We start from the raw sequence: 279,532 nt of genomic DNA, 5'->3' as shown, positions 1-279,532 counted from the left end.
GAGCTTCCCGATTGGCCAGGAGCAGATCGAGGGCCACGGCAAAGCCGGCCATGTCCATGGGGAAGGGCCGGTTGGGCTTCCAAGCCGTGTAGAAACCCACCACTTTGCCGTTCTCCACCAGGGGGCGCTCAAAGCGGAGGCCTCCCACCAGGCCGACGGGCCACACCGAGACGCGCTTGGTGGAGCGGATCTGGTGGGGGACAGGGTGGAGCAAAGAAGGAAAAAGAGGGGGAGAGTTTGATAAAACTGCTTTTAGAATGCTTCCATTTTCTGGAACACTTTCTTTAAAAACTGTGGATGTGGGATATAAACTGAACGTCAACACCACCACCTTCTGGAGACCAACGCTGCCTGGTTGCAGCTCTTTGTTTAACAACCTGTTTATTCCCATCTCTTGTGGTAACCTGGAACCTCTCCCCAATAAAGCACCCCAAGAATCCTGCACATGCTCATTTGCCACACTACCTTAGCCATGTCTACTTAGACAGAAGTCTGACAGAATTCAGTGTGGGCTTCTCCCATGTAAGTCACATAAGTTAGGACTGTAGCCTTAGTATGTAAGGAGTAATTCCTTCTGTTCAACCCCACCCTCCCCTGCTGTCAGCTATGAGGCTTGCACCTATGTCTGAATAAACTGACACAACTGCAGAATAGATAGATAGATAGATAGATAGATAGATAGATAGAGGAGAATCCACTTACTCCCACGGAATCCCACCCAAACCCCAAGCTTTGTTAAATCCCTGGGAACATGGGAGCCAACTCTTAGGGGCCAAGGTCCCTATTCAAATTGGCACCCCTGCCTGGGAAGAGGGGTTGATTGTAAAACCACTCTGAAAATTATAGCTCTGTAAAGGGGAATGGGGACCTCCTAGCGATTCCAAAATAAAACCCCAATGAACGACACCTCCCAGGATTCTTCAGGGGAAACCATGACTATTTAAAGTGGCGCGATACTGCTTTAAATGTACAGTACAGATGGGGGCTAAGTCAGAACCGATGGAAGATTTGTATGGTTAGTATCATCTGACAATGCTTCTTTCGCCTCCTCCCCATTATATTTGTTAAAATAAAAGGTTTTGTTTTTCAGAAGAAGAAGAAGAATATGGAACATTCTGGAATCTAGGAGAACCGCAATCCCGCCCCCCCAATTTGTTGCACCCCCTTCCTCCCGGCACTGACTTCGTCAAAGAGGCGCAAGCTGTAGGTGTTGTCGTCGTCCGCAAAGTACACCACCGCCTTCTTGCCCGGCTCGTGGTTCTCCCGCAGCCACTGCAGGGCCAGGTTCCGCTGCTCCACCCCCCGGGGCTTCAGCCAGTTGGGGTCGCTCTCTTTGCGCTTGTGCTCCTTGGGCGTTTCGGTGTGCAGGTGCGTGAAGCGCAGGTGGCTCTGAGCCAGCAGCTCCGAGACCAGCTGCGTCTTGGCCGGCGCGTCCTCCACCACGATCCAGTGCAGGTTCTTCACGTGCAGGAGGGTCTGCGACAGGCGCACCAGCTCTGCCTTCTGGACCAGCCTGGGGAAGAGGAGGCCAGAGAGAAGGAAGGAAGCGAGAAATCGGGGAACAGATTTAGAGGGGCTCCAGCCACAGCTTTGGTAGCAGAGCATGCAGAAAGAAGGTCTCAGGTTCAAGCCCCAGCATCTCCAAGCAGGCCAAAGAATGTCCCTTGTCAGAAGCCCCTGAAGAGTCACTGCTAATGGTCCGACTTTGTATAAGGCAGCCTCTTAGGTTTCTCTTTCACAGATTCTGTGTTTGTGGCCAAGATCTGGTGGAAGACGTTATTCGCTATCTATTCATCTGTCCTTTATACAGTGATCAAAGAAAGATTTCTGGAAGAAACGGCTCAGTTTATTTGGAGCGAAACTAACTGCTTTGGGACACATAAAGTGGCTTTTGGATTAGAAAGGGAGAATTAGATAATGTTGCTATAAATTGTTTTGGAGACTGGGAGGTTTAATCTGAAGTTGGGTTAGCTGGTGGTATTTCTGATTCTTCTTTTCTTTATACTATCAATGTTTGTTATTTATTTGTTTCATAAAGCCATAGAGTTGGAGGGGGCGACAAGGACTATTTGTTCCAACCCCCTGCAACACAGGAATCTTCTATTATCACTACATATGTATTTGGTACGTTATAATGTAATTACCATGGGCTTTGGGCAGCACAATAAGCTTATTGGATATGGTCCTATTTAAATCAGACTGCTATTCAGAACCACAAAGATGGGAACATCTGTTTATTTTTAGGGGAAAGGCCCTAACTCAGTTGTAGAGCCCCTGCCCTGCCTGCTAAAGGTTGCTGGTTTGATCTCCAGCATCTCCAGGCAAGGCCGGGAGAGACCTCTGCCTGAAAGCCAGGAGATCATCTGCCACATAGAGATGGATGAACCAGTGGTCTGACTTGGTATATGGTAGCTGTCAGGAGCTCGTCCTACACACGAGTAGGACCCTGGTAGAGACACATGCCCGACTGGCATGTTCCCTCCCTCCTGGTCGATCGTTCGGGAGCTTCATAAGCTTTCTTCTGCCCAAACATCACAGCGACCAATGCCCACAGACATCGGCACACTCAGGGATCCACAGAGTGTGCACAGTTCGCGTGACAGACCTCAGCAACTCAGCATTTTGGCTAATCTACTGTATTTACATATAAACACACACGGATCACTGCAACATGGCTCCCTCTCTCTCTAGCATTAGACAGCAAAGAGAAAGAACAAAGGACAATAGTCCCACCTCATGGAACACAGTAACACAAATATCCTGTCTCCGTCACTTCCCACTCTGTGGAGTCAAAACATATACCGTCATGTGATAGACAACAATCCCATGACTGCAATCATGAAGCAGGAATTCTAACAGTAGCTTCCCGCGTCTTAAGGGAAGAGCTCTACCTCAGTGTTAGAGCATCTGTTTTACATACAGAAGGTCCCAAGTTCAACCTCAGCTTCTACAGGTAGGGCTAGACATAGACTCCTGTATGAAAGCCTGCAGTCGCTGTCAGTCGAAGTGTAGACAATGCTGAGCTAGATGGGACCAGAGGGTCTGGCTCACTCTAAGGCAGTTTCCTATGCCCCTGAGTCTCCTCTGATCAGCAGCACCTCTCTCACAGTCCTTCTTTCCCAGGATACTTCTTCATGCAAGTCATGCCCTCAGCTGCTGAACTATGACCCAGAACCGACACTGCCCCCTACCCCCAAGGATCTGGCACCTTACCTAGCGTAGGTGGGTGTGACGGCATAAATGACCGGCAAGGCTTGTTCTGCTGGCTCTGGGACTTTTTCCCGCCCCTGGAGCCTCTTCAGCTCATTCTGCAGCTGGGACAGCTTTTTCTCCTTGGCGTGGATGAGGTCGCTGGCTGACTTCAGGTGCTGGGTGCAGTCGCAGGGCTGTCCTGAGGCCAGAGGGAGGAACATCAGCACACAACTGCTGCAGTAATATCCATATATATATATACACACTGTATTGGCCTGAATATAAGCCTCACTCCCCCCCCGCCCAAATTCCAACCGTCAAAAGTTAAAGTGCGGCTTAAATTCGCGACCTTACAAAAATGGGCTTTTACGATATCGCTGCTGAAACAGAAATATAGTAAAACGGAACAATAAAATGTTTTATTGCCGATTTGCAAGCTTCAGACTGTTCATTTGCCATTTACGGGTGTGAGTGCCTGCAGAATTGTAGCAATTGAATAGCGATTTGCAATTGTATGGTAACTTTTGCGGGCTTGCAAGATCAAAGGCTTAAATTGGCTCGGAGTTACAATTCTACCAACCACAGCGATTTTCAGCCTGTAACCCAATTTTAAGGGAGTGGCTTATATTTGGGTATTGTATTTTTTCTTTTTTCCCCTTGAATTTTAAAGGTGCGGCTTATTTGCGGGTGCGGCTTATATTCAGGCCAATACAGTATGTATAAGAATTCTGGGAACTGTAAATAGCCCCTCACAGAGCTACAATTCCCAGAATCCTTAACAAGTTCCCAGGAGAAGAAGGGGAAGGAAGCCGTATGGTGTGGATATAGCCCTGAACAATGTAAGGTAGGGTGGAGGCAAAGGGTTCCATTCTAAATCAGAAGTGGGGGACCTGTGGGTCTCCAGATGATAATATTGGACTTTAACTCCCATGAGCTCAACAGCATGGCCAATGGTCAGGGATGATGGGAGTTGTAGTTCAGCAGCACCTGGAGATTACCTACCCTATCCTAGACACATGTCCCAACCAATCAGGGATCACATATCAAATGCACTTCCAGATGTGTAAAGTTGGAAGTCCAGCAGTATCTGGAGGGCCCAGAAGGGTATACCTCTCTGCAGTAGAGCATTGTCAAATTTTCTATATCCTCCTGCAGGCCATCATAAGACTATGATTGAATACAGACTTTGCTGTTTTAACATCGAGTCAGGTATTGTTTACCCAGTATTGCTAAATATCTAGCCTAATAGAAGAGTTCTGAGAATTCAAAAGTTTGCTCATAATTTGATTGGTCCTAAATAAAGGTATTGCCTGCTAATAGATATTGGAAAGTCCATTAAATAATAACAGCAGGATACCTCCATCCCTCCTTTGCTACTCACCCAGTTGCAGCAGTGCATACATCAGGCCGATCACCGACACCAGGAAATAGATGACAAACACGTTTTTTAATTTCACCTTCATGGCAGGGCCTGCAGAGATGAGCACCAAACAAAGATCAACACACGGCTCTATAGAAGAAAATTAAGATACCACCCACACCATACAATTAAAGCACTCTTACGCCACTTTAATAGTTAGGGCTTCCTCCAAAGAATCCTCAGTACTGTAATTTGCTAACGGTGCTGACATCACAGAGTTACAGTTTCCAGCACCCTTAACACACTGCGGGATTCTTCATGACAGTTAAATTGGTGGTGTAAACATGTACACAGAAGGACACCACGCTTGCCACCCTAGCTGCTGCATTCTACACTAGCTGCAGCTTCCAGGGCAGCCCCACGTTGAGCGCATTACAGCAATCAAGACTTGAGGCTACCGATGTGTACAACAAGGTAGTAAGGCTATACCAGACCAGGAATGGTTATTACTGGCACTCCAGCCAAAGCAGACACAAAAAGACACTCACAAGTACTGAAGCCACATGCGCTCCAGTGACAAAAACAACTCCAGGGAATACACACAGATGATGAACATGTTTCTTTTGGGAGAGCGCTACCCTGTCCGGAGTAGGCAGACATTCCAATTCCTAGAGCTGTAAACCGCTGACACACAAGATCTCTGTCTTGTTAGGATTCAGTTTCAGCTTACTGGCCCTCATCCAGCCAATCACCGCTTCCAGGCACTGGTTCTGGACTTGTACAGCCTCACCTGACTCCAATGTAGCAGAAAAATAGAGCTGGGCGTCACTGGCGTGTTGATGGCACTGTGTTCCAAATCCCCAAACGGCTGCTCCCAATGGCTTCATATAGATAGCAACCAGAACCGGGAACCAGATGCTAACACGTAGCACTCTGTGGCATAATTGCCAGGGGGCCGAGATGTAGGGTTAGAGGTAGTGTTCCTACTCAGAGTGAACCTACTGAAATGAATGGGCATGGTAGGTTCATTAATTTCAGTGTGTCTACTCTGAGCACAACTGAGTTGGAGGCAACTCATAGTCACCCAATGCCACTCTCTGAAACTGGTCCTGTAAGTAGGATTGGAACCACTATAAAATGGCACTGCCAACTCACAGGACAAAGAGATTAAGCAAGAGTAACACGGTCACACTCCCCTTGCCCCTCAACCAAGGTTTATTCAGTGCTAAAACCCGGTCTAAACCTAGATAGAAATACAGTGGTACCTCGGGTTAAGTACTTAATTTGTCCGTTCTTAACCTGAAACTGTTCTTAACCTGAAGCACTACTTTAGCTAATGGGGCCTCCCACAGCCACCGCACCGCCGGAGCACAATTTCTGTTCTCATCCTGAAGCAAAGCTCTTAACCCGAGGTAATATTTCTGGGTTAGCAGAGTCTGTAACCTGAAGCATATGTAACCTGAAGCGTATGTAACCTGAGCCACCACTACCCTCTTGAGCCCCTTGCTGAGGAGGGGCGTATTTGCAGCCAGGAGGTAATTGTCAGAAAGCAGCAGACAAACAACCACCTTTTTAAAACAGTAGGCACTGTCGCACAATAATGCACTTACCACACTCTGGACTCACCTGGTCAGCCCTCTCTGGCCAGCTCAAGGAAACCACAACAAACAAGGATCGAAAGGGCATGTGTTTAGCCAAATGATTCCATGTACTTTGTCCACATCCTCAGGCCTCAAAAGCTGAACCTGATCCCATAAAGCCAGACTAGACAGTGCACTGGGCACCTCAACTGGACTTGTCATAACCATGCCATCTAAGTAATGCAAAAATGAGAGATTTTTTTTTTTAAAGTTAACAAGATTAAAAAAAAAATCACTTAACCATAAAAACCTCTAAGCAGTTTACATAAAATATAAAGGGTTGCATACAGTGTTAGTCCTGCTCAGAGTAGGCCCACTGAAATTAATGAAACTAAAAACTATTGTTTTTAGTAGGTCTGCTGTGAGTAAAACATTGTTGGATACAACTCAAAATACACATTAAATTATCCATAGAATCTGATGATAAAAACAAGTTAGCCTAATTTATTTTCAAAAGGAAAGTAGCAGTTAAAAAATACATACTTTATAAAATAAAATTATGTCCTGATATGCATCCCAGATTAACATGTCTGCATAGGCTTGCTTAAACAAAAAAGATTTTAGCAGGTGCCAAAAGCAGTACAGTGAAGGTTCCTGCTTAATATCACAGGCCAGGGAGTTCCGAAGTGTAGTTCTTATCCTCAAAGTGCCTAGCAAACCTATCTCAGTAGCCTGTTTCACTGCCTACAGCTCCTGGGAATGCCAAGAAGCAGTGTGGGCTCTACAGCTTCAGGAGCGATCATGTTTGGACCTCACATCTCATCATTCTTCAGAGACCAGGGTTGCCAGCTCTGTCTAACTGTCCAAATATCCCTAAGAGCATTCAAGAATCCATCAAATCCCATGACAGTCTCTAGGGATAGAGCATCTTAATGTGTTTCCCATCATCTCTGTAGGGAGGAAATGTTGCCCAAACCTTTACCAGGAAACCCTCTGGCCAACGACAAGCCTGCAAGCTACGTAAATGCCTTTGGAGTTGCAGAGATGGCACCTGAGCACATACAGAGTGCCTTTACGTCTCTATCACGCGCACTCCTCGGACGAGAGAGCAAGGGCTTGCTGGCTTGTGGGATGCAAGCACTCCTAAGCCCCTGCAACCTCTTATTTTAGGAACTCCGAAGCCCTGATGAGATCTCTCTCCCTGTTTCCATGCCAAAGCCCCTCCCCTTCCCCTTGCAGTTACTGGGCAACCTTCAGCACTGCAGCATCATGGAGGCTCCGGGCACCCCTTGAAGCAGAGCCTCTCCATCTTCTCCTAGGAGCGCAGCAGCAACCCCACGCCGGCGCCCCCCCCCCCGTTCAATACCCCACCCCCCGTCTCCTCTCTCCTGGCATGGGAAGGGAGACGGTGTGACACCGTTGCTATGGCGACGGAGCAAAGGCCCGGGCTCACCACGCTTCTGTTACTGCCCCCCGAGGCGAAGGAGGGAGAAGGGTCAGGGGGACTAGGATCCTCAGCTGCTCAAAGCCCCCTTCATCGTATCCGGGGTCCCCACGGAGTCCCCCGCGCCGGCCAACACAGCACTTCCGGTCCAGCCGCTTTTACCGTCCTTCAGAGGTCCCTTCTCGTATAGGGTCCCCCGGCGCAGCTATTCCCCGCCTGGCCCGTTCCCCCCGCCTCCTGATTGCTTCATGCCTTTTCTTCTGAAATGTTGAAATACGTTGAATTTTTCCCCCTTGGTTCGACTGTACTCCGTTTTGTTCTCTTCTGCTGCGGTTTTAGCTGTTTCGTTTCCAGATAGGGTGACCGCGTGTCTTACTTTGCAGAGGACAGTCTACTGTTTGAAGGGCTGTCAAAAAGAGGACCACGGACCCCTCACAGAGCTTCAACTCCCAGCACCTTTAAATATATAATGTGGATGTGATCCAAATCCAGATTAAAGAGAATGCACCCTATGAAGGGAGAGGGCTTGAACCTGTGCATCCAGTTAGCAGTGCCACTTGGGACAGTGGGTGGAGCAGGCACAGAAGTCACCTGGTCACAGTGGAATAAAAAATGTAAGGTCTTATATATATATATAATAAATGTTCATAAATGTACCAACCAAGCATGTGCATAGATATGTGGACCACATGTCTGGAGCAGCACAGGAAGACTGTCCTGAAACCATTTTGACCATAGCTGTCAACATTTCCCGTTTTTTAAGGGAAATTCCCTTATTCCGAATAGGATTCCTCACAAGAAAAGGGAAAAGTTGACAGCTATGATTTTGACTCCCAAACTGACCAAATGTTTTCTCTGCAAGGAGGGAGGGGGTGAGGGAACCTTTCCATTGCCTCAGGAATTGGGTAATCACCATCTCAAAGCAATGGCCAGACTACCAGGAAAGGCAATCAGATAAAGCATTATCAGATAACCTGGCAGACAGGAAAAACAAAAACATTCAAATTTCTGTTGTAGACCGCCTTTTCTGTGATGTAGGTATGATGTTTGTGGGGGGTGGTGGTCTTGAGCTCCAAGGCAGGGAGTTTAGTATGTCTTTATAAGGGCAGGCACACCTTGGTTCTCCTCTCTCCTGTGTGTGAGGGGAGCACCCTGTGGCAACAGCTTTAATAAAGATCAGGCTTACTAGCTGCTTTACTTCTCAATATTCTCTGGTTGGCCTCTGTTATTTTCTCCTACCAATGGAGAACCTACAAAGGACTCTATAAAGGGCTCTTGTATACCCCATAAGGGAATAAGGGCAGATTCTGTTTACAACAGAGCTTTGCTCCCCATGCATTTCTATTTAAATTAGAGCAAAATGTTTATCTAAATTGGCCGTTTTTATGCAAACCAGTGTCCTTGTTTGTGTGTGTGGGGGGGGGGGGAAGGTGCCATGCTTAAATCTGTTGCAGTAAAAACAGCACAAAAGGACTTGCAACTTAAAAGATTTAGCAAATTTATTATGGTGTCACATTTGTGGACCAGGTAACACTTCCTCAGATCAAACACTCATTTTCTTATTCCTTTTTTCTTTCTCATTCATACATTTATACCCCACCATTTTCTCCAAGGAGCTCAAAGTAGCATACACGATTCTCCCCATATTTATTTAATCCCCACAACTGCCCTATGACATAAGTTATGGTTGAGAGGCTGTGACTGGCCCAAGGCCACCAAGCTCCCTGACCAAGTGGTGATTTGAACCCTGGTCTCTCCAGTCATAGTCTGACATAAGCTTTTGGCATAAGGTGTTTTATTGTCACACAATTATGGGGAGACCCAATATGGATGATGTAAAGGTGGGTGACCACTGAGTGCAGACTTTGCCCACGCAAATTCAACAGAGAAAACAAGGTTCTATGGAAGAGGAATTGTAGCCAGTTGTTTAGTCGTGTCTGACTCTTCGTGACCCCATGGACCAGAGCACGCCAGGCACTCCTGTCTTCCACTGCCTCCCGCAGTTTGGTCAAACTCATGTTGGTAGCTTAAAGAACACTGTCCAACCATCTCGTCCTCTGTTGTCCCCTTCTCCTTGTGCCCTCAATCTTTCCCAATATCAGGGTCTTTTCCAGGGAGTCTTCTCTTCTCATGAGGTGGCCAAAGTATTGGAGCCTCAGCTTCAGGATCTGTCCTTCCAGTGAGCACTCAGGGCTGATTTCCTTCAGAATGAATCAGTTTGATCTTCTTGCAGTCCATGGGACTCTCAAGAGTCTCCTCCAGCACCATAATTCAAAAGCATCAATTCTTTGGCGATCAGCCTTCTTTATGGTCCAGCTCTCACTGTCATACATCACTACTGGGAAAACCATAGCTTTAACTTATCCCACATGGTCAAACGCAGGGAACATGTGAGCCTCTACATGCTGGACTCCACTCCCATCAGCCCCACCTAGCATGGTGAACAGAAGAGATGTAGCTCAGTGACAGAGAATCTGGCATCTCCAGGCATGGCTGAGACCCTGCTGAAAGCCAGGATATGCAATACTGGCCTAGATGGTCTAAAATGGCTTGGATGCAAGGGCAGCTTCCTAGGTGCCAGGAATTATGGGAGTTTGGAGTCCAATAACATCTGAAAGTGCGCCATGTTTCCTTCCCTGCTATAAGAAACTGGTCCAAATGGCCAGTTTCCCGGCCACTACCCTCGAAAAGGGGAGGAAATCCAAACACAGCTCAATACAGTGGTGCCTCGGGTTACATACGCTTCAGGTTACAGACTCCGCTAACCCAGAAATATTACCTCGGGTTAAGAACTTTGCTTCAGGATGAGAACAGAAATCGTGCAGCGGAGGCGCAGTGGCAGCGGGAGGCCCCGTTAGCCAAAATGGTGCTTCAGGTTAAGAACAGTTTCAGGTTAAGAACAGACCTCCAGAACGAATTAAGTACTTAACCCGAGGTACCACTGTATTCCTTTTTTAAAAGTTTTATATGTGCTACTATTATGAGGTTTTTCTTTGCTCTCATGAACTCCTGACTTGAATACACTATGCATCCATGCAGCAAAACAGGCGCCTCTGACATTGTCATGCGTAATCTATGGCAGCTATCAAAAGAAGAAAAAAACCAAAAATGCTTATTTTTAATGGGTTTTTTTTATTGTCCATCTTTTATCAAAACACCCAGTCAGTGAAAGCTTTATACCTGCAGATGAAATCACAATCAAGAAAGCATGGGAGGAGAGGAAGTGTGTGTGTGTGTGTGTGTGTGTGTGTGTGTGTGTGTGTTAAAGAAGGGATTTTGACCATTTTTTAAAAAAGAAAAGAAAAAAGACTCGCTCTGGGCCTTTTGCCTGCAAATGCACGAGGGAGAACCAGCCAGGACCAGGAATGTTAATCCACGTACACACACAAGACGGCCAAGGCCAAACGCAAGCCAGGCAGCCTAGCCTGAGAGGGGGCAGGAGCAGTGATAGCTGGAAGCAGGAGCGGGAGAGATGGAAGGCATAGCGAGAAGAGTAAAAAAGAAAAAATCCTGCCCGTCCTACTCCACCCCAAGGAGGATGGGCCCCTCTCCTCACTTTCTGGCAGGAAAGGGGCCTGATTTCTTAGCAGCTTCTTTCCCCAGCCACCTGTCACTCTTGTTTTTTCCTTTCCAGATTTCTGTGCAGGACAACCCCCCCGCTCCACATTCGCTTTGGCTTGCTCTCATAACCCAGGGCCTGGTTTTCTAACCAAACCGCAGCATGCCTCCCCTTTCCCTTCACATGATCTGTCTCATCTACCCTCCCCCAAGAAATTATATAAATAGAAGTGCCAGTGATTCACTGACACCAAGATAACCCCCATCCCCACTCCGGAAAGAAATAGAAATCCCTTCTCACTCACAGTACTAAGGGGTTTTTTTTTGGGGGGGGGAGAAATAAGAAAGTATTGGGACTGGTGGGTAAAAGAGAGCGTGGGAAGAGAATGGCCACAACCTAGTTCAGGTGTGAGGAACCTGATGCTGCTGAACTACAACTTCCATCAGCCATAGCATGACCAGTGACCAGGGATGATGGGAGCTGTAGTTCAGCAATGTCTCAAGGGCCAAAGGTTTCCCACAAGTGAGCTAGCTGTACATGTTGCCCTGTTGTTTGTGGCGAATGGCGGCATGGGGCAGGGAACAACGAAAGAGGGAGTTCTCCATACATTCACCTGTTGGCAGGGAAAAGGTTAAAAGGCAACCCCTGCCAAGGTCACTCGTTTTGTGGTCAGTAACTGGAGCCAGGAATTGGTTGGGCAGGAGAGAGATGAAGAGGGAAGTGGAGATGGATGGGAAACGGAGGAGACCAAATCAATTCTCCCTCCCCTCTGGAAAGGCCCAGCCCCTCAAAATGGTTGGTCCCAACATTGCAACTCCAGGGAGTGGGGTGGCGTGGGAAGGGAAGAGATCTTTCCTGGCCACCACCCCCGGCAGAGGGGAAACGAGTGTCTCAACCAACTCCAACCCAGAGATTCTTCATTCTACAGCAAATATTGCTAAAGTTAATCTATGGAACCACACGCAGGGGGAAAGAAAGAGTCCAAGCCAGGATCGGAGGGGAAGGGGTGGAAGCGATCGTCGCCCCCGCCCCCTCCCAAGACATGCCTGAGTGGTACAGGATCTTGGACTTGAGCCCCTGCAGGGTGGGGAGCACCTAGCTTTCCCTTCCCACATGACCGTGAAAGGGGAGGCACCCCAGAACTCCCCAACACTGCTTGAGTGTTTCCTTAGCCCTCTTGTCCAGCTGAACCCCTCTGCCCGCCCACCCTCCCGCCCAGCTCGTGGCATTATCGCAGGGAAATGCTCCAGTCTGCCCCAATGTTGACTGCAGGTTTCCGGATGGTTAAGACGGACGTTTCAGCTTCGTGTGTGAAATCCAGGCGAGATTCTGCAACATCTTTTAGGATTGGGGGGGAGAGAGAAAGAGAGATGAGGTGAGCACAGCTGAGAAAAAGAAGTACCGTCCTTTCCCAATAGAGAACAGTTTGAAGTCGGGTTTAGCTCAAGGATGGGGAACCTGTGACCCTCCAGGTGTTGCTGAACTACAGCTCCCATCAGCCTCAGCCAACAGGGCCAATGAGCAGGGATTCTGGGAGTTGTAGTTCAGCAACATCTGGAGGGCCAAAGATTCCCCCATCGCTGTAAATCTTAGCTGAAAGTGCTCCGTAGATTAGATTAAAATTAATACGCCGCTTTTCCCATTCCCAAAATTCTCACAGTGCACACAGACAAAACACCATAGTTCAGTTCAGAGGAAACTGTTGCCCGAGTTTTATGGATAGCAGGGGGAAGCATTATTTTTTTTTGCTGTTGGGGGGTATTCACTGCCTGCCACAACAACCTCTCCCAGCAGATGTTGGCCCCCTCCTTTTCCGCCTAAGAAAGCCCCACGATGACCCAGCTCAGATGATCGTATTTCAGCTTACTGAAATGAGGCACAATTTCTCTAACCTGCCCAGGTTCCTAAGGCAGAGGGGAGCTTTCCCTCATCACGTGGATTCCTACTTCCTTCTATAACTGGAGGCACCCAGGACCGAGCCTGGGCCTTCTCCATGGTTTTTTTTTTTTAAAAGATATTTTATTAAAGTTTCCAAATTATACCAAAACAAATGAAAAAAGAAAAAACAAAAAACATAGAAAATAAAAACAATTAAAAACACATTAATTTTCATAACGTATCTTCATATACTTATTTCCCCAGACCTCCTCATCCCTCCCTTTTTTGTATTCCAGTTCAATTTGTTAGTTCAGCAAATACTTACCATCAAGTTTTTACCCTATTCTAATCTTTCATTACATTACCTTACTCTATTCTCCTCATTGTCTTATAAAAAACCTTAACCTAAATCTTATTTTTAATAACTTCTCTTAACCGTTATATTCTTTTCTAATCCCTTAAACTTTTATACCAGAGCCAAGCAATTTCATTTCATGCATCCTTCTAGTGTTCATCAATTATATAAAATAGTCCTAATAAAAAAAAAAAGTCTTCATCCAACGTCCCTTCCCCCAGGTCCTGGGTTTGTCAGTCCATTTATCCCATTAAGCTAGCACATTAACCTGGTGATATCCGAGGCTCTTAAATCCCTTCCATGTCCCTTCCACTGTTTTTCTTCATGTTTTCTTTTCACACGTGTGGTCTCCAATTTAATAATGCTTTTACCTCCTTCCAACCAAAACGTCCCTTTTCCACAGTCCAAACTGAGCTCCATGTAGTACTTAAATGCATGTAGTGGATTGTGAGAGGCTTGGAGATATGGGGATCTCAAAGTTTGGAGGGACTTTGAAACATGCATTTTTGGGCCTTCTCCGTGTTAAACATGTGTTTTTCCACTCAGCTACCGTCCTCCAAAAAAACCATGGAGATGCCAGTGGATGGAGCCCAGGACCTTTCCAACCACTCACTGTTCTGTTTGAGGAACACTGCTGCTGGCTTCCCGGCTCCCAGGATCACCACCCGTTCAATCCAAGCTGGAGTTTCAAAGCTGCCCTTCGGGTCTGCAGAGCTGGAGGACAGGAGAAAACAAAGGCAGGGAAAGCGGGGTTAGAGGGCAGGGAAGTGATACTGTAGTCTCAAACTCCACTGAAAAGGCAACGAAGGTGGCACCTAAATCCCACCCTCAAAACATAACATTTTCACCCAACTTACAATAAAGCAAGGCAGGTTACAATAAAGCAATATAAGATTTACACAGCTGAATAACAAAATGATGACATTAAAATGCTAAAACAACCGCCGCACATAAAACATTATCAAAAACAGCATCAGCAAATAACCGTCCCAGAAGCATCAATTAAATAATTCTGAAACTACATTAAAATAGGCAGTTCTGGTCTTTGTATTACAAAGGTGGTCAGACCCTTGATGTCTGGGCTGTACTGTTCCAAACTTTAGGTGGAGGTGTTGGTGGTTGAATGGCCACCAGTTACAGAAAAAAAATCCTTGCCTGTAGAAACCTAGCATGTCAGGGCTGGGCAGGACTGCTCTTCCCTGGCACGTTAACTTTCCGTGAGTGGGGAGAGGAGCCTTTAATTCTGCAACTGCCCCACCTGCAGCCTGAAGTGCAATCACAGGACGACCACCTCAGTCAGAAGTACCAGCACCAACCAGGCAGGATAGATGGTCTGGGGTGGGGATTTTGTGGGAAAGAGGAGGGAACCCCAGTACCTTGCCGTCAACGTGTTGCCGGAGAAACTGAAGCGGCGATGGAGGTACTGCCCCTTTGTCTCAAAGTTGAATGTGTGCCCGTCGTCAACGAAAAGCTCTCCTTGCGCTGTGCCCTGTAAAAGGGAGGGGGGTGTTGACACAGAAAGTGCGGAGGTCCTGCTAGTTTAAATCCTGCACCAGGCGGGTTCTGGGAGAGAGTGGAGCTACCATGGTCAAGACACTCTCTGTGCAGCCTCTTCCTCTTCATTGCTGCTACCACTCTCCCCGATTTTTCATTCTCTCCCCATCAGGGCAGTTGTGTGGAATGGATTTAAGTGATGGGTAAACCCCTGCAGGGGACGCGGGTGGTGATGTGGGTTAAACCACCGAGCCTAAGACTTGCCAATCAGAAGGTCGGCGGTTCGAATCCCCGCGACGGGGTGAGCTCCCATTGCTTGGTCCCTGCTCCTGCCAACCTAGCAGTTTGAAAGCACCTAGATAAATAGGTGCAAGTAGATAAATAGGTACCGCTCCAGCGGGAAGGTAAGCGGCCTTTTTGTGCGCTGCTCTGGTTCACCAGAAGCGGCTTAGTCATGCTGGCCACATGATCTGGAAACTGTACGCCGGCTCCCTTGGCCAATAAAGCGAGATGAGCGCTGCAACCCCAGAGTCGGGCACGACTGGACCTAATGGTCAGGGGTCCCTTTACCTATACCTTTAAACCTCTGCAGCCTGAGGAGCCCCATTCCCTTCTGGGCGCCACATACCAGTGGTGGGTGGAGCCAGAGGCAAAGCTGGTAAAGTATAGCACTGTAGACTAGTTCCCTACACACACTGCTTCCTTCCTCCTTCCAGGAAATGAAAATTCAAGGATGCATCCCAGCAAGGCAGAAATGCACAAGGGCCTGCTAGATAGGGATGATGGGAGTTGTAGTCCAAATACAACTGCAGACCCAAGTTTGGGAAAGCCTGTTGTAGAGCATCTCTCCCACAGCCCTGTCCCTCTTTGCTCCTTCCCACCTCACCTGGGGGCCCAAGGCCACGTAGAGGGTGTAAGGGTCATTGTACATGCAGTCCGAAGATCGCCGGACCCGCTCCTTCCGAGCCACGATGCTGCCACCGCGCTGGTACACAGGAATCTGCAGAGAAGCGTGGAGGATCAGGGGGTTAAGTTGTAGAGTTTGCTACTGTGTTGACACTGTTCTGCATTGTTCATGATATATTCTATACTATTCTGTATAAACAAGTACAGTGTTGTGTATTAGGAATAATTATGTACTGTACTACTGATTGCTATCCACCTGGTTTACTTTTTTGCAGAATAGTGATATGATGCTATGTTACTATATTGTAAACCACTCTGTGGTCTTAAGGTGGTATAGAAATGTCTTTATTGTCTTTTTGGTGCTTTTTTTACAACACTTCAAACCCGGAAGTGAGCCTTTCAGTTTGCAAATGTTCTTGGAACCCAAATGTCCGACGGGGCTTCCTGCAGGAAGCTCCTGTAGCCAATCAGAAGCCGTGCTTTGGTTTCTGAATGTTTTGGAAGTCGAACGGACTTCCGGAACGGATTCCATTCGACTTCCAAGGTACGACTGTATATAAAACTGGTGTTGTTGTTGTTTTTTAAAAAAATATTGGTGTTACTGAGTTGCAAGCCATTGCTAGTCCTACTCAGAGGAAACTCACTGAGGTCCATTAATTTTAGTGAGTCTACGCTGAGTACAACACAGCTTGTGGCAACCCACTATTGCTTATGGCTTCGAGAGGTTTCGTAAAAAGAGATTCATGAATGGAATTCAAATATACAATCCTAAGTGGTGGTTCCAAGGGGGGTGGGTGAGAGACAAAAGCCTCCAGTGGCTTCCATGCCCTGTCTTGGTTCTGTTTCTCCCTCCAGGAACTGCCCCCTCATCAACCCTCTCCCCCCTTTCGACTTACGCTGCTCATGGTGACTGCTAAATAATGGGTTTGGGGCGCATGAAGTTTCTGGTGAGTGTGGACATCATACCAAACCTGCATAGTGGAAAAAGGCATGTTAGAGACATAGCTGTCAACTTACAGATTTGAAAATAAGGGACCAGCAGCCTCGAAAATAAGGGATCAGCAGCCAAAATAAGGGATTTTCCAGGCACAGGTATGTTCAACTTCTGAGCCCCTCCGAGCCAAAGGCAGAAAGCCCAGCCAGCAGCCAAACGAAGCCTCAAGCGGTGGTTCCCACAGCGCAGCAACCCAACAAAGGGGATGCAGCAAGGAAAACCATCGTTACCTCTCCGCTGGGAACGCTGAGCAAAGGCGAGTTCCCAGGCAACGCTGCCAATTTGATCGGCACAAGGCATGCAAGCTCCACCCCCCAGTCATTCTTAGACTCCTTATTGGGTGAGCAACGCAGCCAAGAACACAGTTGGAGCCTCCCTCCTCCCTGGCCGGCAGGGAGGGAGGGAGAGGAGCTGCTTCCTTTGAAACCCGGGAAATTTAAGGGACATCATCAATAAGGGACAGCAGCGGGACACGGTGCTGGGATAAGGGAGTTTCCCGCCAAATAAGGGACGGTTGACAGCTATGGTTAGAGAGGACTATGGACATCCACAGGACTTGTCACTCCAAACTCCAAACAGAATCCTGGGAGTGCTGGGGAGCGTCAGGGTTAATTTAAAACAGGGCTGGCCGATCTAGTTCTTTCTTCTGTTGGGGGCTGCAGCCCCTCATAGTCAATATGTGGGGCCCCATGCCAGAAGTAGATAGGTCTAGAGCCTAAAGTGGGCAAGACCACCCCTTCTGCCTATGTCTGTCTCTCTGCCATCCCCTTTACTTTCTCTCTCCCTTTGCCACCCCTTCTCTGTCTCCTCTTTCTCCCTCTGGGTATCGCAGCCTTCATTTCCTTAGCACTGGACACAGGTAACGCCAAGGAACTGCCAGAGTTGCTCACTCTCTATGCTATACACTCTGACAAAGGAGCGCCGACTCTCCTTCTCCCACCCCATCACGCCTCATTTCCGCTCTGCCAGCCTCACTTACCTCTCCTTTGCCAGGCAAGTAGACCTGCACGCCTCGGGCCCCCTGTGCCGTGACTGGGTGAACCAGCAAGGCATCGCCTGCAAAGGGAAGAAAACAGATTAAGTGCATGAGATCTAGAAACTTGCATTAACTGCTCCTCTTGTAATCTGCCTCTGAATTAGAAACATTAGAGGAGACCTGTTGGATCAGATCCAAGGACCATCTAGTCCATTATTCTGTTCCCACAGTGGCCCACCAGATGCCAAAGAGAAGCCCACAACAGGACCTGAGCAAAACAGCAACTGGTATTCTGCTTATGATACTACAGGCAAAATAGAGCCACTGACAGCCTTATCCTCCAATATTTTGTCTAATCCCCTTTTTGAGCTGCTGGCCTTTACTATATTATTTTTTAATATATATTAACACAATTGTAACAATTGTGAAAACTTGGAAAAAGTCAATGCTTATAATCTCAAGAATAGGTAAGATGGCTGCTGGCAGCAGCTAGGATACAGAAAACTTTGCAGAGCCTGCAAATATCCCCATGGTACAAAAACGTATAGAACCTGGTGATCACAGAAAAGATAACTCAGGGAAGTGTGCCCCTAACTTCTCAGTTGAAATGCTCAAGAACCAAAATGGCTGTTGGACGTTAAAATGTAAAGATTCTTGCCAGAGAACAGGAAGTGAAGCAAAATCAACCCTGGGATTCACCACACTCACCAAGCAGATACTGGTCATCAATGGCATATGTTGTAGCGTCCTGGGGATATTCCACCCAAAGAGGTCTGTGGAGGGGGAAAACAGAGTTGTGATAGCAGTAGAGACACAGCAGTAGGGAAAGCACCATCTGCCATAGCAGTTGATTTCACACACCAAGCCAGACTTGAGGAAACGTAACTACTGGTTTGGTGCAATGTGTGAACGGATAAACCCTGGTTTGCAGCTGGCTAGAAATCTGAAAAAGAATCTAGGGCTTCAGGCATCACTCAGTTTAGATTTCATGCAGTTTCTGAGGTCTGCTTTCAGCTTTCCATTGCTCAAAGTTCCCATTCCTTTCAGGCAGAGGTCTCTGGAGGTGGAGCAGCTGTTCCACAGCTAGTAACCTGGAGCAGGGCTTTCAGGGTTGCTGCCCCTGCTTTGTGTAACAGCACCTCTGCTGAGACTGGACCACCTACCTATATAGCCAGTCTACGTGCAGGTAGCTGAAGTCACCCTTTCCTAAAATGGAGAGACCCCCCTCACACCATTTCGCTCACCTCATGACAGGCTGGCCAGTACGGTAGCTGTGGTAGAAGAGGGTGTACCAAAAGGGCAGGAGGGCATAGCGCTGGCGAACAGCGTCCCGGATCAGGGCCTTGTTCTCATCGCCAAAGAGCCAGGGCTCCCGGCGGGTGGTGTCCATGTGGGCATGCGCTCGGAAGAAGGGCTGGTAGGCTCCCGCTTGGTACCAGCGCACCAGCAGCTCCGGCTCGGGGTTTTTGAAGAAGCCACCCACGTCGGCTGGAGGAGGGAAGGCAGGAGAAAGATCGAGACTTTTAGTATCCTTTAAGAATCCAAGAGCAGCTCAGTTCAGCTGGAACCAAGGGTCAAAGTAGTCCAGCACTCTGCTTCTAACAAGCCAACAAGAGCCAGGATGGTTAAGGCAGAGATGGGGAACTTGGAAGCCTATCACAAGTTGGACACATCTGACCAAAGCAAAAACTCAAGCAGGATGCAAAGCAAAGTAAGGGGTGTGGCCTGGGGAGAGTCATGAGGGCTGAATTCAGCCGAGGCTCCCCACCTCTGGTCTTAAGAATCTCAAGAAATGGTTGTGTCCACAAGTAACATTAAAGCGCATGGATGAGCCTCCCGTGACAGCGAACCAAATGTTGGCCTCATGTAACCCCCCCTCCTCCTGTGCAGCTGGAAAGATGACTTCTGCTGAATTCAGTTTCACTTCTAATGAAGCTCAGCTTAGTAGCTTGTACAATTTTCAGGTCGCGGTTTCCAGCAAACCATTTGGCTTGTTCAGCTACTAACCATTGTTTCCTGTAAAGCATGACTCCCGGTTTGTATGCAACACCAAGCTGAGATTCTAACTCGGTGTATGTCCTCTTCCTCGCTGTGTAGGGGGAGGAGATGGGGGCGTGAAGGAGTCTGATGCTTCCCGCAGACTTATGGAGGCTCATCCATGAAGAATTAAACCACAGTTTAGTGTTACATGGTAAGTAGGCCAAATGTCTAGAGCATTCAGAAGCCATATTAACAATGACTAAGCCACGGACCAACTTCTTCAACACGGGTTATCTGAACCCGGCAGGGTTTACCTCCGCAGAAAGAGATGCCCACAAGAGCCAGGCTTAAACACATGGGGATGGAGATCTTTAAGTGGTCCCACTCCGCTGCGTTGTCACCTGTCCACACAGCCCCTACAGAGGGAGACAACAAGAAGGTGCAATAGTGAACAACCTGTGCACAGATCATCTCTTAACCTGCCACTTTCCTGCGGCCTCACCTAGGCTCTGAAACTCCCTCCCCTGGAAGGCCTGCTTTGTCGATTCCTTGATGACAGCCTTTAGCACACAAGAGGCTAACCTGTGACCCTAACCTGCTGGACTCGCATCACCCCTCACCGCAGGCCATACTGGCAGGGGCTGATGGGAGTTGGGGACCAACGACATTTGGAAGGTCAAAGGTGTCCTCAGCTCTGCCTTGGAAGCCTGCCTACAGTCTGCATGCCTGCCCCTCCAGACACACCCCAGGCTCCTTAAGGAGCTTTCAGCTTAATAGTCTTTACTGAATTGGTATAACCTCTGCAGCAGAGTTTACATGGCACACTGGTTCTTTTTTATTTTAATGTTGTGCCATGTTCTTTAAACTACCTTGACAGCTGGGACGCAGGTGGCGCTGTGGGTTAAACCACAGAGCCTAGGACTTGCCGATCAGAAGGTCGGTGGTTCGAATCCCCGCGACATGGTGAGCTCCCGTTGCTCGGTACCTGCTCCTGCTAACCTAGCAGTTCGAAAGCACGTCAAAGTGCAAGTAGATAAATAGGTACCGCTCCGGTGGGAAGGTAAACGGCGTTTCAGTGCGCTGCTCTGGTTCACCAGAAGAGGCTTAGTCATGCTGGCCACATGACCTGGAAGCTGTACGCCGGCTCCCTCGGCCAATAAAGCGAGATGAGCACCGCAACCCCAGAGTCGGCCACGACTGGACCTAATGGTCAGGGGTCCCTTTACCTTTACCTGCGGCAGAGTTTACATGGCAAACTGGTTCTTTTTTATTTTAATGTTGTGCCATGTTCTTTAAACTACCTTGACAGCTGGGACGCGGGTGGCGCTGTGGGTTAAACCACAGAGCCTAGGACTTGCCGATCAGAAGGTCGGTGGTTCGAATCCCCGCGACGGGGTGAGCTCCCGTTGCTCGGTCCCTGCTCCTGCCAACCTAGCAGTTCGACCTACCAGCTGTAAACTACCTTGACAGCTGGGTCGTGAGTTCAAGCAAAATATTCCTGCACTAGAGGGGGTTGTACCAGATGACCCTCAAGGTCCCTTCCAACTCTACAGTTCTCTGATTCTCTGTCTTATTTATTTGTCAAATATGTCCCGGCTTTCTTCCTGCAGGTCTGCTGCACAGCAAGCCATATTGTACAGGGCGAGTCCGTCAGTCCAGGTAGCTCAGGACAGTCTCCAATGGCTGGAAGCAGCTCTCCAAGGTTTCAGGTGGGGCGTCTTTCCCAGCCCAACCTGGAGATGCCACGGGGGACCGAACCTGGGACCTTCTGCATGCAAAACGGGTGCCCTGTCACTGAGCAATGGCTCTTCCCTCCTCCCACCTCATGCACCACTAACCGTAGCGTTGTGAGCCCGCAAAGAAGCCGCGAGTCAACACAAACGGACGCTCCAAGCCTCCCGACCGCTTCACCTGCCCCTCCGCTGTTGCCATTTGCTGCCGGCAGTGGGGGAAAAAAAGAAGTGGTTATGGAGACACTTCAAACCGTGATCAAACTTAACACCCAAAACCAAGCCCAGAAACCTTGCAGCCCATGCCTCCCTCATCAAACAGAATATGGTACACACACAAACACACACACACACACACACACACACACACACACACACACACACACACACATATATATATATATATATAAAGATTCTGATGGAACGCAGGACCAAGTGCAGAATGTGGTTCTAGATGCAGAATTCTGCTTTGTGGATTTAATAAATAAATAAATAATTTATTATTTGTGCCCCGCCCATCTGGCTGGGCTTCCCCAGCCACTCTGGGCGGCTTCCAAAAAAATATATTAAAATACTCTAATACATCAAACATTAAAAGCTTCCCTAAACAGGGCTGCCTTCAGATGTCTTCTAAAAGTCTGGTAATTGTTGTTCTCCTTGACATCTGGTGGGAGGGCGTTCCACAGGCAGGGCACCACTACCGAGAAGGCCCTCGGCGCTGGACCTCAGTGTCTGGGCTGAACAATGGGGGTGGAGATACTCCTTCAGGTATACAGGACCACGGCCGTTTAGGGCTTTAAAGGTCAGCACCAACACTTTGAATTGTGCTCGGAAACGTATTGGGAGCCAATGTAGGTCTTTTAAGACCGGTGTTATGTGGTCTCGGCGGCCGCTCCCAGTCACCAGTCTAGCTGCCGCGTTCTGGATTAGTTTCCGGGTCACCTTCAAAAGTAGCCCCACGTAGAGTGCATTGCAGTAGTCCAAGCGGGAGATAACCAGAGCATGCACCACTCTGGTGAGGCAGTCTGCAGGCAGATAGGGTCTCAGCCTGCGTACCAGATGGAGCTGGTAATTAGCTGCCCTGGACACGGATTTGACCTGTCCCTCCATGGACAGCTGTGAGTCCAAAATGACTCCCACGCTGCGCACCTGGTCCTTCAGGGGCACAGTTACCCCATTCAGGACCAGGGAATCCTCCACACCTGCCCGCCTCCTGTCCCCCAAGAACAGTACTTCTGTCTTGTCAGGATTCAATCTCAATCTGTTAGCCACCATCCATCCAAAGCAAGCTTCTAGCCCTCATGGCTATACATGCTTGGATTCCTGCACGGGGCTGTTGAAATCTGAGAAGTCTGGCTCACCGCCTTGCCTCTCCTCATGACTAACAAAAGTGTGCAGAACTGTAATCAATCGTTTTTATGTAGAAGAGGAATTACACCAATCTGTGTGGGGAATGCAACAACCTAATGGGTTATCATTTATCCAACTCTTAAATTTTAGAAGTTATGATTTGCCTGTCTCCCATCCAGAGTACAGTGGTGCCTCGCAAGACGAAAAGAATCCGTTCTGTGATTCTCTTTGTCTAGCGGTTTTTTCATCTTGCGAAGCAAGCCCATTGATGGATTAGAGGATTAGCGCTATTAGCGGCTTTTAGCGGCTTATCTGCTGATCGGATCAGCTGATAAGCGGCTTAGCGGCTTAGAAAAAGGGGGGGAGGGGGGAAAAACAGCAGGAACTCGCAAGACATTGTCGTCTTGCGAAGCAAGCCCATAGGAGATTCGTTTTGCAAAGCACCTCCAAAACGGAAAACTCTTTCGTCTAGCGAGTTTTCCGTCTTGCGAGGCATTCGTCTTGCGGGGCACCACTGTACTTATCAGATTCATGCCTGCTTAGTTTCCTCAAATGTGCTCTAGCAGTTAGGACTTAGACCAGAGAGACCTAGGATTGACTCTCCCTCAGCCACAAAGCATACTAGGTGACCTCATTCATTCACTGTCCCACCTATCCTTCTAGGAGATCAAAGTGACATCCATAGTTCTCCTCCCCATTTTGTCTTCACAACACTCTCTGAGGTAGGTCAGGCTGAGAGACAGTGTCTGGCCCAAGGTTGACCAAGAGCTTCACAGCTGAGTGGGGATTAAGAGGTCTCCCAGGTCCTAGTCTGACACTGTAATCACTACGCCACACTGATCCAGGGATGAGAAGCCTGTCCCACCCCCTACCCACCCTAATAATAACAATTTATTTATTTATTTATACCCCGCCCAACTGGCTGGGCTTCCCCAGCCACTATGGGTGGCTTTCAGCAGAATATTAAAATACAATGATTCATCAAATGTTAAAAGCTTCCCTAAACAGGGCTGCCATCAGATGTCTTCTAAAAGTCAGATAGATCTTTATTCACATCTGATGGGAGGGCATTCTACAGGGCGGGCGCCACTACCGGGAAGGCTCTCTGCCTGGTAGACTTCAATTCCCATCAACCCTGACCACTGGCCATGGGAATAAGAAATACGTCCGCAAGCCTCCAGCGATCTTTCCTGCAGATCCTGATCTACTTCCCAGCCCACTTGAGTTCCTTGGAAGACCAGACGAGAGAGATGTTCCAAACCAGCCTTCACCAACCCAGTTCCCTACAGATGCTTTGGACTACAGTTCCCATCAACCCCAGCCACCCTGGAGGGGAGCAAGCTGGCAAAAGCTGTTTCGTTCGTAAACAGACCGGTCATGTCGTGGACTTCAGCTTTTCTTGACCCAGAAAGGGGGAGTGGGAAAGGAAGGCAGCGCTCACCACGTAGAATGCATACAGGTTGTGAATGTCACGGTGCTCCCAGCCCCCTTGGTGCACAGCGTCCTTGTGCATCGTCACTTCGGGGCCGTTGAAGACGGAGGGCTCGTTCATGTCGTTCCAGGTGTAGAGGTTTTCCATGGAGCCCTGAAGCCGAAGGAGAGGGAAAGCCAATTGACGGGGAGGGCCCAAGAAGGGCTATCTGCCCCAAAACTGAAGAGAAGCCTGCTTAATAATAATAATAATAATAATAATAATAATAATTTTTATTTATACCCCGCCCTCCCCAGCCAAGGCCGGGCTCAGGGCGGCTAACAAGCAATAAGAAAAACAAATGGAATGACAACAACTTAAAAACAAAATTAAAATACAGCATTAACATATTGAAACCTCATCGCAGGAGGAGAAAGGAAAAGGAAAAAGAAAGAGGGGGAGGGAATCAAATTGGCTCCAAGCCAAAGGCCGGGCGGAACAACTCTTTCTTACAGGCCCTGCGGAAAGAAATCAGATCCTGCAGGGCCCTGGTCTCATGAGGCAGAGCGTTCCACCAGGCCGGAGCCAGAGTTGAAAAGGCCCTGGCTAAAGAGATAAACCACTTGCCTACCTCATAGTGGTCGTAGCCGAACATGCTGGACCACCAGGAACGCATCTCTGGGTTGGTGAAATCCGGGTAGCCTGCTGAGCCTGGGAAAAAGGAAGCAAAGCGTTAGGCCAGACCCTGCCGCTTTGGTTTAACAAATATTCAACACATGATAGTTCTTTTCTTTTCTTTTTTAAGCAGAATAAAATGATATTATTTTTTAGTTTATTGCTGGTTTTTAAAAATGGTTTGTTTCTACTACAAATCTTGCTGCTTTATTCTTTTCTGTAAACCGCTTTCATTGAGGTTTTCTATAGTCAAGCAGTATATAAAATTAATGATAAACAGTATGTATTGTGCACTATAAACAAGTAATATAGTGCAATATATTAAGAAACACAAATCAGTAAAATTGTTGTTATAGAACCGTTGGTAGATGTATGCATATTTCTGAGTGGTTTGCTTTCTCCTAAGATTTACTTAACAGCTTAAATATTATATAGTATAAATATATATATTAAAATTGCCACTGAAGTCAGTTACAGTGGCACCTTGGTTCTCGAACTTAATCCATTCTGGGAGTCGGTTCGACTCCCAAAACCATTCGAAAACCAAGGCGTGGCTTCTGATTGGCTGCAGGAGCTTCCTGCACTAAAGTGGAAGCCGCGTTGGATGTTCAGCTTCCGAAAAACGTTCGCAAACCGGAACACTTACTTCTTGGTTTGTGGCGTTCGGGAGCCGATTTGTTCAGGAGTCAAGCCGTTCAAGTACCAAGGTACTTTACAAGGTATTTACAAAATTAAATATTGGCCATAATCCACCCACATTTCGGTGTGTGTGTGTAAGTTATATTAAAAAATGCATACAATCTATTCCAGGGGTAGTCAATGTGGTGCCTGCCCTGTAGAAGGTTTTGGATCCAGCTCCCATCAGCCCCAGCCAGTGTGGCAAACTGTGAGGGATGATGGGAGTTGTAGTTCAGCAACATCAGGAGGGCCACTTGTGATGTATTCCTTCTCCTGAGATTGCTAGTTTTAGGTTTCTTTAAATATTGTGTTACTAGGCTCCAACCATTTATAGCTTCTCTAAATCTTTCTTTGCCTCTAAGCATAGCTGTTCATTTTACAATATTTAGTTGTTCCCTCAGCTTCCTTAAGTAAACCAACTTTATTTTATTTCCTATCATCTTTGCAGCTTTTCCCATGGGAAATTCTGATGACTGCTATAATGTATAATGAAAGCTGAGAATCCTCTGCCCTTTCATGGCACTCAAGAGGGCCGACCCACATGACTGCCAGTCGGTGCTGGCCCCAAACGCCAGGAGCACAGCAAAACAAGTCTCCTGCCTCATCAACCGAATTCACTTTCCTCACCTGGCCAACACCAGCCCTCGTAGTCACTGCCGTCCTTCGTCTTGACATAAAAGTCCCGGGAGCGAATCTCGTTGTGGATCCGATAAGCACTGTCCACTTTGATGTGCGGGTCCACAATGCTCACCATCTGAGTTGAGAAAAACCAGAGGGGTCAGGGATGAAAGTAGTTGGGCTGAGCACCGCCCCCTGCCTTGAGAAAGACCAAATTCGAATTGTTTGTCTTCCTCTGCGTCGTTTATTCTGGGTTTGCAAGTGACAGGGGAGACTGCTATGCAGGGCACTGAAGGTGGATGGGTCGCAAACCCTCGGATGAGCTAGGGACTTCCCCTGCAGGTAAAGACAGGCTCCGGAGGATTGAGCAGGTGATACCAATAGTGGGTCCGACGGTCAATAAGGTGGTTTCTGCATGTGCTGCAGAGGGAAGTGAGGGGCAGGTGGGGCTTGTCCACCTGGGAAGGTAGCCCATCTAGGAGAAGGAAAACTCTGATCCTTATTCTCCGCTGCCTTGCAGGATATCTTTGGGAGAAGAAAAGGCTAAGGAGGAAACCCTACAGAAATCCGGAGTGGAGCCTCTAAAACGGTGGGATGACGCCTTGTATGCCTCCCTCCAGCAACTCCTGCAGCCAAGTGTATTGCTCTGCTTTCCTTTGGACCACACCAGAGAGGCCAAGAGGAGGGTCTTGTCTTCTGGGTAGCCCAGGACCTCCATACACCCTGTCCAGGCTTGTGCCCCAGGGAGGTCAGTTCTAAGTTGCTAACACAGCAGTTTGAATTCACCCCTGGAGGCACACTCCATTGTCTCTCTGGACAGATGGATGCCAACAACAAGGCAGGGGTGGGGAAGCATTTTCAGCACTAGGACACCATTTCCTTCTAGGTAACCCTCTGAGGACCAGATGCCAGTGGGGGGCCAGATCAGATGCAAAAATGGGCGGAGCAACGAATGTTAATTTTACATTCGTACAGTGCTCAAGCACCCCTCCCCTCCAGGGAAGGAAGATGATGATCAGAGCTGCAGGCCACATGCCAGCCAGAAAAAATATCTGCAGTGCAAAGCAGGGCCACTGAGGAGTGTGGCCTGGGGAGAGAGTCCCAGGGACCAGACAGAGAGGCCTGGAGGGCCGCACTGTTGCCTGAGGTTCCCCAGCCAGGCTCTAGCCCATGGTTACATGTCATTAATGTCTGGCACATATCAGATGATCATGGGGTGTGCGGAAGCTCCAAGGTCCCTGCAGGGAAACTTAAGAGCTAGGGTAAAGGTAAAGGGACCCCTGACCATTCGGTCCAGTCATGACTGACTCTGGGGTTGCGGTGCTCATCGCGCTTTATTGGCCGAGGGAGCCGGCGTACAGCTTCCGGGTCAAGTGGCCAGAATGACTAAGCCGCTTCGGGCGAACCAGAGCAGCGCACGGAAATGCCGTTTACCTTCCCACCGGAGTGGTACCTATTTATCTACTTGCACTTTGACATGCTTTCAAACTGCTGGGTTGGCAGGAGCTGGGACCGAGCAACAGGAGCTCACCCCGTCGCAGGGATTCGAACCGCCGACCTTCTGATTGGCAAGCCCTAGGCTCTGTGGTTTAACCCACAGCGCCACCTGCGTCCCAGAGCTAGGGACGTCTCCTCAAACCTCACCTTGCGCCTCTTGGCTGCCAGGCCCTGAAGCATTTCCCGGGGGCGGGGGAACTTGTTGGGATCCCAGGTGAAATAGCGCTTGCCGTCAGCGTGCTCAATGTCCAGCCAGATGACGTCGTAGGGAATGTCGTGCTCGTCGAAGCCGTTGTCCACTGTGTTCACGTCCTCCTCGTCGTTGTAGTTCCAGCGGCTCTGGTGATAGGCCAGGGCGAAGAGCGGAGGAAGGGCCTGGGTTCCTGAGAGAAAGGAAGGTCAGCCGAGGACGCCTGCCCATCTTCATGCCCGCAGAGGGTGGGCCAGAGAAATGCTGCCTTAAAGCAAGTCAGACTGCTGGGCCTACTTTGTCCTGGAGCCTCCAACTAAGTCTCACTCAAAGCAAACCCCTTGAAAGCAATGGACTTAGGGACAGAAAATCAGTCTTGACTGCAGCCTGAACAATTGTTACATTTGGAAAAAATATGAGAGCCCCTACTTTGGAGGAACAGAAAAGTAAAGTTTGGGATATTGCATCTATGGTTGAATTGCATCGGGAATTTTTTAATGTTTGGCATTTTATTAAGTTTTTCTATGTGCTAGAAGCTGCCCAGATTGGCTGGGGGAAACCCAGCTGGATGAGCAGGGTGTACGTAATAAAATTATTATTATAAAATTAATAAATATAGTAAGGGCCATAGAGGAGAGACAGACATGCATTTTGTGGAAAAAATGGAGCCTTGTTAAGAGAATGCTAGTCTACATATACTGTTAGGAACTTGATGAAAATAGTCATTTGATTGTAGCAGAAGCTTAATGATATTTACATACTTGTATATCTGTTTGGGGGTCTTCTGTTTATTGGATAAACTCAAAATTTATTTGCTTAAAGTAAAGTTTTTTTAAAAAGGACTACATAATGGCCATTGACTTCAGTCTACTCTTAGGACTAGTATGGTAAGAAAAGAAGGAAATAGATAATCCCTGCCATTGTTTAAAGCCAGTTTCCTCCAGAAGCAGAGTAAACACAATCTCTGTCCCACTCACCTGTGAGGGATGCATACTGCTGGAAGATGTCAGTGGGTGTAGGGCCCAGCAAGAGAAACGCATCTATGATCCCGCTCTCAGACATCCAGCGAACATCCGTCTGCGGAGTTTCGCCTCCTCCTTGCATGTAATCCAACATCTTCCCAAACAGAGTCTGTGAAAGAGTTTGGGGATGACAAACAGGGCCGTCTTTAGCAGATGCGGCGCCGGGGTGCAAATATCCGCCCAGCACCCCCAAATTACCACGACTAGTGTTCGGGAGGCCTTAGCTACACACTGCAAGCCCTGGGGGGGGGGGACTCTCCCCCATGCTGCTACAGGAGAGTGATCCTCGCAGAGGCTTGGGAGGGAAGTTGCATGCCTGCCAGCCTTATGATTGGTGGGGCACAGCTGGTGGGCGTGCAGGGAAAGGGGAGGCTGCCGGCAAAGCTGCGCAGCTCCCCCACTTGCTGGGGCGCCCAAGAGGCGGGCGCCCTGGTGCAACACACCACTAAGCCCTATGGGAAAGACGGCTCTGGTGACAAACTATTCAATCAGCTCAGGTGGAATAACAAACCATAGTTTGGCTTTACATAAACAAGCTTTCATGCATTGCCTTGTCTTCCTCTTTTGCAGCAGGCCACTTTGCCATGACAACCTGAACCAGGTCAGCCCCTGGCATCCACCTGCCTCTGCCCCCTCCTTCCTGGGTTTGGGTGCACCAAGTCCACTTGACATCCAAGTATTGTGGGTAATCAGAATGGCTTGCACTGGGTGTGTATGTGTGTGCTTGATAAAAGGCACTTTGCCAGGGGAGCTTACACACAGATTTCAGTTCTGTGTTTTGAAGGATGCAAAATGGCCACTCTTCCAATAAGGATCGCTTTCAAGCTACCAGCAGCAGGGGGGAGATTGCCAAAGGTGTTGCGCTTCATCCCCTTTTCAACTGCCACTGAAATACACATGGGCAAAGAGGCAAATGAAATGTTCATCCTAGCTTGCTATTGTGGGCATTGCACGGGTGATAGATTAAGAGCTGACAGCTCTGTTCCTTTGAAGCCAGCAGGACTGAAAATGGAAGAGGCTCCTCTCACTATAGAGATGCCAGTTCTGAAGCAAAGTGAAAGAGACCAACTAATAATGGAAGAAGAAACTGAAGAAGAAACAAACTATGGCCATATCCGCACTAGTCATTCAAAGCACTACAATACCACTTTAACCATTATGGCTTCCCCCAAATAATCCTGGGAACTGGTAAAGGGAGCAGAGAGTTATTAGGAGACTTGTATTCCCCTCACAGAGCTACAATTCCCAAATTGGTTTAACAATTGATCCATCTTCCCTGGGAACTTTGGGAATTACACTACAGCTCTGTGAGGGGAACAGGGGTCTTCTAGCAACTCTCGGCACTCTTAGCAAACTACAGTTCCCAGGATTCTTTGGGGGAAGCTGTGACCGTCAAAGGGGTATCACAGTGCTTTGAATGTATAGTGCAGATGTGGCCTATAGTTTGCATTATAGCTGGATGAGGAATAAGTCAATAGACCTCAATTTGCTTTGGGTCTCGTGCAGGTGAGTGCAATGTGTCTCAGCTAGGGAGAACATAAGAGGAGTCCTGCTGGACCAGGCCAAAGGCCCATCTAGTCCCTGTTCTCATAGTGGCCAAACAGATGTAGATCTCTGGGAAGCCTGCAAGTCTGCGTGACAATAACTCTCCCCATCTGTGATTCCGAGCAATTGATATTTGGAGGAATACTGCGGCCACAGTGGAGGAAAAATATAGCCATCTCCTTGTCCTAGAATTATAGAACTGTAGAGTTGGAAGGTACTGCGAGGGTCATCTAGTCCAACTCCCTGCAACGCAGGAATGAAAACATGTTTTACACAAGGAGTAAAAGGGGTGACGCGCCCTTGGAGGAACAGTACCTTGCCTGCTGTATTGGAGGTGACGTCCACCCAGGTCTCCGCCGCGTTGAGCCAAAAGATGCCCAGAGTGCGCTGGGGATTATGGGCCAGCAGGACAGGAACAGAGCCATAGAGAGCCATGGGGTTATAAAGTTCGTATTGGAAGACATCCAGGTTATAGAGGCGGTATGGGTCCCCTCCCCTGCCAAGGATTTGGCAATTAGAAACAGCAGGGGGAAATGCAGGGTGAATCCAATGGCGCAGCTGCCTCCCTGATACTCGTGACACCATTTGGGGTGCCTAGGAAAGCAACACACCACCCACCCCCCTCAATCTCTAGGGCACACACATACAACCCTCCTGCAACTGCTTAAGCTCCATTGGGGGGGCGTGCGCAGGGAACCCCACCACCATTGCTATTAACACTGTCAGGCCCCAGGCTTACTCAGTGGTTCGCAACCGGAGGTAGTCTGCGTGTTCTGGGATCCCATACACGTTCTCCACACCTGGGAACGAAAAATCTAGCCCCACGGATGTTGGACCTGCAGAAAGAGAGAGAGAGAGAGAGAGTGAGAAAGAGAGGGGGAGCTAGGAAGAAGGGAAGTGGAGCGGCATTAAGGTGTCTTACACTTCAATACCAAAGCAGGGTTTGGGCACACTTGCAACAAACCATGGTTTGCAAGAGGCTACTAAAGCAGGATCTGAAACCATGGTCTGTTAACCCAAGTGGGCAGTAACAAAATGCTTCTGGGATTGCCTTCCTTAAGAGGACTTTACCATTGGGCTTGCTGTCTGTGTGTGTCTTGAATGTTTCCTCCCAAGATCCTGGCTCTTCTTCTGTCTCACTAGCCCCTTTGGGTGCTTCCTCACCCTGCGAGAACAACACAAAGGAAATTCAAGCCACCGTTTCAAGTCGATGTGCTTCACGCAAACCACAGTTACTGTTAACTGCTTCTCAGTCTTCAAATCCAACAAACTGTGGTTAAGCAAAACTGGAACTGGAAGCTTCTGATTTCCTCCGAGCAGGGCTGGGGGAAGAGTGAGTGAGCCCAAGAGGCTCATTCACTTCATTAAAAACCATGGGCTTGGCATGACTGTGGTTCACTTCACAATGGTTCAGCATTCAGCTCCCTTACTCTCTGCAGAGCAGGGGTGAAGAATCTGATGTCGGTGAGCACAGCTCCCATCACCCTTTGGCCATGGTTGCCCCCCATTATCAGGAGGCCTACAGGTTCCTCGCTGCTACTGCAGGTGAACACCTTTCCCACCCTGTGCTCACCTGCTCGGTTTTCTCTGTAGACTCCGGTTCCGCTGACGAAGGGGCATCCGGGGCTTCAGCAGCCCCCTCCCCTTCTGATGCTGGTTCCTTTGGTGGTTCTCTGGAAGAAAATAAGGGGGGGGGGGGAGAAAGGAAGGCTCAGGCCTAGAATCCCCACCTACCCCATGACCCCATCCAGGCAGCTGGAAAGGAAAAGGAAACCAAAATCCCAACTTTGTCCTAGCCCAAATGAAATGCTGGAACCGTTAGTCCACTACAAGCAGCACAGCACACACCAATTCACAGCCCAGCCAGTTAGCAGGGGAAAGGGAAGTGTGGGCAGCTGTGGGGCGGAGGACAGTGCAAAACCAGGCTCTGGTTCCCTCAGCTCGAAACCCACTGGGCTCTTGGGAAATGGTTGCCAATCCCATTCTAGACTGGCCGCTTTTCGTCCTGCACCTAAAGAAGAAGGGGGTGTTGCAGTTGTGCTTCTAGGTCAGGCACAGGCAAACTTGGCCCTCCAGATGTTTTGAGACTACAATTCCCATCACCCCTGACCACTGGTCCTGTTAGCTAGGGATGATGGGAGTTGTAGTCCCAAAACATCTGGGGGGGGGGGCTGAGTTTGCCTATGCCTGCTGTAGGCTTATTTGCAAGGGTGGTTTTCTCATTAGAAATGTTATTTCTTCATCTGCACATCTAACAAGCAGCTGATGAAAACCCAGACGGCCAAACAACTAAACCAGGCAGGTCTAATGCATACCAGTTCAGAAGCAAGCCCTGTGGTGTTCAGTGAGTTTGCACTTCAAGATGCAAGTGTGCCTGGGGTTGTGGCCTGAGAGGTCTTACAGTGGAGCGGCTGCCCCAGGCATTACTATCCTTACCCCATAAAGAACAGAGAAGAGGGATATTGCGTGTGTTCTCGGCACATTTGGTTTGCGTGGGGCAACAGCTAGATAGCACATAAACAAGAGGGCACCCTAAACAAGCACAGCTGGCTCCTTGAACAATCAGAGCACTTGCTCACTCAGATATTCTCTGAAATGCATGTGGGCTCATCAGCAGGTGTGACAAGGGGTCCCCGTGGGCAGGTAAGCAGTTTGGAATGCATTCCAAGGTGCTGCAAAATTTGGAAAACTACACTCACTTCTCAGAGAGTGGAACTGCCTGCTACGTGTGGGTGGGTGTGGGTGTGAAGGTCTTCACTTAGGCTTGAGAATCTGTGGCCCAGCCACTGTGATCCAATGGTCAGGGATGATGGGATTTGTTGTCCAGCGGCATCTAGAAGGCCAATGGTTCCCCTCAGACTGGGGCACATCAACTTTTTAATGTCTGGGGGCACATTTGGAATTTTGAGTGAGGGTCTTCTGCCAGCCACTTCTCTCTCCCCTCAGCTGGATCTCTCCCCGCTGCCCCCCACAAGACAGAAAGAGAAAAGCACACACATACGGACCTTGTTTTTCCAAGAGATCTGGGTGAAAGTCATATATAGCAGAATTAATCTAAGACTTAAAAAAGCACATGGAGCTGAAACGGGACATCTTTCTTCCAACTTCCAGTTTCAACTCTATGTACTTTTTAAGGGAGAAAAACATCTGGATTGCTGTCACCAAGCCATACATAACACCCCTGATGCACAGTGTGTGAGTTTAAAGGAAATCCGGCAGGGCCATGGGTTTGGAAGTACGCAAGCTCTCATCTAGGACTAAACATGGTCTACACAGAAATAGAGAAAGGAGACAGCAGCAAGCAGCCCATCAGCATGTCCTTCTGGCAAGGACTTAAAAGCGTGAGCTCCCTCTCCGATATGAAACAATTTCGATTAGCAGCAACCTCCCGATACCAACCAGCACGGAGAATAACCAAAAAAGGCAATAGAAAGTCCAACATTTCTGCAACTAGAAATGCATTATACGCAATGAGTGGCAAAATGGGTCTTGATCTCCTACACTGGCACACGTTGCTTCAAAAGACAAACATTTGGGAATTTCACTTCATTTGTTTTCTTTGCTTTTTATGCGAGACCGTAAGAAACATATCAGAAAGTTGGATCTGACATCAAGACTGGTCTCTTAGGCTTATCGCAGCCTGCAAATTGCAGATACGATCGCAATACTTTTTCCACACGTTACATGGCAGTAAACCAGACATGAGGAACCTTTTGCCCACCGAATGCTGCTAGAGTACAGCTCCCATCGTCCCTGACCATTGACTATGCTGCCTGGGGCTGATGGAGCATGAGAACATTTGTTGAACTACAACTCCCAGCATCCCTAACAATTGGCCATGGTGGCTAGGGCTGATGGGAGTTGGAGTCTAACAACAACTGGAGGGCCACAGGGTCTCCACCACTGCCCAGCGTTGCCACCCAGCGTACTCTAAAGACGCGGCAACCAGCTATGGCACTCTTAAAACAGTCCTTTAACTGCATGATGTACAAAGAGAAGAATACTGCAGGACCTTTAAGCAGTGGCAGACAGTGAGGCTCCCTCCAGAGATTGCTGGACTACAACTCCCATTATTCCTGGTTGGTGGCCATGCTAGCTGAGCTGGAGTCTCAGCAACAGACTAATAAATTTAGGCTACAATCCCATACTCGCTTACCTGGGAGTAAACCTCACTGAATATAGGGACACGTTTATCTCTGAATATTACGCTTTTATCACGGCAGATGTTTTTGCGGACTCAAGAGACATGAAACTGTGCCGCAATAAGCATGTAAGCCAGCGATTCCCAAACTTGGGTCTCCAGCTGTTTTTGAACTACAATCCCCATCATTCCTGGGCACTGGTCCTGAAAGCTAGGGGTGATGGGAGTTGTAGGCCAAAAACAACTGGAGACCCAGGTTTGGGAAACACTGGCATAAGGCTTTAAGGAGGGGTGGGCAACCTGTGGGCCTCCAGATGATGTTGGACTCCAACTCCCACCAGCCCCCAGTCAGCATGGTCAATGATCGAGGGAAATGGGAGTAGTAGACCAGCACCCTTAGGAAGGCCACTGATGTTCTCCACCCCTGCTTTAAGGTGCCACAATATTTCTTTGGTATGCATTTGTATCATATCTGGTAATCTATTTGCCTCATTTGCACACTACCTTTGTGTTTCTTCTCAAAGAGCAAGCAAACAAAATGTGTGAAAGAGTTGGGAAAATTACTTAACACCCTGGGACAGAGTTAGAAATCATAGGCGGCAAGGACAAAAGGACATGATCCAGCCCAAGTGAAGCATGCTTTGATGCCTTTATGCCTAGAACTTCATCTCTCTGAGCATGGGTGTTTGTGAGCAAGGGCCATAGCTCAGTGGCAGAGCATCTGCCTGGCATGCGGAAGGTGCCAGGTTCAGTCCCCAGCATCTCCAGACAGGGCTGGGAATGTCCCCTGCCTGAAACCCTGGAGAATTGCTGCCAGCTGGTGTAGACAATACTGAGCTGGAGGTAGGGCAGCTTCCTCTTCCTTTTTATTCAAATCCCGTTCAAAATCCCATTCACCCCAAGGCTATTGGCTCATCCTCCCAGAACTCATTCCTAACCAAAACCCAGGATTTTGCCCAAACCCTTTGCTGTAATTCTCCACTGTCTAAAGATTTTAGGCTGCCTATGTCAGGAGTGGGGGGACTTTGGCCTTCCAGATGTTGCTCAACTGCAACCTCCATCAGCCCTGTCAAGTCAGTAATGATGGGAGTTGTAGTTCAGCAACATCTGGAAAGCCACAGGTTGCCCACACCTCCCTATGTACTGCTAAGATGCCATGTACACTGATGGGGTGGTAACAACAATGATAATAATATAACTTCAGGAAAAACAGAATAAACCTAAGCATTGGGTTTCAACTTTACTATGTTGAAAGTAAAACGACTTAACTCTGGCTAGATCACACCCAGACTTTTTACTTTTATTTTTAACAAGGACACTTTGATTTGGCTGCTGCCAGCACAGCACTGAGTTGCAATGAATTCAACTTCATGAACTTACTCAAGGCAAGGTTTGCGGGAATCGGGACAGTCAAATGCGTTCATGCACACCTTGGAAACAAAGCTAAAGGTTGCCGCACACCCCTCAAGGATTTGAGAGGGCAGCAACTAACCACAGGGATTCCCAAATACGGCGCAGGGAATGGCAGAGCCACTGTCTAGGCGGCGGCAGGGGTGGGTGGGGAAGGTTTTAGAAACAGTAGCAGAAGCTGCAGATTTACCTAGAGAAAAGGTTCTTGATCCTATCCCAAATGCTAACGACCGTGCTACTAACTTTATCCGAGAAACTGGGGGGGCCGAGCGGGAGGGGGAGGCACAAACCAACAAAAACAGAAAACACAACGAGAGTCAGTGCAAGGAATCCCAGAGACGTAGAGACACATCCCTCCAGCCAGCCCCCCAACCACCCCTGAAAAGGGCCCTGCTCTCCCCTCCAGGACAACCGGGGCTGGGGAGCAGGGTGGGGAAAAGGGGGGAGGGTGGGTAAACTGAGACCCCCTTGCCACCCCTTGTACAGAAAGCCTGCTGCTTTCCCTAGCACAGTCTTCCCCGAACCTGGTGTCCTCCAGACACTTTGAACTTCAGTTCCCATCAGACCCAGCCAGGCCAGCTGAGGCTGATGGGATTTGGAGTCCCAACAGCAGAGGAAGCAGGTTTCCTAGCCCTGCTTGAAGAGATGTGCTTGTGACATGCTCTCGCTCCAGAGAATGAATCACAGGGCTAGAAGAGATCTTGGAGATGACGTAGTTCAGCCTCCAGGATCTCACTGCAGCGCAGCTCACCCAGATGTTGCTGGACTACAATTCCCATCACCACTGACTACTGGGCTGTGCCTGGTGGGAGCCATAGTCCAACACCACCCAGAGAGCACCAGGACGGGAAGGCCGACCTAAGCTATACCCCTCCCTCTTCTCCAACACCCTGGATGATAGAAACTTCTGGCCTTGTGTCCCAAAGAGAGGGTGTGAGACCCATACAAAGAGGCCTGTGCTCGCTCGCCCAGCCCCGAATGGAGGTTGAGACATCACTACAGTGACCCCCGCTGGTGGGAAGCTGGAGACGAAAAGCACCACAGAGCCCCATCTTCTTACCAGGTCTTGCCTGGTAGAACTTCCCAATGAGAGAGTGGGGTTAAAACACATCCAGAAAGGCTTCTGGCACAGGCCCCTTTTGCAGACACCTGTGAAGCACTTACATAGCTCACTCGGAGCACCCCTTGCTCCTGCTGGAAGAAAAAGCGGACTGCAGCTAAAAGGGTTATTTAGCTGCAGTGCAGAGGGTTGGGACTAAATGACTCTTCGGGTCCCACCCAACTCTACAAATTATTATTCTATGAAACAGGCCGCCCCGCTTTCCACAAATCAGGACTCCTGCCTCATACCGAATATCCCTCCCAACCCATTCTGGAATAGGGAGGGAAAGGATGTGAATTGGAAGAGGAGGTCGACCTCTCTTTTCTACACCCCATTTCCCCAGGTCAGCCGCTTTTCCTAGAAGACTTGAAAGCAGCAGGCTCCCACCTGTCAGGTACACCCCAATCTTGCCTGTTGACAGATCCCCTTTCCCTTGTTTGTTTGCTTGAGCTTTTTCGTTTGAGGAAGACAGAAGCTGCCTAGAAGCCAGGAACAGCATTCCCCTCCCTCTCCCTGTGCCGACGGCCCCAGTACTCACGAGTCCTTCCGCTGCCGCAGGTGCTCAAAGACAAGAAGCCCCCGGGAGTTGACGCTCAGCACCAGCTCCCGCCCTTCCAGCAAGTCCATGCGGAAGGGCTTGGCCGTCAGAATCAGCTTGTGGTTCCCCTCGCCCAGGGACAGCTCCACGCTGTTATCGTCCCGGCCTGTGACAGATAATCTTTGGTGGGAGGCGGGGGTGGGAGGATTAAGGGGAAAGAACAGAGCGGGTGGCATGAAGAAAGGGAAGTGTCCAAAGGGAGGGCAGGAAGATATCCTCATGGCTACATGCGAGATCCTGGGCACTATTCTATAGACTAGGGCTGGGCGATATATTGATGTATTGTCCAAACCCAGTTTTAAGTTCAAAACGTGATCTTTGACCTATCAATGCACCACAAATCATGATATGTGTGATTCGCATAGCAAATATTATTTTTTGCTATGCAAAAATCATGATGTGAGAAAAACCATAAAGCCAACCAATGCCTCTACATAGCTCCATCCTTATTTCTGACATTGTGACACCTCAGTATATTGCGAAGCTTAGCTGGTGATATATTGCGATGTTGAAAACCAGTTATCACCCAGCCCTACTATAGACTGCTGCTTCTTTGTGGTGGGAATCAACTAGGCGTCGACAAGATCGTGCTGGATCTTCCCACGCGGAAAGGAAGGGCAGATGCTGTTTTGCTCCCCCACCCCAGGAGAAAGGGTTCCCTTTAAAGCAGGGAAACTTTACAAGTGTGACATAACCTTCTGGAGGCCCCATGCAAGTGGTGGGTGGGGCTTGAGAGGGAAAGTGGGTGGGGCAACAAACACAAATTCCCCATCCCACCCTGGGCCTGAGGTTCCCTGCCCCTACACTAAACCGCTGTGCCTTCTCCTCACAACCCACGGTGAGCTAGGATGCATAAATGACCCTCCATCTGCGTACCTGGTAGTGGGCGGGTCCTGGACTAACACATCTGGTACCTCATAGCGGGGCTTGAGCGGGTTCAACTCATTGATCCGGATCCGGGTCATGTTCCCTTTCAAGCCGTAGAGCTCAAGGAGGAGAGGGACCTGGAGGCAGAGAGCAGGGTCAAGTCCTGTCTTTTTCCAGAGGTGGGGAACATCTGTGGCCCTCCAGATGTTGCTGGAGTACAGCTCCCATTGTACCTGAGTGCTGGCCATTCTGGCTGGGGCTGATGGAGTCCAATGACATATGCAGGGCCCCCAGGTTCCCTGTCCCTGTTTTACACTGAGGCTCCAGCCCCAAAGCTGAGACTGTTGCCTGATACATGTATGTTTACAAGCGTGGCCTATGTTTGGCTGGCAGCAGCTCTCCAAAAATTCAGATAAGGGACTTTCCAGCCTTGCAAATGGAGGTTGTTTTTAGTGAAGAGCTGAGGGGGATTGAAATTGTGAGCTTCTCTACACCAGCCATCTGTTCTTCCACTGAGCTACACAGATGTAGGATATCTGCCTTATAAAAAGGTAAAGGGACCCCTGACCAGTCCAGTCATGATCAACTCTGGGGTTGCAGCGCTCATCTCGCTTTATTGGCCGAGGGAGCCGGTGTTTGTCCGCAGACAGCTTCCGGGTCATGTGGCCAGCATGACTAAGCCGCTTCTGGCGAACCAGAGCAGCACACGGAAACACCGTTTACCTTCCCACCGGAGCGGTACCTATTTATCTACTTGCACTTTGACGTGCTTTCGAACTGCTAGGTTGGCAGGAGCAGGGACTAAGCAATAGGAGATCACCCCGTCACAGGGATTCGAACCACCAACCTTCTGATCGGCAAGTCCTAGGCTCTGTGGTTTAACCCACAGCGCCACCCGCGTCCCCTTATACCAGGTCATAAATTTGGCACTGTAGTCAAGCACTCTCTCCTCTAGGGCAGCAGTTATCCAAGGTCTCTCTTGCAGATGCCCTCCAACCAGTGTTCAAAATTAGCTAGGTACCAGGCGTGTTTTGCAAATTACATGGGTCCCATCGCGACCACATGGAGATCCCTGGACGCCAGGTTGGTGACTGACATCTCCATCTGGCTGGCCGCTTCAGCTTTCTTAAGCAGGTAAGCAGAAGAGCTTATTTACTGCATTTATATCCTACCTTTTTCTCCCAAGAGTGCATGGTTCATCCCATTCCTCAGTTATTCCCTACAAGGACCCTGTGAGGTAGGGCAAGATAATGTGACTGGCCCAAGGTCACCCATAGAGCTTCATGACTGAGTGGGGATTTGAACCCCGATTTCCCAGGTCCTAGTCCAACACTCTAACCACTACACCACCACGGCTACCTAGGGTTTCAACTCATCAATTCACCTTGTTTGCTTCATTGATGAGCTGGATTTTCATGGAATCCTGGCTGAGCTGCAACGACTCCAGCAGCGCTCTGTAGGGTGAACTCCCAGCTTCCACATTCCTCTGGCGCCTAGGGAGAGGAAACCATGGTTACTGGAGGCAAATGATCAGGGCCACCTTTTACTATCTCCCCCTCCCATTTTAGGAAGCTTGTTTGTTTCTGTACTCGTAGCCACAAGAGGAAACTTCACGGCACAGGGAAAGGACCGCAGCCCTTCCTCAGGGAACAGGAATCCTGTTGAGGAAATGAGTGCCAGCCCTTTTTCCTCAGCCAGGGCAAACATTTAAACTTTTTTCTTAAAAAAATGTTTCTAAGCTGATTTTACTAATATTGTTTTAATGCTGCTATTTTTCACTCTGGGCTCCTTTGGAGCAATACAATGAAGAAATAAATAACAAGAACATCAGACAAGCACTGCTCATCAAGTCCAGCATCCTGTTTCCACACTGGTCAGCCAGATACCTCGGTGGGAAGCCTGTTGACGACAACAGTAAATGATTTCCAGGAACTGCTGTTCAGAGGCACACTCTGGCCGGTGGGGGGAATCAAAATCAGTGGCTGGCTGATGCTTTTATTGTAAGAAGATAAGAGCCTCCTGGATCAGGCCGGAGGCCTACCTGGTCCTGTATCCTGCTCTTATACCTCGGGTTAAATATGCTTCAGGTTGAGCGTTTTCGTGTTGCGCTCCGAGGTGACCCGGAAGTAACAGAACGCGTTACTTCCAGGTTTCGCCGCTTGCACAGACGCTCAAAATGACGTCACGTGCATGCGCGGAAGCGGCGAATTGCGACCCGCGCACGCATGGGTTGCGTCCGCTTCAGGATGCGAATGGGGCTCTGGAACGGATCCCATTCGCATCCAGAGGTACCACTGTACTGGTCAAACAGTAAGGGAAGACCACAAGCAGTAAGGGAAGACCACAAGCAGACCCTGAGTGCAACAGCAACGCTTTCCCCACTGGAGAGTCCTCCTCTGACAGCAGAGATAAGACGCCCAACTTACTTGCAAAAGGAGCTCTGGTCGCATGTCTTGAAGTTGCTTCTGTCCACAGCAGTGACAACACCCAGGGAAAGAGCTAACCAAGCAAGAGCTGCCATCTCGAGTCTATTGAGAAGGAAGACATTTCTCCATGCAACACATTGTTAACTTGCAGACTCCCCACCACCAGTTGTACTTGAGGGCTGCTGGCTCACAGAGATAGCAAGTGCGTTTTGATGCAAACGGCCCCGGATTTATCTCCAGGCAGCGGTAGGGCAGACTCCCTGCCTGAAACCCTGGAGTGCTGCTGCCAGTAAGTGCAGACAATACTGAGCTAGATGGACCAGGGTCTCACGAAAGGTGCCTGCTCCAGGCCAGCTAGCATTAACCAACAAGGTTCATCCTACAACTACCTGGAATGTGCTCAAAAGGGATGTTTAAGGCCCAGGTGCCATCTGGAATTCCTACACCAGCCTAACCCAAGCAGCACAGACACAGAATGCCTTTTCAAAGCTAAGATCCCACTGACACAGGCAGCTCAACTGCTTCACTGAAAAAGGGAAAGGAGAATGGGAATGGTCCCCAGAAGATAGATAGAGTAATGGAATCACAGAAGTGTAGAGTTGGAAGGGACCATGAGGGTCATCAAGTAGAACCCCAGCAATGCAGGAATCTTTTGCCCAATGTGTGGCTCATTAAGAGAATCATACTCTAGCATTAAACAAAATCCTTTGGTGGGGGGTAATCAGGACTGCTGAGACCATCTGCATTCAAAGCGGATGCTCTACCACTGAACTACAGCCCTTCCCCACAGTGTTTAAAAAACACAGGTCCTGCGCAAGCTCTCAACTGAAAGATGGCTTCTGGATTGGCTTATCTCATCTGTAGTGTAGTAATGACGAAAAGAAAGATCACCAGATAGGAACACAGAAAACCGCTTTACACCAAAGCAGACCATTGCTCCATCTAACTCACTGCTGTCTACACTGGCATCATTTCTCCAGGGTCTCAGACAACAGGCTTTGCCAGCCTGACCTAGATGTACTGGGGATCGAAGCTAGGATCTGTAGAGCACTAAACATGTGCCTGATCTACACAACATGATTTTTTTTTTTTTATGCCGGGGATTTATAAATCACGTATTTTTTACAAACCTCTTTACATGGTGTACAACTAAAACTATAGATAAACAATAGCTGAAATCTACTAACCAATTAGAAATGCACAAAACCATTATGATTAAAAGGCAGAATAAAAGAGTAAAATGTAGGTAACCAAATTATATGTCTGGGCAGGCATGCAAAAATGCACTCACACACAAATCAGCATTGGCAGAACATCAACAAGGGGTTCTGGCTCCTAATTATTTAACAACAGCAACAAGAAAAAGCTTTTCTCTCTCTCAAAATTAGGCAGTTAGAATTCCACATATGCAGCTCATTCAAGGGGATTTGTACTTGTACACATACATTATCCCCATTTCTGGCTCATGAGGTGCTTCCTTCTCATCTCCAGCCACTATACCTGTCTCTGAATGGTGGAGCTTGGGGCCTTAGTAAAAACACCAGAGTGGGATTCCGCCTAAACGGCCCTTGCTCACATCCACAACACATTGAAAGCCCTGCCTCAGCATTATGTTCTACCTTGACCACTGGCATCCTGCAATGGGGTGCTTCTCGTGGTCCCCCATAACCCTGGGTTTCGGTGACCCCTGCTCTGTGAAACTTCCTGCCAGTGAAGGATTGGCAGGAATCATCTCCGCCTCCTTTCATGTATCTCCAAAAAAACTGTTATTCAGACAGGCCTTTGCAATGTGGATTTCTTTTTGCCAATAAATATCTACTGATATTCTTACTGATGTTTTTATGTCTCTTAATGTAATTTTGTACACTGTATACCAACCTGCTATAAATTTTTTGAAAATGCAGTCTATAAACACTTTAATAAATAAATGGGTATGTTAATACATAATAAGAACAGTGTTTTTATACCACTTGAGCAATCAAGGCTTCCCCAAAGAATTCTGTGTTTTGTTAAGGATGTAGAGGATCATAGCTCTTGAAGGTTCTCCCAACAATTCTCAGCACCCTTAACAAACTACAGTTCCCAGGATTCTTGAGCGGGAAACAGGGAGTCATGATTATTAAAAGAGCATGAGAGTGCTTTCAATGTATAGAGTAGATGCGACTGTAAAATCTGCCAACACCTGTTCTCGAAGAACAGACTCATTCATAGCAGGAATGCCAAGATGTGATCCAGCCATCTGCTGTGTATTCAGTGATCAGGAAGCAGCTTCTAGAGACAAAACTATGGGCACAGGGAGAGTGCAAAGGGCAAACAGAGCTCTCCACTGCTGGTGTGAAGGTCAGTGCCTGTTTCCACACATGCTGCATTTGAGTGATCAAAGGCTGAAAAGCAGGAGCCATGTGCTAATACAGTGTTTCCCAACCTTTTTTGGGCAAAGGCACACTTGTTTCATGAAAAAAATCTCAAGGCACACCACCATTACAGCCCCGTGATGTCAGCGCGCAGCGTCACGCCGGGAGGGACATGAATTGCTAGCAAATTACATAATCACCTCCTTGAGGGCTGGCTCATCTTCTCCGAAGGCAGAACCCCATTAATTAACAGCACAGACTCACACCATAGCCAAGAGGAGGGGGGAAAACCTCAGTCATGCACAGTCATGCACATGTGGGGGCTAAATGAGGACGAAGACCGGGCAGAGAGCAGGGTTCAAATCACCCCACCTGGCCAGGACAATCCCTGGGTGCTCCCTTGGGCCACTCGCCTGACCCACCTCGCAGGAAGGGCCTCCCCGGAGGCCTCCCCGGAGGAGGAGGAGGAGGGAGGTGCAGAGCGGGAGGGAGGGAACCCCAGGGGTCATCTAGTGACGGCGCCCCAATCAAAAATTTGACTTAAAAAAAATCTTTCAAATTTTTTAATTTTTCCCGCGGCACACCAGGCAACATCTCTAGTGTGCCGCGGAACAGTGGTTGGGAAACACTGTGCTAATAGAAGGATCAGCACACTGGGCTGGCCAAGACCTCACATGCAAAAGCACGAAGTTCTGAAGGAAGTTTCAGTAAAAAGATAAAAAGAAAAGCGGCCCCTTTATTTTTTGGTTCCTCATCTTTTTCAAAACATAGTTTCTCGAGGCAGGGATCTGTCCTTTTTGGTGGTTCACATTATTTTGAAAAGTATTTTGAAGCACAGAACAAGAACAAACGTAAGGGAAATCATCACAACCATGCCATGGTTCAATCACAAGAGCTACAATTGGGATGGGTATTAGGGAACATAGGAAACCAACTTATATAGAATCAGACTATTAGTCCACCTAGCCCAGTCTTGTCTAAGCTGACTGGCAACAGCTCTCCAGGGTTTTAGGCAGGGATCTCTTCCAGCTCTATCTAAAGATTTTGCGGACTGAACCTGGGACCTTCTGTATGCAAAGCAGATATTCTACCACTGAGCTGTGAACACAGCACAGGTACATAGGAAGCTGCTTTGTACTGAGTTGGCACAATGGTCCATCTAGCCCAGCGTTCTTGACACTGACTGCCAGCGGCATCTCCAATCAGATGCTCTACAGCACAGACCCATGGCTATGCAAAAATGTGTGGATCAGTGTTCTCAACTGAGCAGAGCACAGTCCACAGTACAAATCATTTTCATAGTTTTCTGTAAATCTCAGCAGAAGAAAGCTTCCAGTCCTCAAGAACATACAAAATAAAAGTAATTGAAAATGAAATAGTCAACAAGCAAAAAGGGTCAGTGCTGTGCTTCTTAATAACTGGTACAGAGCACGGCGGGCTAGCCAATGGGCTACAAAGGACAGTTGGATCAAGTCAAAGGCCCATCTAGTCCAAGATCCTGTTCTCACAGTCAAACCAGATCCCTAGAGGAATCTTGCAAACTAAGTTTGAAATCAAAGCCCAGCCTTGGTTTTGCTTAGATGGTTTTGGATTGTGTCCCCTGAACTCAGTCTGCCAGAATGGAAATATTGGATTATCTGCTTCATAATAGAAAATAATTGTGGAGAGGTCGCACCCACACCATACATTGGGAGGCCTAGCTACACCGCAAAATGTCCAGGGAAGTGCAGTTGGTTAAGGGCGCTGGGAACTGTAGATCCCTGACAGGGTGAATTAGTTCCCAGGATTCTTTGCACTGGGTGTTTTAAATGCATCGTGTGCGCACAGCACAGGTAGACAGACGTGCAGGCAGGTGGCTGCATTGTAAGGGGTCTGCAAGCCTTAGGAGGGGCTTGTGGGGGGTGGAGAAATGGAAAGGGGTCCTGCAAGGGATTCGGGGGCCATGAGCTGGGTGGGTGAGCAGGGGCTGGCGGCGATGCGGGGCAAGGAGCAGCACGCGCACCTGTGGGGCGGCCTGAGGGAAGGAGGTCTATTCCAGAAGCGACGTGGAAGCACAATGGGGGCGGGGAGACCATGTGGGGCTGGAGGGCGGGAATAAGGCGACTGTGGGAAGGGAGCGGGGGGGCTGAAGGGAAGCCCCGGAAGTTGAAGGGTCATTCAGGAGGAATGAAGAGTTGGTGGTCTTCGGTGGGGAGGGAGGGAAGCCATTCTGAAAACAGCCCTCCCCCCACGCCCTACCCCGCATAGCCGCCACCCCACAAGTGAGCCTCGCTCTCACCTCCCTACTGCTGCTGCCGCCATCTTGGATCCCGCTTCACTCCCCCCTCCCGCCGAGGGTTATCAGCCCCACCCCGTCCCCACCGAGGCTTCTTATTGGATCCCGCGGCATGAGCCCGCCCCTTCGCTTCTCGAATCGGCCGGCCGGCCGCTCCGCCGCTGGTCCCTCCCACTCGCTGTTGCATTATTCATGAGCGGGCTTTCCCGGCGCGTGCGTACACCGGAGGCCGCTAAGGCACGGCGGCAAAGGCACGTTTCCCGGGAGCGGATGGGGATGCGGGCAGGCAGTGCTCGGACGCCTGGGTCCCATTCTGGGAAATCATGATGACAGGAAGCTTCGGTGCCTGGATCCTATTGTGAGATAGGAAACTCGAACGCCTGGGTCCCGTCCTGGGGGAATGAACGTCAGGGATCCGATTCTGAGAAAGGAGTCTTCGACTGGTGCTGGCTCCTTTCTGAAATCTTAGAAAGTGAGCAGTAGGATGTGTGTTCATCTAGCCAAAAACGAGAACCCAGCTGTCCCCCACCGCAATGCCCCAAACCCAGCGGAGCTATTTTTCTTTTGAGGGCTTATACTACACTCTGTTCATTTGGGGCTGTATATATCCTCTTTTATTCCAACACACATCTCCCTTTGAATGATTTAGTCAAATAAAATTTTAAAAGCTAAAAACCTACCCCTTTAACAGTCGTGGCTTCTCCACCCCCAAACCCTGGAAACTGCAGTTTATCCTTAGGAGCTACAATTCCTAACACCCTTAAATTACAGTTCCCATTATTATTCAAGGGAAGCCATGCGGCTTAAATGTACAGTGTGGATATGGCACCAGTCATCAGTTAACAGGGTCAGGTAGCTGGTGATGGCGAGAGGGCCATAGCTCAACAGCAGAGCACCTGCTTTCATGCAGAAGGTCCCAATAATTCAGTCATTAGTGTCTCCATGTAGGGCTAAGAATTTACCCCGAATTAAACCCTACAGAGCTGCTGCCAATAAGTTTGACATGGTAAAAGCTGCACTGAATTCTAAGCTATCAAGAAAGGCAGTGTGGTGTAGTGATTAGAGTTGAGGTGACCTTGTGGCCTTCCAGGTGCTGATGAACTGCAACTTCCCTGTTGCCTGTACTCCCTGGGGCTGATGAGAGCTAAAGCCCAATGACACCTGGAGGGCAACACATCCCTGGGTAAGAATGTCTTAAGAAGGTAAGACACACCCGCTAGATCAGGCCATTGACCCATCTAGTCCAGTATCCTGTTCTCTCAGTGGCCAACCAGAAGCCTGTGGAGAACCTGAAAGCAGGACATGAGCACAGCAGCACTCTGTCCACCTGCGAGGGATCTGATCAGTCAGTGTGAACAGGAGGCTGGACTTCGATGAGACAATGGCCTGATGCAGCAGGGTTCTTATATGTTTTGTTTGTTTGTTTGTTTGTTTGTTTGTTTGTATGTATATCTACTGGGACGCAGGTGGCACTGTGGATTAAACCAGAGCCTAGGACTTGCTGATCAGAAGGTTGGCGGTTTGAATCCCCGCAACGGGGTGAGCTCCCGTTGCTCAGTCCCTGCTCCTGCCAACCTAGCAGTTCGAAAGCACGTCAAAGTGCAAGTAGATAAATAGGTACCGCTCTGGTGGGAAGGTAAACAGCGTTTCCGTGTGCTGCTCCGGTTCGCCAGAAGCGGCTTAGTAATGCTGGCCACATGACCCGGAAGCTGTACGCCGGCTCCCTCGGCCAGTAAAGCGAGACGAGCGCCGCAACCCCAGAGTCGGTCACAACTGGACCTAATGGTCAGGGGTCCCTTTACCTTTATGTATATCTGCTACATATTTTGGACAGTTCTTTGTTGTTATGGACTGGCTGGACAAAAAGGAATGGCGGGAGAAACAAGAGGGAGAAGCACCAAGGGGAGAAGGATGAGAACTTGGGGAATGGGGAGTGGTGGTGGGATAACAATGAGTAGTAGCCCAAAGGAGAAGACTGGGAAGAGGAGGTGTCAGAAGCCGAAGAGGTAACAGGGCCTAGTGAGCTGGAGAGTCTGTGTCAGAGAGAAGTCTGGAATCAGAGGCAGAAGCTGAAGCAGGAGGGTGGGAGGAGAGAGGTCAAGGGTGTCTCCCACTCCTGCTGCAAGCTCTCCTCCCTGCCTCCCAGAACCAGAAGACGCATGAAAAGGGTGGAGAAAGGATTGGCGACGCATAGTCGCCATCGCCAATTGCTTGGGGAAAACCCTGGAGAGGAGGGGACGTAGGCAGCTGTGGGGCGGCGGGGACCTTTAGTCTCAGCAGCTGCTTCATGGAGGCAAGATCTACTGGAGATGAGTTGCTCATTAGGCCTGACACTCCTGTGCAGATTGTGTTTTTGCTAATAAAGAGTTAACTCCAACTTGCAGAGTGTGATTTACTGCTGGCTCCCTCTGCATTTTGAACACCTCTTAAAATACCATAACCAAATTTTGCACAATGCTTCCCGAGATCAAGGAACAAGTTTTTCTCTGTGTTTGGACGGGTTTTTTAAATCAAGATGGCAGACTGAACTTTTTGAAACAGCACTGATTCTAACCGCAGATCACAAAATTGGCTTCCTTGGCTTCCTAAACCCCTGAGCAACCCCAGGTGGAAGGCTGCTGGTGTTCTTTCATTGGCTGGAATTTGTCATTTAATTATGATGATTATTTTTTACATATGACAAAGAATTTGCAGGACCACTGTTTCTGGACAAAGTGCCAGTGCTGTGTGAGCTGCTCTTTGTATGCCAAGCCAGCTGCAGAGTCATATAAGCTCCTTTTCCTTTTTTAAAAAAGAAATTGAAATTTGCTCAACCTCATTGTTGCAACTGCTTATTTCGCCATCCAGATGGAAATTCTCTTAGCCCTCTGTCTCTAACTGAAAAAGCAAAGGGACAGAAGTTCCTTCATCACTTTTTTATTATTTAGAAAACGGTTTAACCCATCACCTCCCACAAAAACCACCCAACTGGGCTGTGATGATGCAAAAGCAGAAAGGCCAGCAACCCTCCAGCCCTGCTGAAAATGACTAACAGCAAGAACCCCGTGCTACACACAACCTCTTTCTAGCACTTGAATCGTCCCTGAAAAGGAAAGTAGTAATTGCCCAGACGGCATTTAGGCACAAGGAGGTCAAGCAAGACTCTTGTCACACACAAGCGGAGCTCTGGTACCATTAGGGGGACATCTCTCTTTGGACTGGCTATATAGATCAGTGCTCAAGTATGCATGGATAAGTTTAGGCAAGTTCTGGCATTATGGTCAGTTGTTCCCACACAACAGCATCAGAAACCTTCTGGAGAAGAGCCCTCAGTTTTGTAAGATAAGCTGGCCACATCTGTTTATGCAAAGTGTTGTATCCAAGTGCTACTCAGAGAAGGCCCACTGAAATCAAAGTTTCAATGAATAGGACTTAGCTGGCTACAACCCCATGTGGCAAACCCCCATCACCAGGAATTGTAGGGGGGGGCAATCAATGGCCAGCTCAGAGCCACTCTAAGAAGCAGCCAAACAGGCAAATGGCTTCACCTGCCCAAATCATTACTTTAGTGAAGCAGTCTGGGGGAAACACTCTCACGTCAAGCAAGGCAGTACTGACTGGGCCCTGCTCATGTTGAAACGTTTGCATTTTGGGCCCACAGAAGAGCTCTGCATAACCCAGAAACATGAAAGTCTTTCAGGTTATGCAGAGCTCTTCAGGAGGGCAACATTTCACCAGCTCTGTGTAACTAGAAATATTTGCACATTCTTATACCCACTCACCAACTGAGCAGCCCAGTAAGTGATTATTACTTAATCTATTTGTCCTTTATTACAGGGAAATGGGTTTGGGTTTTTTTGCGGGGAGGGGTGGTTTGTACCAGAATTTATTCACCAATTTTTCCCTCCTTGCTCCCTCCCTATTCTTGTGCATTTAGGAATGTGTACCTGCTCAGCGATTGTAACCTCCGTGGGAATCTTAACAGATTTCCAGATCATAGCAAGACATTGAGAAACCAGCCATATATGACTATAGGAAGTGAGCTAACAGATCTGGAAAAACAAGATAGAGAAATGCAAAAGCTTCAGACATTCTCCCCTCAGGCTACCTGGATATGGCCATGTCAACTGACACTGACACATGGCACAGAGCAGAGTACACAAGACTGTGTCCATACTGGTACCATCTGGCTTTAACCGAGGCCTCTGACCCTCTCAAGTGCCAGGTCATCCTGGCAACTTCTCTACTTGCTGCATATTGTGTTTTTGAAGCAACATCTCATGACTTACAACTGCATTTTCAGCTCACACTTTGTAGGTCCTTCTGCAAACTAAGCTGCCAACACCAGCTGGGGTGGCATCACATCGAAGCTGAGGATACAGATGAGGCCTGGGAAAGAAGGACCTTCTGTTCCTTCTTTCTCATGACAACCCCCAACTGCTGCACACCTGGACAAGTCATATGACAGTTTCCCCTTTGCTTTAAAAAGGCAGGAAGTCAGGGTGTTCTCTCCCCTGACAGTGGCAGGCGGGCTGACCAATCCCACAGGGCAAAAACACCAAAAGAGGCGCTAGATCTGGAAGCGCCCCGAGAGCAGCCCCAGCCGGTCAATGTTTTTATGCAGGACGCTGTGCAGAACGCAAAGGTATTTGCCAATGTCGGTGTCTCTGCTGAAGTCCCGGAAGAAGAGTCCTGTGCCAGCGTTGAAGGTGAACTTCTGCGGCAGCGGGCTGTTGTCGCGCATGTAGTCCCAGACGCTGAGGAGCAAGAGGTGGACCTCAAAGGGCGCCAGCTGGTCAAAAATCTCATGCATGTTGCTGAGCACGGGCGGGAGGAGGTGGCCCTCGCCCATGCAGGCCACCAGGGCGCAGGAGGCCTGCAGGTGCCAGGGGGAGCTGGTGGTGTCGTTCTCCCGCGAAGCCTCCCAGTGCGCCATCAGAGTCGCTAGGAGGCCGCGGAGAAGCACCGAGCAGTAACAAAGGGCCGGCCTCCCCGCCGCCACCAGGCTAAGCAGCTGGAAGAGCAGGGGGTTGTCGCGAAAAGCCCTCCCGATCTGGATGTCCCGCTCCACTGTGTTGCGGGTGTGCTCCTCCGGAGGCCACGCCAACTCGCTGTTGGTAATGTCAGGGCAGACGGTCTCCACCAGCACCACCGCCACCGTCTTCGCTGCCTCGGGGCTGACGGCAGCGTGCTGGGAGGGCTCCGGGCCGCAGCGCTCAGCTCCGCAGCACCGCAGCAGCAACCCCAGGAAGGTCTGGACGTTGTGGGAGACCTCCTCCGGCTCTCGTTGGTAGGGGGCGTGGGGCGGCTTCAGGCCCCTCCCAATCACGCCGGCATGGAAGACAGACCACACACTCCCCGAGAAGTTTACCGCGGCCATAAATCGCCGGTTGATATCCAGCAGGGAGACCTTGGTGCCTTCCAGGGCGGCAGGGTCGTTCCCGACTGCAGGAGGCTCGGGCAGCCCACCAAAGAGCTCGGCGTTCCCGGGGTGCAGGGCCCCCTCCACCAGGTACTGAAGTATGGCCTTGCCAGCGGTGGGTGAAGCCCCGCTGAGGCAGCAGAGGAGGCGGCTTCCGTAGCTGATGCCCGTAGGGCACTTGCAGCACAGCACCAGGAAGAAGTGGTGGACGGCCGAGCGGATGAGGAAAAGGAGGTGAGCCGGCCGGATGGCCTTTGGCATGGGGCAGACGGAGAGCAGCAAGGCCGCCACCTGGGCCACCTCCGGGTTGCAGTGCAGCAGGAGCTGTCCAAAGTCATAGAGGTGCGCCGCGACAGCCTCACCCAGCTGGTGGCCCATGGAGGCGGGGCCCTCACTCTCCCTCTGCATGATCAAGGCCAGGTTCTGGAAGAGCTGAGCCATGTGCTGCTCCGAGAGGCTGCCGGCGTGGATCTGGCACACGCACTTCTTGACGGTGGCCGGCAGCAGGTCGCTCATGCAAGAGCTGAGCACGGCGTAGAGCTGAGTGGCCAGGCTGAGCTCCTCCTGGCTCTTGGCCAGCGTCAGCAAAAAGAAGAGGGCCTCGCTGGCGCAGCTGGGGGTGCAGTAGACGGAGAGGAGGACCAGCAGCTGGTGCTGCCAGAGGAACCTCTTCCTCTCCAGCCGCAGCGTCTCCACGCACAGCTCCCGCACGTGGCCCTTCAGCTCATCCAGGAAAGGCACCGGCCGCGGAGGGGCCTCCGCCAAGCTGGCCGAGCCCCGGTTGTACACCAGTTTCTGGAGGTTGAGCAGCAGCAGCTGGATGACACGGTCGCAAGCCTCCCGCACGCTGTCGTGGACGGCCAGGCCTGGGGTGGTGATGACAGAAGCTGGCATGGCTGTGTTGATGAGGAACTGCAGGGTGCGGTAAGCTCCTCCCGACGTCTGGCAGATGAGGTGCACCACAATGCTGACCATGTTCTCCAGATCCTCCCGAGGGAGCGAGGCGAAGTGCTGGTGCAGCTGGTTGAGCACGCCTGGCTTGAGGGAGTCCACCAGCTCGGCCGAGATGGTGCCCAGCAGAGTGGGAGACATGACGGCCAGCTGGAGCAAGAAGGGCACGGTGGCCTTCTGCTGCTGGTCCCGCGTGGGGCCCAGGCTCCCATGGAACATCCTTAGCAGCTCCTGCTTGATGCTCTCGGAGTGGCGGGAGGCCAAGTGGCCCAGGATGCCCACCACCGAGGCGATCTTGGGGACCCTCTTGTCTGCTGCTGTGGCACTAGGGAAGAGGAGGAGGTCGGCCGAGGCCGTGCCGTGCATGCAGAAGTCCTTCAGCCCGCAGGAGAGCACGCGGTTGATGATTGTGTTGGGGAAGGACGAGCCGATGTGGGCCACCACCCAGTCGAAGTGCGGAGAGTGCTGGACCGAGGTGTCCAGCAGGGCGTCCACGCAAGCATCTGGGCAGGTGCTGATCATGGAGGAGAGGCACTGCGTGTAGATCTCCATCAGCGTCCGAGTCGCCTTGCAGGACATCCACAGCTGCAGCAGCTCGTTGAGGCTGCTGGCGTGGGGCACACCATGCCGGCCAGCATACTTGCTGCTCAGCTGTCCCATCAGGTCGATGGACCAGGCCGAGACCAAGCCTGCCCATGCCTTGGGGTTCATGCGGACGAACTCGGACAGCACGGCCTGGATCTCTTGCACCACGTCGTCCAGGTTGGGACCCTGGGAGCAGATGGAGCCCAGCCCACCCTCGCTGCTCTCCAGGTCCAGCAAGTAGGTGCACACGTACTCATCAAAGACCCCCCGGAGGTGGTCCAAGACGGCGCTGCGAGCAGGTGGCAGACTGCGCAGCAGCAGGATGGCGCATCGGGCATGCTCCTTCAGGGTGAGTTTGTTGCCGTGCAAAGGGTCTACACCACTAAGGAAGGCCTTGATTTCCTGGGCCAGCTCTTGCGAACTGCAGGAGGCAAAGGAAAAAGAAGGAAACATAGCATCATTCCTGGGTCAATGTTCCTAAACAAGACTGTTTTAAAGTGGTATGATACTGCTTTAAATGTGTAGTGCAGGTGGGGCCTTAATTTGCTTGCTAGGGCTTACTCCAGGCATAGGCAAACTCAGTCCTCCAGATGTTTTGAGAGTACAATTCCCATCATCCCTGACCACTGGTCCTGTTAGCTAGGGATCATGGGAGTTGTAATCCCAAAACATCTGGAGGGCTGAGTTTGCCTATGCCTGCTTTACTCTATTACCATCTCACAACAGAAACTAGGTTTATCACCATGTGTTCCCACAGAGGCATTTCTCTCTTTTCAATCCCCCCCCCCCATCCAGCTTGAAAAAGTGTTCTGTTTAATTCATAAGATCACAGTCCACTTTATAAACGATGACTGGTGTTAATGATTTTTAAAATTTGCTTTAAAATGTGATTTGCTAAATATCTGAACTTATGCATGTGTCTTTTCACAAGAAAAACATGACCAGGGTAGGGGAAAGTTGTCCAGTGGTGAGAGCTTCTTTTCAAAAATTATTCTGTAATTATTAGCCTTGAGTCTGATCCAGCGTGTTAACATAGGAAGCTCCCTTATACCAGGTCAAATCCTTTCTCCATCTAGCTCAGTACTGGTTACACTGACTGGCAGTAGCTCCAGGGCTTCAGGCAGTTCTTCCCAGCCCTGCCTGGAGATGCTACTGGGTACGGAATCTAGTACTTTCTGCGCTCAAAGCAGATGCTCTGCCTCCAGTCCTACTTCCCATCCCAAGGCACCCTATCTGTCACTTCTGAATTTCCCAACAAGCCTTATAAACTTGCAGAGTTGGAAGGGATCCCAAGGGTCATCTAATCCAACCCTCGTTGCTGTGCACAATAGTAGCCACAACTTCACCCAAAATGCACATAAATGGTACATATGCTTTCCCTGTGTTAACCCTCCCTGCTACCACTTCTCTTCGGATTTTAGACTGCATGCTCTTTGAGGCAGGGACCTCTGTCAAATGTTGCAAGTGTAATTATTCCTTTCCAGAGCCACCAGAGCAAGTGACCATCAACACACCCTCTGTTCAAAGATGAGGGGACTGGGTGGTGCCAGCGTAAAGGGGATGTCCTAGTCCCTTACAGGTGGCAGGGAGGAGAGAGAAGAGGTAAGAGAATCAGTACCTGAGTGATGGAGAAGCAGCTGCTGGTTTGGGGCTGGGGGTGGACCCCGGATGCCCTGCCACCCCTGGGGGGTCGCACAGAGCAGACATACCGCCCAGGGGGAGAAAAGCTGCAGAAGAACCAGTCCCTTTGTCCCCCCTACTTCCCTTCTGCGCCTGCGCGCGGTTGAGTGGCGTTGAGGGAAGCATACAAACAGCACACAGAAAGGGCCCCCTTGGAAAATAGTTCCGTGCAGGCCTGCCGTCCCTTCAGATTAGCCTTCCACTTTCCGTTATAAAGCTTGGCACCCATGGAAGGCAAGCACTGTGTCACTCTTTGCTGTAGCCGGAGGACCGTTTCTCAATTGCTTTGACTTGCCAATTGCCAGTCAGAATGCTTTTTTGCTTCTTTTACAGGGCAGTTGCCAAAACTGAGGTGTATGTGTCACCTGTTAAAAAAAGAAGAAAAATTGTGGCACCTTAAAAGCCCAACAGGTTTTTTTTAATTACATGATCTGTTTTTAGTATTATCATTAATCATCATCACCATCATGAAAGTGCATGACACATTCTCACCCTCCACCCCCCACCGGTTTATACCAGTCCTTTCAGATTTCTGTACAAATACAAGGGAAAACAAAAGACTACAGTAATCAATTAACCAGGAAGGGAAAGAAGCAGGCGGCAGAGTAACAAAACAGATCCCTGACCTCAAGGGCCTCAAACGGGGAAACAAATGGGGAAGGAATATACATTTCGTTGACTTACACTATTTAAAAATAATTCTGAAAATCAAAAGCTGTGGGCGCAACTTTTCACGCAGGCTTTGGGCCTGTAATTTGAAAGGTGTCATTATGACTTCTTTTGGACCAGGGGTAGTCAACCTTGTTATACCTACCGCCCACTAATGCATCTTTTTCGATGGTGAAATTTCCTTGCCGCCCACCAGTGCTCGATGGAAGGAGGGTTCAGCTTGTGCCATAGAACCCCCTACTGCCCACCTAGAATCCTGAAACGCCTACTAGTGGGCGGTAGGGACCCTGTTTTAGACGGACCAGTGGAATGCAACATATGAACATAAGAAAAGTCCTGCTGGATCAAAGGTCCATCTAGTCCCAACATCCTGTTCTCATGTCTAAAGCAGATGCCCATCAGAAACTGCATTCAAAATCACCGTGCAGCCACGGATTTGTTTGGGGGTCCTGGGCTAGTGTCTCTTGAACTCGGTCTGTCAAATGGAGATATTGGATTACCTGTCTCATAATAAAAAATAATTGCAGAGATGGATCACATCCACACTATACATTTAGAGTACACGGCTCTCCCCAAAGAATTGGGGGTGGGGAGAGGTTGGACTAGATGACCAACTGAATTGCAAGGAGCGGAACTAGATGACTGTCAGGGTCCCTTCCAACTCTACAACTCTGTGATTCCAAGAATCCAGGGATGTGAAGTTGGTTAAGTGCGCTGGGAACTGTAGATCCCTGACAGGGTAAATTAGTTCCCAGGATTCTTTGCACTGGGTGTTCTAAATGCATCGTGTGCGCGCAGCACAGGTAGGCAGGTGGCATTGTAAGGGGTCTGCAAGCCTTAGGAGGGGCTTGTGGGGGGTGGAGAAATGGAAAGGGGTCCTGCAAGGGATTCGGGGGCCATGAGCTGGGTGGGTGAGCAGGGGCTGGCGGCGATGCGGGGCAAGGAGCAGCACGCGCACCTGTGGGGCGGCCTGAGGGAAGGAGGTCTATTCCAGAAGCGACGTGGAAGCACAATGGGGGCGGGGGGACCATGTGGGGCTGGAGGGCGGGAATGAGGCGACTGTGGGAAGGGAGCGGGGGGGCTGAAGGGAAGCCCCGGAAGTTGAAGGGTCATTCAGGAGGAATGAAGAGTTGGTGGTCTTCGGTGGGGAGGGAGGGAAGCCATTCTGAAAGCAGCCCTCCCCCCCCACGCCCTACCCTGCATAGCCGCCACCCCACAAGTGAGGCCGGCTCTCACCTCTCCGCGGCTGCCGCCGCCATCTTGGATCCCGCTTGACTCCCCCGTCTCGCAGAGCGCTATCACCACCGAGGCTTCTGATTGGATCCCGCGGCATGAGCCCGCCCCTCCGCTTCTCGAATCGGCCGGCCGGCCGCTCCGCCGCGGGTCCCTCCCACTCGCTGTTGCATTATTCATTACCCTGTTAACCTTTCAGGTGCCGCAAGACCCCTTTGGAGTTGTTTTTTTATTTGACACACAGTACAAGTTCAAAGGGGACGCGGGTGGCGCTGTGGGTAAAAGCCTCAGCGCCTAGAGCTTGCCGATCGAAAGGTCGGCGGTTCGAATCCCTGCGGCGGGGTGCGCTCCCGCTGCTCGGTCCCAGCGCCTGCCAACCTAGCAGTTCGAAAGCACCCCCGGGTGCAAGTAGATAAATAGGTACCGCTTACCAGCGGGAAGGTAAACGGCGTTCCGTGTGCTGCGCTGGCTCGCCAGATGCAGCTTTGTCACGCTGGCCACGTGACCCGGAAGTGTCTCCGGACAACGCTGGCCCCCGGCCTCTTGAGTGAGATGGGCGCACAAACCCCAGAGTCTGTCAAGACTGGCCCGTTCGGGCAGGGGTAAAGGTAAAGGTACCCCGTTCGGGCAGGGGTACCTTTACCTTTACCTTTACAAGTTCAAAGGGACTTACTCCCGTGATTTGAGGGGGTTCCGTTCTATTGATATGTCAACTAAGCGCCAGCACTTGGGCTGGTGGCAATCAATTCACATAAGCAGCTCCCAACTTGGTAAATAGTTGCTACACTCCCTCCTTTTCTAAACTAAGGTAACGGTAAAAGGACCCCTGACCATTAGGCCCAGTCTTGGCCGACTCTGGGGTTGCGGTGCTCATCTCGCTTTATTGGCCGAGGGAGCCGGCGTACAGCTTCCGGGTCATGTGGCCAGCATGATAAAGCCACTTCTGGTGAATGAGAGCAGCGCACGGAAACGCCGTTTACTTTCCCACCGGAGCGGTAACTATTTATCTACTTGCACTTTGACATGCTTTCAAACTGCTAGGTGGGCAGGAGCAGGGACTGAGCAACGGGAGCTCACCCCGTCGCAGGGACCTTCTGATCAGCAAGTCCTAGGCTCTGTGGTTTAACCCACAGCACCACCCGTGTCCATTTTTCTAAACTACTGTATAGTAAATTATAGATTTCAGATTCAGATTTCCTTTATTTTTGATCCAGAGACCTCCTTCCAAGAACCCATAAACATGTTGTTCCCCACCACCTATAAACACACAAAGAGCAAGGAAGAAATTAGAAGCCAGGACACAGAACTGGGTTTCTGCTATTTTATTGGGACAATATTTCAACCCTGGAACATCTGCCAAAAATTGTACCCCAAAATTAGGCTTGGGGGGGAAGCCTTCTATATTGGTGCCAAACGAAGACTGCTTTCCAGCATTTCCAGTTATTGCACAGGAGGGTGAGAGATCTTTGAGCAGAAAATGTCCCTCCTCAGCTGTAGTCTCCATTAAGTGCACACACTCCCCAAAATGCTTTACCATCAATAAGCCCCATGGCTGGTGGGGGGGGGGGATGATAGAAGTGTGACAGTATCCATGGTATGCATTTCACCAACTCACTTTTGTTTTGACACCCCACCCAACATCAACATGCAATCCTCAGAGAGAGAGAAATGTTCCTCACCCTTACTTTTAGATTAGGGATGGGGAATTTGGGCCCCTCTAGAAGTTGTTGGACATCAACTCCCATCAGCCCCCATCTAGATGGCCAAAGGCCAGGGGATGATGGGAGCTGTAGTTCAGCAATATCTGGAGAGCCAAAGGAACTAGACAGTTGCAGCCTGTCCAGCAAACCTCTCAAGACTATGTGTGTTTTTAACGGAAATCTAGCCACATCAAAGTCCATGGGGTTAAAGAGCTTCCAAGCCCAATCCTTATGACTTTCCAGGTTCTGCAGCCATGGATGGCCTTTGCTGCTAACCCCAGAGTTCTGCCAGCAGGCAACGAAAGAGAGTGAAGAGACTGAGCTTTAAGACTGCAAAGGAAGATCTGAGCTCCCGGGTTCTGCTGCAGGCTCCACTTCTGCCACTTCTGCCATCTCTACATCTGGGCCAGCTGTTTCCCCCCCATTCTTCTTCTTCTTCTGCCGCTTGCCACTCTGGGCATTTTTATTTGGACCTGGAGAAAGGTCAACTGCAATACGGAGAGAGAAAAAGAACTTTAAAAACAGTAGCTCAGTGGTACAGCAACTGCCATGAAAGCAATTTAAAAATGGGATAAAACACAAACCCCAGTTTCTAAAAGCTGTAATTTCTAAAAACAATAAAACTATCCATAAACAGACAATCAATTTTCATACATGACTGTAACACCTATCAAGGGAAGCGTCCTTGAACAAAACATGTCTTCAATGGGTACCCAAAAAACATGACATCAAGCACCCCCCTAATTTCAGCCAATCATTTGTATCCAGAGGGCTGGAACTGCAACACTAAAAGCTAAGTACACCTGTGAGAACAAGGTACTCCTTTGAGCAGTCCCTCATTTGAGCAGCAAATTTGCCTGCTCTCCGCATCAACAAAGGTAGGAGTGGAGGAACTGTGGCCTTCTAGTTGTTACTGGACTGCCACTCCAATCACCCAAGACTGTTGGCCATACTTGTTGGGGCTGATGGGGATTGGAGCCCCATTCCTATTTTGCACCTCTGTCGGTGCCTTTCATATGTAATCCCAGGTTGGCTGGGACATGTGTCAAGGACTGGGGTGCAAAGTCTGTGGCACTCTGGATGTCGCTAGTCTCCAACTCCCATCACCCCCTGATGTTTTGGGCCATGATAGCTAGAACTGATGGGAGTTGGGGGGCAATGAGATCCCTGTTAAAAGGAGGCTTCATATATTCAAAACTAATCAGGCTGTAGCAGAGAACCAATTTTACACATTCCACAAAACCAAATACTGACTAAAGCTCTTCTTTGATAGCACCACTTCAGAGTGCAAGTGGGGCTCCCATCTGCCTTACCCTCACCCCCTGGAAACAAAACATAATAATTCCTGCATGCAGAAAACCAGCATGCCCAGAAAGTGGACTCAGCTTAATCTTTTTCTACTATACAGGGACAGGGTCATTCAAATATGCAAGTACCCCTTCCAGAACCTAAAGTGGCAAAATCCAAGAAAAGTCCCACCCATTACATCTGCTGAATGCATAAAATGGTCCATGGCACCTAAGTATTTCAGTATTTAAAATACAGTGGTGCCTCGCAAGACGAAATTAATTCGTTCCGCAAGTTTTTTCTTCTTGCGAGTTTTTTGTCTTGCGAAGCACGGTTTTCCATAGGAATGCATTGAAAATCAATCAATGCGTTCCTATGGAGACCATCCGGGGACAGAGGGGACCTGTTTTAAAGCAAGGGAAGGGGCAGCGGGGAGAATCGCTTCTCCCCGTTGCCGCCCCTTGGTTCAAAAGGGGTCCGGGGAGATAGGGGAATGCGCGGGTGCCTTCCCCTCTGTCCCCTCTTTTGAAGCAAGGGGCGGAGGGGAGAAGATCGCTTCTCCCCGTTGCCGCCCCTTGGTTCAAAAGGGGTCCGGGGGCAAGCTTCGTTTTGCGAAGCAAGCCCATAGGGAAATTCGTCTTGCGAAGCAACTCAAAAACGAAAAAACCTTTCATCTTGCGAGTTTTTCGTCTCGCGAGGTGTTCGTCTTGCGGGGCACCACTGTACTGATTTAAGGCTTCCCTGCTTAAGGGACAAGGGTAGGTGGTGGGGGAGAACTGAAGGTCTGGCCCTAAAAAAGGCTTACCCTGCATTTCTGTCTTCTCCTTTGTGGAATGGCGGATTTGCTTCAGCAGTTTCCTTTTCTTTTTCCCAGAGAGGGTAATGTTTGCTCGGGAGCTAGAACTGGAGAGGGAAATGGCAGTGAGGTGGTGATGCGCAAAGAGGAGAAGTTTGGGTTTTTAAACCACACATTGCTGGATTGCAATGTGCTTTAAAATGCACGGCACAGATGTGACCCCCAGCCAAATAGTAGTAGTAGTACTAATAATAATAATAATAATAATAATAATAATAATAATAATATAATTTTTATCTATACCCCGCCCTCCCCAGCCAAGGCTGGGCTCAGGGAGACTAACAAGCAATAATAAAAACAAGTTGAATGAATACAACTTAAAAACAAGATTAAAATACAACATTAAAATATTGAAACATTAAAATATTAAAATGCAGCCTCATCACAGAAGGAGAAAGGAAAAGAAAAAAGAAAGAGGGGGAGGGAATCAAATTGGCTCCAAGCCAAAGGCCAGGCAGAACAACTCTGTCTTACAGGCCCTGCGGAAAGAAATCAGATCCTGCAGGGCCCTGGTCTCACGAGGCAGAGCATTTCACCAGGCCACAGCCAGTGTTGAAAAGGCCCTGGCTCTGGTTGAATCTAACTTCCTTAGGGCCTGGGACTTCTAGGGTGTTGCTATTTATGGACCTTAAGGCTCTCCGTGGGGCATACCGGGAGACGCGGTCCCGTAGGTATGAGGGTCCCAGCACCTTAAATCTGACTCTGTACTCCACCGGCAGCCAGTGCAGCTGGAAATGCACTGGGTGAATATGCTCCCATTGCAGAGACCCCGTGAGGAGCCTCGCTGCAGGATTCTGCACCCGCTGGAGTTTCTGGGACAGCTTCAAGGGCAGCCCCACGTAGAGCGAATTACAGTAGTCAAGCCTGGAGGTGACCGTCACATAGATCACTGTGGCCAGGTCGGGGCGGGAAAGGGAATCCTTTCCACTTTTCTTGCAAGTATGACAGAAAAAAGCCAAGCAATCCAGCTCACACTCTCCCCACTTCTCTAGATTCCAGTCCCCATGCCCATCTCAAGACTGGGAGCAGGACTGGGCACTGCCTTCCTCCAAATTATCCTAATGACCAGACTCTGATTTCTTCTTTGGTTTCTCAGTGGGTGAACTCTCCCAGAGCTTCCAAGGCAAAGCATAACTCACCAACGTTTCTTTAGGTGATGAATGGTGATGAGCCCCTCATCCACCACAGCACCTACAATCCGGTGCTTCTTCCTCTTCTGCTTGCTAAGGACGCGGCGCCTTTTGAAAAGGTTTTTCTGTAGCTCCTAAAATAGAGAGAAGTCACTTTGACACACACACAAGTCACCATCTCAACAACATCCTAGTAGCCACTTGGCCTCCATGAATTTGCCTGATCTTTAGTTGGCGGTCCAGTTTCAGGTGTATGCTGTTTCTGTTTTGAACTGTTTTTAATGTACAGTGGTACCTCAGGTTACATATGCTTCAGGTTACAGACTCCGCTAACCCAGAAATAGTGCTTCAGGTTAAGAACTTCAGGATGAGAACAGAAATCATGCTCCGGTGACGTGGCGGCAGCAGGAGGCCCCATTAGCTTCAGGTTAAGAACAGTTTCAGGTTAAGAACGGACCTCCAGAACGAATTAAGTACTTAACCTGAGGTACCACTGTACATTAGCAGGATTTTAGAAATACAGTGGTACCTCTGGATGCGAACGGGATCCGTTCCGGAGCCCCGTTCGCATCCTGAAGCGAACACAACCCATGACTGAGCGGGTCTCGATTCGCTGCTTCTGCGCATCTGTGTGACATCATTTTGAGCGTCTGCGCATGCGTGAGCAGAATAAAAGGGGAGAATAATAATAATAATAATAATAATAATAATAATAATAATATATTATTTATACCCTGCTCATCTGGCTGGGTTTCCCCAGCCACCCTGGGTGGCTTCCAACAAAAGACTACAATACAATAACCTATTAAATGCAGTATAATAGATTATACTACAATACTTGAGACTGACGGCTGAGGGTATTTTTAAAAGCTCAGCTTCAACAACCATCCTCACAAGTAAAAAGCTAGCACACAAGGAAGAAGGACGGCCTTCAGTTTATCTTCCCTGTGCATTAGTTTTCAAAAGGCAGGAAATCTGAAACTAGGCATGCTTTCAAAAAAGACATCACACACCAAATGCAGCTCAGTCTACCACCTTACGACTCTTCCCATTTCATATGCTGCTTTTTTAAAGGGAGGGACTGGAAGACCAGGGTTCAAACCCCTACTCTGCCATGAAACTCACTGGGGCCAGTCAGTCTCTCAGCCTAATCTACCTCACAGGGTGGTTGTGAGGAAGGGAATCACGTATAGCACCTTAAGCTCCTTGGAGTAAAAAAAATATTAATTTTTTTTACATGGGATGCAAATGTGATAAACAAACAAACCAGAGATAGGGGAGCCTGTGGCCCTCCAAACCCCTGCTGAAATTGAACTCAAACCATCGCCAATCGCTAGCCATACTAGCTGGTGCTGACGGGACGTGGCGTCCAACAAGATCGGAGAGGCCGCGGGCTCCCCCTCCCTCCTCTAGACTAATGCTAGACATCATTAGCCCCATTGGGAAAAAAACATCAAAAAAATAAGAGCCATGAAACGGAACAAAACAAAAGCCCGGAACAAGATGCGGGAGGGGAGAGAAAAGATCAATTACCGTCCGGGGCCGGTTGATTTTTCCCGTGGCTCCCATGCCTCACCCACGTGGCACCCTCCCTTGCCTACTTCCTTATACTGCACTGTGTAGTTTAACTTCCGGGTAGGAGAGGCCTAGCGAGAACCTCCGCTAGAAGGACCGCCCCCTCCTCAAGGCCACGCCCCCTGATTCGTTGAAACAGCCAATCAGGGAAGGAGTTGTGGATCGGCTCCTCACTATTTCCCCCTCCTACTGTACTTCTTCTTTTTTTAAAAAAAACGACCACTTGGTGGCGCCCGAGAGCTCCAGGCTGAAATATAAATAGAGGAGGCGGAGGATTCCTCTTTCTTTTCTGCAAGGGAGGTGAGTAGCGAGGAGGGAGGGAGGGAGGGAGGCTGCCTGGGTTTAGTTGCCCTACAGAGGCTGGGGGTCCAATGGGATCCGCAGGGGCATTTGGGTCGGGTTTGTGCAGGTGGCCTGATCGTATTTCCTATTTGCTAGGCTGGGGGAGCCTATATAGGGCAGGTGCAGGGGAGCCACGTGGCGGGTCTGGAGGCCTGTGCGCCTTAACGCGCCTCCCTGTTGTCCATCCTCGCTTCTCCCGCTTGCTCCTCGGCTCGCCCTGCGCGCCATAGCAGGGATCATAAGCCCCGCCGGAATCCAGCCACCGAGCATTCCTGTCTCCTCCTCCTCCTGGGTAAACAAGCACCGGGGAAAGTCGTTTAAGGAGCAGGTCGGGGGTCCGCCGGTGGATCTTTATATACGTGTATATATAGTTTTTTATTAGTTTCCCATTTAGAAGAAATGCAGGCAGTGAGAGATTTTACCTTCTTGGGCTCCATGATCAGTGCAGATGGTGACAGCAGCCACGAAATTAAAAGACGCCTGCTCCTTGGGAGAAAGGCGATGGCAAACCTAGACAGCATCTTAAAAAGCAGAGACATCACCTTGCCAACAAAGGTCCGTATAGTAAAAGCCATGGTTTTCCCAGTAGTGATGTATGGAAGTGAGAGCTGGACCATAAAGAAGGCTGATCGCCGAAGAATTGATGCTTTTGAATGATGGTGCTGGAGGAGACTCTTGAGAGTCCCGTGGACTGCAAGAAGATCAAACCTCTCCATTCTGAAGGAAATCAGCCCTGAGCGCTCACTGGAAGGACAGATCGTGAAGCTGAGGCTGCAATACTTTGGCCACCTCATGAGAAGAGAAGACTCCCTGGAAAAGACCCTGATGTTGGGAAAGATGGAGGGCACAAGGAGAAGGGGACGACAGAGAATGAGATGGTTGGATGGTGTTCTTGAAGCTACCAGCATGAGTCTGATCAAACTGCGGGAGGCAGTGGAGGACAGAAGTGCCTGGCGTGCTCTGGTCCATGGGGTCACGAAGAGTCGGACACGACTAAACGACTAAACAACAACAACAAATATATAGTTTTTTATTATTTTCCCATTTAGTGATATACAATCATAACATTATTATCCACTTTATCTTTCTGGCTCTTCAGAGCCGGTCGACTTCCTTTCCTCCCGCCTCATGGCTTTCAGAGTCAACCTTTATATCCTTTTATACATTTTCCAGTTCTAATTTCACTCATTACGAAAAGACATTCAAGTTTTACTTAAAATAAAAAAGGGAGAAGGGTTCTCATTACAAGTCTTAAGTCAACCCTGCTAAGTGATGTTAATTGCTTACAATAATCTTTCAAACATTGTATAAATTAACTCCAGTCCTTTTGGAATAATTGATCTCACTGGTTTCAGATTTTTCCTGCCGCCGGTGGATCTCTAGGCTGCTTGGAATAGACCACCAAAGATTTGTGTTGTGTTTTTTTTACAGTTGTGGGTTCCCCCCCCCCCTCCTCTAAAACTGGGCTGCGGGAAGGAAGGAAGCCTGTGGGGTGGGAGGGAAATGGGGATGGATTTTTAATGTATTAGAATACAGTGGTACCTCTGGATGCGAATGGGATCCGTTCTGGAGCCCCATTCGCATCCTGAAGCGAACGCAACCCGCTTCTGTGTGGGTCAAGATCATTCCGTTTTTTTACAGGGCTTTCAACATAAGCTGCAGAATGTGCTTCATTTACCATAGATGCCACACGGACAGTCACGTGTCCCTCTGTTAGGTGCTCTTGGGAAAGTTAATGGTCATATACTGTAGCATTGTATTCATTAACTTATTTCACAACTGTTTTTTGTAGGTGTACTTCTACGTGTCAAAATGCCAAAAAGAAAATGTAAATTTTCTGTCAAGCTACAGAAGAAGTATACCTGTTTTAGAAGAGGTAGAGATGATTTCGAAGGTGAATGCATGATATGTAAACCAGGTATGTTTGTTTCTGTGGCATGTAAAGGAGGACTCAACCTGCAATCGCATGTGGACTCCGAAAAACACAAAAGAGCAATTCAGGGAGAAGCTTCTTTCTTAACAGACTTTTTCGTAAAACCTGGTAGCAATTTGGAAGATGAAGTAACCGCAGCAGAGGGAACTTTCGCTTTTCACGCTCTTAAGCACCACAGCAATTATAACATGATGGTGTGCACATCAGGCCCACTGAGGACCACGTTCCCAGATTACGATATTGCAAGGATATTTTCAAGTGCAAAAACCAAGACTGAGGCAATTGTAAATTCTGTCTTGGCACCTGATTGTTTAGAAAACGTTTTGAAAAGCATTGAAGAAAATGAAGTAGATTTTTGCGGAGTTTCTACTGGCGGGAGTGACCACGGTTCGGTTAAGGTGTTTCCAATAGTTATTCAATATTTTGACTGGAAAAGTGGTGGTTTGCAGTCCAAAATAATTGAAATGCAAAGCCAACCCAATGAGAGTGCAGATACAATCTCCTCATACGTGAAGGAAACTCTTGATAGTAAAGGACTATTAAATAAATGTATAGCGTTCACAGGTGACAACTGCAACACGATGTTTGGAGGGATGCCATGGGATTCTGAAGGAAGAAATGTGTTTCCAAAGTTGAAGAATGAGCTAGATAACAAAACTTTAATTGGTGTGGGATGTCCAGCACACATTTTGAATAACTGCATACAGCAGGCAGCAGAAACGTTGGACGTCGATGTTGAGGGCATCCTTTTCAGGATATACCAGTACTTTCATATCTATAGAGTCCGAACAGAGCAGTTAAAGGAGTACTGTGAATTTGTGGACACTGAATACAAACAGCTGCTATCGCATAGCAAAACAAGGTGGTTGTCATTATTTCCAAGTATCACTAGACTCATTCACCTGTTTCCAGCTGTCAAGGCGTTTTTCCTCTCGCAGAATAAACCACCAACAGTGTTAAAAAACTTTTTTGAACATGAGTTCAGTGAGGTTTATTTATTGCACTTGCAGTCTCTCATGAGTATCTTTCACTCAAATATTTTGGAACTCGAAAGGGAAAATAATTCAGTTGTAGAGGTTCTGAAAGTTCTGCTTTGTGTTCATAACATGCTTACTGAACGTAAGAGCAACAACTTTATGTGCCTCAAAGTTAAGAGCCTCCTAGCAGAAAAGCGTAAGCATGGTCTTAGTGCCGAGTGTGACAAATTCTGTGCAGAAGTAAATAGCTTATACGACAGGTGCATAGAATATCTGGAAAAATGGATGGAGCCCATGAAGGAGTTTTCATGCTTCATGTGGATGTCTCTTAGTGAGTCACTAGAGTGGGACAAGGTAGAATCTTCCATGAAATTTCTCCTGGACAGGCATGTGTCCATAGATTATGGGAAGTGCTTTGATCAATTCTTCAACCTCAGGAAGTTTGTAAATCAATACAAAGGTGATGATGAATTCATTAATCTACAGGCACATCAGAAGTGGGCCAAGTACTTTGAGACTTCCGAAAACATGTGCCAGTCAGAACTTCTGAAAATTGCACAGTTTTTTTTTGCTATTGTACCACATAATGCGAATGTGGAACGCATCTTCTCTCTGATGCAAAGTCAGTGGAGCAAAGAAGGAGGCAACTTACCCTTTGAATCACTGCGAAGTATATTGCTAGTACAATATAATTATGAGCCCTTTACTTGCAAGGAATTTCATGCCTATCTCTTAAGCAATAAGCAGTTGTTGAACAAGATCAGATCTACAGAGAAATAAGCTTAGGCCAGACAGTGTCAGAAAGAAGAATAAAGTACATCTGAAAGTGACATAAAGGTATTGGTTTATATTTGTACCGATACATGAGTTTAAGTTGTTATTATTTTGTTGTTGAAAGTTAAGAGCATTAGTACTAGCAATATATCACAGGTTCTATCGCCTACATATAGTAGGGGTGTTTAAAATTAGAGCTGCCATAGTGATCCGTAGTTAAAAGTAAAAGTCTGCAAATGTGTCCCCTTTTTTGTTCAAAATATGACAACCCTACTTTATGAACACTTCACGTTGTGAGAACACTGCTTTCAAGCATTTCACATGGTGCATCTAGCTATAAAGATAGGGGGGGAACCTCTAGCCCTCTAGATCTTGCTGAACTTCAACCCCCATCCACACCAGCAAGCGTGACTAGGGATTATGGGAGTTGTAGTTCAGCAAGATCTGGAGAGCCACCTGTTTCTACTTTTTGTTAGGACTGCATCTCCCATCAGGCCCCAGGCTAATATTGTCAAAGATTATAGGAGTTGCGAAGCTGCATTGATCTCTTGATCTCTTCCTATGGCTTATAAACAGGGGGCTTTGCATACTGCTTAACTGTGTAGCTGCTACAAAGGTGGTGGGGGTTCACTTCAGTCCAGCTCCTCCTTTTCTTGGCAGGCCCGGGTCTCCCAGTGCCCGGCTCTGTAATGTCCGGAGGTACAGGAATGCCCACCCAGTGTTCTGTCTTCGGTGCCAGCGGTTGTACCATCTGCTGGTTCTATCCTCAAGCACTGGGACAAAAGGCATGTTGGATCAGGTACAAGCCCTATAGCTGTCAAGGCTCTACCACAGCCATTTCCAACATGGTGCCCATTCAGACAAGGGACAACTACAACCCCTCAGCCCTGGCCTTTGGCCATCCTGGTTAGAGCCGGTGGAAATTGGGGGGGGGCACCTGTGGCTGGTTGTAACAGCTAGAGCAGGCATAGGCAAACTCAGCCCTCCAGGTGTTTTGGGACTACGACTCCCATCATCCCTAGCTAACAGGACCAGTGGTCAGGGATGGTGGGAATTGTAGTCCAAAACATCTGGAGGGCCGAGTTTACCTATGCCTGAGCTAGAGCCTGTAGAGAGGGGGCCGTTTTGTGTGGGGGGAGAAACCCTTAAGCATATTTTCTCCTTTTTCTCCACAGGGCTTTTTAAGACTTCTGCAGAGATGTGGAACTGAAGGCGCAAGACTATTCAAGCTGCTAAAGGCTACTGTAGAAGAATGCATTGGTGCCTAAGGGTCTTAAAGGCTGGGCCCCCGCATCTGGACAGGAGGTTTAGCAAGCCAGGTGCCAGCACACAGCCCTACTGGGCACTGACTATAGGCCTCGGGGATTAGAAGAGTCCCTAGTTACCTAATTGGCTTGACCTGCCATGCCATTTCTCAGAGCCTGGAAGTGGCAGAGAAGCCCTCGGTGCTGATGGTGCCAAAAATACGAGAGGGAAGAGGGGCGTGGTGTGGCTGCTGCCACAAAGAGAAAGGCACAGACCCAGTGGGGTGGGGTGTCCAGTTACAGGGAGGTGGATATTGGCAGTAGGGGCAGCAGCTAGTCTGCTGAGGGCCCCTGGGAATCCGGGTTCAAATGATGCTGGATAAAAATGCAATTGTGTAGCTGGCTTTGTCCTGGCATAGGTTTTACACAGCAGCCAAAATCTAATTCAAGCGTTAATGTTGGAACAACTTGATTTTTCATGCACGGAACTAGGCTTTGATGGGATGCTGCCACTAGCCTTTCAGCTAGCGCTGTAGATTATAGATTAACTTGTTAGTGGCTTGCCTGGCACCCTCACTGTATTCTTCAGTGGCAGGTATGGCAGTCTTAAAAGTTCCCCCAGGACTTGTAGTTGTGCTAAATTCAGCATTTTAGGCTGTCTCTGTTGTAAACTTTTCTCTTTGATTTTTTTGCTAACTTACATTGTTGTCTTCCATGAAGTATTTGCTGATGGGCATGTATGTGTATTATATATGTTTATAATAAATGTGGCTGAAAACTACCCTCTGGACTCTCAATGTGGCACTATAAACTGGGTGGGAAACCTTTTCCAACTCGAGGGCAATTTCCCTTCTACAACCTTCCAGGGGCCACAAACCATTGGTGGGGCCCGCGGTTGGAGCAATTGATTAAAGTTTGTACGGTAGGTCAGTTTCTATGTGCACTCCTCTTAGCTCCAGGCAAGTAAGAGGTATTATTAGCCTTCAAGGACATGTTCTAGGTCACATGGAAAACCATTGGGTTGTGTGGGGAGCAGTGCCCAGTGATGGGAAGGGCAACCACAATGATCAAGTGTTTCCCAACCTTTGGTCTCCAGCTGTTTTTTTGGACTACAGCGGTGCCTCGCAAGACGAAAAGAATCTGTTCTGTGATTCTCTTTGTCTAGCGGTTTTTTCGTCTTGCAAAGCAAGCCCATTGACCTTTTAGCGGCTTATCTGCTGATCGGATCAGCTGATTAGCAGCTTAGAAAAAGGGGAAGGAAAAAAAACCAGGAACTCGCAAGACATTGTCGTCTTGCGAAGCAAGCCCATAGGAAATTCGTTTTGCGAAGCACCTCCAAAACGGAAAACTCTTTCGTCTAGCGGGTTTTCCGTCTTGCGGGGCACCACTGTACAATCATCCCTGACCACTGGTGTTGCTAGCTAGGAGACCCAAGGTTGGGAAACTTCTCTAGAATATGTGGACAGCCAATGAAGCTGAATGATGTAGGTGGTGAAGAAAAAGCCACTGTGCTCTCCTCGTTTGGGCCTCAGAAATCTCTTGGAGGTGTTCAGCACCTATCACGATATTGTGAGTTTTGGCAGACACAGCCCTAAGTATGCTGATGGTGTTTTATCAGCAGGCTCGAGAACGAACTTGCTCATTTAGATACCTGGGTGTACAGTGGTACCTCAGGTTACAAACACTTTGGGTTACAGACTCCGCTAACCCAGAAGTAGTACCTCGGGTTAAGAACTTTACCTCATGGTGAGAACAGAAATTCGTGCCAGCGGCAGTGGGAGGCCCCATTAACTGAAGTACCTCAGATTAAGAACGGTCCTCCAGAACAAATAAAGTTCGTAACCAGACGTACCTCTGTACTGTCTTGGTCATATGGCGCCAGTGAGAGTCAAAGCACAGAAAAGCATTGGGGCATTGATGCGAAATTTTGTCAACCGTAAGGGAGAGGGCAGCTGATTACTATCAAATATCTTCAGGGAAGGTTTAAAGCGCTTACCCAAATGCTCTATGGTGTTGAAAACTCAGGTTCTGATTCAAACTCCATTAAAGTTTTGGAAACTCCAGTATATTTCACACACACCCCGCTAGCAATATTCTACTATCAGAAGTAACAGCAGCTCTTATTCATACAGAATACAGATGGTCAACAATTAAAGGCAAGAGTGGACTGAGCTCAGCTAAAGTATATATTTTTTAATTTGCTACTATGCCTACTGAGAGTTTTCCTGCACTGTGCTATATGGAATTGGACGGTAACAAGTTTGAAAAACCACTTGTCAAGATGTTTTAGACCAGGCACGTCCAACAGCTAGATCGTGATCTACCATTACATCACTGGACATCCGTGGTAGATCAGTGGCTCCCTGCAAAGAAGCTGAACAACTTTGGCTCTCCTAAAAGAAGCTCAACATTTTTGCCCTGCACCCCCCCAAAAATGGGACTTCCCTCTCTAAAAAAGCTCAGCAACTGACCTGAACCCCCCAAAACAGGGCTTTCCTTCCTACAAAATGCTCAACAACTTTGACATGAACCCCCCAAAAGGGGGGTAGATCACTGCCAGTTTATAACTTGTGAGTAGGTCGCAGTCTCTTGGGAGTTGGCCACCCCTGTTTTAGACTATTATTAACCAGATTTTTGCCTTGGTATCCACTCTTGAGAACACAGCATTTTAGAGCTAGTTACCTGACCAAACTTACCAGCTTCCTTTAGAAATGTCTTTATTGAATTAGGCATCACTTTATAAACACAACTGCAGTCTTTGATGACTAGTGTTGTCCCCTAGGCAGACAGCCTTGGTATTTGTGGCCAACGTTAGGTGGAAGACATCACTCGTTTGTTAGCCTGTTCCTCATATAGAGACCCAAGAGGTCACTTTCTGAAACCATTGTTGACGCAAGCAAGCAGGTACACCCTGACAGAAATGGTCTAGTTTCTTTTTAATGAGGACAATAGCTTTGTCACACACAGAGTGGCTCCCTATGCACTGGCTTCAAAAAAGGAAAGAAAAGTGGGGGAAAGGAGGAGGAATAATAATAATAATAATAATAATAATAATAATAATAATAATAATTTATTTCTACCCTGCCCATCTGGCTGGGTTTCCCCAGCCACTGTGGGCGGCTTTCAACAGAACATTAGAAACAGAACATTAGATAAAATAGCTATAAATCCAGCTGAAAGGCTGGATTTGAGTTTATTGGTGTCCTCTCAAATCATGGATGTTGGCTCATTGGGGATGTAAGCTCTGTACTGTCTTATTTTATTTTATTGGTACTGTTGCTGTGGGTTTGACATTGCTTTGGGCTAGAACGACAAACTTCTATATAAAAATCCTGCTAAGTCTTAAACTATTTTACCACCACGCCTTTCCATTGCTTTTATGGGCTCACACAAACTACATCCTTCCAACCCTGTCTCAAATATATTTGCTATTTCTTTTAATTGTGTTTGAAGCATAATGAGTTAATTTGAGGGCGGATATATCTCCAATTTTTAAATGAAAGAAAACAAATATAAATGAAAAGGTGTTCTTAATAATTCGGTACACTTGTGCATTTCACGATGAAATCAAAGTTGAAAGGGTAAAAGCAAGTAAATCTGGTAAACTGAAAAGGATCTGGATTTGCCGGTAAATTGTTCCTAAGGCAGATAATTCCTTTTACAGCTTTTCAAGTTAGAAGCTCTCAACAGAACAGGAAACTATCAAAGGGAAAGATTTGGAACCTCTGCCGGCAAGCGATGAATTAATAGTTTCACAGTGCCTGCTGGGTAAATGGGTGGGTCTATGCAAATTTAGCACCAATCGCCATCGGAGTAACCAGGCAGATGGCTGAGAAATTTATAAAATCGAAAGAATAATCTACTTTTGAGGTTAAATTGTCGATCTAGAGGGTGCTGAGTTGGAAATGTTGTCGGAGTGTATTTTGTGGAATTGGAAACGGTGCTGATTCTGATGGGGCGGTGAAAGCTTTGCGGCGCCATGTACCCACCATAACCACGAAAGGCATCGGAAAAGGAGACCTGCGTAATTTTTGTTTCCCTTGGTATCGCTTCTCGGCCTTTTGGCTAAGATCAAGTGTAGTATCTGTTCTTATCAGTTTAATATCTGATATGTCCTCTATTTGAGGACTATATATTAAATGGATTTTTGGAATTGGGAGATGGAATAGGGGCTTGCTCCGTCCACTCCATGCATCGACCTGGTATTGCAGTACCTCCAGGAACGGTGCACCTCCCTTTGGGGGGAATATTATTGGTATAAAAAAATAGATGAAAGTAGCGTGGACTGTGTTCTGGTTCTCACCAAGCTTATGCTCTACAAAGCTTTTTGAAAACCAAAGTGCAGTGGTGCTTTGCGCTTATTCTGGATGTTTTATAGAGTTGTCTAACCGAACAACCTTTGCAAAAATACATATATTTGGAGAAAATAAATGAAGTGATGAAAATGACACACAAAAGTGCATTAGTCCTACCTCGGGTTACAAACGCTGCGGGTTGCGGGTTTTTAGGTTGCAGACTGCGCTGGATTTCGGCGCTTGTGCATGCACAGAAGCACAAAATGACATAACGCGCATGCACAGACACGCCACTTCAGGCTGTGAACACTGCAGGTTGCAAATGTGCCTCCCGTATGGATCACGTTCACAACCAGAGGGATGACTGTATTAAAAAGAGCTTGCCTGCAAAAATGTGTGTGTTAGTCAAAACTACATACAAAAAAGCCTTGTGTCAGCCTGGGGTTGCAGTGCCTCCAGGAACACGGCACCTCATCTCTGTGGAGGAATACGGCTGGTTCAGAAAAAAATAAAAAATGAAATAAGTAGCATAATGTTCTGCTTCGGAATGTTCTAGTTCCAAATTCTAACCAGCCAGACTCTGTTTCCAAAATATTCCAATCACCTCCCCACCCAACCGCTCAGCATTCCATGGCCACTTACTTAGTCATCATTGGTTTCCTCCTTAAAAATATATATATTTGTGGTACTTTCCAAACCATCCTGCCCGCTTATATCTCCAGGGAGGGCGCCATTTTGACTACATAAGCCTGGCATTTCAATGAACAGGTTAACAAATATGCAGCAGATTTCAGGAACTCCCCCCAACACTGCAGCCCAATAAATTAGAGATTTCAGAAGGCATCAATTTCTGTCCTTACTCCTGCTCCTCACAAGCAGCACTGATCCCCTTCTGCTGCAGTTTGCCTTCCATCAAGAGTCAAGTTATTTGTCTAGCTGTCTGCTGTGGCAGAATTTTACACAATGAATTATTGTACAGTATGGTTATGTTATTTTATGATGCTCGTTTCAGTGCAAAGGCCATTCATTCCCGTGCAAAGGAAATGGCATGCAAATGGGGACATTGGTTCTCATTTGCCTGTTTAAGGGAATGGCCGCTGCCCCACTAACCTCAGCCAGCCCCCTTCAGCCTGCCTTCCTAGGGAACAAGGGGGGGGGGCTGCCTGCCAGCTTCCTTCTCCTTAGAGTAGACTCAGACTTGTCTTTGCAGAACTCAGCAGGGAAGAGGCGTTGGAGGAGGAGAGCAAGGGAGAATTATCCCGCCCCACCTGTCATTCTGGCTCCACCTCCTGCCTGCATTTCCCTTTTCAGTCCCAATGCAAACCAGGCACCACTGCCTGGAACCTGCAGTTTGTTAAAGTTGCTTGGAATAAGGGAAATATTTATTCTGCAACTCTGCTTGGCTTGACAGCTGAGTTTTTGCAGGATGCTCTCAAGGGGAACAGGAAGTTAGGAGCGGGGAAACTGTAAGGTAAAGGTAAAGGTACCCCTGCCCTTATGGGCCAGTCGTGTCTGACTCTAGGGTTGCGCGCTCATCTCGCTCAAGAGGCCGGGAGCCGGCGCCGTCCGAAGACACTTCCGGGTCACGTAGCCAGCGTGATGAAGCAGCAGCTGGCGAGCCAGCACCAGTGTCGCACACGGAAACGCCGTTTACCTTCCCGCTATAAAGCGGTACCTATTTATCTACTTGCACTTAGGGGTGCTTTTGAACTGCTAGGTGGGCAGGAGCTGGGACCGAAAGACGGGAGCGAACCGCCGATAATACGATCGGCAAATCCTAGGCACTGAGGTTTTACCCACAGCGCCACCCGCGTCCCTTTGGGGACCTGTACTGGCACGCAATAAGTTAACAGATACAAGGACCCGGACTTGTAAATGGGCGGGAGTATGCAGATTTAGCACCAATCGCCATCCGAGTAACCAAGCAGATTGCTGAGAAATTGATAAAATCGAAAGAATAATCTAGTTCTGAGGTTAAATTGTCGATCTAGAGGGTGCTGAGTTGGACTACAGAAGTAGAAATGTTGTCACAGTGTATTTTGTGGAATTGGAAACGGTGCTGATTCCGAGGGGGCGTTGAGAGGTTTGCCGCACCAAGCTACCCACCGACACCTGAAAAGGCATCGGGAAAGAAGACCTGCTTAATTTTTGTTTCCCTTGGTATCGCTTCTCGGCCTTTTGGCTAAGATCAAGTGTAGTATCTGTTCTTATCAGTTTAATATCTGATATGTCCTCTATTTGAGGACTATATATTAAATGGATTTTTGGAGCTGGGAGATGGAATAGGGGCTTGCTCCGTCCACTCCATGCATCGACCTGGTATTGCAGTACCTCCAGGAACGGTGCACCTCCTTTCGGGGGGAATATTGCTGGTGCAAAAAATAGATAAAGCTTTAATTTCTTGTTGTTTTATTCTCAACTATAGTTTAGCTTTTTTTCTCAATGCTAAGGAATCTCCCGCGGTCATCTTCCCAACCCCCTCCAATGCAGGACTCTTTTGCCCAAGGCGGGCGGCGGCTCTTGAACTCACAATCCGGAAGCTGAGTCTCATGCTACACGGACTGAGCTATCCCAGCATGCTCATTCATATATTCACAAAAACAAAGGGCTTCGACCCCATTAGAATGTTTGAAGCTTTGGGAATTAGATCCTATATGGAGCTTAAAGGTGAACCGTCTGTGCAACGTGGACGTGCCACATAAGACACATTCTGCAATTTTTAATACATAACTCAAGTCTCTTAGGATGGCAGCACAAGTACCCTTTGGAACTCTCTGCCGATTGATATCATGCCTTCACTTTACTCTTTCCCCTGCCGGCTAAAAATATTTTTGTTCCTGCAAGCGTGGGCAAGTTTTTATACAGTGGATGCGAGTTTTAATCTATTTTTAGTCGGATGTTATTTTAACGTTTCAAAAGTCTTGAACACTAGACCTTGAGGGGTTTAGTGGTGTATAAATTTTATGAACTAAAAATAAATAAATCGCCACAGCACTGCAGCCCCATAAACACTAACAAGCAACCTTAGCAAAACCCAAACAACAAACAAAGCAATACAAACCCACCCAATTAGCAGATAACGACAACCTCATCAACCCCCTTCCCTAGTTCACATCGGTGGGTGCGTGCTCCCTCCAAGCATTAGTCAACATCCTCCCACGTGGGCAGAGCTGTAACGAAACACATCGGGGAAACGGTAGCAAAAGTTGGATCTGCTTTGCAGTTGACCCAGATGCCGCTTGTCTCTTGCTGCTGCTGGGGCTGCAGATGCGGCTTTGCAGAGATGGGCCACTTCCTCCTTGTGCTCTAGTCTAGAGATCTCCTTAGCTCCTCCTTCCCCCTTCCTCCCGCCCCACTGAAGATGGCAGCAGCAGCAGCAAGCTGGCTGAAAGGTCCTCGGGGTGTTTTCAGGACGCTGGTGCGCTCCTCGCTTTCTTCTGCCTCTTCCTCTTCCTCTTGGTCAGGTGGGTGCCTCTCACGCCAAGGAGAAAAAGGGAGGGCAGGGGAGCTTTTGCACAATTGAGGTTTGCAAAAAGGCTCCTTCCAAGCATTCATCCTGATCTGCTTGCATCAAAGCTTAGGCGGCGGCTGGGCTCTGGATTTGGAGATTTATTAGGTGGTGCTGCCTGTTCAAATGAATGCAAAGGCGCCATACATCTGAAGCGCATGTGCTCCTCAAAGATTTCTGGGAGCTGTAGTTTGTTAAAGGGGTGCCGGGAATTGTAGCGGTGTGAGGGGTAAGCTGTAGTTTCCCAGGGTTCTTTGAGGGAAGGTGAGGGCTTTAAATGTATACACAACCACAGACCGAGGGCACCCCAAACAGGAATGCTTTGCTATGTAAAGAGCCTTATGCTGTTTGTCTGCATTTTTTACGTGTGTGTACACACACACACACACACACACACACACACACACACAATTGGTCTGAGAGCATCAGGTGCAATAAGCTAAGCAGTTTTGTGCTTCATCAGTCCTTGGATGAGAGATCATGTCATGTAAGAGCAGGATTTAAGTATAAGTGATCATCCCCCCCCAAAAAAAAATATTTTTTTAAAAAGAATACAGTATAACCAATATTTTTTTCCCTTCTCCTCTGATGGTGTTTGTGCACTGGCAAATCTCACAGTTTGCCTTGAGCATGCTGATTTCTTCCTTTTGATTCTTGGTGATCCCATTTTTGCTGCACACCTGTGTTCATGATTGGAAGGAATAGAGGATTGGACTAGATGTTCCTCAGGGTCCCTCCCCACTCTGATTCCCCCACTCTGATTTTGAATTATGCTTTGGGAAAATGGCTACCCCAAGGGAGTCCCACAGAAGGGCAAAATCCGCCTTTTAAGGCACTGAGGGTCACTCCCAACATCCTGTCTGATGCTTACACATGATGATTTGTGATTATCATGACTGTGTCGGGGCAATTGTATGCAATCCAGCTTTCCATACAGTTTGAGCCTGCAAAAGTCCTGGGGCAGCCACACTGCTTCTTCCCAAATCGGCGCATAATGCTGCAACCTTCTGCTTGAATCCTGTAACTTTTTATATCACAGATCTTCTGGTTTATTTTTGTCCTGCAATGATGATAATGATGATGATGATGATGATTTTCTCCAATTATAAAACAAATGAGAACATAACAAACACAATTAGGGAATGTACATCAAATAATAAATTTGAATATACATCAAATAATAAATGTCCTGCTTTTGTGACAGGGGGTTGGACTAGATGACCCTTGGGGTCCCTTCCAACTAAGATTCTAAGTCACAAAAAAGGGCTGGTTAATGCCAAGGGAGTAAACCACCTTGGATTTAACTTCTGAGTAAATGTGCTTAGGACTGCGCTCTGGAGAATACCCTGTGTGTTTAGTTTTATTTTATTTTTTTATTTTTAAATTTCCAATGCAAAATTACAACAAAAATTACAAACACTGAATCCAAAATAAAAGAGTACAAACAAGAAAAAAACACAAGAGAAAAAAGAACACAAGAAAAACAAAAAAATCTACAAATAAAACCATATCGTCATTCTAATCATTATGTACATATACACATATTGACTTCCTTCGTTCTAAGACCTCGAAATTTTTACTCTTTCTAAATTGTTGTGTCTAATGTAGATTACTTTTTGCACCATTTTCCTCTTTCTTTAACCCTGCAAAGCTTCGTTCGTTACATGTGTTTAGTTTTAAATTTTTGTGGGGTCAGAGAAAGGCAAGGCGAGCTGAGGTCCAGCAAATGTGTGGCCTCGCAGTTGACACGCGGCCCATTCTGCCTCCATCCATCTTCCAGATGATCTCCTTCGGCAAATGGACCAGCGTGACGCCTGGGACCGCTTCTACACCGCTAAGGAAAAAGGAGCTTCGCGTCCTGGCCACTTTGACTGGTTCTTTTCCTACGAAGATGTCTCGGGGTTCCTGCTCTCCTTCCTTCAGAGCTCGCCGGCCGGCCGGACCCAAATACTAGACGTCGGCTGCGGCACATCCGCTTTAAGTCTGGGGCTCTTTCGAGACTCGCCCCGGCAACTTCACATCTCGTGTTTGGATTTCTCCCCTCCAGCCATTGACTCACTGCAACAGCTGGCGAGGGAGAGCCCCCCACCGGGGCACCCTCTTTCCGAACTGCACTGCTACCTGGCCGATGCCACTGCCTTGACCAGCACCTTTCAGGAGGGATCGTTCCACCTCATACTCGACAAGGGGACCTGTGATACGCTGCTACGATGCCCCCAGGGCCCGGGCAGAGCCAAGACGTTGGTGTCAGAGTGCCTGAGGGTGCTGAGGCCCACAGGGAACCTACTTCAGTTTTCCGATGAGGATCCGGACGCCAGGGTGCCGTTTTTGGAACAGGCAGGGGTGGTGAAAGTTACCGTGAAGGAAATTGCGCATATCGGTGGCATCTGTTACTATGCTTACATACTAAGCCCAGACTCTTCAGGGACCAGTGGAGCTGTCAAATAGAAGAGGGACCGAAAAACTGTATCCTATGAGGTGAAGTAAAACCTTCGAGGCCAGCAGGGGTTTAGAAATTGGGTGCTAGCTAATGCTCTTCAAGCAATCGATCATGTAGTGTGGCAGCATCTGCTCTCTGGAACTCCCTGCCACTTGATCTTAAGCAAGTGCCTCTGTTGTGCTTGTTTTGGCGTCTGCAAAAAACTTTTCTGTGTAAGCAAGCCTACCCAGGGAAGAAAGCGCTGGAGGCAGAAAACAACAGGAATGGCAAAAGGGAATGACAATGAGCCGGTTTGAGAGTTATTCTCATTTATTACATTTCTCACCCACCCTTCACCATCAGGTTCCAGGGCGGGTTACAACAGTTTAAAAATACGTTATTTTGAAATAAGTTAAAACAGATGACAGTTGAGAGAATAGGGTGGGTTCTAAGATATACATACCAGTATATCTGAGGTGTCAAAGAGGTTAATCTTCAGCATATGACAAAAATTACATAATGCAGGTGCCATATACAACTCTGAAGAGAGAAATTTCACAATAGAGGGGCTGCCACGGAGAACGCCCTCACCCAGGCCTCTACCACCCCAAATTTGTGAGGGTGGTGGAACTACCAACAGGCCCCCTCTGCCAATCCTAACACTTGAGAGGCAGCCATTCAGATACCGGTTATTTGGGGCCTAAGTAATTGAGAACTCCAGACCTTAACCCGGCTGCTGCATTTTGGACCATTTGAAGTTTCCAAATTATCTTCAAGGGCAGCCCCGCATGCAGTGTGTTGCAGTAATCCAGCTGGACGTTACCAGAGTGCGGAATGCAGTGGCCAAGTCATTTCTGTCCAAAAGCTGGTGAACCAGCTGAAGCCCAAAATAAGCATCTGAGGCTTCAGTGACAGGGCTGGATCCAGGAGGTACCCTCAAGCTACAGACCTGCTCCTTCCAGCTCCTTTAGCCGCAGGCAAAAAACCAAGGATGGAGAACCCCTTTCAATTTGAGGGCCACGTGCTCTTTTAGACAGCCTTTTGGGGGCCTGGGGGGGAATGGGTGTGTCTGAGGAGCAGAGGCGACTGGAAAGAATCCCAAGGGCCAGACAGAACTTTGGCTTGAGATGTGAAGGCCTGGGGGGGGGGTGTTTCTTTAAAAAAAATTATTATTCCATGTTTTTTTCTCCCAAGCCTTCACATTTCTAGACCTAGAGAGTCACACTTGCCTCTCTCGCCCCAGTTTAAGCCAAGAGCTAAATGGAAAAGGAGGTGGCACTGTGTAGGAATTGTGGGAAGGAGCTTCAGGCCTAATCCTCCGCTGACAGACGCTCATCCCGGTTGATAGAATGACACTGAAGTCACCATTGCCATGTTTGTCTTCAGGCCCCTTTGCCTGGGAAAGTGGGAAGTGACAGAGACAGGATGTCTGTGTTACTGTGTTCCGCGAAGTGGGACTATTGTGCTTTTTCTCTTTGCTGTCTGATGCTAGAGAGAGAGGGGGGGAGCCGTGTTGCAGTGCTCCACGTGTGTTTATATGTAAATAAAGTAGATTAACCCAAATGCTGAGTTGCTGAGGTCTGTAACGCAAGCTGCAAAGACTCTGCGGATCCCTAAGTGTGCCGATGTCTGTTGGCATCGGTCGCTGTGATGTTCGGGCTGAAGAAAGCTTCTGAAGCTCCTGAACGATCGACCAGGAGGGAGAGAACATGCCAGTCGGGCATGTGTCTCTGCCAGGGTCCTACTCGAGTGTAGGACGAGCTCCTGACATCTGCTACCCCTCTGAGAGACACCTTGAAACGAAACAGCGAGATGCTACTTTTGCTTCTTTCCAAGGCGATGCCCCAGAGTCCCTTTCCAAGACGTTGCCAAGTCGTGATTAGACGTGGGTGACGTTGGGAAGGTACTGTTTCTGTCCATCCGTCCCAGGGAAACATTGGTCAGAACGTTACAGAAGCACCTCCTCCACGTCGCTGTCGAAAGACGACAATCCTTGGAAAACAAGAAGAGAGGGGAGGAGGTTACAGGGGGACCTGGATAACCTGAAAATCTCTTGCAAAGGATTCTGGGCCGTATTCACTCAGTAAAGTGTGGCATACTAGGGTGCTGTTTTTCTAGAAAAAGAGGTGCCAGAACTCACCATGAACATTATTATTATTATTATTATTATTATTATGCCACCTTTCATCAAAAGATCTGAGGGCAGTTCACAAGAATGAAATGCAAGCTAAAACATAAGTAAATAATTAAACCAAAACAACAAAAATAACACTACAGTGGTTCTTCCGCTTAAGTACTTAATTTGTTCTGGAGGTCCGTTCTTAACCTGAAACTGTTCTTAACCTGAAGCACCACATTAGCTAATGGGGCCTCCTGCTACTGCCATGCCGCCGGAGCACAATTTCTGTTCTCATCCTGAAGCAAAGTTCTTAACCCAAGGTACTATTTCTGGGTTAGCGGAGTCTGTAACCTGAAGCGTATGTAACCCGAGGTACCACTGTAATGGCGCCCACCTGAGAGGTGCCAGAACTGAGTTCCAGCAAGTTCTGGCTGAAAAAAGCCCCACCCGAAGATCAAGTTGAGATTTGGGGGGTAGGCACTAGTAGGACACTCACCTGCCTCCAAGTCCTCCTCGCCGTCAGCAAAGAGCTCGTCTTGCTCCGCCTCCTCCAGCAACGTGAAGTCGGGGGGCCACCGCAGCTCCCCGCTTTCCACATCGCCCCCTTCGATGGGTTCCACTACAATGGAGGGCAGGCGAGCCTTCCCGGACCACGTCTCCACATAACGCTCCTCTTCGTACAGCCTCCGGGAGGCTGGCCCCTTGAAGACGCTCTCACACAGTTCCTCACATGGCGATTTCGCGCACTGGCCCCCGCAAGGGGCTGGCCGGATGCACATCTCCTCGCAGGGCAGCTCAAGGGGGTCCCTGGACATCTCCTCATAGGTCTCGCCAGGGAGGTCGCCGCACGACTCCGAGGGGGAGCCGCGGAAGGGATCTGCCCCCAGGCCCTGGGGAGGGCTTAGGAAGAGCTGGAGAGAGAAGTGCAGAAGAAGTTTTGACCCAAATCAAAGAACGGAAGGCCTTTTCACACGCTGACGATTGTTTGAATTCAGGACTTAGAGAGAGGCTGGTGCTGGGCACCCTGTGTTTAATTAAAGCGCAGGATTTCCCCCCTAAGAATCCTGGGAACTGTAGTTCGACAAGGGTGCGGGGAATAATAGGGGCAAAACTGCAGCTCCCAGAATTCTTTGGGGGAAGTCACATGCTTTAAATGTGTGGTGTGCATGCAGCCACGGTGGGCTTTACAAGTTACGGGGTGTGTGTGTTAGATTTCAAGCAGCTTATTGATGGTGTTGTAAATAAAAATATGCCCTTTTCCCTTATGGGGTATCCAAGAGCCCATATAGAGTCCTTACATAGGTTCCCTATTGGTAGGAGAAAATAACAGAGGCCAACCAGAGAATATTGAGAAGCAAAGCAGCTAGTAAGCCTGATCTTTATTGATCTGTTGCAACAGGGTGCTCCCCTCACACGCAGGAGAGGAAGAGGACCCCCAAAATTGCTGTGCAAGGGCTTATAAAGACTTTTGAAATTCCCATCCTCTAGATCAAGACCACCCCCAGAAACATTATGCATACATCACAGAAGGGGTGTAACCTAAGACCACCCCTCAGATACATCCCACCTACATCACAGAAATTTAAATGTTGTTTTTCTCTTGTCCTTGTTTATCTCCTGTCTGGCAAGTTACTTGATTGGATTGCCTGGGGAGCCTGGCCATTCTTTTGTAGTGGTAAAATACTTATTTCCTGGGCCAGGTCACAGGCTCACACCTTATTCAAACAGACATATCCTTGATACAGGATTTGTGAGGAAAGAGACAATGGGGAGGCTTTTCCAGTTTAACCTTGCAGAGAAAGGATTTGGTCAGTTTAGGAATCAAAATGGTTCCAGGTTGGCTTTCCTGTGTTGATCTATGTATGTGCAGTTATGAACATTACCATATATCTAAGACCATAAAATTCCTATCACAATGGTCAGAGCAAGTTTGATAGTGCAGGGGTAGGCAAACTAAGGCCCAGCGGCTGGGGCCTGCCCAATCACCTTCTCAATCCAGCACGGACGGTCCGGGAATCAGCGTGTTTTTACATGAGTAGAATGTGTGGTGAGATGCGGTGGCATCTCTGGGTTATTTGTGGGGCATAGGAATTCGTTCATCCCCCCACCCCCGCAAAAAATATAGTCCAGCCCCCCACAAGGTCTGAGGGACAGTAGACCGGCCCCCTGCTGAAAAAGTTTGCTGACCCCCCTGCCCTAGAGGAATGGGTGGGTTCTCCCTCCAGGGGAAGCCAGACAACCACCTGCTGGGCTGCTCTAGCTCACCTGTGGGGAATCTGTAGCCCTCTAGATGTTGTTGGACTACAACTCCCTTCATCTCTGGCCATTGGACATGCTGGCAAGGGGCCAATGGGAGTTGGAGTCCGAAAACCTCACTGGACTCCAACTCCCATCATCCCTGACCATCGGCTATGCCAGCTGCAACTTAGCTGACCTCCAACTTTACAATGCTGCAGTTAGTAAATTGTGATAAGGTTTATGTTGCTCACGTCATCTTCAGTTTGCCATTTCCTTTTCTGGTAAATAAAACTCTTCTGATAACTAAAACTTGTTTGGGGGGGGAGACTCCAATTGCAGTAGACAAAGCAGCTGAGCCCACACAGAGAGACTGCTTTGAGCTAGCAGTTCAACTCCTGCAAAGCTTGCATTTGAATGTCCCAGTTGCCAAGACCCTAGTGAACAGGGAACATCATTGAGGACATTCACTGGCTTTCTGATTCATGCTTTACACACTGGATGAGAAGGATAAGGGAAGTTCCTCAACTTGCATAGGAGGGAATTATATTATCTGAAGATGGAGGTGGACAGCAGCTCGAAAGAGCGTTCCCGTCTTACCTGGGTGTTCAAACAAGGCTCTCGGTGGGAACTGTCCTCCCTGGCTGAGATCCACTGCATCTCCTGATCAGTGTTCGGACCAGGCTCACCACTCATGGCAGGATCCAGACCTCCCATAGACATCTGGCACGCAGCACACGTTTCGCCCTGGGTGTCAGGGCCCTCACATCCCCTCATCATTTCAGTCATGACTGCATCTGGGAGCAGGCTTTTGAGAGAGATCCAGAGAGACTCAGGCCCCTTCCAGCTTTTGAGGTCCCTATCCATCACAAAAATAATAATAATGAATACACATGAAAGCAAAACAAGATCTGAGGGGACGTAGTCACCACAGCCTAATCTTGTGTCATCAGAACCAACAGTTTTACAAGCATTTGAAACTCTTTTAATACGACAAGAACTATGGCAGCAGTACTTTGTCAAGGGTGCAGAGAGATGTTGGGAAACCCCTCACAGAACTACAGTTCCCAAAGAGGTATAACAATCAATATCTTTTCACGGGGAACTTGTAGTTCTGTGGGAGGAAGAGAGAGGTCTCTGAGCAACTTTCAGCAACCTTAACACATACCCTCCAACATTAATCTGATAAAAAATAGGGATGTCTGAAGGAAAAGCAGCACATTCTGAGATCAAATCAGAAACCAGAATGGCTTCTGAAAATCCACAACTGTCCCTGGAAAACAGGGACACTTGGAGGGTCTGTAATAACAAACAATGGCTCCCCCCCCTTTTTTTTTTGAGGGGGAAGCCATGATTGTTTCATGTTTTGCTTTGAATGTGTGGTGTGCGTGCGGCCTCAGAATCGTGTCCCTCTCTGATAGCGGAGAGCTCAGGGTGCGGCCGCTTAAGAAGGATTAGGGTCTGAGTGCCCTGACTCTGGCCTGGGATCTCACGGAAGCGCTAAAGCGCTTTGTCCTCGTGGCCAGATAATCCTTCAGCCATAAGATATGCCCACATATCCCATCACTGCATGTGGAGCAAAGGGTCTGTGGTGACGTGACCCTGACTGCATAGGCAGCTTGCTCCCTCCCTCTGAGAATAGCAGGCCCACGTGGAACATGCTGCGTGAAGGGGTTGTTACAGGAATTCTAAGGTCTTAGAGAGAGAGAGAGAATAAATGTTCATAAATGTACAAGGCAAACACACATGCATAAGTATAGTGTCTGAAATAGTACAGGAGAGTGTGATAGGAATTTTGAGGTCTTAGATATATGTTAAATGTTCATAAGTGTACCAACCAAGCACGTACATAGATCAGCACAGGAAGACCGACCTGAAACCATTTTGATTCCCAAACTGACCAAATGTTTTCTCTGCAAGGTCAAAGGAAAATGGAAAAGCCTCCCCATTGTCTTTTCCTTCACAAATCCTGTCTTAAGGGCACATTTGGCTCAGGAACTAAGTGTTTATCATTACAAAAGAATGGCCAGGCTCCCCAGGCAATCCAATCAAGTGCCCATTAAACAGGTAACCTGGCAGACAGGAGGTAAACAAAGCACTCAGATTTCTGCTGTAGACCGCACTTTCTGTGATGTAGGTATGATATATGGGGGGGGGTCTTGAGCTACACCCCTTCTGTGATGTATGTATGATGTTTGGGGGGGGTCTTGATCTACAGGGTGGCAGTTTCAAAAGTCTATATAAGGGCTTGCACACCATTGTTCTGGGTTCCTTTGTAGCCTTATCGGAGTTCACTGACTGGGTCTGCGTTGCTCCGGGACAGGAGGAAGGAAGTCAAAATGACACCGAGTTGGTTCAAAGAAAGAGTTTATTCTGCTCTCTGGATAGCAGAAGGCACTTGCATGATTAGTCCACAGCAAGTCCAAAGAAATGACAAGTTTCATGCAGTATTTATATCCTCCAGGCACCCTCTCCCTCCTTCCAACCACGTCAGCCTATGTATGCAGGTTGACATCACATATGTTCCTGCTCTGGTACTCTCAACCATAAAAGGGATTTCCTTCCTGCACTCCTGACCATAAAAGGATATTCCTGTTCCTACTCCTATCTTGGAGCAAAAGGTCACTACTTCCGAAAACATGCTCTGGCGTTAGTCCCAGACTTGGGTCTCCCCGTCATTTGTGGTCAGAACATAAGATATGTCTGTGTCTGTTCTACTGGTAAAGTCAAGGCCAGTCTTGCCGTCAAACTGATAAGGGAGAGAGCTGTGTTCTTGTATTGCATTTGCTCAACGGCTCAAGTTTATGCATTTTAGCTAAGGAGAAATGGGGATTTTGGTGCAGTTTAAAAATGCCTGCACAGTCAGTTTTGGATTTGGGAATCCCATTCCTTCACCTTCTCCCTCCTGCGTGTTATGAGTGAGGACCCTGTTGCAACAGATCAATAAAGATCAGGCTTACTAGCTACTTTGCTTTTCAATAATCTCTGGTTGGCCTCTGTTATTTTCTCCTACCAATAGGGAACCTACATAAGGACTCTATATGGGTTCTTGGATACCCCACAAGGTGGAAAAGGCAGATTTTTGTTTACAACAAGAGCAATCCTGAAACCACTTTGACTCTCCCAAATTGACCTCAAATATTTCTCTGCAAGGAGGAAGGAAATGGGAAAAACTTTCCAATTGTCTTTGGACTGTAGGGGCTTACACCTCCCTGTAAATACAGTCTGGCAAGTATCTGATTCAGGAAGTATTTACCATCTCCAAGGAATGGCCAAGCTACCCAGAAAAGGCAATCAGATAATAAGGCATTATCAGGTATCCTGGCAGACAGGAGAGAAGCAACACACTCACATTTTTGCTGGGGACCACCTCTTTCTGTGATGTATGTATGATATTTTTTTTTGGGGGGGGGGTCTTGAGCTACAGGGTGGGCAATTTCAAAAGTCTATATAAGAGCTTGCACACCAATGTTCTGGGTTCCTCTCCTCCCTCTCTGCATGGGGGGAGTGGGGGGGGGAGTGGGGGACCTTGTTGCAGCAGTTTAATAGAGATCAGGCTGCTTTGCTTCTCAATATTCTCTGGTTGGGCTCTTGTTGTTTTCTCCTACTGACAGAGAACCTACGGGCTCTTGGGTATCCCATAAGGGAAAAAGGAGCAGTTTTTTCTTATAACAGGGTGTTACTGTGGCAAAAATATTCCAGCTTGGGGAGCCTTCTCTCCCTGGAACTGAGATATTATCCTCCTCTGAAGCATGGCAGACTCATTAAATGCAGAGTCTTACAACTCCTGAAGCAACCCTAAACTCCAAGGGATTTGCAGCAATGTCAAAGTTGGGCTGGTCAGAATCTGAGGTCGCATCTTCACCCCATGTTGAAAACGCTCCTATACTGCTTTAAGCAGTTGTGGCTTCCCGCAAAGGATCCTGGGAACTGTCATTTGCGAAGGGGTGCTGAGAGGAGACCCCTCACAGAGCTATAGTTCCCAGCACCCGTAACAAGCTACAACTCCCGAGATTATTAGAGGGAAGGCACAAAGTGGTTGAGATGTGATTTAAATGGAGAGTGTGGATGTGAGCGCTCTCAAGAGAAGCTGTTTGGGAACTTGGCCGCGCTAAAAAGCAAGCAAGCAAACAAAGAAACAAACATGTTCTTGACATGCAGAAATTAAAGAGGTGAAGCTCCTCCTCCCCACCTCAAATATTTTGTCTCTACCCTGAATAAAAGCTTCACTTTTCTTAAAAATATTTCTGGTGCACAAGGCACAGAGGGGAAAGTTGCAATTGCAGAATGTGTAGTATACCATACTGAAGTCCTCATTTACTAGCATGTTGAAATTGGGTCTGGGAATTAACAGGTAGCTGGTGTAACTAAAGAGGTTACACATTCCTGGCCAGAACTGACCCTTCAACCTATTTATCTATGGTTGATATGTCAGTGTAGATAATAACTGAGTTAGATGGACTGAGCTAAAAGGGAGTTTCACATGTTCCTATATTTTATTTTCAACACCTGCTAAAAGCATTCATCTTTGAAGAAGCCTTTCCCAGTCTGCACCTATACTGGCTCCCCCACTCCCGTATTTCTTAATTGTTTTATTACTTCTTGGTTGCCACCCTGGGCCTGGATATAAACTTAATAAAATGAAATAAATCAGCTCTGCCTTCAGAACTATGAGGAACCATGGAATCTTACTTTATTTGGGAGGGGGGATCCATGGTTCAGTGGTTCCCTGTTTTGCATGCAGAAGGCCCCTGATCATAGCTGTCAACTTACAGATTTGAAAATAAGGGACCAGCAGCCTTGAAAATAAGGGATCAGCAGTCAAAATAAGGGATCAACAATTACATATTTTGTTGCGTGCAAATGGCTTTAGATACCTATTAGGTCCATAAATTACCATATAGCATATATCCAACACAAAAAACAGCAACAATTTGTTGTTGACAAAGGACAGCTGGACATAGAAAGGGCCCCATTACCTTCAGTAGCTTATTTAAGAGACATCATCAATAAGGGACAGCAGCGGGACATGGCGCTGGGATAAGGGACTGTCCCGCCAAATAAGGGACGCTTGACAACTATGCCCAGGTTGGGCTGGGAAGAAGAGATTCCCCTCTGAAACCCTGAAGAGCTGCTGCCAGTCCGTGCAGGCAATACTGAAGTAGATGGACCGACAGCCTGACTCAGCCTAAGGCAGCTTCCTCTGTTCCTATAGGAACTCCTTGAAAACAAGGCAGGTTCAGTTGGGAATCCACCAAGAGGAACTCTCCACCCCTCCCCTTCAGTTTCTCACCTTTTCCTGGAAATCGGTCCTGTGGGATCTTGGGTGGATCCTCTTCCAATTCCCAGGGCTCACCTTCTTCCGGCAGAAGGGGAAATATCCTCTTCCTTGTCTGGTGGAATTGGTGGGGCAGAGAGTGTGTTCGCTTCCCCAGGCTCTGGACAAAATAACAGAGCCATGGGGGGGGAGGAGAAGGAGGGGCTTCCAGATCCAGGGGGTGAGGTCACCCCGGGACACTGGCCATCCATCTCTATTCCCTGGATATTAATCGCCCTCTGAGATCATGGAAACTCAAAGCACAGCTAATGAGCTCAAGGCAGAGATTGTCACAGGGCTAGTGCGAAGGGTGGGGAATGCCTTACTTAAAGCAGACAGTAGTGGTGCCTGTCCTTTGTGTGTGCCTCATCGCAAATATCAAGGTGTAAGTGGGTTGCCAACTGATGGGACAAACCCAGCTGGGCCTGCACCTCTGCTTTTAATAGTGGCTTGACCCTCAAGTGAGACTTCTGGGTTTTTAAATAATAATAATAATAATGGGGACGCGGGTGGCGCTGTGGGTAAAACCTCAGCGCCTAGGATTTGCCGATCTCATGGTCGGCGGTTCGAATCCCCGTGACGGGGTGAGCTCCCGTCGTTCGGTCCCAGTTCCTGCCCACCTAGCAGTTCGAAAGCACATCTAAGTGCAAGTAGATAAATAGGGACCGCTTTACAGCGGGAAGGTAAACGGTGTTTCCGTGTGCTGCTCTGGTTCGCCAGAAGAGGCTTAGTCATGCTGGCCACGTGACCCGGAAGTGTCTTCGGACGGCGACGGCTCACGGCCTCTTAAGCGAGATGAGCACGCAACCCCAGAGTCGGACACGACTGGCCCGTACGGGCAGGGGTACCTTCACCTTTACCTAATAATAATAATACATTTTTGTATCTAACCTTTCTGATGCATGTGCATCGCTGAAGGAGGCATCCATTGATTTAAAAAAGGCAACCTCACAATAAAGTCGCAGCATCAGTAAATTACAGTGGTACCTCAGGTTACAGACGCTTCAGGTTACAGACGCTTCAGGTTACAGACTCCGCTAAACCAGAAATAGTACCTCGGGTTAAGAACTTTGCTTCAGGATGAGAACAGAAATTGTGTGGCGGCGGTAGCAGGAAGCCCCATAAGCTAAAGTGGTACCTCAGGTTAAGAACAGTTGCCGGTTAAGAACGTACCTCCAGAACAAATTAAGTTCTTAACCCGAGGTACCACTGTACTGCGGAAGAAGGTACAAGAGATGAAAAACGATATTCAGATCAGAATGTTGTCCACCCAGGCAGCAAGGCAAGGCTTCTATTTAAACGGCACGGAGATGAGTGTGCTAGTCTGCTGACACATGCAAGCCAACATTTCTAACAGCGTAGGAGCAGGGGCTGGTAAACAATATGGTACCTGAAGGATTGCCCCTCAAGTGGCAATCAACATTTTACAGCATTATCCAACCTCAATTCATCGAGGCAACAACCTCACATCTCTTATCATGTGATCCATTTTTGTGAAGCATCCTCTTGAGATTATATGGCCTCATCCACTCATAAATTTAATGTGGATATTAAGTTACTTGTGTCTGGTTTCCCAGCATCCTCAGTCAAGTCCCCTGCCCTCCAATTAATTTGGATTTCCCAGATCTGATGATAATCCAATTAAGGGAAAAAGGGAACCCATCATTGGCTGTGTGCACATTGTCATAAACTCTGGCTCCAATGTGCTCCCAACACCGGCATTTGAAGCCTCACATTCATCTGTATCCTGTAGTCTTATTTAGAAATTCTTCTGTTTGATACATTTCCCCACAAACCACCTGCCACCCGATTTGAAAGTGCAAGCTGAGATGTGTACTGTTCAGGCAGATGATGGAACACATGTGCAGAAGATGTCTTCCTTGAATAAGAATTCTGTGGCAGGTGGGGTTTGCCATTTCGGGGAAACAAATCAGGTAAGCAGTATCAGGTGAAGACACTGTTACCCTCTCTGGTGTGTACAGGAATGCAGAAATTTGACTTGAAACACAGCGCGACCGATGGGGCCTTTCAGTGTGTAAAGGTAAAGGTAAAGGAACCCCTGACCATTAGGTCCAGTCGCGGACGACTCTGGGGTTGCGGCGCTCATCTTGCTTTATTGGCCGGGGGAGCCAGCGTACAGCTTCCGGGTCATGTGGCCAGCATGACTAAGCAGCTTCTGGCGAACCAGAGCAGCGCATGGAAACGCCGTTTACCTTCCCGCCAGAGCGGTACCTATTTTTCTACTTGCACTTTGACGTGTTTTCGTCCTGCTAGGTTGGCAGGAGCAGGGACCGAGCTACGGGAGCTCACCCTGTCGCGGGGATTCGAACTGCCGACCTTCTGATCGGCGAGTCCTAGGCTCTGTGGTTTAACCCACAGCGCCACCCATGTCCCTATGTCCACATGTTTCAATTTGTACATAGCCACAAAATCACGTTACCCGACTGCGGACACACTGAAGTACATTGTGATATCATACTGTTGTTTTTTAATGCACAAGGTGACATTTCACTGGACAAGCCAATAGTGAGGTGTAGGGTTGCCACATTTTGCCAGTTGCTTCTTTGTTTTTAACCGGCCCCACCCCTGGCCCTTTATAAGCAACTTATCTCCCAGAAATTGAAGAGGTGAAGAAGATAACTTTCTCTCCATGCCAGAGTGTTCCAGGCTAAAACCACCTTATAACAATGGTTCTCAAACTTTTTTCTTGGGAATAAAAATGTGCTCGTGCCACACCAATTTTTTATTCGATAATAAATACGTTGAAAAACACAGCTACGATTGTCTTCAGTGTCACTTGATGTTCTTGCTCTCGTTTTGAAAAGATATCTATCCACATTCTGCAAATAAAAATAATTATTTTGATACTATACTACGCTGAAATGTTTAAAGGTTTCTTTGATTGTCCCTGAATCTTCCCACAACACTTGCCACCCTCTCCTGTCACACCAATGTTGCATGCCACACCCTCAGAATACCACTGCCCCACTAGATTGCCACTGTCATTTACCTCTCACAGACTTACTATTCCCATCAACCCTGAACAAACCACAATGCCCAAAATTATTCAAAAGGAAACATTGCTTTGAATGTGCTTCAGAGCTATAGTGTGTAAAGAGACTCGGAAAGGCATTGCTGGTCAATACGAAGTTAGATGGCCCAGTAGTCTGACTCCGTATAAGGCAGCTTCCGATGTTCTTATTTATTCTAAAATAATTACTAGCTTAATACTACCCTATTACCGATATTATTATTGTGTAACAGTTTTCTGTAAGGCAACGAAAAGGCATTGAAAGTGGAAATACAATTGCTCAGAGTATACAACATGCTTCCAGCAAAAATCCAAAACAGTAGGTTGTACCAGGGGTAGCTCTACTCAAGAGTCGACCCATTGGAATTAATGGAAATGATTAATTGAAGTCCATGAATCTCAATGGGTATGCAGAATTTAATTGAATGCAAGCTAATATTAGCCAGAACCCAACTTCCCATTCAAGTAACATAGGGAGTGCCTTACACTCCCACGAGACCGGGTGGACTCTCCTTCCCCGAAGGTTTTAAAGCAGAGGTCCATCCAATGCCCACCTGTCATGTATGATCTAGTTGAGATTCCTGTATTGCAGGGGTTGGACTAGATGACCCTCAGGGCCCTATACAATTCTGATTCTAGACTGACTGGCAGCGGTTCTCCGGGGCTTCAGATCTGGAGATTCTGTGGCTTGAACCTGCAATCTGCTGCATTCAAGGTAGATGCACTCTACTTATTTCTATTGTTAATTACTCATTCCTAAAATAATGAATATGAACTTCAGAGCATGGGAAGTCACCCAAAGATATATAATTTGGCATAAAATTTGGTCTTCTTGGTTGTATTATAATTTGGAATGTATTTAATGTGGTTTTTGTTGGATCGTTAAATTGGAAAACTCAATAAATATTATATAAAATAATGAATACGAGGATAATCTCATTCTGCTCTTTGGTCATTATGAGAGATTAAGATCCTTTGCGGGAGGAAGCTGTGAGCTGTATACGGTTTCCAACGCACTATAAAATCATCCCTTTGGCATCTTTTTACCAGTGATGTGAGGTGGGATTCCCCCCCCCCTTGTGCTTTATTTTTCCGGGGGGAAAGAAACCCGTCACATCTACCGGCCCTTCTAGCTCAATACTGCCTACACTGACTGGCAGCGGCTCTCCAAGGTTTCAGGCAAGGAGCTTCTTCCATAGACGCCATTGGGGCCTGAACCTTGGGCATTGCAACGCAGATGCTCTGCCACCGAGCTACGGCCTTTTCAGGGCAATTTTTTTAAACCAATTTTAAAAACCAAATCCGAAATAATTCTTCTAACACAAATGAAGACTCGAGTTCGAAAGAGCAAGACTCCGTTCCCGTTTTGGCGCTTCTTTAACATCTCCATCACTCTCTCCTTTTCTTATCTCTAGGTTGCGGCCGGGACACTCTAGCCCAGACACATCTCTGCTCTCTAGGTGGTGCGCCATCTTTTTTCTTCCCCGCGCCCTTCCAGGGAGGCTGGTTCTTCCCGCTTGTCTTTTGGGGAGTGTTTTAGGAGCGGTGGGGTGTCGTTTGCTTCCATGGAGACTGCCTACCGCGTAGCAAAGGGGATCTTGTTCGTGGCGGGGTTCACGGGCGCAGGGCTTGTGCTTTGGGCCGTGGTCGCGCCGGACGAAGCGCGCAGAAAGGAGATGGCGAAGGTGGGCGAAAGCTCCAGTCTCCGGGGTTTGAGATGGAGGTCAGAGGAAGCCAGGGTGCACTTGCGGGGAGCCCCGGGCTCAGAACGTGGCGTTTCCGGCTAAAGGTAGCAGCTGACGAGAAAGGGACCCCAGAGATCCTGAGAGAGCTGCTGCCAGTCAGAGTAGAGGATACTGGCCCCAATGGGCACATGTAGTCCTCCCGTGTCTGTCTCTATAGCCGTAGCTGCAGCTCTCCAGCGGTTTGACTTCACCCTTGAAGGCACCTCTCCTGGATTTTCTAAATGTCTTTATTTCTTTCCCCAGGAGTTTGCTGATGCTACTCCACAGGTGTTGACTGAGCGGCAAAAACATAACGCCATGGTAATGGAGATCCTGAAAGAGGCATCGAAGACCGATGAGAATGTGGCTCACAAGCCGTGGCCCTGGAAAAAAGAACAGTGAAGCAAAAAGAGTCTGTGTTGGCTGGACTCTGTTCTAAACTGAGAACTTTGCAGAAGCTGAATCTAGGAGGACTTTACTGTCTCTTCAATGGAGAGACTCTTCCGTTTTTTTCTTCTTGCTGTAAGGCTTGCTTTGGTGTAAACATTGAGCGATAAAATTTCCTTTGTACATCACAGTGACATCTGTACTTATTTAAGGGTTTGTTGTAAACTAGCAACAACAAAAAAGAAGTTTGTAGTTATGAAAGTAATACGTGTGTAGAGAGAGAGAGGGCTTATATTTTGCCAAGTTGTCTGTACAATGACAACATACACTTTCCAGCCACAGCAGGATACCTCAGCCCCAGGGGCCGAATGCAGACCTTCAGGCCTCCCTATCTGATTCTCAGAACTTTCTTCAAGTAGCACCTCTCACCTGCTTTGTGCCCCAAAAGTGTTTGCCTGGCTGGAATGCAGCCTTGGATTCTGATCCTGTGTCTTGTTTGCCTGGCTGGAGGGTACAGAGGTAATTGTGTAGAAACTAGACCACTGTACCAAGGTAACATTCATTGCCGTGCCTACTTTTGCCTTTGGCTTTGCCTACCACTGGTATGTGGTGCTCAGAAGGTTGCCCAGAACGAAACATGGTCCTCTTGTACAGAAAGAAAGCTTCCTTACCCCTGTCTTCCATGACCTCTTATCGCTTGAGGTTCAGGCCAGGCATGGAATGGTAAGTTGGACCCTCACAGCAGTGACATTGCCATGAACAGTACTTAGGGAACCTGTGTGCTGCTAAAAGTTGTTGTACTCCCATAATCCATGGTTCTTTCAGTATGCTAATCAGGGCTGATGGAAGTTTGAGTTTGTCATCACCTGGAGAAACAGGTTCCTCATCCCTGACTTAAATGTTTCCCCATTAGACTGAATGACAGCTATTCATTGGCATGGTTGGAAAAAAATGAGAAACCTTATGAAGACCATTTGGGTGCAGTCTGTGGTGGCTGGTGCCCCTTGGAACTGCTTGGGCAGAAGGCAGGGAGCCCAACAGAAGCAGGAACCATCTAATTCTAGTACAGTGGCACCTTGGGTTACATACGCTTCAGGTTACAGACTCCACTAACCCAGAAATAGTGCTTCAGGTTAAGAACTTTGCTTCAGGATGAGAACAGAAATCGTGCTCCCACGGCGCGGCAGCAGCAGGAGGCCCCATTAGCTAAAGTGGTGCTTCAGGTTAAGAACAGTTTCAGGTTAAGTGCGGATCTCCGGAACGAATTAAGTACTTAACCCGAGGTACCACTGTACTGTCCCCATCTTCCTCCTGGTTGAGTTTTACAAGAATTTTTTACTGTTTTACTGACACAAAGGAGTAGGAATCTGACAGGCAGGGCTAACTCCTGGACTGGTTGCATATCAGAAGGCAGGCAAGTGACGGCTAGCTGTGGGATGACACATTGACAGGGAAGCCCCCCCCCGTATGGTTTCACATTGAATGGGGGCCCTCTTGCTGAGATTCCTGCATTGCAAGAGGGTTGAACTAGATGACCCTTGGAGTTTTCCTACTCTATGATTTGCCCTAGCAGGTCTGCCTAAGCATGGTCTAAACCTGCTCTCTGTGAAGCCCACCCGTCAGAATCAAACCTGCTCCTATCGGCACAGCCTGTATAAGCCCCTTTCCCTTGCAAAAGGCTTGTCCTCAGTTCTATTCTTCCACTGAAGAATATTGGAAAGCTGGCTTTTATACAGATGGAGAAGTGGACAAAAACTGGACGTAATCAGCTTGATGTCCCCTAACTAATATCTCCTGGAGGGAGGAAATTCCCCCTTCCTCTCCTCTTGAGATTTGTCTTCACCTGCAAACGCTGACGGGAGCCAGCATGACAATCCAAATCGATGGGGGAACCAATCGATGGGGGAGTTGTTGGCATGCCGGACACCCATTGCAGTGCACGCCGCCCTTTCTGCTTCCACCGAGACGAGGGACAGGAAGCAGAGCGGCTTCTGGGCGCAAGCCGCTTCCGGCGTGGTGTCCTGGGCGCCGCCATCTTCCTGCCCCGCAGGAAAGCCGAGACATGTCTTCCAGCGTCGAGCGCGCCGCTTCCTCACCGGAGCAGAAACGGTCCTTTTTCTGGTCCTGCTTCAGCTGCCGCGCCCTGAGCGGGGGGGCACTGATCGCCTCCTCCTTGTTCGTCTATTCGGGGCCCCTCCGGATTATGAGCCACAGGATCCCCCCCAGCATGGGCAACATCGCCCAGATGACCTTCGCCGTCTGTAAGTGGGGGGCGCAGAGAGGGGCGGGAGCCCAATTCTGGGGGCGGGGGGGGGGGCGGCGGCTCCAGGCTGAGCTGCGGCTCACCAGGGCCGGATTTAGGCTTGATGAGGCCCTAAGCTACTGAAGGTAATGGGACCCTTTATGTGTCCAGCTGTCCTTTGTCAACAACAAATTGTCGCTGTTTTTGTGTGTTGAATATATGCTCATACCCTTAGTCTGTGCTGCCTGATCATCAGTCTGCAAGCACTCTTTAATATTAGATAGCAGGTACAACAGCTTGACTTACATTCAACTGTTCTACACTGCAGTCTGCAGCTGCATGCTACATGTTGCCCTGCAACCAGTCCATGCAGAATGTAGGCACCCTATATAGAAATGAGCAAACCAGTGATATTTTAGGGAGCAGGCCAGCAGGCGGGGCCCATTACTTACATCATAGGAGCCTACACAACACAAAACAAAACACTGTTGCTGTATGTGGGTTTTATTTTATTTGTTTTTTACCTTATATTTTAGAAATGTACATCCAGTTTTTTTCTTTTAATTTTTTGGGGGGCCTCCAAGTGACTGGGGACCTGAGCTATAGCTTGTTTAGCATATACATAAATCTGGCCCTGGGCTCAGTGCCAGGACCGACTGGGAGACTGACATTTGGGTGATGTTGCCTCTGAGCATATAGCTACCTAGGTCTGCCTTTCTGAGCCAGTTGGTGTGGATTTCAGACCTTACCTTGCCAGTCCTGGGGGGCACCAACTGCCTCTGCTTCTTGGAAAAGTTAAGTTTCTAGTCCTCATGGTTGTGAACTGAAGGCACTATTTTCAAACGGGAGCATAGGAAGCCCTTTCTGGGGATGCCTTTGGGGGATTCAGCCCCTGGGACCTTCTGTGATCATGGGCCTCAGTAATCAGATCCCTGTCTAGGCCAGCGACTTCTTTACGGCCAGGTGTTTTATTAGCTCTTCAGCAGGGTTTCAGGGCAGTCATCCCCCTCCCACCCTGTTTGCTTCCAGCACCTGGCCCTCAGTGGGTAGACCGCTGTTGACCATGGAGGCTCTGTTGTCATGGTGAATAACCATTGTCATTACTTTTATCTTCCACTGCTCTGATTGCTGAGGCCCATTTCTTGTTCAGAGGTTGATCTATGCTGAGATCTATGCTTATTTTCTAGGGTGACCCCCCCCAAACTGTACTTGGGAAAGTTGGTTCAGTGGGAGTGCTAATATCTCTCCTAGTTATAGTACAAATCATTCAACATATGTGGAGCAGGAAATCAGCCCGTAAATCAGATAGACTAGCAATCATTTTTCTTCCCTCGTCTTGCAGGGTATTGGCAATGTCTGTCTCAAAGTCAGCTCTGCCACTGGCACCCTTTGTTTCTTGCTGCTGTTTGTGGCATACATCCTTGGCTGACTTAAGATCAAGAGTGGGAATCCTCAGGACCACGGGGCCAAATGGGCCCCTCTATCTGGCCCTTGGAACTCTTCCTCAGGCCACACCCCTCACATGCTTTTCTTTTTCTCCCTTCCAGGTCTCCTCTGTTGGGGTGTTACTGTGTTGATAAACCCAGTTGGAAGCTACAAGAAAGATGAGTGAATAGCAATACCCCATTACTGGATGCCCATCATCTTTTTCCGGATATGGCAGGAGTTCAAACCGTAGCCAATAAAAGACTAATGGAGGGAAATACCCTGGATTTGTTTGCGATGTCCGTGGCAAGCTGGTTTATATGCCAAGAAGGCACCGTGCACCCTCTGCAGAGACTTTAGCATATCATGCTTTCCTTATGACGGAGATTGTCAGTAGAAGCTGTGATGTATGTCATAGCTGCTTCCTCCTGCATTAAAAAACCCAACCCTAAGCACCATGTATTCTATGTAAATATTTAACTGGATTTGTTTTAATTAAATCAAGCTGTTTCCACATCAAGGGCTATAGTTTCACTTAGGGGTCCCCCTCCCTGTTTTTAATCTTAATTGCAGCAGCATGCAAAGAGAAGTGGAAAGAAGAGGTTCCTTGCTCCCTCCCACAACACAGTTTGTGAAAGCGGTCAGGAAGGACCACTGGCTTCAATAGGGGATTTAAAAGGATGCAAAACTAATTCAGAAATTGTTGAGTGCCGTTAAAAGAGGCTGCTGCAGTTGCAAGGGACACCAATTACTACAATTGCACAACATGACTTATCTAAAAGAGCAGCTCAAATACCAACCATCCAGGACCCTGATGGAAGATTTGTCCAATTGGCAGTGACCCCCATAAGCAGCATGGCCTTCTCAGTGGTGGCTCCTCATTTGTGTAACACCCCCCCCCCCCCAGTTGAGAGGCACCTGTCTTCCTCATTATGAACAATCAGGTGGAATTTAAAAACAGTCCTCTTCACCAGGTCTTTTGATATCTGATATGTAGTTTCTAGAAACTTTATGCAAGGGCAGGGGGCTGGTTTTTTAAAAAGCTTTCAGATGTTAATGTTTTAAAATTATTGCTATTCATTACATCTGTTAGTTGCTTTATGCAGGAAGTCTCAAAGCAACTGAACAAAATAATATAAAAACCAGAAAATTTTAAAATGATGTACAACACAAAATTCCTAAAATGCTAATCTGACCGTACAAAAATATGAACACCATTGTAGAGGCTAATTTAACTACCAAAGGCCTGGTAAATAAAATTGCCTTAACCTGGTGCCTAAAAGCTGACAAATGATGAAGGTATTTCAAAGTATGTTCTTTACTACATTTGTAATTGCTTGAGAGGGAAGAGCGTGGTAGAAACTTCATTCATGAATACATGAAGTCACACCCTTTTGGCCAGAGGTCATCAGCGGCATAAATACGGTTTTCAGCACCTTGAGATTTATGGATGTTCTCTTGAATTATGTACAAGTCTTCTGGAAACTGACATAGCGACTATGTAAATGCCTTCTAAGGGCACTCAGGGTGGCTAAATGTCTAACACTCTAATACAGGAAGGTAACATTCTCACCACCCCTACAGAGGACAGAAGCTATGACTCAACTGGCAGCATATGAGGTGACCAGGAAATTCTCTGATATCTGGATTCTTTGTACAGATCTATTCTGAGCGCTGGGTTGGTCTGAAACACCAGCTTTTCTCCCTTTGCTTGTACCCACAGAACACGTTGTCTTTGTTATGATTTGGTTTGCATTGTCTGCATTTTTCTTTCTTTTTAGAAGTTCAGGTGTTGTTTTTTTTAAACCCTATTAAATACATCAAAGTCCCTGGAGTAGAAGGGACGTGGGTGGCACTGTGGGTTAAACCAGAGCCTAGGACTTGCCGATCAGAAGGTCGGTGGTTCAAATCCCCTCGATGGGGTGAGCTCCCGTTGCTCGGTCCCTGCTTCTGCCAACCTAGCAGTTCGAAAGCACGTCAAAGTGCAAGTAGATAAATAGGTACCACTCAGGCAGGAAGGTAAACGGTGTTTCCGTGCGCTGCTCTGTTGCCAGAAGCGGCTTTGTCATGCTGGCCACATGACCCAGAAGCTGTACGCCGGCTCCCTCGGCCAATAAAGCGAGATGAGCTCCGCAACCCCAGAGTTGTTTGCAACTGGACCTAACAGTCAGGGGTCCCTTTACCTTTGCCCCGGAGTAGAGAGATAAGGCAGCAGGAAAGCAGCCTTTTCCTGGATGAGAGCCCCAGGCACTGCCCTCCCAGTGCCAACTAGATGACTCCCAAGTGCCCTACCACTTAGCAAATGGGATAAAAGAATTCTTGCAAGAAACAAGGAAAGAGAGAATAGGTTTTATTCATGGTGTGTGTGTGGCATGAAGAGAGGAAGTCAAGTTGCAACCTTGCCCCTCCCTCCCCGACAGGAGGGGAAGCCCAACACTTTTCTCCATCGCATCCCCGCAACCCCACCCCGATCGTCGTCACTGATTCGGAATCCCAGCCCAAAGACATGGTGGTGCTTTGGAGTCTCTGTGGGCAGAGTTGGTTAGGAAAACCAGGAGGGGCTGGGATGTGCGCTTCCCCCAGAGACAGAGCACATGGGTCAGGTGAGAGTCACCTCCGCAGCAAGGGAAGGAGGGGGCTGAGAGAGCGAGGAGGAGAGCCACTTCAGCTGTTGCCTTTCTTCGCTACGATCAACACAGCAGAAGGCACCAAACCTACAGAGGAGACACAGAGAGAGGCAGAGAGTGGGAGGTAATGGGGGAAACTTGCATCCAGTAGTTAGCCGGGCAAATGTGGTGTTAGAACTTTGGGTCAAAGCAAAACAGTCAATATTTATGTACAGTGGTACCTCAGGTTAAGTACTTAATTCATTCCAGAGGTCCGTTCTTAACCTGAAACTGTTCTTAACCTGAAGCACCACTTTAGCTAATGGGGCCTTCTGCTGCTGTCACGCCACCGGAACACGATTTCTGTTCTCATCCTGAAGCAAAGTTCTTAACCCGAGGTACTATTTCTGGGTTAGTGGAGTCTGTAACCTGAAGCGTCTGTAACCCAAGGTACCACTGTACTGTTCTGGTGAAGTTGGGAACTGGTTCCCTAGAACTGGGCCAGGCAACAGTCGGGGATCATGAAATGTGTGTGTTCCAATTGCGTCTGGGGGAAAACTGGCCCTCCAGATATTGGTGGACTGCAACTCCCATCCTGAGCATTGGGCCATGCTGGCAGAGGCTGATGGGAGCTGGAGTTCAGCACCTTATGGGTTGATTTGATGTATTTCTAGGCTACTTTTCATTCAAATGGATCTCAACGGCTTATCAACAATACGTAATAACGTAATGCAGCGTGAATCGTATGAAATAATTAACAAATCCTCAATAAAACAATTGCAATCTATAAAACACTATTAACAAAATGAACTAAAAAAAAAAGCTAACCATCACATTTGCAGCAAAAGTCGTATCATATGATCAACAAATCAATATGGCACTTAGAATCTATAAAACAATATTAACAAAACAGCAACTAAAAAAATTAGGTCACCAGTTCCTCTGGTGCAGGCTCTCTCTGTACTTAGATGTAGCATAAAATGGGTCAGCTTCCAACAGACAGCGCTTTGGCCTAGGATGGGTCGGGAACCTGGTGTTGCCGGGGGGCGGGTCCTCCTCTCCCCTGCTCACCTGTCAGTCACCTGACTTGGGGTGATGATTGCCAGGACTTTGGGGCTTGCAAGCGCTTTATACAGCACACAACTAATTCACAGGCTTGAAGTCAAAACGTGTGAGCTAATAGGCAATGATTTCAAGCCTGCTTTCTGCAGGGACTGGCTGTGCAACTGAGCTCCCCACGCACAGCCAGACCGGCTGCACCTCTACCTGACGTCACATAAGGTATTAGGAGCGAGACATAGCTTGGTGGGTATTGTAGGCCAAACTGGGAGCCGTGCTGGGACAAACTGGGCTCGTGACCCAGAGGTTCCCAGCCCCTGCCTGAGAATTCCTCTGTCCTCCACGGAGTAGCAGGAGGGAAACACTGCAAGCAACCCTCACCCCCTTCCCTCTTCCTACCCCAGCAATCTCAGACTCACCCAGCTCCTGCAAAGGCTTCTCCATGTCCTCCTCAGTGAAGACACGCCGCGGGAAGCTGGTGAGGAGGTGGAAAGGCTCGTCACCATTGTCCTTGCGGTTCAGCTCCACGTAGAGCCGGACGGCGGCCAGCTGCTCTTTGGCTCGAAACGTCTGGGTGAGCGACGTGCCGTCCAGCAGTCTCACCTGAGGAAAAGAGAGGGGGAGAGGATCTGAAATAGTGCATGATTGTCGCATCCATGAACATGAATAAGCCTTGGGGCTTGTGGGCTGTCCTCCCTCTCCTTCCAGCACGGCCACGAGTAGAAGATGGGAAAACGTACGTGTCAGGGGTTCAGGAGCAGAGGCAAGGGCAAGGGAGGAAACAGAGAGCGAGGGGGAGGAGGCAGAAGAAAGGATGAGTGATGACGACGACCCGAGATCTCCGAGTCTTTCCAGTGAATCAGAAGATTCACAGAAAGGAGCACCAGTGGCCAGGGCAAGGGGGGAGCCTAGGGGGACACCCCAGGAGGAAAGGGCCAGAGGGGGCTCAGAGGGGAGCAGTTGGAAATCGGGACCAGCGTCACCAACAGAGAGCAGGGGAGAGGAAGGGCGTCAGGTATCAAGCGCTGGCAGCTCACAACAGGAGGGAGGGCACGAGTCAGGAGTGGCCACACCTCCATCGGGGAGCGAAGAAACGGTCAGACGGAAAGTGGAAGGTTGGGCGCGCGCGCCAAGTTCAAATGCACAGGAAGGTGGCGCAGTAAGCAGCCCGGAAAGGGAGCCAGGTCCTAAAGCCCAGCGCAAGGAGGCAGGAGGGTCCGGGGTGTCGGCGTCAGAAGAATCCAGGAAGGAAGAGACCCAGGGGGGCAGAGGGACCCAGAGAAGAACAGTCAGGCGGAAAAGGTGGAGTAAGGCTAGGATATTAAGTTGGTGTACAAGGGGCGGAGACTCAGACGGAGCTTCGCCGGTCTAACCCATAAGACGTAGAGTTGCACGCAGCGGCTGGAGAATGGAAACTGTAACTCAATAAAGACTTTTACAAAGTGATTGCTGGCTAGTGTGATCCTCTGTGAGCTAGGATCTGGAAGCAGCTCTGACAGTACGTTTTTGGCTAGCTGCAGTTTAGTGTTACATCCGAACCCTAAACTGTGGTTAATCTTAACTGCAGCCATTGGGATGACAATGCACATGTAATTTTAAGTTGGTTGTGTTGTTGTTTTTACTAAAGACCCTCATTCAGAACTCGGAGATTTCTTATCTGCCAAAGGTTTCAACCATGCAATGGTAATTGCTTATTTCTTTAATAATTAAGAATGTTAAGGTTTAAGGATTGTTAGTGCTTTATGTGGTTCATATGCTTCCTGCACACACTCTCGATAATCCTTAACCACAGGGTAGATGATGATTTTGTTGCAAATGTGGGGATGGAGATCAGAAGTGGGGGCCTGCCTAAAGCTACCTCAAGTGACACCACCACGAACTCCAGAAAATCATCAGGGAGCCACCGAAGCTGCCTTTCCTAAGTCAGACTCTTGGTCCATCTAGCTCAGTACTGTCTACACTGACCGGCAGCAGCTTTGCAGGGTTTCGGAAGGGAGTGGCTCCCCAGCCCTACTAGAAGATGCCAGGAACTGGACCTGGTGATTTCTGCATGCAAAGTATACTGAGCTGCAGTCAGGAAGTCAACATCTGGAGCCTTGCCTCTGCCATGAAATTACTAGGTGGCCTTACTAGGCGAGCCCTCAATCTCAGTCCCCCACCACCAGCCCATGTGCAATGTGGTGAATAATAATACCTTGCAGGGTTGTTGTGTAAGGATTACAGCTAGATAATGCACTGAAGCACTTGAAAGCACTACAGAAACACTAAGAAATATTACCATTATTTTGGAAAAAGTAGGTTCACATTCCCATTATCCTTTGTGTGGGTCCCGGGGAATATTTAGAAGACATCTGAAGGCAGCCCTGTTTAGGGAAGCTTTTAATGTTTGATGTATCATAGTATTTTAATATTCTTTTGGAAGCCGCCCAGAGTGGCTGGGGAAACCCAGCCAGATGGGCGGGGTATAAATAATAAATTATTATTATTATTATTATTACTCTCTGACAGGTTTTATGAGATGTGCCAATAAGGATCAAAGAATAGGATGTATAGATTTAGTATTATCTAACTAGGCTGTCCCTTTTTGGTTGTGCATCCTGGGCAAAGAGCTTGAACTGCTGCTTGCATTTTCTGCTAATTGCATTTCGACATGGTTCTACTTCTGTATTTATCTTAAGATCAATAAAATTAAAAGGGGACAAGTGAAAGGAGGCTCACAGCAGGGACCAATTTGGAACTGCAGTCTCCTCCAGTTTGCATGGGTGGACCGCTGATAACCTGGCACGGTCTACTTCTGCTTGCATTAGGCAGGGAAGATTTCAGGGAGTCTTTTACGGCAGGAATGCAAAAGGTTAAGGTCGGCCACCACATGGCTGTATATTGCAAGCAGAGTGGCTTATGGTGTGTGCAAGAAACAGATGAGAACAAGCAGCTCTCTGCACACAAACACAAAGCCTGCCCCGCAGTCGGTTACCTGTATCCTGCATTGATCATACTCTCGCTTGACAGGGGGTTCCTGGCTGGGTGACGAGGGAACCGGTGTGGGGGCCGGTTGCTCAGGCAGGGTGGGGCCTTGGGAAGAGCTGCTGCAGCCGCCGCCAAACTGAAATGAAAAGGAGAGGTGGGTCAGTGGACAAAAGACAGTTGCCCAGCATCATCCTGATGTATGTTCTCAGGGCAGGCTTGCACCCTAGGGGCAGAAAGCCCTGTTCACTAGTAATAATAATAATAATAATAATAATAATAATAATAATAATAATAATAATAATAATATTTTATTTATATCCCGCCCTCCCCAGACAAAGCCGGGCTCAGAGCGGCTAACAATAAAATAATACAACATTCTAAAATCACAATCAATTGATTGAAATGCATTCTAACACCAATTCATTCTAAAATCAATTCAAAATCAAATTCATGGCAACCATTGGGCTAGAGTTCTGTGGGGATTACCAAAGGAGGGGGTCAGGCTGTGCTTTGGCCAAAGGCCTGGTGGAACAGCTCTGTCTTGCAGGCCCTGCGGAAAGATGTCAAGTCCCGCAGGGCCCTGGTCTCTTGTGACAGAGCGTTCCACCAGATCAGAGCCACAGCCGAAAAGCCCTGGCTCTGGTCGAGGCCAGCCTAACCTCCCTGTGGTCCGGGACCTCAAAGGTCCTCCGTGGGACATACTAGGAGAGGTGGTCCCGTAGGTACGAGGGTCCCTAAGGCGTATAGGGCTGTAAAGGTTAAAACCAGCACCTTGAACCTGATCCTGTACTCCACTGAGAGCCAGTGCAGCTGGTATTCACTGGGTGAATGTGATCACGCGGCGAGGACCCAGTAAGGATACTGACAAGCTGAAAAGTGTGCAGAGCCGGGCAAACAAGATGATCAAGGGTCTGGAAATCAAGCCTTATGAGGAACGGTTGAGGGAGCTGGTTAACGTTTAGCCCAGAGAAGGAGACAGAGAGCAGTCTTCAGCTATTTCAAGGGCTGTCACTTAGAAGACAGTGTTCTGGGGGAATTTGAAATCAATGGATTCAAATGACAAGAAAGGAGATTCTGACTAAACATCTGGAAGAACTTTCTGGTGGCAAGAGCTGTTCGAAAGGGGAACAGATTCCCATGAGAGGGCGGTGGTCTTCATTTTAAGCAGAGGGATGGCCATCTGTCAAGGAGTCTGTAGTGGTGATTGCTTCATTGCAAGGGGTTGTTATTACTATTACCATTTATTAAATTTGACATCACCATCTGAGGGTCACAGAGTGGTTTACAATAGAAAAAGACTAAAGTACATACCATAAAGGTAAAGGTAAAGGGACCCCTGACCATTAGGTCCAGTCGTGGCCGACTCTGGGGTTGCGGCGCTCATCTCGCTTTATTGGCCGAGGGAGCCAGCATACAGCTTCCGGGTCATGTGGCCAGCATGACTAAGCCGCTTCTGGCGAACCAGACCAGTGCACAGAAATGCCGTTTACCTTCCCCGCCGGAGTGGTACCTATTTATCTACTTCCACTTTGACGTGCTTTCGAACTGCTAGGTTGGCAGGAGCAGCGACTGAGCAACGGGAGCTCACTCCGTCGTGGGGATTCGAACCGCCGACCTTCTGATTGGCAAGTCCTAGGCTCTGTGGTTTAACCCACCATAGCAACAAACAAAAAGAATTCCCACCCCCACAGTTTAAAAGGCCATAGATTGTTTAATTAGTCAAAACCCTGGGAGAAGAGGAATGTTTTTGCTGATGCTTAAAGATATGTAACAAAGGCACCCAGAGAGCCTCCCCAGGGAGGGCGTTCCACAAGCAGGGAGCCAGCACAGAAAAGGCCCGTTCTCGTATTGCCGCCCTTCAGACCGTTTGTGGAGGAGGCATATGAAAAAGGCCTCGGGTGATAAACGCAGGGTCTGTTAGATGACTCTTGGAGTCCCTTCCAACTCTACGATTTAAGTTTAACAACACTGGAGGGTTTACCCAACAGGCAGGGCCTTGGCCTAAGAGCTTGGGCAAACAAGCAGGAGGACCTTGCAATGCATTTGTTGCTGGCTTCCACCATTTTGCATGGAAGGTGGGAGTTGGCCTTTCTGAAAGTTCTCTCCTGTAACATCCCTCCTACAAATACTCCATTAAAATGGATGCAGTGCTGAAATACGGATAGCCAGGTGCTGTTTATAGACTCCCAGCTCCAATGAGCCCTGGGCCACATGGTCAACGGTCAGCGCTGATAGCAAAGGGGAGCCCAGTATTGTTTGAAGGGCAGTTTCCCCAAGTCTTGAATTCATGCTATGTGAATCAGTCTCGGCTCACTTGCTCCCCTGTCCTTTCTCTCCCTCTGGGTCAGCCTTGAGGAGACTGGAATTATTGTATTTTAATATTTTTTGGAAGCTGACCAGAGCGGCGGGGAAAACCCAGCCAGATGGGCGGGTATAAATAATCATCATCATCATCATCATCATCATCATCATTATTATTTAGAAGGAAACAGAACAGACTGGAGACAGCGCATTTGTTACCTTGATTATCCCTTTTTATTTTTAATTCTTTTTATTTCCACCTGTGGGTCCCACATCTCTCGTGGAAGGAAGCCACGAGCAAAAACACGACTCTCAGAGCACACCCCTTTCCCAGTCTCTGCTGCTTGCTTACCTTCTTGGCTCTCTCGGCCTTGTCGCGCTCTATCTTCTCTCGCACCCGCTGCCTGGAAAGGAGAAGAGTTTTCATGTTGGGGGGGTAGGAGAGCAAGGGAGGCTGCAACTTGATCGCAAGAGTGCGCCATTCGAGAACAGTCTTAGTGTCAAGAATGGGGTTATCCCAGCGGCAAAAAGGAAACTACTTTGTACAGAGTCAAGACCCAGCTCAGTATTCATCTGCAGTAACACTCCAGGGGTTCGGGGAGTGGTCTTGGGCCTCCAGCTGTTTTTGGACTGCAGCTCCCATCATCCCTGACCACTGGCCCTGCTAGCTAAGGATGATGGGAACTGTAGTCCAAAATCAGCCGGAGGTCAAAGTTTGGGAAGCATAGAGCTAGATGGACCAATAGCCTGACTCGACAGAGAAGCAACTTCCTACATTCGCAGCTCCTTTGCTTTGATTTGGGAAGGCATTAAAAGCACCCGCAGACCATGAGAGGTCTGCTGCTGTTCTCCACTATAGGAGCAACCCCCTCCCCACTTCCAGCCCCCCTCCGGGTCCCCACTGCCACCTCCCACAGGCTCTCACTTGGCCAATTTCTCCTCCAGCTTCTCCTTGCGCCTCTCCTCGGCCAGCTTCTTCATCTCGTCCTCCTGCAGCTTCTGGCGGATGAGGGAGAGCTCCTGGCCTTGCTTCCGGCGCTGCTTCTCCCGCTCAATGCTCTCCCGCTTCTCCCGCTCCTCCCGCTCTCGCTGCTTCTGAGTGATCAGCTCCATCATCCTGAAAGCACATGGGGAAAATCCCCGGGAGATCTCGTAAGCCACACAGGGTTGGAAGGTGCAGCTCTGTGCCCTGCTCACCTCGCGGCATAATTATGCAAAGATGCCTTACCTGACCATCAAGATTTCATTAGTCCCATCATCCCTGACAACCAGTGATTCTGGCTGGGGATGCTGGAAGTCCAGTACCACATAGGGACCCAAGTTCCACACAAAGTAGGGGGGAGAAACATGCAGGCTTGCAAGATTAGCCTAATCATATTCTAGTCACGGAATCCGGGTTTTCAGGTTGCAGAATTTAAAGCCGCCAGAACTATGATTACCTCTTTGTCTGCTCCCGCTTCTCTTCTTCGCTCAGGGGGCGTCGGTTATCTTCCTCTGTCAGCTCCTCTAACGTGGGATCTATGGGGAGATAAACCTGTTATGTTGCTACCCTCTGGGCTTGGAAGAACCCAAGGAGACAAGCAAGGAAATTCCTATATTTGAGGATGAGCAGAAAAAGAAAAAAGGAAAAGGAAAATTAACATAAGAACATAACAAGAGCCTGTTCACTGGATTATTATTATTAATAGTACTAGTAGTATACCCATAGATCCCAGGGCAGTTCACAACATAAAAGTCAAAGGATCTGAGTGCAACAGTAATTTTCTCCAGCTGTGATTCCCTGCAGCTGTTGCTTCTGGCATTGGAGAATGAAGCACTTACAGCCTTTTCCTGCATGAATCTGTTTAACCCCCTTTTAAAGCCATCTGAGTGGCTGACCCTGAAGAAGAGAGTCCCTTCCAACTCTATGATTCTAATGTGAGTGGATTCCACAGATTTAACCATACACTGTTTGGGAAGAAGGACTTTATTTTGTCCGTTCCCACACTGTACTTCCAGAGTTCTAGAACAGGCACCCCCAAACTCGGCCCTCCAGATGTTTTGGGACTACAACTCCCATCATCCCTAGCTAACAGGACCAGTGGTCAGGGATGATGGGAATTGTAGTCCCAAAACAAATGGAGGGCCGAGTTTGGGGATTCCTGTTCTATAATGATGAGAGAGGGAGAAAAACCAGAGCCAACAATGTTAAGGAAGAAGGCTGACAAAGAAGCAGAAACGGAAACATTCAGATTTTGGTTTGCGGCTTTTAGCATAGAGCTTTCTTGGACAAATCTAACTGACCAAGCAAGGCTCTCTGGAGGCAGGATTCCAGAACAGGGGTGGGCCAGCATGCTGTTACTGAACTATTAAGTCCCATCAGCCCCAGCCTGGGATGGGATGATGTGAGCTGCTGTCCAACATCTGGAGGGCGAGATGTCGGCTATTCCTGTTCTAGAACCTCTGGAAAAGTTGCCTTCAGTGGAAAGAGATGGAGGTTCGAAGGAGCTCAATTCTGGCTGGATGGAACAATTTCCAATCTCCCCTTCCTCTCCCAGGTGCTAGTAAGAACTAGGCCAGCCACAGGACCCCCTGATGAGGTTCCCTCCCACCTCAAGTTCTCCAGATTTGCTCTGACCTGATCCACTTTGCACTGACTCTGGCGTCCTTCCCTCGGGGGGCTCCTCTGTGCTCAGAACGTGGCCTTGGGGGGGCACGTATGGCTCGTCCAGGTCGGGATCATTTTCGTGCTCCATGAGCCTGGGAGTTAAGAGAGAGGCACCATTCAGGAGAAGACTGGTAAAAAGAGGGCTGCAAGGGTCCGCAGGAGGGAGGGAGGGAGCCAATACTCACCAATCCATCGCTGATTCAATGCCCTGGTTCCCTGTTAGCGCTAGGGCCTTCTCTCTGGGTAAAAAGGAGAGGGACGAGGTAGTGAACTACATATGAACACAGGGCTATTCTACATTTTTTTGTGCCTTTCTGAGAAGGGCTGGAAGCACAGGGCACTTATCACCCCAGCCCAACTTCCCCTTCATCTAGGGTGGGATGGGGGTTGCGGGACAACAGGGTTCACTGCAACAATTAAGTAAAATCCACAAAGGAAGCTGCCATATACTGAGTCAGATCATTGGTCCACCTAGCGCAATACTGTCTGCACTGACTGGCAGCTGCTCTATACTGATGATTTCAGGCACGGAATGTCCCCCCAGCCCAACCTGGAGATGGTGGGGATTGAACCAGGGACCTTCTGCAGGCCAGGTAGACGCTGTAGCCCTTCCCAAATACTAACACAGAAAGCTGTCTTCTACTGAGATAATGCTGCCCACACTGACTGGCAGCGCCAATGCTCTACCACTGAGCTACAGCTTTTCGTAAAGGCTGATTTTCAATTAAGGCCAATGGCCATGGTCTAGTACTGCTTGTCTGAACCCACATATACACTGGGAGCATATACATATACATATATAAAGGTAAAGGGACACCTGACCATTAGGTCCAGTCGTGGCCGACTCTGGGGTTGCGGCGCTCATCTCGCTTTATTGGCCGAGGGAGCCGGCGTACAGCTTCCGAGTCATGTGGCCAGCATGACTAAGCCGCTTCTGGTGAACCAGAGCAGCACACGGAAACACCGTTTACCTTCCCGCCGGAGCAGTACCTATTTATCTGCTTGCACTTTGACGTGCTTTTGAACTGCTAGGTTGGCAGGAGCAGGGACCGAGCAATGGGAGCTCACCCCATCACGGGGATTCGAACCGCCGACCTTCTGATCAGCAAGACCTAGGCTCTGTGGTTTAACCCACAGCGCCACCTGCGGCCCATATATATACACATATATACCGTATTTTTCGCACCATTGGACGCACCGGACAATAGGACGCACTTTGTTTTAGAGGGGGGAGAACAAGGGGGAAAAAATCTCCCCCTCTCTGCCCAGCGCCCCTTCAGTGAAGCGGCAGGAGGCGCTGCACAGAGAGGGGGAGAACTTTCCCCCTCTTGTTTTCCTGCTCTAAAACAAGGTGTCGTTTAAGGTGCGTTCAGGCGGCTACCTTGGAAGCCTGGAGAGCGAGAGGGGTCGGTGTGCACTGACCCCTCTCGCTCTCCAGGCTTCAGGTTCCTTTCGACCTGCTCTTTGGGGCTGGGGGGGGAAGCCCACCACCAGCCCCAAAGAGCAGGTCAGGGAGCAGCGGAAAGGCGCAGCGGAGAGGCTCCTGCCATAGCCGCGCGTCACCTCTCCAGCCAGGAGAGGGTCGCGGGGGTTGCTTTAGCCCCGCGCGCGCTCTCCCGGCTGGAGAGGTGACATGGGGCTGTAGAGGCTCCTGCCATAGCTGCGCTTCACCTCTCCAGCCGGGAGAGGGTCGCGGGGCTACGGCGTCTTCGCTCCATAGGACGCACACACATTTCCCCTTCATTTTTGAAGGGGAAAAAGTGCGTCCTATAGAGCGAAAAATACGGTACCTGCAAGCTAACACACATATACACTGGGAGCAGAGGAGAGATCTTGCACAGATCCAGTTTTCTTCTTTCTAGGCCTTCTGGGCAATAGATGTGGGACCAGAAGGGCTGGCCTTGCCATTTGAACCCTCCCATGCCTCCCACCCCTCCCCAGGGACGGACACCTACGCTCTGTTCTGGGGAAAGCCCATCTCAATGAGGCTCTCCAGAGCCGTAGCCTCCATGCTGCTGGGCTGGGCTGCCACCACCACTGCCAGCAAACTCTGCAAAAGAAACAGGAGGAGTCCGGAAATTTGCGTTAGTTCCTTTAACAGCGACAGCAAAAGGAAGAGGTTAGCAAAGGGAAGTAAGATTCCGGGAGCCAGAATTTTTAAATATAAGAACGTAAGGAAAGCCTGCTGGATCCGTCCAGCCTCCACTGTTTGCGCAGTGACCAGCCAGATGTCTGTGGGAAACTGGCAAGCAGTTTCTTCTGTGGTTTCTAGCAACAGGTATTCAGAAGCATGCTGCCTGTGACCACGGAGGCAGAGCCCTGAGCAATCTGTACAACAGAACAATCTGTGCCACCCAGCAAACATTTGTCCTAAGATTTCTGGAATAAAGCTACAGTCAAAAGTTATCTTCGAAGTCAAAAGTTATCACTCTGCACTGGCACAGTGATAATACATGGAATTCTCATTTGTTTGTCATACTTTTGATACTTTATTGTACGCCAGTTTGGGAGGTGTTTTTTTTGTTTGTTTGCCAAGAATGGCTTAAAAGTCACACACAGAGAGAATTGCTGGTCACGATTTTGTCGTGTTAATACAACTCCGCCACCATTCTGTTTCCAGAATGTGTCCTGTTTTCTTTTGCGCTCTCTGTAGTTAAGAGAGAGCAAACCTCCCAGCCTTGGAGAGGACTATCAGATCAGTGTGTGCAGCCAAGGCCTTGAGTGCCTACACGCCACCCACACTCTTGCCTTGAACAGCTGCCTGTTAAGGTAGGAAAAAACAAGCAAGGGAAAAGTCCGTCTATCATTGCATTTCCACTCCAGGGGAGGTTTTGCTGGTTCATTTCTACACAGTCAAACTTCGGTTCTTGAATGGCTCCGTTTTCTAACGTTTTGGTTCCCGAACGCCAAAGACCCGGAAGTAAATGCTCCGGTTTTCGGAACTCAAACGTCCGACACAGAGTGCAAGAAGCTTTTGCAAACCAATCGGAAGCCGTGCCTCAGTTGTCGAACGTTTCAGGTCAAATGGTCTTCCGGAACGGATTACGTTCGACAACTGAGGTTTGACGGTATCTGAGGACATGGTTAGCCTCCAGTGACCTTCAGATGTTGTTGGACTACAACTCCCATCAAGCCCAGACAAAAGGGAGTTGGAGTCGAACAGCATTTGGAGGACACCACATGGGCCAATCCTGTCTTAAGCTGTTTGTAAAAGCTACAGTAGACTTGCCGGGGGAGGTGGGATGAAGGAACTAGCCTCTCCACCCTGAGATGACTCTAATTTAGGAGCCAGTGGGATATAGCAGTTTGACTGAAAGACTAGGGCTGGGAAGACCCAAGTTCGAATTCCTATTCAACCATTAAGTCAACTGTGTAACCCTAGGGTCAGGCGTTCTACCCCACAAGCTCAGAGCAGCTTATAGCAGTTTTTCTAAGCATCAATAATTCTAGCAGTTTTTGGACTAGTGGGCCTTCTTGACCGTTAGATCCACTTCACATGCAGGTGAAGTCCCTGACTCACTGAGGGTTTGAGACCACTGTCACATGCTGACAGCTTCTGGGAGCCACAGGTGAGAGCTGTCTGGGGAACGAAGGTGGAAAACTACCCCAGAAGGAGCATGATGTGTCCACCCTCACAATATTGTTTAAGAAGCCTGCTGAATACATTTAAAATTATTATTATCATTATTACAGCAAACCTACCCAAAGACACAAATTTAGTTACCTAGATTCGCTTTCAAATTTTTACTGACCTCATCAGTATTTCAGTTTTTTCTAATTATTGGTGGTGACTGTTTCCGTTTCAAGATAGTTCTGTGGATTTTATCTGCGGTTTCAATTTGCGCCTCTTATAAATCTTTGCAAATAAATAAAATGCATGTATTATTTACTTATCCCCAGGGGAAGGACCTATGGGGTTTAAATTCGTCCCATAAACACCCACCCAACTATTTCTTACGCTTTCCTCCCCTCCATAGATCTTAAAGGGTTAAATGTAAGGCCCCCCCCCAGGTCTTTAAAGCAAATGACCTGGAAAGGGGGAGGAGCCAAACGCGAGGCTGGAAAAGGGGGGTGCCAAGGCGGGGCCCTTCCCTGTTTCTTAAAGGGACCGCATATTTGGGGAATGGGGGGAGAACCCCGCAGGGCAGGCGGCGCCAGGTGGGGAGGGGGCCTGCACGAGCGAGCCCCCTTCCCTCTACTGCCGTTTCCCAGGGGCGGGAGAAGGAACGCCCGCCCCCCGCCTTTCACCTGCGCTCCGAGGGACCGGCGCTCGCGCTCGCTCTTCCCAGGCGGCGGCAGCAGCAAAAGCAAAAGCGCACCGGAAGCGGCGGGTCTGTCGCGCGGCCGCTGTTTGGCTCACGTGGGCAGGTTGCCGGAATGCGCGAAGGCGGCCGCCGAGGGACAGAAAGGGTGCGCGGTCGGTAGGGTCGGCAGAGAGCTTCGCCTTAAAGGGGCAGGGAACGGTTCGAGGGGGTCAAATGTGTGCCAAAGCGATTTTATCTCCTGTTACACACATACACATGTACGTATGTATGTATGTATCCCTCCCCAAGGCCACCACACACCTGTCTTTTCTTTCTCTTTCAATTCATTTAATTAACTTATTACTGTTTTTAGGGATGTGTTCTTTTTTTACAATTTCATTATGTTATCATACCTTTTCCCTCGTTTATTCTTCTCCTCGTTCTTTCTACCTTTTATTTATTTTCCATCTGCCTGCCCTTTTTTGAATTCTCTCTCTTGTAGTTTTTTCTTTCACTTCTCTCTTTTATCATTCTTTCTCTCTTCTCTTACGTTTGCTTAGTTCAGTTTTCCTGTCTTTTGTTCCTTTTTTATTTTCATTCTTTTATTTTTCATTCATTATTTCTTCTTTCACGCTTTCATTTTTGAGTCTTCCATTTTTCTCTTTCGCATTTGCTCTCCCTTTCTTTTCCTCCCATTCTTTCTCTTCTGTTTTCTTTCTATCATATCCCTTTCATTCACATTTTCTCTTTCACTTGCTCATTCATTCATTCACTGGCTGCAGGGGTTATAGCAAGGGTTGGGAACCTCTGGCCCGCAGGCCAGATTTGACCCTGCACAGATCCCAATTTGGCGCAGGGTGGCCCATTTTTCCCAACGTACACCCACTTGCCCCATACCTGACACCGCATGAGACTTCAGGTGTGTGGCAAGACCAGTTGTGCAGCTGAGTTTCATGTGGGGAACTCCATCACACAGCTGATCCCAGAAGAAAGCAGCTTTGCCAGCCCTATGCTGGGAGCTTTACTGAGCATAGGGCTGGCAAAGCCTCTTCTGCGGTTCCCAAGAGCTGCACAAGGGACTTTTGACAGGTGAGCAGGACAACATGCCCATCAGTCACCTGACATAATGATGCCAGGTGATTGGCAGGTTGGTCAGAGTCCTGCAGGCAAAAACACCCAAGGAGGGTTTGATGCAGGAACGGTGAGGGTTGCAGCCAGACCCAAGGTCCCCTAAGACCATCAGAAAAGCTCTGCTGGGTCCAGGCCCAGACAAGGGAGGGTGGGATATGGGCCACTTGGCCCAGGCCTCCGATTCCAAAGGGGGCCTCGGTCAGCATATTCACAATCGCAGGGGATGCACTGGGGCGAACACACTACAGTGGTACCTCAGGTTACATACGCTTCAGGTTACAGACTCCACTAACCCAGAAATAGTACCTCAGGTTAAGAACGTTGCTTCAGGATGAGAACAGAAATCGTGCTCCGGCGGCACAGCAGCAGCAGGAGGAGGCCCCATTAGCTAAAGTGGTGCTTCAGGTTAAGAACAGTTTTAGGTTAAGAACTGACCTCCGGAATGAATTAAGTACTTAACCCAAGGTACCACTGTATTGTATATCTATAGTTTCCGTTTGTCTTTATATGCAGATACGGTTCAAGCCTTGAAATAAAATTATTTGTCAGCATAACTTTTGTGAACATTATTTATATACTTACTTATTTATAAGACTTCAGTTATCCCCAGGGTAAAAAAAAGGGGGGCACATTATCTACCTGGCCCAGGCCTCTGCCTGGCTCTGCAAGGCCCTGGCTGGGTCCAGCATCCTGTTTTCACAGTGATCAGCCAGACCCCAGATTCCCCACAGTGGAAAGCCTGCAAGCAGGACCTGAGGGCAGCAGCAACTCTCCCTCCTTGCGATTTGCACGAATTTACCTAATCCTGTTTGAAAGCCATCCAGATCAGGGACTCAAACTGTCTTGCTCCGGTGAGCAACCTGGCCACTGAATTTTGCACCAGCTAAAGTTTCTGAAATGTTTTCAGAGGCAGCCCCACGTATAACGCAATGCGGTAATCTAACCTAGAAGTTACCAGAGCGAAGATGACAGAAGTTAGGCTATACCTGTCCAGACAGGGGCGCAATTGGGCCACCAGCCAAAGCTGACGGAAGGGACTCCATGCCACTGAAGCCGCCTGAGCCTCAAGGGACAGCAAAGGATCCAGAAGTACCTTCAAGATGCGTAGCCACTCCTTCAGAGGGAGTGTAACTCCCTCAAGAGCAGGCAACCTTCCCATCCATCTGGTCTAGAGAACCTCTCACTAACAGTGCCTCAGCCTTGTCCGGATGGAGCTCCAGTTTCCTGGCTCTCATCCAGTCCATTACCAAGGCAAGACAAGGGTTCAGCACATCCACTGCTACGATTGCAGTCTACACAAAGCTCAGCCAGCCTGGCAAATGCATTTCTCTGCCCCCACCCTAGTGAAGCTGGTGGCGACTGGCATTTGCTAAGCCGTTTTTTTGGCTGCAGAGCAGTCATGGGGATGGGAGCTGTTGGGGAATATTCTGCAAGATCTCACATACACCAGAACCGTGACCTCGCAAGCCCTCACGTTTTACCCTAGTAGGGTTTGTTGTTTGGGGGGGGGGAATCTCTGCAACTCTCCTCCCTCCTATTGTGGCAGGGGGAGAATCACATGCATCATTATGACCTGGTTTCTGCAGCTGGTGGAAGCCTGGGCAGAAGGCCAAAGGCAAGAGAGAGTGTGTGTGAAAGAGAGAGGGAACTGCCTCTTTAAAGGACCCCTGGAATCCAAGGGGCAGTGTGCACTGGTCTCCGAGTGCAAAACTTTATTCAAGTGTAAAGCACACACACAGCGAGAGAGTGAGAAACTGGGAACAGATTGCAGGGCAGAGGCCAGGTCTGGGTCTCTGGCCAAAGGGGGCCGGCAAAGGAGAAACCGGGCAACATCTAAGATTGGGAGAGAGCGTGCACCAGGGGCTGCAGGGGTGGCGGAAGGAGGAATAAGCAGGTCCAGAACTGGGCAAAGGGCTGGAGCCAACAGGACGATTCAGAAGAGGTGGGCATCAAGGCAAAGAAGAGGACACAGGTTGGAGGAGATCGGAGGCCAGAGTGACAGCTGACTGGGAGTTGAAGGCAGAGATGGGAGCCCAGCCGAGAAATAAATCCTGGATGGGTGAGGGCTCCTCGCCTCTGTGGGCAGTGGTGGGCTCCACCGGTTGGCCTGTCGGCCATTTCTGCCTCTCCGCCTGCCTCTTCCTGGTAGAGTTGGTGGCCAGCCGGGTGACCGGCTCACTGCTCCTGCTTTCCTGTGCATTCCACACCCTGGGAGGTGCGCTGGCTCTTGCTGTGGCCTTGACTGATGCCTGGCTGGCGACCGGAGGACACCCCAGTCGGAGGAATACCTTCGGGTGGGTGCGAGCCCGCATTGCGGGCACCCTGGCCAGCGCCGTCTTCCTGAGCGCCCTGTGCCTTGCGCTCCTGCCCGAGGCGCTCCGCAGGGTGGCCGATCCACACGTCACACAGCATGCGTTGGCCCTGATGGGGATCGGGGCCGTGGGGATCCCGATCCACTTTGCCAGGGTGGGACTGCATGGCCAGCAGCCCCAAGACCCAGGCGCCAGGCCGTGCTGCTGCAGCAGGAGGAGGGTGACCGAAGGAGACAGCTGTGCCCAGGAGATGGAAGGTGAGTTCGTGCGAAGGAGTGACTGGGGAGCATTGGGACTGGCGGGGCAGAGGGCAGGCAGAACAATGGAAGGGAGAATCAGGGCCTTCCCTGCTGAGTTCTCGTAGGACAACATTCAGACTGAGGAGGAGGAAGCTGGCAGGTTGTGACGCCCTCTGGGTTGGTTGTAAGAAATTAAGACGGGCGGGTATGGCTGGTGGGGGGCAGACTGAGGTGGGTGGGGCAGGGAAGGAGAGTAGGAAGAAACGAATGGACTGTCTCATGTACAGTGGTACCTCGGGTTACAGACGCTTCAGATTACAGACTCCGCTAACCCAGAAATAGTACCTCGAGTTAAGAACTTTGCTTCAGGATGAGAACAGAAATCGCATCGCGGTGGCGGCACGGAGGCAGCGGGAGGCCCCATTAGCTAAAGTGGTGCTTCAGGTTAAGAACAGTTTCAGGTTAAGAACAGACCTCCAGAACGAATTAAGTTCTTAACCCGAGGTACCACTGTATAGGCAATGTGGTGCCCTCTGCATGTTCTTGGACTCCAACTCCCATCAACCCTGACTATTGGCTATGCTGGTTGGGGCTGATGGGAGCTGGAGTCCAGCGATCTGTGTAAGGTACCATGTTGGCTACGCTTGAGCCATCAAATCCTGGGGTGGAGAACCTCCAAATGTTTCTTGGACTTCAGCTCCCATCAGCCCCAGCCAGCGTCGCCAATGACCTGGGGGCAATGGGAATTGGAGTCCAACAGTATCTGGAGGGCCACATGTCCTAATGCAGTAGTTCGAAAATGGGAAACGTTAAGGAAAACAACAAGGTTAATGCTCTAAAGATGTTTCTGATGAGGGCTGAAGAGGCAAGCTGTGCTTATTTCTTAGGAAAAATGGCTTGCCTCTTCCGCAGTAGAGGTGGCTGCAGTGAAGGATAGGGCTGATCAGCGCAGCCAGCCAGGATAGTCAAATGGCACCTCCATATTCAGAGGCAATCTGCTCTCAACTGCTGTGGACAAACATCAAGGGAAGGTTATTGGCTTCTCAGAGGCTTCAGGGGGCAGTTTTTTGGAACAGTGCTGGCTCAGATAGACCTTGGATCTGATCTAGTAGGACAAATCTTACCTTCTTTGCTCCCCCAGTTCTCCTTTTTGTGATGTACATCTGGGGATGGCAGAGAAATTTTGCATTTTAATGAAAAACGACCCTATTTGCCCTTCTCAAACCAAGACACTAACACCTACCCATAGAAATTTGCACTTCTCACAATTATGCACTGCACTTCTTCACACCAATGTGCACAAAAATATGTTCAGTTAAAGTGTGCATAAAAATGGATATGTTAGGGTCATAGAATCATAGAATGGAATCATGGAATCATAGAGTTGGAATAGACCACAAGGGACATCAAGTCCAACCCCCTGCCAAGCAGGAAACACCATCAGAGCACTCCTGACATATGGTTGTCAAGCCTCTGCTTAAAGACCTCCAAAGTAGGAGACTCCACCACACTCCTTGGCAGCAAATTCCACTGTCGAACAGCTCTTACTGTCAGGAAGTTCTTCCTAATGTTTAGGTGGAATCTTCTTTCTTGTAGTTTGGATCCATTGCTCCGTGTCCGCTTCTCTGGAGCAGCAGAAAACAACCTTTCTCCCTCCTCTATGTGACATCCTTTTATATATTTGAACATGGCTATCATATCACCCCTTAACCTCCTCTTCTCCAGGCTAAACATGCCCAGCTCCCTTAGCCGTTCCTCATAAGGCATCGTTTCCAGGCCTTTGACCATTTTGGTTGCCCTCCTCTGGACACGTTCCAGTTTGTCAGTGTCCTTCTTGAATTGTGGTGCCCAGAACTGGACACAGTACTCCAGGTGAGGTCTGACCAGAGCAGAATACAGTGGCACTATTACTTCCCTTGATCTAGATGCTATACTCCTATTGATGCAGCCCAGAATTGCATTGGCTTTTTTAGCTGCCGCGTCGCACTGTTGGCTCATGTCAAGTTTGTGGTCAACCAAGACTCCTAGATCCTTTTCACATGTACTGCTCTCAAGCCAGGTGTCACCCATCTTGTATTTGTGCCTCTCATTTTTTTTTGCCCAACTTTACATTTCTCCCTGTTAAAGTTCATCTTGTTTGTTTTTGCCCAGTTCTCTAATCTGTCAAGGTCGTTTTGAAGTGTGATCCTGTCCTCTGGGGTGTTAGCCACCCCTCCCAGTTTGGTGTCATCTGCAAATTTGATCAGGATGCCCTTGAGTCCATCATCCAAGTCGTTGATAAAGATGTTGAATAAGACCGGGCCCAAGACAGAACCCTGTGGCACCCCACTAGTCACTCTTCTCCAGGATGAAGAGGAACCATTGATGAGCACCCTTTGGGCTTGGTCAGTCAGCCAGTTACAAATCCACTGAGTGGTAGCATAGTCAAGACCACATTTTACCAGCTTCTTTACAAGAATATCATGGGGCACCTTGTTGAATGCCTTGCTGAAATCAAGGTAGGCTACATCCACTGCGTTCCCTTCATCTACCAGGCTTGTAATTCTGTCAAAAAACGAGATCAGGTTAGTCTGACATGACTTATTTTTCAGAAATCCATGCTGACTATTGGTGATCACAGCATTCCTTTCTAGGTGCTCACAGACTGTTTGCTTAATGATCTGCTCCAGAATCTTCCCTGGTATTGATGTCAGACTGACTGGACGATAATTATTTGGGTCCTCTCTTTTCCCCTTTTTGAAAATAGGCCCTCCTCCAGTCTGCCGGGACTTCGCCTGTTCTCCAGGAATTCTCAAAGATGACTGCCAGTGGTTCTGAGATCACATCTGCCAGTTCTTTTAATACTCTTGGATGCAGTTCGTCTGGCCCTGGAGACTTGAATACATCTAAACTAGCCAAGTATTCTTGTACTATCTCCTTAGTTATTCTGGGCTGTGTTTCCTTTGCTGAATCATTTGCTCCAAATTCTTCAGGTCGGGCATTGTTTTCTTTATCGGAGAAGACTGAGGCAAAGAAGGCATTGAGGAGTTCAGCCCTTTCTGTGTCCCCTGTTTGCATTTCACCATCTTCTCCTCTGAGTGACCCCACTGTTTCTTTGTTCTTCCTTTTGCTACGGACATAAAAGCCTTTTTTGTTGCTTTTAACCTCTCTAGCAAGCCTGAGTTCATTCTGTGCTTTAGCTTTTCTGACTTTGTGTCTACACGTGCTGGCTATTTGTTTGAATTCCTCTTTGGTGGTTTCCCCCCTTTTCCATTTTTTGTACACATCCTTTTTTAATCTTAACTCAGTTAAAAGTTCTTTAGATAGCCACCCTGGCTTCTTTAGGCACCTTCCATGTTTCCGTCTCATTGGTATTGCCTGACGTTGTGCTTTTACTATCTCCCTCTTAACAAACTCCCAGCCATCATGAACTCCCTTTCCTTTTAGTATTACTGTCCATGGGATCTCACCCAGCACTTCCCTAAGTTTTATGAAGTCGGCTTTCTTAAAGTCAAGAAATTGAGTCCTAGTGTGCTTGGCTGCTCCTTTCCGCTGTATAGTAAACTTCAGAAGAGCATGATCACTCGCGCCTAATGATCCTTCCACTTCTACCCCACTAACCAGGTCATCAACATTGGTTAGGACCAGATCTAAAATGGCTGTTCCTCTTGTTGCTTCTCCCACTTTCTGGACAATGAAGTTGTCTGCAAGGCCAGTGAGGAATCTGTTTGACCTTATGCTCTTGGCTGAGTTTGACATCCAACAAATATCCGGGTAATTGAAGTCCCCCATTACTACTATCTCCCTTCCTTTTGCATGCTTGGCCATCTGTTCCAGGAAGGCATCATCTATGTCCTCCATTTGGCTTGGGGATCTATAGTAAACTCCCACAATGAGGTCTCTGTTATACTTCTCTCCCTTAATTTTGACCCAAATGCTCTCACTTTGGCTTTGAGGTTCTAAATCTTGGATCTCTTCACAGGTATACACATCCCTGACATATAACGCCACTCCTCCTCCTTTCTTGTCTGGTCTGTTTCTCTGAAATAGATTGTATCCCTCCATTATTACATTCCAATCATGGGACATATCCCACCAGGTTTCAGTGATGCCTATTATGTCATATTTAGTTTGCTGTACCAAGAGCTCAAGCTCATCTTGTTTATTTCCCATGCTTTGCGCATTAGTGTACAGACATTGAAGTCCATTAATCATTCTCCCGTGTCTCTTATTTAAGGATTTTTTCCTCCCACCACTAGGTCTGTGTGCTGTTTGCTCCATTTGGTCTATGACATTTGGATGATCATCTTCATCAATTGATAGACTCCTACCTTCAGGAGCATGGGTTTGAACACCATGTTGGGTGATATTTCTGTATTGCAGGGGGTTGGACTAGATGACCCTCATGGTCCCTTCCAACTCTACAGTTCTATGATTCTAAACTTGGAAATATTTGAAACTGAGAGAATCTGAACCTGACAAGCTCATCCACCTCTTAACTCCCACATAAGGAAATGTCTCAGGCCTGTCCTGAGGGCTGGATTAACCATTAAGCAAAATAATCACCTGCCTTGGGCATCAAGGGGAGCAGGTCACCACAGAACTTTTCCATTGCCAGATTTTTTAACATTAATGGCCACCAATTGTTCAGCTCAGTTGAAATTGAGCTATGCAATAAGGCAGTACTTCTCTATGAAGTACAGAAGCAAACATGTTACCTAAGGTTAGTTTTGAGGATCTGATCAAAGACGTGGCAATTAGAAAAAGTAGGAGAAATGCGGTCAAATAAAGCGGAAGCATACAAAAATGAACATTATTTTCCATCTTACTGTAGGTTTCATGTCATTTCGATTTTTTTTTTAAAAAAGGGTTATTATTGTTTATATTTCAAATTAGATATATATGGGGGCTCCAAAATATTTTAAGTGCTTAGGGCCTCTAAAGGTCTTACAGTGGTACCTCAGGTTAAGTACTTAGTTCGTTCCAGAGGTCCGGACTTAACCTGAAACTGTTCTTAACCTGAAGCACCACTTTAGCTAATGGGGTCTCCTGCTGCCGCCGCGCTGCCAGAACCCGATTTCTGTTCTCATCCTGAAGCAAATTCTTAACCTGAAGCACTATTTCTGGGTTAGTGGAGTGTGTAACCTGAAGCGTATGTAACCTGTAGCGCATGTAACCTGAGGTACCACTGTGATTTGGTCCTGCCTGTCCCTTCTCTAAGCTTCTGGTTCTTTTTCCTCATCTACAGATCTGCTGGGCAACGGCTCCTCGGCCAACGGGCAGCCCTGGGTGGAGGAGGACAGGGAGGCCAGCCCCATGCCACCCTCAGAAAAATTGGGGCAGTGGACAACGCTTTGCCTTGGTCGGGTGGTCGCCTGCCTGGGCCCTGCGGCCGTCCTTCTGTACTCTCTCATGTTCCACCTGCTGTGGCCTCCTTGCCTGGGCAACGCAGCCTGCCTCAGCCACTGCCCCAGGTCAACCTGTTGGGCCTGGCATTCTGCGGAGGCACTGCAGTGGGGACGCGCCCCTTGCTGGCTGCTCTACCTGGACCCTGGGCTCGCCGTGGCTGTGTCGGTGGCCCTGCTGTGCTTGGCGTGGCCGGCCCTGCACAGCTCCGCTCTGGTCCTCATGCAGGCTGCACCGGAAGAGCTGGACCTGAGGCTGCTGGAGCTGCAGCTGCGGGCCACGGAAGGCGTGGTGGCCGTGCGGGACCTCCGTGTGTGGCAGCTCGACGGGCCCAGCAGCTTAGTGGGCACGGCCCATGTGCACTGCCGGGATGTAGCCACGTGTGAGGCTGTGATGGACAGGGTCCAGCGGGTGTTCTGCCAGCATGGCGTTCATGCCACCACAGTTCAACCAGATCTCAGCGTTTGTCTGGGTGGTGGGTGGTGCGAGGGGGCGCCACAAAAGAGGTGCCTGCCCCCGTGTCCTGCCATGGTCATGGAATACGAGACCACGGTGTGAGCTGAGCAAATGAACCACTTGGGGGTGGGGGGGGTGGGAGACCAGGGTGGGGGGTAGGGGAAGAGTACCTCACAAATTTCCATTTTTCTCTGCTACAGGCGTCCTGCTTTCTAGCTAGGTGATGTTACGGGTGTCCGCAGTAATACCGTATTTTTTGCTCTGTAAGACTCACTTTTTCCCTCCTAAAAAGTAAGGGGAAATGTGTTTGCGTCTTATGGAGCGAATGCAGGCTGTGCAGCTATCTCAGAAGCCAGAACAGCAAGAGGGATCGCTGCTTTCACTGTGCAGCGATCCCTCTTGCTGTTCTGGCTTCTGAGATTCAGAATATTTTTTTTCTTGTTTTCCTCCTCCAAAAACTAGGTGCATCTTGTGGTCTCGTGCGTCTTATAGAGCGAAAAATACGGTAAGTTGGTGGAGGCGCGGGGGAGATTTGTGACTTGAAACTGCAGGTTGTTGACTGTATTATTTGCAGCCTTTGTGCGACTGGGACACATGCACTGTTACATGGTACTGAAGAGAAGCAACGAGAAATAATGGTGGGCTGTGCCTCTTGGTGATTTAGTGTTTAATATATATCTCCGAACAAACTTCTAACAAATTGCTTGATTTGTGCATTTAACAATATCAGAGGGAGGAACTAGAAAGACACAGCAGCTTCAATTTCATAGAGAATCATAGAATTGTAGAATTGGAAGGGAGCCCCCCCCAAAAGGGTCATCTAGTCCAATCCCTTGCAATGCAGGTGCCACAGCTAAATAGCCAGCAATCTCAGTTTAAAAACCTGCAATGAAGGAGAGTCAACCACCTTCCAAGATAGTCTCTTCCACTGCCAAACATCATCTATGTCCTTCGAACAATAAGTGGGGACGATGCTGAGGTTCCTGGGAATCTCAGCATTCTTTCTTTTAGATGCAAGTTTCTAGTCCTCATGATACAATTTACAAAGTGAATGACGCAAATCAAGAGAAGTCCACCCAATATGAACGAAATATTTATATAGGCCACAGAATTCTCCTTTATTGCATGCAGAATCATAGGCATTGGTTTCAGAGGTAGGGTCTACAGTGGTACTTCGGGTTAAGAACTAAATTTGTTCTGGACGTCCGTTCTTAACCTGAAACTGTTCTTAACCTGAGGTACCACTTTAGCTAATGGGGCCTCCCGCGGTGTGATTTCTGTTCTCATCCAGATGCAAAGTTCTTAACCCGAGTTACTATTTCTGGGTTAGCGGAGTCTGTAACCTGAAGCGTATGTAACCCAAGGTACCACTGTAATCCAAGGAGGGATCGGGGGGGGGGGGATTTGATTCAGTTCACATTTAAAGACAAATGTACCTAATTTGCACTTTCTGAAATAATATGAAAACTGAAACACAGCAGTCCTTTGAAATCCACGCCTCACTGGATTTTGCAATGCAGTAAAGTGAGCATTAAAAATGCATTTGTTTGCGGAATTAACATGGAGGAAATGCTTTGCACTAAAATGCTGATGATGTTATAAAAATGTTCACAAACCAAAGTGGAAATGTGGATAACTGAATTTACGACTGGAAAAATGAGAAACTAAGATAAACCAAAACTCGCAGATTTCCCCATCCCTATGATTTAGTTGGATACCACCCAAGGACTCTTCACCCCACTTCCCGCCTTCGTGTACCGAGTTCGGATGCCGCCATCTCTGCTATAATGTAAACTGCAAACAGGGCAAATAGAAGAAAAAAAATGAGGGACTGGTGTTTCTAATACCTGATTCCCAGGATTGCAGCAGGAATGATTTCTTCCCCACTCCTCACCCCACACCCTGATAAAGCAAAGAATAATACAATCCTATAGATTTTCCAAATTTTTATTATTAATATTATGGCCAGCTAGGTGGGGGATCCTAGCTGAGGAGGGCAGGGAATTATCAAGGCTCGCCCAAGGTCGTTCCACCTTTTCGGACGATCCCGGCATAATCTGCTCTCCAACGGCACCTTCACTTCCTGAAGGAAGAAGGAAAGCGGGTCAGCAGAAAAGGGGTACTCAGGGAGGGATGTAGGAGAAATTTGAATCAGCTTGCAGATCTACGGAATTCACACTTCCTGGAACAATAAAGGTAAAGGGGTAAAGGGGACCCCTGACCATTAGGTCCAGTCGTGGCCAACTCTGGGTTTGTGGCGCTCATCTCGCTTTATCGGCCGAGGGAGCCGGCGTACAGCTTCCAGGTCATGTGGCCAGCATGACTAAGCCGCTTCTGGCGAACCAGAGCAGCCCACGGAAACGCCGTTTACCTTCCCGCCGGAGCGGTACCTATTTATCCACTTGCACTTTGACGTGCTTTCGAACTGCTAGGTGGGCAGGAGCAGGGACCGAGCAACGGAAGCTCACCCCGTCGCAGGGATTCAAACCACCGACCTTCTGATCGGCAAGTCCTAGGCTCTGTGGATTAACCCACAGCGCCACCCGCGCCCCTTCCTGGAACAATAGTGAATTAAAACACAGCCACCCTTAAGAATTTCCGCATTTTGCGGTGCAGTTCCCCAGCCAAGCAATGTGAAAACACCAGGATAACATGTGCATAAAGGTGCATGTATCCCTGAATATAAAAGGCACAAATGCATCCAGGGAAATAGCTTTGCAAAAATGTGCACTGCATACCAAAAGAATGCAAATTAAGAGGAATTCACACTAAGATGCTGGTGAATTTTCAAGAGGGCTTTAAAAACAAAAAAACAAATAGCAAACTGATGTGGAAATGTGGAGAACCAAACTTAGGAAAAGTGAGAAATTCAGACTGGCAGGTTTGGCCAGCCTAGTACTCGCAACTCAATGTTGTAGAGTTTTTTGGGGGGCAGAAGTTGTTCCACAGTTGTGGCAAGTGCAAGGTGTGGTTGGCACAAGCCATTTGGCCGTCTTAGAACAGCAGTCACTTCAATGAGTAGGCCAGGAGGCCCCACCCGCCATTATTTTCTCTGCTTCTGGAGGGGTTTCCCCGCCCTTAAAAGCAGAAGGAAAGAGTGAGAGGCTGGACTGAGGCAAAGGAGGCAGCAAAGTGTACACTGGACGGGTCCCTCCTTTGCAGCTAATCTAAGGGAAGAGCTGTGTGGCCTGTGATGCCCTCCCATCTTGGTCTGAACAGGGGCCCACTATACTACTGGATCTGATCTGATGGCGGAAAATAAGGCTATCCACAGTGGCATAGTGTGGGGGGCTACAGGGGCAGTTGCCTTGGGTGCAACATTTTTTAAAGGTAAATGGACCCCTGACCATTAGGTCCAGTCGTGGCCGACTCTGGGGTTGCGGAGCTCATCATGCTTTATTGGCCGAGGGAGCCGGCATACAGCTTCCAGTTCATGTGGCCAGCATGAGTAAGCCACTTCTGGCGAACCAGAGCAGTGCACAGAAACACCATTTGCCTTCCCGCCAGAGCGGTACCTATTTATCTACTTGCACTTTGACGTGCTTTCAAACTGCTAGGTTGGCAGGAGCTGGGACCAAGCAAAGGGAGCTCACCCCGTCACGGGGATTCGAACCGCCGACCTTCTGATCGGCAAGTCCTAGGCTCTGTGGTTTAACCCACAGCGCCACCCATGCAAAATGTGTTAGGGGTGCAGAATTTCAATACCAGGTACTGCCTCAGTACAGCTATGCACTTCCATTACTGGACTCTGTTTAAAACAGCTGCTCCACGCGAACCAAGAAGTGACCTCTCCAGACAACAAAATAACTCTTCTTTTTTTTTATCTCTGTGGCTGTTATCTCCTGGGTGACGCAGAGGCCATTAGTAAGTGCAATGCACATGCATATTCTGTACGGGCACTAGCAGCCCACGCTACGTCACTGCCTATCAATCACTAGCTGTGTTGACTATTATCCCTCCACTGTCAAGAGGCACTAGGCCTCTGAATATCAGGTGCTGGACACTACAAAAGGGGAAAGTGTTGTTGTGGTGAGGTCTTGTTCCCATTGGGGCACCTAGTTGGCCACTGCGAGAACGAGATGATGGATTAGATGAGCCCCGGGCCTGATACAGCTGGACTCTTCTTATGCTGTTATGGAGAGTGGGGAAAGAGTGCTGGAGAAGTTGCAAGAGTTCAGCAGGAAGTTTCAAGGCATGGGCAGACTGGAAGCATGTCCACCCCAAAATCTTTGTAGGCACAAACAAGTACAGTACTGAAACTGGGGTTTTGTATAACACCATCATGAGCACAAATAATCATGGACATTAAGAAGGATGTCAGGAGGAACCCTAAATTGGTCAATAAATTTCAAAACATTTCAAGCAAAGTGCAAAGAACTGCTACTGCCATTTAGCCAAGCGGAAGAGTTTTAATGTTTGGTGTCCCTCCTGTATGAGTGAAAAAGAGGAGTCTCAGTTAGGGGTGTGACCTGGAGAGAAGTGGTGTGCCTGAGGAGGGAGTGTGGCCCAAGGGTCAGCCAGAGATGCCTGGTCTGAGGTTTCTCATCCCTTGTCTAAAACGGGGTGGGGTGAACCCTGGGCCTGCGAGCCTAATTTGGCCTCCCCAAGCAAATATTTCTGCCCATCACTTCAAGACTCTACCAATCCCCCAGCACCTCGATACCTGGTCGTCTTGATGAATGAGGGCCTCCCTGGAATGGGGGCTTCGTCGTTCGCTGATTCTTGCTCCTGCAGCATTTGTTCCAACGTTAACACTTGTCCCGATGCCGGATTTGATGCTGACTGCTGTTCTAGCTCCTGCAGTGTTTGTTCCACTGTGAATGATCTTTCTGACGCTGGATTTGATGCCGACTGCTGTTCTTGCTCCTGCAACATTTGTTGCACTGTGAATGATCTTTCCGACGCTGGATTTGACGCTGACGGCTGTTTTTGCACCTGTAGCATTTGTCCCACTGTTAACAGTTGTTCCGATGCCGGCATTGGTGCTGTTGGTCTCCCTTTCTGCACCTGCAGCATCCGTTCCACCGCTGACGGTTGTCCGAACTCCGGCTTCAGTGCCGATCAGCCTTTTTGCACCTCCGGCATCCGCACCACCATTAATGGTGGTGCAAATGCCGCCTGTGGTGCCGTTCACCCTTTTGGCACATCCAGCATGCGGTCCAGCGTTGACTCTTCTACAAACAGCGGTCTTGGTGTTGATCAGGCTTTTGGCATCTCCGGCATCCGCTCCACCATTAATGGTTGTCCAAATGCCGATCAGCCTTTTGGCACATTCAGAGAGCGATCCAGCGTTAACTGTTGTACAAGCGGCGGCCTTGGTGCTAATAAGCCTTTTGGCATCTCTGGTATCCATTCCACCGTTGACGGTTGTCCGCACTCCGACTTCAGCGATGATCAGCCCTTTTGCACCTCCGGCATCCATTCCACCACTGACTGTTGTACGAACGGCGGTCTTGGCACTGATCAGCCTTTTGACATCTCCGGCATCCGTTCCACCGTTAATGGTTGCCCAAATGCCGGCCCCGGTGCCGATCAGCCTTTTGGCACCTGTTTCACCGTTGGCGGTTGTTCCGACTTCGGCTTCGGTACCGATCGCCGTTCTTGCACCTGCACCAGTGTTGGCGGTTGATGGTCTGAAGTCCGCTGCAATGATGGGTTGGTTTCTGATTTGCCCACCCCTTGGCTTTCTGTTGACGACTGCGCACCCACGATTGAAAACGATTCCAATTCTTTTGTGGGATTCCATTTGCTCTTGGTCTTCAGGTTCGCTCTGAGGCCAGTGCAGATTTTTTTCACCTTATCATTGGTGTCCACGAACCCATCGCCATTCTTAAAGGGAGGGGAAGGGAGACGCATTACTAGTCCCTCTCTTGACTTTTGCAGAACAGCCCTGCAGGGCAAGGCTTCACAGTGGTTAGAGCAGAAGGGAGGGAGACCCAGAGGCCCTCTGGGTGCTGTTGGACTTCAGCTCCCATCAGCTTCAGTCAGCAGAACCTGATGGAAGTCAATGTCCAGCAACATCTGGAGGGCTGCAGGTTCCCCCCTCCTTCAGTTGCAGGGTTATAATGTGATGACTGCAGAGACCTGGGTCCAGTGCCCTGCTCAATGGGTGACACTGAGCCAGGCATTTCCACTTAGACTAACCTGCCTCAGAGGGGTGTTACAAGGCTGAAAGGGGGATCATGTGCCACAGTCTGAGCAACTGGGGACAAAGGCTTAAATCCCATGCTAGTCCTACTCAGGTTGGCCTTAGGTTCATTCATTTCAATTGGCTTTCTCCGAACAGGACTAGCATCGGATAATGCAACCCAAAGAGTGGTTAGGAAAGTTTTTGACTTTGATTTTTTTTAAATGTCCAGAAGAGTAAAAACCGGAATGAATGGATGCAGCATGGAAAGTGATCCCTCCTTCCTATAGTTTTCTTTGTGTGGGGGTACGGCTATCAATTCTCAGGAGCACATCACTACCAGTAACATGAACCAATCAGATTAGCAAGATGCAGCTAAACCACACAGGAGCTCCTCTCCCACGATTTCAGTTCCTCTGCAAACTGAATTAAGATGTGCACTTTTCTAAGGGTGTCATCAGGGGGTGGCCCAGAGGGCTTTCCTGCCCCTCCCTCATTTTTAAAACTTTATATATTTTACAGTATTTTTACTTTGCTTGCAGAGCAACCAGCCACTGTGCAAAGTGCAGTCCTAGTGGAAACCTGGTCAGCTGCTCTTTACATTTGCTCAGAGGAACCCTATGTATTTTTGCAATTTGTAGTAGGACTTGCATATAAATCCTGAGTTACCAGAATTCACCCTAGCTCTTACTTAGGCCTCCCAAGTTTTGCCCCTAGACCCCACCAGCCCCTTCCAGGAAGCCAATATTTATTTATTTTTTAATCGCAAGCTAATAGAAAAGCAATTGGCTCCATGTTTTGTTGATGTTTGCTATGGAGTCGGATTGACAAACTGAGCGAAACTCCCTAAGAAACTGAACCAGTCTCTCACACACAAAACCACCTGCTAGATCAAAGAGGAGCTCCTCCCTAAACCATTGCACTTTGCCAAATCTGAGCTGCTGGATAGCTCAGGTCAGATGTTCGGGGCTCTCCAGGTTAAGAGGACAAAGCCACTTGACCCTTTCAGGGTGAGAGTCTCTACTGGCGAGTGGTAGAGTGTCTCCTTGGGTGAGAGGCAAGGGGAAGGGGAGGCAAAGCCCCAGGTGAGAGGTGAGGTGGTCTCCCGCTGGGATGGTTCAATCTGCCTTTGTGTTGTATCACTGTGAGCAGAGATGAGTTAATGGAAGCGAGTGTCTGGGCCAGGAACAGAAAGGAGAGGCATGGGACAGTCACCCCGGTGATGCTAAGTAGGGGGAGGTAAGCCAAGGGGAGCTGTTTAACAGTATATCCTAGAATTGCAGAGTTGGGACACCAAGAACCATCTAGTCAAACCCCCTGAAATACAGAAATATAGATGGTCTCTTGTCATCTGATGAGTATTTTTTTTTTACGCCAGCAGGCTGACTGGCCAGTCATTTAAATGATTATTTTGTCTTTTTATCATGGTGTTTGATATATCATTGTGTATATATATATATATATTTTGGTGTCTTCGGGTGTCTTCCCGTGTAAGAGTCGGGGTGTCTGTGCGACGTTTCGACGAGGTCTCACTCGTCATCTTCAGGCTGGTGCTTTCGGCTTCTTGTTACTGGAACAGAGCTTGTTACTGGAACAGAACAAGAAGCCGAAAGCACCAGCCTGAAGATGACGAGTGAGACCTCGTCGAAACGTCGCACAGACACCCCGACTCTTACACGGGAAGACACCCGAAGACACCAAAACCTGCATTCCTGTACCCGTGAAAATCTACGAAAGCAAATATATATATATGTATATACAGTGGTGCCCCGCAAGACGAATGCCTCGCAAGACGGACAACCCGCTAGACGAAAGGGTTTTCCGTTTTTCGATGCGCTTCGCAAGACGAATTTCCCTATGGGCTTGCTTCGCAAGACAAAAAGTCTTGCGAGTCTTGCGATTTTTTTCGCTCCCCCCCCCTTTTTCTAAGCCGCTAAGCGCCTTTTAGCCGCTAAGCCGCTAAGCCTTTAATAGCCGCTAAACCGTTAATAGCGCTAATCCGCTAAGCCGCTAATAGGGTTGCTTCACAAGACGAAAAAACCGCTAGACGGAGAGACTCGCGGAACGGATTATTTTAGTCTTGCGAGGCACCACTGTGTGTGTGTGTGTGTGTGTGTGTGTGTGTGTGTACACATTGCCCAGATATTTTATGATATGGTGGTGTGGGTGGGTGGGTGGGTGGGTGTATATTACATAAAAATGAAATTGTTTAAATAACAAGAAATCGTAATGATAAATCCAGATTATATGTAGAAAAAAAGAAGAAGAGTACAGGTTGGCATTTTCATGATGAGAGCATCATCTAGATGCTGTGAAATACCTCCATACAAGAGCAGCAATGATTCCAACAACAACCGCCTATCTGGAAGTGGTACCTGGACAAACTATTATCTTATTTGGGCTTTTTCAAACATTGGGAGAGGGTCTGGGCACTAGGGGGCACCTCAGCTCTAAATGTTCAGCTACCTCATAGAAATGTAGAAGGCAGGCAGAACATCCCAGCTGGCAACTCTGGAAGGGAGCAAGCAGGGCTGTCTTTAGTATATTTGCCGCTGGGGTGCAAAGTTCTGCCCAGTACCCCCAGATTTAGTTTAGCCGCACCCAAATTAACTTTTATTGAGTTTTTTTTCCGGAGGGGGAAGCCAAAGTTGTTGAGCTTTTCTGGCCGGTGGGCAGGTTGCTCACCTAAGGATGCAGCGGAAAAGACTGCTTTTGTTTCCTGAGTCGTCAGAAATATTTGACGCTACGGAGTAACAGAGCAACAGAGGAGGGGGACGGGGACTTTCGCTCCATTGCTTTTCACGATCAAGAGGGACCAGTATACAGTAGATATACATTTGGCACCCCCCAGAATTCAGTGCCCGGGTGCCCTGCACCCCTTGCACCCCCAGGTAAAGACGGCCCTGGAAGCAGGAGTCATATGGTCATATGTCATGGGTGCGTTCGTTGAGATTCCTGCATTGCAAGGGGTTGAACTAAATTATCCTTAGGATACCTTCCAACTCTACAATTCTATGAATCTACTATCCAGTTCTGCACAGCAAGCCCACAATTTACATGGGGGGTACATTCCGGGGATTGCACCTAAAGCTAAAAACCACGTATTGTCAAAACATATTGGGTTCAATGGTGGGTGGGATTGCCAAGTCATTTTCCTGGAACTGCCCTTTCTTAATTCCTATTTTTTGCCACACACACAAAGCTGAAAGCACACAAGTTAAATGTGTGTAAGTTGTGGATTTACTGTATATTGATTCCTGGGTGTACCACTGTCTGTAGGTTGTAAGTTTTTGCGACTTACGGCAGAATCAAACCCATATGCTGTCATATTCTCCAGGAACTCCAGAAACGTGTTATGTGGATGTGTTAGTACGGCCGCGTACAAAGCATTTCTTTGTTAATGCACATTTCTTGCCCTGCCCAATAATTCTGGGAACTGTAGTTTATCCCTCACAGAGTTATGAATCCCTGGATCTATAATATATGTTAAATATGTATTCTGTAGTTAACCTCCTTTTTAATGTTTTATTTTTAAATCTTTAATATAATATTTTACTTTTGTGTTATGTTGCTTTGATTGTATACTCCATGGGTAGGCAAACTAAGGCCCGGGGGCCGGATCTGGCCCAATCGCCTTCTAAATCCGGCCTGTAGACGATCCGGGAATCAGCATGTTTTTACATGAGTAGAATGTGTGCCTTTATTTAAAATGCATCTCTGGGTTATTTGTGGGGCATAGGAATTGGTTCATTTTCCGCCCCCAAAATATAGTCCGGCCCCCCAGAAGGTCTGAGGGACAGTGGACCGTCCCCCTGCTGAAAAAGTTTGCTGACCCCTGTCTATATTTGACTTTCTTGAGATTGTATTATTTATGTTTTATTGATTTAATATGCTGCAAACTGCTTTTTCTTATAAATATAAAGCGGTATAGACATTTAAAAATAAAATAAAATAATATAATATAATATAATATAATATAATATAATATAATATAATATAATATAATATAATGAACAAACTACGGTTCCCAGGATTCTTAGGGGGAAGCTTTAAATGTACAGTGTGTACCAGGTGCATGTGCCAAATCAGAGAGCCCATTTTGGTGGTACTCACCGTCTTCGAGTGCAAAACCTGACCGGATGCTGGGAGAACGACTTCAAAGGCACCTTGACCGGCAACTTCCCCAACCTGGAGAGGAGTCAGGAAAAGAAGAGAGGAAAAGAAAGAGGATAAACTGGGAGGAAGGCTTTGGGCCTGTCGCTCTCCCTCAGTCTAATCGACCACACAGAGTCATTCTGAGAATAAAATTGGGTGTGCGCTTGCGCCCACGACTCCCTCTCACCCTAACCTTAAAACGGGGTGGGGCGAGGCCAGTCGCTGTCTCGGGTCAACCTACTGCACAGGGTCATGGTGAGCATGTCATGGGGCAAACCTTTGGGCCTGTCACTCACACTCACAGGGTCGTCGTGAGGGTCACAGTGCATGTGGGGAAACGATGCCACCCTGGGCACCTTGGGGGAAAGGGCATGACATAAATGGAATAATAAACATTCCTGTGCTCGCACCAAAGATCACTATTCATGGTCACACCAGCACCATACACTGAAGGCACAATTATATATATATATATATGTCAGGGGCTCAGGAACAGAGGTACAGGGGAGAGAGGAAATGGAGAGCGAAGGGGAAGAATCTGAGGGCAGCGTAGGGGAGTATGGCAGTGACCCGAGAGATTCCATGAGCTTCTCCAGCGAATCAGAAGATTCCCAGAAGGAGGCGCCAATGGTCAGGGCAAGGGGGGTCCCAGGGGGAACGCACCAGAAACAAGGGGCCAGCGGGGACTCCCAAAGCAGCAGCAGGAGATCAGGACCAGCTTCCCCACCAGAGCGTAGTGGGGGGGAAGAGTCCCATGTGTCAGGGCCAGCGTCTCCTCCAACAGGAAGAGAAGATGAGTCAGGGCTGACGACGCCTCTATCGGAGAGTGGGGGAATGGAGGGGAGGTCAGGTCCAGCTAGCCTCCCCGAAAGGGGAAGCAGTGACAGGAGCAGTGTAACGGTCAGGAGGAAGGTTGCCGGCTGGGCGCGCGTGCCAAGTTCAAATGTAGAGGCGCGCGGGACAGCAGAAAACCCGGATCGGGAACCAGGTCCTAAAGCCCGCCGGAGGCAGGGGGAAGACTCAGGGGACTCAGCGTTAGAAGAGTCTAGGAAGGGCAAGACCCCAGCTGACAGGCGAACCCAGAGGAGGAAAGAGCAGAGGAAGAGGTGGAGCAAGGCTAGAGTCTTAAACTGGTGTCTGGGGGGAGGAGACTCAGACGGAGCTTCAGCGGTCTAGAGTTTCAGACGTAGAGCTGCGTGCCGCAGCTGTGAAAGAGAAACTGAACTTCAATAAAGACTTTTGTACATAACAACGAACTGGCGTTGGTCCTTTGTGAGCTGGGACCTCGGGCAGCTCTGACAATATATATATGATATTTTATTAAAGTTTCCAAATTATAACAAAACAAATCAAAACAAAACAAATGAAAAAATAAAACAAAAACAAAAAACATAGAAAATAGAAACAGTTAAAAACACATTAATTTTCGTAACATATCTTCATACACTTATTTCCCCAGACCTCCTCATCCCTCCCTTTTTTGTATTCCAGTTCAATTTGTTAGTTCAGCAAATCCTTACCATCAAGTTTTTACCCTATTCTAATCTTACTCTATTCTCCTCATTGCCTTATAAAAGACCTTAACCTAAATTTTGTTTTTGATAACTTCTCTTAACCGTTATATTCTTTCCTAATATAACTTCTCTTAACCGTTATATCCTTCCTACACTGAAGGCACAATTATATATATATATATATATATATATATATATATATATATATATATATATATATATATATGTCAGGGGCTCAGGAACAGAGGTACAGGGGAGAGAGGAAATGGAGAGCGAAGGGGAAGAATCTGAGGGCAGCGTAGGGGAGTATGGCAGTGACCCGAGAGATTCCATGAGCTTCTCCAGCGAATCAGAAGATTCCCAGAAGGAGGCGCCAATGGTCAGGGCAAGGGGGGTCCCAGGGGGAACGCACCAGAAACAAGGGGCCAGCGGGGACTCCCAAAGCAGCAGCAGGAGATCAGGACCAGCTTCCCCACCAGAGCGTAGTGGGGGGGAAGAGTCCCATGTGTCAGGGCCAGCGTCTCCTCCAACAGGAAGAGAAGATGAGTCAGGGCTGACGACGCCTCTATCGGAGAGTGGGGGAATGGAGGGGAGGTCAGGTCCAGCTAGCCTCCCCGAAAGGGGAAGCAGTGACAGGAGCAGTATAACGGTTCAGGAGGAAGGTTGCTGGCTGGGCGCGCGTGCCAAGTTCAAATGTAGAGGCGCGCGGGACAGCAGAAAACCCGGATCGGGAACCAGGTCCTAAAGCCCGCAGGAGGCAGGGGGAAGACTCAGGGGACTCAGCGTTAGAAGAGTCTAGGAAGGGCAAGACCCCAGCTGACAGGCGAACCCAGAGGAGGAAAGAGCAGAGGAAGAGGTGGAGCAAGGCTAGAGTCTTAAACTGGTGTCTGGGGGGAGGAGACTCAGACGGAGCTTCAGCGGTCTAGAGTTTCAGACGTAGAGCTGCGTGCCGCGGCTGTGAAAGAGAAACTGAACTTCAATAAAGACTTTTGTACATAACAACGAACTGGCGTTGGTCCTTTGTGAGCTGGGACCTCGGGCAGCTCTGACAATATATATATGATATTTTATTAAAGTTTCCAAATTATAACAAAACAAATCAAAACAAAACAAATGAAAAAATAAAACAAAAACAAAAAACATAGAAAATAGAAACAGTTAAAAACACATTAATTTTCGTAACATATCTTCATACACTTATTTCCCCAGACCTCCTCATCCCTCCCTTTTTTGTATTCCAGTTCAATTTGTTAGTTCAGCAAATCCCTACCATCAAGTTTTTACCCTATTCTAATCTTACTCTATTCTCCTCATTGCCTTATAAAAGACCTTAACCTAAATTTTGTTTTTGATAACTTCTCTTAACCGTTATATTCTTTCCTAATATAACTTCTCTTAACCGTTATATCCTTCCTACACTGAAGGCACAATTATAAAGCACTTGGCTTCCCCCAGAGGATCATGGGAACTGCAGGTTTTTTAAGGGTGCTGGGAATTGTAGCTCCACGAACCTTTTGGGGAAGCCACGTACAGAATTTTAAATGTATGGTGTGGAGAGTACCATAACGCATCCAAACTCCCTCCTATCCCCCAGGTCTCCTGCTCCCGCCCGCAGAGGCGCGTCACTTACAATTTCCAGCATGTTCGGGAAGCATTTTTCCAGGAGCTTTTTAATCTGCAGGAACTAGAGAGATGAATCATAGAAGAAAATAGTCAGCTCTTTTTCTTTCTTTCAAAGCAAGGCGGCAGGCGGAGGTCTAATCCCACATCCCACATTGATTTTAGAATGCTGTGTTATTTTTCCGTTGTTAGCCGCTCTGAGCCCAGCTTCGGCTGGGGAGGGCGGGATATAAATAAAATTTGATTATTATTATTATTATTATTATTATTATTATTATTATTATTATTATCCTGTTGGGGAAGCAGCACTATGTGCCCTACCCCCTCCTCACTGCACCTCTCAACATTGGGGTATAGAAAGGAGGGGTATTTAAGAACATAAAAGCCTGGCTGTCGGTTCTCACAGATGCCAGCTAGATGCCCCAATGGGAAGGGAGCCAGTGGCGTAGCGTGGGTTGTCAGCACCCGGGGCAAGGCAAGTAATTTGCGCCCCCTAACCCGTGGATTTGCGCCCCCTAACCTGTGGATTTGCACCCCCTAACCCTAACCCCCAGATGTTGCGCCCGGTGCGGCCGGCCCCCCCCTGCACCCCCCACGCTACGCCACTGAAGGGAGCCCACAAGCAGGACCTGAGTATGATAGCAACCCTCCCCTAACTTTTTTGGTACTCAGAGCCCTGCAGGATCAGGCCAAATCGGGATCAGGCTGGGTCACTGTTATGTACTACTGAGTTAAATAGGATCCAAAATGTAGCAGTCTGATTGGTCCTAGAACAATAGGATCCAAAATGCAGCAGTCTGATTGGTCCTACAACAATGCAGCAGTGTGATTGGTCTGCAGGAGCCACCCAATCCGGCTCCAGATGGAAGAGAATCCACAACCTGATTGGCCTACAGGAGAATCCCGGAATTAGCCAATCACGTGCAGCCCATTGTGTAAATAATGTATATAAAGCAGATACTTTGAGGGGACTTTCATTCCTCCTCACCACTATGAGCTGAATAAAGAGCAGGAAATCCACTCTCGACTCTTGAGTATATTTCAGTCAGATTCTCACAATGGCCCGCTAGATGCCTCAGGGAAGCCTGCAAGCAGGACCTGAGTAGAACAGCAGCTGTTTGTAATTCCCAGAAACTGGTATTCAGAGAATCACAAGATTTGAAGGGGACTAAGGAAACACAAAGGGCATGAATTGGGGGATTCAGCAGTGGTGGGGTGCTCAGGGCAGAATAAGCAGGGGGGGGGTGATATTTGGGAGGAGGAACAGCCCTCCTGCAAGGGACACTTACCCGACTTTTGTACCCTCATTCGGCTCTAAAAGACAAAAAAAAAAAAATTGTCTGTTTGTAAAGTTGCCAACATTTTATGATTGTATTTATTTTATTACCAGCAGCCTCATATCCAGATTGGCTGAGGAATTCTAGGAAACCTGTAATGAATATGGGTTGCTTGTGCGTAAGTTGCCGTCTCTCCTGGCTATGTGCCTTGTCAAACCTTTTCTGTCTGGACAGCCCTTCACTTCGTGGCTGCCTCAGTCGCTAGCAGAATCCGCCAGTGGGCGTTTCTTAAACCTTTCCAGCATAAAAGTTGTTTGACGCCAAGTCTCCTCCTACTCTCCCTGCGCGGAAGTCTTCTGCGCAGGGAGGGTGTGGGTAGCAGAGGACCCGTGCTCTCCCGGCTGGTGTCCAGCGAAGAGTCCTGGAGCCCTCTCGCCGATTCCCCCATCTGCCCCCCTTTATCCCTGGTGTTGCGCTGATTTCCTTCCCCAGCTGAGCTGCCTCTCTCCCTGCTGGGTCCCTCTCCAGCATCACTTGAGAGCCTTCCCTCCGCCTCTGGCTCCGATGTCAGTTCCCTGACAAAACCAAAAGAACCTGCACGGTTTTGAAATAAGTGCAGGTTTGAAAAGTTCCATCTGCAATCTTGATTCAAAATGGTGCCCAACTGTATTACAACACGGACAGAAACTTGTGCCTTGATCTTAGGAGCCGCATCACGCAAAATTGAGTTAAGATATATTTTAACCAAAGACGACAAACAACTTTCCAAAATATGCAGTATTATCTCCGAGTGGTGTGAGGGGTTCCAGGGTTTGGTTTCTTTGGAATGAGGGACAGCGGAGGCTGTGGTGTCTTTAGGATTTATGGTTTATTTACACCTATATACCACCTGAGCCTATGATGGAGGGGTTCACAGCATTATGAACACCCCAAAAGAGGATCTTGTTTCTCTTATAGCTAAAGTCATGGATTCAAAGAGAAACCAAGCATGCCTCTCTCTTTCTCCTTCTCTCTGGCTTCCTCCTCTACCTAGCTTCTATGCTCACAAACCTCTCAGGCCTTTTGTTTTATTAACTTCCCGGTGATTGAGGGGGGGGGGCTGGGCTTATCCTTTTGCCTTCTGGCACAGAGCCACTTCCTTTGTTACCTTAAGGACCTATACTTAGGGGGCCATTATAGCCCTTGCCTGGCGAATTCAGCAGTTGGAATCCTTCTTTTGATCTAAGAATTAGAAGGGGCTTTGGCATACAGTCTACCTCCCCCAAACTCACAACAGTATAGACTACATTTATATCCATGGGTATCTGAGGAGGGGAGAGGAATGAGAGGCAGTTGGGGGCCCCTTTTCCCGATGTACCATAATCTCCACATTCACAGATTTCTTTTATGTAATAAATAGTACATTTTCAGCATTTGTAGAACCTGAGCTACAGGGCAAAATGTACAGGCACAACTTTGTGATAAATTATCTTGCTTCCCCCACCCAAAAAAACTTTTAGTACTTTATTTTAACCCACTCCCCCCCCCAAAATTGCCTGTGGGCGCCCAGGTTGATACCCCACATTTCTTCCAAAGAGCTCAAGTACATGGTCATCCCCGCTCCCCCATTTTATCCTCACGACACCCCTGTGAGGTAAGGTTGGGCTGAGAGACAGCCATTGGCCCTCAAGGACCCTGAGTGGGGATTTGAACCGTGGTCTCCGGGTCCTTGCCTGACCACTCTTGCCACGCTCGCTGTATAGTGGCGGTGGGTAACAGAGGAGCACATCCTCTTGCGGTCAGACCCGATCAATGCACACACTTTCCCCCGCCTCACCAGTAGATGATCTTCACTTTGAGCAACCCGGGTGCAGGTACGGCTGCGGGTTTCTGCTGTTTGCTCCCCATCTGCATGGATGGGGAGAAATGAAGCAAGAGCCTTAAATTGGTGTTTGGAGGTCTTGCGCCAAACTGGGAGGACCTCCCTGAGAGTTTTGGTCAAGGGGGCTAAAAGGGCTTGGGGGGGATCTGCAAGAGCTTTAGAAGATGGCGGCACCGGAGACCCTGCCAGGCCTCAGAATTCACGTTCCTAAGCAACCTTCTTGACTGTTCTCTCTGTCCACACACACGACAAAGGCCACATTGATGCCATGCATTTAAAGCGCTAGGATACTGCTTTAGACAATCGTGGTCCACCCCCCCAAATAATTATTGATTCAGGGAGCTGTAGTTTGTTAAGGGTGCTGCAAGTCGTTAGGAGACCCCCATTACCCTCACAGGGCTATCATTTCCAGAGTGCCCTGTTGGTCAAACCACTCTGGGAAATTTCAGCTCTGTAAGGGGAATATCTATTAAGTATAATTGGTTTAATTGACAATGGTTAAATGTGCATTGGTGAAAGGCTTTAACATGGGGATTTTCCATGGGGGGGTATGTTAGAAGAGCACTCTCTGGTTGTTGTTCTCTAGCTAGCTAACAGCGTGAGTGAGCAACCTTAGGTCAGACGATTAAGGTATTGAATTACAAATCGCCGTTTTGGTTCTTTTAGACTCTGCAGAGTAAAAATGTGTAAGACTCTTCTGAAGTAAACAGCTTCTCTTCTCTGTAAACAGCTCCAGGCTAATGGGGGCTGGAACAGGGTGATGTTATGATCTCAGTCCTGTTTAAATAGGGCTGCCATGTGCCGTCGGAAACGGTGTCCAGGTGGAAATTGTTTAAATGTCTGGGAAAATCTGGACATATGGCAACCCATGTTGGAAGTGTAGATTTTGGTGAATGTCCTCAAAAATACCTTCCTCCCCCCCCCCCAATGTTGGGGGGGGGGAGCTGAACAACTCCAGTATCCGGATTTTCACTTTTTGACATATGGCAACCCTCGTTTAAAATTATTTCTGAAAATACACTCTGCCTGTGCTGGATATGCACAAGATATGGAGCTGTATGGCTGTATCATTTACTGGTTTTTGTTATGTTTTAAAGAAAGTTATGCAAGTAAACTTATAATATTTTATAATATAATAATATATAATATTTTCATGGCTCTGGTTAATGCTTCATTCCAAAAGGACTTCGTTTTCACGCATCCAGTTGCTTCAAACTGCACAATATTAATATACAGTGGTACCTCGGGTTAAGTACTTAATTTGTTCCGGAGGTCCGTTCTTAACCTGAAACTGTTACAGTATTAACCTGAAGCACCACTTTAGCTAATGGGGCTTCCTGCTGCTGCCACACCGCCGGAGCACGATTTCTGTTCTCATCCTGAAGCAACGTTCTTAACCCGAGGTATTATTTCTGGCTTAGCGGAGTCTGTAACCTGAAGCTTATGTAACCTGAAGCGTATGTAACCCGAGGTACCACTATATGCAATAATCTCTTTCTTTCTGGCCCTTGGGAGACTCCCCAGGTCACTCACCACACTGGCTTAGCTTCACTCCCCCCTTAAGTGTTTTTTCCTGGCTGGAACTCTAACAATGCCTCTTACTTGCCTGGGTAGAAGATAGAGAAGGGTGTGTGATTAAAGGCTTGTCCACACTTCTGCATGTCCCTTCTAGGCATAATGGGTCTGAGCAGCTTTCCATTTGCCCCACCTCTTTCCCCAGGAAAACCCGCTGTTTACCACTCAATCATAACAAACGTCAATCCATTTGTTCCGATTCAAGTGCAAGTTTGGAAGAGCCTTATGTGCGTAGAAACTAGCCTACTCTGCAAAGGTAAAAATTACAATAGTTGCTCTGCCCACATTTGTCTCTGGCTCCCTCAGCTGCACAACAGGTTACAACCATGTCCACATTTCAATTCTAGGAAATGCCGGACAACATTCAGGGAAGGGTTGGATAGAGACAGGGCACCAGAATTTTAAGGCTGCGTATACGCCATAGTGCTACAACTGCCTTAAAAACAACCATTTCCATAATTTTGGGGGTGTTTGTGTGCTTTAAATGTACTTCAAGCAAGCAGCACAGCCTGTTTACTCAGTCTGATTTACACAGAAAGGGTGTGGTAGAAATTTCATACCCCTTTTTGGCTGCCAGGGGGATGGAAAAGGACAAACTAATGAAGTTTTAGCACCAGCCGTAAGTTCTGACTCCTTCCCAGACTGTCTGAGTTGCAGAACAAGACACTCAAATGGAATCTTGTTTGTAAAAGCTCCAGCACTTGACGTTCATAATTTTAATGAAGGGCGTATAAACATCCGTCCATCTGAGGTGGGTGAAATTGGCTCTGCTTCAGTCAATCCTGAAGAAATATGTGCCTGGGGCCCCAGTGTGATGGTCGCCAAAGCCCCTCTGGCTTTTTGACCGAGGAAAATAGGTTCTGAACAGAAGCTTCCTTCATAGACGGGTAACGAGTGAACAAGGAACTTCTGTAAGAGGCGATGGCGGAACCCACTGAAAGAATTTTTGGAATGCCACATACCTTCACACTAGACTTTCCAGGTCCTTCCAGATTAGAACATCATCACACTTCTTCATGTATTTATAATCTGAACTTCCACAAAAACGTATCAAAGTGGTAGGTAGCATATTAGAATAAAATCAGCAGGGGGCTGGCGGGAATCCCATAAAACACCATTAAAAACATCAAAATGAGAAAATGCATATTTTATCAAAAATATATAGTGGTACCTCGGATTAAGAATTTAATTCGTTCTGGAGGTCTGTTCTTAACCTGAAATTGTTCTTAGCTTGAAGCACCACTTTAGCTAATGGGGCCTCCTGCTGCCACTGCACGATTTCTGTTCTCATCCTGAAGCAAAGTTCTTAATCTGAGGTACTATTTCTGGGTTAGCGGAGTCTGTAACCTGAAGCGTATGTAACCCGAGGTACCACTGTTGTGTTGTACTAGCAGTATTCTCCCCAGAAGGAAGGTGCAGATGGGACACATCAACCAGGGCAGGTAGCCCATCTAGGAAAAGAAAAACTCTTGATACTAAACCTCTGCTGCCTTGTGGGATGTCTTTGGGGAAAATAAAAGACTAAGGGGAAAACCCTACAAAATTTGGAGTGGAGTCCCTAAGACAGTAGGATGGCACCTTCTGGCAACTCCTGCAGCTAAGCTGGTGCCCAACTGAACTCTGGGTAGGCACCTGGAATCTCATACCACGCAGAGATTGGGGTAGAGTGCAACACTGGCGCTTCCTTAGCATCTCAGAGAGAAGGGTGCTTCTTGATGTGCTAGTCTTCTATGTGCAGGGATGTTGATCCGTAATTTGAACTGCCCCCTGCAGACCGAGGCGACCTAGCCCAGTCACAGCTTTATTGCCCCAGTGAGAGAACGAAGCTAATTCAGACTTGATATATTGGTAGCAAACACACACAAGCTAAACAGAGTTGTTTTGAGTCAGGGAGAGGACGGAGAATCAAAGCGGCTTTGTATGCCACCTGCTTGTGGCTTGCTTGCCCAACTGGCAATGGTTTCTGCATTCCTTGATCCTCCAGTGCCAACATTGCCAGGCTAAAAATAAGAGCGTCATGCGGACCGCAAGGCAGTTAAGTGCAAATATAGAATGTGTATGTGGAGTTAGAAAAAGCAGTCTTTATTTGCATGATTATTGGGACGAAATTGCCACTCTGGCGGGGGAAATAGGGACATTCCAGGGTAAAATCAGAAACCAGGATGGCTTTTGTTATTCTGGGATTCTCCCTGGATATTCGGGACACTTAGGTAAAGGTAAAGGGACCCCTGACCATTAGGTCCAGTTGTGGTGACTCTGGGGTTGCAGCGCTCATCTCGCTTTATTGGCCGGGGGAGCCGGCGTACAGCTTCCGGGTCATGTGGCCAGCATGACTAAGCCGCTTCTGGCGAACCAGAGCAGCGCACAGAAACGCCGTTTACCTTCCCGCCGGAGTGGTACCTATTTATCTACTTGCACGTTGACGTGCTTTCGAACTGCTAGGTGGGCAGGAGCAGGGACCGAGCAACGGGAGCTCACCCCGTCGCGGGGATTCCAACCGCCGACCTTCTGATCGGCAAGTCCTAGGCTCTGTAGTTTAACCCACAGCGCCACCCATGTCCCTTTTAGAAGCATTACCATATCCTATTCATTTGGGGTCCTCTTACTCGTGCAGCTGATTGGCGCCTTGGGCTTCCATCCCCGCAACCTGTGCTGACTTTGAGGGTTTCCATACTTTGAAGAGTAAAAACCAGGACGCCCCAAACTTGTTGAGCTGTTTTTTTGAAGTCCCAGACATATGGTATGGCATAGATACTACACTCTCAGTTCCAGGGGTTGTTTTCTTCAATGCAGAAATAAATAGTCATTTATCCCTTTCGATCAAGTCATCTTCCAATTCATGTTTCCATGTGATCAAGGAAAAATCCTGAATCTGTTTACGGATGGCAAGCTGCACTTGGGAATTAGACTTTTACATTCCTGGCAAACAGCTGTCTTCCTAATTTTACTGGAAGACTCAGCTGGGTGGAAGGGGAAAAAACTCGATATGAAAGAAGCAAGGAAAAGAAAACAAACCCCCTATGAATGGAGCATGGGAATGCTCTCCTGATGCCAACAAACCAATTTAGACGCCTCCAAGTGAATTTGCTCAATGAAGCCTTTTTTTTAAAAAAGGCAAACATACAAACAGATTTGCTTCATGAAGAGGATTTTGAAAATGGTGGCTTCTTATCCCTCACATCACAGAACAGGGGGAAGTTGAACTATACACACTGTGTGAAGTACTTTCTTTTGTCTTTTGCCTGTCCTGAATTTAATTCTATCCCAACCAGGAAATCAACTGGCTGGCCTTGGCCTAGTTGCTGTCCCACAGCGTAACCTGACTCACAGGGTTGTTAGTGGGAGGTTAAAAGGAGAGGAAGAATCAGCATGTGGGCTACCTCCACAGTTCTGGAGGAAAGGGAGGGTAAAAATGTAATAAAGAATTATCTCTTAAGTCCTGCTGCAAATAAGGCTTGGCCGGGGTGGCCTATGCCTAAGGGCTAAAATAACATTATGGCAGACTTGCAATTAGATGTTGAGAGGAACTGTGTGGGGTATGCACACAATCATCTTTGAATCAGCTGCAGGTAAGGATGGGACAGAAATTGGATTAGTTTTTAAAGGCTAACCTACCAGATTCACACTGATCTGAAACAATTTGTGAACTGAAACACAACCCTCCAAATTCACAGCTCTCTGAACTGCATAATGCAGTTCTCCAGCTAACCAACTTGTAAAAAGATGCATATATTGAGATAAAGTGTGCATTGAAATGCAAAAGAATACTTCTTAACGCAGAGCATAGTCAAATTTTGGAACTCGCTTCCACAGGAGGAAGTTATGGCCACCAACATAGAATGGCTTTAAATGAGGATTCAACAAATTCATGGCTACTAGTCATGATAGCTGTTATGTACTGAAGTTCTCACCCTGGGCCAGCAGGGGATACTGTAGATAGTTTTCATTCAGGTCCGCATATGCAAATCAGGGATTGAAAGTGACGTTCAGTGATTGGATAGTTACAGAAAATGGTTACTGTTGAGTTCTAGTGGAGCTCTATATAAGCAGGCTGGCTGAACCCTTCAGTTCAGTTCTGTTCTGCCCTGTGAATAAACAAGAGCTGTTTGAAGAATCGCTGTGTCGTCTGATATGTTCACCCACAACTTAACAATAGCTATGCTCTGCCTCCTTGGCTGGGACTGGTAATGCTTCTCAATACCAGTTTCTGGAAATCACGGGGTGGGGATAATGTTCTTTCACTCAGGTCCTGTTTGAGGGCTTTGCACAGGCACCTGGTTAGCCACTGTGAGAAAGGATGCTGAACTAGATTTGCCATTGGCCTGGTCCAACAGGTGGCTCTTACGTTCTTAAGATTGCTTTGCAAAAGAAAATGTGTATATTAGACAAAATTGCATATAAAAACAAGGTATGTTAGGAAAAGCTGCACTGAAATGCTAATTAATATTCACAAGGAATTCTTAAAAAACAAATTCGCAAGCAGATGTCAAAAGATTGTCAAAAGGAGAAACCACAGCTGTCAACTTTGTCCATCCTTAGCTACGGGAATCTTTAATTTTGATAGGGAAAAGTGGAAGATGGCCAACATTAATTTAACTGTCTCCCGTTTCTCTGGTTGCTGCTGCTGCTCTAATTAAAATCAGAGCCCCTCAGTTGCTTGAAGTCAACATTTTTTAAAAATTACATAACTCTGATGATGGATTCCCCGTGTTGCACGTGTGTGAGAGAAAAGCGTTTGAGTGTTACATGAACGTGTACTCATCTGGGATCTAAATCAAGGCCTGGTGGGTTTCTGCGCATGAATGGTGCACGTGTTTGTGAGCGTGCTCAAACCCAATGCAGTTTGACCTCGTGCGTTGAGTCCTAGACTGTTTATGTCTCAAAAAACAACCTCCCCACTCACCCCACCTTCCCAAGGCTATAAACACTTCCTACACAGTCCCGCTCTCCAGAATTTGCGGGTGGGGGTAGGGGAACAACGTAATCCAAGTTTTAAAAAGAGACATATGATTCACTCTTGTCCCTGGCATAGAGAAACAAAGAAGGAGGAAACATTCAGGAAAAGCATAAACAGACAAGGATTTACAAGGGAGAGGGTTTATGTGTTCAGCCAGAACACTGCCCCGGGTGGTGTTCACAACCTAAAATACTTTGGGCTTCGTAGAACGCTGAGAGGGCTTGTCCACGCTTCTGCTTCTCAGAGTGCTTTCCTCCTTGTCCTGTGCATTCGGGGCACAATTTTGAACAGTTTTGCCTTTTCTTTGGCCGGAAAACCTGTTCCTTAGCAATAAATTGGAAGAGCAGCAGTTCATTACTTGTAGCCCTTGCATCTGACTGGGTTGCCCCAGCCACCCTGGGAGGCGTACAACAGAATATAAAATAATATACAATACACCAGATATGAAAAGCTTCCCAGTATTGTGAAAATCCAATTGCCGTTTGCTCCAGTTCAGCACTAAACTGCAGGTTTTCTCTGAAGGAAAGAGATTTTAAGTCGAACTAATACATGCAGGGGTTTAAACCATAGAGTAAGCTGTCCTGCTGGACTTACCTTGGGAGGAACCAGGTAACCAGGCCTCCTTCTATCCAAGAAGCTCAGCATGTAAAGAGGCCTGAGATGGTTGCTCCAAGCTCAGACTGCAGGGCTCTAACAAGCCATTATTGTGTTCTATCTATACCAATAGAACTTTCAACACACTGAAACTAAGCCAAGTTGTATCGCCTGTGTTTTCTGACTGATGTATAGAAAAGCACATGAACCTGACCTTTGAAGAGTTTGTAAGTAAACCATTTTTAACTTACCAACCTTGTATTTTTCTATGATGGAGTGGACTATTTTGGAACTCACAGTGGCATATTATAAAAGGTCTAACAGCTGATATTCCCATGCTTTCCTTTGCTGCATATTTTGTGATTTTAACTAGTTGATGGGGTTCTCTCACCAAATAGTTATTGTCCCAAACCTGGAACTTGGCATCCAGGGAATTCTCCTTTTGTATACCCTTTCCTCCCTTTGCCACCCACACCTACTAAGTGCTCTTGGTTGAATGTAAAAAAATGGGTTGCTTAATGCTGTTCCTGCCGTGCTATCTTTCTATGGGCAGGGAGTTTCGGCCAGACAACCTGTCAAAAAGACGACTGTCTTCTGTAAAGGAGGAAACAGGTTCACCCACATGTAGATGGGCTGATGAAAACACTACCATGGACCCCTATGAGGGACTCTCCAATGCCCTGATACTGAGCAAAGGCTCCCTAAAACCTGCTTTAGCTCTTCTTCCAGAAGTATCTTCAGCTTTCAGATGTCTTGGCCCAAGTTTGCATAACCAAGTGGATAATCAACAGACCTGACTAGGTTTTTTATTTCATCTCTTATTTCAGAAGTATCTTCCATCTCTTCAGTCAGTAGATCCAAACATAGTGGCTCAAGTTTACATTACAAAGTGGATAAGGAGCAGACCTGGCCTAGCCTATTTGCTTCACAAAGAAACTAGTCTGACCATTAACGGTCTCTTTTTCTACCTAATTGGTCTTTTTTTCTACCTAATTAAGTCTTAAAGCTTATAACCCTCCAGTGTTTTTGCCTGACTGGGATGTCTTCAAACTCTGATAATGCTTCTTCCTTGCCTGACTGGAGAGGTGTGTGTACAAACTGGCCTCCTGTACAAGGGTATATTTTAGGTTTGTTGACCAAACCACTTTTGCCTCTGGCATTGCCTGCCACAGACATGTGCCCCCAGGAAGGTTACCCAGAAAGGAATGTGGCCTCCAGGAATGAAAAGGTTCTCCACCCCTGCCCAAAATGGTTTGGAGGCAGTGCTATTTTTTTGGAAAAGAGGTGCCGGATCTCTCCATGAACACCTCCCTTCTTCTCTTAAAATGGCAATGGCAACCACCTGAGAGGTGCCAGAACTGAGTTCCGTCCGGTGAGTTCTAGCTGAAAAAAAGCCCTGGTTTGGGGTCAGGTTGCTCACACCAGGGACGCGGGTGGGCTGTGGGTAAAACCTCAGTGCCTAGGGCTTGCCGATCGCATGGTCGGCGGTTCGAATCCCCGCAGTGGGGTGAGCTCCCGTCTTTCGGTCCCAGCTCCTTCCCACCTAGCAGTTTGAAAGCACGCTTAAGTGCAAGTAGATAAATAGGTACCGCTTTATGGCAGGAAGGTAAACGGCGTTTCCGTGTGCTGCGCTGGTGCCAGCTCGCCAGAGCAGCTTCGTCACGCTGGCCACGTGACCTGGAAGTGTCTCTGGACAGCGCTGGCCCCCAGCCTCTTAAGTGGCATGGGCGCACAACCCTAGAGTCGGACACGACTGGCCCGTATGGGCAGGGGTACCTTTACCTTTACCTACCTTGTTCACACCAACCTGGCCTGTACCTTACAATCCACATCAGGCTTGTGGGTCTGGCCTGTCCGTGAGAGCAAGTTGGTGCCAAAGAATCATGTGGGAACGACAATTCCCAACACCCATAACCAACTACAGTTCCCAGGATGCTTTGTGCAGGGGGGATGTGGTCTAAGTGTGTGGTGTGTGCGCAGTCACAAGGTTTCCCCTGCTGACTGAAGGTGGTGTTGAAACCAACAGTGAATGTGATTGTGCTGCGCAACAATTTGCCGGCCGTGGCTCTGCCTGAGTGTGCCACCGCACGCAGATGTGACTGATCCATCCGAAGGGGAACTTGTTGCGTATGTTTTCATGCCAACCATTTCCTGCCAACAAGAAGCAGGAATTTCACAAAGACATGTTGCCTTGTTTACATCACCTTCGATGCCCAGGTCAAAGAGGGCATTTCTGACGATGGTGTGAAGAAACTAAACCTCGTCTAAGCATCCAGGCAAATTTACTTCTTATTTACAGAAGTCTGCATTAAGACATCTAAAGCAGTGTTTCCCAAACTTTTTTGGGCAACGGCACACCTGTTTACTGAAAAAAAATCTCGCGGCACACCACCATTAAAGCCCCGCCCCGTGACGTCAGCGCGCAGCGTCACGCCGGGAGGGACGCACGAAAGTGAAAGTTTTTTCCCTCCCCCTTGCCGGGGAACCTCCAAGCTTTGGGGGTGGGAGGAGGCAGCAGAGCAAGGGACTGAGGGACGGCGGCAACTGAGGCGGTGGCGGCTGTTGTGGTGGTGGCGGGCGGAGGAGGGGGCGGCGGCGGGGCTTGAGGAGCCGTCGCCGGGAGTTGCTGCTGCTGTTGTTGCTGCTGCTGCCCGGACATGCCGGCCTCCTCCTCCTCCGCTGTCTCGCGCTCCTCCCTTTTGCACGCGCTGCCCCGCCGCTCGGCACCACCACCGCGGAGCCGCCCCCGGCTCGACGCGGATCCTCGCCGCCGCCGCCTCTCACCGCCCGACTCGCCCGCCTCCCTCCCACGGCACACCAGCCAATGTCTCACGGCACAGTAGTGTGCCGCGGAACACCGGTTGGGAAACACTGATCTAAAGGAACACAGGAAGCTGCCTTATGCTGAGTCAGACCATTGGCTCCCTATTCCCCTCACAGATGTACAGTTCCAGTTTAACCGTTAATCCCTCTCCCCAAGGAACTGTGAGAATTGTAGGTCTCACAGGGATTAGGGGCCTCCTATCAACTCTCAGCAGGACGTGGGTGGCACTGTGGGTTAAACCACAGAGCCTAGGATTTGCCAATCAGAAGGTCGGTGGTTCGAATCCCCACAACGGGGTGAGCTCCCGTTGCTTGGTCCCTGCTCCTGCCAACCTAGCAGTTCGAAAGCACGTCAAAGTGCAAGTAGATAAATAGGTACCGCTAATTCCTCTCACAGGACTACAATTCCCAGAGTTCTCCGGGAAGAGGTATGGATTGTTAAACCACTTGGGGAATTGTAGCTCAGTGAGAGAAACAGGGGTCTCCTAAACACTCTCAGCACCCTTAACAAACTACAGTTCCCAGGATTTTGGGGGGAAAGCCATGAAAGTTGTATGATACTGCTTTAAACGCATGGTGCAGATGGGGCCAAGTTTGACTCAGAACCCAAGACAGGACAGGCCTCCCTCTGGGAAGACTTTCTCACATCTGCTTTTTGAGGTAGGCAGGCATCCAAGAGATGCTCAGGGAGGGAAAGTCCCCACCTCCTCAACCCTACCATATTCCCGGAGGCCTATGGGTACATGTTGTCCCAGCTCGGCCAAGAGGCAGGCACTCCCAAATTCCCACCGTTCCCATGCCTTCCTTCAACAACGCACATCTGGAAAACACTGAGTTTTCCAGGACACAGCTCAAAAGCTTGTGAACTCTGCCAAGGACAGCCGCCAACGGAAACTCAAGTCCTGATGCAACGACACGTGTGTGTGTGTCAGGAAAGAGTCAACCACGTTCCATTGACTCCGCTTCCTCCAACTTGCTGCCCTCCAGATTGTTTGGACTACAACTCACCAGGCTGGCTCTGCCTGATGGGAATTGTAGTTCCAAAACATCGAAAGGGATGGGCAGCAGGTCGGGTAAGGCTGCCATAACTCATCTGAGGTGCTCTGGAAAGAAAAGATAAATAAGGAACGAAGGCATTCCAGGAAATGATGGTTCAGCATTTTACTCTACTCTGATTCCTCCAGCGACAATCAACGAACACCAATGTGCAGTTATGAGAATATCTGGCTTGGAGTGGGCGTCAAATGAGCAAATCTGCCATTTTGTTTTTTCTCTTTTTTCTCATTTTAAATTCAGTTCTCCCCCTTTCAATATCAGTTTGTACTCATTAAAACTGATCAGCATTTTAGTCAAATTCCTCCTAATGCACACATGTTGGTGTGCAATTGTGTCTAATATAAGCATTTGTGTAAATCAATTTCCTCTAACACAATGCATTTATAATGCTCCCCCCCCTACAGATATATGCATTTTTGGCACGCTTCAATCTAGCATACGCATTTTTATACACATGACTTGGAGAACTGCTCTGCAAAACTCAGAGAAGTACAAATTTCAAACAATGGGACTGTTTTTGAGCTTTGTTTTGGGAAAGTTGCAAAATAGGTAGAAACATAGGAAACTCCCATATACTGAGTTAGACCAATGTCCCATCTAGCTCAGTATTGCTTACACTGACTGGCAGCAGCTCTCCAGGATTTCAGACCAGGACTCTTTTCTGAACCCTAACTAGAGATGCCAGGGATTGAACATAGGACCATTACCCACCAAGTGGAAGCTCTGTCCACATAGCTGTGTCTCTTTCCAGATTCACATATAAACGTGAACTGAATCAAATTTCTACCCCACCACTAGTTGTAGATATCTCTGAAGTTTTGTACCTCTGTAATGTTGTTTTATTTTTTAAAAAAAACACTCTGATAATAAATACATAAATAAACATAGATTCTCGCAACATCTTAAAAGACCGTCTTCCCATCCCTCCCAAGAGCAGCCATCCTTTTCAAGAGAAGAAAGAACTGGAAATGACAATTTGGCAGGATCTGAATACATGGCTTCTTCTTGAGCTGACTGAACTGGTCCACGGGGCTTTGACTGGGCACTTGGGGAGAGTTAAGAGTGACGATGACACAAGTTATTTGCAGTCCTCTCCCCAAGGGGGGTATGTAGAGTACAGGGTTGAGCCAAGACATTTTGCTGGAGAAGAAACAGTATGTTGTAGGATGGAGATGAGGAACTTCAGGCTCGGAGTCTGAATTGGCCCTCCAACTCTCTCTCTCTGGCCCTTGGAAGTATCCCCAGGCTACACCCCCCTCCCCATGCCACACCCTTCACTGGCCCTGCGTCCAATCCACATACAGAATCAGATTGGACTCAATGTTGAGCGTTAGTTCAGCACTGGTGACAATGGAACAGTGTTGTTCATGGCAGCCCCAAGGACACTGGGTCCCGTCCTCTAACATTTTGCTGCTTCTTTTTAACTGCCTGAATCCGCGGCCTCATTCTGCCTAATGGCAAGTCCAGCCCTGGTAGACCACTGTTCAAAGTGGTGGTCCAGGTCAGATCTGTCTGTGCACCCTCTCTCAGTCCATGAAAGATCAGGGGAGTGGACTGGTTCAACTTCCCCAGCGCTGAGAGTTCAGAATCGCTCCCCTTCCGTCCCAGAGGCAGCAGGAAAAGAGCTGGGCAAAGGTCCACGAAAACGACAGAACCTTTGAAGAAAACATCTCTGAAGAAAACACTTGCCATCTCTGTGTAGACAGCATGGATGGCACCAGTGTTATTTTTCTGAGAAAAAGAGGTGCCGGAACTCACCATAAATGCATCACTTGTTCTCTTATAATGGCAGTGGCGCCCACCTGAGAGGTTCCAGAACTGAGTTCCGGCGAGTTCTGGCTGAAAAAAGGCCTGGATAACACAAAATCGCTGCCCCTTCCACCCTGGAGGCAGCAACAAACACAGCATGTTAAAAGCAATGGCGTCGAGTGAAGCTCCTCCAAAGAAACAGAGCCTCGAACTCTGAAGCAACAGAGATGCCATCTTGCCAGTAGACGCCAACACCCTGCTCAGAGCTGCTCCTCACTGCGGAAAGAGCTGTTTGCTGCTCCGTCCAGGCCTGGCTCAGCGTCAAGGATGTTGTCCATCGACCCGCGGTGAGGATGCTTCCTCCTGTTGCGGGCGCAGAAATGCCAGGCCAAGGCGGAGATGACCACAAGGATGAGGGTGGCAGCCAGCCCCGCAGCTATGTAGGCATAGGGCATTTGGTGGGCAGGAGTCCGGATGAGGCGGCACGGCCCGTGCTGCCGGGTGCCATCGTCCGTGGGGCTGGATCCGGCCCGGTAGGATGCCACGATGCAGAACAGGTACTCGTGATCTGGCAGCAACCCTGAGACAGCTGCCAAGCGGAAAGTGTTGTTGAGGGCCGGGCCGGTGAGGAAGTCCTCACCAACTAGCTGATAGTGCAAGCGATATTCCTGGACCGTGGAAGAAGGGGCACACCAGTGCATGCTCGCTCCTACCTCGCTCGTGTGGACCATCTGCAGGCGGGGCGACTCGGGGGGCACATCTGGGCCGGTGACCCCCGGGCACAAGCACCCGCTAGCCCTACTCAGCTCTGCGCAGGGCACTTGGAGGTGCTGACAGGGGTTGTATTTGCAAAGGTGATGGGGCGGCTGTGGAAAGCCGGGCGTCTGGGGCTCTGAGGTCAGAGGGTAGTCGTAATCGTCGTAATGTTGATTGTCAGGATAATCCAGAGAAGGTTTGACCGGAGCAGGCGATGAGGTCCTGTCTTTGCTCACCGCCGGGGCGTTGCTCCCCGAGGGATGTGGGAAGAGGGGGTTCTCTTTCAGGGGCACGGGCAAAGGGTGCCCCATGCTTGTCGGTGATGCCTGGGGGCAGAGGGTCAGGATCCAGGCCGCTACCAGAAACAGCCCTGAGATTTGCATGGCTCCTGGTAACAGATGGAAGAGAAGCACAGTAGGAGGGGGAAATAGGGGTGTTTTAATTTATTTTAATAACAACAACAATAATAAAAATATTTATATGCTGCCCTCCCCAGCCAAAGCTGGGCTCAGAGCTGCTAACAACAGTAAAAGTAACACAGTTTACATAAAATCACAATCAATTAATTGAAATACATTCTAAAATCAGTTCATTCTAAAATCAATTCAGAATCAAATTAATGGCAACCATTGGGCTGGAGTTCTATGAGAATTACCAAAGGACTATTTGGTCTTTTTTTTTTTCTAATCAATTTTTTCAACATATAACAATGTCACACAGATAAATAATGAAATATCCCACCCTAACACGGAAGCTGGTGTTTATGCAATGCATAAACAACCAAATAACATAGCTTCTTATCCCAAACTACTATTTGTACAGAAGGCGATAAGCAGTTTAAGATAATCAAAAGTAATAGTTTTTAAGAGCTGGTTTTAAATGGAAAGCTGCCTTGAGTCATAGAATCAACACAGAGTTGGAAGAGACCCCAAGGGTCATCTAGTCCAACCCTGCAATGCAGGAATCTTTTGCCCAATGTGGGGCTTGAACCCACAACCCTGGAATTAAGATGCTCTGAGGTATCACAAACCCAATTTACAAAGCCCTCCACAACTTGGGTCCAGACTATCACAGAGACCATATATCTCTGCCCAAACACTGAGATATTTGAGGGAGTCTCGGTTAGTGATCTACCACGGTTCAGAGACATGGCTCGTAACTGCCAGAAGTGGTGTGTTCAAAATTGCGGGTCCAATCCTGTGGAACTACCCTCCTGATTGAGATAAGAACTCATCCTGTTCCCTGCTGAACTGCAGGAGCTTGACAATGACTTTCCAATTTCAGCATTTTAAGGTTCTCCATTTCTAGGGTTTATTTCAATTGTTCTTATTCTTTGTACAGTGTTCTTAAAAAAAAGTATGCACACTGCTTATAAATTATAACTATTAAGTCTTATATAAATACAGATCTAAAATAAAATACCCCCCCTTGCATCTTTCTGTGTCAGCCCATATGGTGAAACATTCAGAATTCCTAAACCACCAGATCTGACATTACGCATTACTATTTTGAACGAGGTGACTGCTTGTGCGTAGCCAGATTTATGCATGCTTGTGGTTGGAGTCAAGGTCTGAATCAGAAGTGGTAACCCACAGGATGAGGAAACCTGTGGCCCTCCTGATGTTGGCTGCGTACACACCAGACATGTAAAGCACCTCACAAAAAGAATTATGGGAATTGTAGTTTACCCCCGTAGAGCTACATTTCACAGCACCCTTAACAAACTACTGTTCCCAGAATTATTATTATTTTGAGGTGGTGGGGAATGTGTTTCGCATATATTTTAAATGCACAGTGCATTCACAGCCTAAGTTGGAGGATGAGTGAGACGAGGGCGCTGCTCTCCCTTTGCAAAGGCTGATGTGCTGGATCAGACCAAGGGTGTATCTAGTCGAGTGCCCTGTACCCAGAAGTGACCTGCAAGATGTGAAGACATCAGACCACATCTGATCTGCCTCTGCTGATTTTGGAAGTAGAGTTCTCCTGAACCAGAGGGTCCATCACTGCCTCCTACAGGATCTAGAGCAAGGAGACGGGGAACTCAGGCCTGGAGTCCAAATGTACCCATCCAGGTCTCTCTGCCAGATTCCTCAGGACCCTCTCCAGGCAACATCCCTCCTGAGGCAGCACATACCCCATGCATTTAAAGAATGCCTCAAATACAGTGGTACCTCGGGTTACATATGCTTCAGGTTACATACGCTTCAGGTTACAGACTCTGCTAACCCAGAAATATTACCTCGGGTTAAGAACTTTGCTTCAGGATGAGAACAGAAATCGTGCAGCGGCAGCAGGAGGCCCCATTAGCTAAAGTGGTGCTTCAGGTTAAGAACAGTTTCAGGTTAAGTACGGACCTCTGGAACAAATTAAGTACTTAATCCGAGGTACCACTGTAATCCTGGGAACTATAGTTTGTTAAGGAACTGTATATCTGTGCGGGCTGAACTACAGTTCCCAGGATTCTTGTGGTGTGGTAGTACATGTATATATCCTGAGCTGAGCCCTTCAACAGCCTTCCTTAAGTCTTTCTACCAAGCTGGAATGTGCCCTTGGACTTTGACCATACCTTTTGCCTGCCCCAATAGAGCATGTGTACAAGAGATTACTATACAAACATAAACGTTACCTTTCTTGCTATGCCGACTCTTTACTTCTGGCACTTCCCGCTGCTAGTATGCACCACCCCTCAAGATGGGAATGTGACCCCCCCACCAAACAAACAAACAAGATCCCCCCACCCCTACTTTACCCCAAGAGGAACACAACGTAAGAGGCGATGAGGAGGAGATGTGCCTCAAGGGGGCAAATTCACTCACCTGGATGGTGGATGTCTGCTTTTGGTTGCTAGGCAACAGGATGCCGGGAAGGGTCTCTGCTGCAAGTTATTACCCAAAGGATGCAAGGTAGCAGGAACTCCCCTCGATGAAAGAACTCCGATGGAGCTGTTTCCAGGAATAACAGGACCCACCAGGCAAGGACCAAAAGCCTGTGGAGCTGAAATGTGGTGTGTGTGTGTATCAAAAGCTGCCTGTATGGGATGGGGTGGCGTGGGGGCACAATAATTGCCGCCTCAGAGCTGAGGAGCAATTTGTGGTATCCGTGGAAATGAGAAGCAAGAGCTCCTTGCCTGCCGGGAACGAGCAAAGTGGTGGCCTCTTGCGAAGCCCAAAACCCAAACTTTTATATCCTCCTCGTGGGATGATCTCATCGCCCCCCTTCACAACCTCTTCCTCCACCCCCCACCTCCTTTACAGCTGGGCCCAGCCAGTGGGAATGAGTACAAAGCAGCTAATGGGCGGGGAAAATTCTTTGGCTTGACAGGGGACCCCCCTGGCAGGTGCCTGGAAAGAAAACAAATAGTGCCTTATAAGGGCTATTCATGTCTTTCTCGGAAATCCCTCCTCTGGGTAAGAGAGGGAATAAATAAGAGTTGAGGGGAGAGAGAGAGAGAAAGTAAAAAAGACCTGGCAGGAGACAAGGAAGGGTGTGTTTGTGTGCTGTGTCACAATCCCAGGGGGGGGGGACTATTCTTACATGGGCAAACTGATTCAGGATACTCATCCCAGACAGAGGGAGAGGTATTTTTCCTGCTCCCAGACCAGCTCTGCCCTGCCTGGAGCCATATACTCACCCAGGTCTCAGCCACTCATTGAAGCATCAGCACAGACAAAAGACAGTTTCCAGGGATCATCTTACACCCAAAGTGGTGCCAAAAAAACCGTGATTTACAGTGCAGTGGGGGGGGGGGCTTTCCAGATGTTGTTAGACTCCAACTCCCAGGCAATGGTAAGGAATTATGGAAGTGGAAGGCCACAGGTTTCCCACGCCTCACTTATATTATCATATTTGCTTTCTTTCTTCGTCTTCCGTTCTCATCCTCTTTTTCTTTACTGCTGGGCTTTCTTCCCATTTGGCAAGCCGAAGGACTGAGGCCAAGGACAGCGAGGCTCAAGAAGAGACCACACATGGAGACCAATAGGAAATAAGCTTGCCACCTCCCCCATAAAACAGGCCTGTTACGGTTTTATGAGCCGCAAGGCAGGCAGATGTTCAGCAGGTGAAGCCACATAGCACCCCCATGTCAAGAGAAGCTTATTCTGTTGAATTTATGGCCTGTGCAAAGCTATTTTGATGTATTTTTCATCTTTGTTGGAAGCCGCCCAGAGTGGCTGGGGAAACCCAGCCAGATGGGTGGGGTACAAATAATAAATTATTATTATTATACTATTAAAGACATGGAAGCTGTGTGTGTGTGTGTGAGAGAGAGAGAGAGAGAGAGAGGGAGAGGGAGAGAGAGAGAGAGAGAGAGAGAGAGAGAGAGAGAGAGAGAGAGAGAGAGACAGTCAATGAGTGAGTTAATGAGTAAGAGAGAGAACATTAAAAAGCAGTGATGGGACGCGCAGCGCGAAGTGTCTCCGCTCCACACCGGCCAACAGGAAAATATCTAAGAGCCAAAAATCCTGCATTCTCTCGTTTATTAATGAGGTCATTCCAAGAGCAGAAAAATTGAAAAGGAAAATAAAATAAAGACAATGCATTTATTGGATCTTAAGAAATATTGTACAAAACAGTTGTGCTGGAGAGATGCTGCTTGATGTACCCATCCGTGTTTTAAAACAACTTATTGTTTTACTTTTATTTTCCTAATCGACAACAGACAGAAAACTCCCCCCCCCCACTGTTGACTGAAGTTTCAATAACCCACAGTTGTCTTCCATCATGAGCAGGCAAAGATCTATGACTGACGCCGACGTACGCAAAAGACTTCACCTTCTTTATTTTACCACAGAGTATAATTCCATTTTAGAGGTGGGAGAACTGAGGCCACACAGACTTAACTGCATTTTGAAATCCTGGCGGACAGGGATTAAAATAAAGGAGGTACACAACTTTCTTAAGAATACAAAATATGTCTTCTTAGATTCCCTCCATCACTTCCTAGAATGAGGTGTCTCTTGTATACCTCATGATGCCTTTCAGAGCCCCACTGTGCAGAGTTTTGAGGTAAGATAGTGGTGTTAATTTACTTATTCCATATATCCCCCCCTTCCTCCAGGATGAGCCCAGGTTGGCTCATGCATCCATATGAGGAAAAAATATATGTTTTAAAGCCTTCTCAGAAACAGTTAAAAACATATTATTAACCAGTGATCTCAGATTAAATTTTTAAGGAATACTTCAGGCTCTTTTGGACCAGCTCAAAGCCCTTTCTTGGTGGGCTTCCCTGGTAGCAACAGCCCTCCACACTGCAGATGGGAGACAGATCTAGCGACCAACGTAGAAGAAAAAGGAGGGTCCAGGCTGTGTGTCGGCAGTGGGCTCTTCGGGGACCCCAGGAGTTCCCTCCCCACAAAACCAGCAAGAGATGACAGCACGCTTCTCCAATTCCCTAGTAAAGGTAAAGGGACCCCTGACCATTAGGTCCAGTCGTGGCTGACTCTGGGTTGCAGCGCTCATCTTGCCTTATTGGCCGAGGGAGCCGGCGTACAGCTTCCGGGTCATGTGGCCAGCATGACTAAGCCGCTTCTGGCGAACCAGAGCAGCGCACGGAAACGCTGTTTACCTTCCCGCCAGAGCGGTACCTATTTATCTACTTGCACTTTGACAGGCTTTAGAACTGCTAGGTTGGCAGGAGCAGGGACTGAGCAATGGGAGCTCACCCCATCGTGGGGATTCGAACCGCCGACCTTCTGATCGGCAAGTCCTAGGCTCTGATTTAACCCACAGCGCCACCCACGTCCCTCTCCAATTCCCTAGTGTGGCAATAATTCTCCTAAAGGCAACCTCACTTTTCAGCTAATATTCCACTTCCTCTCGGATCATCACCAGCTGCACGTAAAGCTGCTCAGGACATGACCCTGGCCAACTCTGGGCAACAGCAAAGCAGAGCTCTTTGCTACTGCCTCAGCTCCTCTGCAAGGAAATTCAGAAAACAGGCTGTGCAAGGAGGTCACCCTTAGAACTTCCTAAACGAGCTTAACTTTGGAACTGTTGAGCTGACCGCAATTGCCACGTGGCAAGGATTTTACTACGATTCACTCCTTTTCTTCCTCAGTTGCCCAAACAAGACAACACAAAAACTAGTCTAGAAACCTCCAAAGGTTTGCATTCAATGCTTTCAGCATCTGTAGAAACAGAAGACATTTTCCAGGACGAATGGGGCGTTTAGAGAACTACCATATTTTACACTGCCGTTTTTTGTTTTTTAAAGCTACTTTTTGTCAAGATTCTGATGTGATCTGAAAAGCACTTTGCCCTTTGGGTTCAAATGGGTTGCTCTGCTGATGGGGGAAAGGGTACTCTGTACATGCTCAGAGGCACGCAGCCCGTGTCAGACTTAGCAAAAGCAGACAACCATATTCAAAACGCATGTTGAAAGCTTTTGCAAGTTTAAGGAACAGTGAATTGCAGGGGCTGCCAGTCCATGAATACATTGATCATTTGCTTTAACTAACTGGGAACATGTTTATTCAGCTGCTTTCAGATCCTGTAAGGTTCCATAGAATCATAGAATTGTAGAGACAAGATGTCAAACTGTTCTTCTATGCAACAACAGCGACAAAAGTACTGTTAGCCCAGAAATGGAAGCAAGAAGAAATTCCAACGAAAGAAGAATGGCAGACGAAATTAATGGACTATGCAGAATTGGACAAAATGACAGGAAGGATTTGAAACCTGCAGGACGACAGATTTACAGAAGATTGGAAGAAGTAGATGAATTATTTGAAGAGCAACTGTAATCAACAAATTACGCTAGTAGGACTACAATAAGTTTTGTAAGGAGAAATATACGAAGTGTTACAAAGTAGAAAAAGATAGAGATATTGGTTATGAGTTTGAAATGTAATAGGGAAGATAAGAAATGCATACTAAGAGATTAGATTGGAAAATTTTCAGACAGGACTGATGGAAGGCAAAAAAATTGAATAAGATGTAAAAGTATGTTTAATTACTGTTGAAAATGATATGTTAAAAAACTAATAAAAAAATATATTTTTTTTGTAGAGGTGGGAGGGACTCCAAGGGTCATCTAGTCCAACCCCCTGCAATCCAGGAATCTCAACTAAAGCATCCATAACAGGGGACCATCCAACCTCTGCTTGAAAACCTCCAATGAAGGAGAGTCCACCACCTTTCAAGGGAGTCTGTTCCACTGTCAAACAGCTCTTACCACCAGTAAATTATATGTGATATTTAATTGGAATCTCCTTTCTTGCAACTTGAAGCCATTAGTTCGAGTCCTACCTTCCAGAGCAGGAGAAAACAAGCTTGCTCCCTCTTTCAAGTGGCAGCCCTTTTAGATATTTGAGGATGGCTATCATATCTCCTCACATTACAGCTCTTATAAAATAAAGAAACTTTTAACATCCCAACATTTCAAATTATTTTATTCCCAGCTGATACAGCTCCTCTCAAAAGATCTCCTTTGCAATTAAAAAATAAAAAAAATAAAAACAGGGTTGGGGATAGGGAAAAAGATATTTTTAAAAACAGGAGGAGGAGAAACACAATCTTAATTAACAAATGTTGCCTAGACATTGTAAGGACAAGCAAGTGGAACCGACTGCACGTTAGGGGAATGCTAATTAAATTTCAGTCGGAAGAACTGGGGCACAGGGTACGCCTGAGACGTTGCTTTTCAAAATCCGCTTTTGTCTAAATTTGTGCTGAGTCATTATCATGAGTCTCTGACTAAGCAAGGGGACTGCATTCCTGAGCAAAAGCTCTTTCCAGCAAAAAAAAAGGGGGGGAGGAGAGAGCTTTGGCTGAGTATGAATTAATTCTGAAAACAGCCCGCATGATTAAACCTGGAAGAACTCAGTGGAATTCAGAATTGCTCATACACTACGTGCCAGTTTCTATACCATGGAATAGCAAAATTCCAGCCTTTCAAAAAATCCTCAGAGTGAGTGGTGCTAAATTCCGCTCATCTTGCATAATTTAAGAATGAGTGGCGTGTGTATTTCTGGTACACAGCTTGCTCAGAGTATTTGCTCCGCATACAACCCGATAAGCCGAGGTTTTGGTTGGCAAATTGTGGGAGAAAAGGTGGAGGAGCGGAACGGGAGAGAGAAGACTGTCTGGCAATCGAGGATGAGACGCAAGGTGGACCTCATGACACATGGCCAATGCATGTTGGGGGTTTCCATTTAGAAAATTTGCACCTAAGGTGGCGGTGAAGGCGAATCATTTCTTAATTTATTTTTAATGGAAGTTTATTTGAAGGAAGGAAAACGAAGAAGGAAAAACCTGTCAACTTAACAATACAGGCCTCCCCCCACTTACCTCTGATCGGCTTGTGTGTGACTACATATACCTGCAGTAAAAAAGGTAAAGGGACCCCTGACCATTAGGTCAAGTCATGGCTGACTCTGGGGTTGCGGCTCTCATCTCGCTTTATGGGCCGAGGGAGCCGGCGTTTGTCCGCAGACTGCTTCCGGGTCATGTGGCCAGCATGACTAAGCTGCTTCTGGCGAACCAGAGCAGCGCACGGAAACACCGTTTACCTTCCCGCCAGAGCGGTACCTATTTATCTACTTGCACTTTGACGTGCTTTCGAACTGCTAGGTTGGCAGGAGCAGGGACCGAGCAACGGGAGCTCACTCCGTTGCGGGGATTTGAACCGCCGACCTTCGGATCGGCAAGTCCTAGGGTCTGTGGTTTAACCCACAGCGCCACCCGCGTCCCTATACCTGCAGTACTGTGAAATAAATAATTCTATTCAAACCTGGAAATGGCGGGAGAGAGCAGGAGTTTTCTCGTGGCTCGTGAGGAGACCCTCCCCGGAGCCCAAAGAGGATGTCAGTGAGATCAGAGGAAGCTCCAAAGAGACTTGGGCTTTGTTTAGGCTGCTCAGCCTCCCCGCCTAGCAGCCGATTTGCGGGGTAACGCAGCAGCCGCCATGCAGCCAGCCTCGAGCTTCAATTCTAGTTGTGAATATTTTTGGATATAGTCTTTTTGGTCTGGATTGGTGGGAGAGCAGCAGAGAGGGTGTTTAATCCACACAATTTTTCACTTACACATGGCAGGCCCCCAGAATGTAAGTGGGAGGGGTGAAATTCCCAAAAAGGATGTTACTTTTTTTCTGTATGCCACAACAGCTGCGAGAATATTACTAGTAAAGAATTGGAAGAAACAATATTTACCAACTATCGAAGAATGGCAAATGAAGATGATGGACAATATGGAACTTGCTGAACTGACTGGGAGACTCCGAGACCAGAGAGAAGAGACGGTGGAAGAAGATTGGAAGAAGTTTAAAGAATATCTGAAAAAATATGTTAATATTTAAATCTTAGAAGTGGATATAGGCTGTAGGGTTAGAAGTAGAAGATAGTGTATTTTAAAATAGTATCATTTGTAAGTGATAAAATGTGAAGATTTTTATGGTAAAAGTAAGCGGGATAAAAAAATGGTTAAAAATTATGATATATGTAAACTGCTAAAGATGAGGTAAAATGAAAATCAGATAGGGGGGACTTGGGGAAGCCCACCTAACCATGTTTAGAAAAATAAAGATATGACAATAATTTGTTTGTATTGTTTTTTTTCCTGTTTGTGTTGTTTAGTTGTGTTATAAAATGAATAATTTTTTTTTTTGGGGGGGGGAAACCAAAACAGAATGTAAGTGGGAGACACCTGTACATTGGATCATCCGGATCCTGTCCAGCCAGATGCCTATGGAAAGCCTGCAAGGAGGATCCCAGCATAAGGGCAACTCTTCACCTCCTACAACTTGCCGGAAGCTGCAGGATACAATATGCATCACCAGTCCATCCATCTTTATTATTATTATTAATTAAATTTGTATACCACTCAACATTTGCACATACAGCTCAACATATGCCATCCAAATGTGGAATCAGCTATCCAAGCGAAGTCAGCATTTATAAATAGTGCGTTCAACATGTAACATTAATACTCAGCCCACCGAGTATTAGATAGTGGGTATTTTCTCCTTCCAGGCTGGAAGTTTAAGTCTCTCTTAGTGAGCCCATGGGCTCTCAAAATCCATTTTTGTTGTCCTGCCGTGAATCCCTGCACCACTTAATCTAGAAGGACGTGAACATGCACAGATATCAAGGATTTCACCAATACAAAATTGATACAGGCGTGTGGGCCAGAGGCAGGGTGGGGGCTCCTTTAAACTTCTCTGTTGAGGGGCGAGCGGCTGCCCTCCCCTCAGAGAAGAAGTGCCAGGCGGAAGGAACAAGCTGCCTACCTTTCAACATCCCGATGTATCGCCAGATCGCGATGTTTGGCTGGTGATACATTGCAATGTTGAAAACCTGACGCCGCCCAGCCCTACTTTCTATATAATCATCTACCTTGGTAAAGGTAAAGGGCCATTAGGTCCAGTCGTGACCGACTCTGGGGTTGCGGCACTCATCTCGCTTTACTGGCCGAGGGAGCCGGTGTACAGCTTCCGGGTCATGTGGCCAGCATGACTAAGCCGCTTCTGGCGAACCAGAGCAGCACACGGAAATGCCGTTTACCTTCCCGCCAGAGTGGTACCTATTTATCTACTTGCACTTTGACGTGCTTTTGAACTGCTAGGTTGGCAGTTCTGCCTTGAGTGAGGAGCAAGTGCTCACCTAATTTCCAGCAAATTTGAAAGGGGATTGGACTGGTCACAGTTACTGAGGAAAACTGGATTTCTTTTCAGCAACAACTGGAGGGCTGTGAGTTTCCCCACTCCTACTTCAGACTATGAGGCCTACCCCCAAAAACGTATTTCATCCCCTCTCCTGCCAACGTTTCCAAAGCAATCCAGGAGGGACAGACGGGTACCACCACAACAAACTCAAGTTTCAGCAAAGCATTTCACACAGCCCTGCGCAACACCACTGAGCTTAGTTAGGAGTGCCAGCAAAGCACCACGGGAGTTTGGCAAACAACATGTGACCTACGTTAGTCCTCGCTGCAAGCAAGCAGTGCGCACGCCCTGCACTATGAGGTGAACACATCCTTCCAGCTGGCGTGTGGAGCAATAAGGGTCATCTCCACTACCACTGGGCTGGAATTTGAGGCGAGAGTTACTAGCTGTCTCTGGAATGCAGACAAGCCCTCCATCCCAGGGCCAGATGAACATTGGATCTTTGCAAACTGAAAGACGTCAGGTTGGGTGGGACCCTGCTCTGGCTGCAATGATTATCGGAAAACCTTATTAATTGAGAAAGTGGCAGCTCAAACAGCCAAAGGAACATGAGTGTTGAGGCAAGGCAACTTCCTGGGCGCATTTCATGCAGGGTGGTGGTGATGAAGCCCATCAATCAGGCAACTCAAGATTCTGCATCAGGAAAAAGGAGACATTCCTCTATAAACCCCGTGCAGACAGAAGTGCCTTGCCTCTCAGCCTGCGTGATTTATTCTGGAAACTGAATGTGCAACCCCTACAGGCGTGCTGAGTTGCACCCGACATTGGGGGCCCCTCGATGCGCATGCACGATGCCACACGTGCGATACACACCCCAGTCCAGACAGGCAGACTTGGCCCACCCACTCACCCCCAGCCCTTTTGGAAAGGGACGCACAGGCAAAGATGCGTCACCCTGTGCATCCCTGGCAGAGAGCGCCTTCTGGAAAAGCTTTCTGGTGTTCCTCAAAAGTACGTGTGGGACAAAAAAGCTTCGCCCCATGGGAGGGGGGGGCACACGCAGAGGACGCTCTTCCCTCTCTGCTTGTCTCAGCCCCTGTCCAGCTTCCATGCACTTGCCTGACAATGGCAGGGGACGGATGTCTCGGCCCCCTGCACACCAATATTGAGGGGGCTGAAGCTTCTTCCGCCCCCTCTGCTCGGCGCCCCTGAACCCCTTTCCCATGGAAGCCAAGGTAGTGCACTCCGATGCTGACCGCAACTCCAGCACTATTTAAAGTGGGATGATACTGCTCTAAGTGCATAGTGGAGAAGGGGCCTAAGGGCTCATCGACTCTTCTGTTTGTGCTGCAGAATCGAGGCACTGGGTGCATGATCTGAGCAGCTACAGTGGTGCCCCTCAAGACGAATGCCTCGCAAGACGAAAGAGTTTTCCGTTTTGGAGGTGCTTTGCAAAACGAATTTCCTATGGGCTTGCTTCGCAAGACGACAATGTCTTGCGAGTTCCTGCTGGGTTTCCCCCCCCCCTTTTTCTAAGCCGCTAAGCCGCTTATCAGCTGATCCGATCAGCAGATAAGCCGCTAAAAGCCTAATAGCGCTAATCCTTCAATGGGCTTGCTTCGCAAGACGAAAAAACCGCTAGACAAAGAGAATCACAGAATGGATTCTTTTCGTCTTGCGAGGCACCACTGTATTTTTTCAACCCTGTGGTTTTCCTACTGAATCAGAACAAACGTTGATCGACGGAAAACCTGATTGACGTCCGAATCAGTGGTAAACAGCAAGTTTTCCCAGGAAAAGCTCTGGGACAATATTAATAAATGGTAGAATTAAAAAAAGGTAAAGGACCCCTGGACGGTTAAGCCCAGTCAAAGGGGACTATGGGGTTGCGGCGCTCATCTCGCTTTCAGGCCGAAGGAGCTGGCGTTTGTCCACAGACAGCTTTCCAGGTCATGTAGCCAGCATGACCGCTACTGGCACACAGAGGACCGTGACAAGTGCCAGAGCGCATGGAAATGCCATTTACCTTCCCGCTGCAGCGGTACCTACTTGGGCTGGCGTGCTTTTGAACTGCTAGGTTGGCAGGAGCTGGGACCGAGCAACGGGAACTCACCCCATCGCGGGGATTCGAACCGCTGACCTTCCGATCAGCAAGCCCAAGAGGCTCAGTGGTTTAGACCACAGCGCCACCCGCATCCCTAAATCGCAGAATTATAGAGTTGGGAGGGACCCAAGGGTCATCCAGTCCAAACTCCTGCAACGCTGGAATCTCAGCTACCTGTGCCTACAAATCACAGACCTAGAAATCACACACAAACGGACGGGTGGAGAGGTCCTAAGACTCATCCTAGGCTTCTAATCTAGTCCAGGGTGTACATAGCTTAAAAAACCCCAAACCCACCTCCCAGTACACAAGAATTCCCGGCATGGCTTTTCTCCAGCACAGAGTTTTTGCAATACACTGGCAACTAATTCGTTAGCAGGTAAATCTTTATTTTAAGTTACAGTGTCTCCGGGTGAGGAGTAGGGGGTGGGGGAGAGAAAAAGGAGCTGGAATGTAAACACAAGCTGGGAGCAGAGGCTCCCTTTGAGAGCAAGGCCTGTGGTGGGTGCAAGCTATTGGGAGCAGTGCAAAAGGCTGAGGAGGGGCTCGTCCGGCCGCAAACAAACCCGCCTGCCCCCTTTTCAGGAACTGGAGCAAGTACTTCTCTGCCGGATCTCTGAGCCTGGCGTGAGGGTCCTGGCCCCCGGGGGCAGCAGGCTTGAGGGGTCCCCCTCCCGGGAAGGGGCTGGGAAGTTGGCCTCGGCAAGCAGCGTGGAATTGTCCACAGACTCAAATTCCGTCTCTGCGAATGAATAAGCAAACGGGAGATAAATCAGTATTCACATGTTGGAGAGAAGCCCCTGTTATCCAGGCATTTCAAACTCCTGGGAGGCATGCCTTTGGGGCTCACAGCTCAGTTTCCGCTATTGACTGTTAACTTAATCTAAATGTAACACCGCAGCATTAGTTTTTAATCTTATTGGTATTAATAACACTAATACTAGTAATAACAATATAATAATAATTTTAAAAGCAACATGATTAGAATGAAATCAATATCAACAGCATTTCTAGGACTCTCTTCCACCTTAGGACTGCTCTGCAAGACAATATAAAAGCACCACTGGCCCCGTGAAATTTTCCAGTTGTGACCTTAAACAGATGCTGCAGACTAGGGCTGGGTGACATATCGCTATACAAAACTGGTTTGAAAGTCCGTATCGTTATATTGGTTTCATAATTTTTGACCTGACAATATATCGTGAATTTGCTATGCAAAAATCACACTGTGTGAAAAACCGTGAACCCAGCCTATGTTAACTCTGCAGGCTCAGCTCTCTCCTGCAGGGGGCAGCAAATCAGAGGAGCAGGGACCGGCAAAAATCACAATGGAAGAAAAACTGTGAAGTTGCCAGTGCCCCCATGTAGCTCCATCCTTATTTCAGACATTGTGATGTATCAGTATATTGCGATGTTTAGCTGGTGATATACCACGATGTTGAAAACCATCTATCACCCAGCCCTACTGCAGACTCCGGCCCAATCGCCTTCTAAATCCAGCCTGTGGACGGTCCAGGAATCAGCGTGTTTTTACATGAGTAGAATGTGTCGTTTTATTTAAAATGCATCTCTGGGTTATTTGTGGGACATAGGAATTCGTTCATTCCCCCCCCAAAAAAAAAATAAATATGGTCCGGCCCCCCACAAGGTCTGAGGGACAGTGAACCGGCCCCCTGCTGAAAAAGTTTGCTGACCCCTGCCTTAAGCCATCCAACCTCTGCTTAAAAACCTCCAAGGAAGGAGAGTTATGCTATGCTTACCTTTGTATAGCAGGCTATATGCCACCTTAACAACAGTTAAGAGGTTTATTTACACACTTCCCCACCCAAGAAAGCATGCATAAGTAGATACAGTGGTGCCTTGCAAGACAAAAAGAATCCGTTCCGTGATTCTCTTCGTCTAGCGGTTTTTTCATCTTGCGAAGCAAGCCCATTGACGGATTAGAGGATTAGCGCTATTAGCGCTTTTAGCGGTTTATCAGCTTATCGGATCAGCTGATAAGCGGCTTAGCGGCTTAGAAAAAGGGGGGGGAAGGAAAAAAACCCCGCAGGAACTCGCAAGACATTTTCGTCTTGCGAAGCAAGCCCATAGGAGATTCGTTTTGCGAAGCACCTCCAAAACAGAAAACTCTTCCGTCTAGCGAGTTTTCCGTCTTGCGAGGCATTCGTCTTGCGGGGCACCACTGTATTTGTGTGTCCCTTTAGCTCTGCAGTCTCCTTGTTTATTGTTATATACTGCATGCAAAACATGGATCCAGGAGGGGGGTGGAGGAAACTCAGGTGAGGACCAGGACATGCCACCTACCTTCGCTCATCCCATTGTCCAGACTGGACCGTGTCCCAGAATCAGGTTTCTCCAGATTGCTCTTTTGGGCCTGCATCTCAGCAACTGTTGCAGAAGCAAGAGGAAGAAAATCAAGCCAGGCCTGTAGGCTGGAAATCGTGTGTTGAAAAGAGGGAGCATCTAAGATGGCAAGGAAATCATGGCAGAATACCCCGTTCGTGGAACACCCTCATAGAAAACCTGCCCAACACAGAGTTGGTCTACTGGTCCATCTTGCTCAGCACCGTCTACACTGACTGGCAGCAGCTCCCCAGGGCTGCTTTCAGAAAGGGAGTCGTTCCCAGCCTTGTCTGGAGATCACAGAATCAGAGTTGGAAGGGACCCTGAGAATCATCTAGTCCAACCCCCTGGAATGCAGGAATATGCAGCTGTCCCAGACGGGGATCAGACCCGCAACCCGTGTCTCCACCTCCATCGTTCTGCCTGGATGCTGAGGTCCTGCGCCAAGGGCCTTCTGGCGATTCCCTACGAGAAGCCAAGTTACAGGGAACCAGGCAGAGGGCCTTCTCAGTAGTGGCGCCCGCCCTGTGGAACGCCCTCCCAACAGATGTCAAAGAGAAAAATAACTACCAGACTTTTAGAAGACATCTGAAGGCAGCCCTGTTTAGGGAAGCTTGTAATGTTTAATAGGTTATTGCATTTTAGTGTTTTGTTGGAAGCCGCCCAGAGTGGCTGGGGAAACCCAGCCAGATGGGCGGGGTATAAATAATAAATTATATTAATTATTATTATTATTATTATTACTATTATTATTATTACTACCCCGGTGTCATCAGCACCATGCTGTAACCAGTTGAGCTATGGATAAGATGTCAGGGATTGGACCTGGGATCTTCTGCAAGCAGAACAAATGCTCTGGCCCTTCCCCAGAGACTTTTTTTGTCACCTCCTTTGTCATCTTTTTCAGCACCTTTAGATTTTTAAAATCATTATTTACAACCTGACCTGTACCATTTGACTCCAAGAACAGGGTGACACAATTCATTTAAAAGAGTAAGTTGTTTGCCTCATGCCTGGACATGAGAACCACCAACCCACAGGGAATTCTGTAGAGCGGAATATCAAATCTTGGCTTATTGGCCCTCATCCAACCCATTACAGTGGTACCTCAGGCTATATACGCTTCAGGTTACCTAAGCTTCAGGTTACAGACTCCACTAATCCAGAAATATTACCTCAGGTTAAGAAATTTGCTTCAGGAGGAGAACAGAAATTGTGCTACGGCGGCGAAGCAGCAGTGGGAGGCCCCATTAGCTAAAGTGGTGCTTCAGGTTAAGAACAGTTTCAGGTTAAGAATGGACCTCCCGAACGAATTGTCCTTAACCCAAGGTACCACTGTACAGAAGAGGTGGGGAGCCTCAGGCCACAATCCTTGCCTTGCCAGCCTCACTTCGCACCCTCCTTCACTATTTTCTGCCTATCTGGAACGGGTCCTTGAACTCCAGTAATGCCTCTTGCTTGTCTGGATGGAGATAGAAGGGGGTTGCATGAATGCATATAGAAACCAGCCCACCGCACAAAGGTGAACATTTAAATTTGCTGCCCCTCCCACCACTGCCATATGGCTCCCTGAAGGCAATGCGGCTCTGGGGACAAAAATGATTCCCTGTCCCTGCATTATAGCAAACAGACCGGAATTTAAAATTTAGTTCAGATTTGAAATTAGAAATTATTTAGAATAAATGAACAAACGTAAGCTATAATACAACAGAAAATAAATGGCAGTTATGGCAGCAGATAAAAGGAACGCAACAGGGACATTATGGATGTAAGGACAGGAAGTCCAAACGTAAGAAATTATTAAATTGACAGTGAAATGAACGATGTCAAATTTTGTGCAAAAAGCTAATAAAATTTTATTTTTAAAAAGGGTTTTAAGATTTGGCTCTGGATATCATAAAGCTGGAGAAGGTACAAAGAAAGACAACTCTCACTCTGCGTGTGTGTGTATGGACAGATCACACAACTGGGACCTTGCAACTTGCCAGCAGATGAAGGGGCACGTCCAAGGCTTTTAAAACCACGAACTTCGAACAGAGACCCAGGGATGGGCTGCAGGAGGAGGTTTCGCCCTTCACACACTACAATACAAGATTACCCAATTTATTTTCAGTGGGTTCAAGATAAAAAACCAAAGACAGGGCCATTTCATGTTGTGCATAATTACGAAATCTTAAGGCAGCTGGCGCAGTGCCTGTCCAGATGGAGTGAAATCAAGATCCAGATACAAGTTATGTTGAGAAATTGGTCCAGAGGTTAATTTCTGCAGAACGTTAACGTCATAATGACATACATCATGCATGGAAGGGAACAGAGAGTAGCCACATCTCGCCAACTCAGTGGGGTGGCTAGGGCTTGTCCCTTTAAAATATATTTTCAGATGAGTATCTTAAACAGTTTGCTGCTGTTTTTATCTGATTTTAATGTTATTTCATTGTGTGCGTGCAAATTGCTTTGAGGCACCTGAATACAAATAATGCCACTAATAAATATACTGAATTAATTACTAAGCGAGATTTCACCATGCATTGGGGGGGGGGGTGTATGTGAAACTACTGGGAAGAAAGTGTGGTTTAAGTAGATGTCAACTGTTGCGTTCACAATCCGTGAGAAAAAGTCTGATTGTTATAATTGATACTGGACGTGTAGTAACATGCACTTTTTAAAAATAATAATAATATGTTTTTAAAGAATAAATATCAAGATGTTGTCCTCAAGGTCTTATAATTCACACTTGAAACTGAAACGATTTCTGAGTAGTAGCATATTTTGCCAGAGGCATTTGAACACTGCTATCCTAACAAAATAATTAGTCATTATCTAGTTGAAAAGGAATTGTTTTGTTTGTCCTCTAGTATCCTTAATTGTTTATTGCTTTGTGTGTGTTTTAATTTCAAACAACCGCATTGTTTTATCTTTATTTGCTAATCAATTATATCTTTTTGATCAAACAAATATTTTCTTTCTTTCTTTCTTTCTTTCTTTCTTTCTTTCTTTCTTTAAAAAGGTCATTTTTATCTACCTTTAGACCACGTACAACATCATAGGCACACAGGTTTGAAAAGGAGAATTAGATGAGCTGAGCTGGAAACAAAATATTGCAATGTGGGCAATGTGCCCTGTTCAAGGATCCAGCTAGCCTCTTTCCCGATTACTCCATTCCATCCCATTAAATCACCAGCATTCCCTGCAGGCCTGTGCACAGCTTGTCTTAGGCCCGGGACGGGAGTCCCCAGTCTGCTGAGAGGCCCATGGCGTTCTTGGCAAGACAATGTAAAGTCAGGCAGGCCCTTAGAGGTCCCCCTGCCCAGCTTAGCCCTCCGAGGCCCGGAGCAAGTGTACCCAGATGCCCCTCTCTGCACAGGTCCGGTTCCCTGTACAGTCATACCTCAGCTCCCGAACACCTTGGGAGTCAAACGTTCTGGCTCCTGAACGATCGAAAACCGGAAGCGATTGCTCTGGTTTTCGAATGTTCTTTTGGAAGCCAAACATCCGACGGGGCTTCCAACTGGCTGCAGGAGCCGCGCTTTGGAAGTCAAACGTTTCGGAAGTCAAATGGATATACGACTGTACAGTGGTACCTCTGGATACGAATGGGATCCCGAAAGCGCTCAACCTGAAGCAACTTCAAGAAGAAGAAGAAGAGTTTGGATTTGATACCCCGCCTTATCACTACCCGAAGGAGTCTCAAAGCGGCTAGCATTCTCCTTTCCCTCCCTCCCCCACAACAAACACTCTGTGAGGTGAGTGGGGCTGAGAGACTTCAGAGAAGTGTGACTGGCCCAAGGTCACCCAGCAGCTGCATGTGGAGGAGCGGAGATGCGAACCCGGTTCCCCAGATTACAAATCTACCGCTCTTAACCACTACACCACACTGGCTCTCAAGGTATGACTGTATATCCTCCAACCAGGCAAGTGAGAGGCATCATTAGAGTTCAAAGACACATTCCAGCAGCCAGGCAAAACCATCTTGGAGTTTAAGGGCAGTCTGCATTAGAAGGGAAGTGGGGGAAAGCAGCAAGTTACCCCCTCCAAGACAGCTGGACAGCCACTGTGGGCAACAAACTCCTAATCCATCTAGCCCTTTGGTCTGATCCAGAAGAGCAATTGTATATATATTTAAAGCGATTCTCCGAAAGGCAAAAGAGCATCTAAAAAAAGTGCAGACCTGCTCTCGACAATTCGTCCTCCTCTTCATCAGCCCCCACATCCTCTGGTTGACGTGAAGCAGCCTCTATTTCCTCAGAGCCTGCAGAAGAAAGGAAACCAAAAAAAGAGTTCAAAATAATTTTATTTGTTGCATTGTTACCGCTGCTGTTGCTAAAACTTCTATCCTGCCCTTCCTCCCAAAGAGGAGCCCTGGTTAGCAAGCAAAGTAGTGAAACAATTAGAAATGAAATAAAAACACATTTAAAACATTTAAAAAGAGTACCTGTTTAGGGAAGTTTTTAATATTTAATGCTGTATTGTTTTTAACACTTGATTAGAAGCAGTCCAGAGTCGCTGGGGAAACTCAGCCAGATGGGTGGGGTATAAAACATAAATTATTATTATTATTATTATTATTATTATTATTATTATTATTACCACCTGAAAAACAGTCGCATAGCCTCACAGCTAATCATTTCAATCTTGCCTGGAATGGTGGGCCGTATCCAGTGTTAGTCCTGTTCCCAGCAGTACCAGTGAAATCAATGGACGTGGCCAACTTCGGGCCCATTCATTTCAGTGGGTCTACTTTTCAGTAGAACTTAAGCTGGATGCAACCCAATGCTTTGTCGAGCGCTACCCTGAAATCCCAGTGGCTGTTTTGACTTCTGTTTTGAAAAAAATGCTGCTAAACAAATTAATAATAAGGGGAGAGAATGGGTTTTCAACCATTACTAACCTGGGCCTTGCGGCCTTGCACCCTCAGGTAAAGCTCAGAACTTAGCCCCTTTTATTTATCGCTTTCCCTGCGGCCTGGGTCCTCTGGGCAGATGCCCACATAAGGAAGTCAAAACAATTTTGAAACAAAATCCACGCTATGCTAAAACAAAACAAAAACCCTCTCTAAAATCCAACAAAAGCACAAGGCGAGAACCAGAGCAGAGATGAAAACAAACAGCAGGCATGATTCCACAGCCCAACCCGATAATTTTTTTTAAAAAAACCAACTTTGTAAAGGGCAGACATATGCCAAATGCCATAAAAAAGAGCCTGAAATGTTGATATACAAGATGCTGAAGAGTTATTAAAATGGCACTAAAAAGAAGGGTGATTTTTAGAATGCCAGCATCCCAAAGTTCTTTTGAGAGAGAGGTGTCATTCTAATGAATAAACCAAATGTGAGGAATGCTGGACTCAGCTGCTACATATATATATTGTTGAAAGGAAACGAAGATTCGTTGTACTCTGAAATTTGCAATGCACTCGCTGAAGTTTGCTTTGTTCTGTTTAATGAAGTGTGAAAACAAAAATAAATTTCAGAGAGGGGAAAACAAAAAGTCTTCACCAGAAAACAGAAGAACGTGAAAACATCAGCAGCTGATGATTCTCATACGTTCAAAGCACTATGATATCACTTTAAACACTGGTGGGTGGCTTCCCCGAAATAATTCTGGGAACTGTAGTTTGTTAAAGGTGCTGAGAGTTGTTAGGTGACACCCATTCCCCTCACAGAGCTACAATTCCCAGAGTTCCCTGTGAAGAGGGGTTGACGGTTGAACCACTGGGGGAATAGTTGCTCTGTGGGGAAAACAAAACTCTCCTAACAACTCTCAGCACCCTTAAACAGCAGCTCCCCTAATTCTCTGGGGGAAGCCATGACTATTTAAAGTGATACCATAGCGCTTTAAATATATGGTGTGAATGTGGCCTAAGACAGGAGTAGCCGGTGCGGGGGCCTCTCGATGCTGCCGGACTACAACTCCTGTGATCTCTGACCATTAGGCCATTCTGCCTGGGGCTGATGGAGTTGGGAGTCCAGCAACAGCTGGAGAAGGGAAAGCCCCATGCCTGGGAAGGTGCCACCAAAACAGCCCTAAAAGAAATTGACTCCCAATTCCACGGTACCTTCTTTAGGGACCACAATCTGTCGGCGGACGTCTTCTGAATGTTGAAGCATTCCGGATCTTTCCCGGCCAGATAACTACCCGGGGATGGGGTGGGGAAGAGAGAAAAAAGACAGGGCGGAAATCAGAATTTTGTTGGTAAGTGAACACTCCCAAGATTTAGATTTCTTTTACTGAGACTCAGCTGAGGGGTGGAGGGAAGTGTATACTGTGCTGGTTATATTTGTACAGGTTGGTATATATATACTCCCATCATCCAGCCCGGACACTGAGGTCCGGCTCCGAGGGCCTTCTGGCAGTTCCCTCACTGCGAGAAGTGAGGTTACAGGGAAGCAGGCAGAGGGCCTTCTCGGTAGTGGCACCCGCCCTGTGGAACGCCCTCCCATCAGATGTCAAGGCAATAAACAACTACCTGACTTTTAGAAAACATCCGAAGGCAGCCCTGTTTAGGGAAGTTTCTAATGTTTGATGTTTTATCGTGTTTCTAATACAGTGATACCTCGGTTTAAGAGCAGCTCTGTTTACGAACGATTCGGTTAGCAAACTCTGCAAAACCGGAAATAAGTGTCCCGGTTTGCAAACTTTACCTCAGTCTAAGAACGGAATCCGAATGTTGGAAGGACACCGGCGGCAGGAGGCCTCATTAGGGAAAGCGCACCTCAGTTTAAGAACGGTTTCAGTTTAAGAACTGACTTCCAGAACGGATTAAGTTTGTAAACCGAGGTACCACTGTATTCTCTTGGGAGCTGCCCAGAGTAGCTGGGGAGGCCCGGCCAGATGGGCGGGGTATAGGTAATAAAGTAGTAGTAGTAGTAGTAGTAGTAGTAGTAGTAATAGTAGTACAGGTTGGTATATTAAGCAATATGTGGCAATAGTGGTTCATTTGTATGACTTAAGAAAAGGTGAGGTGGGCTTGCTCCAACCATGTCTCCTTTTGGGCCAAGCAACCAGGGCCGTGACATGTTACAAAACGCAGTTCACCCCCAATCCTTGGCACCGTCTCTCACCTGCATCGATAAGGACTCTCTGGGCCACACGGTGCCCCAGATCCACTGCAAGTAGCTGAAGAGGACGATGACGCTCAGGAAAGTGAAGTTGCTGGCCACACCCAAGATGGCGGACGTCACCGGGAAGTTGTAGAGCAGATATCTATGGGAGACAAGACCAGGAAGGAAGGGGAAGGTGTTAAGAGGTGCATTGTTCATATTGTGGAATTCCCCCCGCAAGAGAGGCTAGACTCGTTCCCTCTCTTTTATCCTTCCCGTTCAACGCAGGCCTTTGGAAACCAAGAAGCAGGTGTCAGTCACTGGGCTGTTGTCAGGGCAAACTGGGTTTCAATTGCTGGTTCCACCTGTGCTCTGATATATTTTGATTATCGTTTTTACCTAGTGTTATTTGTATTGCTTTGTATTTTATACGGTTGTTTTTAAATGCTGTAAATGGCCATGAATTCCAAGTAGGGAGAAAGCTGAGGTATAAATACATTAAAAAAATAATAGTTCTTCTGTGGTTTTTAAAAATTGATTTTGCAACTGTCCCTTCTGCAATTTGCTCCCAGGAGTGTGCTGTGGACAGAGGCCCAAACAAGCCTGTCCTTTTTTCTCCGTGCTTAGAATGAACTAGTTTGGCTTAACGAAGTTCACTGAATTAGTTCAAAACTTTCCATACTACTCAAGGAAGGAGTTACCACAATTGCCGAGTGAAATGAACTGTGAATCACCTTTGCCTTGCAGTAGAACTGTGAATGATTTCTACTTCAAGTCCATTGTATTTTTACACGTTGAAGAAATCTAAAAAACGCTAATAAATAGATAAATAAATAATAGATAATAAACAACAGTCCTCACCGCAGTCCAGTGAAATGGGCATGGATGCGCAACTGAGCACCATAAATCTGGATCTTTGTGGTCTGGATTTCAATCACGGCACCGACTGTTGGTGTGTACTACAAGCAGAAAGAGAAGCCAAGGTCACCGATTCATCTTTTGTGTGTCAGTGTAACAGCAAAGACCTGTGCCTACCCAAAATGCAAAGAGATCATCCCTCCCTCCCCAAGGAAGCTCTTGCATGCATTTAACTTGTGTGATTAACTTGTGGGGATGCACGAGCAAATTCTCACAGGAAGTCAGATTATCCCACAAGATCGTGTGAGATCTACCGTATTTTTCGCTCTATAGGACGCACCAGACCATAGGAGGGGGAGAACAGGGGAAAAAAAATTCTCCCCCTCTCTGCTCAGCGCCCCTTCAGCGAAGCGGCAGGAGAAACGGAGCCCCTTCCATTTCTCCTCCCGCTTCGCTGAAGGGGCGCTAAGCAGCTCTCCCTCTCTGCTGAAGCCGGGAGAGTCTTGCTCTCCCGGCTTCAGCGAAAGGAACCCGAAGCCTTTGGAGCGCAACGCGAGGTCCCGCTGCGCTCCAAAGGCTTCAGGTGGCTATCCCTGAAGCCTGGAGAGCGAGAGGGGTCGGTGCGCACTGACCCCTCTCGCTCTCCAGGCTTCAGCGAAAGCAACGCAAAGCCTCCGGAGCACGGGGGGAGCTCTCCCTCTGCGCTTCGGAGGCTTCACGTTGCTATTGCTGAAGCCAAGGAGCCTGCATTCGCTCCATAGGACGCACACACATTTCCCCTTAATTTTTGGAGGGGGAAAGTGCGTCCTATAAAGCGAAAAATACGGTAACAAACCCAGAGCAAGGCTGCCAGCTTGTAGGAGCCACAGTGTGAGAGCTGAGTGCAGGGTGGGGACCAAAGGTTGGCAAACTACCCCAGTAGGTGGTGGGAGAAAAATATTGCCAGGTATGAAGGACTGGCCAGGAGATAGGAAGTGACAGTCTTCCCTAGAGGAAGCAGGAAATCAAGGAGAAGAGCAATGCCATCCCCTCACCGAGTCCTCCTTGTAGTCTGAGTACAACTCGACGTCCAGCAACTGCTTCTGTTCTGTGAAGCCAGCCAAGAACAGGCTGGCAAAGGCGAAGGTGTCCAGCATTTGCAGCAGGCTTGAGCGGTAGTGTAGCATTGCCTAGTCAGGAGAGAGGGAGAGCGCAGACTCGGTCACTGGGTCACCGTTAAGGGAGTGCAAAGCATCTTTTAGGGAAAAGAAAAAATAGAGGGGACTGGAGAGAGTTCCCCCAAAACAGCCCAGTGAAGAGTGAGAATGGCCACAGATTGCTGACCGGCTGTTGGGAGAGGAATGGAATGGAGTATCCCACAAGAGGGCAACATTTAAGAGGGTGGCGCTGTGGTCTAAACCACAAGGCCTAGGGCTTGCTGATCAGAAGGTCAGCGGTTCAAATCCCCACGACGGGGTGAGCTCCCGTTGCTCGGTCCCTGCTCCTGCCAACCTAGCAGTTCGAAAGCATGTCAAAGTGCAAGTAGATAAATAGGTACCACTCCAGCGGGAAGGTAAACGGCGTTTCTGTGCGCTGCTCTGGTTCACCAGAAGCAGCTTAGTCATGCTGGCCACATGACCCGGAAGCTGTACACCGACTCCCTTGGCCAGTAAAGCGAGATGAGCGCCGCAACCCCAGAGTCGGCCCTGACTGGACCTAATGGTCAGGGGTCCCTTTACCTTTACCTTAAACACCCCTGAGGTTGCCAACTATCTTTTTCTTATTTTAAAAAAGCCAATGCGCTGGAGGCGCACCATGATGGGTGCAGGGTGGATTTTTATAAAGATTTTGTATCCCACCTGGTATGGCAGCTTCTTCCAAGCCTAGGGATAGTTCAATGGTAAAATTAAAATTAAAAAATGACTGCATGGACACCTGCCCACACTACGGAACGCTCATTTCCAGTTCCCAAAATGTAAGTCAAGCAACCTTCTTTTATTTAGTACAGAAGTGGGGACTTTGTGCCCCACCAGATACTGGATTCCAGCTCCCATCAGGGATGGTGGGAGTTGTAGTTCAATAGTACTGCAGGACTTCAGTTCCCATCAGCCCCAGCCAGCATGACCGCTGGACAGAGATGATGGGAGATGGAGTCCAACAACATCTGCAGGGCCACAGAGTCCCCAACTCTCATCTAGCCAATGATATTTATAGGTTCCTCTGCATCACAGTCTATTTCACACTCCAAGACTTAAGTGGTGGTGGTGGGGGAGTTGTTGAGCATGGCTGCTTGTAACGTGGCACAATATTTAAACAACAACAACAACAACAATTTATTATTTATACTCCTCCCATCTGGCTGAGCCCCCCCAGCCAGCCTCCAATCAAGTGTTAAAAACAATACAGCATTAAATATTAAAAACTTCCCTAAACAGGGCTGCCTTCAGATGTCTTTTAAAAAGAAGATAGCTGCTTATTTCTTTCACATCTGAAGGGTGGGTGCCACCACCAAGAAGGCCCTCTGTCTGGTTCCCTGTAACCTTACTTCTCGCAATGAGGGAACCACCAGAAGGCCCTCGGTGCTGGATCTCAGTGTCTGGGCTGAACGATGGGGGTGGAGACGCTCCTTCAGGCATACAGGACCGAGGCCGTTTAGGGCTTTAAACACCCCTGAGGTTGCCAATCTAATCTAGCCTTAGCTGTTGCCCCTCATAAAATCTACCCATCTTGCCTTAAAAGCTGTAGATAGTGTGTTCCAAAAGTTAAAAGAAAGCTTTTTGGATGATAGCCAACCAAACAGTGTAAGCTCTGCACTTGGGACTACAGACCCAAGCGATTGGGAAGCCTCTTTGGAGAAAACAGGCAGACAGAGAACGAATCAATAAGCTTTCCTTTCACTTTGGCTATTGACCATGTGCTGTGCAATCAGCTGTTGTTTTCTATAAAGATTACAGACCCCCCTGCCCCGCCCGAAGATCTTACATTTGGAGAGGTTCGCATGTGAGAAGGTGGCCTGGATCCATCACCAATACAACGGAAATGTGCTTTGAATTGTGCTATTCCCTCCTCTTCAGAAGCCCTTCTCCAGCTGCCCCAGCAAACCAGGTTCACTGGACGGCTTTTCAAGGATGGCACTTTGTTTCCATTACTTAATATAATTTTAACATAGAAATGGAATAATTGAATTGCTGACATTATTAAGGATCAAGCGTAAGAAAGAGGCAGAATTGGCTCCACTCTCATTGGTTTGAGGAGCCAATATAATATTTAAACCACTGACCCTTCATCTTTTGGCGGTTGATGGAATGGAAACTGTACACTTGTGGTAAAGTGGCTGTCAATTAAAATATGCAGCGTCGGTGTGATAAAGTGTGGAAAGTTAAGGAAACACTGAAGTAACAAGGGGTGAGTTTAACAAAGATAAATTCTATGATGACTGCCTGCCTTTTATTCCCTTTAGTAATTCTTGCCCAAGAGCGGTTCAACAACCTACTATCCAGTTTTTCTTTCTGGAGGGCTGGTTGTACGGTCTTTAACATGCTTTTGTCAATTGACTTGATCCTTGATTGTTGGTACACACACAGCTTGCAGGCTTTTGTTTTGTTGCTGTAGTCAAATTTATATTGTCCGTGGCTCGTCCCTGTTGGTTTGCTTGAATATTCTCTTTGTGTTATTATAAATTTTGAATTTTATATATATATATATTTAAAACGAATCATGCAGTGAGGGGTCAGACTGCCAGGTGTAGCATTTTGCTCCCAACAAATAAAACCTGGTGCCTTCCAGATGTTTTGAACTACAACTCCCATCAGCATGGGGAAGGGGAGAGAAGCTAAGGCCGAATGTACACAGCAGTCCAAGCTCTTTGCATACATAGCTAGAAGCAGGTATGTTTGTTCCTAAAATAAAAGCAAAAATGCAGCGCTGGTTGTCTCATGTTTAGGGCTATTAAAGTTGAACATTGCTTTGCACCAAAAAAGGCACAAATCAATTTACAACAAACTGTAAAATGACCGCATGGACACCTGGTATGCCCCACGGAGAGCCTCAAGGTCCATAAATAGCAACACCCTAGTGGTCCCGGGCCTAAGGAGGTTAGATTAGCCTCAACCAGAGCCAGGGCCTTTTCAGCACTGGCTCCGGCCTGGGGGAACGCTCTGCCTCATGAGACCAGGGCCCTGCAGGATCTGATTTCTTTCCACAGGGCCTGTAAGACAGAGTTGTTCCACCTGGCCTTTGGCTTGGAGCCAATTTGATTCCCTCCCTCTCTTTCTTTTTTCTTTTCCTTTCTCCTCCTGCGATGAGGCTACATTTTAATATTTTAATGTTTCAGTATTTTAATGTTGTATTTTAATTTTGTTTTTAAGTTGTAATCATTCAACTTGTTTTTATTATTGCTTGTTAGCCGCCCTGAGCCCCGCCTTGGCTGGGGAGGGCGGGGTATAAATAAGAATTATTATTATTATTATTAATAACAGACTAAAAAATACCATAAAATCTGTACATAAACAGTAAAAACAAATGCAATGCTTTAAATTTATAATAATAATAATAATAATAATTTTATACTGCCCTATACCCTCAAGGGATGCGGGTGGCGCTGTGGGTAAAACCTCAGCGCCTAGGACTTGCCGATCGCATGGTCGGCGGTTCAAATCTCCGCAGCGGGGTGAGCTCCCGTCGTTCGGTCCCAGCTCCTGCCCACCTAGCAGTTTGAAAGCACCCTTAAGTGCAAGTAGATAAATAGGTACCGCTTTCTAGCGGGAAGGTAAACAGCGTTTCCGTGTGCTGCTCTGGTGCCAGTTCACCGGAGCAGCTTTGTCACGCTGGCCACGTGACCCGGAAGTGTCTGCGGACAGCGCTGGCGCCCAGCCTCCTAAGTGAGATGGGCGCACAACCCTAGAGTCTGTCAAGACTGGCCCGTACGGGCAGGGGTACCTTTACCTTTACCTATACCCTCAAGTATGTATCACCGGTGCTGCCCAAAGCCTGGGAAAACAAAAACACACCTGCCCATTGCTGAAATTATGGCAAGGCTGGCTCCAGGCAGGCTTCCTGGAAGGGGGGATCAATTAACGGGGAGGGGGAATACTGGAGAAAAGGCCAGTTCCCTTTTGTCATCACTTCAGCCAAAGGTCACTGGGGAGAAACTGTGGAGTTTAAAACTGACAGGGTTAAAACTCCGTGGTGTCCTGTATCTGGGAGGAGCTTGTCGCAGAGAAGTGCGTCAGAGTCTGTGTCGCTGTTCAGACTTGCTTCTGCCTAAGACGCAGCTCAGCTCAGAGGCTGCGTGTGTGGTTTTGGAGCGCCGAGAATGTCGGAGGTTTCTGATGGATTTACTGCTTTGTAAATAAACGCTTCTAGAGATAAGAACCCAACTGTCTCCTGACGTGATTTATCCCTCATCTCACACGGACGCAGGACCGCTGCTACTCTGCTCTTCCTGCCAGGTCAGCTCCCGAACAGAGTTGCGCAGGGGAAGCCTGACTGGACGCAGGATTAATTTTCCCAAATAAACCACCACTCAGCCGCTCCCCCTCCACCCACGCAGTTCCCCCGCAAACCCTGGACATACCGATCTGGCCGAAGAGGAGATGATACGGCCACCTTTGGTGTAACACGAAATGACCACCATGAACATCCCCAGGTTCTGGTTGACCGGCGACTCGGGCAGCTCCAATTCCAGCGAGATGCGGTACGGTTGGCCGTACATGAGGACCTGAAGGCAGAGAAGGCGATAGAGAAACACCAACACACACAGACACACCCACACACCCTCACATTTAATCAGTGGAATTCTAGGGTCCTTCATTAAATAACATCTTAAGGCTGGCTTTGCACTCAACTTAAGGGCAGCAGCAGCAGCAGCAGCAGCAGCAGCAGCAGCAGCAGCAGCAGCAGCCTTCTTTTCCCTTCGAAAGGAATACAGACATAGAAAGCTGCCTTAGACCAAGTCAGACCATTGGTCCATCTAGCACAGTGTTGTCTACACTGACTGGCAGCAGTTCTGCAGGGTTTTGAGCAGGAAGCCCCCATCTCAGCCCTGCCAGGAGATGCCAGGGATTGAACGGGGGACCTTTTGCATGCAAAGCAGATTGTCTGCCACTGAGCTATGGGGCTTCTCTGCTTCCTTGTGATGACTAGGCAGGATAGCCTTGGAGAAATTTTCAATCCGCTCCTCTCTTTTTTAGGCTAGGCACCCGTGGGCTGGTATAATCTTATTTTTATGGGGCGCTAATTCTTTATAGATTTAATTGCGAGGCCGCAGATAATGAGTGTAGCATCGCAGCCAAGAGCACAAGTCTCTGGCCCAGGCCCAGATCTCATCTCTGGCTTCTGGCTAGGTGCTGTTCTCTCAGTCTTATCTGTAAAATGGGAACAATAAGAGTGTCCTAACTTGTCAGGAACATGGACCATGGACCCGGATTTATATCCTTTTGCGTTATATCCACAATCCATTTTACAGTGGTGCCTCGCAAGACGAAATTAATTCGTTCCGCAAGTTTTTTCTTCTTGCGAGTTTTTCGTCTTGTGAAGCATGGTTTCCCATAGGAATGCATTGAAAATCAATCAATGCGTTCCTATGGAGACCGTCCGGGGACAGAGGGGAAGCGCCGCGCGCCTTCCCCTCTGTCCCCGGACCTGTTTTAAAGCAAGGGAAGGGGCAGCGGGGAGAATCGCTTCTCCCCGTTGCCGCCCCTTGGTTCAAAAGGGGTCCGGGGAGAGAGCGTCTTCCCTTCTGTCCCCGGAGATTGCGGGGCTGGCAACGGGGAGAAGCGATCTTCTCCCCGCCGCCCCTTGCTTCAAAAGAGGTCCGGGGACAGCAGGGAAGACGCGCTGCGCTTCCCCACTATCCCCGGAGCTTGCGGGGCAAGCTTCGTTTTGCGAAGCAAGCCCATAGGGAAATGCGTCTTGCGAAGCAGCTAAGAAAACGAAAAACTCCTTCGTCTAGCAAGTTTTTCGTCTTCCGAGGCGTTCGTTTTGCGGGGTACCACTGTATTTACTTATTAAGTTTATATATTCTGCCTTCCTCCCAGAAGAGCCCACGATGGCAAACTCTTCTGTAATAATAATAATAAATATACAGTTCATAATAAAGACATGTTTAAGACATTTAAATGTCTGGATAGGCCTACTGAAACAGAAGGAAGTTTTCAGCCGGCATCTAAAAAGAGGACAGTGATTTCCCCCCGTTTTGTTTTCCACATGGGTACTGTTCCTTGTTTCTTCTTCTTTTGCATCCACTCGGTGCACTTGTAATTTTGAACTTTTCATTTTTCAACAAAAATTATAAAATAAAATATAAATAAACAAAAAGAGGACAGTGACGGCATTTGCCTAATGTCAATAGGCAGGGACTTGAACCTGGCACGTTTTGAGAGCTAAGTGTGTGCTCTGCCACTGAGCTAGAAGCCCTTCCGAAATATGCTGAACTGGGCATTTCTGCCCAAGTGCCCAAGGTCTAGTGCATGCTATAATTAAGGTTCACTTATAAACTAGAGACAGTTTGCTGAAAGAAATTATCCCATGCCTTCCAGGAGTACCATTGTCTAGGGTGCAGGTGATGAAATTACTTCTTAAAAGAAACCCGGCACATCTTCTGGGACACCGGCAGAGCTTAGAATCTGCTCCCAGGGAACTTGCGCCCCAATAAGAATTAATTAGGACTGTGATGAAAGACACTTCGGAGCTTTGGAACTGACTTTTTCATTTAAAAGAGGGTCTCACCTCCATTTTGTAGACAGCTCAGTCTCATCTGTGAGCTATATATATATATATATATATATATATATATATATAGCCTTGTTCTCTTTTTATCTAGTTTTTAGGACATTTCACTGAATATTACAGTTTTTACTTCTATTTTTAAAATAAAAACAACTGAGATTTTTTATTATAGCAAACAGTATAAACAAATATTAAAACATTATCCGGCTCAGGGGTTATTCACCAGCCAATTGTTCTGAGCAGACAGTTTCTTGCAAGCTCTGGGAAAGGGAATTTGTGGGATTTTGCTATACCATGGAATGCAGAAGTCTAAAAAAAAAAGTATTTTCCTCTAAAGGGCTCAAGGCACCATACGCAATTGTGATGACTGGGATTAAGCAGTGTATAAATTGTTGAAATTGTTTAATTGATCAAATAAAATTGTCAAGTTCCCAATTTAACTGGCAATTTTCAGGTGCTGATCTCCAGTTAAGGAGTTAGCCGGACTGCGGGATGGGGGGAAATGTTGCTTGAGCTCTTCACAACTCCCTTGACCACATCGCCATTGTTCGATTCAGGACAACAGCGGATGCACCTGCATGTCAACCTTAGTGCCAAACACATCAATGGCCAGTGAAGCCAGAAACTCACCCGGTCCCGGCTGTCCTTGATGAAAGAAACGTTGGCAACAGGGAAAGAGCACAGTTCTGATCCAATTTGGCCACAGTCAGTCCTGGGGGGGACACACAAAAGATCCCAAACAAGGTCACATTCAAAACTTGAGAGACCTGCCAAATGAAGACCAGGTTTCTGGATGGAGCTCCTTTAGATACAACCCCTAGCAACACTAGCTGCCAGTCAATTTTCAGATCTAGACGCTCATGCTAGCGTTTAAACAGCCCTGCATGACTTTGGTCCCAAATATCTGAGAGACGGCCTCCTTTCCTACAGATCCTCCTGGGTGTTAAGATCGGCAAAGTAGGCCCTTCTGGTAATTCCACCTCCCTAAGAAGTTTGGGTCTTCTGGGACAGGGCCTTCTCTGTGGCAGCCCCTAAGTTGCGGCATTCCCTTCCCGCAGAGGTGCACCTGGCTTCTTCCCTGTACAGCTTTCAGAGAAGGCTGAAGACGCAGCTCTTTGCCCTGGGCCTTTGACACCTGAAATGTCTGTTTCCAGGCCCTGCCCTGTTCTTGTGAATGTAGTATTTTTTTATTTTTACTTACGGATTTTAAATTGTTGTAGCCCACTTTGGGACCTGCGGGTGAAGGGCGGGTGGTAAAGTTAACGTTAATAATCAAAAGAGCAACAGTGTCTCTGGGAGGGCACAAAGCTAACAGCCCTCTCTCACGGCTATTCTCTGCCAACTGATACTTGGAGGATTTTTGCTCCTGACATGGAGGATCCATTTAGTGACCACAACTGCTGGCCCTTAACAGAACTCTCATCACCCCCCAACTCCATTCATTTTTTCCCTAATCCCTTTTCAAAGCTGTCTAAGCGAGAGGCCACCCCAGGCATCCTGATGCAGCAAATTCCACAAATACAAACACACACACACACACACACACACACACACTGTGTGGAGTTAGTACTTCCTTTGGTCAGCCCCTTAATCTCCTGCCAACTGAGTAGATGGGGCAACAGTTGGAATCTGTCTCTGATCTGAAATGATTTTATGTATGTGCTGTCTCACGTTAATTTTTATTTATTTTTAATTATATATATATATATATATATGCAGGTTTTGGTGTCTTCGGGTGTCTTCCCGTGTAAGAGTCGGGGTGTCTGTGCGACGTTTCGACGAGGTCTCACTCGTCATCTTCAGGCTGGTGCTTTCGGCTTCTTGTTACTGGAACAGAGCTCTGTTCCAGTAACAAGAAGCCGAAAGCACCAGCCTGAAGATGACGAGTGAGACCTCGTCGAAACGTCGCACAGACACCCCGACTCTTACACGGGAAGACACCCGAAGACACCAAAACCTGCATTCCTGTACCCGTGAAAATCTACGAAAGCAAATATATATATATATATATATATATATATATATATATATATATATGGGGACGCGGGTGGCGCTGTGGGTAAAAGCCTCAGCGCCTAGGGCTTGCTGATCGAAAGGTCGGCGGTTCGAATCCCCGCGGTGGGGTGCGCTCCCGTTGCTCGGTCCCAGCGCCTGCCAACCTAGCAGTTCGAAAGCACCCCCGGGTGCAAGTAGATAAATAGGTACCGCTTACCAGCGGGAAGGTAAACGGCGTTTCCGTGTGCGGCTCTGGCTCGCCAGATGCAGCTTTGTCACGCTGGCCACGTGACCCGGAAGTGTCTCCGGACAGCGCTGGCCCCCGGCCTATAGATGTGAGATGGGCGCACAAACCCCAGAGTCTGTCAAGACTGGCCCGCTCGGGCAGGGGTACCTTTACCTTTACCTTTACATATATCTATATATATATATCTATATATATCTATATATATCTATATATATAGATATCTGCAATTAACGGTTGTTTATGTATGTAACTAGGGACGCGGGTGGCGCTGTGGGTTAAACCACAGAGCCTAGGACTTGCCGATCAGGTGGTCGGCAGTTCGAATCCCCGCGACGGTGTGAGCTCCCGTTGCTTGGTCCCTGCTCCTGCCAACCTAGCAAGTCAAAAGCACGTCAAAGTGCAAGTAGATAAATAGGTACCACTCTGGCGGGAAGGTAAACGGCGTTTCCGTGCACTGCTCTGGTTCGCCAGAAGTGGCTTAGTCATGCTGGCCACATGACCCAGAAGCTGTATGCCGGCTCCCTTGGCCAATAAAGCGAGATGAGCACCGCAACCCCAGAGTTGGTCACGACTGGACCTAATGGTCAGGGGTCCCTTTACCTTTATGTATGTAACTGTTTTATGTAAGTTACTATACTGTAAATTGTTTTGGGATGACTTGTGGGAAGAAATTCAAAACAGCAAGCAACAGCGTAAGAGTTCTAATATCCAAGGTGGGGGGAGAGCAAAAAAGCATGTCTATCCAGTTTTTCAAACATCATTTTTTGACCTTCCCCTTCTTACATTTTTCTGAGCTAAAAAGCTGCAAAAGCTTTGGAACTTTTTCTCGTAGGGACACCCCACATAGAAGCTATATTATTACCAAGTCAGGTCCATTTACCTCAGTGCTGTCTACACTGACTGGCAGCAGCTCTCCAATGTTTCAGGCGGGGCAGGGGGCATTCCAAGCCCCGCTGGCAGATGCCGGGCTTGAACCTGGGACCTTCTGCACACAAAGGAGATGCTCTATTGATGAGCTACGGCCCTTGCCTTCACCTCAGCCAGACTCCTGGCTTCATTGTCACCAGGGGCCTAAATATGTGTCTGGGTTGTATACTACTTCACACTGAACAAAATCCCTGCAACAACGAAATAGCGTATCAAGGCAAAAAGCTGCTGGCCTACTTTTTTGCCCAGATATCCTAGCTTTTTTCCCCAGGGCTTCTTTTTTGTGAGAAGCCACAGTTACAGAAGTCCCGTCCCCCCCCCGCTGAATTTGGGAGAGATACAACCCCAGGCAATGGTAAACCACCTGAGAACTGGGAGCCCTCAAGGCATGTTTAGTGAAAGGGTTGCAGCTCAGCAGTAAAGCACTGGCTTTGCATGCAGAAGGTCTCAGGTAGGGCTGAGGAAAAGACTTCCTGTCTGAAATCCTGGAGTGCTGCTGCCAGCCAATGGTTTGACATGGTACAAGGCAACTTCTTACGAACTGCTCTCTCCCTCCCCCATCCAGATCTTGACTCCTGCGATCCCCAATCTCTGCGCCCATATAAGCTTGCAGGCCGAGATGGGGAGGATAGTTTGGAAACCGAACTGTTTGCTGAGAGAATTCGTTCCCAGCCACAGAAAAGCCTGCTGCTGTGCCTCACCATGAGTCACCGAGTCGACTCGGCCTCTGCTTTGGGCTGTGTCGCTGCCTCAGGTGTGACTGGAGCACCTGAGGCAGAGATGTAGCAGAAGGGCAGGTCCACACCCAAAAGAACACCTTGCGGTAGAACGGTGGGTGGCTTCCTCACAGGGCAAGCAAATACACACACACACACACACCAAAAGCAAGATAATTTTTTTGGGGGTGTGTGAATAAGATCAAAGGGAGCAGGAGAAAAACCAACCCCAGCAACACTGATGCCAAAAGTTTTGGGAGGTGGTAGCGCCATCATCTGATGAAACAGACCAGCATTCTTCAACCTTGCCTCAAATGGGCCCATCTTCCTGTGTTCCAAAGATTTGCCTTTAGTCTTCTGCATCAAAGACAAATAGAGCTACTCTTCTGGAAACTGATACACTAGAGCAGAGGTTTTCAACCTTTTTGAGTCCATGGCTCCCTTGACCATGTACAGTGGTAAAGGTAAAGGTAAAGGTACCCCTGCCCGAACAGGCCAGTCTTGACAGACTCTGGGGTTTGTGCGCCCATCTCACATCTATTGGCCGGGGGCCAGCGCTGTCCGGAGACACTTCCGGGTCACGTGGCCAGCGTGACAAAGCTGCATCTGGCGAGCCAGCGCAGCACACGGAACGCCGTTTACCTTCCCGCTGGTAAGCGGTACCTATTTATCTACTTGCACCCGGGGGTGCTTTCGAACTGCTAGGTTGGCAGGCGCTGGGACCGAGCAGCGGGAGTGCACCCCGCCGCGGGGATTCGAACTGCCGACCTTTCGATCGGCAAGCCCTAGGCGCTGAGGCTTTAACCCACAGCGCCACCCGCGTCCCTATGTACAGTGGTACCTCAGGTTAAGTACTTAATTCGTTCCGGAGGTCCGTTCTTAACCTGAAACTGTTCTTAGCCTGAAGCACCACTTTAGCTAATAGGGCCTCCTGCAGCTGTAACGCCGCCGGAGCATGATTTCTGTTCTCATCCTGAAGCAAAGTTCTTAACCTGTAGCACTATTTCTGGGTTAGCGGAGTCTGTAACCTGAAGCGTATGTAACCTGTATATTCTTTCTGTGGCTCTCCTTTGGGGAAATGCGCCCCGAGTCTCAGGAGCTCAGTTCGGTCGACCCTTGCCTGCTGAGCCGTGAGCCCTCACCCTTTCTGCGGACACCCCCCCTTGTGGAGGGTTCCCTCAACCTCCTCTCCCCTCTCCTCAGGAATCCTTGCCCACTCGCTTACTTACTCCGAGGCCACTGACCTCCCGGTAACCAACACCCCCGAGCCGGCCCCAGAGGCACCATTCGCCTGGAGAACTTGTAGCCAGGGCTGCTGCAACAAACAGCTGCACAAGCCTCTGGAGGTACAGATGTGAGAGAGCATCAGAGGAGGGAGGGAAGGAAAGAGGGACGGAGGCCGGTGCTGCCCCTGGCACACCTGACCACTATTCAAGGCACCCCAAGGTGCCACGGCACCCTGATTGAAAACCACTGCACTAGAGCAAGTCTACTGCTATGACATATTGTGTGCACATCATCCAACAGCAGCGACACAAATCTGGCAGGCTAATAATAATAATAATATATTATTTATACCCCACCCATCTGGCTGGGCTTCCAACCAAATATTAAAATACATCAAACATTAAAAGCTTCCCTAAACCTGGTAAACAACGCCTTGCATAAAAGTCACACTTAGTTAAAAAGCTCAGGTAAACTAAGGACAGTTGTAGCCTGGCACTTGAAAGACACCAGCGATGGTGGCAAGAGAAGTTGTTCAGGAAGGTTGTTCCGGAGCCGAGGTGCCACCACAGAAAAGACCCCCACCCCACCCAACTTGGTGGAGAGCCCAAAAGAGGACTGCAACGGACACTACAATGGAAACCAACCCCAAACTGACCTGAACTTGTAGTGGACGGGGCTGACATAGCTGACCGTAGGCATATAGGAGTAGTAGAAGCTGCCATAAAGGAAGACCGAGATCCAGAGGAGAAGCAACAAGACGCAGAGCAAAATGGCCGTCTGCAGGACGGTCCGGCGCACACGGAGCATCAACAGCATCGCCACTTCCTGCGCCCATGGCAGGAAGGGTCCGGTGCTGCCCGCCATGGCGCCGGGAGGAGAAGGCAACAGAGAGGGATCCAGCGGAACGATGCCGTCAAACCGGCAGGAGTCAATGCACGGAGCAGCTTCGATGCCTTCAACGGCAACTGGGAGAAAAACCAGAAATGTAACAGCAGATCCTCAGGCAATGAGGCGGCTAGTAAAAAAATAATAACAGTAAAAAGTTTCCCCTTGTTCCCAGCTGGATGGCAACCAGGCCTCCTACTCAGGGAATAGATTCTGGCTCCTGCTTCGCATGCTGCCCTGTTTGCGTCGCTTGGCTTTCTGCAGGCTCTTTATATCCATGAGAAAGACGGGGCGGCCTGGGGGTCAGTGACTCCGGCACATGGCGGATGGCGGGGCTGCCCAGCACAGCACACCGTCCTCGTGGGAATCAGGAACTCGGCAGGCTCAGCGCCATCCTGGGCGGGAAGGTGCCTGGAGAAAGGGGAAATAAAGATGACAAACCCAAGGTCAGAGAAAATCTCAGCACAGAAAAACCAGATTTTGCAGGGAACAGAACTGGGGTGAATTTTAAACAAGGGTGAACAGAAGAGGGAAAGAGCCCGTTGATGGAGAGAGTTAAAACAGAGGATCCAGAGGAAATGTAGAAGGTCAAGCAAGGAGCATCAAACTTCTGGAAGAGACCAAAGGGTTAGACGGCAAACAGGGAAAAGGGATGGGATGTAGGAATTGGAACAACTGAGTTCCTCCTCTGGACTAATTCTTATTTCATAAACGTGTCTTGTTTTTCAATTGCAGGTCACAACAATAATCACAATGGACACCAGCATCTCCGATCCCTTGCCCACCACTTACCCTCATCAGTGCATACCAGAGATTTATTGCAAATAATAATAAGAATGTTTATTATTTATACCCTGCCCATCTGCTTGGGTTTCCCCAGCCACCCTGGGCACATATAAAAGCATAATAAAACATCAAATATTAAAAACTTCCCTAAAAGTCATATAGTTGTTTTTTTGTTTGACATCTGATGGAAGGGTGTTCCTCAGGGAGGGCGCGACTACCGAGAAGGCCCTCTGCCTGCTTCCCTGTAACTTCATTTCTCCCGGTGAGGGAACCACCAGCTTTGTTGGTAGAGCATGAGGCTCTCAGGGTTGTGGGTTTGAGCCCCACGTTGGGCAAAAGATTCCTGTACAGTGGTACCTCGGTTTACGAACTGTCCTACTTACGAACGCTTCGGGTTACGAACTCCACAAACCTGGAAGTAGGTGCTCTGGGTTGTGAACTTTGCCCAGGATACGAACGTAATCGTTTCTGGGGCCACGAGAGGCCTATGTAGGGAATGGGTGCCTCGGGTTAAGAATGCTTCGGGTTAAGAACAGACTTCAGGAATGAATTAAGTTTGCAACCCGAGGTACCACTGTATTGCAGTGGGTTGGATAGATGGGGCTTGTGATCCGGTCCAACTCTACAATTCTGTTTCAATGCTTTCCATGTCCTGACCTAATTCTTCAAAAATTACCGTATTTTTTGCTCTATAAGACTTACTTTTTCCCTCCTAAAAAGTAAGGGGAAATGTGTGTGCATCTTATGGAGCGAATGCAGGCTGCGCAGCTATCCCAGAAGCCGGAACAGCAAGAGGGATTGCTGCTTTCACTGCACAGCGATTCCTCTTGCTGTTCTGGCTTCTGAGATTCAGAATATTTTTTTTCTTGTTTTCCTCCTCCAAAAACTAGGTGCGTCTTATAGAGCAAAAAATGCGGTATATCAGGGTTGCACAACTTCAGACTACCCCCAACCACATGCAAAGAAAAAGGCCCATGCTCTTCCCAAAAGTAAAATATCCCTGCACAGAGAAAACTAGAAAGCTGGGGTAAAACTCTTTCCCTAACATAACTTTCTACATGCAGGGATATACATTCAATAGGGAGCCGCCTACTGCAGGATGAAGAGCGACAGCTCAGACACAAGCCGACATTTCAGTGAGAACTAGACCTCAGTGCAGAACAGAACCAGTGTTTACAGAACTTTAGAGAGAAGGAGGTGGCTAAAGAAAAAAGGGCAAGTTTCTAAGGCAGTAAAGCCCAAACTTTCAGCTTCTATGAGCTACTTATTTCCCTCTTCTTACTGTTACTCTTTGATCTATCAAACAGAGTCAGGTGCAAAATAGTTGCTTGAAGAGTTAGGTAAGAACTAGATATAAAGTGCTGGCTCTGGAGCTTGAGGTCGTTAGCTACTGCTCCCCAGTAAGAACAACACCATTGGGATAACCAGCATATTCAGAAACAAATTATACTTACGTTATTCTGGACCAAGGATTCCAACACAAAACTTTAAAACGCAGCCAGCCACAATCAAATTTATTTTTCTACCTGCTGTTCTTCCAAATTATAGTCAAAGCAACACCCAGGAATGGTGAAGAAATCACCAATATACAAGTACAACCAGAACACAGTCCTTAGCAGATTGCAGGGCACATTTCCTAATAGAATATAGAAATCCTAACCAGGAAGCCAGCACACACACTATAATTAAAGCCTCCCTATAGATATGAAACATTCATTGCACAGTCAAGATCACACGCAAAAAAAAGTTTAACAAACAAGTCTTTCCCTAAATCTCTGAAGATACCAGTAGCACAAAAAAGATCAGAAAGACCTTATCAAAACAAATACGGTAATTAGTGCAGTACTCACATTCATACAAGTAAGGAACATGGAGGTTGAAAGATAAACAGAGGCCAGTAGTGACAGATAATTTCTATACCGAGAAAGAAGGATAACAACAGGAGGACTCAAAGAAGGAACTTTTGGAAACTCAAGGCAGTAGAAACATAAGATGATTGGACCCCACTGAACTTGAAGCATGGGAAGCCCCAACAAAAATTTATAATTTGGCAAAATATTTGGACTTTACGATATGTATTTGTATAATTTGGAATATTTAATGTGATTGGATTGGATTGTTAAAATGGAAAACTTAATAAAAATTAATTTTAAGATAATTTCTATATTGGGGGTTTTAAACAGCAACTTTGTCACAGCACTCAAGTATATAAAGTCCCATTAATATTTGGGGAACACCAAGGTTTAGATATACATAAAACTTGCTATTAAACTACTGAGAATCAGAAACCCTCACTGATCCACTTCATTCTGCTCCTATCTACCAGCAAACCCTGATCTAGTTACTATCTCTCCCAGTTCCAGAGTTTCAGCTACATAAACTAAGCTCCAGTTACGGTCTGGGCCCTTTGAGAAGCAAAAGAACAGAAGAGGAACCCTGCTGAAGCCCAACTACTCCAGCATCTTGTACTCACAGCAGCCAAACAAGTGCCCCAATGGGAAGCTTGCAGGCAGGAACCGAGTTCAGCAGCGACTCCCAGCAACTGGTATTTGAAGACAGTGGAGGCGGCACATGAACCCTGTGATAGCCCAGATAACCCTCTTTTGAAACCACCCAAGGTGTGCGCTTTTCACAACTAAGTGCTCACTATATCACACACCAACACCCAACATCTGGTCCCATCCAATATTAGTCCTACTCAGAGTAGCCACACCGAAATGAGTGCACATGACTGAGTTAAGCACATGGGTTTCAATGGGTTTACTCCAGGCAAAACTTAGCCCAGCTTCAATTCTAGCTAAATCTTGTTGTTTTTTTAAAAAAAAGATACTTAACACACCAGGTCACAGCTTAGGCTAGCAAAGGCACTTCCCAGCCAATAAAACTGATAGTGAAAAAGGAGGCATTTTGTATGTGGGGAGGGGGCATTGATTTAAATATACACCTGAAACAAGGGGATTAAGGCAAGTTGCTGCACTTCTGAATTGCATCCCATATTGTTTTTTTGCGGGGAGGGGGAGGGGAGAGTTCCCAATACCCAAATCTCCGACGGAGGACAGGTTGAGGAGAAGTAAGCTATACATCCTGAGGTTTCATTCGAAAGCAGGTGTGCATGTGTAAGGAAGGACACCTGGGTTCGAAACACAGCACCCGAAGTGAGTAAAGGAGGTCAGAAAGCTACTCACACACTCCAGCCACAGCTAGGTGGGTGGGGAGATAATTAGACACCTGGACCCCTGTGTCCCACCCAAAACTGAAGGGGAGGGGCCGGATAATTAGAGACCCGGACGCCTGGGTTCTAGCCACAGATGGAGGGGGGGGGAAAAGAAAAGTAGGTACCCGAACGCCTGGGTCCCAGTCACATATGCGGGGGCAGATAATTATACACCTGGACTTCTGGTCCCAGCTACACCTGGAGAAGGGGGATGAGAATTAAACCACCTTAGTTAGTTGTTTCCAGCGCCGGCTTGAAGCTGTAGCTCCTCCTCCCCCTCGTTCCCCCTCCTCTTCTTATTTCTTCTGCCTCTCCAAAAACTGGCTCTGGTCCTGCCTCTTCCGGGTTTGGCCCCGCCCTTGCCGATCCTCCGGGCGGGGAGGGAGAGAGAAGAGGAGGAGGCGGGCCTCTCTCTCTCTTTTTAAACGCTCCTGCTGCGAGCATCTTCCAGTCACGTGGGGAGAAGGATGCTGATGCTGCCCGCCTGCCTCCCGTTTCCATGGCGACTGCAGCAGCAGTGCAGGAGGGGAAGCAGGCCTCTTCCCATCCTCTGCCAAGGACAATGGTGCTGGGGGGCGGGGGGGGGGAAGGAAGCTTGGGGGTTCAAATCTCCACTCAGTTAACTGGGTGGCCTTTGGCCAGTCCTTCTCACAGGATTGCTGTGAGGATAGAATGGGGAGACGGCAGAATAGTGTGAGCTGCTTTGAGCTCCTAAATCAGGCATAGGCAAACTTGGCCCTCCAGATGTTTTTTTGGGACTACAACTCCCATCACCCCTAGCTAACAGGACCAGTGGTCAGGGATGATGGGAGTTGTAGTCCCAAAACATCTGGAGGGCTGAGTTTGCCTATGCCTGTCCTAAATGCCCCAGTACAGTTGTCTAGGATGAATGTTGAAATATCACCAAGGTGCTGGAGAGGCTGTGCTGAGTTAGGCACGTATTCGCACGTGTGATGGACCTGCCTGCAGGTTTGTATACCCTGGAATCTACTTTTTGATGAAATACAGGAAATTGGAAAGCAGCCGGTGGACGGGCCCCCACAACTGGTGTTGGTGCATCGTTTTATCATTCAAAATGCCAACATTCCACACACCGAGAAAAAATTAGCTGGGCATCTTTTAATGGTAACACGCTTCCTCATAACTAAACATTGAAATGATCTTCAGAGAGCAACCTTATCTTATTGGAACCAGGAAGTATGGTACATGGAATTCCTGGGGGGGGGGGGAAATGAAGCACAACCCGAATTGTACGTGGTATATCAAAAACTGACAGTTTGTTTTTTAATACAGTGCAGTATTTAGAACATTTTTCTGTCAACAGAGGAATGAGATATGAAACATCAAAGCAAAGACAAAAAGGGGGCAAAGCATGGGTGTAGCCACGACTTATGTTAGAGGGGCAGGCTTTATGTTGGGGGGTGGGCGCAGAACCTCAGTTAGTTAAGTATTTTTAATTGATTTACTTGATTGATGGGGCTGCTGCCTCCCCTGCTCCTCATTGGCAGCACCCATGGGGCAGAGACATCAATACAGTGGTACCTCAGGTTAAGAACTTAATTCGTTCCGGAGGTCCGTTCTTAACCTGAAACTGTTCTTAACCTGAAGCACCACTTTAGCTTATGGGGCCTCCTGCTGCCGCTGCACTGCCGGAGCACGATTTCTGTTCTCATCCTGAAGCACTATTTCTGGGTTAGCGGAGTCTGTAACCTGAAGCGTATGTAACCTGAAGCGTATGTAACCCGAGGTACCACGGTAATCCATTCCAGACATTTGGTATAATAAAAATTATAACAAGAGTATAACAATAAAAATACAATTAACACAGATATCCCTAATTTTAAAGGGGCATGAGCTGTACTTCCAGCGAACCTTAATTTGTGAAACTTTGCATATATTCCTGCTTTGGGACTTCCTAGAGGCATTGGGTTGGCCCCTGTAAGAACAGGACGCTGGACTAGACGGGCCTTTGGCCTGATCTTGCAGGCCTCTTTTGTTGTTTCCTCCCTCACTAAGAAGGGGAAGCAGAAGGGAAGATAGGTTAATAAACAGCCAAGAAAAGGGTCCCTCTTGGGGCTATAGCTCAGTGGCAGAGCGCCTGCTATGCATGCAGAAGGTTCCAGGTTCAATCCTCTGCGTCTCCAAGAACATCTGAGAGAGACCTCTGTCCGAAACACTGGAGAGTGTATACCGCTGCATGCTAGAGGGATCAGTGATCTGGCTCACTGCAGTGTAGCTTCGTAGGTTTCTGTTATGTGCCTAGGTCCCCTTTCTACTGGGGGAAATTGCAGGGATTTACCGTATTTTTTGCACCATAACACTCACTTTTTTCCTCCTAAAAAGTAAGGGGAAATGTCTGTGCGTGTTATGGAGGAAATGCCTACGGGTGGCATGCCTATGGATTTTCCTCCTCTAAAAACTACGTGCGTGTTATGGTCGGGTGCGTGTTATAGAGTGAAAAATACGGGTAGGCCTCCAAATCGCTGAAGATTGAAATCGGCAGTTTCACTCGATATGAAGGAGCAGGCGAGGCCTTGGAGTGGCAAAGAAGGCTTGTCATGTGGCACCGAGTGGAAAACGGAGACAATAAAACGTTCTTTTTCCTTCAGCTTTCTGCCTCCCATATCACACATAGTTCAAGGTACTGCAGGGAGTGGAAGCTGCTTGTGTACCTGCTGTGCCTATTTAGAAAGGGGGGTGGTGAAGAGCCTGGAAGGAGGGGAGAAAAGTAGGCAGTGTGCATTGATGTCAGATTTCCAAATGAAAGGGAGATGCTGACACCGTACTGCAGCTCCCATGCGCCTGTACCACTACGCACATGAGGGGTGTGTGGGCCAGCAGCCCCCACTCCTTAGCTGTGCTTGCCCCACACAACCTCATGCCTCTCCTCTTTAATTAAATTTCCTCCATAGCAGCTGTAGCCTTCCACTCCAGAAAAGCAGCCGTCTTTTTAGAGAAACCCATGTGGGGCGGGGGGTTACCTCCACAACCAGCACCACCCCTGCCACAGAGATGGTTCAGCCCCATCCTTAAGTGGCTTGTTGGAGCATCCATCCTCTAGGTACCAGTTCTATTTAATTAAGGTCCATCCTGGAAGAGGTGAGGAGAGTACTGGGGAGACACCAGAGTGGAGTCACCGCTTTGGTGGGGGGAAGGAAGCAGAAAGGTGCCTTGTGGAAAACACCCACGCCCTTTCCTCTATCCCCCCACCCTCAAGTCCAGGTGGGGAGATAGTCTTCCTCTCTACGCCAGATCATCTGAACACACCCAAGGCTGAGAAAAATCAACAACAGGCACCCACATTTACACCCCCATCTCTTCATTCCCAACAATAAAGGTCTGTATTGGGGGAAATCTCCATCAACTCTGAGGTGGGGGGTGGAAGGCGGCTCCTCGCATACAGGGAGGGAAGATTTGGATGTCTGGCATATGGAATCTCTCCAGGGCAGAGACCTAATGTTGATGGGCCTATGCAAATGTTTATTTTTTTTCTGATCAGCCAGGGATTTGAATGACCATTTTGCGATATTCTGACAGTGTGATAGATTTTCTTATTGTATGTTTCGTGTGGCACATTGCCTTGTGGGAACTGCTAGTCTAGAAATGCTTTTCTATATAAATAAAATGTGGCAAGAGGGTAGACAAAAGAAGGAGGGTGTGAGTAGCTGTCATAGCTTTGTGTTTCCATGGTCTACGTTCCTTGAATTGCTTGGGTTGGGGGTGGGGAGTGGAGGAGAAGCAGATAGAAATAGAGGAAAGGGCTTCTGGCCAGAGATTCCTTCCCCACAGCTATGCCAAGCGTAAGGGAACCAACACAAATGTGAAATCATAGTGGGGGGGTCTTGAATTCTGATGCCAGCCTTTGGAACTGCCATTTGTTCATGCTTCATAACATCTCCCTGCCTGATATAGCTTTTCTGCACTCCCCACCCCTCGCTTTTATTTTTTTGCATCTAATAAGAAAAGAAAAAGGAAGGAAAGAGGTGAGGGTGGGGCAGCAATTTTAAAAATAATAATAATAAAGGATTGGGTAGAGCTCATGGGGTGAGTATTTGTTCTCATGGAAGGTGGGCTGCAAAGGGAGGAAGTGAGATAATGGGGGGAGCTTCTTTGTCTTGAAAGGAAAAAAAAACTTCATGTGAAGAAATTTAACCCTCATATAGCTTTCATTCACTGCAGGAATACGTATAGGAAACCGCCTTATACCAAGTCAAACCATTGTTCCATCTGGCTCAGTACTGTCTACTCTGACTGACAGTAGCTCTCCAGGGTTTCAGGCAGGGCACTGAAGCTATGGCCCAACGTGAGCTATGAACCTTCGTTTTAATACATTAAGGAACGTAGGAAGCTGCCATATATCATGTCAGATCACTGGTCCATCTACTTCAGTATTGTCTACACTGACTGGCAGCGGCACTCCAGGATTTCAGGCATGGGTGGAGATGCTGGATACTGTACCTGGTGCCTTCTGCATGCCAAACAGGGGCTTGCAACTGAGCTATGACCTGTCCCCAATACTCCTTGACACCTACTGTATATTTGGCATATAGGCTGATGCCCCAAAGGAAATATCTTAAATTGAGGACACGTGTGACTGAATGGAATGCTATCCTGGAGTGGATGGCTTAGGTTAGTGTTTCCCAGACTTGGGACTCTGGCTGTTTTTGGACTACAACTCCCATAAGCCCCAGCTAGCATGGCCAATGCTCAGAGTTGATGTGAGTTGAAGTCCAGGAACTTCTTGAGGGCAACAGGTTTCCCATATCTGGTTTAATGGATTTCCTCTCAGCATGAGCTGATGTGATGCCCTCCAGAAGGTACTGGACTACAGCTCCCATCATCCTTGTCCACTGGCCATGCTGGCTGGGGCTGATGGGACCTATAGTCTGACTACAAAGTCTGGAGAACATCCTGTTGGCTTTACAATCCACCTTACCACTAGTAGGGGTCCTTGTGTTTCCTATCTCAACAACCCCCTTGCAATGCCCTCTGCAGTCACTTCATTTGGCAGACTGCAAAACCTTTTTAAGAAAAGGAAAAATAAATGCACTGGTTGGCTACCAGGGCTTTTGAACACCAGGAAAGCAAACCCCAAGGCCTGAATTTTCTCCCCTATATTTTTGGGATCGGTGAGGGAAAGTACTGTTGCATTACTCCCAGAGACAGCCCGTCCTTTCCTTCTTGTCCTCAGGCCATTAAAAATACAACCACCAGATTCCTGGTTTGAGATCTTGGCTTAAATCAAGACTCCTTAGCCTGAGGCCTGGACCTCTCTTCCTCAGGCCAGGCCTAGGTTATTGCTAGAACTCCATCAGTCCCCATTGTCTTTAGCTGGGATGGGAACAGTCCCTGTCTGGGCCTAAGAAGTTGTTGCCAGCCAGGGTTGACAACACTTTTACAGACCTCTGCTTTGACTCAGACTCCATCTGCACTATATATTTATAGCGCTTTTATCCCTCTGCAGACACAGCTCCCCTCAAAGAATCCTGGGAGCTGCCATTTGTTCAACAGTGTCAAATATTGATGGGAAACATCCCAACCTTTGATATTGTCATTGCAATACTTTGTGTTTTTTGTCTGTATGCTGCCTGGTGATATTTTATATGAAAGTGTGGTTTATAAAGTAAGAAATAAAATGTTGCTGGACTACAACTCCCATCATCCCTGTCCATTGGCCATGTTGGCTGGGGCTGATGGGCATTGGAGTCCAAAAAAATGTCTGGAGGGCAGCTAGTTCCCCTTGAACCTTTGACCTTGAAAACAGGTCCAGGTTCAAGCTAACAGCTTATTGTTTAAAAGAAGCCTTGACAGGGACTGGTCAAGTGCCAGGAGTTTGCAACACTGCTCCAGCCTTTATCAAGATTAACCTGATGTGCCACTTTCATGGCAACATCACTACTGGATCTTGTTGATTTCCCAATCATGCTCCCAGTGGCACAACAACTGCTTTGCATGTGCATAAAATCCCAGGTTTGCTGATCAACATCTCCAGCTCGGGCTGGGACCGCCCCTTACCAGAAACCCTGGAAAGCCACTGCCAGTCAGTGTAGACATACTGTGCTAGATTGAGCAACGTCAATAAATTCCATTGTTCAAAGTATTTGCATTTCAAACTCTCCCCTGCCAACCCTGTATTTAACAAGCACTCACAGGAGGAAAACCAGGTGATGTACTGTAGAGTATATAATTCCTCTGGATTATAAAAAGATTAATTGGAAATTAGGTGGGTGGCAATTTAGTAGTGGGCCTCCTTAGCTGTGGCACCTCATCTGTGAGCTGCAATTTGTTCAGGGGTGCTGAGTTTTGTTAGGAGACACCCTTGTTCTCTTCCTAGAACTGTAATTCTCAGAGTTCGCTGGTTAGGGTTGCCACATTTCAAAAGGTAAAAGCCTTGCCTAAGATCCAGGACAAAGCGCCACCTTTCAGAAATCCCTCCCGGACGTCAATTCTGCCTTTTAAATTATGGTAATGTCCAGGAAAATCCGTTTGTTATACGGTAAATGGCAGAGGATAAGGCCAATGAAGGTCGTCATATACAGAACTGTCATGGACAGAATGGTACAGTATTATATGCTCACCTGAAGTTTTACAAAAGTATGTAAATGCTCTGGGTACTGTTTCAACACGAATGGAAATAGCTAAAAGTACAGTGGTACCTCGGGTTAAGTACTTAATTCATTCCGGAGGTCCGTTCTTAACATGAAACTGTTCTTAACCTGAAGCACCACTTTAGCTAATTAGGCCTCCTGCTGCCACCGCGCTGCCAAAGCACGATTTCTGTTCTCATCCTGAAGCAAAGTTCTTAACCTGAAGCACTATTTCTGGGTTAGCAGAGTCTGTAACCTGAAGCATATGTAACCTGAAGCGTCTGTAACCCGAGGTACCACTGTACAGTTGACAATTAAGGGATAATTTTGGGTAATAGATTGTAACTGGAGAGTTAACACAGTAATATTAGAAGCTAAGGTTGTATCAACAATGGAGAGTGGGAAATCATTTAATTAAAATTTCATAAATTTGGTATTGATTTGTAATAATCAGTGAAGATTGGGTTGAAATTTGGAAAATCAATTTAAAAAATAGTATGAGAAAATCTGGACAAATGGCAGCCCTAGATTGATTGTAACACTACTCTGAGAATTGTAGCTCCATGAGGATAATTGAGTCTCCTAACAACCGTCAGCACCTTCAACAAGCTACAGTTCCCATGATTCTTTTGGGAAAGCCATGGATGTTTAAAGGGGTATTATAGTGCTTTAAATTAACGGTGTAGATGTGGTCTTTCATGTGATTCTACTGCCAGGCAAATAAATGTTTATTTGCATAGGATTTTAGCAGGTAATGTAGGGGCCCTTCCAGACGGCCTGTTTATTGAGGTTTCTTCCTAAATTGCTTTGCAGGGAGATGAAATGATATACACTATTTAACAAGCATTCACTCATTGGTGGGGAGGTTAGACGATGTTGCCTCAAAGCAAGTGTCATCCTACTTATTCCAGTGCGTTTTCCCATTCTTTATCGCAAAAAGGCTGTTCTTTTGTGGAAGTGGCTTTATTGCCCAAGATCTCCCAAATCATCTATAAGTGCACAACCTGGATTTGCTGTTATGTGAACTAATCTTGCCCACAAACAGAGAGTGTCTCAAAATGCCCCCTAAATTCATGGTGTGATGTTTTCAACCTGTTGTGTTCCATTCTTATGCTGTTGCTCTGTTCAGGTGTTGATTTTCACGCAACTCTGTATTTTGTACTTGCAGTTTATCATCCGTGTTGCAGGCTGGCCTGACAATGTTCACTGAAGGGTGGGCTAAAAGAATCCTTTATTTAAAAAATGACAAAAAATTGTGGGCCGCTTTACAGTTCCAGCTCATTCCAGATTAAGTTGTGACCAATCAAAACGCATAAAAAGTAGGGGGGGGGGAGAGCACTTTGGGCTAGATTGGACCAAACATTCATCTAGGTCAGGATCCTGTTTCTCCAAGTGACGCCAGGAAGCTACCAAGCAGGGGCAGGGCAGCGTACACACCATACATTTTTAATATTTCCCCCCTCCCCTCCTCTATATCCTCAGGGATATAGAGAAAGCAACTCCTAAATGTTTTGATCAGGGCAATGGGAGAGTTACATAGTGATTACACAAAGGTGAGAGTCTTGTGCCTTTGCAATCTTCAGGTATTCCTGCTTTGCATTGATTGATGTGATATGTAGGACCGTTGGATTCTTTTGGTTGTAGACGTCCTACAGAGTTTCAATTGTAACAAACACCAAGTCTAATCTTACCAGCTTTCTAGTATGTGCAATCATTTGAAACGTCTACATTAAAGATGGACTTTTAAGGAGGTTTTAGATACTGTCACAAAGAACTTTATATTGGACTATTTAAATTTAATGTGTAAGGTGTGTCCCCCTCCCTGCTCCAGCTGCCTAGTGGCAACCAGAGTTTCCATCTCCCTTTCTCTAACCTATATCATAACCTGCTTTTTGTCATTGGTCATCACCCTGGAAATGGATCATGATTTCACAAACACAAATATTGTGCTAGCTGTCTTTTTCAAGGGGATGAAACTTGTAATTGAAGATTACTTTAATAAAATATTTTTTTTAAAAAAAGAATCCTAGGTACAGTGGTACCTCGGGTTACATACGCTTCAGGTTACAGACTCCGCTAACCCAGAAATAGTACCTCAGGTTAAGAACTTTGTTTCAGGATGAGAACAGAAATCGTGCGGCGGCAGCGGGAGGCCCCATTAGCTAAAGTGGTGCTTCAGGTTAAGAACAGTTTCAGGTTAAGAACGGACCTCCGGAACGAATTAAGTACTTAACCCGAGGTACCACTGTACTGTAGTTTGTTCAGGATGCTAGGAGTTATAGCCCTGTGAGAGGTAAACTACAGTTCCCATGATTCTTTGGGGGATGCCATGTGTTTCTAATGTATGGTATATACACAACCCATACAGGCAATGGCCTCCTGCTGTTATTTGGTCCCATAAACTCGCATGCAGAGGTAGAGTGCGTTTGAACATGCAGGTTCCATTTAGCTACTAAATAGCCCTTGAGAGTCCTCATCTCCTTCATACATTTGACCAATCCTCTTTTTTATATATAGAAGAGCAATGTCCAGCCACTTTTGATTGATGGGGTCTGTGTGGAGAGGGTAACAACGTTCAGATTTTTGGGCATTGAATTGCAAGAGGATCTGTCCTGGAGTGTCAACACAAGGGGGCTTGTGAAGAAGGCGCAGCAGAGACTGTACTTTTTGAGAATTTAAGGAAAAACCATCTCCCGCAGAAACTGCTGCTTGCCTTCTATCACTGTGCCATTGAGAGCGTGCTCACTTATGGCTTATGTGTGTGGTACGGAAGCTGTACTACCCGGGACAGGTTGGGGTTATGCAGAGTTGTTAAGGCAGCAGAGAGCATTGTTGGCTGCCCACTCTCCACCTTAGAGCAGATTTATGCCACAAGGTGCCATAGGAAGGCACTGGACATAGTAAAAGATCCATCACATCCTGGTCACTGTCTCTTCGAGCTCCTGCCGTTGGGACGGAGATACAGGACGATGAAGACAAGAACGAGCCGTCTTAAGAACAGCTTCTTCCCCAGAGCGATCTCGGCCCTGAATGGGAAGCCTGGACTTTGAAAGTCATCTAATCTTCCTTGCTGTATTATACTGTATTGTTTTAATTAGTGTTTTTATAGTTGTTTTGATTTTGTGTGGAGTGCCCTACCTGGGTGGATGGAGCATCCAAGTAATTTCGTTGTCTCCGAGAGGGGGCAATGACAATAAAGATATTATTATTATATTATTATATATAAAAAAACTCACCTAAAATAGGGTCCGCAGTGCCGCCCAGTCTTTTTATAGTATCTTTTGCTCCATGATTTCTGTCGCAGAATCCTCATGAAGGGCGAAACTCCAGTAAACAGCACTATGAGTATTGGGCAGGCCCGGAAGATGGTGGAGCAACTGAAGATTGAGGCCAGCATGTGCAGGATAAAGGTAGGAAATAGGAAAAAGGGAGCCAAAAGGGCAGTAGATTACTGCTCCCCTCATTGGGGTCAGGTGTGACGCACGCGCTGCAGATGCTGTTGGACTCCAGCTCCCATGATCCCTAGCCACCCTGGCTGGCACTGATGGGATTTGTAGTGCCAGCCACTCAAGGGCCACAGGTTCCTCACCCCAAGTAGTACAGCATATGCTCTGCATGCAGAAGATCCTTGACGTCTCCAGGCAGGGCTGTGAACATTCCCAGTCTGAAACCCTGGAGAGCTGCTGCTAGTATGGGGCTAGATGGGGGAAATGACCTGGCATTCCAAATTTGGAAAATCAGAAGAAAAAAATTCGCAAAAAAGAGATGACCTGGTGTTTATTTATGTAGCACTATCAGTACATGTGATGCGACGCGGGTGGCGCTGTGGGTTAAACCACAGAGCCTAGGACTTGCCGATCAGAAGGTCAGCGGTTCGAATCCCTGCGACGGGGTGAGCTCCCGTTGCTCAGTCTCTGCTCCTGCCAACCTAGCAGTTCGAAAGCACGTCAAAGTGCAAGTAGATAAATAGGTACCACTCCGGCGGGAAGGTAAACGGTGTTTCCATGCGCTGCTCTGGTTCGTCAGAAGTGGCTTAGTCCTGCTGGCCACATGACCCGGAAGCTGTACGTTGGCTCCCTCGGCCAATAAAGCGAGATGAGCGCCACAACCCCAGAGTCAGCCACGACTGGACCTAATGGTCAGGGTCCCTTTACCTATCAGTACATGTGGCACCTTGGAGAGGAGGGGGGAACAGGTCCCTGCCCCAAGGAATTTACAATCTAAGGCAAGGGCCACAGTAGAGCAAGTCTGCTGGATCAGGCCAAGTGCTTATCTGGTCCCGCATCCTGTTCTCTCAGTGGCAGACCAGATGCCCCAAAGCCCACAAGCAGGACTTAAGTTCAACAGTGATTTTCCCCATTTGCGATTTCCAGCAACTGGTCTTCAGAGACCTTCTGCATCAGCCCCAAACCCATCTAGTCCAACATCCTGTCATGTATGGCAGGCACCTTCTGCAGGCAGAGCAGCTGCTCAACCACTTCGCTTCGGAGCATCCATACAAGTCTCTGTGTGTGTGCTCAAGGAACATTGAATAAAATTACCCCTTTGTTATGTACTGAAGTTCTCACCCTGGGCCAGCAGGGGGATGCTGTAGATAGTTAGGCAAATGAAGGATCGAAAGTGACGTTCAGTGATTGGATAGTTTTAGAAAGTTGTTACAGTAACATGGTACTGGAGCTCTATATAAGCAGGCAGACTGAGCCCTTCAGTTCAGTTCTGTCCTGGCCTGTGAATAAACAAGAGCTGTTTGAAGAATCGCTGTGTCATCTGATATGTTCACCCACAACTTAACACCCTTGTAATTTTTGAAGAACATGAAGTCACTGCCCATTTGAGGAGGGTGAACAGCAGCTTGGGCAGATCTCCCCCCTCCCCCCTGAGTTCTGAATTGCTAGGAATGCAGCAAAGCTGCTTTCTGGTTACAACTGCAAGCAACACATGGCTTGCCCAGATGGACCCTCATGTGGCGAGAACGAGCTTTTACTGAACTGTACAGTCAGAAAAGTCTCCTCAGTGGGAAAGTGGTGGATAAACACAATCGCTAACCAAACAAGCAAATATTTTTTTGAAAACATCAGCAGTAAAACACATGCCTGGCATGCAGAATGTACCAGATTTCGCAGCAGGGCATCTCCAGTTAAAAGGACGAAAGAGCCATCTCTGCACGAGATCCTATGAAAGCCACTGCTGGGCTAGATCAGGGTGGGGGAACCTGTGGGTCTCCAAATGTTGCTGAACTCCCAACTCCAAACATCATCCCTGGCAACTGACCGTGCTCGCTGGGGCTGATGGGAATTGTAGTCTAGCAATATATGGAGGGCACCTTTGTAGCCTTCTCTCCATTCATTTGTCCAATCCTCTTTTAAAGCCATCTAAGTTGGTGGCCCACACTGCTGACTATGGGAGTGGGTTCCATAGTTGTTGAAGAAGTAACTTCTTTTAACTGTCCTGGGTCTTCCAACATTCATCTTCATTGGATGTCCCAAACTTCTACTGTTAGGTAAAGGTAAAGGGACCCCTGACCATTAGGTCCAGTCGTGGCCAACTCTGGGGTTGCGGCGCTCATCTCGCTCTATAGGTTGAGGGAGTCGGTGTTTGTCCGCAGACAGCTTCCAGGTCATGTGGCCAGCATGACTAAGCCGCTTCTGGCGAGCCAGAGCAGCGCACATTAACACCATTTACCTTCCCTCTGGAGCGGTACCTATTTATCTACTTGCACTTTGACGTGCTTTCGAACTGCTAGGTTGGCAGGAGCTGGGACCAAGCAACGGGAGTTCACCCTGTCACGAGGATTCGAACCGCCGACCTTCTGACCGGCAAGCCCTAGGCTCTGTGGTTTAACCCACAGCACCACCCGCGTCCCTTTAGTGTTACGAGGGAGGAAAACTTCTCTCTATCCGCTTTCTCTGTGCCATGCATCCTTTTACAAACTGACATCATCAGAAGGCTGGAGTTTTCAACTCTCCCCCTTCCCTTGGCAGGTCTCCAAGGCTGCTGCAGACCTGATGACTTACTGCGATGCCCACGCCTGCGAGGACCCCCTCATCACCCCTGTGCCCACCTCCGAAAACCCGTTCCGAGAGAAGAAGTTCTTCTGTGCCCTCCTCTGAGCTATGTCTGTCTCCCCACCTCACCCCCTTGGGCCCAGGGGGGCATCTGGGCTGCTCAGATTTCCTTCTCTCCCCCCGCCCCATCCTTCGCATCTTCCAGTCCTGGGACACCCTTATCACTACTCAGTGTTGAATTGGGTTTGTGCAGGAGAAGGCTGCCATGTACCTCCAAGCCCAAGTCTTGGCTGTTTTGGGGAAGGGGTTGGCACGGCAGTTGTGGAGGTTTCCACTTTCAAATTCCCCCCTCCACATCTTCCATTGCAAGGCTAACTACTCCATACACTTCAACCGAGCACAATTCAAACTCTGCAAGTGATATGGATACAGCGCCCCCTCCTGTTTCCTTCTAAGTGGACCCTCCACAGTCAACACAGGGTGGGAGGAAGAAGGCACCCATTCTCCCCAAAACGAGACCTAGAGGTATTAACCACCCCCTACCGTATGCCCAATCTATGGATGGTTTTGCTACAAACTGCCCCCTCCAGCTACCCACCACCTATTTCAACCAAGTCCTAATGGCCACAGGGACTGAAAAGTTTCAGCCTCCCCGCAAAAAAATTCTACCCAGGGGGGAAAAGAGCGAAGGGTTTTGATTTCTTCCAAAACGGGCCGAGGCGGTTTGTGCCACACACACCTGCCCAACTCACACTGTATCAGAGAGCACAGAAAGTAATAAAATTAACTGGAGCCACTCAAGCTGGGCCGGAGTGGTTTTGAGCTGGAGAGGTGGGGAGGGATCTGCTAAGGGGTCGGGGGAGACCTGTGGGCCCTACAGCTGTTGTTGAACTCTTAGCTCCCGTCTGCCCCCAGCCTGAGCAGCCAATGCTAACACAGGAAGTGGCTCTGTACTGGGTCGAACCCAGTGGTGGCTGGTGTCCATCGGGGCTGATGGGGTAGAAGGCAGGGGAGCCCAACAGGAGGTTCGACCAGAGACAATGGGAGGCAGAGCCAACTAACTCTGGATCGAGACAACAAAATCAAAAAGAAACTCTGGCATGCAAGGAGGTGGTATGGACGGACTCTTGGTTATCAGGGCTGCAGAACTCTGGCCCCAGGTTTGCTCAGGGCATGTGTGCAAGAGCGTGTCGAAAACTTGAAAAACGGAACCACCGGAAACTTGGGAAGTCCGAAATGTGTTCCTCTCCCACCTGCTGCCAATTGGTTTCAGGGTCTTCTTTGAGCTCGAGAATAAATGTAGTTAAAAACGACGACCCTGACGCTGCCCAAAGGGTCCCCCAGATTGGTGCCCTTCAGACATTGCTGGATTGCAAATCCCATCGCTGTCCCTTAACATCTGCCAAACTGGCTGGGGCTGGAGGCCAGCAATAGATGTTGAACTGCAACTTCCACCATCCCTGGGGCCTTTGGGCATGCCGGCAGTAGGGGGTGGATGGGAGTCGGGAGCCCAAAAGGTTTCAAGGGCACAAGAAGAGGTTGGCATCAAACTTAGGTTCACCATACAGGATGGATGGGGAAACCTGGGCTGCCTTGTCTTGGGGGGGGGCAGGGGGGACACATGCCAGCGGTGGGTGGAGCCAGAGGCAAAGTGGGTGGAGCAATGTGTCTGTTTCTATAGAAACCCGTGTCTATCCTCCAACCAGACAAGGCATAATCGGAGCTCATGGACATATCCCATTTGGGCAAAAAAACATAAGAGTAGCACAAAGCCAGGCAGGTGAAAGGCGTGGCCTGAGGAAGAGTCCCACAAGCCAGACAGGCCTGGAGGGCCATTTATGGCCCACAGATCTGAGTTTGTCTGGCCGTTTCCTGCCAGGAAATGCTCCAGAGTTGGCAACATTTTGAGCTAGAAAAGTGTGTGTGTCGGGGGGCACGAACCCTTAAACAGAACCAGTACAAAAAATAGAGCAGTCCCGGCTTGACGCTTCCTTCATGATTCAAACCGTTCATAAAATAAACCACTGTTCTTTATTGCTAATTTCTGTGCACAGTGAAAATTGGCAGACACGACAATGCCCTGAAAATTAGAGCCCCCCGCTGGGGGCAAGGACGACACTGTGACAAAGGGAGCTTTCTAACCCTCCCATGCACACACGCATAGAGACGCAAAGGCAGGGATACTTCATTGGATTGGGAAGGTGTGGTTGTGCAAGTCTGTGCTGAGAACGCTTTGGTATCTAGTCTATTGGCCCCGTGAATCTCCACTTTTGTAGCTGAAAAGAATAAAAAAGAATAGGATTCTAGCCCCTGTGAACACTCAAATGCAACCCTGGGCTTCCGAAGATGACAGGCAGTGCTCCTGCATGTCAACGCAAATCCCAAGCCCTGCTATCAGATGGGGAGCTTTGATTTGCATAGTTATGTCCAATCACAGAAGGCAGGGTGTTAAATGCTAAATCTTTTGGGAAATTTCCCGTAAAACCAGGTGAAGAGCAAATAGAGAAGGCAACGGCAATATTATTGGACGGAAATGAGCTTAGGCATTTCCCCTCTATCCTCCTCCATCATGGAGGCAAAGAAGAGTCTGGAAACTTTTGCTCCTGCTTTATGATGAGCTGCAGTTTGTTGTTTCACCTGAACAAAACTGACTGAGTTAACACCTAGCTAGGGTTTAGGGTCCAGATGTCACGCTAAACTGTGGCTGATCAGAAACAACGAAAGAAGCAAAAGCTTCCGATCTCTGTGTGGCCACGCCAGAAGAGCAGACGGGGAGAGACGAGGGCGTGCAGCCAAGGTTTGCTGCAGCTCTTCAACGCTTGAGAAACCGTGGCTTGAATTTGGCCACCGCCTTCAGTGCAAGAGGACAGGAACAGGAATCCACACTCGGAGCAAAGAGAAGTTAACTGTCCCATTTCTGGGAATTGCTTTCTGCTACGAGGGGATGCCCTACAATTTCGGGGGACTGCGTCCCTGCCCATCACAAGACGAAGGAGTACTGAGACTGCAAGATGCGGAACGGCAGCAGCCCCTATGAGAGAGAAGAACGACCAGACGCAGAAGGGGAAAGTGGAGTGTGTGGCATTAACCAGCCTGGAAAGAAAAGGAAAGATCTCAGAGGCAGCAAGTCTCCGTTACGCTGAGGCTATAAGCCTCCACAGTGGGCAAGGAGGTGAGGAGTGCTCTTAGCTGAGTGAAGGGGGTGGGAGGCTGGCCTATGGGGCGGGAAGATCCCCATATTTCCCATGTGCTGATTGGTCCGTGAACTGAGTATAGCGGTGACAAGGGGCAGTGCCTGTGGTTGCTGCCGCCTCCTTCCAAGACGTGAGCTCCGCTCTGCTGCCATCCTCAGAAGAGCTTGATGATGGATCTGCGCGATTTCCCCACTCCAATCCACTTGACTGCAAAACAGGGGAAGGGGGGGGGGCGCGTTGAGAGAGAAACACCTTTATTTATCCAAACAAGGTTTATATACCTCTGTGTGTGTGTGTATACACACACACACACACACACACACACACACACGTGTTAAACTTCAAAACCTCTAACTGACCGACATAAAATATAAAATATACATTAATAGGACAGATGAAATCAGATGTTTAAAAACAAGTTGGCCATTCCCATTCCCCCCTCACAATAAAGGGTTGCAGCCAACACTAATCCTGCTCAGATATACTGAAATTCATGGACATGGCTAACTGAGATCCATTAATTTCAATGGGTTTACTCCTGGGATAGAACCCATACATTAAAAAGTAAAATACGCGTCAAATTCACACGTCTGGGCAGCCTTGCTTAAGCAACAAACAGAAAGATTTCGGAAGGTGGAAACACCACAGCGAAGGAGGTGCTTGCCTATCATCAATGGGCAGGACGTTCCACAGTGTGGGTGCTGGAGTAGTTCCATTTGCACGGGCCACAACTCACCTGGCACCCCCAGATAATCCTCGATGAAGCGGATGTAGCCCTGGGCCTCGGGGGGCAAATCACCAAAACTGCGGGCCTCCTCGGTGCTGCACCGCCATCCTGGCAACACCTTGTATTCCACGGCCACTTTGTTGAGGAGCTCCTGGTTGGCTGTGGACGTCCGTGAAGGTGGGGGAAAGAGAAGCTCTTGTTAAATTTGGGTTTTCTGGTTATGCTCTAAGCCATCTCTGGGCATTCGTATTCATTACTAGCAACGTTGTACCCGGGGGTTGCTCAGAAGCTTTAAGAAACAAAAAAAAATCAGTGCGATTTGGAAATCGGCAATTAAAATGAGCGCCATTCTGAAAGGTTCCTTGATCTCCGGAATCATCGTACAAAATCTGGTTGAAATCAGTGGGGTTTTGAATGCATGCATGCACTTGGAGACCTTTCATGGCACTGGGTTGCAGTCAGTGCTAGTTCTACTCATGAGGAGACCCATCATACGTAGATACAACCCACTGTAACCAAATATGGCGTGGGTGTTCCTGAGGTCAGGGAGCAAGTTTTCATCTACATTTGGATACAACTGGATGCCAATTTGAATGAAGATGGCGGGCTGAACCTTTCAGAACGGCACTTGTTTTTTGTTTATTTGAATTCCTGAACAACTCCAAGGATTAGGCTGTTATAGACTAGTATAAATACGGTAAATAAGTAACTGAGCATGCTGCCTCTGAAACTGAACATGCAGCTAAAGCAGTCCTTGGTAGACCTTTCACCTCCATTAATTTGCCTAACTCGTCCTTAAAAGCTGTCCCAAGCCAGAAGTCATCTTGCGGCAGTGAGTTGCATAAGTTAACAATGAGTTATGTGAAGCAGTCCCTCCCCTTGACAGTCTTTCTGAACCCCCCCTCTCAGCGAAACTTGTTTTTCTCTACACCAGCCTCTGCTAACCAGGGTCTCTCTAGCTGCTTTGGATTACAATTCCCATGAGCCCTAGCCAGCACTCCTGTGATGGGAATTGTAGTCCAAAGCAGCTGGAGGGCAAAGGCTGCTCTATGCAGACTCCAGGACACTGCTCACCACTTTCCTCCTGTCCTCTGAACCAAAGGAGAGAACTTGTAAGGGCCTAAACCAGCCGTGGGGAGCCTGTGGCCCTCTGCATGTGGTTGGGACAACTCCCATCATCCCTCAGCATTGACCATGCTGGCTGGAGCTGATGGGAGCCAGAGTCCAGCAAAATCTGAAGGGCTGCAGGTCCCCTGTTTGAGGCCTAAACTGTGAAGGCTAAAACAGCCTCCCTCCCATTGCTGACTGGCCTACAGGCTAGGCCATGGGTAGGCAAACGAAGGCCCGGGGGCCGCATCTGGCCCAATCGCCTTCTAAATCTGGCCTGCGGACGGTCCAGGAATCAGCGTGTTTTTACATGAGTAGAATGTGTCCTTTTATTTAAAATGCATCTCTGGGTTATTTGTGGGGCATAGGAATTCATTCATATATTTTTTTCAAACTATAGTCCGGTCCTCCACAAGGTCTGAGGGAGAGTGGACCGGCCCCCTGCTGAAAATGTTTGCTGACCCCTGGGCTAGGTCCACAGCATCACCTGGGAAGTAAGGAATGCGTTTCTCATTCAGCCGGTACTCCACGCCCACTTTGATCTCCTCGAAGGTGTCCAGGATGTCCAGCTTGGTCACAGCTAGGCTGTGGAGCAGAGCAGAGGGCGACGGTTACAGGGTTATGAACCAGGTTCAAGAGATGGGAACAGCTTTCCATTCACAACAGAGGCAGGCAATGCCTGTTTGTCACTGAAAGCCCTATATGGGTGGAAGGCCAGGGGGCTGTGTGGCTATGGGCGGGGACCGGGGTGGAAGTTGGGTCATTCACACATAGCCATTAGCACACATGGATGTGTCAGGTGTTCGACCCTCGCTGTGCGAATGGTGCGCCCTTCAACGTGGGGTGGGGACAAGAATCTGGCGGTCATACCGAAGGTATCAGAGGACCACAGGTGCACATTACAATGAGCTTCTTCAGTTTTGGATTCCAATGACACACTACAAAAGTATAAACTCCTCTAGAACCCCACACCAGCACCTTTTGGTTCTTTAAACCTTTGACTGAAACAGGGCTGGGCGATATCCTGTTTTAAAGCCATCCAAGCTGGTAGCCATCACAGCCTCCTGCAGCAGTGAGTTCCATAGTTTAATCATGGGCTATATGAAGAAGAGGGATGCGGGTGGCGCTGTGGGTTAAACCACAGAGCCTAGGGCTTGCCGATCAGAAGGTCAGCAGTTTGAATCCCTGCGACAGGGTAAGCTCCCATTGCTTGGTCCCAGCTCCTGCCAACCTAGCAGTTCGAAAGCACACCAGTGCAAGTAGATAAATAGGTACCACTCTGGCGGGAAGGTAAACAGCATTTCCGTGCACTGATCTGGTTCGCCAGAAGCAGCTTAGTCATGCTGGCCACATGACCCGGAAGCTGTACGCCGGCTCCCTCGGCCAATAAAGCAAGATGAGCGCCGCAACCCCAGAGTTGTCTGTGACTGGACCTAATGGTCAGGGGTCCCTTTACCTTTACCTATATGAAGAAAAGCTTTGTTTTATTTGTCCTGAAACTTCCAACATTTAGCTTTGCTGGGGGTCCCCGAGTTCTAGCGTTGAGAGAGAGAGGCTTACGCGCTAAATCCATTGATCATGTGGGCGTATTTCACCAGCACAAGGTCCAGCCAGCCGCAACGGCGCTTCCGGCCTGTGGTGACGCCAAATTCTCGCCCCCGCGACTGCAGCTCCTCGCCAATCTCCTGGAAGATGGCAGAAAAGCCGAGTCATTAAACCACTCATGGGTAACCCAGTCTCCCCTTCCGCTGCAAAGTCTCACTCCTGTTCTGCCCCCCACAGCCCCTCAGGGAAAACTCACATTGTCCTGTTCAGTGGGGAAGGTCCCAACTCCGACACGGGTGGTGTAGGCCTTCACCACGCCGTACACCTTGCCGATGTAATGTGGGGGGATGCCGAGGCCGGTGCAGACCCCTCCCACGGTGCAATTGGAGGATGTCACAAATGGGTAGGTACCTAATGGGGAGAGGAGAATCTTCACAACGTCACTGAGCCAATTGCGGCCTGTAAGCAGTGCACAGAACCTAACCTGTGCATTGTCTCCAATGAATGCCACTTTTGCAACATACATTTAAAGCACTATAGTTCCCCCAAGAGACATCACCTTGCCAACAAAGGTCCGTATAGTAAAAGCTATGGTTTTCCCAGTAGTGATGTTTGGAAGTGAGAGCTGGACCATAAAGAAGGCTGATCGCCGACGAATTGATGCTTTTGAATTATGGTGCTGGAGGAGACTCTTGAGAGTCCCATGGACTACAAGAAGATCAAACCTATCCATTCTTAAGGAAATCAGCCCTGGGTGCTCACTGGAAGAACAGATCGTGAAGCTGAGGCTCCAATACTTTGGCCACCTCATGACAAGAGAAGACTCCCTGGAAAAGACCCTGATGTTGGGAAAGATTGAGGGCACAAGGCGAAGGGGACGACAGAGGACGAGATGGTTGGACAGTGTTCTCGAAGCTACCAGCATGAGTTTGACCAAACTGCGGGAGGCAGTGGAAAACAGGAGTGCATGGTGTGCTCTGGTCCATGGGGTCACGAAGAGTCAGACACGACTAAATGACTAAACAACAACAACAAGTTCCCCCAAAATAATTCTGGGAGTTGTGGTTTTTAAGGGTGCTGAGAGTTGTTAGGAAGCCCCTATTTCCTCACAATTTAACGAGCAACCCCTCTTCCTGAGGACCTCTGGGAATCGTAGCTCTGTGAGGCAGTGGCATAGTGTGGGTTGCCAGTGCCCGGGGCTACGCCAAGGCGGTGGGTGGGAGGGAAATGGAGTATGCCTGCCTAACAGCGTTTGTATCACCAACAGCTGCAGAGATAAGAAAAGAAGAGTCATTTCATTGTCTGGAGAGGTCACTTCCTGGTTCGCACAGAGAAGCCGTTTCCAATGGAGCCCAGCGATGGAAGCACACAGCTGTATTGAGGCAGCACTAGGTGCTGAAATTTTGCACCACCTAACAATTTTGCACCTGCGGCAACCGCCCTGGTGCCATCCTTCCCGCCCCCGCAGGCTATGCCACCGCTGTGAGGGGAATAAAGGGTCTCCTACATTCCAAGTCTTAAAATGAGGATGCTTACCAAAATCGATGTCTAAGAGTGCAGCGTTTGCTCCTTCGACCAGGATCTTCTTGGGTGGGCCATGCAGGGCTTTGTACATGAAATAAACACCGTCCTTCACCAGTGGGCGGATTCTCTCGGCATAAATCTGTCGGGTTTTGATTTTTAAAAAATGAGTTGCAGTTTTGGGCTCAGTCCAAGAAAGTCTAAGTCATGTGTAGGGAAACTAAGGCCCGGGGCCCGGATCCGACCCAATCGCCTTCTAAATCCAGCCCGCAGACAGTCCGGGAATCAGTGTGTTTTTACATGAGAGTAGAATGAGTCCTTTTATTTAAAATGCATCTCTGGGTTATTTGTGGGGCATCGGAATTCGTTCATATTTTTTTCCAAAATATACTCCGGCCCCCTACAAGGTCTGAGGGACAGTGGACCGGCCCCCTGCTGAAAAAGTTTGCTGACTCCTGGTCTAAGTCTAAGAAAGTCTGAGTCATGCACCCAACACTCAGCAAGGATGGGGCCTGCTTAATCTCAATAGGGAGGGAGTTCCCCATTGCTTCGAGTAGTTACAAGCAGCACCTCTAAGCCACAGGGGCTGCGCCAACAGAGACAACCCCAGAGATCTCAGTCATCAGGTCGGGATATAAGGGGTCAGGTGGTCCTTAAGATATCTTAGACCCAAGCTACTAAGCACCTTGTAGGTTAACACAGAGGCAGCCAGGGCAAACTTTTAAGCAACCGAGTCAATACGCTGTCAGTCTAGCGGCAATATTTTGCACGAGATGGAGCTTTTGGACCAGGTTTAAGGGTAGCTCTACGTAGAGCCCAATGCAATAATCATGAATCACTGCAGGCAGGCTTTCCCAGTAGTCACGGACCTACCCCCACCCCAATAATCACCTTCAATTGCTGCAGCTCAGCCTCCGTGTCAATGTTGAGAGCTGGGTATGTTGTTTTGTACTGCTGGGCCAGGACCCTGAATCTAAGAGAGGGAGGGAGATTGCTGCTGAGTCAGTTGCACTCCCCACTGATCGCCATTGTCATTTATTTGCAAGCTACCTTTCCAACATTAAACCATGCTCGAGGAGGCTTATAACACCAAAAACAGCATGCTGTAGGCCGTACACCGCCTTGCCATTATTTTATGATTGAAAACAATATTAAAAACAACTTAGAACAACTTAAGGACAATAGACAAATGAAAACTTCTCAGCGGATTTACGACGCAGTTAAGCAATCCTCACCGGTAATTTACACTGATGCCTAACAATAATCTTTTCCACCCATCAACTCACTTCTTGGAAAACTCGTTAAAATCCGCCAGGAGGTCACAGATGCGCAGGCCGGTTCGGGAGGCCTTGGAGGAGTAGGCTGGACCAATCCCTTTCTTGGTGGTGCCAAGGCTGAAAAAAAAGTAACCAGAGGGGCACAATACTTTTCACAGGAGCAACCAGTATAAGCCGCAATAATGAACCGCCCCCCCCCCCTATCGTGACCAGTTCTAACTTTGATTTTGTAAATATACATTAGGAGCCAATTTGTTTCTCAACATCATTGTTTATCTTTGTGCTGATAGGGGCTTTGTGTGCGGCATCCCTGGCTGTGCCTGAAGACTGCAGGAGTCGCCAACCTTTCTGGGCCAGTGGGCGCATTTGGGATTTTGAGAGAGTGCCATTGGTGCCAGTCACAAAATGTGGCATAATGTAAAATGGCTGCTACAGGGTTTGGCATAACACAAAATGGCTGCTGTGGGCATGTGGCGTAACACAAAATGGCTGCCGTGGAAGTGTGGCATCACGCAAAATGGCTGCTGTGGGGTGTGGCCAAAAAAGGAACAGGGCAGCAAACCTGTGTAGGCATGCCTCCCATTCATAGGAAAAATGCAGCTACAATAGCCACGCTCATACAAAGACAGAAGCTCTTTGCACCTCTCCTTTATTCAGAATGGCATACAATGAAATGCGGGGATGTTTAAGGGTAGGAGATGTTCTATGTAGGGGAGACTCAGCCACTACAAACAGGAACTGAGCAGTAAGGGCAACATGTCTCTCGAATGTTGTGGATTTTAGAGGGGATATTTGCAGAGACATTTTGTGGATGCCACAAGAGGTACTGGAGGACACACGTTGGCGACCTCCGATGAAGAGTGTGGGTTTTGTACGGGAGAACATGGCGTTCCATGTGCAAACATTGGGGAGGACTACAGCTCAGCGGCAAAGCATCTGCCTGAAATCCTGGACAGTTGCTCCCAGTGTCGGTGAAGGCAATTCTCAGCTAGAGACAGTTCCCCATGTTCCTGTGTGTATGTCTGCATTTTATAACAGTTGGCTCAGCTTATCTGGGGTTGGGCGAGAGCTGTGTATTGAAGATGAGGGAGCAGCAGATTTCTATGGAGCAAAATGGAAGCAAACTTTGGTCAAGGAACTCTGGTTCAAGGTTTAAACAGGCCTGGGATGCCTTGTTCTGAGGGAAGAAATGTCTATGACTGTGTAGGCTCCGGAATGGGGGAAGAAGGAATGCTGACTAGGCCTTAGTTGAGCTGAGATCACGTACCACTGGGAAGAATACATGATCTGTTTCTCCTTGGGCACAGAAGGTCTGAATGACCTTCACGATGCTAAAGAATACCTCAGTCTCCAAAACAATGGAAAACTATTCCTGCAAGTTTCTACCACCAGGCTTGTCATTTGTCAGTACAAAGCTGAATCTCAGTGAGCAAAAAGAAGGTGACAAGAGAAAAGGTTGAATCAGGAAAATGGGGAGACGTAGATGGATAAAAATGAGATGGCACCTCAGTTGTTACAGCTCACATCTGCACCTCCTGTGCTTAATTTTACTTTTATATAGCTTCAGTTTTGATGGTAAATATTTGCTTTAGAGCTCAACTGGCCTTTTTCCTATTTTCTTTGAAAGAAAAAGGGATTTCCTGTTTTGAGTGTGTCCCTCCTTCAGATTTTGCAGCTATTCCTTTCCTTCCCCCCCCCTAAGCCAGCCTTTTAGGGGGGCTCATGAACAGTTTTTGTCACATACACACCACACATTTAATGTGCGGAAGGCAGGGAGGCTAAACAGTGACTGGAACCACAACTGATGACAGGTGGAGCCAGAGCTAACGGAAGGCAGCACCAGCTAATTCTAGTTTTGTCCCCCATCTTTCTCTTCCTCCCTGCTGAGTTTTACAAGGGGCAATGTGGAGACTCAGGAGGAGGAGGAACCTGATAGGTGGCCCCGCCCCCCGGCCTGGTTTTAGGTAAGAACAGAGGGTTGGCTGGGGGGCAGACAGGTCGGTGGGGCAGCACCCCATATGCCTTAATGGACCAGCCTCCACTAACATCAAGCTACAGGAGAGGATGAGAGATGGGACTTCAGGGCCTCTGCTCTGAAAGACCAGCGACTTTTGACTCTACCTGTCTTGAAATCTTTCCTTTCCAGCTGGTCGTGATAAGAACTCCGTAACTAAGAAATAATGTATTGAGTTTGCTTTCCTTCCTCCCAAGCTCTTTTCCTTTCATGTTTTGTCTTTTAGATTGCAAGATGAGAGCAGGGACTGTCTTTTTTCAAATGGATCTGTAAAACTACTCTGGGGGCCTTTCTAGCTGAAAAGCAGGGTAGCGCTGCTTTAAATAAATAAATAGGCAAGTTTCATAGTCTCAAGCCCATGCTAGATCTGTGGTAAAAGCTCAAATGCATATGCGATAACAAGAGACCTTTGCAACAGCACTATTACCAAATGCCAGTGTGGCAAAGGGTCACTGTTTATTTAAAGCAAGGATGGGGGACCTGTGGTCCTGCAGATGTTGCTGGACTCCCATCAGCCCTGGCTATTGGCAATGACGCCTTAGGCTTATGGGACTTCTGGACTACAACTCCCATTATCCCTGACTATGAGCTATGTTGGCTAGTGTTGATGGAAGTTGGAGGCCAAAGGATCTGCCGTCCTGCCCTAAAGGACAGAGCGCCCACAGAGACAGAAAAAGACTGCGCACCCCTTGCCCAACATGCATGCCCGTGCCTACCCTGGGCCCCAGCAACCGATGCTACGCCACTGAGCCACACCCCCAGCACCCCACTTACTTCTTGCCACCCTGCAGCTGCCTTTGCTGTTCCTGGATTCCATCCACAGCCTGGTGGAAGTTGAACACTGGGGAAGACGCAAGATGACAGATATGTCGGTCTCTTTCTAACTGTTATTTCACTCCCACCACCAAATTCCTCCCAGGACACTCACCCAGATGAGCACGGTCGGAAATCACCGTCCGAGACTCCCAGCCTTCTAGCCCTGTGGGAACAGAACACTTGTGGCTTTTAAACATTTCCATCTCTTAGCTCAACAGGGCTTTCTATTAGTGGACTTTCCATTAGTCCACAATGGAAAGCCACATATAAAAGGGACAAAGGTGTGGGCTGTACTCTAGCCATGAAGCACGATGCGCACACACTTTTTCCTTTTCATTTCCCTTCTTTAGATCAGGCGTGGAGAATCTCAAGTTGTTGGGGGGGGGGGTATCACTCACCTGACCCTTTCTTAAGATTCTTCTCAGCTTCCTCAAAGAGTCCTGGCAAGTGGATGACAACACCGTTCCCTGAAAGGGAAGGCAACCTCTCATTTATTTATTTAAATGGTTCGTATGCCTCTCGATCCATGTGAAAATCTCAAGGCAGTTTTACAACCGGAATTAAACCGACAAATAAAGCATTACAAAATACCCAAACTAAGCATTTCAGGCCCAGGTCAAATGTAAAATACACGCTTAAAAAAAGCACAATGGACAGGAAAACAAAATGTTCTCCTGAAGATAAAAACATAGCACTGACAGAGTGATCTCCTTAGCGCTATTTTGAATTCCCCCCAATATGAGTATCTAACTTGATGGATGTGCCATCTCCTTTCTTCAGCCACAAATACACACAAATGCCACCAGCTACCTGAATGAAGCTTGCAGACCACAGTTTGGGATCCCAAATTGATCTAGAGCAATACAGTGTCCCACAAAGAACAACAGAGCCACCCCCTTCCCATCTCTCTCCCAGATAGAGCTATACTTTATGCTGGTTCAGTCTCCCATGCTGAGTGGTGTCCAGCAACTTTTAAATACACATAATCCGAATCCCAAGCACCCAAGTGGAAAGAAGGGTAGGGTTCTGGGGGGAAATCCCTGTCTAGGGACACAAAGAGAAACAGGTGAAACTGCAGAAGGACAATATCCACTGCGGGGGAGGGAAAGAGTCTATGCAAGGTCTGAAGCCACCCATTTGGTCACAACAGGGATTTGAACACACATCACCAAATCTGCCCCCTGCCCTCTGATTTGGCTACCTGTCACAATCGTGGTAAGCACACAAGAATCCTTACCAATGAACGACGTGGCATTGTGGTTGATAACCCCACTGGGCAAAAGGTGGAAATCGTATTCAACCGAATCCACCACAACAGTATGGCCTGCGTTGTTGCCACCCTGCAGAGACACACATTGTTACACAAAACAGCAACACTTAATTGGCAGCGTTTTTAATCTGTTAACAGCCTGTAGGGTATGGTTAATTGGGAGGCAACTAAACAATCCACTTTTGAAGAGTGTGTTTTTTGAAAAGTGATCTATAAATGCTTACAGAAACACACACACAAACCGCAACAGAACAGAACTGGGTTATGTTGTTATAGGAGGGAGATTTGTTTATTTTGGTAGCAAAATGAAATAGAAATATTTCAGGGTTTTGAAGGGCTATCACAACATAGATGGACCAAACTGATTTTCTACTGCTCCAAAGTTAGGGATGAGAAACCTGCGGCTCTACATGTACTGCTGGACTACAGCTCCCAGAACCTGTGACAACTGATTATGTTGGCTAGGTCTGATAGGAAAGAGTCCAGTGTCCCTGCTCTAGGATAAGGCAGACAACCTTTGACTCTCCAGATGTTGCTGAACCACAGCTCCCATCAGCCCCATTCAGCACAGCCAACAGTAATGGGTCCTGTTTATTAACAGCATCTGGAGTGTTGTGTGTTGAGTCAAAGGATTTTATATCTGTATTATTATTGTCTGTATTTGCATTAGGGTAAAGTAACTGCCTTTTGGTTTCAAAGGGTACAGCTACTATTGGTTCATTTAAGCTGCTGTATTTGGATCCTCTGTCTTATTGGTTTCCTCCAAAAGGCAGGACTGTGATTGCCTGATATTGTTCCCTCCAAAATGTATCCTTCTAGCTAGTCCCCTGTCCCTATAAATGTAGCTTTCCCCTCCTCAGTCTTCAGTCTTGTTTGCCTTAATAAAGAAGTGTTACTAGAGAACTGTCTCCAGCATATTATGTCAAGAGAGCTGAAATCACAAACCCCACGTCACAACATGGAGGGCCAAAGGTTCCCCACCCCTGGAGTGAGATCTGGTTCAGATTACAAGAAAGGACATTTGAACTAAACTCTAGGGAGAACTTCCTGACATTACAAAGCCTTGGAAAGTGGTGGTCTATCCTCCATGGCAGAAACCGGGTGTCCACCTATCAGGAATGCTTCAGGCAGATCGTTTTAAGCTCATAAAACGAATCCTGGGAACTGCAGTTTACCCCTCAAAGAGCTACAATCCCCAGCACCCTTAAACAAAAACAGTCCCCAGGATTTTTATTGGGTGGGTGCTTTAAATCAGTGTTTTTCAACCATTGTTCCGCGGCACACTAGTGTGCCGCGAGATGTTGCCTGGTGTGCCGTGGGAAAAATTGAAAAATTTAAAAAAAATTAAAAAGTCAAATTTTCGCCCACTAGGCGGCCGCCGGACTGTGTCCACCCTATTTTCCATCTGTCCTGGGTGGGGATCAGATTGGATGGGATCGGATGAGAGCGGACAGGCGGTCCGCTCTCATCCGATTCCCCATAGAGAGCAGCGGGGCTCTGACATCTCCCTCTCCGCACACAGTGCGGAGACGGAGCTGTCATCCGCCGGCTCAGTGGGGATCAGCGGATCGATCCCCGCTGAGCAGAGAACGGTCCGCAACGTTTGATTCCAGCCAGAATATCAGCTTTGTGTTCAGCCAAACAGGCCCAGGTTGTACACTGAATAAAGTATTTTATAATTTTTCATATTTCTGTTTACTTACTATTTCATAATAAAGTAATTATAAAATACTTTATTTGTGTTTATTTGATTCCTATTCAAGAGAATTACTTTATATATAGTCAATATAGGCACAGAGTTAAATTTTTTAACATTTTCTAATGGTGGTGTGCCTCGTGATTTTTTTCATGAAACAAGTGTGCCTTTGGCCAAAAAAGGTTGAAAAACACTGCTTTAAATGTATAGTGTGTGGATCTGCCCCAGATAACTTCTGAGGACTCTCCATCCAACTTTAGGATCCTAAACCAGGGTCGTTGAGGGAAAGCTGTGTCCCTCCAGGTGTTGCTGGACTCCAGCTCCCGTCATCCCCAACCGCTGGCGTTGCTGGCTGGGGCTGATGGGAGTTGGAGTCCAACAACACCTGGAAAGCCCCAGGCTTGCCACCCCTGTCCTAAGCAAGACCCCCAACACCCCCCCAGCTCTCGCAGGCTCTCTTCTCGTCTCTCACCTGGCACCTGCAGACGAGGTCCGCGTCGAGGCTGAGCAGGTCGACCACCTTGCCTTTCCCCTCGTCCCCCCACTGCGCCCCCAGCACCACCGTCACGCGGTTCCCCTGGGGTCCGGACCCGGAGGGAGCTGGGGCCGCCCCAAGCCGGGGCCGCTTCTCCTCTGGCCCGTCCCCACCTCCGCCTCCATTCAGCAAGCTCCCGGGGGTCGCCGCGCTCTCGGTCCCCGCCATGTGCAGAAGCAGCAGCAGCAGCAGAAGTAGCGGTAGCAGGAGAGGAGACGGAAGCCAACCCTAACATGGCGCCGCCCTAGGGGGCCTCAGCGCCAGCACCCAACATGGCGGAGGAAGGCGTAACGACCCACCACGACCACGGCCTCGCTCCGCCATGATGAAGATGAGCCCATAGAGATACGAAAAGAAGGGAAAAAATGGAGGGGGGGGAAAGAACCTGTGAGCCGTTAGGACTCCGACTCCCATCAGCCCCAGCCAAGAGGGCCAGCGGTCAGGGATTATGGGAGTTGGAGTCTAGAGTAACAAGATGGCGCTTTCTATTCTTTTTTGATGCTGCTTGTCCTTGTATTGTAAAATATAACAAAGTAATTATAAAACTATTATTGATTGATTGATTGATTGATTGATTGATTGATTGATTAGTTAACCCTAAGGTTCCAGAGCGGGTTACAATGAAAGCACAACATTAAATACAGTTTAAAAATTTTCTTCTGCAGGTCTCCTCGCCAAAATTCCCGCGAGCTAAGATGGCGGCGTCCGGGGCAACCTCAGCGCCAGCACCCACGATGGCGGCCACTCCCCGCTTCTCAAAGAACATCACTGAAGAGCCCGCCAAAGCAACATGCGGCCTTCTTAAGTCAAGCTCAGCGCCAGCATCCGATATGGCGGCGTTAGGATTTAAGACTCGACAGAAGCTCGAGGCTAATTTTCAGACAGGCAATGGCAGCTTTCCACTTCCACAGAACTTTTGCCGCAGGCGAGCTTGGAAGCCACTTCACTCTAATTTAATTGCTATTTAATCGCATTTATTGTGTACCTTGCTGCTGCATTAACAACTTCCATAGCATTGGTTTGTTAAATGTTTCTTGAAATGACAACCTGTTTTGAATGTGGTGCCTGCTATCCTTTGCATTTTTTCAAGGCTGGCATGGTAAGTTTAAAAATAAAATTAGGGAAGTAGTTCACCATAGGCATAATTGGGCCTGAACCTCCTGGTAAAGGTTATTCCGGCCCCAAAAATGTTCAGATCCCCTCTGCAAGAAAGCTAACTAGATGTGTCTTGTACATCTCTCAGCTCTACCTCAAAGGGTTGTTGTAAAGGTAGAACGGGATGGGGTGGTTAGGGGTCATCGCCCTAGAGAAAGATAGTAGTAGATAGGTAGCCGTGTTGGTCTGCCATAGTCAAAATAAAAAAATTATTTCCAGTAGCACCTTAAAGACCAACTAAGTTAGTTCTTGGTATGAGCTTTCGTGTGCATGCACACGAAAGCTCATACCAAGAACTAACTTAGTTGGTCTTTAAGGTGCTACTGGAAATAATTTTTTTATTTTGACTAGAGAAAGATAGATAAGCATGTAATACAAAATTGCCCTTTAGATGAGGCCAAAGGTCCAAGAATTGCTAGTCACCAACTAGCTCAACTGTTGCTCCTTGGAACAAAAAAATAATAATCTTTTTGCAGATCTCTTTTTGCAGAAATCTTTTTGCTTTCTCAAAGCAAACAGCTTTGAGAAAATTGAGATCCCATAGATAAAGTATTAGTGGGGTGGGTGTGTGTTTGCACAGGAAACCATATTTAAAAAAACTAGATCTGAATGCCAGCTGGTTGAAACATGTGCAAGTCACCTTTCACCCTCTGTAAAGGGAAAGCAGAACTGTAGTCTCTTAACAGGTGTACAGTTTGAGCACATGCAGATCCTTATCCTGTACTGTTACCAGCTTTAAAATGACGAAGCACTTTTATTAAAAGATTATGAAACTCAAGACTTAACACGCAAAGGGCAGAGCAGCATCATACCTGGACCACGTTGGTGTTAATGCAACCTGGCAAACCCCCCTCCCCATTATGTGAGCCTAAATAATATACATTGCTTCTCTCCTCACTGCAGTCTGTGCTGATAAACTTCTCCACTAAATACCATTTCAATTCGTTTAAACAAAGGGCTGGGATGTAAAACCACTGTTTTGAAAACCTATCTTCACCAATGGATGGAAATTGCTTATTTTGCATCACCCACAAAAAGATATGCTAAACAGCCTTTCACACTTTGCACCACTCCCATTGTTATTTTATTGTCATTAGCCCCAACTAGCATGGTCAGTGGTTAGAAGTTGCGAGTACTCCAAAACATCTGAACACCAGGTTGCCCAAGGCTGCCACAGACTGTATCCATATGCTTTCACCTGAATGAAGAGGAACCTCAAATTGCTTTGGTCTTTGAGTTTTTTATTTTTGGGGGAGGGAGAGAGAACAGACAAGCCAAAAGCATTAAACAACGACACCTAAGAAGTCAGCGCAGCAACAGAAGGATGTGGAGTCAAGCGAATGATTATTTATTCTAAAAATGGAAGTTTTTCAACCTACATATGCCAGAATTGTTAAGGAAAGAAAGTTACAGATGTAAACAACCACACAGTTACATGTTCAATGGCAAAACCCTTTTTTACTGGCCACTTAAACGTTTTACAGTTCGTAAAAACATTTACAGCCTCCGTTTCGCTTGAGCTTTCCATCTACAGCAACTAAGACATACAATCATGAAAAACACTAACAGATTTTAAACAGGCTGAATTTTTTTTCTATTTTTTGTCATTTTTACCATTTCTTTTTTTTTCCTTTCCTTTTTTTTTTACAAAAATGTGCAGAAAAAAGAAGACATCTACTAAAGTTGCTAAGATCTCTCAGTCTGATGGTCTAGGATGCGGCAGTTTTAGTCATTCCCTCCCCCCACACAAAAACACACACAGGAGGACAAGTGTGCGTCATTCTTTTGAGATTCTACTTTTTGAAGGGACCATAGCTCCAAAAAGCTATTCCACTGAACAGCATCAGCAACTTCTCGAAGTGATCCCCTGGAGAGGCGTGACCAAGGACCTTCTTGTTTTCACCAAGGCTGCTGGCACTCTGTATGCTGGTAATCACGCCCAAGACCAACTCTCCACAGCATCGATCTATCACGCTCCCATGCGAGTGTTCAGTTAATGAAGCTATCTGCGTGCGCACTCTCTCTCACACACAACCCCTTCTTCCCCAGAAGAATATTTTCTAGTGGCCTGAAGCATGTAAAATACCAGTTAACTTTGTTATAAAAACAGTTGTCACACAACCACACATTCTGAATACACACATGCACGGAGATAGAAGAATCCTGCTTCTCTCTAACTCCTATATTTGAAAAAAGGCAAGAGGGCGAGGAGGCGGCTGTTGCCCTCCACACTCCCTCCCCACCCCACATCATCCCCCTTTTCAAATGACTTGGCAGGCTCCCCACTTCTGTTCTGTCAGGCTGGGATGCAGGAATGAGCATTCTTAATGGGGATGGAGACAAGAACCGTTTGCAAAGGCTGGAAAGAGAATTCTTGTGTAGCCAAAAAACAAAACAAAATAAATTTAAACCCAACAATCTAAAAAGAAAAACAAGTGTTAAAATTTCAAACAGTGAATCACAAGGAACAGAGGCAAATCTTCAATCCCTGTGTCTGGGAATCAGACATAATTTAGTCAAGCTGGAAAAAGGTGGTACCAAGAAACTAGGGAGCGTTTACACAATGTGTCTTAAGGAAGAACATCCTGTTGTAAAAAGTCCCCCATCGTTCTGTGGAAGAAAGCCTACGATGAAGCAAAATAAATCAACCCACAGGATGGGGAATAGGTCCCCCTGCAACACACATAAATTCCCACCCACATCCCGGAAAGAACACCAGCCACTAGACCCAAGAAGCCTAAGATTTTCTTCCATCTGCACGACTGGACAAACATGGAAGAGGATGCTTTAAGAATTATAGCTAGGCACACTAGTGTGGTTAAAAAAAAGAAAAGAGGAAGCATCAATAGAAGCCTCTAGGAACTGGAAAAATAATTAAGCTTCATCAAAGGGCCAGGATCAAGAAGCCAACATATTTCAAGGACACACACACACACATATACACACCTGTCACCCCACCCACCCCACAAGCGCAGATCCTCTTCGCCCCTCCCCATGTTCCTATTTACACAGGCTACCAGTTTATCAAAACCACAAGGACAGAACACCCCCCTTCCCCACAATGACTGTATAAAACCAGTTGGTATTCTCAGCACTAAGCTTCTCAAAAGGTGACAGTTACATGCTTGCAGTTTTGCTTATATACATGTTAGGTGCTAACAATGAGAAGATCCTGCAGAAACCCTGAGAAAAATGTTCTTTCCACTCCACTTAAGAAGAAAAAGGAAAAAAAGAGGACAGATACTATAGAGATGATGAGAGGGCCAACTAAGCCTTGGGAGGAAAGGAAGGAGGGTGCAGGAAGGGCACCCAAGGCAGCTTGCTTTGACCCGGGAAGAACTTGGGAACGTGGCGAACTAAACTCCTGCGCTTCCTTCCATCTGATGGGTCACAAATAAACAAGCCGCTGAGATTTCTAGGTGAGGCGCCTGCAGAAATAGGGAGAAAGCTCAAGAAAAGCCTCTGTGGCCTGAGCGACACGAGGTCAAACAAGCCTCCTGGCAATTCACTGTCTGAAAACGTAGGCCGAACTCTGAAAGAGGAACATCAAGACCTCTCTTGTTCGCTCTTGGTGGCTACAGGATGGGGAAAGGTTTCCTTGGTTCAACTAGAAGAACATTCATGCCGCCACCACCCTGGCCTGGAAAAACAGAGTGAAAATGCTCAGGAAGTGCGGTTTTTCTGCACGAGTTAGGAGAAGCCAAAAGTTGTATCCCGTCCCCTTCCCTCCGCCCAAACAGCCACCCGCTTATCCCTGCATGCCCTCATTTGCGCCTCCCCCTTTGCCATGTGAGCCCTGCACCTCCCTTCCCGTCCAGCTGCTCTATGATGTCATGTTTTCCTGCCCAATCACAGGCAGCGCTAAGTGCTGCTCTCCTGCTTGCGCAAACGTTTTGATTACAAATGTCTAAACTAGGTTTGAAATGTTTTTTTTGTTTTTTTATAGAATAAGACAATATTCTTTTCAACAAACTTTAAAAAAAATTTACAATTTCTTTTTTTTTTAACCCCCCCCTCCCGCCCCCCCTCAACCCTGCTGCCACTTTCCCCAACAGCCCCGCATCCATTATGTTGTGTCTTGGGAAGTGACAGACACCCCCCCTGCCCCCCAAATAGAGCCTCGCTGGTTGGCTGAAGGGTGGAGATGGTTGGGGTTTCACCGGTACCCCTGGTATCCTCCATAGTAGTTCCTGTAGTATCGGTCTCTGTCTTGGTAGTAGTTCTGCCACTAAAAAAAAGGACGAGAGTTGTTATTATAAGATAAACAGTCTTATTGTAGAGGTGAGGAACTGAAGCGGTGATTTTAAATAATGCCATGTTGTTGCTTTGAAAGCAGAGGTGGATTAGGAACCGAAGCTCCCTACATCAATTACCTACTTCTCACCCCCCCCCACACCCCTTTCTTTACTCCAGTCAAAGTCAAAAGTTTCTCTTAAGAAATCCTGGAACTAAGACTTCTTGTACCAAGAGCTTTTGTAGTTGGAATGCCTTTGGATGCAACACTGCTGGAACCAAAGCAGACGAGAGTTCCAGCAGTAGTTGTCTCCAAGAGCAGAGACAGCGAAGTGCAAAAACCACTATTCTGAAAGCATAGGACTGTGTCCAACTAGCTTCTGTCAGAGCAGGCCCTCTGACCTAAGTTAGCCGTGTCCATTCGTTTCAATAGGTCTACTCTTCATAGGACTAACATTGGATACAATTCATGGTATGAAGCCTCTTACCTCTCGGTTGTAGTCCCTGTAGTAGTCTCTGTATCTGTTGTACTCATAATCACGCCCGTAGAACCGATTGTAGTCCCCCCTGTATCGCTCGTAGAAGTTACGATATCCCTGTGGATTGAAGGAGCAGATTAGATGCAGAGACATATATCTGGCACTGCCCCTTAACATATAGCCTGTTCAAGGAAAAGTGGCTAACCTCTGGCCTTCCTGGAGTTGCTAGACTTCAGCTCCCATCATTCCTGGCTATTGGACACACTGGCCAGGGCTGATGGGTGATGGCCCAGCCACTCTTACTTTATTATTTTTTTATTCTGTTTATATCTTGCCCTTCCTCCCCCAGGAGCCCAGTGTGGCTTCAGAGGGCAACTGCAAGAGGATTTGCTTTGCATGCAAAAGGTCCCATGTTTAATCCCGGACATCTTTGGAATAAGGCTGGACTCTGAAACCCCATACACTGCCAGTCAGTGTAGCACAATACTGAGCTAGATGGATCAGTGGTCTGACTTTCGTCTAAGGTAGCTTCCTAGGTTCAAAGGTCGCTAAAAGGAAATCACTTGAAATTTCACAATATGGAAGGGGGGAAAGTGGCCCCGTTATGTCTTCCTGATTAAGAGTATGAAACCTAACTTATCAAACTTGGGGAAAGACAATCCAAGGGGATATACTTACACCTCTGTTTCCAGGCTGCCCCCAGTACTGCTGCTGCTGCTGTTGCTGCTGCCCATAAGCCCGATTGTTGTAGCCTCCTCCTCGGCGCTGGCCACCAGCTGGGGGCGAGGGGGCGGGGAATGTAACAAAACAAAGATGTGTCAGACAGCAGTGCCAGCTTAAGTGAAAATATTAAGAAGTGCTGAACAGTCAACCTGGCATCTCTCTTTTTTGTGTGTGGAGAAGCAGGAGTTGAGCCCAGGGCAGGCAGGGCAGCTCAGGGGCATTCATTTTTTTTTAAAGGAAGCATAGGCCAAAGATGCAAGAGAACATTTGCCACTTACAAACACATTAGGATCAGCCAAAGCTTTTTCCTGCAGCTTGCTGGCCAGCCAAACCTCACCCTACTTTCCTAAATTCACAAGGGGGCATGGTGGGGGGAGAAGGATAGACGGTTCCCTTAGAAAGCTGACAATTAATACGACCCATCTTATGCTAAGTGTGCCTATTTCTCCGCAAATGGTGTTTGAATCACCACCCGCTGCCCCAATCCAACTCCTCCCAGTCCTCTACTCCAAAGCAAGGTAAACTGTGACCTCCCCACTTCTCCCATCCCCACCGCCCCATGATTTGCCCCACCTCCCACAGAGCATTAGGCTACTCACACAGCAGCCCAGGAGGGTGCTGCATACGTGGATGCCTGGGCTGAGCTGCCAAAAAGAAAAACAACAACACTCTCAGTGAGAGTTTTAAAGATTTCCAGCCTTCCCCAAAATGACTAGAAAGGACCGCCTGCTCTACTGTGGAAGCTACATTTTTGTTATGGGCTTGAGCAGAAGCTATGGAGAAGTAGTGGAAGCGCAAAGCAGAGGGTTAAGTAGCAGGAGACAGATGAGGTGGTATAGAGCCAGAGGTGGGAGACAGAATCTGGACAGGTGGGGGCCCCAGTAAGCAGCTATGCAAAAGGACAGAGGGGGGTAACTCAAGATGAACCACTCTTGACAGGGAATAAGGAATGTGGGTGTTTCAAAATTGCTCATGGCTGTGTGATCCAAATGAGAAATCTTGTCTCTAGCTCCTTCTCTGCTGGTAGCAGTCTTTTGGAAAGGAAAGGTGGGAGGTAATACATGATAAATTAACTGAGGGCGCAGATGCCCTAGGCTGTTGCTCCAGAAGGTGGAAACAAGGCTTATAATCAAGGGGAAATGAGACTGGTACATAATGGGGAAGGGGAGGTGATGAAAGCTTAGGACAGGGGTGGGAAATCTGTGGCCCTTCAGATGTTGCTGGGCTCCCAACACTTCCATCTGCCCCTGCCAACATCATTTGGTAGAAATGGTCACTGGATGGCTGAGCAAAGGAAGCACCATGAGGTTAGTCTGAATGTGACCCCTAAAACAGACACCAAGCCTGCAAATGCGACTTAATGGATCAAATGAGCACAAATCTTTTATATTGTGAACTGCTCTGAGACTTGTGGTTATAGGGTGGTGTACTACTACTACTACTACTACTAATAAATCTTAGTAAAAATCTTAGTAAAAAAACTGCTGCAGCCAAGTCCTCTAAGTGTGCATAGAATTATCCTGCATCATCAGAACTTCTCACAAGTACTCTAGGCCCCAAAGGGGGAGAGCTAAACCCACAAGGAGCCAAGAATGAGCTGAACAGGATTGGGGAAGTCATTTGGGCAAGAGCGAAGCAAGGGCTACTCTCAGAGATGCATGGGATTTCCTTTGGGACCTGGGGAACTGGAAGCCCACAGCTGTCCTCAGCAAAAAGACAAATGAAGAGTGTCAGGAGTACCTCCAGAGAGCAGCCCTTGCTACTTGCAAACCCTCACCATATCCCTGGCCGCGGTTGCGGTTCTGGCGGTTGCGTTTGTTGCGGTTGTTACGTCTGTTCGTCCGCTTTTCGGAGGGTGGGAGCAGTTTCCTGGCCTCTTCCTTGTATTTGGTGACGAGGGGCTGGGCCTCCTCCTTTGCAAGCTCTTGGTACAGGACTTCATCTATGAAATCACATTTCTCCGGAAGAGAGAAGTTGGCTGGGATCACAGGGAAGCAGGAGGAAGAGGAAGGGCAGAATCATTAGAGGAAAGTTCTTTTCAACAGGGAAAACAAACCTGAAGCCCCAACACCACCACTTCGCTCGTGAAGAAGAGGAAGAAGAGTTTGGATTTGATATCCCGCCTTTCACTCCCTTTAAGGAGTCTCAAAGCGGCTAACAATCTCCTTTCCCTTCCTCCCCCACAACAAACACTCTGTGAGGTGAGTGGGGCTGAGAGACTTCAGAGAAGTGTGACTGGCCCAAGGTCACCCAGCAGCTGCATGTGGAGGAGCGGAGACGCGAACCCGGTTCACCAGATTACGAGACTACCGCTCTTAACCACTACACCACACTGGCTCTCATGCTCCCACAGACCCTTTTTGCAGAGGCTACCTTTCATTTCCAGCATCACAGACTCAGGCACATCTTCTCCTTCAGCTTCCTCCCTCTGCTCCAGCCTGTCTTCCCAGTCTTCTTCGGTGGGAACCAACACAATCACCTTGCGCACAAAACCCTTGAAAGGGAGCAGCTTCCGCCGTTGCCCAGAATTGTACACATTACACTAAAAGGGAGAAAACATGAGGGTCTTAGAGATGGCAAGAGCACCTCCTCTCAGCAATGGCCAAAAGTCATTAAGGGGCTCCCTGATACCATAGCCGAGCAAGAATGAAAATGAACCAAAACATTACGGTCGTTAATTATAATCAGACTTCTAGTGGTCAACCCATCCTTTATGGTCAGGGGCAGAAAATGCTTCTAAAAGTATGATGATAGTTTAATTCATCTCTCCACATGTTAAGAACTCAAAATGTTAAGAACTCATCTCCTGCCTTGCCCTGTCTTGCTTTTTGTAAAAGTACCCACCTCATAACCAGTGGTGAGGAATGGATGTTGCCAACACAACTCTCATCACCCCTGACTGCCGACCATTTTGGCTGAGGCTGTTAGGAGCTGAGTGTCCCAACTACACCTCAAGGGCCCCATGTTCTCCACCTGCGTCCTAAGCATGTATTTAATGGAAGGCTTTTATTTGCCCTTCCCAGTAGCTTCTTCTGTTCTGATACCGTTTTCTGGATGTCACTGCCATCACCATATGCGAAGCCTTCTCCTCTAACAACATGGAGAAGAACAGGCCCACTAAAATGTTGTGACAAAGACCCTTCCTCATGTACCCAGTCATCAGAGAAATCCTGTTTGTCAACTTGCGTGGAGACTGTATGAATACTTTGGATTTTCTAACTTCTTCATTGCCTACCTCCTTGGAACTAAACCCCCTCAGCACTTATGTAAAAATACCTGATCAAGAATGAAGTTTCGCTTTGTCCTGGGGGCAATCTGGACCAGTTTACTAACACAACGGGCAGCTTGCTGAAGCAGTTGGTCTTTAGCTGCAGTGTCCAGGACCTCTTCAACTTCAGTGCCCTTTGTCTGATAAAAGGGGGGGGGGATATGAAGGAGACAGAACAAATCAAGGAGAAATATGTCACACACACACACACACACTCACCCCACAAGCCACTACTTTACACGGTTAAAAGTTCAGGAACTGACAATAGGGATGTTATTCCAGGGTGTCTCCACCATACTGCCCTGCTGACATTCTTGGGTTGTTTATGGGTTCTCTCTTGTCTTCTCTAAAACTGTCTGTCTGTCTTCTACGGAGAAGTGAGTTCAAAAAACACTTGCTTTTGCTTACATCGATGATTATGAAGGCAAGATGGCCAAGTCAAGGTTTAATCTGCAATTACCCCACCCAATTTGCTCAGACCTCAGATTCACCCTCTGGAAGTATACACAGACTGAAAAGTGGAAGTGACCTCTAACTTCTTACCCTCATTTGGCAAAGAACAATGCCTGTTCCCAAGACGTTGTAGCGCTTATCTTGATTCTCCTGGATGTGCTTCTGTGCCCAGTGGGTTTTCCCGCATCCTGGCAGCCCAACCATAAGCAGCACCTAGAATGGGGAGCAGGAAGAGAGTAAGCAAGCCCACAAATTTAGAAAAGTTAAAGGGGCACTGGTGCTAACTGTGCTGTTGGGCCATGCAAGTCCCTGTTAAGACAGCAGTTGCCAAAACTCCATTAAGATTTCATCTATGCTCTGAAATGCCTTTCAACACAAGGGGGCTAACCACAGAGAAGGCCCTCTCTTACCACTGCCCCTCCCTGCCCTGCAATTAGAACACACAATTTTCTGGACCCTTTCAATACATATCCCCTTCCTGGGAGATGCCCTGCCCCCAGGCTGATGAAAACACAGGATGAAATAGAACACATAAAAAAGACTACAGCTAGGGGAAAAAAGAGAGAGGAGGTTTATCTACCTGGGTTTGGAGGCACATTATTCCCCCACCTTGACCACAAGCTATCTAAGGTCACATCCACAACATACATTTAAAATTCCAATTCTTACCCCCTTCAAGAAACTACAGTTCCCAGGATTCTTTGGGGGAAGCCATGCAGGCTTAGTTGGATTTAAATGGAATGTGTGGATGTGATCTAATTCACCAGAATTTGGTAAAAGGCAGTGTCTTCACCATTAGATTATCCATTAGAGTTAAAAGATTAAGCAGCAGCATCAGAACACTGTTTTATTGGGATGCAAGAGAAGCCCCTCTAGGAACTGAAACATGGAAGTCTGTTTTATTACCTCACACTCTCCAGGGGTTTTGGGTGGCAGGGGAGTGCGCACTCGATCCTCAACGGGGACGGCATGGATGAAGATGAAGTCCTCAGGAACCGGGAAAAAAGGCTCCTCTTTCTGGCCAAAGTTCAGCTCCACGACACAGTTTTTACACAGCACATGCGGCAGAAGAGCTCGGTCGCCGAGCAGCTCCTTGTTGATCTGGAAGGCCACACCTAGGTCCTCCCCATTCTTGGAGAAGGACAGCTCCACCTCTTCACTGTCAAAGTTCTGTAACACAGGATGCGCAAGAATGTGACCGGCAAGTCCCCGTGGAATGGGCACACACACACCTTCCTCACACTGTCACATGCTTTCAAAGCCATGTTCTAATAGCCTCCTGAAGACAAAGCAATGGAAGGCAAAGCTGGCTTTTAGCTGCCCTGGTTGAACACCACAGCCAGTTATGGGGACGTTCTAGTAAGAAGCATTAAGGCAAACCTCGTGACGGCACATGCAGTGCACGGTTGTCCCCTGAACGGCACTGCATCAAGGAAAGGAGCAGGAGTTAACTTTGTGTTGTTAGTTACACCTTGGCTGTACAGAACCTCATTTTCCCCTACCCCGGCCTACTCCGAAGATACCGAAGCGGCCCCTCAAGAGCCGGCCCGAGGCCTCGCTCACTGCACTTACAGCAAAGCAACCGATCACATCATTCTCCCCAAAGGGCTGACCAAAGTCTTCGAATTGCCCATTTTCAGCCTTCAACCCTCGTCCATCGTAGCCATAAGAAAACTCATCCTCACCTAGAAGAGAGCAACACTTACTATGGTGACTTCACCTTGAGAACTGCGATTTCTTCCCCCAGGCGGCGCCAGCTTAGTTGCGCTGCATTGCTGCCGGAAAGGAGGTACTGCTTACCTAGCTGTGAACGAGAGAGATCAACAGACCATCCAACGCGAAGCAACTGGTTCTCTGTGGACCCTTCCTTCAGCGGGAGGTTTTGTGTCACCTAAGGCAGATCAAGGGGCGATGCCCATTTGAGACAAATGTTAGGAAGCTTGTAGAAAAGTTTTCTGTGTGCAACAAAGTCCATTTGCAAAATGACACAATGATCTTTATTTAAATATCAGCCCAAGTAGACCCATTGTTAAACTGGCCCTCACAGCTGATCCCATTTAAGGCAACTTCTGCAGTACAAAACATCTTCCTCCAACCAAAAGAAAAGAAATATGCAATTCACCATTATGTTCTGATTACACATTATACTACTGCCTTCTGCTTTGATTGGGTAAGTGTTCTGTATTATTATTCTTCTGTTCCTTGGCTGGAATCCAATTTATGTTGGAGGGCTGGGGGTCCTCCAGAGCAAATCTGGTTGGGGGGCCTGAATGGAGGCAGTGGAATTGCCAAAAATTGCCTCCCCCCAGCTGCTAATGGATGCCTTTCATCACTGGAATGACACCAACTGATTATACTATGTGTTTTTAAAGGACACACTTGCAGCTATTGCTGTGTTGCTTTTTGCTTTTATTGCAATAATAAATTTTTGCTCTAAAACTGTGGATCACCTAGGCAACATTTGTTATTAGGCAACCTAAAAGTGACCTAAATTAAAATAAACTAGTAACAATAGCTCAAGCCTCAATTCCTTGGCAGATGAAATTCACCTATCCAACATGTGACTCTCTCTCTCTCTCTCTCTCTCACACACACACACACGCACGCACACATGTTGTGTATACACATATACATTTATTGGCCCTGACTTTTGTCATCGTTATAAGCTGTTGTGCAGGCCCAACTAGCAATAGGAAGTGAAGGAATGGCAACATAAACTTTGTTAACTTACGCCTCAACAACCTTCACAGAAATGAGACTCCACTTACTTTAAAAACAGATCTGTGCAGTAAGAGTTGTATCCAACAATAAAAATTAATAGACCCAGGTTAGTGATGTCTATTAATTTCAATGAGCGTACTTTGAATATGACTAACATTGACTCTTAAATGTCCACTTCATACCAATCTGGAGGGGTCCGAGTGCTACACTATGCCATTCACAATGAAAAACAACTCCAAGCTGCAGTCTGTTGAAATGATCACTCTAACTAGCTCAGACCACACTTGCTGCTGAAAGCTCCAAGAAGGCTCAATGTGGATTATGTGTTCCCCTGAGGAAACGTCCTTACCTTTGCCTCAAAGCAGACCTTCCCCTTTTTCACTCCATGTGTGCTTCTTGCCCCAGACCACAGGTTAGGGAACTTCTCGGAGAACAAAGGCTGGCCTCCGTAGCGGTCCTTGGTAGCTCTAAAGTGGAGATCGGATGTATCTGGGCAAGAAAGGAAAGCAGGATGCATTTAAAGCCAGTGTGTGTGTGATGTCTGCCATTGCAAAATAATATCGAAAGAGAAACCTGGGATGTGGATCAGTGATCAGATTTTGAGGCTTTCTGTAATCCTTTTGTTCATATAAAGACTTCAAAACTCCTAAACATATCACCCCTTGTTCCCGCACTCTTGCTGAAGTGCCCAAATCCTTTCAGGTTAAGTTACAGAAAAGGCATACATTGTAGTGAACGTAGAAGGGATTTTTTTTTTTCCTGTTGGGAAGGACACATTCCCTCCAGGGATAATTAAGAATCACATGCTGATGTTGGGAGCAATCTGAACAGGTAGGAGGCCAGGCTTGCCACCTCACTGGAGGAGGAACAGATCATTCTAGTAAGAGGACTAAATTCATCACTTGTAAAGTCTCCCACACCTTCCATTGCTCCCATTTTTGCTTCTCCCAACCCTTGCCTTATACAGTGAAGGAAGAAATGGGATAAGACTTAAAAGAATTTGAAAAACAGTGGTACCTCGGGTTACATACGCTTCAGGTTACAGACTCTGCTAACCCAGAAATAATACCTCGGGTTACGAACTTTGCTTTAGGATGAGAACAGAAATCGTGCTCTGGCGGCGTGGCAGCAGCAGGAGGCCCCATTAGCTAAAGTGGTGCTTCAGGTTAAGAACGGACCTCCAGAACAAATTAAGTACTTAACCCGAGGCACCACTGTAATGAATCTAGGTTAGTATTGTCCATTCAATTCAACGAGTCTACTCAGACTATGACTAACATTTAATACAACCCCAAGTCTTTTAGGTCCTATAGGGTTGGCAAACTGATCAGAGTTATAGCAGGGCTTGCTATCTTGCTTTTATTTTATTTTTTAAAAAAATGAACAAAAAACACAAAAACTTTCAGTTGCAGTCTTACTATACTACAGCAGTCCTGACTTTTCTACGAAATAATATTTAAATTTTACATTACACAGTTCACATAGCATACAAAATAAGCACATACATGTGTCCAGGATCACAGTATTCTCATCATCCTCTTCTCTAGCCTCCTCCTCTGGTGGTGGCGGAGACTTGGATCTATATTGAATATAAAGGAAAAACCAACAAGGTCACATTAAAGAAGCATCCAGTAAAAAAACTGGTATGTAGAAGAAAACAAAGCAATACCACAAACACCATGATAATCCCTGGAACCTCGTTCTCACATCTGCTTGCCCTTCCTCCTGATTTAGCATTATTTTCAAACCAGATATTAAAACAATCTTTAGGTATTCAGAACAAGTCAGGTTCATGGTCCATGTTCTTATGTTGTTTGACTTTGATACTTACAAGAGTTTGTTTCAAAGACACCACCCTCTGGTTCAAACACAACACGAAGCCACAATTCTGCAAAAGTGAAACTAAACTCTGCCCAAGTCCTCCTCCCAGCCATGTGTGTGGGTGTGAGAGAGAGAGAGAGAGAGAGAGAGAGAGAGAGAAAGAAATTGATGCTTTGCTTGTGTTCATTCACAAAGCACTAAACCCACAGTTTAGTGTTCTGTATGAACTTCATTGGCCACCTTGCATGAATTCCTGGACAAAATGAGCCACAGCTCACCGGCTATTATATGCCTCCTCTCGGAACTCATAGTAAGCACGGCCGTGCTCGTCCTTCTCATCCCGCTGTCTTTTTAGTCCATGGCGTTCTCCGTCTGGTCCAGCCTGCTTTGCTTTCTCATCATCCTCATTTGCTGTAAGAAAACACAACAACAAAATAAATTTTGTTGAAAGCAAACACACTTGCATGTATAAGCCCCTTCTGGCCTCTCTTACCTTGGAATGAAACACACATAAGGTGTTTATCTAGGACTCCTAGGGTAGCCTAAATCCCCTGTGATCAACCTAAGGGAAATCTTTATAAACAAGCCTTGTGTCTCCTTTTTCGCTAACAGTTAACCATGGATTTAGTGAGGCTCCTGGAAGTCAAAGTGATATGCTTCATTTTTCCATTTTGGCCTATGGGCAGAAGTCTTACATTTTCTGATTCTCTCAAGCCTCCAGTTCTTTAGCGTACGTTTTATTTTACATCTACATCAATAAGGTATGCAAGATTTCAGTTGCATTATGCCTGATGCAGAAGATAGGAACAAAGCCTCCACATCTGTAAGACTGATGTAGGCATGTGTTAAGTACTAGGATGACACTTCATACTGCAAATCAAACTTTAAAACAGATTTATGGCAAAGATGTGACACACCCTGAGCCCACATGTAGATCTTGAGGGTATTAAGTAATGTGTGCCTAAGGATAAATTCCTATTTCTTCCTTTCATGTTAAATGCTACTCAGAGTGGCCCACGCCCCCACAATTTTCTCATCAAAAACAGGGTTCAATGTATTTCCAATTTCTAAGGAGAATGAAGCATATGCTAAATATCAGCATTATTCCCAATATGTTAATTGCTTTGTCAAGAAACAGCATAGAACTAAATAGGCACAAGAAAGACCATTTACCTCGGAATAGCCTATTTCAATGATGCACCATAATATGCCTTTTTTAAAAGCATATTTCAATTTGCAACCATAGACAGGTAGCAAAAGTAGTGCTAGCAAACAGCAATAAGCAGCCATACAACTTAGGAGCCACACATGGAACTGCTATAACCTAAGCCTATGCATGTTCCCCTAGGAAGTAAGCCCAGCTATAGTCAATGAGGTTTACTTCCTAGCAAGTGTTTAAGATTGTAGCCGAACTGCCTAGCTTTCTTAAGAATAAAACAAACCTTTAGAGACAGCACAGCAACTAAAGTTTTCCTCTTGAGAATCTGTCGTGTGGTCTCATGAACTTGATAACAGCCCAACATCACCATGCACAAATCTGAAATACTAGTTTTCCAAACCAATTTTTCAGAGTGTTTACCACTTAACCAAACAATGCACATAAGTTACCCTTAGTGCATTTCATGTGAATAAGCCTGGAGAACATGCTTTGGTTACCTGCAGCTGCTTACAAACTGAGAATACTGTTTATAACTATGCTTGGATACCAGCAGGTTTTTTTTTTTAAAAAAAAAATCAAGGACAGTTTATTCCAGAACAAAGAAAGAAAGTAAAAGTATCAGTCAGAGGCTGAGAAGTCTGATGTGCTTTCCCCTAAACACACATTTGGCAGCAGTGCTGAATAAAATTCTTTCAGCAACTTCTAGTTCAAGGCCCAAGACCATGGCACTGCACTACATCAGTGTACTTAATAGGTCTTCTTAGCAAACTGATGGCCCAAAGCAGTGAGAATACAATTTACAAGTCCTAAATTCAAATCACACCTTTGCTGTGAACTTTTAGGCATCCTTATACAAGCTTCACATCACAACAAGAAAATGCTAATGTTCAGTGATTTGAACACTTAAAATACATAATATAGTTATAATGCATTTATTATTATGCTAAGTTACTTTCTTGTGGCAAACATTCAGAAATTGATAAATTGTATAAACAACCCTCTCCCTCCTGTCTACCAACTGTAGAAAATTGAATAATAATTATAACTGCAACATTACTAACATTTATACACACAATCCATCATAGATGAAACTTTACAAAGAATCTTACCAGCAAAGCAAAACAAAAAGATCCCTGTCCATAGGGAACTAGCCCTTAATAATTTAATCTAGTAATTTAGACTCCTCACAAGCGCTTCACACACACACACACACACACACACACACACACACACTTTCACCCCACTCCTCCTCTAAGGAGCTCAAGGTAGAGTACACAACCAACATTTTTTTCTTACAACAGCCCTGTTAAGCAGGATAGATTGGGAGAGCAGACAGCTAAAGGTCAGCACTGAGCTTCATGGCTGAGTGGAGATTCAAATGAAGGACCCCCTAGTCCAGTGGTTCTTAGCCTTTTTGGGGCCACAGACCTCTTTGAGAACCTGCTAAAACAGGCACCCCCAAACTTGGCCCTCCAGATCTTTTGGGAGTACAACTCCCATCATCCCTAGCTAACAGGACCAGTGGTCAGGGATGATGGGAATTGTAGTTCCAAAATATTTGGAGGGCCGAGTTTGGGGATGCCTGTGCTAAAAGCTATTGACCCCTTCCTCAGAAATTCCCCCCCCCAAGACAATTCTCAAAGTAGCAGGAAGTAAATGAAATTAAAATCTTCTCTTTATGTGCCTAGTTCATAGCCCCCCCAGCTCATCCATGGGGGTCTATGGGCCACAGATTAAGAACCCCTTGTCCTAATTCAATCTCACACGCCTCTACTCCAAGACTGTCTCTCATATCTTAATAACCTTATTTACACCAACCCTGACAAAGTATAATTCCCATTTATGGAAAGGAAAAAGAGACAAGGCAGCAAACATATTAGGACAACAGCCATAATTTAAATTAGATATTTCCTGACTCACAACAATTTAGCCACAACATAGATTATTATTTATTTATACTAAACCATTAATGTGCACACCTCTTCACAAGAGCTAATTTCTTATGGACCACTGCCTGCCACTGACTGGGATTCTTACAAAAAAAAATATTTACAATTTAGTTCTATCGACTTCTACTGTATTTTTTACTGTATAACAAAAAAGAGGCCCCTGCCCTGAGGAGCTTCCAATTTAATATTCAATTCAGGGGGAGGAAAGAGGAGAAACAAGATGGAAACAAGTATCAACAGAGGAGAAATAGGAGTTCAGTTACTATTACAGTGAGACATATAAAGGAATGGCTATATATGAGAGAAAATATGACTAAAAGAGCTAGAATGACAGAAAATCTCGTGAGACAGTAGAATTGTGACATTTCTATGCTAGGTCAACTGCATATAAATTGTATACTGGCTATTCACAACAGCAGTTAATTGGTGATAACACCATCTTCTGCAGTTATGAATTTACCTGTTGGCCCACAATAAACCTGTCAAATATTTTACTTTTGTTCTACAACCAATAACAAGTCACTGGGCCATTAGAGATCTACCACAATACACATGTTTACTCAAAAGCTAATCCTATTGTGTTAATTGGGAGCTTACTTCTGGGTAAAGTGCACACAAAAATACAATTCAACAGCCAAAATCCTATACATTTTTTACCCAGAAGCAAGATTCACAGATTTAAAGAGGGCTTATCCACCACTAAAGCTGCAGCCCTGTGCATCCCATCCGTATGCACATTAATTTGCAGGTTAGCACCACCAATCCAACACAAGTTAATTGCAAGTAAAAGATGCACAGGATGTGCTGTGGCATAGCGGCCCTTCAGAATGCCTCACAACGAGGATAAGAATGACAACACAGGGGTAACAACAAATAAAAGCAGCATTAATGGTAACAGAGAATAGGTAAGATACTGAGGATGCTGTAGTTAACCACCTCTCAACAAATAGGTAGTAATAATGATGGCAATACGTAGGTAGAATAAACACAAGGTGGTATCCAACTATAGTGATACAGAGGATAGATCCAGTTAAATTAATAGACGTTACTAACTTGGGGCCATTTATTTCAATGAGTCTAGTTTGCAGAACACGGTTGCATGCAACCCTAATATTACAACGTGTAAGTAACAACGAGGATGCTGATGAGAAACAAATAAAGACACGGGGCTTTACTGTGCGCTTTCATCCGCATCCGACGTCAGCCCTGCTCTGAGGAGGCCCATTGAAACTTCTGCTAAGTTCATTGATCCGAAATGGTGCACTTCAGGAACGGCTTTCGCCTATGAAATCAATGGACTGGGGGGTTTCATCTCACGCTCGCCCTGCTAAAAGAGTAGCCCCACTGGAGTGCGTCGACACGACCTGAATCTCGGGGAGGCTCTTGAGCAGAACTTCGCCGGTCCCCTAAACCAGAGGCAGCCCACCAACAACGTAGGCAGGAGCTTTGCCTGGCGGCCAACAGCCGCGATGCGAAGCGACCGTTACACTCCGCCCCCCCCCCAAGCAGCCACGATTCCCGCCTTACCCTCTTGCTCGGCTCCTTCCTTGGCCGCGGCCTCTCCCGCCGCCTCCTCGCCAACCCCGCCGCCGCCTCCTTCCTCCTTCGAAGGCCGCTGGGCGCCGTTGACCCCGCCGCCGCCGCTGCCGCCGGGCTGGGCCTGGCCTTCGTGCTGTTCGCCGGCCTGCTGGGGCTGGGGCTGGGCCGGGGCCTGGCCGCCGCTCGCCGCCGCCGCCTCCCGTTGCTGCTCCTCCTCGTCGGCCAGCAGCGCTTCTTCGTCTTCGTCTTCTTCCTCGTCCTCCTCGTCTTCTTCGTCGTCGCCGCCGCCCTCGTTGTTTTCGCCGCCTCCCAAGCGGGGCCTGCCGAGGCTCTGCCCGGCCGCCGCCGCGGCTGCCGACTCCGCCCCGGCCTCCTCAGGCCCGGCCGCCAACATCTCGGCGTCCAAGGCCTCCTGGAGCCGCTGGGCCAGCTCCACTTTCAAGCCGCGCGAATCCAGGCCTCGCCGCCCGAGCTCGGCCCGCAGCTCCGTCACCTTCAGCCGCTTCACGTCCATGGCGCGCGCGCTCCGCGGATGAGGGGGGGAGGAGGAGGGAGGGGGGAGGAGGAGGAGGAATTAAGCGAACGAAAGGCGCTCCGGAGGGACTGCGCCTGCGCGGTGCTCTCACGCTCGCTCGCTCTTCCCTCAGCGGAGGCCTACACCCCTGCAGTCCGAGTTCGGCGCGCGCGCCCGCGCCTGCGCCGTCCAGCAGCGCTCCCCCCTCCACCACCTCGCAAGCTCGGCTCCCTCGCCTTCGACGACGTCTAACGCGCAAGCGCAGCCTGGCGAAAATGGCTGCCGCGCAGGCTCGGAGGACGGGCCGGCTAGGCAGCGAGGCGCATCGCGCAGGCGTGGATATCCAGCAGCCCGTCGATGAGGGCAAGCAGCACAACAACGCATGCGCTTCGTTGCAGCGCATGCGCGCTTGCTGCCCCTTGGCGTCCCCGCCCTCTCCTCTTTCGATCCCACTGTAGTTTAAAAAGGTCCCTTTAGTTCGCGCGGCCTCGGTTTATTTTTTATTTACTCAAACGATCTGTTAAGCACCCCTTTTGCTTTGAACGGTGCATGCGTTTTCCCGCGCCTACGTGCACAGTGATAGATTTTGAGCGGGCGTATTACAAGAGGGGAATATGAATTTTTCTGATTGGCTGAAATTCACCAATCAGAATATAGAGCTCGTAAAGTTACTCTGCCTAGGAACAGTCCAAGCTGCTTTTTAATTGGGCGGCTTGTCTCGAACCGCCATCTTGCCCTTAAAAGTCTCACATTAAGAAGAGAAAAGTTGTTTTATCTTGTTGCCCCTGACAGCGGTTCTTACGTTTTTAAAAGTTGCATAACTGGCAGAAATTAGACAGGTGCAGCATGCAAATCGAGGGTGCTGCACTAGTTAAATTACTACGTGTTGGCAACTCTTAAAGACACAGAGCCCTTGCCAGTAAAAAGGTTTATTTATTGAATATTTTACACTACACTACCTTCTCTCTTGATCCCCCAAAGCAGGGGTAGGCAACCTAAGGCCCGTGGGCCGGATGCGGCCCAATCGCTTTCTCAATCCAGCCTGCGGATGGTCCAGGAATCGATGTGTTTTTACATGAGTAAAATGTGTCCTTTTATTTAAAATGCATCTCTGGGTTACTTGTGGGGCTTGCCTGGTATTTTTACATGAGTAGAACGTGTGCTTTTATTTAAAATTCATCTCGGGATTATTTATGGGGCATAGGAATTCGTTCATATTTTTTTCCAAAATATAGTCCAGGCCCCCACATACTCTTGAACATAGCTGTCAACTTTTCCCTTTTTTAAAGGGAAATTCCCTTATTCCAAATAGGATTCCTCACAAGAAAAGGGGAAAGTTGACAGCTATGGCTCTGAGGAACGGTGGACCAGCCCACAGCTGAAGAAGATTGCTAGCCCCTGCCCCAAAGTGCAACCAAAAACGCACAGTACTTTACAGTAACACAGGAACTCTCCCTCTTTTTTCGCTCACTTCATCACCTGCAAGCATTTGCTTCTTTATTTCTGAAGGTATCTACCACGTATGCTGGGTAGTTTCATGCTTTGTGGATTTGCCTGTAGTGCATGAAGAACTATGTGAAACAAAAAAATGTCTTAGGTCAATTTGGTAATCTCATTAAAAAAGAGAAGGATTAGGCCCAAACTACACAGGTTGGCGGCAGGACATCACACACCGTCTTCAAATGTTCCAGCCATGTCAGTGGCAGAAAGTGGGCATGACTGGCAGCACAATCCCATACAGTACCCTCCAAAATTTCTCCAATGAATACAGGGACATCTTATTATTATTATTATTATTATTATTATTATTATTACCCAATCAACTCTGGGCTGCTTCCAACAATAAATTAAAATTAAACATTTTAAAAAGAGTCAAATAACTCCATACCCTCCAACATTTCTCTGATGAAAATAGGGACATCCTAAGGAGAAACAGGACATCTATATGACACTCACTGTTTATATAATCAGGAAATGCAGATCATTTTACATCAGAATTATCTGATTTGGCTTCACCTCAGATTACACATCTATGTCTGACCAGACATTCAGATAAATCTTTCTGTTCATGGCAATTTATGAAATACCACATTGGTATGAACATTGCTATAAGTATATTTTTGTCCAGGGAGGGTGGAAGGGAATATAATGTTTGTTATTATTGTTCATATGTGCAAACATTTTTGAAGCAATGTTCCATACATTAGATGATAGCCTTAGTCTCCAATTATTCATCTAACCCCTTTTAAAAGCCATTGAAGTTGGTAGCCATCACTGCATCTTCTGGAAGCGAATTCCATCTTCTATGTGCTGCATGAAGAAGCACTTTCTTTTGGCTGTCCTAAATCATCTTAACATTTGCCTTCATTGAATGAGCCACCTTCTAATATTATGAGGGAGAAAAACTTCTATCTATCCTCTTTCTCTTCACCATGCATAATTTGATCCCCCTCTCTCATGTCCCTCCCCCAACTTGCTCACACACACACCCATACTAAAAGGTCCCAAATGTTAAAATTTCGTTCCTTATAAGGGGGATGCTCATAAAGCCACATCAACTGAAACTGGTCCATGATGCCACAGTCAGTGGCGTAGCGTGGGGGGTGCCAGGGGTGCCGGCCGCACCGGGCGCAACATCTGGGGGGGGTGCGAGTCCAGAGGGAAGGGACAAGTTCCTTCCTCCGCCGGGCCCCCCCCGCCACCGCCAGCCTTGCACCCTAGCGCGCGCACGCCCCCCGCCGCTGCTGCGGCGGCTGCGCTCCACTCACTGCTCGCAGGAGGAGCAGCCGCTGCAGCAGCGCCGATGCCACCGACGCCTGGCCGGGCACGGGCAGCCTCCGCACCCCGACGCTGACGCCATCTCCTTGGCCCAGCCACAGGCGGCGGCTGCTTCTGCCGACTGGGAGGGAGGAGAGCGGCGAGGGGGCTCGCCGCGCCCTGCGCTCCCCAAAACCCTCCGAGAGGAAGCCGGCGGGTGGGTGAAGGTCTCCCGGCAGACGAGGGCGCCGCTGGCTCCGGCTCTCAGCGCGTCTCAGCCGCGGGGGGGGGGGGGCAAGGACGGAGCACGGCTGGAAGCCCCCAGACCCGGCCGGGAGGAGGAGAGGCGCTCGCCAAGCCCGGATCTGGAGCTCCACCTACAGCCCAAGGAAAGGAGGGGACCAGGAGGCGCCCGAGGAGAGGGGGCTTCGGCTGCCTCGGCCCGCGGGGGCTCCGCAAATAATAAATTTAATAAATTCCTGCTGAGCCTTTGGGGGGGGTCCTTGGCTCCTTCGCTCGCCCCCAGCCCCAGTGGCGTAGCGTGGGGGTGCAGGGGGTGGGCGCAACATGGGGGGGCGCGCTTGCACTTGAGTGCTAAAATCCACGGGTTAGGGGGCGCAAATTACTTGCCTTGCCCCGGGTGCTGACAACCCACGCTACGCCACTGGCCACAGTAGATGTGTGCCAAGATCACCCTCAGGGTCTCTTCCAACTCTGTTGTTGTTGTTTAGTCGTTTAGTCGTGTCCGACTCTTCGTGACCCCATGGATCAGAGGACGCCAGGCACTCCCGTCTTCCACTGCCTCCCACAGTTTGGTCAGACTCATGTTTGTAGCTTCGAGAACTCTACCATTTACAATTCTATGACCCAAAACTTTTGCTGCATTCCCTACGTGCACAGGAGACCTGCGTGCTTCCCAGTACGCACACGTGTCCGCATCCACTCAGAAGGAAACCCCACTGAGTTCAATGGGTCTTACTTCCAGGTAAGAGTATATACACAGTGTAAAGCCAGCAGTTTGCGCTATTAGCATTCCTGGGGGCTGGTTGTTCCCCGACTCTCCCGCTCGCCTCCTCCGAAATCAGCTGACTCCGGTCACGTGATTTCGCTGCCCGAAGCTGCTTCCCATTTTTTTTGCAGTTTAAACTCTGCTTCCAGGTCACGGAGGGGGGCGTGGCAGCCCATGCAGAGCAGCAAGTGGTGATGGCCGGCTCCAGAAGCTGCTGCCGCCGCTCCTTTTGATCCCAATGGCCACCGCAGCAGCAAAGGTACGTTGGGGGGTTTGTAGCTCATTTATACAGCATCTGCTTTGCATGCACACAGAAAAGGTGTCAAGTACAATCCCTGGCATTCCCAGGTAGGGCACGGAATAATACCCCCTGCCTGAAACTCTCTGGAGCAGCTGAAAGCAGTCCTTCATTCAGAATCACGAGGGCTGGAATCTTTACATTTACACAACTATTTTACTTTTAAAAGACAACTGAAGGCGGCCCTGTTTAGGGAAGTTTTGAATGTCTGATGCTGTATTGTTTTTAATTTTCGGTTGGAAGCCGCCCAGATTGGCTGGGGAAACCCAGCCAGATGGGCGGGTTACTAATAATAATAATAATAATAATAATAATAATAATAATAATAATAAAAAATAATTTACATCTAGAGAGGCTGGACCATCACTCAGTAGCAGAGCATGTGGTTTGCATGCAGAAGGTCCCAGGACAGGTTCAATTTCCAGCATCTCCTGGTAGAGCTGGGGAAACTACCTCTGCCTGACACTTTGGAGAGCCACTCGCAGTGTTGCATAGTGTTGAGCTAGATGGACCAACAGCCTCAGTCGGCCTCACTCTTCCCCCCCCAAAAAAAATGTTGTGGGTGGCAATGCTAGGTCCCAAGAATAAATTAGTACTGGGATACGTGCTCTCATCCCCCAGATCAAAATGCTCAGGGAGATCTTGCTATGAAAAACGAACTCAAGGAAACATCCAAAAGAGGAAATATTGTAGTAGTGATGGGTGACTTCAACTACCCTCACATAGACTGGCTACGTATGTGTTTCACTCAGGATGACAAAGAGATAAAATTTCTAGATACTCTGAATAATTGTGCTCCAGAAGTGTTGGTTATTGAAATGGCCAGAGGGGCAGTGACCCTGGACTTAATCTTGAGTGGTGCCCCCGTGTGTGATGTTGTTGATGAGCCAGTTGGGATCAGTGACTATAGTGCCATTAAATTAAATAAATGGCCAGTTGCCAAACTTCCCTGAAACTGGGAGATTGGTAAAAGGGAAGTTGAAAGGCGGAGTCAAGAGAGTCAAATCACTCCAAACATTAAGACCAACAACATGGTGTCAACTGCATTCCGTTGTTGAACATGATGGCTGCATTCCCTTGGATAGTGGAATTTTTTATGGACTAAAACTGCCATCGTGCCTGATCACTGGCTGAGGCTGATGGGAGCTGGAGTCCATCCATGTCCTGGCCCCCATCTTTTATATTATTCTGTTACTCTCCCTTCCAGGCTTCTTCGGAAGCAACTATGGACCAACGGCTGCAGCAGGCCCAAGCCTTCAAGAAGGAAGGGAACCACTGTTACAAAGAGGGGCGTTTGCGGGCTGCCGTGAGCCGCTATCACTGGGCCTTGCTGCAGGTGAAAGGGCTGGATCCCAGTGTGCCTTCGCCTTTGCAGGAGTTTGGTGCAGAGAGGCCTCTTGTGACACCGGAACAGGAAAAGGAACTCCACAGCACCCAAAGCGACTGCTACAACAACCTTGCTGGTAAGCCAGGGCAAGTCTATTACATGTATCTGATGAAGTCCACAAGCATGGCATGACAGCGACTGTCTGGGCTATCCCATAATAGCTATCCCATCCTATTGGCTGGGTGATAACGTTCTCCCATTTGTCTGTCTTGTCCAAACCTCCAGCCATTATTAATGGATTGACTCTCAATGAAAGGTGTTTTCATAAATTTATTTTTCTCCTGTTAGCTGTAGGCTGGCTAATGGTGAGAGCACCTTTGAGCGTGCACAGAGTGCCTACCTGAACCCCTTCCCATTGAGTAATCCCAGGCTGTCGCTGGCCTTCTAGTAACAACGTTGTGCTGTGTGCCTCTTCCACAGCGTGCCTCCTACAAATGGAACCTGTGAACTATGAGCGGGTGAAAGAGTACAGTCTAAAAGTCCTAGAAAGGCAGCCGGAGAACCCCAAGGCGCTATACCGAGCTGGAGTGGCTTTCTACCACCTGCGGGATTACGACAGAGCCCAGCACCACCTACTGGCAGCAACCAGCAAGCAGCCCAAAGGTGAGAGGTGCTAACATGGTGCTGGAAGGATCATAATACAGGTCACTTTGACTTTGGTGATCTCTAGAGCAAGTGTGGGCATCTGAAACATATGAAGCTGGCCTATACTGAGGCCTTATACACACTATACCTTTAAAGCACATTCGTTCCCTCAAAGAATTCTGGGCCTTGTAGTTTGTTAAGCGATGCTTGGAATAGTAACTGCCTGAGGGAATAAACTACAGTGTCCAGAATTCTTTGAGGGGAAGAATGTGCTTCAAATGTTCCTTAAAGGCGTAGTGTGTTTTTGTTTTTATTATGTATTTTGTGTTTTTTATATTGCGATTTTATGTTGTGGATTGCCTTGAGATCTACAGGTATAGGGCAGTATACACATTTAATAACTAAAATAATTATTATTATAATACAGTCGTACCTTGGAAGTCGAACGGAATCTGTTCGGGAAGTCCATTCGACTTCCAAAACATTTGGAAACCAAAGCCCTGTCAGACGTTCGGGTTCCAAAGAACGTTTGCAAACCGGAACACTCACTTCCAGGTCTGCGGCGTTTGGGAGCTAAAATGTCTGAGTACCAACACATTTGGTACGACTGTAAATACATATCCCTAGTCAGTCAGTCAGTCAAATTATTTCTTTGTTAGAGACCATTGATCATCATCAAAATACAAACAGTAGAGAAGTACATTTTAGCAGAGGTGGTCCCCAATGCAAGAGACCCCATGTTGTGTATACTAAGTCAGACCATTGGTCCAGCATCTTCAATATTGTCTGCACTGAGCAGTAGCAGCTCTTCGGGTTCTCTGGCAGCGGACATTCCCAATCCTACCTGGAGTTACTGAGGACTGGAACCTGGGACCTTCTGCATCTACCACTGACTTACAGCACCTCCCTGACAGTTTGTGAGCTGAATTCAGCCCACAAAACAACTTCTTCCAAATTTGCATCGAGGCGTTTTTAAAAAACAATCGAATTTAACTTTGGTTTTTGCAACCCTTTCCCTCCCTGTTTTTCTTTTCCAATCTCTCCATCGAAGATGCCAACGTGAAGCGTTACCTGCAGCTGACACAGTCTCAGCTGAACAGCTACCACAAAAAGGAAAAGCAGCTGTACATGGGGATGTTCGGCTAGAGGCGGCAAGTCCTCCCTGAAAACACCTGGATATGGCCTAGTGTTGGTTCCTGGTTTTGTGGGACACATGTGGCTATCGGCTTCAGAAGCATCAGATGACGCAGTGCCTTGGGAAACGTATTTCATTACCATTTGAGCCTGGGAAAGTGTGAGCGACAGAGACCTCCTTCAGCATCTCCTTCCCTACCCAATGTTGCTGTTTTTGGGTGCGGAACGGCTTGGGGATGGACTGCCCAACCCCTAAACGATTCCCTCCTTTCCATTGCAGCTATAATAGGAACTACCGGCTAGATTTTCTCTGTTTCGTTTTTTCCCTTCCACCTCGCTGTTTCATAAAAGTATTTTGGGAAATGTAACTTTTGACTGCCTGTGTATGTGTGGTGCTTGTTTTCCGTTTTGATTCTGCAGAGGGAGAAGCTGAAACCGAAACAAGTTAAGAAAGGCCGAGCCCCTTATTCATATATTGGCTTTGGGGAAATTGCTGAGTTTTGAATGTGAGTCTTTCTCTCCTCCCACCCTTCCATTACACATATCTAGCAGGTGACTCAACACTGCTTTGTTATTTGGTTTTTTCGGTGCCCTTCGTTGCCATAGCGACCGTCACTAGGCCTCTCCTGTGGCTTGCTCCTATGGCAACGGCGTCCTGTTGTGTCAGCTATGCTTGGCATCTCCGTGTGACCTCTCTCCCACCCCACCCAGGGCCCAGACACCTCTGCCCATACAAAAGGAAGGCCAGAGGTCTGCATGTTCCACCTACCACATGCCTGTGTTGGAGCTTTTGCCGCTGCCGCTCTCAAGAGCTGCTAGCCCATCCAGTGTTTAAGAAAATGGGTTTGCTTCCCTTTCTTCTTCATATTTCTTCTAACATAAAATTGCAGTTGGGGTGCGTTATTGGTGATGCCTGAAGAGGCCAACCCTTCCAAGAGAGAGAGATGCCTGAGGTTTCACCTGGCTCTGAATCCTGCAAGGGCACAGGCAGCTACTGGCACAAAGAGAGCATCGTGGCGCTGGGATCAAGGCCACACTCGCACCACACATTTAAAGCTCTGCAATACCATATAATAATACATAAAAGTGGTATCTCGGGTTAAGAACTTAATTCGTTCCGGAGGTCTGTTCTTAACCTGAAACTGTTCTTAACCTGAAGCACCACTTTAGCTAATGGGGCCTCCCGCTGCCTCCGCGCCAACAGAGCCCGATTTGTGTTCTCATCCTGAAGCAAAGTTCTTAACCTGAAGAACTATTTCTGGGTTAGCGTATGTAACCTGAAGCGTATGTAACCCGAGGTACCACCGTAATAATTTATTATCAGTACCCCGCCCATCTGGCTGGGTTTCCCCAGCCACTCTGGGCAGCTCTCAACAGAATAATACAGTCATACCTTGGGTTGCGAATGTGATCCGTGCGGGAGGCACGTTTGCAACCCGCAGTGTTCACAGCCTGAAGTGCCACGTCTGCGCACGTGCGTGATTTGATTCGGCGCTTCTGCACATGCGCGTGACGTCATTTTGCATTTCTGTGCAGGCGCCGAAACCCGGAAGTAACCCGTTCCAGTACTTCTGGGTTTGGTGCGGTCCGCAACCCGAAAACACACAACCTGCAGCGTTCGTAACCCGAGGTATGACTATAATAATAATACAGTTGTACCTCGGGTTACAGACGCTTCGGGTTACAAACTCCGCTAACCAGGAAGTGGTTGCTTCCGGTTAAGAACTTTGCCCCAGGATACGAACAGAAATTGTGTGCCAGTGGGAGGCCCCATTAGCAAAAGCACGCCTTAGGTTAAGAACCGTTTCAGGTTAAGAACGGACCTCTGGAACAAATTAAGTTCTTAACCCGAGGTACCATTGTAGTAGTAGTAGTAGTAGTAATGATAATAATAATAATAATAAAAATAAAAATAATTAATAATAAAAAGATCAAACATTAAAAACTTCCCTATACAGGGCTGCCTTCAGATGTCTTCTAAAAGTCGTGTAGTTCTTTATCTCCTTGACATCTGATGGGAGGGCGTTCCACAGGGCGGGTGCCACTACCAAGAAGGCCCTCTCAGTGGCTCCCTGTAACCTCACTTTTTGCAGTGAGGGAACCACCAGAAGGCCCTCACAGCTGGACCTCAGTGTCTGGGCAGAACGATGGGAGTGGAGATGCTCCTTCAGGTATCCTGGGCCGAGGCCATTTAGGGCTTTAAAAGGTCAGCACCAACGCTTTGAATTGTGCTCAAAAACTTTAAACTGTCATAGTTACCCACAATAATTTTGGGAGCCGTAGTTTGTTATGGCTGCTGAGAGTTGTTAGATGATCCCCATTACAGTGTTACAATTCTCAGAGTTTCCTGGGAAGGGGGATCAATTGCTAACAGGGCATTGTAACCTTGTGAGAATAATGGAGTATTCTAACAGCTCTCTGCACCCATAACAAACTATAGCTCCCAGAATATATTTTTTTTGGGGGGGGGATGCACTTTCAATGTATGTTGTGACTGTGGGCTCAGTGTGCTATGAGGGGAGATCCATGCTCAAAAATCCCACCCAGTAACTAAGGCCCCCTCCCTCCAGGCTGGTGTATGTGTGTGTTTGCCACTACAGTGGTACCTTGGGTTAAGTACTTAATTCGTTCTGGAGGTCCGTTCTTAACCTGAAACTGTTCTTAACCTGAAGCACCACTTTAGCTAATGGGGCCTCCTGCTGCTGCCGCACCGCCGGAGCACGATTTCTGTTCTGATCCTGAAGCAAAGTTCTTAACACGAGGTACTATTTCTGGGTTAGCAGAGTCTGTAACCTGAAGCGTATGTAACCTGAGGTACCACTGTATATCCTGCAAGAGGCTGAGGTCCCTTCACACAGACCCCAAAAAGTATTTTAAGGGACTGGGCCCCCACAAAGTTGATGGGTATTGCTTACCTGGACTCCCCCCGTTTTATTCAAGTTGGCAGCCCTGAATATGTGATCTATTCAGTATAGTACATTCCTGGTGGATTTGCACCAGACAGGCAAAAAAACTTGTTTTATTAGTAGTTCTATGAGGCGTCCTCAACGGTTACCACATTATTGCCGTCTGGAGGGGGCACTCTTGTGCCACAGTGCAAGAAAAGAGGGATGGGGCGGGGGGGGGGGGAGAAACAGGAATATGTGTGGTATAGCAAGTTACAGGATTTCAGAAGGAAGTTACGGGACCTGCACCCACTGGGAAAATAAAGCAGTTTGTCCACCCTGAAACTTGAAAGTGGGGTCATGTGTAGCTGCCCTGACAACTCAATATGCCAAAATGATCGTGAATACAGGGAAAAAGGATGTCCCGAGTGAGGGTTAAAGCGACCCCCACTCTACAGGTTCAGAGTAGGGTTGGGGAAGGAAAATGATGGGGACATAATCCGCAGTGGCGTAGCGTGGGGGTGCAGGGGGGGCCGGCCGCACCGGGCGCAACATCTGGGGGTTAGGGTTAGGGGGCGCAAATCCACGGGTTAGGGGGCGCAAATCCACGGGTTAGGGGGCGCAAATTACTTGTCTTGCCCCGGGTGCTGACAACCCATGCTACGCCACTGATAATCCGAGAGGCTTCTAATTCTGAGCCATGTTGGCACTTGTACAAAGTCAGAACTCCTGCCTTTTTGTCATTTCTGCTTTCTTCCCGGTTCTCCAGCTGTGACATCCCAGCAAACATCCTTCATTGCTGCCATGCGTGTCTCCTCCGGTCTCTTAAACAAATATGTGTGTGTGTGTGTGTGTGTGTGTCAGCAGCTGGGAAAGGGGGCTGTTTGCTTTTCTCAGCTGCCGTTTGTGACCTTGCCTCTTGCAAACAAGACATCAGCAAGTTTTTCTTTTTGTGGGTGGGGGTCGCTGCGGGTGGGGGGGGGCTGCCCGTGGGCCTCTGTGTCCACAGTACCTTTGTGACTTGGTAGCAACCGCAGCAGAATGTGTGTGCGGCGCATGTGTACATTGTGGGTGTGGTAGCATTGAACCAAACAGAAATTTGGCTTCTAGAAGATAACTGTTTCGGGGCGGTTGTTTTAATCGCCAAAGAAAGGTGCTAGTCCACAAGGTGGCAATATTTGCTGACAGGTCAGCAACCAAAGGTCAGAGGCAAACAAGTGAGAGGAAATTAACTCCTGAAAGGAAGGAAACTTGCATGACACAGTCCTGAGTGTGCCCCCAGAGAGGTACTGATTTTCCATGTACTGTATAAGCCTGGTTTTTCTCCCTAAAAAATAATGTCAAAAATTTGGGGGCATCTTATATACGGGGGTCATCTTCCCCCATTTTCTTAAATCGGAGTCCCCAAAAATAGGGTCGTCTTATACATGTGGGCGTCTTATAGTCGGAAAAATATGGTAATTGAAGAGGGCCCAAAGTTTATTTATTTAACCCCCTGTTCCTCTTCAAACCCAAGGCAGCAAACACAAAAGCGACAAAGTAATTAAAACATATTTAAAAACATGTAACGTATTTAAAAACACGAGAGATTATGGTCAGCAGGATGGTGGTGGGTACGCATTATGACTACTTTGCTATGTCATTGTTCTGCATTTTTTCATGTTGAAAGCCACCTTCAGCATCGTTTGAAAGGCGGCATATAAATAAAATTATGTACGTAGTATGTATGTGATCGGTTCAGGGATGTGTACTGCTCAGCAGTATTTGGCTGTTTTGCCAAGATGCAGCAGAGAAATTGTTATGCACAGATCTCCACGATTATAATTTTATTAAAATAAAATTTTATTAAGGCGACTGGGGAGAATAGTGAGAAAAGCTCAACAACTTTGCCAATGAAAGCTCAACAACTTTTGTGTCCAGATTTTCACTTTTTGAAATATGGCAACACACACACACACACACACACACACACACACCCCACAATGAAACCTGGAAGGTGTAGTTTGTTAAGGGTACTGAGAGTTGTTAGGAGACCCCTGCTCCTTTTACAGAGCTATAATTCTCACAGTGGTTTAACAATCAATCCCTTTTCCTGGAGGATTAAAAACCTGCTTAAGACCCTGAATAATGACTGAAGACATTCCTAAGCAGATACGGGCTTCTTATTAACAAATTCCATTGATTAAAATAGCTGTCTTAAGGAGGCCTGGGTATGACATTTTAGGCCGGGGGGGCGGAACCAAATGCCTTCTGTCTCCTCATATACAGTACGTGACAAAAATATAACAATGAACTAAATCGAAGGCAGGCAGAAGATTGAGCAGGATCTCCTCGGAGATTAATAGATTATTGGTCAGAGGTTTCTGCTTCCTAAATGTTTAACTATGGCTGTGTACACACCATACATCTCCCCACCCCACCCCAAAAAACCCCTCTGGGAACTGTAGTTTACCCCTCACAGGGCTACAATTCCCAGCAGTCTTAGCGAAATAGTTCCTAGGATGCTCTGGGTGTGTACCATTTAAACGTAGCGTGTACACAGCGTAAATTGCAGTAGCAAAAAGCATGTTTGTTTTCTAAACTGGGCTTGTCAGAACCACCAAACTAGTCAGTGGGTAGTCAAAAGGCAGTGCGGCGTAGTGGTTAGTTCTTAGCCTAACCTACCTCACAGGGTTGTTGTGCAGGGATTAAATGAGCGAGAGAAGAACCGTGTACACCCTGAGGTGGGAGGAAAAGATGCAATTAATCAGTCGCTCAGATGCAGACTTTTCTTTGTGTTTGGGGGTCATGAGGTGCATGGCTTATAGCTTATACAGCAGGGAGTAATCTGCTCTGCCCCTCAGCCACCCTGTTTTGTCTGCCACTGCCTCTACCCAGCCACAACTGTGGATCTGGTAGTGTTGGGTGGGAGTAAAGGGGTTAGTTATAAAAGGCAAGAGACCAAAACAAGAACCCACGTGTCTGAACTAAGTACAGTGGTACTTTGGTTCTCAAACTTAATCCATTCCGGAAGTCCGTTCCAAAACCAAGGCATGCTTTCCCATAGAAAATAATGCAAAATGAATTAATCCGTTCCAGACTTTAAAAAAGCAACCCCTAAAACAGCAGTTTAACATGAATTTTACTAGTAGATAGGTAGCCATGTTGGTCTGCCATAGTCAGATACAGAAGTGTATCTGAAGAAGTGTGCATGCACACGAAAGCTCATACCAAGAACTAACTTAGTTGGTCTTTAAGGTGCTACTGGAAGGAATTTTTTTATTATGAATTTTACTATCTAACGAGACCATTGATCCATATAATTAAAGCAATTATCAATGTACTGTACTATAAAATAAATAAGACAGTATTGTAGATGATAAAAATGAAAATTTAATTATTTTCTTCCCTGCACTGATGATAGTCATTGTTGGGAGGGGGGGCGGCTTTTATCCGTTTCTGCAGTCACACAATCAATAAATCAGTAGCTGAAATTTCACCTCTGCCACTGACTCACTACGTGTCCATAGACGAGTCACTCACACTCAGCCTCAGTCTTCCGTATCTGCATTATGGGGGGAATAATATTACTTTCAGGGTGTTGGTTAAGGATTACTGAGACAATGCATGCAAACTGCTTTGAGCCACTCAAGCTCTTTGACAGGGGTTTTCTGTTGCTGGAAAATGCACGTTCTGGGCTGGAAGGCTGCGGCAGGACCAGACAAGCTCCGGCTTGCCGAACCCCATCCCCCACCGTCTTGCAGCCTCCTTAATTACTATTATTAGCTGTGCGGTGCCAGGAGGCACGCCGTAAACAGCAATTCGCTCAGCCTTTTCAAGGCATAACCAGGAGCACCGGCGTCGAGGAGGCAAAAATGTGTGCCTGGAAGGCAGGAGAAACCAGCTTGCTATATCCTACCTGCTTCTAGGCACTGAGCGGGGAGGGATTAATTATAGGAGGGATAATCTGGCATGCCCCCCTCCTTCCCCCTCTCCATTTTACAACCCAGGGCGTGGTGGGAACACACCTCTCTCCAGTGTGCATTGCAAAGCGTTGCATTTCAAATATGAAAACGCAGTGAGGTATGATCATAGATACAAGGGATGGGGGACTTTCACTGTCTGAAGGGCACATTATTCTCTGGAGATCAGTGGGGCAATGTTCCAATGGTGCAGAAGAGTATCAAAGTCTACTATTTATGCAGGAGAGACCCCTCTCCAGTGACCTACAACCACCTGAGGATGAAAGGGGAGCTTTTTATCCTGTGTACAGGGTTCCTTCATGACAGTCACAGTCAGTAATGAGTTATAGATATATATGGACAGAAAACATACTGGCCTATATACTCAGCTGCTGCAAGACTTTGTAATAATGCTTCAGTAGGAAAACATCCTTAAATCTCCGCACACTCCGTTCATCCCACGTTCCCAAGACCAAGCAAGACGCCCAATTTCAAAATGCTCGTTTTTATTTTCTATCTTGATCTTAACATTTACATGTAGTGGGGAAATAAGGTTCACAGTTTCAAAGAGCAAGACGGATAAAAACAAAAGGACGACGTTAAAAAAGGCTACCTCGTTTTGAGTCTGCTTTGGGGAGACTTGGCCCTCCAGAAGTTGCTGAACTACAATCCCCATCTCCGTTGGCCATTTTTGCGAGGGCAGATGGGAGCTGTAGTTCAGAAACATCCAGATTGCCAAAGGCTACTCACCCATTTTAATTAAAGTTTTTTGGGGGGGGAGAGGCAGATGGGAGCACAGCCACCCCCTCCCTTTAAAGGTGGCAGCAGTACCAGACAGAAATATCTAGGAAGACTTTTGGAAGCCTTTGGGGGCCAAAATGAAGAATTGGGGGGGGGATGAAGGCCTTCCCTGTGCAGGATTAGCTCGCACTAGGAAGGGGGGGGGGGGCTGTGGCCTGCCTGATATATTGTTGAACTTCAGACCCCTGACCACTGGGCCCAACTAACCAAAGCTTACTTATTTCATTTATTTCATTACAGTGGTACCTCGGGTTAAGAACTTAATTCGTTCCGGAGGTTCACTCTTAACCTGAAACTGTTCTTAACCCGAAGCACCACTTTAGCACCGCAATTTCTGTTCTCATCCTGAAGCAAAGTTCTTAACCCGAGGTAAAATTTCTGGGTTAGCGGAGTCTGTAACCTGAAGCATATGTAACCTGAGGTACCACTGTATATCAATTTTTTCTCCAAGGAGCTCAAGTACAAGATACTCCCCCCTCCTCATTGAATCCCCACAACCACCCTGTGAGGTAAGTTAGGCTGACTGAGGCAGCGACTGGTCCAAGATCACCCAGTGAGTTCCATGATTGAGTGGGGATTCGAATCCGGCTCTCCCAGCTCTTAATCCGACACTCCAACCACGACACCACATCGGGTAGTGATATGAGAACCGGAGTCCATTGGCATCCAAAGTGCCACAACTCTGCATTATACCCTTACTGGAAAAGGAAGGCAATACAAAACCTTGAAGAAAAAGGCAAATTAATACCACCTCAAAATCAGTGTTAGGCCTGCACGATTTGCAACCTGTTAACACAGCTCCCTCCCCACGATGGACCCCTGCCAAGCCCCTCTTTGGTTTTCACCACCTGCTTCGAACTGCCAAGAAGAAAAATCCAGGTGGTGGTCAGGGAATGACTTTGTTGGGCAGGCTGTGTGTTCCTCAGGACAGGCTGCACATTTTATTTATTTAAATAATTTGCATGCTGCCTTTTCTAAGCGTTGTACAAGAGAGATAAGAACATAAAGCAAGTTAAAATTAACCACAGAATCACAGGGCTGGGGAACCCCCTCACAAACTGTGTGCCGAAATAGAAAAAGTTGTCACCAAGCGTTGGGAGTTCAACAGGGAGAGGGTGGTCGAACCACAATACGAATCGTGTGTTTGAGCCACAGGGAACCATGAAAAGCACCCTCCTCCTCAAATACCTCAGTACAGTGGTGCCCCGCAAGACGAATGCCTCGCAAGACGGAAAACTCGCTAGACGAAAGAGTTTTCCGTTTTGGAGGTGCTTCGCAAAACAAATCTCCTATGGGCTTGCTTCACAAGACGAAAATGCCTTGCGAGTTCCTGCGGGTTTTTTCCCCTCCCCCCTTTTTCTAAGCCGCTAAGCCACTTATCAGCTGATCCGATAAGCTGATAAGCCGCTAAAAGCCGCTAATAGCGCTAATCCTCTAATCCGTCAATGGGCTTGCTTCGCAAGACGAAAAAACCGCTAGACGAAGAGAATCACGGAACGGATTCTTTTCGTCTTGCGAGGCACCACTGTAATGGCCCAGGGATATAAGGCATGGCCTGGATCCTAAAATAATAAAAAAAATACTTATGAAGATCTGCATGCTTTCCCTACCATATTTGTGGTGGGTGGGAACCCAAGGCAAGGCAACACTTTTAAAGGACATTGGGGGTAGAAGACTCAGCATCTATTGGGCATCTCTCTGACCCTCATATTGGCTAGGCTGCGAGACTACCATAACTCAAGGGTTTCAGTGGAAGCTGGTACATGAGGGCGGAGGCAATGCTGCCCCACTAACCTCAGTCTGCCCCTAGCCAGCCCCCACCCGCCTGCCTTGTTACAGCCAGTCCAGGGGGTGGCACTGCCTGCCATTTTCCTCAGTCTCTCTGCTGCCCCTTTTAAAACTCAGCAGGGGGCATGGGGACAAAACTAGAATGTGTTGGTTCTGCTTGCCACTGGCTCTCTGGCGCCACCTACTGTGGGGCTCCCCACCTGCCACCCTATCAGTCCCAATGGGCAACAGCCGCCACCGGGGTTAGGTGAGGCAGCTTCAAGGCCCCTCAATCCATTCTTAGGAAAACATTATCGAAGGAGACCTGGAGTTCCATGTCCATCTTTGGTTCTTGTTGAGGCCAGTGAGAAATCCTGAGGCATAAAGAGTTAATGTCCAAATTCAAGGATGTACGTAGCAATAAGGGTGCGGGGAAAAACTCGGGAGACAACCCCCGTCGTCCAAGGGGATGGAGAAGCTGGTCTAAGAAGGTCAATCAAGAAGCCTCAAAAATGCTTAAGAACCTTCTTCACCTTTTACCTTCTCCACTCACCCACCCAACACATCTTACAGCCCTTTTTTGGGGGAAGAAGGAGTCACTTGGTGGTCCTGGACCCCTTGAAGGAGCGTGACATCATTTTCTTGAGCTCCTTGAAGGAGCGGCTGCGCCGGAGCTTGAAGCTGCGGACTGGCAAGTCGGCAGAGTCCAACGTGGCCGCAGTGCGGGGCCACCTGTCCCCGAGCTGATGGAGGATCCAGTCTCCGTTCAGGCTGACGGCGCTTGTGGCGTCCACCTCTCCAAGGCTGCCGCCGGCAAGTCCAGCCCGCTGCCGAGGTGGCAGTTCAAGATGGCTGCTGCCCAGGAAGCAAAACGACGCTGGCGAGTCAGAGGAAAAGGCAAGGTGGCGGTTCAGCACTTGGGGCGGGTGGAAAGTGCCGGCTTTCAGCCGCTGCCGGCCGGGGGCTTTGCTGGAAATTTCCAAGACCGATGTCCATTTCGGCTTGACCGCTTTGCCTCTGCTGGCTTGTGGGTCGCTGTGGCAACCCAGCCCTGTGGCCACGTGGACGTTGATTTCCGAGCTGGCGCGGGCCCTGCTCCCCATGCGAGCAGACGGCCTACGGCGAAGGCTCAGCCTGCGTAACAGTTCCCGGGGGCTCAGCCAGCTCCTCTCGGCCGGCTTCTCCTGCCTCTCGGCTGCTTTCACCAACTCCCGCGAGGCATGTTTGCCTTTGTACAGCCTGTCAAAGTTTATAGCGGCCTGCGGCAATGAGGCCTCCTTTCTGAAGGGAGCCTCGGCCTGGACAACATGACAACGGGCCATGTTGACCCAGCCCAGGACCTCTCTCTCCGATCCGCCATGTTGCTTATTTGGGTAGGGGATGACGGAAGGTTCCGGATACGATGGGAGAGGATCAGGCAGGGACACCACCGACGGCTCAGTAGCCTTCATGAGGTTGGTAGTGCTGGACTGGACTGAGGCGATCTCCAGAAACGGAGTGAAATCCCCTTGGCTGTCCAAAACCCGCGAGTCCCGTGCCCCTTCGGAACCTTCTGGAGAACGCAGATGCGAGCAGGTAGAGATGCGCCGCCGGATCTTCCACCCGGGCGCTGGTGCCAGGAGTTGGCTGGCACCCAGGACAGAACTGCAGACGGAGGACATTGACAAGCTCTTCTGATTCCCCGCCAGGTATCCGGACTCCGGCCTGCTGGCTGCGGAGCGACACTTGTACCGCAGCACCAATTTGGCCACGTACTGGTCCAACCGGGCTCTCTGCTGCTCCTTGGAGCATGCGGCCGCTCTCTTTGGGGAGCTGGTGCCAGGCTGTTCCAGGGGTCCCTCATCCAGGTCCTCCTGAGACGAGCTCTGGGAGAGGCTGCTGGTGAAGAGGGGGCTCTGGAGAGCCACGGCATGCAAGGGGCTCGGGTAGTGGTAGATCTCGTTGGTGTTCCGGGAGACAAGGTCCGACTTGTACTGCAGCAGCTGGAGACTCGGGTTCTTTGGGAGTGGGAGGGACAAGTCTCCGAGGCCCAAGAGGAATTCCAGGTCACCTGAAGCAAGGAAACACAAGGGACTTATGAGTAACAGGAACCAACGACCGTAGGCCGGGCAAGGTAGAAGATGGACTGTCTCTTTAACAGGGATTCAAGGCAGGCAGAAGCTACCTGGTTGTAGCCAGCTAAGTTAGACTCACTGCAGACCCACTGCTATTAATGTTCTTAGCGTAGTCATACCTATCAATTTCAATGGGTCTATTTACAGAAGACCTAGTATTGGGTATTGCCCATGTTCAATTATTCTTTGCACTCACATGGGCATAAAACAGGGATGGGGAATCTGTAGTCATTCAGCAACATCTGAATTGCTGGATGGTGCTGATGGAGTAAAACAAATTTAAAAGATGATATTTTGGGGTGGCACAAATCTGTTTGTGCAACCCATGGCAGCAGAGTCCAGTTGCCCCGGGGGACGGGTGCCATCTCGTAACTAAAACATAACACCTGAGTTGAGTTTGCTTTTTTCCTCCTCCCCTTTTTCCTTGTGTGTTATGTCTTTTCAGTTATTATAAGCCTGAGAACAGGGGCTGCCTTTTTACTGATCTTCATAAACCACTAAAGGTAAGGATGCTTCAAAAAGGAAATAATAATAAAGAGAAAAACTTCCTGTTTATCAGTTCGAACTGAAAGGAAGGAAGAAGGTTCTCAGGAAGCGGAACATAGAAGTCAGGATCACCTCATGGAACTGGGCGGGTCATAGGAAAGCTGTCTTATGGGCAACATCCACACTATACACTTTAAGCACCATTATACCACTTTAACAGTCATGAGTTCCTAGGAGGTGTCATTTTTTTAAGGGTACTGAGAGTTCTCAAGGTAAAGGTAAAGGGACCCCTGACCATTAGGTCCAGTCGTGGCCGACTCTGGGGTTGCGGCGCTCATCTCGCTTTATCGGCCGAGGGAGCCGGCGTACAGCTTCCGGGTCATGTGGCCAGCATGACTAAGCCACTTCTGGCGAACCAGAGCAGCGCACGGAAACACCGTTTACCTTCCCGCCGGAGTGGTACCTATTTATCTACTTGCACTTTGACGTGCTTTCAAACTGCTAGGTTGGCAGGAGCAGGGACCGAGCAACGGGAACTCACCCCGTCGCATGGATTCGAACCACCGACCTTCTGATCAGCAAGTCCTAGGCTCTGTGGTTTAACCCACAGCGCCACCCTCATCCCTATTCCCTTCACAGAGCCACAATCCCCAGAATGGTTTAACAATCTTCCAAGGGAGCTCTGTGTGGGGAACAGGGACCTCCTAACAACTCTCTACACCCTTCACAAACTTCAGCTCCCAGAATTCTTTGGGGGAAAGCCAAGCTATTCCCCCAAAGGACTGTGTATCAAATTGCTCTATCTGTACAGTGTAAACGTGGTCTCAGTTTATTCTAGCCCTACCTGGAGATGCCAGGGATTGAATCTGGGACCTTCCACATAGCAAAACAGGTGCCCTACAACTGAGCTACGCTCTTGCCCCAGACATGTCTGTGTTCTTTGCTGTACTCTCCCTCATTCCTCCCTTTTAACTCCTCTCTTGGTTGGAGCAGAGGAGAGAGGCTCAAGCACACAGCCGATCTGCAAAGCCTGAGAGTCCCTGTTCATGCAAGCACGCCTCACCTGTCGACACAGGCCTCCTGCCGTCCGCGCCAGAGGCGTTTGCCAAGGTGAGACGCTGCAGCTGGAGGTCTAGGAGGCGGACAGCAGCCTCATCGGTAGAGCGCGGGCGGGAGAAGGTGGCCTCCCGCAGGCCGGGCAAGTGGGAGAGGGAGCCAATGCTGCAGCGGGAACCCCCAGGCCCATCGCTGTGGACGGAGGCGCAGGAATCAGACAGGGAGCCCATCTCACTCGTCTCGTAAAACCCTGGAAAACACAGAGAAGGAAGATGCAACGCTCTGGCCGTGGTGGAAATTTGAGGTGGCAAAAATCTGGCCACGTCAAAAAAGCAAACATAAAAAGTCTTGTTTACACAGAGGGAAATCAAGAAAAGCCACAGTTTATCCAGTCTAGTTTGACGTTATTAAATATATACATGTGGGAGCGGAGGGCTCAAATACGCCAGCCAGAAATACACATTTATGGATCTCTTAATAGCTAAAAGTTTTGACACTCAAGATCAGTGAACTCTATGTTTCTTGGGAACTCTATGCTGCACACTATGAAACTTGGGAAGAGAGGCAGAATAAATCAGACTAACCCCTGATTATTGTTCTATATTTTATTTATTTTTACTTTGCTGCAATTCTGGGCATTTCTCCTATGTGTTTGTTATTTATTGTTTGCAGCCTTGTCTTTTACGTTTTCAATAAAAATTAGATAGTGCAGCACTCCAGACGGACGTTTAATCGGATTTAAAGAAAGGGGATCAGATGTTTTCCGGGAGAAGGACCGGTGTGTCGTAGGGATTGCGACCTGTGAGACTAGGAAGCGAAGTATTTGTGGAGATATAGGGATGCAATGCTCATAAATGAATCTTTGAGGTGCATGTTGTGGCTGTGTCTAGTGGAGGGTGTCTTCTTTTTGGTCAGAAAATATTGTTTGCGTTAGCTTTGTTTCAGAAAAATCCTTAAGATTTTCAGACATCCACCCACTTTTCCATTCCATTGCTCTGGTGCAAGGACTTAACAGATGGACAATGGAAGTGGATCCTGCAAACCCTTCTGGTTGCAGAGACTTAGGGTTGTGTCCAAATACTATTTCTACTCAGAGCAGAACTACAGAAGTTAACAAACATGATTAACATGTTCATTAAATTCAATGGGCCTACTAACTGAATATAACCTTTATACCTCGAGACTAAAAGGTTCATAGATTATTATAAGCACCATGCTCTAAATCAACTGCCCTTTCTACATTTGAACAATATATATTGCATTCATCAGTCTTGTTTGGATATCCATTTGGACACATGAACTGCCTATATTAATATAAACATTTAAATCAGAACTGAGGGACAATTCCTATTGCTGATGTGAGCCAGCTGCCTGCATTTTCTTTCTTTTTTTCTGTTAAATTTACAATACAAATAAATCAAACAATCCACCAGGCAGGTAAATTCTTCCCCGCTGAACCTGGAGCAGGCATACCTGAGCTGGGTCTGGAGTCTGCCTCCAAGATTTCTTGGGTATCTCCCCCATTGATTCCAGCTTTCTTGGAGGAAAGGAGTTGCTCGCTGACCATCCGCAACCCAAGGCATCCCTTCTCTGGTCCGTCCCCCATGGGAGCACGGAGCACCCCGGGGTCTGCCTCAATGTTCTCTGATGAGCTGTAGGTGCGAGGCTCCTTTGGGGTTCCCAGCAGGTCCTCAGATTTGCTCCGGTCCAGCTTAGTAGTGGTGGGCATTCGGTTATCGCCCAGGCTGCTTTGGTCCTCCTGTTTTTTTGCAGGGGGGGGGGGACAAGCAAGGGTTTTGAGAGACAGAACAGCAGAGGAAAAAGGCTGCTGATTTTTTTATCAGGCCAAACTCAAAGTTTTGCTATTGAAGGGACAGGATACCCAAATCCTGTCTGTGAAATCACCCCAGGCCTCAAAAATGTCCAGAATTCCTTTTGTCTTCTAAAAATCCAAAACAGCTTTTCTCTGCTCTCTTCTGCTCTATCACAAGATGCTGTGGCAAAAGGCAAAATATTACTTTTAAAGGCTAATGAATAGACTCTGTCATTGCCAAGAATACTCAGGCCTGAGAAACGAATCTTATCTCATTCACTTGCAACACCTTTGGACATGTTGAACCGTTCTCATTCCTGGGAAGGGTGCCAAGAGTCCACAATAGTCCCAAGACAGCTTTCTGTTCATGCTCAGAGGAACCTCAACATGGGGCAGGACTCCTGAGGGAGGAGAAAGGGGGAGGGAACTAGAAAGGGGTATATATGTTTGTGCACATGACTGTGAACTCGTGCATGCTTTTTGTGACTTATCACACTTGCTCCTTCTACCAGTTCATGGATGGTAGAAATAAAAGCCTTTTCTCCGAACTATTCCTTGAGTGTCTGTTAACTCCCACTTCCCTTTCCCAGGCGCAATATTTTCCCCACCCGAGGGCAGAGCCTCATAAGGCTACACTATCATCATACATGCCCACTTGACCACTTCGATTTGCACAGCTGGCTCTTTCGCAAGTGCCCCATGATCTCCATTCCACACTCATAAGGTATCAATCTTCCAGCATGGCAGCACCTGCAACCTGGAACTCTCTGCCCATTGACATTAGGCAGACATCTTTGTTGTACTGTATTTTTTTAATTCAGGAAGGCCCACCCAGATATGTGAGGGACACGGTTGGCGCTGTGGTCTAAACCACTGAGCCTCTTGGGCTTGCCATCAGAAGGTTGGCGGTACAATCCTCCACATTTTCTCCTGTGAGGTTGGGTTAGGCCCTGGCTCAAGGTCACCCAGTGAGCTTCATGGCTGAGTGGGGATTCAAACTCTGGTCTCTCTCCAAAATCCTAGTCCGACACTCTAACCACCAGGCCACACTGGGCTTTTGGATTTCTCCACCGATGTCTATGAGCAACACCCGCTTCTGTCTGCAGGTGTGAGCCAGGACATGACCTATTCAGATAAATACGAAAAATGCAGAACGGAACCTCATTCCTCGCGCCACTTCCTTCAGCCATCCCATTCTCTTGTCCACCTGGGTTTCAGTCCTGCCCCCCTCCAGTCGAGCCCTCAAGGGCTTTGCCTGTTCCCCCCACATTTAAGGGTCTCTCCCTTCAATATTTTTATTCAATATTTTTAAGCATTTGTAAACCTCAAGGTTGATCCTTCTCTTTTGTGCAGTGCTAATTTTTCGCTACGGAAGGAATGGAACTCTTCTCCCAGAGAGCGGAAATAGAAGGAAGGAGCCCCACGCTTTGTACACAGAGGTTTCTGATGCTTTTATCTTGCGACTGACAGATGTGTCCCTTCATTGGATTTGTCTAATCCCATTTTGCAAAAGCCAGCTAACCACCCTCAGGCTTTTCGGGGGGCCCCTCGCTAAGCCCCACGCTGGAACGTCTCCCTCCACCACCACACGACAGCAGGCCTGCGATAACAGAGGCCAATCTTCCTCGCCAGTCACCCTCTATGCTGCCGCTTGAGAGAATCATGGCTTCCCCCAAACAATTCTGGGAAGTGCCGTTTATTAAGGGTGCTGAGAGTTGGTAGGAAGCCCCTGTTCCTCTCACAGTCTTCCCAGGATCAAATCAGAGCTCAGTGAGGAGAATTGGGGGCTCTCTCAGCACTCTCAACCAGCCCCAGTTCCCAGGATTCTTTGGGAAAAGCCATGACTGTTTAAAGCGGTCTCATAGGAATACAGGCGGCCACCATTTTGTGCGTGTCCGATGGACGCGCGACTGCCGACAGATGGGTTGTTTTGGATCTGGAGGAGGGCAGAACAGGGGCAGAACATGGTGGGCTTATGCGCGCGCCACTAACACGTTCAGGGGCCAGGTACAGAACCCGCACACAAAACGGCTGCCACCTGTATGAGAAGTTGTCCTACAGCAAATCAGACTATGGGCCCATCTACGGCAGGGACTGAACCCTATACTTAGAGTAAACTCATTCGCTATCCGCTAATGCTTACGTAGTCAAAAAAGCGTGAATTTTGCAAAAAAAAGGGGGGGGAGACAGATAGCAGCAGGCTTGGGGAAACCCCGAGGTTTTTAGAAGTACAAACAAATCTTTAGATAAAAAACACCCTAGGGGAAGGGGGGAACCCCAAAGTAGCTCAAACGGCAGGTGAGAATGCTCAGCTGGACACAGAGTCCCCACTCAGCAACAAAGGTCGCTGGGTGGACCTGGGCAGGGCGAACAATGGAATGGAGTATCCTGAAACAGGGCATGGCCGGCTGGCTGGCACCCTACACAGTTCTCTGTAAACCCTTAAGGCGTTGTATTTACAGTGTGCACATTTGGATGGCCACCTGTCAGGGATTCTTCATCCGCAACTCCTGCGCTGCAGGGAATCGGACCAGATGACCCACTTGGGGGGGGGGTCCCTTCCAAATCTTAGGTTCCTAAGGCAGGCCGACCCCAAGGCCTGACTCCAAAACCGAAGGTATTAACCGGTGCAGAAAGCCAAGAGGAAGCAAACATGCTGCGGCTTATCTCCTAACCTGCCTGTCCCTCCAGACTGCACCTGGGCCAGATTCCAAGATTTATTGATCTCCGTGGGGCGTTGGAGGGGTAAAAGTTGCAACATGCCTATGGAGTTTCCCCCCTCCCCACCCCACAACAGTTAAGACAGCTGCTTCACGCAAGGAAAGGGGGAGCGGGGAAAGAGTCCCATTTGCTGAGCCAGCAGGAATGAAACACGAACAGGAGAAGGGGGGTGGTCTCTCCTCCTCCTCTTTCTTCTCCTAAAGCTAGGCAGCTGTCGCCATTGTCTTGGGGCCTCCTGGCTACCTATTGAAATGGCAAGCGAGACGGCCGGACGCACGTGCCATGTGGCAGGTGCACGGCGTGTGTGGCTGGCAGAGGGAAGCAGCCGTTCCTCTGGGCTTCGGCCCCCAAGCTAACAGGGCCCAGGTTGGGGCTGCCATTTTGTCCACATTAATTCATTACCACCCCCAAATCCGCCCTGTCAGTGCAGCGAGATGCAATGTTTTGTTTTCTGCATCAAATCTATTGGTTGCCTCTTTCCCCCCAAAAAATCAAGTTAATGTGACTGACATTATACAAATGCGCACATTGAAACCAGCGTAAGAGAAAACAAAGACAAAATCCAAACGGAGGTCCTGCTTTCAGAAGGTGGGTTTAAAACATCCCGCCAGCTCAAGGAGGTTGGAAGTGATTAGAAGGCAAAAACCTGGCAAAAAAGATATGTAAAGATGGCACCAGGCAAGCCTCCCCAGGGCGAGCGTTCCACAAGTGGGGAGCCACCACTAAAAAGGCCCACTTTGGTTCTGCCACCCTCTGGACCTCCCTTGGAGTAGGAACACAGAGAAAGGCCTCAGATGATAACAGCCCTGACACCTCTGTGAAGGCCAGACACGCTTGTAATTCTCAAGAAGGAAACTGTTGCAAAGACAACTCTCTTTTGTGTGTTTACATCATTTTTTAATTGAAATTTTACATTCACTAATAAAGAAACAACCCAAATGCTTGTTTCGAGACTGCTATAACATTTTGATTATACAGTTCACCCAGGAATAATAACCAATTATAGAATTGTATTTATTGTTCCAAAAAGGCTGCTGAGAAGATGGGCTCAGGTGGGGATATAAGATCAGTGTTAGAAACTCAGAGATGTATAAACTAGGCGTCAAATGGCTCCTTAAACCAGAGTTACAGTCACCAAAATGTCTAGTTGCCATTTTTGGACCAGATGGCTCAAAAGTCGTATTTTTCAATACAACATTGTGCAGAGAAAATATAATGGATAGAATTCTACAGGATGGGGTATTAGTGTGTGAAAACAGTCCGGATTCAAGGATCCCCATGCAGGAATCTCCAGATGGTGAAGACGTCAGGCGCCGATGGTGCCCAGGCATCTTCGCTTGGTCAAAAGTGGCCAGTAGCCAGGTGCAAAATTCACCTGGCAAATTTCAAGTGCTAGAGAAGATTATCCGCTCTTTAAACAGAAATACCTCGCTAAGAATTTAGCAGCCCCCCAAAAGAGTCAGAGCTACAGCTGCCCATAAAAACCTCTGTTTCCGAAAGCATAAAATTTTGTGAAATTATGATAGTCTCATTAACACCAATGCCACACTATTATCATTACACATAGCGCAGGGATGAGGAGAAACCTGTGGCACGCCTGGTGCTGTTGGACTACAACTCCCATGAACCTCATCCACTGGTCATGCAATCTGGGGCGAAGGGAAAAAACCATGGAGGCCACTTTGAGCTCCTTGGAGAAGGCAGCGGGATATAAATGCAATAAAAAAATTAAAATAGTAAGAAAAAGTGTTCAATCAGACCCAAGGTTCATCTAAACCAGCAAATCCTAATTCTATAGTTGCCAGCCAGGTGCTTCTGTGGGAAGCTCACAAGCAAGGCAAGAAGGCAAATACATTCCCTTGCTGTCTCTCCCTGCCATTAGGTAATCCGAGATATATTCCCCCTGCACTTGGAGGTTCCAGTCTTTGCCGGCTAATAGACAATAGCAGACGGAGCCCTTCGCTGGTTTTCTGGTTTTCTAATCCTTTTATTTTGATTTTAAAGCCAGCTAAGCCAGTATCTACCACCACATGTTCCGGCAACACATTCCATAAATTAAGAACGTGCCGTGCGGACAAAACGCTTCTTTGCACATTGAGCAAATGTCAGCCTTTTTTTGTGCATGACTTAAAACAGGCAAACCCGCCTTATACTGCTTTTTTAAAAAGTCTTTTGTTTACCTTCATGAGAACTTTGTGAACTGGATCGATGTTGTTCTCACTTTAGAGATAAGGAGAGCCGAGGCCGACAGATGAGAGCCAGAACAGTATTTTAAAAACTACTGTGTGGCATACTGGTTAGAGCATCAGGGCTTGGGAGAAAGAGACCAGGGTTCAAATCCCCATTCGGCCACGAAGCATGCTGGGTGACCTTGCACCTGTCAGCCAAAACCTACCTCACAGAGTTGTTGTGAGGATTAAATGAGATGGCGAACTCCTTGGAGAAAAAAGTGGGATAGACACGCAATAATAAATACTGTAAATGCAAAGTTCTGTTGGTTAACCAAGAGACGTGTGGTGAATGCGGTGGAAGTCTTTTGTAGTATTTTAACTAGGATTTATATATTGCAATGTTTGAGGTATGAATTTGGAATAATTGATTGTGAAAAGTATTTTTTCTCTTCATTCTTTTTCTCGTTTCTTTTGTCTTTCTTCGTTTCTAGTCTGCATTCTGGAAAATTGTGTAAATAAATGTTTCTGTGTATGGTTATGTATTGTTTCTATTTCTTTTTCCTATTCATTTTTTTGGTAACATTTAATAAAATGTGAAATCTCTATGTGGGACAAGAAGCTACAGTTAGAACTGGATATGGAACAACTGATTGGTTCCAAATTGGGAAAGGAGTACGGCAAGGCTGTATATTGTCTCCCTGCTTATTTAACTTATATGCAGAATTCATCATGCGAAAGGCTGGGCTGGATGAATCCCAAGCCAGAATTAAGATTGCCGGAAGAAACATCAACAACCTCAGATATGCAGATGACACAACCTTGATGGCAGAAAGTGAAGAGGAATTAAAGAACCTTTTAATGAGGGTGAAAGAGGAGAGCGCAAAATATGGTCTGAAGCTCAACATCAAAAAAACGAAGATCATGGCCACTGGGCCCATCACCTCCTGGCAAATAGATGGGGAAGAAATGGAGGCACTGAGAGATTTTACTTTCTTGGGCTCCATGATCACTGCAGATGGTGACAGCAGTTACGAAATTAAAAGACGCCTGCTCCTTGGGAGAAAGGCGATGGCAAACCTAGACAACATCTTAAAAAGCAGAGACATCACCTTGCCAACAAAGGTCCGTATAGTAAAAGCCATGGTTTTCCCAGTAGTGATGTATGGAAGTGAGAGCTGGACCATAAAGAAGGCTGATCGCCGAAGAATTGATGCTTTTGAATTATGGTGCTGGAGGAGACTCTTGAGAGTCCCATGGACTGCAAGAAGATCAAACCTATCCATTCTGAAGGAAATCAGCCCTGAGCACTCACTGGAAGGACAGATCGTGAAGCTGAGGCTCCAATACTTTGGCCACCTCATGAGAAGAGAAGACTCCCTGGAAAAGACCCTGATGTTGGGAAAGATGGAGGGCACAAGGGGAAGGGGACGACAGAGAATGAGATGGTTGGATGGTGTTCTTGAAGCTACTAGCATGAGTTTGATCAAACTGCGGGAGGCAGTGGAGGACAGAAGTGCCTGGCGTGCTCTGGTCCATGGGGTCACGAAGAGTCGGACACTACTAAACGACTAAACAACAACAATAAAATTTAATTAAAAAAATAAATAAATGCAAAGTTCTGATCCGACTTCACTACAGCCCTCGATTCTGGGCAGGAATGATGGAGGGCCAAGTTTGCGAAACACGGCAGGCCCAGTCTCAATCCTTAGTTATCCCCAGGTAGGATGGAGGGGCCAGGACTCCCAGCCTCAAACCCAGGGGAGAGCCTCTGCCAACCAGTGCAGACATTCCTGTGCTAAACGGACCAAAGGCCCGATCTCATGCCACCCTCGGCTGATATGCCACCCTTCCTCTCCTTGCCTGGAAGATAACGCTGTTTGCCCACGATTAGGTCACTGGGTGTACACGGCAGCCCCTCCCTGCCACGGGTGGAGCTCCCCGCAGGCGGCTGCCATCTGTCCATTTGACCAAGAGCTCGTTCTCCCATAAAATAAAGCGAGCTGTTTAAGAGGGGTGTGTCGGCATGCAGGAGGGAGAAAGAAGAGGGCTCGAAAGACAAATCAACTTTCAGGCCATTAGCATCCCCCCCCCATAAAACAAAAACAGAAGGCTTCTTCACACAACACCATTGAGCAAAGATAGAAGCTGTGTCTATGGACGAGCTAAGTGCACAGAGCATCTGCTTTGCATGAAGAAGGTCCCACGTTCCCTATTTTCTAGGGACAGTCATGGATTTACAGACGCCGTCCCGGTTTCTGATTTGATCCCAGAACGTCCTGCTTTTCCTCAGGATGTCTCTATTTTCATCAGAGAAATGTTGGAGGGTATGTCAGTAGAAAAAAACAGCATCGTGTGTACACATGCCTGCAGCTTTCCCAGCTAGATGGAGAAGTCTCTGTCATGGGCATCCCATTTTGTATCGCTTTTAAACTCATCTCCTGTTATTTCTTCCCCTGCTGTTTGGTAACTGTTTTCACTCTTATTTTCTACCCTGCCTTGGAACCTATGTGGAAAGCAATCACTTATTATTGGTCATTTATACACCCCTGAATTTCAAATGTCTCTTAGTAAAAAGTTTCTGAACAAGATAAAAATCAGTTTGAGCTATAAAATCACAGAATTCAGTTATTATGCCTGCGGATTATTATTATTTTTTAAAGTCTTCAGCAGCAGCAGCCGGAAATTCAACAGCGAAGGGCACTTGTCTGTGCAATGGAGTTCCATAAAGCTGGACCCACGATACTGAGCAAACAGGTCCTGGGGGGTACAAACAGCTCCTGATAATAACATTTAAAAAGTTAACTCTGCCACATTAAATGTGCATTCTGTAGTTGACCTTTTTGGTAACGTTTCATTTTGAAATCTTTAAGATAATATTTTAGTTTCCTGTTCATCGTGTTACTCTGATTGTATACTTTACTCTCTTCCCTAATACTTAATTCTGGAATGTTTTATTTGATGTTTTAATGTAGGTTGCAAACTGCTTTATGATTTTTTCATAATACAGGAATGAAAATAAAATAATAATAATAATAATAATAATAATAATAATAATAATAATAATAATAATAGGTCCTCCATATTAAAAAAAACCTGACTCCGATATTAAAATTTAAATAAAATAGCATGTCAGGAAGAAGCAGCCTCAGTACTGATATGCCAAATGTTTTCTCTTCAGGGAGCTGGAGTATTTTTTTTAAAAGAAATTTAAAAAATAGTAATAGGTGCCAATTTAAACAGGCAACACCCCTCCACCTACAGTCTAAAAGCTGTGCAATTTTGTTTCTCACATGAGTCAGCTCTACATGGCCTGCTTAGGAGGAGCCACAGCTCAATGAAGAGGGCGCCTGCTTTGCATCCAGAAGTTTCCAGGTTCAATTCCCGGCTTTTCCACTTACAAGAGCCCCAGGAAGCTGGATTGGGAAAGGGCTTCTGCCCCTCAGAGGAGGCACTGCTGACTCCTGACAATTACCGTATTTTTTGCACCATAACACTCACTTTTTTCCTCCTAGAAAGTAAGGGGAAATGTCTGTGCGTGTTATGGAGGAAATGCCTACGGGTGGCATGCCTACGGATTTTCCTCCTCTAAAAACTACGTGCGTGTTATGGTCGGGTGCGTGTTATAGAGCGAAAAATACGGTAGATTTTCAATAAAGTGGTATTGCTTTAGTGCAAGCTCATTGTAGCACAAGCACCTTGCTTGAACCATGTGCGCCCTTTCCCAGAATGCATTTCGCATGCTCTTCCCAGAATCCCCCGCGAGGCACACAAGGGTTCTGCAGAGGGCGAGACAACGCATATTAAGGGTCTTCCTGAACGCAGGAGAAGAATGGAAACTCAGAGCGACGGGAAGAAGAATTGTGCATGAGTGAGACTCTCGTCAGGTAGTTCGGGTCTACAAATCTGAGCAAAAACAAGGAAGCTGGAGGAGAGCAACAGACACTGTTCCCTCCAGGTGGCAGATGTGCCAAGCAGGAAGTCACCGCCGTGAACAGCAGGTGCTTTGTTTTGCTGTGCTCTCTCACCCCACCCTACGCATGCAGGGGGAATGGCCGGCCTACACCCACAGCTGGCAAGCCAAACCACAAGGCAAACCCCACCTGCCAGGACTCCCAGCACGGGGAGGACCTCTGCAGCAACAGCTGCTGCCGGCGTGAGACAAAGAGGAGCCTGGAAGGGGTTCGCCGGTGCTGTTTCTAGCCCAGATTCCCTGAATTATTTTATTTTATTTTATTCTGAGACTGCAGGAAAAGAGATCTCATTTACAAAGGAGGCACTCCACTCCAGACGCAGGCAGGCTCTGACCACACCCTAACACCCAGAAGTCAGTTTGTTTTTTAATTTTAATAACAAATGACCCTCTTGGTGAGACTTGCGAGATGCACTATCGTAGGGGCAAATCCACACCAGACAAATTCTAATACAGTACCACTTTAACAGTCATTGTTCCCCTCCCACCCCAAGAATTCCGGGAAGTGTAGTTTGTTAACGATGCTGAGAGTCATTAGGACAGGCATGGCCAAACCTGGCCCTCCAGCTGTTTTTGGACTACAATTCTCATCATCCCTGACCACTGGTCCTGTTAGCTAGGGATGATGGGAGTTGTAGTCCCAAAACATCTGGAGGGCCAAGTTTGGCTATGCCTGCATTAGGAAATCCCCTGCAGAACTACATTTCCCAGCACCCTTAAATTACATTCCTCAGGATTCTTTGTGCAAAACCATAGCTGTTAAAGTGGTATAAGGCTGCTTTGAATTCATGGTGAGCATGTGACCTCAGTACCAACAGCCTCCTACTCTGTCTGCAAGATGACACTCGTGTCCTCATACTCTTGAGCTGCCATCAATCAGAGCAGGCAAGTGTAGTCTATTGTGGGAGAGAGGGTTATTGCTTTGATAGGCTTTTGTCTATTTATTTGTGCCTTTATCCTATATTTTTATCTTGTGAACCACACCAAGATCTTACGATGAAGGGCGGTATATAAAATAAATAATAAATAAAATAAAATTACTAGAGCAGTGTTTCCCAAACTTGGGCCGCCATCTGGTTTTGAACTACAATTCCCATCATCCCTGACCACCGGTCCTGCTAACTAGGAATGATGGGAGTTATAGTCCAAAAACAGCTGGAGACCCAAGTTTGGGAAAACACTGGACTAGATGGAAAAAACTATGTCCTGGTCTATCACAGCTTCCTGTGTTATCCAATTTAATTCATCCCAGAAGGAGCACCAGCTTCCCAATTTTGCACTTACAATAGGCAATTCTGAACAAGGATCCCAGTTCACAGTCTATGGTAGTCACCAAAACATGATGTGGAATGCGGACAAGGATGAATAGCAAGGATGATTCAAGAGAGAGAGAACAGTCAGAAAATGAAAGTGACATTTCCTGGCATATTTATAAATACAGATGCCTCATCAACAGGCTGTAGTCTCAGCTTGTGCAAACTTTCAGGAGAAGCAGAACGCTTCATCAGACCAATGTCAGGGTGTTCTGTGCTGGCATATTCTTCTCTGCAACTAGCCCAGCTAATTTACCAAAATTCATTAATTTGCCAAAATTGCCAAAAGCTTCCCGAAACACCTTGCTCAGACCAGAGAGAAAAAGCAGAGCTAACAATTTGGCAGAAACCTTTATGTACGCAATATAAAACGGGAAGCTAGTTACTGGGTAGGTCTTTGATGCAAAACTGGTAGGACAACTCCATACAGGGAAAATCCAGAAGAGGAGCATACAATCTTTCAAGCAACACGCCGGCCTTTGTTGGGCGGTTAATAGCAAGTGCTTCCTCAGTGGCCCAGCTGTCCGAGTTTCGATGCAGCAACTCCCCCCCCCCCCCGCTAGCAAATTCTTTCAGAACAAAGAAGGATGAATCGCAGAAAAGCAAAAACAACCCCCCCCCACCTGCTTAGCCATTCAGGATCCAAACATTGGATTCCTTGCTGCCGACGCCACCATTACAGGTGGATACCGATGGGCGGATTCCAAAACACGTGTGTGGTTGCAACAACAGAACCTGGGCGCTATTCCAGACAAGCATGCAAGAGTGTGACCTTGGACATATGTGGTGTAAACATTCTGCCCTGTGCAAGATTCAGCACACAAGACGTGGGGTCCTGCCAGAATCACGCCATTTCCCCAAAACGTCGCCAGACTCTCCCCTTCTCGTCATTTGAACACATTGCGCCTATAGTTCCCATTCCTTCAACCTTCCCAGACTACCACCCTCTCTTCTTGTTCCTCTATTCAAGAGCTCCTCTCCTACATTCATTAAACATCTGCCACGTCGGCAAGCCTTACTTATTTACTTCCCCAAGCTCACACACCTGCCTGATCTTCCTAGTTTCTGCCACAGCCCTTCAGAATCCGGGCTTCCCTGAGGTCAGGGCACCTGGACTGTACAAACCAAATCTTTCTGTCTCCAAATCAACCCCACTCCCGTTATCCCCCAAGACGTACACCCTACCCCAACTGCTGACTTCCCAAGCTCCTCAGGGCAGGGACCACTCTTCCTCAGGTTTTGTTTTTTAACTCGGCAAAGTACCATAAATCTTGAAATCATTATTCGGAATATGTTTCCCTGCAAAAAGCTCCAAGCAATGAACAGGTGTTGCCAGCTGAAGTTAGACTGTTCTTTTCTTTATGAACAACCACCACATCTCTATGCCCAACATAGAATCATAGAACTGTAGACCGCGAGAGTCAACTAGTCCAACCCCCTGAAATGCAGGAATATTTTGCCCAACATGAGGCTCAAACCCATGACTCTGAGATTAAGGGTCTCATGCTCTATCAGCTGAGCTATCCCAGGGTTCTTAAACAGGCTAACATTTTTTTTAATAAAAAACTAGATTTCTTGTAGTCAACTGACAGGTTTTCAAATGAAACCAGCAAGGCACACTTTGGATCTCTTTCAGCTAAGGAAGGGTTGGGAACTTGATGCATGGGGGGCCGGCCCTCTAGGCCTCTCTGCCTGGCCCTTGGGACTCTTCCATGTCCTTCACCAGCCCTGGGCTGGATACTCACTCCTTGAGCATCTGTGCCTGACTGGAATGGGTCTCCCAACTGTGATAATGCCTCCTGCTTACCCGAAGAGGAGAGGATGCAGAAACCTCTGACTTTCCTGTAGCCCCACCCACACCTCACAAGTAGCCCCCAGCAGGTTGCCGACCCACCCCCAAATTAAGGCATAAGTTACTTTTCCTGAAGTGGTCTCAAGCATGTCCTTTAAGCAACAACACACAGAAGTGCATTTCTGTATCAGACCCACCTAGGCCCAAAGCTCTTTCTAAAAATCCTTACGACAGTGGTGCAGCCAAGCAGTTTTAGACTCTAAACCAGGCATCCCCAACCTTCGGCCCTCCACATGTTTTGGACTACAATTCCCATCATCCCTGACCACTGGTCCTGTTAGCTAGGGATCATGGGAGTTGTAGGCCAAAACATCTGGCGGGCCGCAGGTTGGGGGTGCCTGCTCTAAACGTAATGGATACAGGGCTTCTTTAGGTCTGATGATTTCACTTTCTTCAATATGGGCTACATTTCTGAAAAATTTACCAGTGTGGTTGAGAAGCCTCAATCAGAAAAGGATCCTTTACCAGTTTATTGATTGATTTCCCTATATTCAATATGTTCCAATCAAGCAAGGAAACCTCCTCACGCACATGGCTAGTTCTGGAGAGAGGATAATTTCAGTATTTTCACTTGTGTTATTTACCGGTACATTGTTTGGAAATGTGTGCAATACTTGGGATTCTTTACTTGTTTATATGTTGTGTGTGTGTGTTTTTATACATGCATTCTGTTATTGGTTGTTGTTATATAAAAGCTAATTTTAAAAATGGGGGTGCTCTACTTTGTTTGGGGCCCCTCCTGCTCACCCCACCCCAAAGTCTTCCCCCGAAAGGTATCACTTCCCAACAACCAGCAAGCAAGCTACTCCCCCCACCTCAAAACTAGAAAGCCAACTTTACTCGAACTGTGAATGGCTGAAGAGTCAAGGCACAACCCATCACAGAAGTGCCTCCCTGGATCACACCAAAGGCCCACATTTTGTCTACTCAGACGCAAGTCTCACTGTGTGCAATTTATCATTTACACTTTGCCTTTCCAGAAAATACCTAAACTGCCTTACCACGTGTGTCAAAACAGACAAAATATAATAAAAAAGCAAGTCTGGCAAGGAGCTCGTCGTAAACATCCTTTTAAAACAAACCCTGTAAAGCCCTGTTTAGTGGGGGAAATGTCGTAGTTCGGCAATAAGAGCATCTTGCCTTGTATGCAGAATCAGAGTTGGAAGGGGCTGCAAGGGTCATCCAGTCGAAACCCCTGTAATGCACGAATCTTTTGCCCAACACGAAGCTCAAACCCACAACCCTCAAACTAAGAGTCTCATGCTCTACTGACTGATATCCTGCCCCTTCACTCCCCACTTGAACACACACACACCCTAAGCCGCTGCTTGACAGTGTTTACAATGCAGACTAATGCTCCGACTTGGTACATTTCCCCCTAAGTTAAGTGTGCGCAGGACTGCAGCATTGCAATCAGATACAGAAATGCCTTTGAACTGAGTGGGACTCTGGCTGCAAACACATCATACCTTTACAGCAGTCCTCCCCCCAGAATACTTGGAATTGTAGTTGAAGGGTGCTGGGCTGGGAATTGTAGCTCTGCAACGGGTCAACTACAACAGATTACATACCTTGAGGCACATGGTGGTATAATTATATATAATGCATACAGTATAATTATATATAATGGATAGCCTGGGATGGGGCTATCTGATTGCAATCCTTTGCACACTGGCTTAGGGTAGATCAGTTTAAAAGCCTGCACTGGAAACCTAGCAAGCTAAGCCCCTCCTGGTCTTATCTACCCCAGCCTGTAAGTTTACTCCTGAGTAAGCATGCCTAGCAGCGAGCATTTAGGAGTCTGGCAAAGCTTTCCTTTTGTTCTAAGATATGCACCCTATTCTTTCTTCCTTTTTTAAAGTTTTGGCATATATATATATATATATATATTTAATGTTGCACTTTGTTGTACCCATCGGCTGGCTTTGAATCGCAAGTTATGTGAATTAGTGGATTCTCATTTTTGTAGACCGCCCTGAACTCTTTGGTGCAAAAGGCAGTTAAAGGGCATTTTAAGCAAACTTTCCCCACCATTTCCTCCCCCCTCCCTTCAGATCTCTCTCCCTCTTTCACACACACACACACCTGTTGCGTCTCGCCATCTCTCCGGCTCCCTTCCAGAGCGCGTTCCACCGTCTCCCTTTGTGTCTCCCGCAGGAGATCCAGCTCGAAGATCCCGGCCAGGCTGGCTTGGAGGCGCTCCCCGATCCTCAGCCGCTCGTTCCCGGACCACAGCGACGGGGGCACTGCTCTGCGGCCGGCCATGGCCCCCCCGAGACGCGGCTTTCTAAATCCCCGGGCTCCTGTCCCTTTTGGAGAGATCGCCTCTCATGCGCCCGCAGCTTTGGGGGAGGGAACGAGGAGCGGTAGAGATCCCTACTAGAGGCAAGGATCGGAGGGGCCACCGCAATTTGGGGTGGTCGAGGAAGGGGGGGGGAGATCGCAAGCAAAGCAGCGCCCGAAGCGTGTCGTGGGGGAGGGAAGCACCGGCTTCGCAGGCGCCGGAGCGCGCCACCAACTCCAGGGCGCGCAAGACGCCGCCGGACTCGGACGATCGTAAAGGAGAGCGACCCGCACTTCAGACAAAGGGGAAGGTTTTGAAAGTGTCACGTGGAGACAGGTTGCCTTCTCTCTCTCTTCTCTCTCCTCCCCCTTTCCCTCCCAATCAACTTGCCGGCTTCCGATTGGCCCGAGCGGGAGGCAGGAGGGGAGGGGACCCGCGCGCGCGCCCGCGCCGGACGCCAACATTTTCAAAGAGCGAAAAGTTCGGAAAGTTTCTGGCTCGGATTTGAAAGGGACGCCAGATGGCCCCCAACTCAGCTGCAATGAATGCTATGCACGCTTCAGCCCGGGAGCAGGAGGCCCATTGAATTCAGTAGCGCTTGCTTCTTAGGAGGCACGAGGATGAAAAAAAAGGCCCGATTACCGAGGTGGTTTTACCGCCTCTCTCCCTCCCCAAATAAGATTTATTAATAGTATATACAGTGGTACCTCGGGTTAACTACTTAATTCATTCCGGAGGTCCGTTCTTAACCTGAAACTGTTCTTAACCTGAAGCACCACTTTAGCTAATGGGGCCTCCTGCTGCTGCCGCGCCGCCGGAGCACGATTTCTGTTCTCATCCTGAAGCGAAGTTCTTAACCAGAGGTATTATTTCTGGGTTAGCGGAGTCTAACCTGAAGCATATGTAACCTGAGGTACCACTGTAATAGTTTATAGAAAGTGGATTTGTTGGGTGTTATCTTGGAGTAGCTGTGTTGAATAATTTTCTACATATAGCTGACAGATGAGGAATTGGAATTCTTTCTTTCTTTCTCCGCTTTCTTTCTCCGCTTTCTTAGTGGAGTCTGTAACCTGAAGCGTATGTAACCCGAGGTACCACTGTACCGATAATCCCCTTCATGGATCACTGCCTATCCATTCTGAAGGAAATCAGCCCTGAGTGCTCACTGGAAGGACAGATCGTGAAGCTGAGGCTCCAATACTTTGGCCACCTCATGAGAAGAGAAGACTCCCTGGAAAAGACCCTGATGTTGGGAAAGATGGAGGGCACAAGGAGAAGGGGACGACAGAGGATGAGATGGTTGGATAGTGTTCTCGAAGCTACCAGCATGAGTTTGACCAAACTGCGGGAGGCAGTGGAAGACAGGAGTGCATGGTGTGCTCTGCTCCATCGGGTCATGAAGAGTCGAACACGACTAAACAACAATATACCGATAATATGCTTTATATTATCTGTTGGTAATAAATATTAATTATTGGTTTTATTTTTTGCAATAAGTATTAATCGGTGTCATTATTAACAACTGATTAATGATCATGATTAATGATCATTCCTTCACTGTGCGTGGTGCTTTGCAGAATGCAAAGAGGTCCCTGCCCATAGGAACTTAAAACAATTCCTAAAAAATCAACAGCAAGGGTAGGGGAGACAGGGAAAACTGGAGTGGATATTACAGATAAATATGTTTATTTTCATCCCAACAGCCTCTCCAGTCTTGCTGGGTAGCCTTCTTGTAACAATAGCAATGGAGATCAGCAGCAATGGGGACCAGCCACTTCACTATAGGTTCTGATCAGGTTCAGTACATTTAAAAAGAAAATAAAAATAAGTTCATTTAAGTTCATACACGGATCAGCCAAGTGTGCTGAGCCATAGCTGCCCATGTGTGGCTGGAAGAATGCAAGTGTCCTTTTCTTTAACTGCAAAAGATATGAAAGTACACCAGGGTGTTTTTTTTTTAATTAATCCGCTCCTGTTTCATTTTGTAATGATGCAAGGTGACGTGTCAGTTTCTCAATCAATGCTGTCTCTTGATGAAAAAGGTTTGTTGAATGAGATTTCCAGTTTTTCGCAATAACTCTGTGTACTTGCTATAAGGAGAAAAGTCATAAGATCTTTAAACATAGCTTTTGGTGGTTGCTCACTGAAGTAATAACATTTGATTTCCTAAATCTTGTA

The 279,532-nt window shown here is 47.8% G+C and overlaps 18 protein-coding genes and 3 long non-coding RNA genes across 34 annotated transcripts in view; 9 read left to right on the top strand and 12 right to left on the bottom strand.

Moving 5' to 3' along the window:
• Nucleotides 1-8,072, bottom strand: part of B3GAT3 (beta-1,3-glucuronyltransferase 3) — an 11,024-nt gene extending 2,952 nt beyond the window's left edge. Inside the window, exons 1-6 of one of the 5 annotated variants that reach the window (XM_082202438.1) lie at nt 7,586-8,072; nt 6,163-6,365; nt 4,574-4,663; nt 3,214-3,391; nt 1,183-1,513; nt 1-190 (exon numbers count right to left, since the gene is read on the bottom strand). The exon at nt 1-190 is cut by the window's left edge and continues 101 nt beyond it. In XM_082202438.1, coding sequence (XP_082058564.1) covers nt 1-190; nt 1,183-1,513; nt 3,214-3,391; nt 4,574-4,663; nt 6,163-6,238 — 865 coding nt within the window. In that variant the 5' untranslated portion in view covers nt 6,239-6,365; nt 7,586-8,072. Of the gene's footprint in view, nt 191-1,182; nt 1,514-3,213; nt 3,392-4,573; nt 4,664-6,162; nt 6,366-7,108; nt 7,346-7,383; nt 7,490-7,585 lie in introns of those variants that run through there. The other 4 variants (XM_082202440.1, XM_082202439.1, XM_082202441.1 and 1 more) reach the window with 4 other exon arrangements.
• Nucleotides 8,073-10,869: 2,797 nt separating this feature from the next.
• Nucleotides 10,870-45,632, bottom strand: GANAB (glucosidase II alpha subunit). Of its 2 annotated transcripts, XM_082202107.1 has the most exons (25): nt 45,611-45,632; nt 40,979-41,080; nt 39,937-40,045; nt 38,562-38,689; nt 37,626-37,805; nt 36,176-36,241; nt 32,008-32,107; nt 31,506-31,599; nt 31,174-31,270; nt 30,750-30,930; nt 28,845-28,998; nt 27,825-28,060; nt 26,190-26,316; nt 24,841-24,920; nt 24,240-24,383; nt 21,557-21,653; nt 20,033-20,134; nt 18,983-19,226; nt 18,447-18,511; nt 17,742-17,818; nt 16,665-16,739; nt 15,749-15,862; nt 14,745-14,857; nt 13,982-14,082; nt 10,870-12,473 (listed from the first exon to the last, which is right to left on the bottom strand). In XM_082202107.1, exons 2-25 carry the CDS (start codon nt 41,071-41,073, stop codon nt 12,364-12,366), a joined length of 2,889 nt encoding a protein of 962 aa, XP_082058233.1. In that variant the 5' UTR covers nt 41,074-41,080; nt 45,611-45,632; the 3' UTR covers nt 10,870-12,363. The 2 variants fall into 2 exon arrangements, with proteins under 2 accessions (XP_082058233.1, XP_082058234.1); XM_082202108.1 differs by lacking the exon at nt 36,176-36,241.
• Nucleotides 45,633-48,507: 2,875 nt separating this feature from the next.
• Nucleotides 48,508-56,204, bottom strand: INTS5 (integrator complex subunit 5). The gene is made up of 3 exons (XM_082202098.1): nt 56,130-56,204; nt 54,163-54,589; nt 48,508-52,965 (listed from the first exon to the last, which is right to left on the bottom strand). Exons 2-3 carry the CDS (start codon nt 54,348-54,350, stop codon nt 50,157-50,159), a joined length of 2,997 nt encoding a protein of 998 aa, XP_082058224.1. The 5' UTR covers nt 54,351-54,589; nt 56,130-56,204; the 3' UTR covers nt 48,508-50,156.
• A 1,229-nt stretch (nt 56,205-57,433) lies between these two features.
• Nucleotides 57,434-62,778, bottom strand: LOC309520635 (uncharacterized protein C11orf98). Its single transcript, XM_082202634.1, has 4 exons — nt 62,633-62,778; nt 61,109-61,233; nt 59,919-60,016; nt 57,434-58,314 (listed from the first exon to the last, which is right to left on the bottom strand). Exons 1-4 carry the CDS (start codon nt 62,666-62,668, stop codon nt 58,151-58,153), a joined length of 423 nt encoding a protein of 140 aa, XP_082058760.1. The 5' UTR covers nt 62,669-62,778; the 3' UTR covers nt 57,434-58,150.
• A 112-nt stretch (nt 62,779-62,890) lies between these two features.
• On the top strand, nt 62,891-68,725 carry LOC309520708. 3 transcript variants are annotated; one of them, XR_014214319.1, is made up of 3 exons: nt 62,891-62,974; nt 64,809-66,763; nt 67,876-68,725. It is a non-coding gene; the product is annotated as an uncharacterized lncRNA (long non-coding RNA). The 3 variants fall into 3 exon arrangements; XR_014214320.1 differs by having other exon boundaries at nt 62,896-62,974; nt 64,809-64,934; XR_014214321.1 differs by lacking the exon at nt 62,891-62,974 and adding an exon at nt 63,219-63,308.
• Nucleotides 68,726-75,565: 6,840 nt separating this feature from the next.
• CSKMT (citrate synthase lysine methyltransferase) lies at nt 75,566-78,483 on the top strand. The gene is made up of 2 exons (XM_082202556.1): nt 75,566-75,703; nt 77,528-78,483. Exons 1-2 carry the CDS (start codon nt 75,601-75,603, stop codon nt 78,193-78,195), a joined length of 771 nt encoding a protein of 256 aa, XP_082058682.1. The 5' UTR covers nt 75,566-75,600; the 3' UTR covers nt 78,196-78,483.
• A 1,392-nt stretch (nt 78,484-79,875) lies between these two features.
• Nucleotides 79,876-87,943, bottom strand: LOC309520572 (uncharacterized protein). 3 transcript variants are annotated; one of them, XM_082202530.1, is made up of 3 exons: nt 83,121-84,662; nt 80,782-81,196; nt 79,876-80,158 (listed from the first exon to the last, which is right to left on the bottom strand). In XM_082202530.1, exons 1-3 carry the CDS (start codon nt 83,385-83,387, stop codon nt 80,115-80,117), a joined length of 726 nt encoding a protein of 241 aa, XP_082058656.1. In that variant the 5' UTR covers nt 83,388-84,662; the 3' UTR covers nt 79,876-80,114. The 3 variants fall into 3 exon arrangements, with proteins under 3 accessions (XP_082058656.1, XP_082058655.1, XP_082058654.1); XM_082202529.1 differs by lacking the exon at nt 79,876-80,158 and adding an exon at nt 87,814-87,943 and having other exon boundaries at nt 80,299-81,196; nt 83,121-83,379; XM_082202528.1 differs by lacking the exon at nt 79,876-80,158 and having other exon boundaries at nt 80,299-81,196; nt 83,121-84,718.
• Nucleotides 87,944-92,343: 4,400 nt separating this feature from the next.
• UQCC3 (ubiquinol-cytochrome c reductase complex assembly factor 3) lies at nt 92,344-93,167 on the top strand. The gene is made up of 2 exons (XM_082204407.1): nt 92,344-92,553; nt 92,857-93,167. The coding sequence occupies exons 1-2, from the start codon at nt 92,434-92,436 to the stop codon at nt 92,992-92,994; spliced, it is 258 nt and encodes an 85-aa protein (XP_082060533.1). The 5' UTR covers nt 92,344-92,433; the 3' UTR covers nt 92,995-93,167.
• Nucleotides 93,168-95,003: 1,836 nt separating this feature from the next.
• DMAC1 (distal membrane arm assembly component 1) lies at nt 95,004-98,389 on the top strand. The gene is made up of 2 exons (XM_082202679.1): nt 95,004-95,240; nt 96,769-98,389. The coding sequence occupies exons 1-2, from the start codon at nt 95,042-95,044 to the stop codon at nt 96,831-96,833; spliced, it is 264 nt and encodes an 87-aa protein (XP_082058805.1). The 5' UTR covers nt 95,004-95,041; the 3' UTR covers nt 96,834-98,389.
• Nucleotides 98,390-98,981: 592 nt separating this feature from the next.
• On the bottom strand, nt 98,982-112,611 carry UBXN1 (UBX domain protein 1). 2 transcript variants are annotated; one of them, XM_082202498.1, is made up of 10 exons: nt 112,475-112,611; nt 110,182-110,276; nt 108,412-108,465; nt 108,197-108,318; nt 107,019-107,097; nt 106,505-106,696; nt 105,932-105,983; nt 103,286-103,414; nt 100,731-100,914; nt 98,982-99,360 (listed from the first exon to the last, which is right to left on the bottom strand). In XM_082202498.1, the coding sequence occupies exons 2-10, from the start codon at nt 110,235-110,237 to the stop codon at nt 99,311-99,313; spliced, it is 918 nt and encodes a 305-aa protein (XP_082058624.1). In that variant the 5' UTR covers nt 110,238-110,276; nt 112,475-112,611; the 3' UTR covers nt 98,982-99,310. The 2 variants fall into 2 exon arrangements, with proteins under 2 accessions (XP_082058624.1, XP_082058625.1); XM_082202499.1 differs by lacking the exon at nt 112,475-112,611 and adding an exon at nt 111,979-112,162.
• Nucleotides 99,367-201,802, top strand: LOC309520720. The gene is made up of 3 exons (XR_014214336.1): nt 99,367-99,499; nt 99,728-100,533; nt 201,320-201,802. It is a non-coding gene; the product is annotated as an uncharacterized lncRNA (long non-coding RNA).
• On the top strand, nt 114,606-123,613 carry LOC309520499 (proton-coupled zinc antiporter SLC30A1-like). Its single transcript, XM_082202378.1, has 2 exons — nt 114,606-116,170; nt 121,380-123,613. Exons 1-2 carry the CDS (start codon nt 115,627-115,629, stop codon nt 122,093-122,095), a joined length of 1,260 nt encoding a protein of 419 aa, XP_082058504.1. The 5' UTR covers nt 114,606-115,626; the 3' UTR covers nt 122,096-123,613.
• Nucleotides 123,925-138,758, bottom strand: LOC309520511 (uncharacterized protein). Its single transcript, XM_082202399.1, has 6 exons — nt 138,503-138,758; nt 136,699-136,723; nt 135,420-135,473; nt 132,234-132,308; nt 126,657-127,822; nt 123,925-124,076 (listed from the first exon to the last, which is right to left on the bottom strand). Exons 5-6 carry the CDS (start codon nt 127,737-127,739, stop codon nt 123,963-123,965), a joined length of 1,197 nt encoding a protein of 398 aa, XP_082058525.1. The 5' UTR covers nt 127,740-127,822; nt 132,234-132,308; nt 135,420-135,473; nt 136,699-136,723; nt 138,503-138,758; the 3' UTR covers nt 123,925-123,962.
• On the bottom strand, nt 149,643-155,286 carry LRRN4CL (LRRN4 C-terminal like). Its single transcript, XM_082202510.1, has 2 exons — nt 154,874-155,286; nt 149,643-152,445 (listed from the first exon to the last, which is right to left on the bottom strand). The coding sequence occupies exon 2, from the start codon at nt 152,438-152,440 to the stop codon at nt 151,562-151,564; it is 879 nt and encodes a 292-aa protein (XP_082058636.1). The 5' UTR covers nt 152,441-152,445; nt 154,874-155,286; the 3' UTR covers nt 149,643-151,561.
• On the bottom strand, nt 165,127-193,154 carry BSCL2 (BSCL2 lipid droplet biogenesis associated, seipin). Of its 2 annotated transcripts, XM_082202395.1 has the most exons (12): nt 192,930-193,154; nt 191,962-192,030; nt 188,473-189,113; nt 183,336-183,417; nt 180,553-180,696; nt 176,033-176,167; nt 175,002-175,099; nt 174,162-174,303; nt 173,156-173,231; nt 171,270-171,350; nt 167,063-167,146; nt 165,127-165,500 (listed from the first exon to the last, which is right to left on the bottom strand). In XM_082202395.1, the coding sequence occupies exons 3-12, from the start codon at nt 188,679-188,681 to the stop codon at nt 165,340-165,342; spliced, it is 1,212 nt and encodes a 403-aa protein (XP_082058521.1). In that variant the 5' UTR covers nt 188,682-189,113; nt 191,962-192,030; nt 192,930-193,154; the 3' UTR covers nt 165,127-165,339. The 2 variants fall into 2 exon arrangements, with proteins under 2 accessions (XP_082058521.1, XP_082058520.1); XM_082202394.1 differs by lacking the exon at nt 191,962-192,030.
• A 768-nt stretch (nt 201,803-202,570) lies between the features above and the next one.
• GNG3 (G protein subunit gamma 3) lies at nt 202,571-206,095 on the top strand. Its single transcript, XM_082202687.1, has 2 exons — nt 202,571-202,699; nt 205,271-206,095. The coding sequence occupies exons 1-2, from the start codon at nt 202,601-202,603 to the stop codon at nt 205,397-205,399; spliced, it is 228 nt and encodes a 75-aa protein (XP_082058813.1). The 5' UTR covers nt 202,571-202,600; the 3' UTR covers nt 205,400-206,095.
• Nucleotides 206,096-207,306: 1,211 nt separating this feature from the next.
• On the bottom strand, nt 207,307-221,489 carry LOC309520480 (adenylosuccinate synthetase isozyme 2-like). The gene is made up of 13 exons (XM_082202332.1): nt 220,934-221,489; nt 218,733-218,835; nt 217,894-217,962; nt 217,608-217,658; nt 217,454-217,520; nt 214,675-214,782; nt 214,280-214,361; nt 213,404-213,530; nt 212,124-212,278; nt 211,883-212,007; nt 210,810-210,907; nt 209,225-209,374; nt 207,307-208,695 (listed from the first exon to the last, which is right to left on the bottom strand). Exons 1-13 carry the CDS (start codon nt 221,162-221,164, stop codon nt 208,643-208,645), a joined length of 1,419 nt encoding a protein of 472 aa, XP_082058458.1. The 5' UTR covers nt 221,165-221,489; the 3' UTR covers nt 207,307-208,642.
• A 1,886-nt stretch (nt 221,490-223,375) lies between these two features.
• On the bottom strand, nt 223,376-241,167 carry HNRNPUL2 (heterogeneous nuclear ribonucleoprotein U like 2). 2 transcript variants are annotated; one of them, XM_082202154.1, is made up of 14 exons: nt 240,485-241,136; nt 236,128-236,260; nt 235,534-235,607; nt 234,378-234,517; nt 233,108-233,198; nt 232,880-232,992; nt 232,214-232,477; nt 231,398-231,520; nt 230,863-230,994; nt 229,960-230,128; nt 229,364-229,564; nt 227,542-227,639; nt 226,873-226,980; nt 223,376-226,379 (listed from the first exon to the last, which is right to left on the bottom strand). In XM_082202154.1, the coding sequence occupies exons 1-14, from the start codon at nt 241,008-241,010 to the stop codon at nt 226,308-226,310; spliced, it is 2,244 nt and encodes a 747-aa protein (XP_082058280.1). In that variant the 5' UTR covers nt 241,011-241,136; the 3' UTR covers nt 223,376-226,307. The 2 variants fall into 2 exon arrangements, with proteins under 2 accessions (XP_082058280.1, XP_082058281.1); XM_082202155.1 differs by lacking the exons at nt 223,376-226,379; nt 226,873-226,980; nt 227,542-227,639; nt 229,364-229,564 and adding an exon at nt 229,567-229,662 and having other exon boundaries at nt 229,920-230,128; nt 240,485-241,167.
• A 3,724-nt stretch (nt 241,168-244,891) lies between these two features.
• On the top strand, nt 244,892-248,548 carry TTC9C (tetratricopeptide repeat domain 9C). Its single transcript, XM_082202589.1, has 4 exons — nt 244,892-245,035; nt 246,282-246,537; nt 246,882-247,064; nt 248,098-248,548. Exons 1-4 carry the CDS (start codon nt 245,015-245,017, stop codon nt 248,190-248,192), a joined length of 555 nt encoding a protein of 184 aa, XP_082058715.1. The 5' UTR covers nt 244,892-245,014; the 3' UTR covers nt 248,193-248,548.
• Nucleotides 248,549-249,451: 903 nt separating this feature from the next.
• Nucleotides 249,452-252,974, top strand: LOC309521501. Its single transcript, XR_014214689.1, has 2 exons — nt 249,452-251,570; nt 251,747-252,974. It is a non-coding gene; the product is annotated as an uncharacterized lncRNA (long non-coding RNA).
• Nucleotides 252,975-255,495: 2,521 nt separating this feature from the next.
• On the bottom strand, nt 255,496-278,049 carry LOC309520423 (uncharacterized protein). Of its 2 annotated transcripts, XM_082202166.1 has the most exons (6): nt 277,156-278,049; nt 262,704-262,989; nt 261,238-261,480; nt 257,331-259,624; nt 256,604-256,995; nt 255,496-256,558 (listed from the first exon to the last, which is right to left on the bottom strand). In XM_082202166.1, the coding sequence occupies exons 1-4, from the start codon at nt 277,333-277,335 to the stop codon at nt 258,171-258,173; spliced, it is 2,163 nt and encodes a 720-aa protein (XP_082058292.1). In that variant the 5' UTR covers nt 277,336-278,049; the 3' UTR covers nt 255,496-256,558; nt 256,604-256,995; nt 257,331-258,170. The 2 variants fall into 2 exon arrangements, with proteins under 2 accessions (XP_082058292.1, XP_082058291.1); XM_082202165.1 differs by having other exon boundaries at nt 255,496-256,995.
• Between the last annotated feature and the right edge of the window lie 1,483 nt (nt 278,050-279,532).

Source organism: Podarcis vaucheri (genome assembly GCF_965113315.1).
Source record: "Podarcis vaucheri genome assembly, chromosome: 16".
NCBI lineage: Eukaryota > Metazoa > Chordata > Lepidosauria > Squamata > Lacertidae > Podarcis > Podarcis vaucheri.
This window is presented reverse-complemented; position numbering and strand designations above follow the sequence as displayed.

Bases quoted from the DNA above. Each gene is read 5' to 3' on its own strand.
- INTS5 (XM_082202098.1), bottom strand. From the start codon at position 54,350: ATGCTTCCCTCAACGCCACTCAACCGCGCGCAGGCGCAGAAGGGAAGT. The intron at 52,966-54,162 runs GTACTGATTCTC...TGCCTCCTGCAG, and splicing joins GCTGCTTCTCCATCACTCAG to TTCGCAAGAGCTGGCCCAGG.
- LOC309520635 (XM_082202634.1), bottom strand. From the start codon at position 62,668: ATGGGAGCCACGGGAAAAATCAACCGGCCCCGGACG. The intron at 61,234-62,632 runs GTAATTGATCTT...TCTCTATTTTAG, and splicing joins AAATCAACCGGCCCCGGACG to GAGCTACAGAAAAACCTTTT. The intron at 60,017-61,108 runs GTGAGTTATGCT...TTCCCTCTCCAG, and splicing joins CATCACCTAAAGAAACGTTG to TTCTAGCTCCCGAGCAAACA.
- LOC309520480 (XM_082202332.1), bottom strand. From the start codon at position 221,164: ATGGCGGGGACCGAGAGCGCGGCGACCCCCGGGAGCTTGCTGAATGGA. The intron at 214,783-217,453 runs GTAAGTGGGGTG...CTTTTTTTTCAG, and splicing joins CAGCTGCAGGGTGGCAAGAA to CCTTGGCACCACCAAGAAAG. The intron at 209,375-210,809 runs GTGATGCTGTGG...GGACGTCCACAG, and splicing joins ACGCATTCCTTACTTCCCAG to CCAACCAGGAGCTCCTCAAC.
- GNG3 (XM_082202687.1), top strand. From the start codon at position 202,601: ATGAAGGGCGAAACTCCAGTAAACAGCACTATGAGTATTGGGCAGGCC. The intron at 202,700-205,270 runs GTAGGAAATAGG...TTCCCTTGGCAG, and splicing joins CCAGCATGTGCAGGATAAAG to GTCTCCAAGGCTGCTGCAGA.
- DMAC1 (XM_082202679.1), top strand. From the start codon at position 95,042: ATGTCTTCCAGCGTCGAGCGCGCCGCTTCCTCACCGGAGCAGAAACGG. The intron at 95,241-96,768 runs GTAAGTGGGGGG...TCTCCCTTCCAG, and splicing joins CCAGATGACCTTCGCCGTCT to GTCTCCTCTGTTGGGGTGTT.
- UQCC3 (XM_082204407.1), top strand. From the start codon at position 92,434: ATGGAGACTGCCTACCGCGTAGCAAAGGGGATCTTGTTCGTGGCGGGG. The intron at 92,554-92,856 runs GTGGGCGAAAGC...TTCTTTCCCCAG, and splicing joins GCAGAAAGGAGATGGCGAAG to GAGTTTGCTGATGCTACTCC.
- UBXN1 (XM_082202498.1), bottom strand. From the start codon at position 110,237: ATGGAGGCTACGGCTCTGGAGAGCCTCATTGAGATGGGCTTTCCCCAG. The intron at 106,697-107,018 runs GTAATCATAGTT...ATGTGCTTTCAG, and splicing joins AAGCGGGAGCAGACAAAGAG to GATGATGGAGCTGATCACTC. The intron at 99,361-100,730 runs GTGAGTCTGAGA...TCTCCTCTGTAG, and splicing joins GAAGCCTTTGCAGGAGCTGG to GTTTGGTGCCTTCTGCTGTG.
- BSCL2 (XM_082202395.1), bottom strand. From the start codon at position 188,681: ATGGCGGGCAGCACCGGACCCTTCCTGCCATGGGCGCAGGAAGTGGCG. The intron at 173,232-174,161 runs GTGAGAGACGGT...ATCCCCGGGTAG, and splicing joins GAGAGTCCTTATCGATGCAG to TTATCTGGCCGGGAAAGATC. The intron at 171,351-173,155 runs GTACCGTGGAAT...TTTCTTCTGCAG, and splicing joins GATTGTGGTCCCTAAAGAAG to GCTCTGAGGAAATAGAGGCT.
- LOC309520511 (XM_082202399.1), bottom strand. From the start codon at position 127,739: ATGGAATCCCACAAAAGAATTGGAATCGTTTTCAATCGTGGGTGCGCA. The intron at 124,077-126,656 runs GTATCGAGGTGC...TTCTTCCTTCAG, and splicing joins TCATTCATCAAGACGACCAG to GAAGTGAAGGTGCCGTTGGA.
- LRRN4CL (XM_082202510.1), bottom strand. From the start codon at position 152,440: ATGCAAATCTCAGGGCTGTTTCTGGTAGCGGCCTGGATCCTGACCCTC.
- TTC9C (XM_082202589.1), top strand. From the start codon at position 245,015: ATGGCCACCGCAGCAGCAAAG. The intron at 245,036-246,281 runs GTACGTTGGGGG...TCTCCCTTCCAG, and splicing joins TGGCCACCGCAGCAGCAAAG to GCTTCTTCGGAAGCAACTAT. The intron at 246,538-246,881 runs GTAAGCCAGGGC...CCTCTTCCACAG, and splicing joins CTGCTACAACAACCTTGCTG to CGTGCCTCCTACAAATGGAA.
- LOC309520423 (XM_082202165.1), bottom strand. From the start codon at position 277,335: ATGGCCGGCCGCAGAGCAGTGCCCCCGTCGCTGTGGTCCGGGAACGAG. The intron at 262,990-277,155 runs GTGTGTGTGTGT...GCAAAAAAACAG, and splicing joins GAGATGGCGAGACGCAACAG to GAGGACCAAAGCAGCCTGGG. The intron at 259,625-261,237 runs GTGAGGCGTGCT...TCCTTGCTTCAG, and splicing joins CAGGAGGCCTGTGTCGACAG to GTGACCTGGAATTCCTCTTG.
- HNRNPUL2 (XM_082202154.1), bottom strand. From the start codon at position 241,010: ATGGACGTGAAGCGGCTGAAGGTGACGGAGCTGCGGGCCGAGCTCGGG. The intron at 233,199-234,377 runs GTAAGGACGTTT...GATCTGCCTTAG, and splicing joins AGGTCTGCTTTGAGGCAAAG to GTGACACAAAACCTCCCGCT. The intron at 232,993-233,107 runs GTAAGCAGTACC...GCTCTCTTCTAG, and splicing joins TCTCTCTCGTTCACAGCTAG to GTGAGGATGAGTTTTCTTAT.
- LOC309520499 (XM_082202378.1), top strand. From the start codon at position 115,627: ATGGGAGCCCAGCCGAGAAATAAATCCTGGATGGGTGAGGGCTCCTCG. The intron at 116,171-121,379 runs GTGAGTTCGTGC...CCTCATCTACAG, and splicing joins CTGTGCCCAGGAGATGGAAG to ATCTGCTGGGCAACGGCTCC.
- GANAB (XM_082202107.1), bottom strand. From the start codon at position 41,073: ATGGCAGCTCTTGCTTGGTTAGCTCTTTCCCTGGGTGTTGTCACTGCT. The intron at 21,654-24,239 runs GTGAGCGCTGCC...CACTGCCGGCAG, and splicing joins ACCTGTATGCATTCTACGTG to CAAATGGCAACAGCGGAGGG. The intron at 16,740-17,741 runs GTAAGTGAGGCT...TCCACTATGCAG, and splicing joins ACTTGCCTGGCAAAGGAGAG to GTTTGGTATGATGTCCACAC.
- CSKMT (XM_082202556.1), top strand. From the start codon at position 75,601: ATGGCAGCAGCAGCAGCAAGCTGGCTGAAAGGTCCTCGGGGTGTTTTC. The intron at 75,704-77,527 runs GTGGGTGCCTCT...TCCATCTTCCAG, and splicing joins TTCCTCTTCCTCTTGGTCAG to ATGATCTCCTTCGGCAAATG.
- LOC309520572 (XM_082202528.1), bottom strand. From the start codon at position 83,387: ATGGATAGGGACCTCAAAAGCTGGAAGGGGCCTGAGTCTCTCTGGATC. The intron at 81,197-83,120 runs GTAAGACGGGAA...TTCTCTCTCCAG, and splicing joins AGCCTTGTTTGAACACCCAG to CTCTTCCTAAGCCCTCCCCA.